At 43.0% G+C, this 288,358-nt stretch overlaps 3 protein-coding genes and 1 long non-coding RNA gene across 7 annotated transcripts; 3 read left to right on the forward strand and 1 right to left on the reverse strand.

Annotated features, from left to right (window-relative positions):
• The first annotated feature begins 18,369 nt into the window (after window positions 1–18,369).
• Window positions 18,370–18,951, forward strand: MSGN1 (mesogenin 1). The gene has a single exon (XM_047746691.1). It carries the CDS (start codon window positions 18,370–18,372, stop codon window positions 18,949–18,951), a length of 582 nt encoding a protein of 193 aa, XP_047602647.1.
• Window positions 18,952–49,791: 30,840 nt separating this feature from the next.
• KCNS3 (potassium voltage-gated channel modifier subfamily S member 3) lies at window positions 49,792–88,425 on the forward strand. 3 transcript variants are annotated; one of them, XM_047746689.1, is made up of 3 exons: window positions 49,792–49,935; window positions 74,586–74,777; window positions 86,422–88,425. In XM_047746689.1, exon 3 carries the CDS (start codon window positions 86,481–86,483, stop codon window positions 87,954–87,956), a length of 1,476 nt encoding a protein of 491 aa, XP_047602645.1. In that variant the 5' UTR covers window positions 49,792–49,935; window positions 74,586–74,777; window positions 86,422–86,480; the 3' UTR covers window positions 87,957–88,425. The 3 variants fall into 3 exon arrangements, with proteins under 3 accessions (XP_047602645.1, XP_047602644.1, XP_047602646.1); XM_047746688.1 differs by lacking the exon at window positions 49,792–49,935 and adding an exon at window positions 50,574–50,708; XM_047746690.1 differs by lacking the exon at window positions 49,792–49,935 and adding an exon at window positions 67,841–67,938.
• LOC125109753 (10 kDa heat shock protein, mitochondrial-like) lies at window positions 51,666–59,677 on the reverse strand. The gene is made up of 3 exons (XM_047746913.1): window positions 59,611–59,677; window positions 59,207–59,522; window positions 51,666–51,783 (listed from the first exon to the last, which is right to left on the reverse strand). The coding sequence occupies exons 1-3, from the start codon at window positions 59,675–59,677 to the stop codon at window positions 51,666–51,668; spliced, it is 501 nt and encodes a 166-aa protein (XP_047602869.1).
• Window positions 88,426–108,768: 20,343 nt separating the features above from the next.
• LOC125109592 (uncharacterized) lies at window positions 108,769–225,333 on the forward strand. Of its 2 annotated transcripts, XR_007130292.1 has the most exons (5): window positions 194,579–194,738; window positions 195,407–195,474; window positions 222,610–222,665; window positions 222,760–222,932; window positions 224,973–225,333. It is a non-coding gene; the product is annotated as an uncharacterized LOC125109592 (long non-coding RNA). The 2 variants fall into 2 exon arrangements; XR_007130293.1 differs by lacking the exons at window positions 194,579–194,738; window positions 195,407–195,474 and adding an exon at window positions 108,769–108,887.
• Window positions 225,334–288,358: the final 63,025 nt, after the last annotated feature.

Raw genomic sequence — 288,358 nt, forward strand, 5'->3', positions numbered from 1 at the left:
GTCAACCCTTGCGGAGATTAGGGGATTTGGGTGTGTGAGGAAAGAGGAGGATGTAAGGGACAGCAGGACACTGAATCTCCCAGAGCTTTGTCCCTTCCTGACAAGCTCTAACCACCAGGGCCAAACATCTTCAAGACATGTCAAGTCACCCACAAGTTCCCAGGGAAGCATTAGTTAAGACTCTCTCCTCTTCAGCAGTCGTTTCTGACCTTAATAACCTTTGGGCAGGGCCTACAATGGGCCAGGCCTTGTCACGATCAACTAAATGCATGGTTTACTAATCTTGAAAGCAACCAAGGGAAGTAAAGCGACACGCCTGTGGTCACACAGGACATACATTTCCTTCCAACGGTGTTGTACCTACAAAGGGCGGGTACCGGCAGCCCTTGTGTGAACCATGAAATGACTTTCAAGTTGATCTCCTTACTCCGAAACACTGAGCCCTTCCCAGAAGACACGTCAGCCAGATAAATATACTGAAATTGCAAATCATGTCCTAACAGCCCCCCAATGCACACCTGTGTACAAACTTCCCATCATGCTCTGCATAAATTCCTAAGTCCCAGGCAGAGCCTATAAGGTGCACCATGGCTGACCCCTGTCTATCTCCCTGACCTTCTTTCCAACCTCTTCCCCCTTATCGATTGCCTTGCTCTAATGATGCTGGTTTTCTTTCATTTCCTTAAGCACGTCAAACTCTGGCTCTTGAACTTGCTGTTCCCTCTGCCTGGACTTCTCACAGATCTCTGGACAGTAAGCTCCTTATCACCCTTCACCTGGTATTTTTGAAAGAATCCTAGCTAAGTAGCTACCTCCACTGCTTAGACACACACTCCCCCACACTTGCCTCTTACTCTGCATTATTTTCTTCACAAATCATGAGACTTTTTTGTTCATTTGGCTTTTACCACTGGAATAGCAACACAAGAGGAGAAACTTCATTTTGTTCTTTGTTATATTCCCAGAGCTTTCAATAGTGTCTAACATGTGCCACTGTTAACACACCCTTGTTGAATGAATGAATGGATGAAGTTAACCTCTGAACCCAAATCCACCTGAAGCCAAAGCCCATGGTTTGACTACCAATATGCTGCCATTTTTCGAATTCTTAAGATGGATTTAGTACTGCATGAGGCATGTTGCAGGGTACACATGGATAATATCTGGTCCCTCCCTTCAGGATGTTTCGAATTTAGTTGTAATATCAAACTCATATGTTCTTGGGATAACAACACCACTGAGTGCTGTGTAGAGGTAGTGGTGTCTGAGGGCATCAGAATGCAGAAGAGAGTGGTCAGTGAGGACCCAGACAGTTCTCAGAGGTTTTCCAGGGGTGAGTGATTGGTAGGAGGCTTGCCTGGTGGATGCAATTTAGAGTTAGGGGGAGGAAGACTCTCAAGTCCTTGGATAAGACTTAGCATCAGTGAGTTTATCCAGGATAGATGTGTTTTTGGTGACGTGTTTTAGCTCATCCAAGATTGGGGACATTTGTAAGAGACGTTTTGGAAAAACCCCACTCCCATTATATACAAGTACCTTTTCACAAGGAAACAAGGCCAGCAAGGAAAGAGGAGGGAAGAAAGGAACTGATGCTCCATGCTTCTGACTTGTGATGGGGTGCGGTGAGGAAGATGGACCTGGCACACAGTGAGTGTCAGATAATTATTGGCTCTCTTACCCTCGAAGTTCCTTTTTGTGGATTTCACCTGGAATTCTATGCTTTCTTCAAATATAAGCTACCAACAGTGGGGACTCATAGGAAGAAGCCACCTCTTTGTAGGGCAAAGCTGCTCTGAAGTGTCATAAACCCCCAGGCATGGGGCTGCCCTGGCCACTGGAGATACCATCCAAGAGTTTGTCAGAGAGCCACAGCTGACCCTCAGAGGAGGTTCCCCCACCTTCAATCATGGCTCCCAGTGAAGTGTAGAGCAAGGGGATCCTTGAGAACTAGGTCATCAACTAGTGAAGATAACTTACTATGATCAGAATAAACATCCATCCACCCATCCATCCATCCAACCAACAAGTAGGTACTCCATGCCAAGTATCTTGTAAATTGCAGGGGCTACAGTAAGGGTGAGACAACTTCCTTGAGAACTCGTGGTCTATCCACAAAGAAACCCATATGCAATGGTGTCTTAACTTGCTACTCATGCTTCCAGGTTTGGATTGAATGGAAACATTTATCCCATATCCCGACTTGGCCACAAAATCACACCAAGCCAAACCAAACTACTCCATGAAGGGAAAGACTATGCTTAACCCACCCCCACACACCCCACCTCTGGAGCTCTTCCCAGAAAGGTGATAATGGAAGATTTGGTCCCAACAGGGCCACAGGCAAGGGATTTGCATTTTAAAGTTTGACAGATATTTATAGGCCTTTTGATGTCCTTTTTCCCCTCTACCACCCACCCCCAACCTTGCCTGCCTCCTCCTCCACCCAGTTCTCTGCATTGTACCAGGTACAAATCTAAGAAATGATGGTCCCAGGTCCAGAGGACCCTGGTGCCCTGGTGTAGAGTGCTCATGGTCACAAACTGAGTATTGAATATCAACATGTTGAGTATCAACTATCTATCAAGTACTTTTCTTAATTTCAAACGAGCACCATCCCCCTGCAAGGTTCGTTTATGGTTTGCCTTTTGTTGTTGTTGTTAAGGGAGGAGGAACATGAGGCTGGGAGGGGTTCAGTAACCTGCCTGGAGTCACTGAGAAATGGTAGAGACAGAATCAAAACCCAGGTCTGTGTGTCCCAGTCTGAACTTTTCATTAAGCCGGGCAAATGCCAGCAGACAAGGCTGGTTCTCGCAGGCTGCTTAGCTAAGTTTCTTCTCGGAAAGGATTATCCTGCATTCCAGTGTTGCTGGTGTTATTCTGGAAATAGCCCAATAAATGTCACAATTTGATTTACTTGGAACAAACCTGCAGCTGCCTTTTCCTTTGCGGCTCTTCTCGGGCTCAGAGCTTTCCCTGTGCTTCGACTCCTCATTCGCACAGATCCCTACCGTCTGACAGCTGCAAGGCTCGGGTCAGCCCTTCAGGTTTGCTGATCCTACACCCCAGCTGGGACCCAGAGGCTCGGAGAATGACTCGCGCAGAGTAGCTGGCACCAGATTGATGAGAATCTTACATATTTGCTCTATTAAAAGTGGACAGATGGCAGCTCTTCTTGGGGTGAACAGAGCCTAATGTCTAAATGTGTCAAATCACTGAGTTGTACCTCTGCAACTAATGCAATATTGTGTGTCAACTACACTCAAAAAAAAAAAAAAGTAAAAGGCGAGGGAAACAAATCACATTAACACCTCTGTGTGCTGCCTGCTTTGTCCTATTTAATCTTTTCCTACAACCCAGTGAGGTATAATTAATTATTATCCTCGTGTTACAGATGAGTCCTGGCTTAGAGAAATAAGTGACTTAAGGTTCTTAAGTCATCCCTAGTGGAACTAGGATCTGAGCTCGGGCACTGCAGGTAACACAGACCTTTCCTTTCTGACAGCGGACAGGGTGGTGGTGGGGATGAGGAAGAGGATGTGACCGGCCTAGGAAATCCGCTCCTGTGCTAAAGAGCAAAGATGTCAACAGAACAAAGTGATGGATGCAATCCTTTCGAGGTCAAGTCTGTAATCTACAATCATCCGGCATTCGCCAACTACTTGGATAGGATTTTGACCAGTAGCCGCCCCCCCACACTGAAAAACAAGGACGACGGGCTCTCCCCACACTTTCTGAGGCTGTCTGTGACAGGTCCAAAGATTCCGCAAGTCCCCTTCCTCCTTGGAAAATCCATCCCCCACCCCCAGAGAGGGGGCCTTAGAAGTGCCAAATTGGGAGCCATAAGAAAGTTGTTGCTGGTGCTGGGTCTTCCTGTTGACGTTGAGAGATCACGTTCAAAGCTCAAGCCGCTCAAGCCGCAGCTTTCTCTCCTCCTCTCGCCAACCATCTCCGATCTGAGAAGGAACGCCTCTTCCCTTCCCCCACCGTCATTCCCCATCAAAGCCTCTGGATTGTGCTGAGCTGGGGGGCAGATTGGGAGTCTGAGGCATCCTTTCTGCTCTTTTCAGATAGAACCCAACCTCATGGCAGGGGCTTTTGCAAAGTTCCTGTCCAGAAGCAGAAATCTCCCCGCTTGAGCACCCAGGCCAGATTCCAGCATGGACCAGGCTGCTCTTAAGGAAGCTCTTTTCTGAAGGATTCCCCATGGTCCCTGGTCCATGTAGCTGTGGGTCCCAGTGTTCAGAAGAGCAGGGGCAGGAGGTGATGCTGGCCCAACAGCTTCAGATCTTACCCAGCATGCCCTCGCCCAACCCCATCTACTCTTAAGGTATAACCTGCAACCTATTTCTGCCAAAACATGTTTCTTGACCATCATCCGTACTAACCTCATTTTACCCACACATAACTCTCAGGACGAGGGACTGTGGCATTTAGTTGTGCCTCAAGGGACACCTGTGACCTTGACACCTAAGGAAACTTTTCTGTATCTTGATATTACCCATTCTGGGATAAATAATTGACCTGCTAGTGACAGGGTTCCCCAAAATCCCAACTCGGCATCATTTTGCTAGCTTGCTAGTGATGACATTTTCTCTATTTGGAAAGTACTCATCATTGTTATCCAACCATCTGGTAGCTCTTAGCCCTTTTTTGTGTTATACAAAACTTTTAACCCTTTACGAAACCTATAGATCTCCTTACCAGTACAATATACACGGACACATACATGGTCTTTGTGTGCTGTATTTGACACCCTGAAGCCTATTCCCGACCTCCATCACACTGTGGATGTCTGTCCTAGAAGGTGAGCACCCTGGGACAGAGGGACCTTGTCTAGTTCCCGGGATGTCTCCCAAATGTAGTGAGGTTTCCTATACATCGTAGACGGAGTACTTGGGAAATCTGTATTGTATGTCGAATGCATTAATCCATCTGGAAGCGACTTCGTGAGAGCAAAGCTAGCTTGGTGACCCCACGAAGGATGTCATTGCTCTTCCAGCCCAGTAAGAATGGCGTTGAGTGATGTTGCACAGCTCAGAGAGAGCCCCCATGGCTGCACTCTGGCAGAAATGAGGGAGGGTGGGATGGATGAGGCTGACAAGCATCAACAAAGGAAACACCGTGGGCCTCCATGTACAGGACCAGGCGCCAGGTGAGTAACCTGGGGATGGCCAAGTGCTACCCCAGAGGTTCCCAAAGCCAACCTTCCTAAGAGGACTCATCTGAAGAATCTGTTATAAAATCAAATGGTTGGATTCTACCCCCACAGATTTTGAATGAGGTGGTTTTGGGCTCCCACTTAGAGAAGGAGTGCTATGGGCCAGAGAGGGAACTAGGCAGCTGGAACTAGATAAGAAAAGAAGGAAAAGGATGGCATCTGGGGGCCACAGATCCATTCACCACCCCTTGTGTCAGCCTGCACAGAACCCAGTGTACGTGCAACAGAGGCCACCAAGGTGTTGGCTGGAAGTCAGAGTGGACCAGAAAGAACACTTTGGATTGGGACAGGCAGTGGGCTGACACCACAGACCCTAGGCAGAAAACCTGCACTAGCCAAGTAATAGCAATGCGGGGAGTGGCCTGTCTTCCCTGAAGAGTGAGAAGGGCAGGTCCAGACTGGACGAAAGGGAAAGGTGGGGGAAGGAATGGGAACCTTAGGGACAAGTCAGATGGGTAATAAGAATCCAAAAGAGAACACAGAAGGAGTGCTCATCCGCAAGCACAGCCCCTGCAGCATCAGAAAAGATGTTAGGATCCATAAGATGGCAACAGCTGGTATCGTGGGGGAAGGCACGGAAGGGGAGGGAAGCAAGACATTGATCCCCAATCCCACTGTCTGTTCCTTAGACACTCTTCGGGCTCCCCGGCTCTGCCAAGAACATCCTGCTGCAGGAGTTATCATAAATGCTGATAATTAAAAAGCTTGTGCAGCCCTCAGACACTCTGCCTTCCAATTTGAAGAATGTCCAGGGAAGGCTAGTAAGACCCGCACCTCCCCTCTGCTGGCTTTCTCACTCGTACTCACCGAACCCCGTCTTCCTGTAAGGAATCATGACATCACGTCCTGAGAACGCTGGGAGCCCCGAGAAGGGAGAATATCACGCACGTATGCATAAGCACACTTATTTTCACAGGATTCTATTTCCCTGCTCTCGTTGAGTCCACCTCCCAGTAACAGCTGCAGGGCTGTCTACAGCCAGCAGCAGCTGCAGTCATGAGCCCACCGTTTGAGTCTGTAGACGACACAGGCTCTGACTGGAGATGCAGCTGTTCTTTAAAGCCTTGGGGCTTGGCCTCCCCCCTACCCCGGTCTGGACAACAAAGAGAGTCATTCATTAACCCTCCATATTGGAAAATTTCATGGGGGTGGTATCCCCGATTCCTTTTACCAGTGGTCCAGTCTTTTAATTCTGCCATCTTTGGGTGGTTTTGCCATATGTGAGTAAGAAAGCCTCCCTCAACTCCAGTTTCCCCAACCCTCTAATGGAGGTGAGAACATTACCCACTTCCTGTGGTAGTGGGGAAGACATATAATAGATATGAAATCTTTTATTTACTATAAGGTCATACTCCTGTATCAGTTATGAGCAGGGGCCTTCTTCCTGAGTTTGACAAATAAGTTACAGTATAGGGCAGAACAATAACTCTCTGAACAGGGCTGTCCATACAAATGTGACTGAGGCATGGGCCTGGCACAGGGAGCTTCCAGAGGAGAGGGGACTCTTGGCTCAGGCCTAGAGGGACCGGTAGAATCGGAGAGGTTAAGGGAGGGAGAGGGACGTTTGGGTGAGGGACACAACCCATACAAAGGCCAAGAAAAGAAACTGTGGTCTAGGGACAGTGTAGAGCCATCTTGGAGTGGGGTAGAGAATGTGCTTAAGGACCGGGTTGGGGCGTAGGGGGAGAGATGGGGACATAAAGTTCAAAGAGTCAGGATGGGCCAGAACATGGATAACCTTAAATGTCCAGCAGAGAAGTTATCAGGAGATTTTAACAGCATGAAAAATTCAAGGAGCTATGAAGGCCTAGAGGTCATCCTGTTCTGCTCCCTGTGTCCTGAGGTTCATGTCTAGTTAACTACCTAGACAAAGAGACCTGTGCTGGACATGCTCTTGGCTTCCTGGTGCCAGACTTGGGAGCTCTTGAATGCCTGGAGGCCTTTTATTTGTCCACATAGAGGTTTCCAACTTCCCTGTTTACTAAAAAAAGAGATTACCTGGCCCCAGCCTAGACTGACCCATCAGAATCTCCAGGAGACGGGACCGGGACTCTTGCTTTTGAAAATAATTCTTCCTCTTTCCCTAGGTGATCTTATTGTGATGCAAGTGTGGGAATGTGCGCGTGGGAACTATATGACATGCACACGAACATGGAACTCCAACAAGGTCTCAGCAACCCTCACTGCATCCTACCTGTCAGTGTCTTATTAGCTTTGCAAGAGTGCTTCCCCTCAATCCCCTTCCTCCCTCCTTCCCGTACTCCTTCCTTCCTTCTTCTTGCCTGCCTGCCTGCCATCCTTCTTTCCTTCTTCGCCTTTTCTTCATTTTGAAATAAATATACTACCCAGATGCCTTGATTCAACTTGAGGACAACGTGGTTCCCGAGTCTTTTTCCTTCACACATGGCCCACTCAAGCCATTCTTGCCTGGTCTCTGCCTTGAAAGTTCCAATTTTTAAATTAATAGCTTCTTAAATTTAGAAAATACCAACAACTCTAAGGAATGACAGCAGCTACCAATGGTTGAGTGCTCACTCTACCCAAGGCCAGCATCATGCCATCTCTCCATCTCTGTCAAACCATGACACTAGACTGCCCCTTGAGAACAAAGTAAGGTGAATGGAGAAAAATTACCCTCAATTCCTATTACCAGAAAAAAAATCAATCGTAAACCCTTAGTCATTTTTCTATGGAAAAAAATACAGTTGGATCAAAGTATTAATTTTATGTGTCCTGCTTAAAAACTCTCTTGTTAGATTGCATTTCCTCATGTATGTGTTCTCGCAAACACGATTTTTGTCAACTATGTGGTATTCCATCACGTGGTGAGGACATAATTTATGTATCCCTCCTTGGTTGTTAGATTTCACAGTTGTTTCTCATTTTTCACTCTCGTAATATTGTGATAAATATTCTTGTTTATAAATATTTGACTGCAGCTTTGTTTAATTCTAGAGGATAAAGTTCCTGTGCCAAAGGTACTCTTAAATCTAAAATGCACTCTGGATATTTTAAAATGTTAAAACAAGTTAGCCAGAGTATTCCTCCATGAGTGGTGTCTGGGCAAGACCACTTCCTTACCCTTTTGCCAACCTTGCCAGCTTGGAAGATGAAAAACGGCCTTTACTTGTGGTTTCCATTTCCATGTCTTTGATCACCATGGAGGTGATCTTTTCTTCTGTGTTTGCTAGCCCCTTGTACTTCTTCTGTGAACTGTTTATCCTTTCCCTTGTTCATTTCCCCAATGGCAACCTGTGTTATTCTTATCTGTATGAGTTCTTCAGAACAATACCTTTTTTACCCTCTTATTTATGAGAAATATTTTCCCAACTTTGTTCTTTGCCTCCTGTCCGCTTTTTAGGTGCCAATCAAATTGCAAATAAGGAAATCTGAATTAAAAATGGCCCCAAGGAAAGACCAGTGTTCTTGAAAATAAGCAGGGTCATTATGCAGATATCCTCCTACAAACATTTTTAGTATTCATTTTAATACCAGCAGTTCCAGCCTCTTAATTTCTGGCATTGGAGAGGACTAAGGAAGTAATTTCACACGTTTTTGCTCTTCAGGCTGGTAAGAACAGAGACAAATCCTTAGAGAACAACCTCAGTGCAAATTGCTTTCAACTTTTTTTGACATGGGTATTAAAACGCCACCCCAAATACCACTGGTAATAAAGAATCCAACTTAAAAGGGGAGTAGGTGTAAATGTAACACAGGAGATTTTTTTCTTTTTTCTTTTTCTTTTTCTTTCTTTCTTTTTTTTTTTTTTTTTTTGAATCTTGCTAGCTGGTTGCTGAAGAAACAATGGAGAATGACTCGAAGCTGTTTCCCCTCCCTGGTCTGTGAGAAAAACCCAAGCTCTTTGGGGCTAAATATTGACATGAGATTTTTGAACCAAGAGGAAGTGCTTATGTTCCCCTGCGCTTATTTCTGCCCACCTCTCTCAAGGGAGAATTAGCTTCACTTCCTCTGTTTACTGCCCTTTCCCCCTCTTCGGATGATTCTTCACCCACATGTTGTAACCCCTCTCTCCAACCCTCCTGAATTCCACCTAAATGTCCATTTAGTGCCGACGGGGTGGCTGGATCTTCTTTTTCCCCAGATGAACGTATTTAGTTACATTTCCAAAAGAGAAAGAGAGGTAGAGACCCTGCAGGGACATGGCTGCTCAAGAAGGAATTCTTTCTGAGGGAAGGCCACACCGGCTTGGTTTCTACCTACATTCATTTTGCAAAGAAAATTCCCACAGCTCTTGGCTAGGGAGTGGGTTGATGAATTAGAATCTTGAGCTCAGGTTGTCCAAGTGCTGAGGGAGAAAGGAAGCCTTACAAATACTTGGGCGGGAGGATGCTGTCTTTCCTCACAATATGGCTTAGCAACGGGGTGGCGATAAACCTAATTTGGGGTCAGAGAATCCTCCTCACGAATGGCTTAAGAAATACACGAGGGGTTTGTCTTTCTTTTTTCAAGGATTGCTCTAGTTCAGCATGTCTATTTTCTGTCTCTTAGCTCTCCCATGAGATAAGCCAAATTACTTATTCCTATTTTTTTTTACCTGCTCTTTTGTCCTGGTCAAATATTCAGCCAGTGAAAATCATCTATTCGTTCATTGCATGATGCTTTACAATTTATTTTTAAAAGGATTAAGACCAAAATATTAGTTTCTGGCTTTACAATGAACCTCAAACTCCAATCAGGAGAGCCCAAAATGTTTATTTCTTCCCTGGTTGGTAGGGAACATAATGGCAGACATGAAAGTAACCCTCCAAAGTACCTCAGCCTGGCTTTGCTAAAACTCTCACAGGCCCGACAACACAGGCGCTCTCTTCCTAACTGCGTAGGAAATTGCTACTTTTATTTCTCTTTACTAGTTGGAGGACATAGGAAGATATCACGTAGCACTTAGGTGTTTTCTTTTACCACACACAGATACACAGACACACAAACAGACAAACACACACAGAGAGATGCATAGGGACAGACAGACACACACACACACACACACACACACACACACACACACCATATCCCCTTGTCCCCCAAGAATTATCTGGGTTTTTTTGCTGTTGTTGTCACGTGTCCGTTGGGTGCGGAGATTGTGTGAAGAGGTGAGTCCTGCGGGGTTTTTGAACACGGGCCCCATCCCTTGCCTACTAGGAAGGCCAGGGGCCGGCCTGGCCAGTGGGGCTCTGGGCAGCTGTGGCTGGACCAAGGGACTGAGGGAGATACAGAGTTCGGGGTGGTGTGTGGAGCCCCGAGGCAGGAATCCCAAAGGCTAAGGGAAGCTCTTAGAACCAGGGCCTCTGAGGGTCCCATGCTGAGTAGACCTAGAGGCAGGGAAGCAGGCCCCACGTGGGCCACAGAGTTGGCAGGAGCAGGTGTGGCCTTGCCGAGAGGAGTGGCTTCTGTTGACCCTGGGCCAGGTCCTTCGCATCTGAGTTTGGCCTCCTCTCTCGTAAGCTGAGGACGATGCCTAGCTCACCTGAGCGGCGAGGCTCTCCTCTGTGGCCCGGCACAGGCTCAGTGCTGTGAGCCAGCAAGAAAGGAAGGTTTCCTCACTGCTGTTATGGTCATTAATACTGCAAAATCATGAGACATTCTCTCTGAATTTTCAATTCTAGGAAAATATGCTGAAATATCAACGTTGCTTGTTGTTTGAGAAAGACAATTGCATGGCCTAAAGGTCAGGAAAAGTACCAGAAAGTGGTAGGGGGACGGACACAGATGTCTTCTATTCTAGAACTGTGAACCCAAAGTTGTAAAACGGCTGCAATCTTCAGGACATGTGACAAGGGCCCCTTTCGAAACCCTCCCTCCCCCATGTCCTCCCTCATGGTGTAAACTCAGACCTCCTGGGTCTAGGCCATGTCTCCTCCACATTTTTATCTCGTGGGTTTGTGCAACTTTTCAACTTCTCAAAGCCCCAGTTTTTTCTTATGTAAATTGGGACAAAAATAGTACTTCCTTGAAAGGATTTTTGTAAGATTTAAATGAAATGAATCCTACAAAGCTTTTAGTACTAACTGCATTTATTATTGTTTTCATCACTGGCTATAGCAAAGAAAGGGGGGTGCCTCTCTGGGGGTGCTTGATTTAGGAACAAAGACAGACAGCCTAAACCTACTATATCTTTTCAGCCCCTGCGGTGCCTAGTACACTGGGCCAGTCTCAGGGGCTCTGTATACATTGGCTATGTGATTGAATGGCACCAGTCTTCCCATATTTACTGAGCTGTAGCTCAAGCTTGAGTTCTGGCTTTAAGGGCACTACAGGGACCATGATGCTGATGCCTCCAATGTTGTCAGTTGTTTTAGCCATTGGTTAAAAGCTGGGACCCCAGGCAGACTACGTAGGTTCAAATCCTGTGCTACCAGTCATTATGTGTGGGGTCTTGGGTGAGTGACTGAACCCCTCTGTTACTCAATTTGGATCAGGGATGCTACTATCCCCTACTTTGTATGGTTGCTTTGAGGTTTGGTAGGAGTTACTCTAAATTGAGTACATTGAATAAAATCTGGAGCAGCCTTGGTTTCTAGGCTTATTCTCCACAAGCAGCTGGCCTGGGACTCCAGGACTGTGCTGACCCAATCTGCCTCTGCTTCCCCCTAATTGTGATGACCAGAAGCTCCTTGTCACCTACTATGTAAAGTCCAAGTGCTTCATCTTTCTGGACAGGGCTTTTCTCTCCAACCTCAACCTCTCCTGGACCCCTTGCAGGCATGGTTTCCTGCAAATGCATGCTGTCTTGAACCTTTGAGCAATAGCTAGAAGGAGCTCCCTAACCTCTCACCATGTTAAAACAGCTCTGGTTTTAAAGGAGCATCCTCTTTAGACCCCACAGGAGGATTACTTAGTAAGCAAGGTTGTAGAGGTCATGTCTTTCAGAAAGTCCTCCAGACTCTTTTCTGTGCCCCTCATCGGTGTGTAAATATTTCTAAGATTTGCCTCAGGTGTAGTCTGCTTCTAGTGGCTCTCCTCTTGACACTAATATCATTTTCTATCCATCCACCAGTGTTTGGACAGCCACCAAAGCACTAATGGGCTAATATTGTGGAAACACGTTACAGAGGACTCGAAGGGGACTCATGCGCCCTCTGGTTCCATTTATCACACCCATAGACATTGCTTCACCGGGAGTTTCACTTCTCTATCTCTGCCCTCAATACTCCAAACAACGTGAAGACAAAAAGTTTCTTAATTTAACTTTCTGCTCTCAGCGCCCGGCACAGAGCTTGGCACTCGATGTGTACCAAATAAAAACCGACAGGCGAATTGACGGTCGCCTTCTTAGCTCTGCACACCACACTAAGACCCAGCAAAATAATCACCCATACCTTCAAGGAACTTGCAACATAATTGGGAAAGCAAGTCAGACTAACGTGGAGAGAGAACCAGAACATCAGGCAGTATATATTAGTGTCAAAGGAATGGAGTCAAAGCTATGTACCATCCATAAGAGAAGGGAGAAATTCTGAGGGCTGAGGCAGGCAGAGAAGGCTTTTTGGGGGAGGAGAGACTTGAACCAAGCTCTGCATCTTGAGATGTTCTTAGTGATTATATTGCATGGGGGACACGGCTTCTGGGGTGCAGGATATACTGTGGAAGGAGGCTGGATATGGCATTCATGCAGACTTAGGCAGCGCCTATCCTGCCTTTCTGTCCTCTTGCTATGTCTGCTGGGTCCCTTTCTGAACACAGGTCCCCTCTTCTTTAAAGTGTGGATTATAACCTCTATTGCACAGAGTTGTATGGAAATTAAGATGAATTAATTAAAAGAGACAGGTTTAATTCTTAGTACATGGTGGGGATTCAGCAGAATAGATCTCATTTTAATTAGACTCCAGGATTAGCCACACAGGGCTCCATCTCACAACCCTGAGATCATGACCTGAGCTGAAATCCAGAGTCGGACACTTAACCAACTGAGCCACACAGGCACCACTCCGGGATCAGGTTTTGTAGTTCACTGATCTATTGAAGGATTTTCTGCAGCATCATGAGAGGTTGAAACCTACTGGAGCCCTCCCTCTGCTTTGAGCAAATGGCCCATGCCAACTGCTTCACGTGGTCAGATATCCAGGAAGTCACAGGGGTAACAGACCTTCCATTTTGATGCTTCTCAAAGGTCTGGGGATAGCGCTTTGAAAGAGTCAGTTTCCATGCTGATTTACTTGGTATTATATATCGAGGCACAATTGCTGGGTTTGGAGAGGATGATTTCATTGGTGACAGCAGTTACTTCTGTTGATCTTGAAAACATCTCAACATAGTCCGATAGGCCTTTCTACTTCCCAAAGGCAAGCTTTAGTTTTTAGCTTCTTAGTACACAGTATACAGGCTGACCCTAACTCTCCCGTGAGGAAACCAAGCAGCATAAAGGTGGAATGACTTGTTTAATGTTTCATAGTAAAGCAGGGCCAGAACTAGGACTAGGATTGGGGTGCCCTGGTTCAGAGTTCTAAACCGGGGAGTGAAGCTGAACGTTCCCTTGGGCAGTGGTTACTGAGGATAGGTTGGTGGTGGGAGCCATCCATCCTAGTGAGGACTGCTCACTTCATTATTAATAATTTGTAATTGTTTTGAGTCGGCACTCCACAGTGATAATAAAACTCAGACCAACTCCCCATCAGCTTTATCACTGTTCTCCTAAAATCTATAGTCAATGCCTCCCTTTACTGACTGTGCTGGGCACTGATAGCTCCCACCACTGGCCCTGGACAGCCACTGGTCTTTGGTAAAGAACTTGATCTAAATTGGTTTTGTTAAAAAAAGAGAAAAGAAAGAGAGAAAGAAAGAAAGAAAGGAAGAAAGAAAGAAAGAAAGGTAGGTAGGTTTCATTTGAAGGAGGGAATTTTGGTTTCTAAGCAGAGGTGACCTGAAGCTAAAAATATGGGAGAGATATATGTGTCACCATGTGTATTGTGGCTCTAACTTCTTTTAACTCAAAGAATCAAGAAGTCACTGAACGTGGTTTCATCTTTAAGGCGATGTTAGTTGCCATACTCGCCGTACGTTAGTAGCTTACAATGTACAGACCTGGTTAAAGTGTGTTCTCTATGAGGGAAGTATTAGCATTTCCATTGTGCAGACAAAGCTGAGTCTAAGAGAGATTCATTAATAGGTCCAAGGTCACAATTACTCAGTAGCCAATGTAAGATTAATCTGACCCCAGTGAACATGCTCTTGCCATGACTGCCACTTTCTCTTTGTCCAACCATATCTGGACAGTTGCTAAAGAATGAAAAATGCTAACATTGCAGAGGGAACACACCACGGAGGGTCCCCCAATACCCCCATTCATGGCGGTAGAGCCCTGCATAAAGACCCTGGCCCAAGAGGTCAGTGGGGGCCAAAGGAAGCCCAAGGTAGGCATTCTTCTAATTTGCACAGAGGTGCCTTGTGGACAGGTAGTGACCTGGGACCACAGGTGGTTATATGTTCAGGCATAGAAACAGCCTGTCGCCCTCTGTTTCCTGTTGATTCTTTGAGCAGTATTTGTCCATTTTTCCCCAAGTGGCTCTGCCTAGTTTCCTGGCCGGTTCCAGAATCTACCATCTTCTCTGCGATTTCCACTACAGGCTACTGTAGAATACAGTATCTATCCCCTGTCATTTCTGTTATCAGGGATATGATTGGGATCTCCTCAGAAGCAAAATTAGGTGAAAATGTAGACACTAGGCCACTCATGAATCAGTGTGGCAAATCCTGGGTCCTCCAAAATGGGGAGAGACGCAATGGGAAGTCTGCCTGGGGTGTGGGATTGGAGAGGCTATCTGTCTCTCCATGCTACTCTTTGGAAAATAGGACCAGGACATTTTGCAAGCTGTCTTGGGAACATGCCTCAGAGTTGGGGACTTCTTTTCAGTGTGTTACAATTGTCATCACAAAAATTTATCAGTGTTTGTTGAGTGACCCTTAAATGCATATTAAGATATTTATCATAGGGGCGCCTGGGTGGCTCAGTGGGTTAAGCGTCTGCCTTCGGCTCAGCTCATGATCTCAGGGTCCTGAGATCAAGCCCTGCATTGGGCTCTCTGCTCAGTGGGGAGCCTGCTTCACCCTCTCTCTCTCTGCCTGCCTCTCTGCTTACTTGTGATCTCTCTCTCTGTGTCAAATAAATAAATAAAATCTTTATTAAAAAGGTATTTATCTTAATAACTTAGTAATGTGGGAACTGTGTAGTCTCACTGATATGAAATGTTGTGTATCACTTAAATCTGTACTAGTTTCTAGGGAAGAAAATGGCAGTAGTTATGCAACTTTGCTTTCTATTCCCATCTCGGTCACAGTCTTTTGGTGTGACACTGAACAAGTCATTGTCATCTCTAGGATGAAGCTAAGAGGATAGACTCAGTTGTCTCTAGGTCCCTTTATGCTGGGTTGGTGGGGGATCTTTAAATCAACACCTTCCCACAGGAACACATTTCATCACATTCTAGAGCTGGAAAGGAGTTTCGATGATGCTTTGGTCCACACACCTTATTTTAGAAATGCACATCATAAAGAAGATATTATTATCCTCTTTTTACAAAGTAAAGTACTGGGGCCCTGAGAGGCTGTGCCATGTGCTATAAAGGAGTGAACTCTGGCTCATCTTTCCACTACACCACACTCTCAACTAGGTTTTTCTGGGTCCAGGTTAGCATTGCCCAATTTTCTACCTTATTTTCAATGGACATAGGAAAAGACCTAGCTATTGTGGGCCCAGTCATAGTCTTCAAATGCTGATGGTGGTATACTGGCCTGTACCTCCATTTCCCACAGACTGAACATAGGGTACTTCGTGGAGACTAGCAGGAGAAATGCACGTTTGGTTCTAGTTGATTTCTTACGAGACAGTGTCCACAGAGACACGTGGAAGCCTGGCAGCTTTCCTTGCTTGAAGAACTGGTTTTCGTGGAGTGGCACTGTTGGGGAGTAGGGTCAGAGGTGGAGGAGTCAGAGCAGAGTAGGTCTTTCTGGTACTGGTGAGCTTGACCACGGATGATATTAACAACAAGAACAAAGCCTACACTTACTAAGTGTCTATAATGCACCAAGCATTTGACAGATACCGTCTGATTTAAGAAATGGAATTTCTTAAAATAGGAGTTTAAGAAATTAGCAATTACAGAAAGAAGCTATGGAAAGGAATTAAAAAAAAAGAACTCGACTCTGAGAGCAGAAGTAGTGCTACATAGAAAACTGTAGTTTAGACTATAAGGACTAAAAACTTACTACGACAGTGGCTGTCCCAGCTACCTTGGGTCTGCGGAGAGTCTCCTTCCCTTTTGAATCACATTCAGGTCACCTGCCTCTCCTACAGCCAATGAAAATAGAGAAAATTGATTAAAAAAAAAAAAGAAGAGTGGGCTTAGGGGTCTTACTAGGAATCCGGCTCTACCACTTCCTACCAGGGAAATCTTAGCTGATCTCTTAACTTTTTTTTTTTTAAGTTTTTATTTATTTATTTGACAGACAGAGATCACAAGTAGACAGAGGCAGGCAGAGAGAGAGGAAGGGAAGCAGAGAGCCTGATGTGGGGCTTGATCCCAGGACTCTGGGATCATGACCTGAGCCGAAGGCAGAGGCTTTAACCCACTGAGCCACCCAGGTGCCCCTGATCTCTTAACTTCTTAGAGCCTTAGCATTTTCATCTGTAAAATTAGATTTAAAAAACAAGTAAAGGTTACTTTTAATATATGTAAAGTTCCTTGAATGGCGCTAGCAGATTCTAGTCTTCTCAATAAGAACTGAAGAGCAGAGAGGGGAAAGGAGGACAGGCCGGTTATTACACTTACTGTGTTTCATTAATGCTCATCCTTCAAGATGTGGCTTAGGGTCCTTTGGTAAGAGCATTCTTCTACAAATTACCTGCTTTACTTTTTCTTCCCTGAGCCCAGCTAATTAAAAAATACTGTGAATGGGCTAATTAGACCACTGACATTTCTTTTCCATAATGGCAAAGAGCCTTTACCACGTTCAAGAACACATTAATACTACTCTGGTATGTAACTCGCTCTGATCTGTTGTTCATGCTCATTTGTAGAATTAGATACATGGAGAATAAGTTACATTCATGGGACAAATGGGGAACCTGAGACCTCTTTCCAACACACAGGGTCTATCTCAGAGCAAGTAGGAAGTGAGGCAAACTGGCAGGACCATCCAACTTAACACATTCAGCGGCATTTGGAGCGACGGTGGGGAAAACAGGCTCCCCAGTTACTTTCACACTTCCTCTATACATTTCAAAAAACAAGGTGTGACACTGCAGCTGGATTTTTAAAAGACCTTCAGAAGGCAAAATGCCAGGTATTCTGCAAACTCCTTGCTTGAAATGGGTTTTCTGTTTCATGACATCTGTTTGCTGTGGGGAATCCCAATCCGCTCCGTTAAAGCAAGGGCTTTAAGCTTCTTGAAGGATATTTCCTGTTCTTTAAGGTTCTGGGTTTACTGGAGCTGTTGGCCTTTGTCATTCTGAGCAGGGGCATGTTGGAGGCCTGTCTGCGCTCTACCAAAACTCAGGAGAATTGTGTTGAAGAGGAAGGAGAGAGGGAGACTGGCAACCACTGTGTGTGTGCTGGGTGCTGTCCTCCAGAGAGCCCTATGAAGTAAGAGCTATTACCGTCTGCATTTGACTTGCTGGGGAATCCAAGCCCAGAAGGCTTACCTACCTGTCCCTCCCACCCCACCCCCACCATGCAGCTTCTCCACCAGTACACCCCATCTGCTCTGAACTGGGTAGGTCTTGCCGGGGAGGGGGGCCCTCTGGGGCACCCTGGCCACCACCTCCTCGCTGCAAATTGCCCTAGGTTTGTTTTCTTTGGCTCCCTCATTAATGAGTTCCAAGGACAATGCTAAGTCTAGTTAGGCGGCCTTAATTGGTTTAGTTACAACAAGATAATTCCTTTTTTCTTCTCTCAGAGGCCTTTTTGTTTAAAGACATTTTAGCTGGAAGATGTTAATTATCAATGAGGAGAAAGTGACACCTGAAGAGTTCATTTTCCATCTTGGTCCTCGGTGTCTCCTTTGAACCCCCTCCGCGGCCCTCTTTCCCACTTCGTCACCTCTCCCCCAACCGCCATAAAAGAGAGCTCTGCCCTGGCTGGCGGCGGAACTTTCTTTCTCACTTGCCAGGGAGCTGTTCTCTCTGCAGCTGTCCCCCAGGCATGGACAACCTGCGCGAGACCTTCCTCAGCCTTGAAGAGGGCTTGGGCCCCTCCGACAGCCCCGGCCTCCTGTCCTCCTGGGACTGGAACAACAGGGCAGGGCCCTTTGAGGTGAACCAGGCCTCCCCGACCCAGAGCCTGTCTCCGGCATCATCCCTGGGGTCCTATTCATCTTCTCCCCGACCGGCTGTGGCTGAGCTGGCCTGTGGGCACGGAGGTGCCACCAAGGGGGGCAGCGGTGGCTGCGATGGCCGTGGGACCGGTGGCCTGGTGGAGGTGGACTACAATATGTTAGCCTTCCAGCCTGCCTATCTGCAGGGCGCGGGGGGCCCCAAGGCCCAGAAGGGGGCCAAAGTCAGGATGTCTGTGCAGCGGAGACGGAAGGCCAGCGAGAGGGAGAAGCTTCGGATGAGGACCTTGGCGGACGCCCTGCACACCCTCCGGAATTACCTGCCCCCCATCTACAGCCAGCGGGGCCAGCCGCTCACCAAGATCCAGACGCTGAAGTACACCATCAAGTACATCAGGGAGCTCACAGATCTCCTCAACGGTGGGAGGGAGCCTCGGCCCCAGAGCGCCTGAGCGCTGCCCAGGACCCGACCCATCCCAGCCCCGGCGCAGGGGGGCACAGGAGAGCTTTAAAGACCTGGACTAGCTCACGGAACAACAGCATGAAGGTTTTTATTTTTGTTTTTGTTTTAATATAGAAAGCGTGGTGATGACTTTGTTGTCTGCAACATTGTAAGGGAATCCCCACCAGACTTGTTGGAGCGACCAGAACACTTAACAGCCAGACAAGCTGGTATTTTGCTTCGTGTTCCCACAGTTGCTCAGGAGAGGAGCCCCTAGCAAAGAGACCCATTACTTGGCCCTTCTCTGCCCGTCCCAGGTATTTTAAAGGGTCCGTGATTTGAAATGTATTGTGTCCAGAATGTAAAACTGTTACTGTTAATCTCTTCTCACTGTTTGGGTCTGGGAGCTTCCTTTCTGTGGCTAACTCAACCCATATTTTGTATAGCATCCAGCGTGACCCCCCCTGGATTCTTATTCAGAAAGATTTGTATGGAGTAAAGGGCTCTAGCTTTCCTGTTTTTATTTTGTCTGTTGTGTGCCTGTGTGCTTGTGTGAGCGTGCGCACGCGCGTGTGTGTATGTGTGTGGGCCCTCGCGCGCTTGTGTGTGTTTGACTAAAATCATGCCTTTTCTTTTGCAGGAGCCCAAATCACGTAGATGCAGAAGGAATTAGCATCATGGTAAATAGCAAGGCACAGGCAGGCAGGCTACACTGAGACACAGTGAAGTAAGGGCCAGCACCTCTTCTCTTAGTGCAGGGCACAGGGCGGTGGGGGCGGGGTGGAGGGGTAGTGGACGAGGGAGGCTGCCCACCCTGAGGGCTTGGGGATGAGCAGACAGGAAGGAGGAGGAAGTGGGGGAGGACCCAGCCCCACAGGGAGGGCCTGAAGCAGGGCTGGAGGAGGCCGTCCCAGTGCCAGTCCTGGTATGAGAATAACCTCATTGAATTCCTTCGCTTGCTCCCTTCTCAAATGAAGAGATTGGTTCAAAAACAGTAACAGGGGGGGCGCCTGGGTGGCTCAGTTGTTAAGTGTCTACCTTCAGCTCAGCTCATGATCCCAGGGTCCTGGGATCGAACCCTGCATCGGGCTCCCTGCTCAGTGGAAAGCCTGCTTCTCCCTCTCCCACTCCCCCTGCTTGTGTTCCTGCTCTCACTGTCTTTCTCTCTCTGTCAAATAAATAAATAAAATCTTAAAAATAAATAATAAAAGGCTATTTTAATTCTATAGATGAGTGAAAGGGTTGGGATTCGAATTCAGATCTGTCTTTAGCACCCCCCACCAGAGGTTTTTTTTTTTTTTTTTAAAGATTTTATTTATTTATTTGTCAGAGAGAGAGAGAGAGAGAGAGAGCGAGCACAGGCGGACAGAGTGGCAGGCAGAGGCAGAGGGAGAAGCAGGCTCCCCACAGAACAAGGAGCCCGATGTGGGACTCGATCCCAGGACTCTGGGATCATGACCTGAGCCGAAGGCAGCGGCTTAACCAACTGAGCCACCCAGGCGTCCCCCCCACCAGAGGTTTTTATTCTCCTCCCACATCCTCTCCTCCTCCCACAACTCTCCCCATCACCCCACATACATCTATACCCAAACACATGTTCCTGTGCAGGGTGCCCTATCTCAGGGTGGGGGAGGCACACTTTCAGCTCGGCCAATGTGAATGGCACAAGGCATTGAAAAGAGGGCTTTGAATTAAGGAGGTTCCCCAAACCTTTGAATTAAGGAGGTTTTTTGTTTTGTTTTGTTTTAGGCTGCATTTTCCTCCCAGTGGTTATTAACCATTTGTATTTTTCTTTCAATGAATAGTCTGTTAAGGTTTCCAGTCATTTCTTTTCCTATTGGTGCTTTTTCTTCTTTGTAATGACACATTAACAAAAGCAGAAGATGTGTTACAATTTAATGTATAACTTCTTCACTTTATTCCTTTGTGGATACACGCATAAGCAAATAAATGAGGCATCTATACGTTTAAAAAATGCCTTTAATTCTGCAAATTCCTTTTTTTTCTTTACTTATCAATACATAATAAAAGTCCTTCCAATGTAACTCAGAGAAATCTGTGATGTAAGTACCATTATTACCTTGACTTTACAGAGGAGGAAACATAAGCCCAGGCTTGCTCTAAGTCACCATGTGAAGAACACAGTGGATATCAGAAGTTCAATTTGCAAGGGCATAGGTGTTGTATAATTTGTTTAATGAGTCACCTTTTGAATAATATTTAGGTCATTTCATTTTTTTGTTACAGGAATATACTTTAACAAACATCGCAGACAACTAGATTTATCCCCAGGTATTTTAAGTAGCCTGGAAATTTCCTGGAAATGGGATTCCTGCCCCAGAGTGCATGCACATTTTAAATTTAAATCAAGACTATTAGATGACTTATAAAAGTTGGCAATTATTTATGGTCCCTCTAACGTTATGCAACAGAACCAGGTCTCCCACATTGCCACTGGATATGACCAATATTTAATGGATACAAAATGGTTAGTTCACTGTTGTGTTAATTTTAATTTCCCCATCTACTAGTTGAGATGGTGTTTTTTTTTTTTTAACTTTATGTAACTTTTGTTCATTTTGGTTCCTCTGCTATAACTTGTTCTTTTATGTTCTTGGTTATTTTTCTATTGCGTTACTTTGTCTTCTTGTTAATTTGGGAGAGTTGTTTGTATATTATACATATTGAAAATGTTTCCTCCTGATCTATCATTTTTGTGATAGACCTTGTTTATAGTATCATATATTTATGATTTTGATTATGGTATTTTTTTTGCTCTAGGAAGATTTTCATTTTCATATGATCAACTCTCTATCCTTTTTATAGCTTATGTGTTTTTCCCTCTTGCTTAATTTTTTCCAGTCCTGAGGCTTTCCAAACATTCAGATTTTTTCAAATACTTTCATAGTTATTTGTGTATGTATCTTTTAAAAATAAGTGTTATGCACTATTTGTTTTTAAAGTAGGCTCCATGCTGAGCATGGGTCCCAACATGGGGCTTGAACCCACCATCCTGAGATCAAGACCCTAGCCAAGATCAACGGATTGAGCCACCCAGGCACCCCTATATGTACCTTTAATATAACTGCATTTTATTTTTGTCTACAGTGCAAATAAGGAATCTAACTTTATTTCTGATTAGTGTTCTTACAACTGAAGAATATATATATTGTCATCAAGAGTGATGAGCTGTGGTGGGACACAGCTGCTAAAATGTCATTCTGTGTATACAAACCTCCATCAGCTTCTCATGTATTTTTTCCTGGTGCTTTACCAAAGAGACCAGAAAGTGTTGGAGAGCATCAAGGTTTTCTTCAACGGACTCTGCCTTGTGCTTAGATAGATATTCGTGTGAGACTGTATGTTTGTGCACGTGTACCTGTACTTGTATTGGGTGTATGTGTGTGTGGTTTCACATGTTGGGGAGGACTGGGGAAGACAGTAATATGGGGAAGGGGATGTCTAGTCTTTGATCAGGTTTTAGATCTATCACTATTTTCCTTGCCATTTTTAAAAGAGTGGGATCCAAATGCTCTTGGCTTTGGTTTTTTCAAGCTCAAGCATTAAGAATGGTTTATGAATAATTTGGGTAATTTTGGTTACCTGTAGGGACCAGAATCTGTGGACGAGCTAGAGTACTCATTTGTCCTCACTCTCTAAAAACCTGGAAAGCCACACACTCACCTACTAGTTGGGCTGGCCCTCAGGACGCCTACAGTGTCCACTGGAAAATGAGGAGGAGGTGACAGCTTGGTGGAAGGGGTGCCTCTGGCTCTAGGCCTTGTCACACAGACACGGGGGAGCTCAGCATGGAGGCAGTCCGCCTCAGGCCGGCTCTGAAGCAGCAGCTAGGTCCAGGAGAGGCAGCTGTCTGTGAACCAGCATTTGATTCCGGCAGCAATCCCCTGTGGAGAGGATAGCTGGACCAAGACCCTGATTCCCCTTCGGAGCATTCAGAAGCAGCTGGCCCAGGCAAAACTCATAAATCGGAAGAAGGTATTTCTAGGGCTTGGACAGGGAACCACAATCTGTGTGTGTGCGTGCTGTGTGTTGGTCAGATTTTCAAATTTATTATTTCAGTATTTCTCCTCACAATGCCAGGAGCTGGGCATTATTGTCCTATCTTGAGGATGAGGAAACTAAGGATTGGGCCAGCTCAACAGCACAGAGCCCCATGACTAGCTAATGGCACATGGTTGAGTAGTTAGCTGAAGAGCTCAGCTCTAAAGTCCAAAGCTCGAGCCTTTCTCGGAGTCATGCTGCCTTTCCTTCCAGCTCACCCCCGGACACTGTGGGCTGGGCAGGGGAGAGCTTTCTCGGCAAACACTTGCTCCTGGGTTTCTCAACTGTTTCTGTTTCCCCATCTCTGGTACCTCCATTTCTTTCAAAAATCAGAAACATTTCTGATGAAGCTGTCATTCCTCTTGTCTTCTACATTATTTCCCTTTGAAGTTCTGCCTCTGCCTCCAACATTTCCTCAAAAATTCCTTTTACTTCCTTGAGGGCCCCTAGGATGAACCAGTGAGGAAACCTGACTTCTGTTCATTTGTGTTCAATAAAATGTTCCACAATTCACACCGGATTGAGGTTTCTTTGTTCTTCTTGTAGTTTCTGCCACATTGGCTAATTGGGACAGAGACCAGAGCAGGGGTAGGGGAGATCCTATGCAAATTGACAAGGAGACAGAATTTCCTTTACTTTAGGATATTTAAAAAATTCAGCAGCCAAAGAAGATGTGTATTTAAGTGAGTTTGGGTGTCGTTGCCTTTGGGGTCCTGTTACCATAGCTAAGTGTGTGTCTACTCTAAGGAGTCATTTGCTTCCTATATATACTCCAGGCTACAGAAAGGGCTGGGCCTTGACCCAGGCTGGCTTGAAGGCAGCCAGAGTTTGGCACTCTCCTCTTGTCCTTCTCTGACAATTTGAGAGTTGTTTACCTCCAAAATGAAATCTGAAGCCAAAACAGAGTTTCTTAGAGTACCTGGGAGGACTTGATATTTTAGTTCCAGAAAGGCCCTTAAACTGTGAGAAGGAAGAAAGCAAAGAACTTGTGAGGAAGTTCTTGTTCTTTATCTCTTGGGTTTGGAAGCCATTCCCTTCCCTTAGCAGAATCTCCCCAACACATGTTCTTCTGCAAATGAACTCTGTTGACTTCTGTTTTCCTTCATTAAGTAAGGTGGGGAGGAGGGCAGGGCTGGGGTCAGGGAAGCTGTAGGAAAGCGCCACATGGGCGGTTCCCAGCATAGCCAACAACAGTTGTGGATTCATCACCTGAGGTATCAGGCTCAAGGTCAAAGTCTTCACTTACTTTTTCTCCTTCAGACTTGACTTTCAGACTTGACAGCTGACAATAACACAGGGCTATATTAGCCCATTTTGCAAATAAAGAAACAGAGTCAGAGAAGTCAAATCACCTTGCCCAAGGTCACGTAATCGGTGGTGAGCCCAGGATTCCACCAGATCTGCTTGACTCCTTCTTTTGGCCATTCTAGATTCTAAACTGTCTCAGCATTTGAGCCTTTCTCAGGAGCTTATGCTCTCATTTGAAAAAGCTTCCATTCGAAGTTGCACAGTCCAACAGACTTAGAATTTACGTAGATCAGGGCATAGTTTCAATTGTGATATCCTTTCTAGTCTCCTCCTACGTGATGCGGAGCATGATTATTCTCTCTTATAAAACGGGATGTGAGAAAAGTTTGGGGATTCGTCACAACTTTGGGGCATTTGTATGTCTCCATAGGGATCATAAACTAGATTTCAAAACATACCCATTCTAAGGGACTACAACTCACACACTTTTCCTTCAGTTTCTTTAGACATGAAGTAACAAAACTAAAAATGGCAATTATAATAATAACAACAACTAATACTTACTGTGCCTTGCTTGTGGTAAGGCACTTTTTTTTTTAATTTTTAAAAAGATTTTATGTATTTATTTGAGAGAGAGATAGAGACAGAACTAGTTGGGGGGCGCTGAGAGAGGGAGAAGCAGACTCCCACTGCAGGGCTCAATCCCAGGACCCCAAGATGAGGACCTGAGCTAAAGTCAGACGCTTAACTGACTGAGTCACCCAGGTGTCCCTAGGCCCTGTTCTAGGTACTTTGCATGGAATAGCTATTTTAACCTTTCTGAGGTGAGAGATAGCTACTTAAACAACCCTACAACATAAGGGCCAAAGTGATCCCATTTTACAGATTAGGAAGCTGAGGCATGGAGAGGTGAAAGCTTATTTAAATCGTGCAACTTGACAGCAACAGACCCAGGATTCAATCCAGTCGTGCTCCCACTAGGCCCTTACTAGCACTCCTGGCATGTCTTCATGTTGCTTTCCTGATTACAAAGCATTTTACTTACATTATCCGGCTTAGTTCTTATTTATAACTCATTATATATGAAGTTGATTAGGGTTGGTTACATCCATTTTACAGATGTAGAGGTTAAGGCTCATCAGGATGAAATATCACAACCGCTAATAAATGACAGACCCGGCATCAGATTTCAAATTTTTAGATTCCTAGTCTGGTTCTTTCCGGTTAAACTCTTCTGTCTCCTGAGGATATCTAGTTGTGCCCAGAAGCCTGCCCCACAGGGCATCGTCCTAAAGACAGAACGACAAAATGTGCTCTATGGGACATTCCTTCTTGGTGGGTTTTGCAAGCAACCTTTCTGAATTTTTACGTCTCATCAGTGTGCTCACAGAAAACAGTCAACGTCTGCAGGTAGGGTGGGGTGATGAAATCCTAAGCCCTTGAACTGAGTTTCATTCAGGATTCAAGAATTCGCGTCCCCAGGAACCTCCCATCACTATTCCGACTGCACGTCCAATTAGCAGACGTTTAAGTAACTTCGGTCCTGGGGTACTAACAAGCATCACCATGTTCAAAAGCAGGGAGGTCTGTGAGCGCCCCAGGATCTGGGGGGTCAGATGTGGGCTGGTTTGGCTGAAGCACAGAGTCAGTCTGGAGGTTCAGGGAGAGGAGAACCCACGGGAAGGCAAGGGCTGGAGCCAGAGGGCTGGAACATCCTTCAAGCTCTGGGAAGCCGACTTCGCCTGAGCGAAGTCCCTCTCATTCCAGGACTGCCTTGGGGGTTATTTTTCAGGTCCCAGGAGCCTGTGGGGCGCGTGGGTGGCTCAGTGGCTTAAACACGGGACTCTAGGTTTCGGCCCAGGTCATGTTCTCAGGGTCCTGGGATAGAGCCACACAAGGGACTCAGCTTGGAGTCCTCCCTCTCCTTCCCCTTCTCTCCCTCCCCTTCCCCCTCTCTCCTTCCTCCTTTTCCCCTGTCCCCTTTTACCCCTTCCCCTCCCACTGCTCTTGATCTCTCTCTGTCTCTGTCTCTCTCTTGTTCTAAAATAAATAAATAAATAAAAATTTAAAAAAGAAAAAAAGATAAAAGGACTGGATATTGAACATAACACTAGGATGAACGACAGGCTGTGTCCCACTTGGCTCTGTTACTAAATACTTAACGATTTCCTGATTTACTTCTCACACTGTAGTTCTTTTCCAACCCATGAAGGGATAATCCAGTCTTTGGTGATAATGCTTAAAATCCTCTTTCTTCTCCTGTTTTCTCTGTATCTCACAGCTCCTGCCATACCTTTATTTCAAACTTTGCAAAAATTCTCTCCCCAGTTGTACCCACATGACCCTTGTCCTTCAACCCCTCTGTCTTTCACCACCCCCACCCTTCTGTACATGCCCCTCCCTCTGTTCAACCCTCAGGATAAACTTGTGAGGGCAAAACGCAGTCCCTGTTCTCAAGATAATTAAATGGAGCTGGGGGAATAGGCTTACAAGTAAATAAGCATAAAAAAGCACCTAAATAATTAAAAAAAATTTTTTTTAAAAAGGTCCCAAATCCTTGGGAATAAGGGAAGGAGAGAGGAGTTCTAGCTGATGGGGCACCTGGCTTCATAGGTGAGCTAGCACCAAACTTGAACCTGAATGGGTAAGTGGGATATCGATAGGGCAGAGAGATATTTCAAGAAAGACAGCAAAGCCAAGGTAAAAGGCAGGAAGGCAAGAGGCACGGCACGTGGGCATGGGGACTGAGGGTGTGTGAGTACAGACTGTAAAGGGCCAAGTGCCAAGTTAAGGGGTTGAATGTAGCAAATACCTTTATTTTTTTGTTTGACTCATTCTGTAATGGTATGCAGTGGTGATGAATTAATGCACTGATCAAGGTTTTATGGGCTTGTGGGTTGTTTCTTAGCCTGCACTTGGTACCTGGGAGAGAGGCAGGATCCCTGCTCTTGGGGGAGTTTATTTTTATTTTTTAAAAGATTTTATTTATTTATTTGAAAGAGAGAAAGTGTGAGACAGAGCACAAATGGGGAGGAGGGGCAGAGGGAGAGGGAGAAGCAGACCCCTCGCTGGGCAGGGAGCCTTGCACTGGGCTCCATCCCAGGACCCTGGGACCAAAACCTGAGCTGAAGGCAGACCTTCACTGACTGAGTCACCTAGCACCCACTCCTCTTTGGGAGTTCATATCTAGTGGTGGAGGAATAAGATTTCCTGATTGAGGAGAAAGGATCGTGGCGTTAGACAGTGGGTCTGAAGGAACTTTGGGGAGAGAGGTGAACTCTATGGCAGTTAGAAGCATGGGTGGAGGGGTTGGAGGGTTACAGAATGTGAGAGCAGAGGCTGCAGGCTTGGGAAGGGAACAAGGGCAGAGCATTCTTAGAGGAACAGAAAGGTATGGGGAAGGAGGGACCAGGAGCGGTGAGAAGGGAACAGTGGGTCTAGTTTTGGGAAGTTATGGAAAAGCCAGCGCAGGAGACATCATTCTGAAATACTGATCAGTCCCCCAGCATTCTGTTGTTTCTCGAATGTTCACTTCAGTGAGTACCTGCCACTTTCTAGCACATCCATCAGACTGTGAGGTAGCTGCCATTTTCCCCATTTTACAGACAAGAAAATGAGGCTCACAGAGGTTAAGCAAGTGGCCTGGGGCCCATGACTGATGAAGGGCTTCCCCCAGGCCTCTCAGCTGCACTACCCTCCTTCACACAAAGAACCTGAAAGTGAAATTAGAGCATGATGATCCCATGGGAGGAACGACGGATTGCTCAGGACAGTTCTGAACACAGGAAATATCTGTGATTAACACTAAAACTGAAGCATTCCAAGAAAGGGGGAGAGACAGATTTCTTTGTTTATAGCTGATTTAAGGAAGTACAAATGCCTCCCCCTTTTGATCTTTCAGTTTTTGTGCTTGGGAAGGATCTATCCAAAATTCCTGGGGGGGTTAAATAAGTATATGAGACCAAATACAATCGATGCTCCCGTCACTTCCCTGGGGTCTCCGCTTCTTCCAAAAGAGGCCCTTTCAGTCCATCCTATCTTGGTGTCCCCCTGCCCACCTTTCTCCATGGCGGAGGGTGAGCAGGCTGGAGGTGCCAAAGTAGGCCCCCAGGAGGCCAGAGGGACCAGGAGGTGCCATTATGAAGGGCTCTACTTAAAAGGAGCAAAAGGTGTCAGAGAAATGCTAGGGCCTTGCTGTTTGTTTGTGTGTGTGGATTTTAAATACCGGGAGGGAATGGCCACTTCATTCCCGAGCCCAAGGCAAGGTTCACAATGCCAAGCACTGGGCAGCAGCAGAGCAATGCGACTTTGTGGAAGCAGGAGCTGGAGACAGATGCGATCTCCCCCACTTTTGGAATGCCCTGCCCATCCTCTTTGTGGACAAAGCTGCAGGTGAGTCTCCTGAGCCACCAAGCATCCAGTCCTTGCTTCCAAACCCAGCTGCTCTAGGTCACCCTGCATCTCAGGCTCACTGGGAAGGCCATGGACAGATGTTTGGGATGCCAGGGAGGCCCACTTGCTGCAAAACAAGGAATCCATTCAGAAAACTTTATATCCAGGTGATAGGCAATCCTGTACCTGCGATGGTCCTGGTATCTATAGAGAGGAAAGCCCAGAGCGAATGGGCTGCTAGAGAATTTCCCAGCAGGCACCTCGGGGGCTGTGCTCCCGGGCTCCAAGGGGACATCCCTTTCTCCCAACCAGGCTATGGACAGACTGTGTACCAAGGCAGAAGAAGAGATCTGGGGACCCAGTTTTGTGGTCTGAGAACATGAGACAGTGAGAAGCCCCGTGGGTCAGTGTAGGAACTTAGCAATGTCTCCAAAGCCACAAACTTCATGAAGTCTTTATCTGCAAAATGGGGGAACAAAGTTTAATTCATAGGCCAGGTGTGAAGAGTAAATGGAACGATGACCCTAAGTTCCATGCATAGCGACTGATGGTGTAAATGCTTGTTTCTTTCCCTCAGGTTGAGGAGATCTGGTAAAAAAATTTGTCAACGAGTTAAATCAGCAAGCTTAGTGGAGGAGAGTTAGCTGCACGCGATTGTCTTCCCCATTGGGGTGGCCGGGGGTGGGTGGCCCCATGATGTCAGAGACTGGGCTCACCATAAATGATCCATCCTGGGGGCAGAGGTCCCAGCTCAACCACAGAAAGAAGCTGACGTCCTTATTTCAGCCTTGTGATGATAGAATTATTAAGTGCTTCATTATATAACAACAACACAAAAAATTCAAATGGTTTGGACAAACTGAAAATGCAAAATAAAACTAACTTTCCTCATTATCTAGACAACTATTATACTTTTTTTATTCTAGAGATTGCCCTATGAGTTTAAATGTCTATGAAAGACAAGGAAATTGGCATTTGCCTGTTTCAAGCACTGCATCTCCTAATTGTTCTTAATGACTTTTTTTTTACATCAGTAGGATTTATTTTTATTTTTAAATATTTTATTTATAAATATTTTAAAATAAATATTTTATTTATTTATTTGAGAGAGAGAGGAAGAGCGAGAGAGAAAGCATGAGCCGGGGGAAGGGGCAGAGAGAGAGGCAGGCTCCCTGAGGAGCAGGGAGCCCAACCAAAGCTGGTAATCCCAGGACCCTGGGATCGTGACCTGAGCTGAAGGCAGATGCTTAACCGACTGAGCCACCCAGGTGCCCCACATCAGTACGATTTAGAACTTATAAATTTTGTTCTGTAATTACAGTGAGTTGTTCTGTGGTCTACTTATAGGTCAAGTCGAAAAACTGAAAACTGATGAACAGCATTTACAACGTTATTCAGTATATTTTATACCATGAATGTTTAACCATGAAACTGTGTTTGGAGCCTTATGGAAGCAGTACATCCATGACTCAGTCTGATATCAAATGTATATTACCTGCACGGCTGGGAACGGGGGACATCCAAACACAGACATGGTCACATTTATCTCTAGGGGGAAAGAAGAGGACCCCGAACTTTTCTGGGTTTATCTTCACCACAATGAGGAGGATCTTCCTGGGGACAAGGAAGATGAAGGAAGGGCCAAGCTAGGCATACCCCAAGGCCAATTCTATCTGTGAAGTTTTCCGTTTCCTAATGAAGAACTTCCTTTGACCTGTTCAGACCTGGGGATCTGTTGACTGCGACCAAGAGCCCCAACACGGAAATAGTCCCTACATAGTACAACAGGCTACCCCCCCCCCCCCCCCCCCGATATTCCCCTGCTGTCCAAACACCTGCTCGGGGTTACCCACAGGGCAGCCTGCAGCTGGGTCCAAATTAGCATCATTTAGCGCAGCTCATAGAAAATGTTTGATCTGGGTGCCTGGGGGGCTCAGTTGGTTGAGCGACTGCCTTCGGCTCAGGTCATGATCCTGGACTTCCGGGATCGAGTCCCGCCTCGGGCTCCCAGCTCCTTGGGGAGTCTGTTGCTCCCTCTGACCTTCTCCTCTCTCATGCTCTCTCTCACTCATTCTCTCTCAATAAATAAAATACGTAAAAAAAAAAAAAAAGAAAATGTTTGATCTAACAGCAAAAGCAATGCCTAGAATCTGCCAAGAACCACACGCAGTTAGGATCTTGACAATTTGTTTCAAAGTTTGTTTCTGTGATAGCTAAGCTATATTGCTGAGTGGTTATAAAATAAATCCATTTGCATTTTCTATACAAAATTTATATCTTAGAATTTTATGGGAAAAAGAGTCTGCTTCTTTTTGAAAATGGCATTCCACCTCTTGTCATTTAAAAATCTCTTTGACTAAATAGTATTTTAATGACTTTTTAATGATGAAGAGACACCATAGTCTAAACAATCTTAAAATTTGAGATCTCTAACTTCCCTTACGCTGCCATAATATTTATATAATCATATTTTCTATACTGAATCTATACATGTGTTCTTTTAAGTGGTATCCCAAGGTCAGGAAATATGAATTTTGTAACAAATTCACACTGCTTTATAATTAGCATTCTTATCATTTAGAAAGTCTTTGTTAGTTTTGTGGGGGAGATTAAAAAAACTCTACAAGTTTTCATTTTTAATTCATAAATTATTTTCGTAGGAAGAAAAAAATATTCTTAAATTTAGAAATGCTGGGCTTTGGGGGCTGTGAACACAGCCTTCAACAGGACCCTGGTGTCAGTCCCCTTCAAGGTCACCCAGCTGGAGAAGAACATTTGGGGGGGTAAACTCAAGTCTAAGTGCTCTCCATAATCTTTCACAGTTTCTATAAGACGCAGAGCTTCTTTTGAAGGGCTAGCCGCCCCCAAACAGCTGTATCTTATTGGTAATAGTCAACTATTTCCATACATGCATCCATTCCAATGTGAAATCAATGGTCATGTCATGGCCAGAGGTCCAGGTCTCAGCAAAACAAAAATCTTCAGATGGCAAATGGGGGCTGGTTAATGTTAAGAAAGGCGGAAGGTGCCAGGGATTTATGGGAAACAGGAGGTTTGAGCTCTACCTACAAAATATACAATCCTTTGACAGTTAAAACCAAGGAGAGCTGCCATGGCTCCCCATGCCCCTTTTGAATCTAGAACAGTCAAGGCTGCAGCAGGAAGGTCAGTTCACTAGTCTCTGCTGTGTGTGACCTCCAGGGTCATGTGCATGAGGCTCTCCCACACTCCAGAGTCACGACGTCTATACCATCAAGGGGGTGGCGAGCCTCTGATTACCACTTGTAGACTCTCTATGTCCAGGTGGACAAGATGAATCTTATTACTTACCAGTGGTAGTGGCTGCATGTCTGAAAACCAACGCTCCTAGATGAATTAACATACAATACAGCACAGACCCTACTGCTGGTCTACACACAAATGCCTTCCCCTCTCTGCTTTGAGAGTATTGAGAGAAGTTTACCAAACAGTCGGAGAAAGAGGGGATGGGGATGGGTGGGAAGAGAGAGACATACACAGACATACATGCACAGAGAGATGGAGATGGACAGACATGCACACAGAGAGACAGAGAGATGGACATGCACACATATGGAGATGGACACACACAGAGGGAAAGATGGAGAGAAAGAGAGATGATTAGAACCCTGAGATCCTGTGGCTCTCTCAGACCCGTAGTAAGAGCCTGTTAGGATCGCTCACCTTACAAGATACAGACCATGCTACAGTAAGAAGCCCATCTTTTTGGACTTTTATCTCTACAGACAACCTCTGCTTTCTGTTTAGCCTATTGGCATGGAACTGCCTTCAGTGGGGCTTGCGATCACCAGGAGAAACTATTAGATCTGCCTTTGTTCCCTTCCCGGCAATAAGGCAGGTTCCTGAACAGCTGTCATGCAAGGAGGCCCCACCGTTCTCTGGTTCTTTCCTAAGGCCTGCCTTCAGCTCCCTCAGAATATTCCACAAACACTCCAGAAGAGGCCCCAAAGTAGGCTTCCAGATAAAATACAGGATACCTTAGTAATTTTTAATTTTAGATAATACTTGGAATATTGCCATATTTGGGACATACTTAGAGCAAAAACTTATCCATTGTTTATCTGAAATTCAAATTTGACAAGGCATCTTTCATATGGATTTGCTAAACTCAACATCTCTACTGAAAAGGTTTTGGTTTTGTTGACCTGAAAAGGAAAAATTTAGGATAAGCTAGAATAGATATATTTTTTCAAATAATTTTTTTTTCTGCCACTTTTGGTCTGATGCACAAATTAAATGGGTAGCCAGGGAGGGTCCATGAGGTGTCTTTGGCCAGGATGAGGGGAAATCAGCCAGGATGTGAGTCACCCTGAATATGTTTGTGCACACCAGAAACTCTCCTCATCAGAATGGGAACTTTTCCATGGCAAGAACATGTTATGGACTAAAACCCTTTTGACCAGGGATTGTGCAGAGACCAGGGATGCGGGGGTGAAGAAAACACTTACTTTCTTGCTCATGGCTCACCCGCTGGTAACTTAGCCTCCCTGTGGCTGGCGTTCATCACCGGGAACTTCGTGGGTACCCCTGGGACTGGCTCTGCGCTCAGAGGGAAGAGACAGACGAGGGCCATTCCAGACTGGTACGTGGCAGCTTTATTACACAAGAGAATTTACGTCTGAGGCTTCTCCTGGGCACCACAAGATGAGATCTTAATACCCCATCCAGCAGGGTCTTAAAAGGTTATAGAGGGGCCTTAACTGGGTTTAGTCACCTCCACTGTCCAGAAGCTCTCCTCAACCCACTGCTTTCTCAAGTCTGTATCCTTGGAACTAGCAATTACTTCACAGTTGTGTGCCATCTTTTTTTATATGAAAAAATGCCCGAGAATAGCAAAATTAAATTTTCTCGGGAAGCTAAGTGAAAAAAGAGGCATATATATCCGCATGCTTTCCGTGCTAATGGGAAGTCTGCTGGAAGTAAATATGACAGAAGAGTAATGCAACAATTTCTGTGCATAGGGTTCTTTCTTCTTTTTTTGGAGAGAATTTTATTTTTTTAAAAGATTTATCTTTTTTCCACTTATTTTTATTTAAATTCAATTGGTCAACACATACTACATCATTAGTTTGTGATGCCTTTAACTTTAACACGGTGTGTGTGTGTGTGTGTGTGTGTGTGTGTGTGTGTGTGTGTGTGTAGGATTCTGAACACTCAAATTTCCAGGAGGCGGCAGTCTTGCGCCGATGCAATGGCAGAATCCTGCCACAGGGGGGCGCGCGGGCCTCTCTAATGGTTTTCAGGAGGCGCCGCAGAACCGCAGGTGAGGAAGAAAGCCTCGTGAGGTAAGGACAGTCCTAGCCGCTGGAAGGACCCTACTGAAATAAAAAGTACCCTAAGTCCTCCTTTGTACATTAGCTGGCCCCATGAGGGAAGGCGACCTGCTAAACGAGGCTAGAACTGAGAAAAACAGTCTTAGGTCTGACCTGTGTGTGGCTCAGAGTCAGGCCTCCCTCCTGCTCTTACTGGGTTGAGGGGGCCTTTTCCCTTGGCCCTTAGGCATCTCTGGGAACCCAAGTGGAAGGGCCCAGTCCCCCATCAGGGGCAAGTGCCCACCACAAGCTCGGACGCGGGAAGCTCCGGGAGATATGGGAAGGACAGTACATATAGGCGAGAGTGGCCACCTGCCTGAGCAGAGATCTCGCAGTGCTGGGCTGAGGCATCCGAACGGAGCAAGCAGGAAGAGCTCTGGAGACAGACGGCAGGCGGGGAGGAGCGTGGACTGCCCCCCTTGGGTGTGGGGAGAAGGAGGAGTTCTCCATGGGCCGACTGGGTACCGTGGGCACCCCCTGAGGTGTGCAGGGTTGCCCTCTGTGACCGCCGACTATGGGGAGGGGCTTCAGCTGCGAAAGGAAGGGGCTGGTGGTGGGGAGGGAAGAGGCAGCAATCTGGGCTGGAACCTTCTATGTTAGTGGCGTGTGGGGAAGGAGACTGTCAGGTCCTCCGAGGTGGGCACACCTCTCCACCCACGTGGGACACTTGTCGCACAAGAGCACTGCAGGCCCGTTGGCGGGAACCAAAGGAGCCACGACCACTAACAGAGAACCACAGCGGTGGCCAGTTCATCAAAAAGAAAGAAAAGACCCCAAATCACACCCCCCACCACACCCACAAAATGACTGTTCCTCCCCCCACCTTTCTTTCCTCCCTGTTGGCCTCTTGGTCCTGGAGAATGAAGGAGGTTGGGGAGGGGATGGGCTAGGAAACAAGTCATCCCTCTCCACTCCCAGGTGTGCCTGACTCCAGGTCCCTTGTCCTGGGCCGATTTCATAGACTCTGGTTATTTTCTCTAATTAAGGTGGGCGTAGCCAGTTTATGATGCCAGACTCATCTGAGAATCTCAGCTCTCCTCCTAAGCCGTCTGAGGTCAATGTCCTGCTCCACAGCCTTAGAGGGTGGAGTGAGCATGTTCTCCTTTCCTCCTCCTCCCCTTCTCCTCCTTCTGCTTCTCCTGCCTCCTCTAGTCTTCAGTCCAGCAGAGAGCTGGGGTGGGGAGGTGGGAAGGGGAAGGAAAGTCTCCTGAGTTGTAGCATCTGCCTAGTTCTGTGAGGTAAATGTCCCACCATGGCTACTTCAAGCTGCCAGTACGGTGTGGCTGGACGTGGCGTTGGGAAGAGGTTGTGAGCCAGTGCGAGGTGGCTGAAGGAAGGATAAAGGCTAGTCTACCTGAGGGGGGCGGGGGCAGATACTATCCTCTTTCTGCTGACTGCCTCTGCTGCTCTGGCTGCCATCAGTAGGCCCTGATGTCCTCTGTGGGCTAGGTTCTTAGGGGCCCCCGGGATCCCCACTGTTCAATCCTTGCACATGGAAGACCTGACTCTTCTACTCCTCTTCAGTGCCCACCACTAGTGCCCAGTCCAGGGCCTCTCGCTGGTGATCTCCCAGGGCAAACTGGGCAGCCCCAGTTTGTCCCATGCGGGACATCTGTAAGATGGTGCAAGCTGACCTGTATTCCAGAGTGTCTGCCTGATGCACGGAGAAACCATGGACCCCGACACAACACATCAGTGGAATGCATGCGGTTTCATTCCTGTGTCCCCACACTGAGCTCTGTATGAAGCTGTTCTCACTCTCATACCACTTCTGACACCAAATGTGTGGGTTTTCTCCTCCATGCAAGTCTCCAGCTCTCTGTGGAAGGTAAGTAGGTATCCTATGAGTCCATTTAATTCTGACCCTGACTACCTGTCTTCCTTCTGCCATGTGAGGGCACAGGGAGATGACAGCCATCTGTGAGCCAGGAAGCCAGCTCTCACCAGGCACCAAATCTGCCAGCACCTGGAGCTTCGACTTTCCAGCCTCCAGAGTTGTGAGAAATTAATTTCTGACCTATGCAGAGAATCTATAAGTGTACATTATTCAACATGGGTATTTTAGGGAAAGTTGGATTTCCTTGGGAAAGAGGAGAGGTCTTTAGCAATACAGCAGAATTCATAGGAAGATAGGAACAGCCATTGGACTCCCTGGTGCTCACGTAGGGAAACTGGACAGATTCTAGGGCAGTGGTATTAGATGCTGACCATTCCCTAAGGCTATGGATTTGTGTGGTGACGTTGGGGGACGGGCTAGGTAGGGGCCATGCACTGGTAGGAGATGGGTTGCTAGATTTAGCAAAACCCCCAAAAGGCAATTATATACACACACATGTATACATGTGTGTGTGTGTGTGTGTGTGTGTGTGTGTGTGTGTGTGGTAGCCATGAGCTGAAGGTTTGTGATTGCCCAAAATTCATTGCCTCCACAGTGATGGCATTTGGAGATGAGTCCTTTGGGAGGGAGTTAGGTTTTGGTCAGGTCCTGAGAATGGAACACTCATGATGGGATTAGTGTCTTTATAAGTGTTATACTTGGGGATGAGCTCTCTCTGTCTCTCCAGAGCACACACAAAGGAAAGGCCACATATGCACAGAGCAAGAAGGTGGTTTTATACAGACCAGGAAGAGAGTTCTCACTAGGAACTGAATCTGCTGGTACCCTGACCTTGGACTTGCCAGCCTCTAGAACTGTGAGAAATAAATGTCTGTTATTTAAGCCACCCATATTATATATATATATATATATATATATATATATATATATATCCCAGTTAGGTTGTTTTTTAGTATAAATATGTCTTATGCCATATTTGGAAAATCTTCTGAAAGAAACATTCTGTCAGAAAGCAATAATATGGGGCACTTGGTTGGCTCAGTCCGTTAAGCGTCTGCCTTCAGGTCAGGTCACGATCCTGGGGTTCTGGGATAGAGCCCTGTGTCAGGCTCCCAGCTCTGCGGAGACTCTGCTTCTCCCTCTCCCCCTGACCCTCCCCTGCTGTGCTCTCTTTTGCTCAAATAGATAAATAAAATCTTAAAAAACAAGAAAACAATGATTAAAGGATGTATATTATAAAAAAATCAATGATGGTATAGGTAAGTCTCAAAATTCCTATGTATTCCCATTCATATTAGAGTACACAAATTAAAACATGTGTGAATTATTGGACACTAAATAAATGGATTAAAAATGTCCCCAGGTTTGGGATACCCTAGTCCGTGTGGCAGTGGATCATTGGTTTTCTGGGTTAGATTTTAGACCTGAGTATCACTAGATGAATTCATGATTGAGGAAGAAAAGAAAAGAACAGCCTTAATTTTTTTTTAGAATGATGATGATAATTTTTTTTCTTTCACTTTGGTCTTCTTCAGAGTATTATCCCTGTTCTAGCAGCTGGGGGAGAGAATGCTTGGGAATGTGAACTGTTTGATCGTGCTTGCATATTGTGTTTTATAAAGAAGGATGTGGAGGGTCATTTAGAAATGGTTCTCTGAGAGCTAGCCTGCCCCAAGGAGACAGAGCTGGCACTCCTGACGACTGTGAATTCTCCAGAATCTAAGAAATAAACGACAGACATTTGAGCTGGGAGTGAGCTCTGATCAGGAAATGTTCCTTCGAACACTAAGCAAACCGGGTTCACCAACAGAGAGTACTAAATAAATCAGGAGTAGTGTTCAGAGGAGCGTTTGGACAGTTTGAAAAGAATAAACTAGGAATCTGGGTTTCTCACCAGTGCAGTCTGCCTGGGAGTCTGTAGGGCTACGATGGGGGTTTGGATCATCACTCTGTGCTTGTTCCAAAGAGAGATGAATGGAGGCCTGTGAGAAGCCATCTGAACCCTAATGGAATGGCCAGACAAGGATTCTACATTAAGTTTTGCTGATCTTAATGAGCCTTTCAAATTATACACTGATACCTGATACTACTTCAAAGTCTTGGAGGTGATGTTCTGTGAGGAGAAGATGAGGAAGAGCATTTGTGTATTAGTGAAATTTGCGGAGCTCATCTAAAGGCAAAGTCCAATGCCTTGTTTATGATGTGGAGCTTTCAGTAATGACATGGGTTGCTGGGTCCATAACAAGGCTAAGTTGGGTGCTGTGGGGCAGCCCTGGGCTCCAGCTCTAGTAATCATTGATGTTAGCATTATCAACAGCCTGGTGTAGATGCAGAGTCTTAGGACGCCTGTCCTACCTGTCCTACCCTCAGACCATTGGCATTGCTTCCAATGAGGGACTGGGGGCCATCTGCAATGGCAAAGGGACTGGTCTATCGAAAAAGGAGCCATCGCTGATGACCGGGCAGACATCAGTCACAGATATGCCACTTAGACCTGCTCAAGATAGGGAAGAATAATGGTTGGAAAATTCCTCACTGAGAAGATTCCAAGATGTAGAATGGGTGGAGGGGGAGGGGCAGGAAACAGGCCTTTTTGGTGGTGGATATGATGGAGCTCCTGGCTGCTAGTAACTGAAATGTGACTGATACATTTAATCAAAGAGTAATTTCCTGGGAGCTCACAGAGTTCATGAGAATCCAGAAGATCACATTTGGGGATGAGCAGAATCAAGGACATTCTGGGTGGTTAAGAAGCTGACTAACTTTGGAAATCCAATGACTATAGGAAGTAAATACTACCCTTCCATAAAGCTCGAGTGCATAGAAGACTAAAAACCTAGGAAAAGACTAGAATAGAAAAACAAACCCACCTTTTGATAAATGGAACTGACAAGAAAGCTTGTCTGCTTCAATTTGGATTCTGGGCAGACTAATTTTTTTTCTACCTTCCCAACTAGGTTTGGGGTCTGTATTTATACTATCTTATGGTCCACAGAACTCCCATGCCATGCCATTAACCTAAATGTGGTCTCCAATGATAATGCACCCAAGAAAATAAACACCTTTTGGTACAGCAAGCTTGAAACCAGGCCTTACAGACATTTTGGATGAGTGGGTTGATGTGTTCATTAGGATGAGTGTGAGGCTCCCTTACACTGTTGGAAGGAAACAGAATGGGAAGGCAAGAGTATCTGATAAGGGTCAGGGGACCTCTACCTCTGCTCTTGTCATGGCTTCACAAATATGGGTAGGGACAGAGCTAAATCCATGGGTTACTTTGCCAACCAGTGTTTGCTAATCAGTCAATCTTTGGAGGTTATATTAGATCTGTCCAACTGGCTGATTGGTAAAAATTTCCCATTGACTATGAGCTTTTCAATGACAGGGACCATGGGTGCTTAATATATAGTAAGATAATGTTTTAAAATATTAATCAGAGTGTTTCTCCCATCCACAGTTTTTATATACAATTGTCTCCCCATTTAGTTAGAGGTTAGGATTAAGATTATAGGAATGCAAAGAGGAGGAAATATCAGAGTTTGACTTTTCACTTGCAAAATAGGCTCTTGACGCTCATATCTCCATAGCTTTGAGAGAAAGGAATTAAATTATAGAAGCTCAAGAGCTAAGATTCTAGCAAAAACAGTAAATGGGAAAGGGGATACATGAAAACCAGTTTTCCTAGAGTTGATAGAGCAAGCTGAGAGGTTGTGGGAAGACCTTTGATCTGAGAGCTGGTGGAGGCCCTAAGGAGGGGATGAAGAGGAAAAGTCCGGGTAAATTTGGAAGAATCCCAGAGCCAAGGATACCAGTGTCCACATTTGAAGCCAAATAAAGAGATCTGCTCCCAGCACGGTGTCTGAGGCAGAGTAGTGTGCTGAGTAAGCTATTGGGGAATATGGGCCCAAGTGTACCTTACAGGGTGCCATACACACCACATGGTGTAGGAAATGAGGCCAGGAGTTCCACATCCTGTAGAAATGCTGCAGATTGCGAAGGTGGGTGATGGCCCCAAAGTACTAGGGTCAAGTCCATGAGGGACACATTGAACTCAAGAAGCCCAGCAAAAACGTGGAAACTAGTAATGCACGATGGGGTAGGATGAGTATCAAGCACTGGGCAGCCCAGCCCAGTGGAGGGCTGTAGTAATGCTTTACTTCACTTACCCTCATTGCTGGGGTGATGGTCACAGGCCTCTACAGATCATACCTTTGACCTCAGAGAATAAGGGAAGGCAGCATGTGGAGGGGAGGCTGATTTTACAGAATTTAATCCTATGAATCCCAGGATTTACCTGGAATTGCCAATATTGTTTTCTGCTGTCATGTAGAAATGAGTTCTCAAGAGCCATCAGAGATAGAGAAATAAAGAAAATTAAAAAAAATTGCACTTATAGATCTGTGTTCTTGAAATTCACATTCAATAATCCCAGTTCTTTGCACTGATCCTGATGTAATAGTCATGTTCTGAAAACCTTTGTTGACTAGGGTATTGAATGAATGACAACACAGCTCTTCTGATCACTGGGGAGAGCATACTAGGAAGCCATGCTGTCAGCCCTCTGGCCTACAGGGTCCTTCCTGTCATCATCTGGCAGGACTTGGAGACTCAGCCCTGGGATGGTTTACGTAGAATGAGAATGTTGTTCAACTAGATGCTCAAAACCTAGTACTCTATTGTGAGAACAGAAGGATACACTTTGAAGTTTATGTGGAATTTATATTGATGCTTCTCATTAGCCAGCTAGAAATTTATTTTGTTTATGAGGAATTCCTCTTTATATACAGAACAGGAGCATGGGTGCTATAAGCCAGAAAGCAAAGAAGAAGATAAATCACACTTATTACTCTCTCTTGTGCTTGGTGGGGCACTAAAGCCTCAATACAAACTTCTAAGTCCGTAGTATTATTACCACTGCTCTCCCCTCCCCCACTTAATGACTAAATTAGTATACTTGACACTCAGTAGACCTTCAAATGTTGGTTGAAGGAATTAATAAGTGAAAATTGAGTCACATGCTCAAGGTTAAACAGGTGGTAAGTGGTACATCCTGGATACAACTCTCAAACCTACATATTTCCATCACATGGTGACATGTGTTCTAGGACTGTAATTCATTCCTTATGCAATATCTGGAAAATCTTCTGAAAGAGACATTCTCTCAAAAAGCAATGATATGGGGCACCTGGGTGGCTCAGTCGGTCAAACATTGGTCCTCAGGTCAGGTCATGATCCTGGGGTCCTGGGATCAAGCCTAGTGTTGGGCTCCTTGCTCAGCGGGGAGTCTGCTTCTCTCTCTCTCTCTGCCCCTCCCCTCACTTGTGCTCTCTCTCTTTCAGTCTCTTTCTCAAATAAATAAATAAAATCTTTAAAAAAAACCACCTCTCTTTCTCTTTAGTCTTGCTTCTCTTGGGGACCTCAAAGTACATGGGTATAAGCGGCTTTCCTCAAAGCAGGAGTAAAAGAAAATGTGTCAACCTCAGAGAGACTTTGACGTGGAGCAGATGGAAGGTGAGGGACCACACATCCTGCAACCTCTATTGTCTCAGTAAGCAGATGGCCAGGTTACATGCTACGGATGAGAACTGGGGATTGGGTGGGGATGGAGACACTCCAGGGCTCAGAATGGAGACTTGGGTGGGGTTCTATGGGAAATGTGGACAAAATTGAAGTTGAGTAAGAAAGATTTGCTGAGCACAGAAAGAGATCCCCGAGTAGACATGTCACACATTTCTGAGGGTGGAAGTTATTATCCCCAAGGTTCCGCAGGTAGTACATGTTATTTGAGATCTGTGTCAACTCCTGTAATTCTCTGTGCATTTTTAGAGCTGGCTCTCCATATTTATCTCTCAGTTGATTATCTTCTAGAATGCTTATTTCTTGAAAGCAGAGATTGTTTCTTCATCTTTGCGTGTTCCAAAGTCCTTAACACAATGTGCAGCTCTGAGCAGCCTCTCTAAGGACCAGGATCCGAGTTGGAGGTTGAGGGCTAGGAGATGTCAACATATACAAGCAGGGTTGAGTCAGCAGATAAGCTTGCCTAGAGGAGCAGCCCTGGAGAGAGAACAGAGGCCAGGAGAGGAGCTGAATTCACTCCCTCATGGAAGTGTCCTCTACGAGGGTAAGCTCTTGTAAGGATCAAATTGGCCCCTGGCTCATCAGGATTCTTCTTCTGACTCTGGATCAGTGTGTGGGAGGGGATCCCCTTCTTCCTGCTTCTCCTTGAGTGCACCTCCATGGCTGATAATTGACTCCCAAGCTTTCTTGCCCTTGCTCTCTATGACTCAGCAACCTACAGCCAGCCTGGTGTACAAGGTTATTGAAAATGATAACTCATGATAGCTCAGTGCCCTGATGAAGGAGAAATCTGGGGCCTTCACAGTGTCAGAGAACCACAGGAAAGTGTCCTTGGGTGTGGAAACAAGGGTGTACCCATGTGTGGCTCTGTGTGTGTGTGTGTGTGAAGCACATATATAACTTCTTGAGAGCATATGTATATGCCCACGCAGGTGTGTGCATTTTCGTGTCTTTGTGTGTGAATGAGGGTACACGGGAGCCCGAGTCTTGTACAACAGACTTGCTGTCCTAGAAATCTATCTGCTGGGTCAGACGAAAGGAGAATTTTCCATACTTTGCAGCCACAGAACAACCTGAGCCCAAACATTGATTTGGGTCTCCTGAAGGGAGTTATGAAAAATTCCTACCATGCATTGCTGCACCACCACAAAACTTGGCATTTCAGAAGCAAAAATAAATAAATAAATAAATAAATAAATAAAATCCCTGAAGCATCTCCATTTTTAAAAAACTTCATGACTACTTTAAGAGCTAAATAAAATAGTACGTGTAATATTTATTAATAGTAATGAAGTAACCGTTGAGATTAGGATCACTCTCATTCATACACACACAGGCACACAAATAAATTGCTTATTTTTCTCTCAGGTAAAAGGGTTGCAGTGATTGGCAGTATATGGCACTTCTCTCATAGCTTCATGAAGTGGGGAAGGCCCCAGATTACAGCTCATTGAGATGGGTGTCTGTCAGTTCAGATGACCTCCTAGTCACCTGGTTGGCAAAGGAGTGTTCTTGCCATAAATAGGATGAGCCTTGAACACACGACAGCTGACACAGGACAGATGAGACTGACAGCAGTTTATTAGTCACACGTACTCATAGCCACGGGGAGGAGGACACCACACCCCACAGGGGGCCACTTGGGAAAGCTTGGGAGCAGACAACCAGCAGGGGCTCTCAGGAGGAGTGCTTTGCAGTGATGAGAGGATGAGGGGATTGTTGGTTCCTGCAGGAAGATGTGATTGGCTTGTTTGAATAATTCCACAGGCTGGCAGGGAGGCAAAACCCATTAGGTGAAGAAGCAGGTAAGGCGCAGCTGGTCTAGTCAATAGGTGAACTCGCCAGAAGGGGAGACTTTCCCCCTGTGTGGGAGGCATATCTGGCCAGTGTAGTAGAACTCCTGGCTAAGCCTCGGGAGTCCTGCAAAGTTCAAAGGTGTTAAGGCAGCACAAGGAATCTCATAATAATTGGGGGATACCATACAGTATAATTATCCCCATTTTACATGGGAGAAATAGAGACCTAGGAGGGCCAGGTGACAGAGCTAAATTTTATGTTGAGTTGGGCCAGGTGACAGAGGGCCAGGTGACAGAGCTAAATTTTATGGTGAGTTGGATACCAAGAGACTTTTTCTTTTCTTCCTCTATATTGCTCATTATCTTATTTGAACCCTATTCCCACCCTGTCAGGGAACATCTACACAATGAAGAGACTGAGGGTCAGAGAGAGAGGAAATGCTCCAAGTCTCACAGCTAGAGGGGAGTAGGGCCAAGGTCAAACTCAGAGGGTTGAGTCTAGGTCAAACTCAGAACAGAGCCAAGGTCAAACTCAGGGGGTTGAGTCTCGGGTGCCTCACTTGCTGGCAGAGCAGGCTCAGGGGCTGGCCCTGAGAGTGGTCACTGTCTGCAGACTCCCACATCTCTGCATGGCATTGGGTAGGATACGGCCCCCACAATACAGATGGAAACATCAGCAGGGTTTCTGCAGCTCTGAGAATTCCATATAATAGGACGAGAAACTGGACTGAATTCTTCAGATAAGTTTGTTTTTGTTGTTATTGCTATATGAAAAAATAAGGACTGGGACGATTGTGTCGAGCATGTGTCTATCCAGGGGCAATAGTCAAAGTATTTAACAACTGCTGGAAAGACTGTTCAGTCTGGTTGGGCCAGGCATTGACTCTTTAGTTGTAGGATGGTGGGAAGTTCTGGGGGATCCTGAAGAAGGGCTGAGACAACGGGAAGGATACTCAGGGAGCTTCAGGGCAGCACTATTTACCAACTGGTATAAGTATTTCAATATTTCTATCAGTCTTGTCCATACCCTCTGACCTGCAATCCTGCTGTTGGAGATATATATATATATATATATATATATATCCCTCTCAAATTCTTCCCAGGCCCATAAGGGGGCACATGCAAGGATGTCCGGTTCAGTGCTGTGGTGGTGGTGGTTCAGAATGTAGGGCATTCTGGACACCCATCATTGAGGAGGGGATGGTGTTCACAATTAAAAAAAGAAAAAAAAAGGAGCAGATCAGATGCACTCAGAGCAACAAACAGGGATGGAGGTCAAAACCACCACAGTGTGGAGTGAAACACTCCAGAAGATTAAGATAAAGAACACATTTCCATTTGCATAAATTAGAAATGCATGCACTCAAAACAACCTTCTACAAGGACATGTGGAAACAGAAGGTTATCAATAAGCACATTAGAATGGCTGCCTATGGAGGGTGGGCTGGCAATGCAAGTGTGGAATGGGGAATAAAGGAATAAACAAACGGAAACAGGAGAGAGGTTTTGTGTGTGCTGCTGCTGCCAATATGCCATACCCAAGGATGGTGAGTGATTTAATCCTCTGCAACCAAGAGGAAAAAAAAAGAAAAAGGCAAGAAACATGAAGTCAGTGCAGCTACCCAACTCTCATGGGTATTTGCAGCTGCATTTAAAGAGGAAGAGGAAGACTGGGGTGCATTGGAGAGAGTGGTCTCCCAGCAGACAGGAGGGCACTAACTTTCTATCTTGCTCTTCCAGAAAGATCTTTTGGTTGCTTCTCACTGTTGTGTCTTGATATGGGAGAATCTCCTCTTTATCACTGTAGTAAGAAGTTGTGATTTTTTTCCAAAGAAATTTTAATAGAACATTCCTTCTGTCACTGAGACTGAATAAGCCACTCCCATGGCCATCCATAAAAGAACTCAGTCATCTGATCTCCCCTAGTGACATGGGAGGCTTGGACATGTAGGCTTTATCCTGGGGCTCAGTGTATCGAGTAGGATGATCAGAGTCCTGGTTTGTCTGGATCGAGGAGGTTCCAGAGATACTGGACTTCTAGTTTTTTTTTTTTTTTTTTTTTTTTTGCAAGTAAGACAATCCTAGGAAAACCAGGAAGAGTTGGTCACCTTATGATCCAGGTAACCATTGGGGATATTTTTACTGAAGAAACAGAAGAGAAAAGATCATGGGGTTATGCCTGGCTGTCTCTACTATGGAGAAACTTTCCACTCTTCTAGTTGGAAATAAAGGCTAGAACCTATGTTCTATCACAGGTATGCAGGATTATTTATTTTTTTTTTAAGATTGTATTTATTTGACAGAGAGAGAGATCACAAGTAGTTAGAGAGGCAGGCAGAGAGAGAGAGTTCGAGGAAGCAAGTTCCCTGCTGAGCAGAGAGCCCGATGCGGGGCTCGATCCCAGGACCCTGAGATCGTGACCTGATCTGAAGGCAGAGGCTTAACCCACTGAGCCACCCAGGTGCCCCGGTATGCAGGATTATTAAAATAGGTGCAGAACTCCCCAAGAGGAGAAAAACCATGAGGTTGGCCCATCCAGTATTTGGTCCCTCTGAGTTTGTTTTCCTGTACTCTCCCTGAAGTCTGAAGACCTTAGTTCATCTATCTATCCATCCACCTACCCACCCAACTACCTATCCATCCGTCCATCCATCCATCTATCCATCCAGCCATTCTTCCATCATCTATTTTTTTTTTATTCTTAGAGTAGTCACTGAGCATCTGTAATGCACCAGGCTCTGAAGATACTGAGATGAATAATATCACATAGTGCCTGCCCTCAAGGACACCACAGTTTAATAAAGAAGACTCAGTCTACACAGGTGACCATATTGTAAGAGCATAACTGTAACTAGAGGTCTGTACGAAGTATGATGGAGCCCAGTAGAAGGAATAACTAAATATGATTTCTGAAAGCTTCAAAGAATGGGTGATAATGATATTGCAGGTGGAGCTGGCATTTGCCAGGTAGGGAAGGGGGCCTTGTAGAAACAGGGTGCAGGCAGGGCCAAGGTTCAGAAAGCACACAATAAACACAGTGGAAAGATGGGTCAAAGTGTCAGGGTGGAAGGTAAGAGGGGATGGTGTGTGTCAGTGTGGGGGAGGGTGTGTGGAATGAATGAGGCAGGGAGAAAAGTGGGAAGAGCTGGAAATATGAGTAAAGAGGTAAGCTTCAGCCAGATTTTGAGCCCTCTGGGAGTCCATCCCTTGGAGTATTTTCATGGCCTGACCTCTCAGACACAGCCCTTACTACGCTGAAGTAGATTATTATGAATACTGAGACATGGAACGTAGTATGTGCTTGCCCAAAGTCTTCTTGACTATGACACAGGTGTTCTATGGAATTCATCTTGGGAAATGCTCAAGAGTCCTCAGAGGACATCTCCAAGACCTGAGGAGAGGATTCTTTTGTGCCTGGAGACCTAAGACATATTCTGTTACACAGGCTTTTTTTTTTAATTGAATAATTTATAAATGATGTCCTTTTATCTGGGTAGCTGTAAGGCTTTTAGAACTGGCAAACACCTTGGGGATCATCTTGTCCAAACCCAAATAGAAAGTCGGAGAGGAGAGATCACTGAGCTGATCAGAGGCAGAGACATATGAGAATTCAAGTCTTTGGACTTGAAGACCACAAATATTTAAGGCACTTTCTTTATTTTTGCTTTATGTTTTTAAAATATTTTATTTGTTTGTTTGTTTGTTTGTTTGTTTATTTAAGAGCCAGAGCGTGCACACCTGTGCATCATGGGGGAGGGGCAAAGGGAGAGGGGGAGAGAGAATCTCAAGACTCTGCAATGAGCACAGAGCCCAACCAGGGGCTCAATCTCATGACCCTGAGATCATGACCTGAGCTGAAATCAAGAGTCCTAAGTTCATCCAAATGAGCCACCCAGACATCCCCAAGGTACTTTGAATATAAAAATAATATAACAGGGCATTTAAAGGAAACATACACATAATTTTGTGAAAGAACAGAGATCATTGTAGCAATAATCTGGAATAAAAGAATTCTAGCTAATCAACCAGATTCGGTCTTGACCTGCCTGGCATCCAAGCAGAGACTGACGTGATGGTTCAGATGTTTTCTCTTTATCTGATGGAAGAAATAAAATATTTCAGTTCCCATTGGGAGCACACAGAGCCGAGCAGCCCTATGATGGAGGCTATGGTAAATCACTTCACAAACATGCAGACCCTATTGAAGGTCCTAGAAATTCAGCCTTCAAGGAGCTCACTGCCTTTTTGAAGATAAACAGTGAAAATCCAGTCTGTAGGTGCTACGTAAGAAGCAAAAGGCATGAGGGAGAATGAGAGAGAGGTTCAGAACCCTGGACAGGGGAGGGGGCTTTCCAGAGGATAATGATTAAGAAGAGAATGGTGTCCTAAGGGAAAGAGAGTTGGTTGAGCAAAGAAAGGCTTCTGGTTTGGAAGGATGGTCCAAGCAGAGGGAGACCACTGTGAGTGCAGGGAGACATGAAAAAGTCTGGCACTTCAGGAACTGCAAATGTTTCAAGGGCTCCCATTGGCTGGTGTGACATTCAGACGGCTGTTTAATGAGAAGCCAGTAAGAGGAACAAATGTTAGCCACCATTACTAATACTCCCTCACTCACCATCTTCCTGTCAGAGATGAGAACACCTTCATTTTCACACGAAGACCTTTTTCCATTTAAAAAACAAATTAATACCTCCCTTTCCTCCAGCAAAGACACACAGCTGGGTTTAGGGTCAGGGACAGGTTTGGGAGGGGAGAAGAGCAGAAGAATGTGGATAAATGGGTAAGTGGGTAAGAGAATGTGGGTAAGTAGGTAAGAGAGGAAGAACTTACCAAAGGAGTATCCAGAGCAAGGAGAATATGGAAGCCTGGAAGATAGGCTTTCCTGGGCACACATTTGCTTGGCATGTCTCCACTGACTCTAGGAGTCTTCTGCAAACCATGGAGGGGTAAGTACTACTGTCAGCTGACGATCAACCCCTTATAGGTTAATGCCTGGCTTGCACAGATGCTTTTCTATGTACACAGTTAATGAAAAGGGTACAGGCCATATCATGTGGCATAAAGACATTCTGATGGGGTAGGAAGGAGGCAGTTAAATCGACCAGAGTAGGCATTGCGGCAATGAAGACTGAGTTCAAAGGAAGAGGCCCTAGGCACAGGGGGTGAGAACATGGCCGTGTGTGTGTGTGTGTGTGTGTGTGTGAATCCATTTACTTTGCCTGGCTCAACCTTGGTAAACTGTCAGGGATGAACTTTTGGGGAAACAGACATGCACTTTATGACCCATACAACGCTTTCCTGTGTATTAATTCCATTTGCTTCATATGATTGCCCTCTAAGGGAGGAACTTTTCTTACCGAAGAAGAAATGTTGAACCACTAAGTGACTCGCTCACAGGGCTTCCCCTGAGTCCAGCATGATGAAAAGCCTAGTCTGTTTCTTAAGTCTGTGTCCCTTCTATACCCTGTCCCATATGCGCACAGTGGAGGCCTGTCCATTCTGTCCTAGCTTTCACAGATGCTGCATGGAGGTCCTTTCTGACCTCCACCGTAGGTGCCTCCCTCCAGTTCGCAGGTGCCGTTCAGACCTGTGAGAAGGCCCTGGTTCCCTGGCTTTTCTGCACTGCAGATATGCTCTGCAGCGCATGGAGATTCTGAACATCTCTTATTCTCAAGTAAACAATGCTGTACTTTTCAGATAACTTAGTGATTTAAAATGATTAAATAGCTGACTGCTGGGAGAGATTCGGAAGCATTTTTCTCAGGTGTTGACAAAATATAAGCATATTTTTAGAATAATCTTAGATCTTAGGCTAAAGATGCTGATTGTATATGCAAATTACCTTCTTCAGAGGCTTGCAAACAGCAGTGTAGACAAAAGCTTTGGCTTCTCCTCAGGACAGGCTTGGGGGAGCCAAAGAACAATGGAATTAGGGACAGGGCCCCCCAAACATCTGTTCCCTAGCCACCTGCCTCCCCACCTTGCCTTCCATGAGCAGAATGAAAGTGCTGGTGTCTGAGGGAACACTGAGTTGGGCTTATGCCTCTCCTCTGCCATTCCTGCTTGCTACTACTTTTTCCTCCAGCCAAAACTCTCTGTAAGGTGCAGGTTTCACGCCCTTAGCCTACAAGATACCCTGAACATTGCTCCCCTTTCTCTGATTCCTACTGTGGGTTTTGATCAAACAAAAACAATGAGAAACTCCAGACACCCCCAGGGTACTTGGATGAGGTCAGAAAAAGTGTCTTTCACCTTTTCCATGCATCTCTTCGCCCCTGCCCCCTCCTTAATGCCGGCTCAGGGTCTGGAACTTAACTCTGTGTGGTCTCGCTAGGTGCTTGTCTGAGGCCAGTGGTCAGCAGGAGCTGGCTTGGGGGCAGTTGTCCCATTGCGTGATGTGGGGGCGGGAACGCCGGGCTCCTATAGCTTGGAGCAGCTGGCTCGGAGGAATTATTGCAAGTCTGCACAACTTAAAAATCTGCAGTTTGGGGGCGGGAGGGGGAGCGCGGGGGTGGGTCCCCGAGCGTCCCATTTCTCCTCCCGGCGGTTCACTGAGTTCTTGCTCACTGCAGAGGGGCCGACCATGCCTTCCGGACCGCAGGCCGTCCTCGCTGAGGCCCCGTTCGTTCCTCAACCTCGGGCTGATGGCATCTCCCTCTGACCTCCTCTTCCATCCTTCAGGAAGGAGAACCGGCTCGTCCCCGTTTCGCTCAGTGCATGCGACTTGCTAGGTAAGTCGAGGAACAGAGCAAGAAACAGTCTTGCTCTGCGCAGTGCCCGAGTCTTCGGGCAGCGGGGCTAGTGGTAAACAGGCTGGACCGGGTCAGCTGTTTCTTCCTTCGCACTTTGTTTTAAAACAAGTTGGGACCTCGATACTTCCTAGGAGAATCCTGGCAAATTTGCAGAGTGTCACTTGGGGCCGCGACTTTCGGGAGGCTGTTGCCGGTGCCGCGGGGTGCAGCGGAAGAGACAGTCTTGCCTCCCGCCGAATCGCGGGCTCCAGCCCGAAGGGCGCGCAGGTGGGAGGCAGCGGGCGCGCTCCTGCTCCCGCCGGGCGGGACAGGGCACGCGGCCCCGGGGGTGACTCTGCACTCGGGTCTCGGCGGGGGCACGCGCCCCGCCAGAGAGCCAGCCTGTCCTTCCGTGCGTCCGTGGGTCGCACGGCCCGAGCCCGGTAACCTGCGGCAGACCTCGGGGGAGAGCCTGGCCCTCCGCCCGCGGAGCGCCGGCGGGGGCCAGAAGCTAGGCGGCGGGCGAAGCGGGACCAATGGGGCGGTGGCCGAGCAGGCGGCCCCGCCCCGCCCCGCCCCGCCCCGCCCTATCCGCGGCTCCCAGGAGCCGCGCTCCGACCCGGCGGGACCGACGGACCGACCCAGGCGGGCCACCCGGCTCTCCTCGCCGCCGCCGCGGCGGGCGCCGGGCCGCGCGGTGAGGCCTGATTCCTGCAGCGCGGGCCGGCGGCGTCGCCAAGCGGAGCGAGCCCGAGGCACCGGGACTCCTGCAGGTACCTGCTCGTGTCCCCTCCTCCGCGCGCACTCCGGCGACTTCTCCGTGCGACCCCGCAACTTTGGCCACCTTTTGCTGCCCCTGCAGCCCCGTGGCTCGAGTCACGAGTGCACGGCCGCGCAGGTCTAGGGCCGCTGGGGACTTGGCATTCTGCCTCGCGCCTGCCTCGCGGCGCCCCCTCATCCTCTGGTTCCCGGAGCCCGCCGTCGCTGGAGTCCTCAAGATCCGCCTGTTGCGCGAGCTGCGGCCGGCGGCGCGGTGGCCGAGCCCCTCGGAAGGCCGCATCCGGGGTCGCTAGGATCCGCTGTTGGGCGTGGGGTGGGTAGTCGCGGGGTGGAGGACTCACTGGAGGCGGGAGAGTCGGGGAGCCGGGGAGAGGCGGCACTTCTCGGAGGGCATCCCTGGGGCGTTTCCTTAGCCGGGAAGCCTTTCCTTCTCTTCCTCGAGAGGAGGCGCTTTCCTGGCGAATGTAAGTGCTTCCCCGGCCGCCTGCTCCGCCTTCTTCCCCGTCATTCCTCCCCTCCCCTTTGCCCTGCAGCGGGCCGGGCGCCCCGCGACCGTCGCAGGGCAGATCGCACCCCCGGCCCGGGAGCTGGTGCCGCGCTGCGCCCACGGAACGGCGGCGCGCTCCGGCTGCGAGCGGCTTGGGGCTTGCAGGGCCGCCCGCCGGCTCCCCGCCTTTGCATCGGGGGTGGGGGGGTTCGGGAACGTCCCTTTCCCGCGCCCTCTGAGGGGGCGGCTGCCGGACCACCCGAGGTGAATGGTTTGGTGAGCGAGCCAGACCTTGCCGCGGGGGCCGCGGCCCGCCGGGCTGAGCTCCTTTCGCATTGCAGGGCTCCGGCTCCCCCCAACCCCTCCTTCCCCGCTGTCTGTCCCCGTCTCTTTTGGGAAAGGAGCACCTTTGGCGTCCTTGGTGTGTCACCCGCATCTCGGCTCGGGAGACGGAGCCGGTGGTCTAACTCCGGCAGCCCGCAGCGGCGGTGGTGGGCGGCAAAGATTCCCCTCCAGCCGCGGGAATAACTACGGGGCTCTGGTTCGATGTCTGAGCGTGAGCGGGTGAAGCGGGGTCGTGCCTGGGCATAGAGAGCGGACTTGCCAATCGTCCAGCTCTTGGATTTTTTTTTTTTTTTTTTTTTTTTTTTTTTTTTTACTTCGTCTTTCCCTCTGAAGAGCGGGGCAGGTGAGGAAAACCGGATCAGAAACCTTCCCCTCCATCTTCCATGTATTTGTTTAAGTGATTTGCATAACCATTTGCTTAGTACTGTATACATTGTCCCCTCCCCCCCTTTTAGACTACTTGCAAATACCTGCCTAGGTAAACAGGAAGCCAGCATTTTTCCTGAGCACCTGCCCCCACACAGTTCAGGCTGAAGGAGGGTGGCTTTGATAGTGTGCTTGAACTTGGTGTAACATTTCGGTTTCACTCCTCACTTGGGTTGTAGAGTCCGTGGGGCCGTTGATTGAATCAGTTTGCGTTTACGGCCGGCTTTCCCGGGCTAGGCCCCGGGCTCTGTCCTGGGGATACACAGTACAAAATGAAGTTTCTACTCCGTCCAGTCCGGCCCTTCTTTCTCCTTTTTTCCACCAGATTCCTTCCTTGTGTTCTAACATTAAATCTGTCTTTTCACTACTAGGGATTGTCAATATTGGGGTAGGGAGGAGAAGGTGAGGTGCTTACAAACTCTGAATCCAAAGCACGTTGTGAAAATTCTAAGAAGATCTGTGGAATCTGTTTTAATTCACTTTTGTGTCTGAGCCATTTTTTGCCTGGAAAATCAGCCTGAATAAGCCCATTCATCAATGCAGCAAAGCTAAGCTTTTACGGGTCAAGTGTATAAAAGCAAATGGGTGTGTGTGTGTGCAAGCAGTCTTTGCTTTGTTGAGACATATTACAATATTAAAAATCCGATGCTCGGATGCTTGGGCTTGCCAGCAAAGCACCAGCTAAGTATTTTTCCTTCTTCCTTATTATTATTGTCATTGTCATTCTTATTTTTAAGAAAGATGGGGAACAGTGGGGACTCCAGACACTTCCTCTGTCTTAAGTGAATTTCGCCCTTCATGTCAATCCTTTGTGGACTCTGTGTCCTTTTGTTCTACCCAAGCAAGATCTCAATCTACCCTGTGTCTGGCATTTGGGGTTGGAATGTGCGCAGCTTTGAGAGAGCAGACAGGCACTACAGGGTTTTCCTCCTCCTCCTCCTTTTTTTTTTTTTTTTTTTTTTTAATAGAGATCATTTATTGGCTGAATACCATATGCCAGCCACTCTGCTGGGCACTTTTCCAGACATTATCTCATTTAATGTTCAGAACCACCCCATGAGTAAATGAGGCTTTCCTTCTTCATCACAGTGTTTCTAGGGGAGCCAGCAGTAGATGGAACCCCTCTAGGTACATTCTAAGTCCCATGGGAGACCAAAAGGGTGGGGCTGGGCTTTGGGGTCCCACTGGCAGGCAAGGGCCACTAGCAGGGTAGCTGGAGGCAGTGCGGAAGGTGGGTATCATTACTGGCCTGGCTTATCAGGTTTCAGGAAGGCGGATTATCCGGAGTGCCCCTTGTGTGACATACCCACAAGGACCTGGGTTCCAGCCCTGACTTCAGTCTCTTCATGGATCCTTGACCTAAGTCACTTTTCTTCTCTGAGTCGTAGTCTGTTCAGTGACAAGAATCTGGATGTCCTATGTGTTCTTACCCTATACTAGGCACTGTGCTAAAAGCTCTGGATGTCTTGACTCATTTCATCCTGATGATGACCTTTGGAGGTGTGGGGTCTATTCCCACCCTATTTTACCTTAAAAATTTATTTAGTTATTTTTACTGAGGTATTCTTGACATACAATATTATATTAGTTCCCGGATATACAATATACGGTGATTCGACAATACCGTACATTACACAGTGCTCGCCAGGATAAGTGTAGCAATCATCAGCCTATTTTAGATGAGAAAAAAAGAGAACAACTGGATGACTTATGCAAAATCACACAATTAGGACTATATGGAGCCAGGACTCTATCCCTGGCAGTCCAGCTACACAGCTACTGTGGGATTCTGTCCTCCTTGGTTATCTGGACAGACCCAACACTAACCTATGCTTTGTAGAACTCAGGCGGGGTTTGTTGAATAGTGAGCGGTAGAGGTGGCTTGCCATTACCAAGTGGCTTTTTGGTCTCCATCTCATCCTTAGAAGGAACCTTGAAAATGGCACTGGAGAAGTGTTCTTTTTGCTTTTGCCAAAAATGTCTTCTTTCCAATGTAATTGGGAAAAAGGAAGACAGACCATAAAGATCACGGGCTAGGTAAACATGGCTGTCTCCGGAGAAAGTGCTTATTATCAATGAGGAATCCAGAAGAGTGGGAGATCAGTTTGTACTGAGTCAAATTCATCAAAAATGCCAACAAGTAACTAGCCTGCAAGAATTTGTTGTGTGGGTGTGATGTGCCCAGTACTGAGACACCAAGGGCAGGCAGACCGTAAGAACGTGTGTTCTCTGAGCCTGAGCGCACAGTGGACCTGGACACTCGAGATTAACAGGCACTAGACAGGTGAACACAAGACGCTAAATATTTGCATCCTGATAACAGTCACAAACTGTCGTATTTGTAGAGCCTACAGTTTGCAGAAACTCTCACAGGGTTACCTCATTTCAGTTTAGTAACGGACTGTGATATGCCTGGGGAGGGGTGGGGGTTTGCAAGCCCCTATTGCAGATGAGGTAAGCAAGGCAAAGTGAGCCTCTTGGACTTGGCCAGAGCCAGGGGTCTTCCGACTCCAAAGCCATCATTTGTCATCCTCACAAGTAACGTGGTAGATGTGGAAGGTCCTGGGAGGAGGCAGTGTTTGAACTTCATTCCGAAGCTGGCTTTTGGTCACTGCTCTTGGCTAGTCAGGAGGAGCAGGGGAGGAGGAGAAAATCTTTACTGCTGTTGTCTTACTTTTGCATTCAGGAGCCTGGTATGTGAGACGTGGAGAGAAACCCCAATTATGATGAATTCTGTAAAAATGTCGAGAAGGGGCAATCAAATATAGAACCTGATTTAGAAAAATTTCCATCCCTGCCTTCCTTTATCATTTTTCTTTCTCTTTTATCATTTCTTTGTGGGCAAGAGGGTCTTGCTCTCTTTGGAACCCTGCAGAGGCTTGCCCCACGGTTTGCTTGGAGTAGATACCCTTTAAAATGATCTTTAATTGACAAGTGTTGAATGATAATGGCCCAACATTTGCTTTTAGCTAGTAATGTTACAGATAAGCAGTTAATGTTGACAGCAGCTGGCTTCAGTGTGCTTGCTGAGGTCCCCCACGAATGAAAGCCTCCTGCTCATCAGCCAGAGCAGATCAACTGAGCTCATCTGAGCCTCCAGCAGATGCTTATCAATGTTGACTTAATGATTAACTTATGCAGTCATATATACCCTCTTTACAGTTACAAATACAACCCTCTTTCCATTTACAAAAATACACTATATCTTCTTTACATTTACATTACAAATACATTTACAAGGATTCATTCTGTAAGGATTGGAGTACTTACCTGGCATTACAGACTGTTAGGTGCTGGGTATTCTGCGGTAAAGGAAACAGGCACGAAGGGAGTGGGCAGCTACTGGGGAGACAGACATTAAACAAAGATGTGCAAACATTTAAGTAAGGCCAGGTGCTTCAAAGAACTTCCTGGGGGGAGAAGAACAAGGCTGGGGAGGGCACTAGGTTGGATGGGGGACCCAGGAAGACCTTTTTGAGAAAGGGACTTTCCATTCTGAGGGATGCACAGATGTTTATCCAGTGAAAAGTGGGAGAAGGAGGACCTTAGGACGTGGAAGGAGTGTGAGGGTTTGAAGGCAAGGACGTGCACAGAGACTTGGAGGAACTTCTGGAGAGCTGGGGTGGGGGGCTGGGAGGGGGCTGAGGAGGAGGGCAAGGACAGATCATGCTGTACCCTTTACACCAGCTTAGGGATCTTAGAGTTTATTTTGGGGGCTGTGGGAAGGAGCTCATGGATTTGTAGGGGGTGGGGAGTATCAGGAGCCAATTTACATTTCTGCAGGATGGCCCATGAAGACAGGGAAGAACAGATTGGAGAGGCTCAGGCATGGCAGTTGGGAGCCTTCTTAACTGGAGGATTAGAGAGTTGGGACCACATCGGACAGAGTGGAAACCAATGGGAGCTGAGGAAGTAGAGGCCACACTTGTACAGCTCGGCTCTGAAAGGGATCAGAGAGGGTGTGGGGATCTGCCCGTGTGTGTGGAACCCACACAGGCCCGAGGTCAGGGAGCTGAGTCCAGTCAACACGTCCACGTCTCTGTGCTTGGAGTCATACGGCGCTAGAGCTTCTAGAACAGAAGACATTGGAATCTTGGCTCTGGTTTTGTCTCTAACTGCTGGGGATATTTGAGTTTATCTCTTGTTCTTCTCTGTTTTTGTTTTTGTTCTTGTTTTCCTCACAGCCTGTTGATTGTATGATTTAAAAAAAAACAGGTAATCTGTCTATGAATATTTTTCTTCATAGTATCATTCACGTGTGTTAATTTGGATCATTTTTATAAATTGAACTAGGAGAGCTATGAGTGGGTATGTGGAACATTTGTGGTGAGATTCTAAGCATTTGCTCTTTGATGATTCCCAATACGCTGCTTTCGAATTGCCTTAAATGGAGAGACAGGAGTGATAAGCCTGGTGGTGTGGAGATGCGGAGCCCCGCGAAGCTATGTTGGGGTGAGGCCTGGTGGGAGCCCTGGGTGCGGCTAAGCCAACTTTCTGCGTCTCAGTGGAGTCCTTCCTTACCTGCCCTTCCTCATCCCATGAGACTTCCTCTTTATCCATAGACACGTTATAAAAAGATGTAAGAGAGGTGCCTCTGGTCTGTCATCTGGGGACCCACGTTTGGCAGAATATAACGGCCTCTGTCATTGTCTCTGTCACTATCTCTTTCTCACTCAAATAAATGAATAAAATCTTCTTTTAAAATATTTTATTTATTTATGACAGAAAGAGATAGCGAAAGAAGGAACACAAGCAGGGGAAGCAGCAGGCAGAGGGAGAAGCAGGCTCTCCGCTGAGCAGGGGATCCCAGGACGCTGGGATCATGACCTGAGCCGAAGGCCCTTAAGGATCCTCAGACCCTTAAGGACTGAGCCACCCAAGTGCCCCAAAGTGAATAAAATCTTAAAAAAAAAAAAAAAAGGAAAACAAAAGAAAGGAAAAGGAATCTCCTTGCAGGTGTGTGGAATGAGAAGGTAGATAGGACCATAGGACTCAAAGTTACTCCAAAGATCATTTAAGACATTTGCTATTTCCTGAAGACTTCTTTCAGGAATGCGGACTTCTATCTTGGCAAATAATTATTGTGGTGAGATAAAATACGCCAGTAGACTAAAATGTGACGCTTGAATATGTCCACATTTTTTTTTTTTTAACTTTCATTCTTTTATGGACTGGTCTGGCTTTCTTAAGCCCTGTCTGATACACACCAAGGTGAATCCGAGAGTATTTCCTAGCATTTACTTAAGGCAAAGAATTTCATTGGCCAGAGGGATGAGAGAACTTGGCAGCTAAAGACTGTGGTTGGTAGGTTTGATTGAGAGGAGGAGCCTGGGTTCTGGCAAAAAGTTAGGTCAGCACTCTTGTCTTTGTGGTCAGTAAATCAGACCTCCTGGGCAGGGCTTTTCCCGTGGGTTTTATAAGATCCCGGTTTTCTTTTTTTTTTTTTTAAGATTTTATTTATTTATTTGACAGAGAGAAATCACAAGTAAGCAGAGAGGCAGGCAGAGAGAGAGGAGGAAGCAGGCTCCCTGCTGAGCAGAGAGCCCGATGTGGGGCTCGAACCCAGGACCTGGGATCATGACCTGAGCCGAAGGCAGCGGCTTAACCCACTGAGCCACCCAGGCGCCCCTAAGATCCCGGTTTTCTAAGTGTGGTTCCTTCATGAGGCTGCTGACATCAGACCTCCTTCTCCCCTCCTCCTCTTGGTGATTAGACATCACCTGGCCATGATTTAGCTCTGAGACTATTTCAGGGTTGAAACTTCTCCGCCTCCAGGCTAAAAGTATAAATGAAAAGTGTCATTATATGGCAGTGTCCTTCTGTCTGTCTATCTATCTATCTAATCTTCTTTTAAAAAAAAAGGATTTACTTATTAATTTTAGAGAGAAAGAGAAAGCATGAGCAGAAGGAGGGAGAGAATTGCCTTAAATGGAGAGACAAGAGTCTCTCAGGAGAGGGAGAGAGACTATCCAGCAGACTTCGCGCTGAGTGTGGAGCCGCATGGGGCTCTATCTCAGGACCCTGAGATCATGACCTGAGCTGAAATCAAGAGTCAGACAATCAACCGACTGGGCCACCCAGGTGCCCCTCTATCTATCACTGTTGTCAAAGAGTAAAAAGGTATCGATATCTCTTATCATCTCCTTAAATCACAATTCTATAGGGTAGGCTGTCTGGATATGCAAAAATGGGAATCTCATGGACGTTCATACTATGCCTGAGAACTTCACCTTTTATGCAGTTTCCTCAGACTTCTTGACCTAATTTGAAAGCAGATGTCACTGTGGTGCATCTTGGCAGTGATACACACTGAGTTTTCTCCCAGCGCCCCCTAGACTTAAAATGCAGGCACTGGAGAGCATTTTGCCTTCTCATCTAGTGTCCTTTCAATGGCGCTTTGAAACAAAGAGGACAGGATGCAGTTCTGTAATGTGGCCCTCAACTCTAATGGGTTTGCTTTCAGCTGTTTTCAACCAGTCACTCCTGTCAGCCACATCATTTAAAAGCACAGAAGCAAGCCCTGTTTTACAACCCTTTGTTTGTAAGTCAGTGTCAGCAGCTCAGAAATAAATCCCACTGAGGCATTATTAGATATTGGGGTTAGGTTTTAGAATACGTGCAAATGCAGAGGTATGTCATAGGAGTGGGAAGCTAGAAGGAACTTTGTGGAACTCCAGGATTGTGTGGTGTTGAAGGGAGATGGAGTTGTCTCTGTTGGAAACAGGGCCTGGATCCCCATGCCACGCACACAGACATACACCCTCCAGGGTACAGAGGTGGTGCGGGCTGCTTTGCTGATTGCATAGACGTAGACCAACCACAGAGAAGTACCAATTGCATATAAAGTTTCAGTTTGACAAGAGGTAAGGAGTTTGGCAGTTAAATGGTACTGATAGTTATGTACAAAGAATGTATTCAATACCACTGAACTGTAGCCTTAAAAATGGCAAAGATGGTCAATTTTATGTCACGTGTATTTTATCACAATAACAAAATTGAAAAAAAAAAGAATTTGAGATTCCTTTTTTTGGTCTCAGATTCTTTCCATGCTTAAAAATTATTGAGAACTACTTCCCCCCCCCATGCAAAGCTCCTGTTAATGGGGGTTATATCTATCAATATTTTTTTTTGATACCATCAGTTTATTATAAAAGAGAGACATAGAAATTATTTACATGACGCAAGATTTCACAACTTCAGTTACAAAATGGCAGCTTCACTTGATAGCATTACAATAATAATGTGTTTCGGTCTATGTGCTTTCTGAGAATGTCACGGTCTCTAAACAGGAAATAATCCTTGTTATCTAGAACTACTTTGGTGCCTCCATATTTTGGCAGAAGAAATTTATCCCCAACTTTCATGCTAACTGTTTGAATCCCTCCACACTTTCCTTTAGAGCCCGAACCAACAGCTACTATTGTCACATACCATGCTTTTCCCTGAGGCTTTTCTGGAAGCATAATGTGTCCTTTTGTTACAGTTTTGGCTGCACTCCTTTCAACTAAAACTCGGTCCAAGAGGGGAGGAAACTTTCTAAACGCCTGTCCTGCCGGTGACTCCAGCCAGGGCAGTACATACTCTCATCTACCAATATGTATATATTAGAAATTAAAATAGTTACATTTAAAGGGTACCTGCCTTGTTCCGTTGGCAGAGCACATGACTCTTGATCTCCGGGTTGTAAATCGTAATCTTGACCATATTGGGTATAAAGATTGCTTAAAAAAAAAAAAAGATAAAATCTTAAAATAGTTACATTTTGAGATGTTAATTATTAATTCATTTAAAGTGACAGTGATATTCTCATTGCATGTTAACATAAATAGCCTATTTTTATGAAAAATAACTATCTTTAAAACAAAAACAATGCATTAGCAGGTAGCCTGCTTCCTCCTCTCTCTTTCTGCCTGCCTCTCTGCCTACTTATGATCTCTGTCTATCAAAAAAAAAAAAAAATGCAAGGGTGGCATTGTTTTACATTTTTAGAAATGTATTTATTGTCTGGTTTAATGGAAGGCAGTGGGATTCTTAGACTTGCCTCTTTCTTTAGTCTATGATCTCACACATCATATGCTCCCTGGAAAACTCCACCGGACACTTGTGAGAGAAGGAAAGTAAACAGGAAAATATCTTAATTGATTAGGAAAACAGTTTTGATCTTCTGGGCACTTTAAAGGGTCTTAGGAGTCCCAGGGGTCTCCTGACCACATTTTGAGAACTGTAAAATAAATCTGCAGCCATGTTAATTTTTGGTTATGATCTATGTTTTAGCTCTTTTCATCAAATGTTATCTGAACTTGAACTTCAGCATTTCAATGTATTGTTTTATCTGTGATTTCAAATGAAAGAACTATGTGGCTTCTGGGAAAAAAAAATACCATATTTTTCCCGCTGAGTTTATGTAACAAACAAGCAACAAAAAAATTCTGTTTGTATCATTCTATTGTTAACTTTTTCAGAAGATACCAGATTGGTCTAGTGTGTCACTATTTAGAATTTCTCTTGCTAAACTAACTTGAGTAGGAAACGCAAGACATGGAAAATTTTGAGCGTGAGAATCAGGTAAAGAAAGCCATGCTTTCCTCCAGGGTACACAAAGTTTGCTTTTTTCAAGCGTGCATTCCTGTTTATTATGGAGTCTGTCCCAAGGTGGTGCCCAAAGCTCTCTCCTGGGGCTTGATCTTGAACTTCACTCTTGGGAAGATTCCTCAGTCTTCAGAGAATCTCCTTGTTCTCCCTCCAGCTGTACCCCACTCCCTTCTCCCTCCTTTGGAAAACTTGGAAACTCCAAGAGGAGGGTGCACTTAGGAAATGAATTGGAAAAAGAGAGGTGAGAGATTTAATGCTAATAAGTCAAATTGAAAGCTTTTTGGCTGGCATTGTCTTGGGGGAATCTCATTATTTTATATATATTTTTTCATGTTGATGAAGTATAGAATTAGGCACAGCAGATAGTTCTGGGAAAATTGTTAAAAAAAAAAAAAAATTCCTCCCAGGGTGGCTTCTAGGAGCTGGATGTGGATGATTGTGAAGCATAAAACCTTTTTCTCCTGCCTTCCAAATAAAGGATTAGGTGCTGTATGAACGATCGTATTTATTGCATTGCATCTTTTAAAATGTTAAATGAAACTTTTTTTTTTCACCCCATGAAATAGCTACTGGGGCAGCTTGCTAGAGCAGTAGACACTAGGTTTCTTGAGTTCCTTGCCAACATACTGAAGATTTATGATTTGGCAAAATTACTCTTACTTCTAGTAGCAGTAAGTGCTTTTCTTCAATTCTTTGGAAAGGTCATAATGTGTTGGGTGCTCCCATTGGGTAGAAAGAAGCAATAGCTCGTGAGGCATCTTCATCCCAGTGTCCTGGAGCCCCTGGGGAGGCCCGTATGTGAGGGCAGCTCCCAAGTGGCCTTCTTAGCTCCATTTTGAGCGGGAAAATCCTTGTTTTTTACCCTTAAGTAGATCATTTATTTAGCCATACTTCCACCCAAATCCCCTACTTGTCGGCCATGTGTCAGACACTGATATCACTGTGTATCCGTGAGGTTGTTAAGGAACTGGGAACAGGGGTGCCTGGGTGGCTCAGTCGGCCGAGCGCCAAGTCCCGAGCTCTGGGTCTTGAGATGGAGCCCTGCATTGGGCTCAAGCTGGGTGTGGAGTCTGCTTAAGATTCTCTCTCTCCCTCTTCCTCTGACCCTCCTCCCTGCTCCCCCCTACCCAAAAAAAGAAATTGAGTGGAAGCTCAATTCCAAGGAGACATGCTTACTTTTTTGTTCCTATTTGCATTAGTTTTGTGTGTGTCTGTGCCTGTGCCTGTGTGTGTGTGTGTGTGTGTGTGTGTGCTCACGTGTGGTACATCAAAGGGAAGTGTCCTGAGAGAGGTGATCTTTGAGCTGATTTCTTGAAGACAGAAGCCAAATTAACTGGAAAAGAAGCGAACAGAAGGAACAGCTTCAAGGAGGTTTGGGAAGGAGAGTGCACTGTGGTCTGGGGATGGGGCTGAGGCAGAGGGGTTTGGAGTGGACTGGTGGAAGTTGAGGCTAGACAGGTGGGCAGGATGTTCTTGCTGCCTCCCCTGTGTGCCGAACCGTTCTGAACCCCACGCTGAAGAGCCGGATCTTGAGGGTGCCTGCCTTTCTGGGTTGATCTGCAATTAGAGAAGTTCCTCTAGTCATTCATTTTTTTCTGCTGAGCATTAAGTACATAAAGATTAAGAAAAAAATAGGTCCTGCCTTTGTGGGACTCATAGTGTGGTGGTGGAGGCTTCCAGGAAATTGTTCTACTGCAATTCAGCAGGTTAGACACTTGATGGAAGCAACGGAGGCAGGCAGTGGTTGTTGGGGGCCTGGGTTTGGGGCAGAGAGAGTCCTGGGGTCAAGACTTGGTTCTGGAGACTACTATAAAGAATATGAGTCTCTAAGGGCATTCGGAGCAGACAAATGAGTGAGAAGTCAAAGATGCTTTGGGAGAATCTCAGGTAATTTTTTACAGTTCTAGAGTTTCAGTTGGTTGTGGAAAGTGAGGCTAGTGGATGAGGAATCATGTCAGCTAACATTTAATTGAGCATTTACTTATACTAAGCACAGAGAGCTTTATTTTTATAATCTCACTTTTAAACTTCATGACTGCTCTAATGTGGCATGTGATAGTATCCATGGTTTACAAATGAAAAAAACAAAAACAAAAACAAAAAACCCAAACTCAGAGAACTTAAGTAATTGCCCAAGGGCTCACAGCTAGGGGGTGGTGAAGCTGGGACTCGGACTCCAGCACTCTGGGGCCAGAGTTTATCCTGAAAGGCAAAGGCAGCTATCAGAGGACCTGAAGACTGCACATTTTAGAAGGTAGCTTGAACTTGGGGTGGGGAATGAGTCTGAAGGTAGGGGATGGAGATGGGTCTAAGACAGGGAAGACAATTAAAGGTGTTTTGTAATAAACCATGGAAAAATACCAAGTACCTGAATTAAAGCAGGCAGGGAGGATAAGGGAAGGAAAGGAATCTGAGAAATGTTTGGGAATAGAGGATGAAAGGAAAATGTGGACACATTTATTTTAAGGTCCCAGTGGGACATTCAAGTGGACGTGTCCAGTAGGCCGTTGTAAGAGTCTGAAATGCAGAGGGGACATCAGGGCTGGAGATACACACCCAGCCTCTGAGTGCAATGAAATTCCCAGGGCGAGGAGCAGAAGGGCAGGAGAAACCCAAGGGGTGCAGTGACAGGCATTGGAGTCCTGCAGATTATGTCCCGCATACAGATTTTTGTGATTTGGCTCACAATAGCAAAACATTAAAACCAGTAATTGTCAACATCTAGAAAATTGGAAAGTTCACATAAAAATAAGATTTGTGGGTGTTCTTGACAAGTTGGGCGATCCGATCCCCTGATACATACAAATAAGGACCATCAGTCCCCTTTTGGCAGGGCTGGTGCTCTCCAGCTTGTCACAGTAGCCAGATGTCCCCTTTTTTCATTTCAGTCACCTGCATGGCCCCCAAAAGGTATTTTATTTTGTGAAACCCCCCCCCCCCCACACCAGATTTAAGGTTTGGGAAGACAAAGCAGAGTTTCACAGGAAACCAAGAGTGAGAAAGTAGTCAGAGAGGTGACATCAGTGACCCTCAGGGGCTGGGAGGTGGGCAGTGACAAATGCCTTGGGCGGGTAAGTCACGTGCAGATGAGAAGAGTGCTTTGGGTTGGTCATCTAGAGGTGCCCTTAGCAAAAATGCTTATTGGGGTGTTAGGACAAGAATTGAACAAAAGAAGGAAGGGCAAGTCTAAAAAGTGATTTTAAGAGGCTGTGCTGCAGAGAGCAGTTGGGGCTGGGAGAATTTGTTTTGTTACTTTTTACTATGGGACTGACTTGATAGGATCCGTATAAGGATGTACAAGATACAAAATAGTACTTTCTTTGTCCCCGACTCACATTTCGTAACTACAAGGAATCCAGTCTTAGGTCTGGTTGTTCTTATTAAAACAGGGTGCTCCAGGGCGCCTGGGTGGCTCAGTGGGTTAAGCCGCTGCCTTCGGCTCAGGTCATGATCTCGGGGTCCTGGGATCGAGTCCCGCATCGGGCCCTCTGCTCAGCGAGAAGCCTGCTTCCCCCTCTCTCTCTCTCTCTCTCTGCCTGCCTCTCCGTCTACTTGTGATCTCTCTCTCTGTCAAATAAATAAATAAAATCTTTAAAAAAAAAAAAAAAACAGGGTGCTCCAGGGGCCAGAATGGAGTGAGGTTTCTTGTAAGTGTGTGAAGGCAGCCCTGCCGAGTTCAGATCCCCCCAGCATCAGGTGCATTCTTGCTGGTTTGAACAACAGTGCCTGCAAATGGGCGACGGTACCTTTCAACAGCAGCAGGTCGAGTGGAGCAGGGCCCACGTGGTGACTTACTCCCCGCATTTACCCCTGGGTTGTGCGCTGCCTGTTTCCTTATATCCCTTGGCAGGTGGGATCTATGTGATGATCTCATATGCTAGCGTCACCTCTATTTCAAGCTCCAAGACTGGGCCTTTTCCTGGTTGGATGCCACGTACCAATTTTTCCATTTGCTTTTTTCTTTTTGTCTTATGACATAATTTGATTTAATAACTTTGTGTGAGAGAGAGAGAGAGAGAGAGAGAGAGAGAATTTGTCTGTCTTGTCTTTTTTTTTAACTTTATTTTTTCAGCATTCTAAGTTTCATTGTTTATGCACCACACCCAGTGCTCCAGGCAATATGTGCCCTCCATAATACTCACTAGCAGGCTCACCCAACCCTCCACTCCCCACCCCTCCAAAACCCTCAGTTTGTTTCTCAGGGTCCACAGTCTCTCATGGTTTGTCTCCCCCTCCGATTTGCCCCAACTCTCTTCTCTTCTCCATCTGCCCATGTCCTCCGTGTTATTCCTTATGCTCCACAAGTAAGGGAAACCATATGATAATTGACTCTCTCTGCTTGACTTATTTCACTCAGCATAATCTCTTCCAGTCCTGTCCATGTTGCTACAAAAGTTGGGGATTCATCCTTTCTGATGGAGGCATAATACTCCATAGTGTATATGGACCACATATTCCTTATCCATTTGTCTGTTGAAGGGCATCTTGGCTCTTTCCACAGTTTGGCGACTGTGGCCATTGCTGCTATGAGCATTGGGGTGCATGTGGCCCTTATTTTCACTACATCTGTATCTTTGGGGTAAATACCCAGTAGTGCAATTGCAGGGTCATAGGGTAGCTCTATTATCTGTCTTGTCTTTGGTGAAAACTCTTTATTAAGGAAAAAAAAAAAGCAGCAGCTGATAAATAAGCTAGCTTTCTACTGGGATAACCACAGTTTCACAGGCACATTTGCTGTTATTTTTCTTTTTTCCCAGAAATATAGTGGGCGGGGAGAGACTTTAAAATTCAACCTGGAATGGAAGCAGCCAGCAGCCAAGCTATATAATAAATGTCACCTAGCTAATTAATGCAACAACTAACTTTTAAGAACCTACTGGGTGTCAAACAAGGTTGTAGGCACTTGGGATACGGATATGGTGGAGCTGAGGTCTGAGTGGGGAAATAATAAATATGATAAAAAAATAAAGTACATGTCTTGAAGTATATATTTAGGGAGTGATAAATGCTTAGGAGAAAAAATAGAGCAGGGAGTGGGGGGGGTGGGGGGATGGGAGTTTCAGTAGGGGTATTTTAGATAGGGTAGCCAAGAAAAGCTTCATTTGGAAGATATCATTTGAGTCCAGCCCTGAAGAGAGAGGGGAAGCAAGCCATGCAATCCCTTATGGATAGGGCATTCCAGGCACAGGGATCAGCCAGTGCAAAGGCCCTGAGGCAGGAATGATGAAGGAATAACAGGGACACCAGTATGCTGGTTGGGAATGAAAGAAAGAGGGGAAGGAGATGAAAACAGACAAATAACATGGGAGGAGGGGAGTTTTGCTTTGAGGAAGATGGAAGACATTGAAGAGTGAAAAAGAATGAGTGACATGGTATGAGTTACATTTTAACAGGATCTCTAGCTAATGGATTCTTTTCTTTTCTTTTCTTTTTAAAGATATATTTATTTATTTATTTGGCAGAGAGAGAGAGACAGACAGAGAGAGAACATAAGCAGGGGGAGCAGGAGAGGGAGAGACAGGCTTCCTGCTGAGCAGGGAGCCTGATGTGGGCCTGGATCCCAGGATCCTGGGATCATGACCTGAGCTGAAGGCAGCTGCTTAACTACTAAGCCACCCAGTCACCCTAGCTAATGGACTCTTAACCCTTTTTGTGCCATGGACTCCTTTGGTAGTCTGGGGGAGCCTATGGACCACTTTTCAGAACAGGGTCCTTAAATTAAAACAAAAAAACAAGAGCCACAAAATATAAAGGAATCCAACTGTATGGAAATACAGTGTTATCAAAATATTTAAACCAACTTACGATTTAGTGATGTATGTGCTTCTATATCAACTCCTTAAGGATAATCTAGCAGTAGGTCTGTAACTATCGTGATTTCAAGGAAATAATGAACTTCTGTGATTATTTTCTGAGACCTGGAACAAGTGTGCTATGATATGAAATTACCTGGAATTTCTAAAGGGATGAAGTCACTGGTCCTGCTATTTACTGCCCTGGGCCACTGCCTGCATTTTTAATTGGAGGAATAACTGAATTTTAGTTAGAGATTAGCAAAAACTAAGATTTTTACCCCTGCATCTGAATCCAAGGACCTCCTGAATTCTCTCTACTGAGTCCTGCTTTCCTTTCCTTTTTTTTCCCCAGTTATGTTATGTTAGTCACCGAAGAGTACATCATTAGTTTTTGATGTAGTATTCCATGATTCATTGTCTGCGTATGACACCCAGCGAGCCCTGCTTTCCTGTGCTGTTCGGGGGAGGTGAAGAGAGAAGTGGGGTAAATTCTTGAGATGTTGCCTACGTTTCTGGCCTTGCCACTGTCTGCGTTTCACAGACATTGCTGGATTCATTGTCATCCTAGGTCAGCAGTGCCTGGTGGATTGCTGTACCCAAAACCAGCCTCTAATTTTTCAGACGTTCTGGAAACGGCCATAACTCTGAGAGGTTTTGTTTTGTTTTTTTAAAGATTTTTTATTTATTTATTTGGCAGAGATCACAAGCAGGCAGAGAGGCAGGCAGAGAGAGAGGGAGGGGGAAGCAGGCTCCCTGCTGAGCAGAGAACCTGATGTGGGACTCGATCCCAAGACCCTGGGATCATGACCTGAGCTGAAAGCAGAGGCTTTAACCACTGAGCCACCCAGGCACCCCACTGAGAGGTTTTTTTAAAATGTCTGCCTGATTGGTTCTTTGTGGTTAAGTAGTTCAGGAGACCTGAGTTACAGTCTTGTTTCAGTAGATTCTCGGTATGGCCACCTGCAATCCGTTCTCCTTTCCTAAATCTGTCACTCACTCACCCGGGTTATCCCTGGCTCACGGAGGTGTTGGCTAGTACAGGTAGGATTCTTTATATTCTACATGAATATCTCTAGGTCACAGGGCTCCATTAGCCAGAAAATAGTTATTTTCTGGTCTCTGTGCATACCACAAGCTTTCTCGCCCCTGTGGCTTTGTGTGGGTTCCTTCCTCTCCTCGGAGAACGACCTTCTTACTCTTACTGTCTTCTTTACTTGTCCGTGTCTGACCCAACCTTCAGGCCTCAGCTTAAATGCCACCTGTTCCTGGAGTCGTGCCTCCTTCCTGATCCCAGAGGTACCCCTTACCTCCTGTGAATTTCCACGGCACCTCGGTACCTCTCCTCAGGGTACCTGACATCTTCTGGCTCATACGGAAATTATTTATTTACCTTTGTCCCCTCCTCTAACCACTTCTAACCAGCCATAAGCTCTGAGGGCAGGAGCCACGTTATCTTCTGTTCTCTGTAGTTGCCGGGACAGTGCCCGCCACAGAGCAGATGTGCGTGAGCAGCAGAAGCATATGATTCTACAGATGCCAAAGGAGACCATCGGGGAAGATCCTACCTCACCCAAATCTGTATGTTCACTTAGTGTCTAGCCTGTTCCCCCTTCCCCTCCCCAGGTACTGACCAAGGCTGCTTTTGATCTTTTATTTTTTCCAAAAAGAAATGACTATTTACTTATTATTTTATTTTGATTTATTATTTATTTATTTTTAAAAGATTTTATTTATTTATTTGAGAGAGAGAGAGAGAGAGAGCACAAGCAGGGGAACATCAGGCAGAGGGAGAAGCAGACTCCCTGCTGAGTAGGGAGCCCAACATGGGGCTTGATCCCAGGACCCTGGGATCATGATCTGAGCCAAAGGCAGATGCTTAATGGACTGAGCCCCCCAGGCATCCCGAAATGACTATTTACATAAGTGTTTCATCATACTTGCAAAGAAAGTCACACAGCATTGAGAGGTACAGAGTAGAAAACAAAAGTCACTGAATTCTAGCATCCAGGGAGAGATGCATTTAACACTGTAGTGTATATTCTTAGAGATTATTTTTTCCCTTTGTAAAGTTAGACCTCTTTTATAAAGATCAGATCATGCCATATGTTGTACTGTAATTATTTTGTCTTTGTACTTAACATATTGTGGTGACCATTTCGTGAATCCATAGGCAGTGGAGTGTTGTGGTTGAGAGGATGGTTTTAGAGCATTATTGTTTAAATTCAAGTGAGGCTCTCACTTAGTAGCTGTTGACCCTGGAGAGCTAGTTAATTTCTCTATTTACCAGCTCCTCCATCTGTAAAATGAATCCAGTAAAAATACTACTTGTTCAAGTTTTGTGAGCGTTAGGTGGGTTCAGACATGCAAACACCCAGAGGTACTGAAACACCTGCTTGAGTATCCGGGAGCTCTTTCTGCGATTGTTTCAGTGTTTTTAATGGCCACAGAATATCCCATTACCTGGCTACCCCCTGATTTGACGATTTCCCCATTGATGGACATTTAGGTTGCCTTTGACTTTTCACTTTTATGAATAACTACTGGTGCCCTGAATATCCTTGGATACCCATCCCTGCACACTTGTCTAATTTATTCCCTCAGCAGACAGTCTCAGATGGGAGACTGCGACTTTGTAATACACATTGCTACAGTGTCCTCCAGAAGGTTTCCTTTTGCCAGTTTCCATCACTATTACCATGGCATGATAGGTTTTTTCCCCCCTCTCCTCTCTAAAACGGCTTGCTCTCTAGTGCTCTTTTAATCACTGTGTTAGTGCAAACGCTTGAGGCATCAGCCATGGGAAACACAGGGACAGATGAGACTGAGCCCGGGTCTCCAGCCCCCTGGGTGGGCTGATTTGCCTGCCTGTGTCCTCGCTGCAGTCTGAGCCCCTGATTTTGCTCAATTCTGCTTCAGGGGGTTCCTGAAATGGGGAGGGAGCCAGGGGAGCTCCTTTCTGGGGCTGGTGGAACAGTGGCCCCCCACTCAGGGTGTCCCAGAACCCTGTTACCAAGTGCGGATGACCACACTGGGGTCAGTGGCTGCGATGTTTCACTCCCTCTTATGTGGGGCCCACCCTTCCACAGGGCTTTTCCTCGCTTTCTTTTCTGAAGAGGTGACTAGGTGACTCAGCAGCAGCTCGCTGTCTCCCTCTGTTCCCCAGGGAGGGTTGTCTAGGAACACAGAACCCGAGGAGAGCAAAATGGTGTTTAGTTACCCGTGCATCAAGCCTTAGGGACTTCTGGAGATGGTATTGCATTTACTCATTCTGGATGGCCAAGTGAAATATAATTTATATTAACTTTTGAAATATAATTTAGAGGCTTTGCTTTGGAAGGCACTTACTGGTTTCCTCCCTGAAGACCAGAACTTCTATAAATTCATTTTTAATCCCTGAATGTATTAGGTCCTGAGAAGTGTTCATTTTCTTCTGGGGACAGAGCAAAGATTTTTAAAAAGTCATTGCTAATTCAAGGGTTTCTCATGTTAACGTACGTCTTAAAATTTGATAATTTGGAAAAACGAAGTCATTCAGAGATATTCTTAGTAGTCTGCTGTCTGAATCAACTGGGAGGTGATGTAGTCTTCTGATTGCTTTGGATTATAAGATTTAAATATAAGGACAATTTTTCGGGCATCCTAAATCCAATTATAATGGTCTGATTGTGAGATTTTAATTTTATTTAAGCAAAACCTCAGACTACAACTCTCATTAGTTAATCAAGATAGAATTAAGGTTGAATTTCACCTTTTGTTAGTATTCTTATTATTGCATTACTCTTAGATTTTATTGAAAATTAGTCTATGATTGATAAATAGGGGCAAGACTAAACTGGCCTGTCGTCTTTGCATTTTTCCTGGGACATCAATGGGTTTCCACAAGACTGGAGCTTGGTCAGGGGTGGGTATGGTCAGCAAGAGGACCCCCACCTACAGAGAGCTGTAGTAAGACATCTTTCAAGCTGTATTAGTGTGCTGTCCTGTGCATAATCCTGGCACCAAAAATGTTAGCAAATATCAGATAGATTCTCAGAGAAAATCACTAACCTTTACTCTAGACTCCAATTGCGTGAAGCATGCTTCAGGTCTGAACAAAAGGTTAATTTGCCTCTTATCTTTTCTTACTTGCAAAATTTTGCTTGTCTGATACCAGAAATGCCATGACTGAATTCTAGAAGAACAAATATCCAGGGGAGCATCCCTGGCCCATGTCACAGACGTGTGACACAGATGAGTGCCACCTGCCATTCTGAGCTTTCTGAACTTCCAGCTTCCAAACGGGCATCGAAGATCTTTTTACTCTACTCCAGAGCAGTGGTTCCCAACTGGGGACTGTTTTGCTCTCTGGGGCACATTTGGCAATTTTTGTTGTCACGACCTGAGGGGAGAGGGAGGAGATATGCTCCTAGTTTCTTGTAGGTCAAGACCAGGGAAGCCACTAACCATCCTGTAGGACATTGGACCGCCCCCTGCAGGAGGATTGTCTGGCCTCAGAATAGTAGTGCCGAGGCTGGGGAAGCTCTTCTGGAGAGATTGTCAAGGGCAGGGTATCTCCGGGGAAGCTGGCTGCCTGTCAGGATGATGCTTAAAAGTGTCATTCACCTGGTGACCTTATCCCAGGTCAGGCTCAGGCTCTCTGGAAGCCTGCCAACTTCAGAAACTCACTTCCAGGCGTCCCACAGTTGATCAGACTCTAGCAGATTGACTCTTATAGAAACTTACAGAAAATGGAGTCACTAAACCTCTTCCTGCCTTATTACGTTCCACTAAGAGGTATATCTAGTGGACGGAGTGGACATGTTCGTGTGCTGTCTGTCAGTGAGGTAGGTGCCTGGAAGCTGAAGTCGCCATCAGGTGCCTTGGAGAGTCAGAATCAGAACAAGGAGAGGTTTTTGTGCATCTAATGATACCTGGAACTCTAGGTGTAGACACTTAAAAATCCACTTGGGATGTCCCCATCAGGGCTGGACAATTCTGCCTCTTCAGGATGAGACCTTTGGAAAGTGCTGGGAGGGGTCTTGGGCAACCAACTTAGATCTTTTACACTTTCCTCCTCTGCTTCCCTTGCTGACCAACTGCCTTTCATTATCCATATTGATTCTTTTAATTAATTTACTCTTTAGTCTCGTTGCCTTGGGGGAGAGGAATTGGTTCAATAAAAATGTGTCAAGCACAATTGTGTAACAGGGATAATGACTATGAAGACTGATATTATAACACTGTCCCTAACTGGAGGCTTCTCAGTCTAGTGGGTAGACGGAGGTGACAACATTTCAGAACAATGTGAGAAGGGCAGTAACAGGTACACTCAGGATTCTGGGCAAGTACATCAGACCCAGATCTATGCAGCAGTGTCCCTCAGAGTGTCTGTTTTGATCTCTCAGACACTGATTTTATAGTTTAATTTTTGGAGAGCCACCTTAGTCCTTTGAATCTGAGTCCTGGGAGACGGGCATTAGGAGTTATTATTACCCCTGGGTACTGTCTGCTTGTCCATTTGATTTTCCTCGTTCTGTTCCAAGATTGGATGTCAACTCTCTGGATGATGAAAGAGTCCAATAGGCCACTTAATCTTCACCGTTCCCTCTCAATAACGGAGCCAGTCATTTTGTGCATTTTTGAATGCTGTCATCAACCCACCAGGAAATACAGCCAAGCTGGAGGGTCCACCAGAAGGATGCTGTAGACGGCCTCCCTTTTTATAGTGAAGAGATTTTCCTACAGAGGCTAGCAATACTTGAGCGAACGTGTTGTGTTTTGCCATGATCCTACTGAATCACTCAGCAAAGTCAGAAGCCTGCTTAGGTACTAAATCACAGACGATCCCATCTTCTTCTGAACCATTACACACTGATGGTGTGGTGGGAACGTAGAGAATGGAACCATGTGGTGGGATGGTTAAGTAGGAAGGGGAGACTGTGTTGGATTTTTCTTTCTCCGGTCTGCTGGTTTGGGACACATCCTGCTCATTCCTCTCAGTCCTTCACTTTCCCTGACAACTAAATTTTTTTTATCAGTTACTCATATAGTTACATCAAATTTGATTTTCTGTGCTGAGGGGGCATTAGGCAGTCCTACCTCAGTTCGAATCCTGGCTCTGGCATCGACTGAGTTCAGGACATTGGACAAATCACTTCCCTGAGCCTCGATGTCCCACCTATAAAATGGGGATCACAACAGTTAACACTTTCAGTAGCTGAGGGTAGAGGTAATGTATGTGAAACTCCTGGAAGGTTCCTGGCATGTTGTAGGGACTCAGAGAATGCTAGTTATAATTTTACATGGAAAAGTCACGCTTAGAATGGGAATGCCCTAGAAGGGGTGTGAATTGACATAAATTCACACTGAGAGCTACTGAGTGGTATTATATCTTTTCCAAAAATCTAGTTTTTTGGATGGGAGTCATAGTGATGGAAAATGAGGCAGAACCCTGGCATTCTGAATTTGTGGGGAGACAGAGAGAAAAGGCAGGCTAGGAGGTTTTAATTCATCAGACATTGATGGAGGGCCTACTAAGTACCAGTTTTTGTAAAAAAAAAGAAAGACACACTTGGCCCCACTCACAGTCTGTCCCCGGGCCAGTCCTTCTGTGATGAGCCAGTGCCCAGCAGTGGTTGGGGTTTCTTAGAAGTGCCAAATAGCTTAAGTACTTTGCTCATTTTTTTCTTCATTAATTAATATAGTCATATCAAAGCTGTTTGCAGTTAATTATCCCCCAGCAAGATTAATCATACCTTCCTTTAATATGTGCTACATTTGGAAAGGTATCTGGCAGGCAGAAGAAGATTGTATGTGTGTGCTGTACCCTTGAGAAAAGGCACAGCAGCATTCCATCATTTCAGTGGGACTCAGATATTTGAGACTGACCCAATGTTGTGTTGCTGGGAGGCTGTGCAGAAGGAAGAGTAGGAGGAGGACTTTAACTCCTGAGTTGATTTTATTTATCCCTGCTGAGATTGCCGTACCTCTTCAGCTAAAGAGTCCCAGCTCAGAAATTCACTTTGGGTAAAGCTGCACATTTCTTTTTTTTCCTGGATCTTTTCTTGTTATCTTTATTAGAGGTGGAAATGCACTGAAGGATTTCTCTGGCTATTATTGGGACCAGGGTGTTCCTGCTCTGCCCCCTCTCCCTTGCCTCCTTGATGTTGGTAGGATACCGTGCTTTGTTTATTACATTTGGTCCTGTGCCTGGGAGCTCCTAGGGTAGGGAGGAAGGGGCAAGCACTGTATCTTGTGTGTGATCCCAAAGCCTATGATAATTCCAGGCAGATCTTAAGCTATAATGAATGTTTGTTTAATGACTGACGTAGCCAAAGGCACTTTTTTCATTTTCTTTCTGAAGCTCGGAATCAATCTTTCCTTCCTCCTCCCCACCCAGCCCGGGCCCCCTTTAAGACCTAGCATTGATTGGAAAACGTGAAAATCAATGGATGGATGCTTAGATACTAATATAAATCTATGGGAAGGCATCAACATGAAGAAAGGCTTACCTTTTTGGGAACTGGAACTTTTTTTGCTTTCTTTAATTTATTCAGAGAGAGAAATGTAAATTTGTCCTTTTGTTTTGGTACAAGCTTAAACTCCCTAGACACACTACACACACATCCATAGACACACGTTTAACCAGTGGACTCTGATCTAGCATGCATAATCACTTCTGATCTGTGAAATATAATAATTGACAAAGAAAGCAAAATCGAATCTGGCCAGGCTTTGAAACCTATTGATTTCAAATTAGAGCAGCAGTGTTAATTCTATTAGGGCAGTTACACTGAGAACCTGGTCTCTGAAATGGATTAAAATGTATTCATTTAGAAGCTTATAAGTATATCCTTGATAAATTAGCCAGGAAAATAATGCTCCTAGAAGAAACTGTGTGGGAAGTGAATAACCACAGTCCTAATTCTAGTGCCTCATTTTAGCTTTGGATGTTTTGTTGGCTTTGGGGTCAGTGGAGATGTCCCAAGTGTCCACTATAGTCAAAACCTGAGGGTCCTTAAGCCTGAGAATGACTGCAAGTCAGGTCCTGGGGCAACGATGTCTCCCTATCCCTGTGTCTAGTGAGAGGGATGCTTCCATGGAGGCGGGTGGAGGGGAAGAACACTCCGTCCCTGAGAGGAGATGGGTCTGATTGGTAAAGTGCCCAGATCACTGAGTCTGAGTTAGAATGTCTTGGGTGTGTTTCTTCCTTGGAGCTAAAACTTGACCTCTGGCTTCTTCTGCAGGTGAGAATGATTTCCCAGTGATTGCTTTTGGCCCCTTCAACCAGAAAACAGGATTCTTCTCTTCTTGTGGCCACTAAATGCCTCTGTGTACCACACACACCCGTGAGGGAAGAAGGGCGGAGCTTCTTGGATGATGATGGACGTTCTGCTGGACAGGATGAGGGCAGAGAGTGTACCATCGACACCACAAGGGTAAGAGCCGCCACTGATCTTTCCTCTGGCCCCATCACTAACCAGAGAGGGGAGAGTGAGCCGCACAGTACAGTGACAGAGAGGAAGGTCACATACCAGGGAGACTCTTCTGACTAACATTCGCTGGCAGATGGGGCAGACGAGTAAAGGAGGGAGGTGAGAAAGCCAGCCTGGAAGGATTAGGTTGGGTTCTTTTAGGGGAGGCACCAAGCCCGATTTGGAAGACTCAGTAGCTCTCATTGCCCACTCCGCCTTCGGAGATTTATGGCTCAAACTTGAGGAAGTAACAGCTGCCTTTATTGTGTTAAGATTCCATTTGAGTCCATTTAAGTCAGTCTGGCTTAAAATGGGCTGTGGATTGGTAAGTCTGGCTCAGGTCATAGAAGGGGGGTTCCTGGAAGTACATGGTTTGGAGACACATGTTGCTTGAGCCAAGTAATGTTGAACACATGTTGGATCAATTCCAATTAAACTTGAGATGTCCCATAGAAAAATCAGGGTTTCTGGGTCTCCTGGCCCACTGTAAGATACATGCGTGCTGACTCTCTGTTCCCACAAAGGACTCTGGGGCTGAACGAGCTTTGCCTCTGGAGAGTTCACCACAGTCCCAACCAAATTTGTTTAACTTACTTGTTTGGCTGCTGGAGGCATTTCATTTCCCCTTGTCTGGTCTAGATCTTTCTGCTAGCTCTTTGACAAAAACAGTGATAGCCTTTTAATTCTTCCGGATCAAAGCGAGTATCTTTCACTGGATTATGGACAGAAATTAGCATACGACTCTGAGACTGCGGAAGTGGCCATACCTGTTTCCTTCCATGGAACAGCTTAGGGTGTAGGGACACTACCTGTGGGGGGCAGGGGAGGAGAACTGTGAAAGGATTATAATATCTTGTGGGGGGTGCTAACACAACTGTGCACTGGGGGCTGTTGGGAGAAGGTGAGAGGGCTGAGGAACCAGGTGGGGGGACCTGTTAATTTGGCCCCAGTGCGTTCAGATTCTCCAGAAGTCTCCTGGACCCCAGTATGAGCATGTGTTTGTGGGTTCCCCCACAAAGGTGACTCCTGAGAGGGTATTACCTGCAGAGTTAAGGCTCCCCTCTTATGGTGGAAAATCTTTCATCCGTGATTCTTTGGGGGACAAAGAATTTCTGGCCCCGCATTTCTGGCCTCAGTAAATCCCCCAGCCTTCTGAGCAGTCTCTGCTTCGAGAGGAGCTGTTGGAATGACAGGATGCCTGGGCTTTGCAGAGAGGAGTAGCCACATAAAGAGAGGCCCAGAGGGAATGAGTGCAGTCCTGATCAGACTGTCCCAGGTGGAGAGAGCTCCCTCTCTTCCAGAAGGCTCTTTGAAGTTTCATGTACTCTCCAGGCTGGCGCTGGGCATGACCTTCTAGATGGCTTATAAGCAGCCGTTCATTTCCTGGAATTGCACTATTTTAGCTGCTCCGATGACACTGGTTTAGGAAGGTCTGCACTAAGGAATGCCAACATCTCGGTTTCTCAACCACACGGGCTGGGCTCTGCAGTGTCACTGACATTTCCCCGTGCTCTCCGCTCTTCTCTGCCCAGCACTGATTACCAATCTTCTGTTCCTTACGTGTTACACTGGTACATGGGGAGCTCGCTGGAAGAGAAGGTCAGGGAAGGGGCCCGGTGGGAACACCTCCATCCACAGGTGTGGACTGACTTTAGGTTTTGAATTCTGTTTACCTCTGCTTGTTTTTATTTGGAATATTCTCACAAGCCATGGGCAGAAATAGAATTTAGCATGAACCTACCATTTTTAAAAACATGAGTGATTGTTCTTTTAAATTTATTAGGATGAAATGCAGCTCTCAGAATAGCCCAAAAAGGTGACAATGCCCTATTTTTTTTTTTTAATTTGATGGAAAGATTAATGTAGATTTTGGACAAGTAGGAGGGCAGAAGGAATCAAGGCCTTTGTCTACATTTGTGGAATCGATTGAAAAAAGTGATTCTGCCCCATCAAAATACCGACTTGTATTTGTTATGCTCTTGTTACATTTCTGAACAAGCAAGGGCACCAGCAAAGCCACCCATGCACATGTGTCTATGCATATTTGTCTGGCTTGAGAAGACACAGTTCTGAGAGTATTTCTTAAGTGAGTTTGAGAACGGAAAACAAAAAGAGAGGGAAGTGGACTAAGAAGAGGTGAGTAAGAGGTTAATGGCTTCAAAAAAGCCTTTTAAAGGGTGCCACTCAGAGAGAGGAAGATCAATGCCATTTTTCTTTTAAGCTTCCAGTGAATATCTTGGATTTTTGACATCTTTTTCTTTCTTTTAAAAAAGAAAACACCAAGGGATCCAAGGTGGCCAAATACAGTCTATAGTGGTCCCACGATGCGTAATTTGGGGTGATAGTGGGCAAGGGGAGTGGCACAGGGAGCTGACGTTCTTGAGAAAAAGAATGAAAATAGCATTGGAGTTTTCAGCTTTGTGGCCAGATGCCTTTTGTACTCCCAGATGTGTCTGATTTGAGACCCCATGTGTCCTCGTCATAATTATACCAAATCCTCTATTAAAAGTATAGTGCTCTTTAATGAGGATGATGAAAAACTAGGTAAATTCAAAGATCCGCCAGTCCCTACTCCTTCCCACTTAAAAAAAAAAAATTAAATACTCATATTTGATGCATAGTGGAAAGAGTATACTGCATAAAATCTGGATAATGTTGGGCAGACTCTGTGCCTTGGGTGTCCCTATTTGCAAGGTGGGGTATAAGATCTCACTTAGGACAGTTAGGTAATTAAAGGAAATTATTCGTTCATTCACTGATGCCTCCTCATCGCCCCCTAGTGCCCAGGTACTGCATGGACTGCTGGGAATTCAAGGATGAGTGAGAGTGTCTATTCAAGTACTTACTATACCATGCATGGCCCGAAAAGGTGCTTCGTAAATTTTTCTCGAAACGTTTTTGATGGAGCATTTTAACATGGACAAAAATAGGGAGAATAATACATTAAGCTCCTGTACGCATCATCCAACTGCAACAGTGATCAATTCAGTGATCAATGCCCCCTCCAGCGTTCCTGCAGTTTTGAAATCCATTCTACAGAAGTAACCCTAACACCTGAGAGGGGTAGCTGAGCAGGCACTGGGATGGTCACTGACCCGACAGGATGTCTCTGAACAGTGATGTAACGTAGTAGTTGTCTGCTCTTGGTCCCTGTGGTGAAGAGCCCCGTTCAGTCCCTCTTCTTATGACTCTTAAATGACTGCCCCTCAGAGCTTAGCAGGATCTCTGGAGGCGTGGCGGCCACCGTCCCGGGCCAGTCGGACGCCCATGTAGTGCTCACCTCACCGCACTCTCATCGACATTGTTCTAGGTCGTAGTATAACGAGACAGTACCACAAGTGAACACGTAATGCCAGTGCATACGAACATTCTCGTAGGAGTGGTTAGCGAAGCTGACGCCTCATTTCTGCATTTTGTCATTAGCTATTATCCTCTAACGTTTCAGTGTATCCTTACAGAAATAAAGCAGCATATAAATAAAAAAAAATGGCCATATCTTGTATGAGCGAGAGACACCTCCCCTTCCTTCCCCCAACCCCCCACCTCCTGGCTCTCTGACCAACCTCCCTCCCCAGGGATTATTTTGAAATGAACCCCAAATGTGGCATAATTTTGTATTTTAGTATACATTTTCAAAAGGTAATGGTTCTTTTAAAGAGTATACTTCCAATACCATCAACGCATTGAAATCTTAACAATAATTCTTTTGTATTATCAAGTATCTTGTTGATACTCAAACTCTCCCTGTTTTTCATATGTATTTTTTTAAGCATTTGGCTGGTTAAAATCAGGATTCATACAAAGCCCACACATTGGATCTCTCTGATACATCGCTTATCTTGTCTGTGCTGTCTGTCCCGCGCAGTTTCCCACAGTCTGGATTTTGCTGTGTCACTGCACATGTTCCTCTGAAGTCTCTGTCTGATTTCAAATGGCAGATCTAGACTCTCAAAAACATTCAGGCCTGATTGTTGGTTGTTGTTGAAATACTGCAGAATTGCGCATATACTTCCATCAAGAGGCATGCTCTGTCTTGGTTCTTTGTTCCTTCTGGCTCAGGTATTGTTATTCTGACGTAGCTGTTAGTTAAATACCCCATCAGCTTTTTATCTGGGTTTTGGCAGCCTAGATTCATTATTGCATGATGACTTGCATTCCTTCTTCATTAGCTGGGATCCTTTCTTACATAACAGTTTTATTGAGATACATTTCACTTATGATAAAATTTACCTTTCTAAAATGCAGAATTCAGTAGTTCTTACTATTTTTTAAGGTTGTACAGCCAACTAATTGCAGAACATTCTTATGACCCCTGAAAGAAACACATACCTACTGTCGGTTACACCCTATTCTTTCTTCCTCCCAGCCCTGAACAACCACTTTCTAATGGGGTTTGCCTATTCTGGATGTTCCATATAAATGGAATCATATAATATGTGGTCTTTTTTGGTCTGGCTTCTTTCATTAGAATAATGTTTTCTAAGTTCACCCATGTTATAGTACCTGGTACTTCATTCCTTTCTATGGCCAGATAAGATTCTTTCGAATGGACACACCATTTTGTTTATCCATCCCTCTATTAATGGACATGGATGTTTGGGCTGTTTTCCCTCTTTGACTCTTATGAATAATGCTGCTTTGAACATTAATGTGCATGTTTTGTTTGAAAATACGTTTTCAGTTCTCTTGGAAATATACTTAGAAGTGGAATGGTTGGGTCATATGCTAACTCTATGTTTAACTTGTTCAGAAATGGACCAAATTATTTTCCAACATGGTTGCACCATTTTAACTTACCCTGGTAATGCATGACTGTTCCAATTTTTGCATATCCTCACAAACACTTGCGCTATAATACAATGCTTGTATTATTATTCCTTTTTGATTTTAGCCATCCTACTAGTGTAGTGTTATCTCATGTTTTTGATTGTCATTTTCTCTGATGATAAATGATGTTCCCTCTCTTTATGGGCTTTTTGGCCATTTTTTTTATCTTCAGGGAAATGTCTGTTGAAACCCGTTGCCCATTTTTAAGTCGGTTATTTGTCTTTTTATGGTTGAGTTGTAAGAGTTCTTTATTCTGGATACTAGATCATTCTCAGATGAATGATTTGCAAATGTTTCCCCCCATCATGTGGGTCACCTTTTCATTTTCTTGATACTTGTCCTTTGACCTGATAATGTCCTTTGAAGCACAACATTTTTAATTTTCATGAAGTCAGTTTACCTATTCTTCCTTTTATTGATTATGATTTTGGTGTGTATCTAAGAAGTCATTTTAATCCAAGGTCACCAAAATTTATGCCTATGTTTTCTTATGCATGATTTCTAGTTTGGGCACCTATATTTAGGTCTCTGATTCACAGATAAATTAACTTTTTATATGATATGAGGCGGACATCCAGTTTTATTCTTTGGCCTGTCGCTATCCGAGTCCCAATACCGTTTATTGAAAAGATTGTTCTTTCCCTATTGAATTGTCTTGGTGTCCTTGTTGAAAATCAGTTGATCATAGATATGGACTTATTTCTGGATTCTTAATTCTTTCCCTTGATCTACCTGAGTTGATTTTCTTTTTTCCCCCCCTTACATTCCAGAATAATGAACTGATACTCTAATACCCTCCAAAGGTGACCAATGTACTAGTTTCTTTCTTTCTTAAAAAATATTATTATGAACTCAGGGATTTTAACATATCAATATAGGTCAGTCTATCGGGAGATTTTTTTTTTTTTTTCTTTTTGATGCACAAATTTACCATCTTTGGCCAGTGAGAGTCTTCTTAACTTGGCCCAGAGTCCTTTTGACTCTACCCCTGTCCTTGTTGATAGCTTCCTTGCTTTCTAATAAAACAAGATAGTACAGGCTTATCTTGGGTATTTCTTTTTTTTTAATTTAAATTTAATTAACCAGGGCGCATGGGTGGCTCAGTGGATTAAGCCGCTGCCTTCGGCTCAGGTCATGATCTCAGGGTCCTGGGATCGAGTCCCGCATCGGGCTCTCTGCTCAGCAGGGTGCCTGCTTCCCTCTCTCTCTCTCTCTGCCTGCCTCTCCATCTACTTGTGATCTCTCTCTGTCAAATAAATAAATAAAATCTTTAAATTTAATTAACCAACATATAGTACATCATTACTTTCAGAAGTAGAGTTCAGAAATTCATCAGTTGCATATACTGAATGCTCATTACATCATGTGCCCCTCACCCAGTTACCCCAGTCACCTCTCCACCTCCCCTCCAGCAAGCCTCAGGTTGTTCCTAAAGTTAAGAGTCTCTTGTGGTTTGTCTTCCTCTCTGATTTATTCCCATTCAGTTTTCCCTCCCTTCCCCTATGATCCTTTGCATTATTTCTTATATTTCACAAGTGAGTGAAACTATATAATTGTCTTTCTCTGACTGACTGACTTTTCTCAGTATAATACCCTCCAGTTCCATGTGTAAATGGTAAGATTTCATCCTTTTTGATAGCTGGTTAATATTCCATTGTACACACACACACACACACACACACACACACATATCTATACCACATCTTCTTTATCCATTCATCTGTTGATGGACATCTGGGCTCTTTCCATAGTTTGACTATTATGGACATTGCTGCTATAAACATTGGGGTGAAGATACCCCTTCAGATCACTACATTTGTATCTTTGGGGTAAATACCTACTGGTGAAATTGCTGGGTCATAAGGTAGCTCTATTTTTAACGTCTTGAGGAACCTCCCTACTGTTTTCCAGAGTGGCTGCACCAGCTCACATTTATCTTGGGCATTTCTTACCCCAGACCCAGGATTAGATATTTCTCCAAGGAGCCCTTGTTCTTTTAGTGAGAAATTGTATTTTGAAACCTCAATCTGCACAAACTTGAGATATTCATTGCTCTTGACTTGGTATCTTCAGTTGGGTTCCCAGGGAAATAGACTGAGACAGAGATTGATGTGTAGGAAGTTTGTTGGGAGGTACCCTTGGGACCAAGACAAGCAGGAAGTGAAGGAAGTAGGATCGGGCAAGGAGAAGAGTTGAACTGTGATGAGGATGGAACAGAAATCTTTGTTGATCCTATGGAAACTCTGGAGCCTACCTTGAGAAAAAGGTGCTGGGTCTTTATAGTCCCCTCATACATATGTCACTGGATCTGAACTGGCCTGGGGAAGGAGTGTGACCTTGGGCAAGACTTTAAATGAAGGTGATTCCCAAAGAGGGACTTAACTTAGAGCCCTTAGCTATTAACACTTCCAGCAGGTGTGAGAATGAGTGGCTCAGTTCTAAAGGGGAGATATAAGTGATGCTTCATAGCATCCACTGGAGTTGGTCATTTTGTTGTAGGTTTTTCCAGTGGAAATAAAATCGTCCTTTAGAAAAAGTTAAATTATCAGTTCATAATGCTATTTCCAATTCAAATTTAGGATCGTGGGGTTCTTATTTAATTTCTTTGATTTTTATATTTGTATTTTATTTTGCACTCAAAATCTTGGGGGCTTTTCATGACATTAACATAATCATTTATTTGCTTTACCCTATGTGTTTGTGCATAAGTTTCAGAGTAATGATACCGATATGAATACTAAAAATATTTTTAAGATGTTTAGAGTTTATTTGTCAGAGGGTATATACCACTATGGACGTACAAATTATTAAAATTAAATTAAACTTCAAAAATCTGGAAAGAATTTATATCTTTGAGGTTAATGACCAATTTGATACACAGTAAGGTTAAATTTTTAGGGATTGTCTTTTTCTTTTTTATTTAATTTTGATTCATAATTTTGTAAAACATTTACACAATTCCCAAGTCCGGCTTCCAACATTGTCACCTATACCCTGTTCCCTCTCTCCCCAAAAAGGGAAGCACTTTGTTCATTTTCAGTTTGTCTTTCTGCTGTTTTTCTCTGTGTAAGTGTGTCTAAGTGTGTGTGTACATATGTGTATGTATATACATATGAATGTATGTGTACATATACACACACATTTTCCCTCTACTTAAGTAACATATCCTAGAAATCACTCCATTGCATATATAGATAGAGACAGACCACAGTTTCTTTGGCCAATCTTTTATTGATGGCTATTTGGATTGTTTCCAGCTTATGCAAGTGTTTTCAGTTTTTGTCTTTCTTTGGGAGAGATTTCTAGATGAGAGATTGCTGGGGGCAGAGGATAAATGCCTATATAGTTTTGTTACATCTGGTCAAATTGCCCTCCAAAAGCCTTCTCCTTCATTTTGCATTCCTCCCCCACCCCCCGCTTCCCCACAGACTCATTAATAGAATGTGCAATCCAATTTTTGGATTACAGATCACATGAACACGCCTAAAGAAAGTGCTTTAATGTATTTAACGTTTTTAATGTATTTATAAATACACATATAAATGTGTATATGTTTACATAGATAAATAAATGTATATGTTTACATATATAAATGAATTACAAATGTATAATTCATATAAATCATAAATATACATAGACATGTATAAATATACCTTTGATCTTGTAAATTTTTCTGGATAGGAGTAAATGAACAGGAATCTTGGAGAAAAGGTTGCTCAGTGTCTGCCTGTCTTTATGTTACTTTGGATGTGTGAGGCACCATGCTGTAGAAAGCTCTGGAATCGGGAGAATTTGCACCTACACTCTAACCATTAATATGTGCACAAAGCCCACTCATCTCCTCTGATCCTGCCTCCTTATTGGCAAATGCTAGGGTGGTCGTGAGGGACAAATGACAGAGGGAATGTTTGTAATTGGAAAGGGACTCTTTGCATGCCAGGGAACCTAGCTACCGGACGTGAAGGTGGGAGATCCTTCTTCCTGGCCCCCAGCTGGCTGCTGTAGGCCGGACCCAGGCAAGGAAACCAAACCTACTTCTCTGGCCACCATGCCTTGGAAAATCTCAGCTTGCACTCTGAGCTCAAGCATTTGGTATAATCCAGACGCTTTGCTTTTTCTCTCTGCTGAAGTCCCCACAACAAGAAGCCCTTATTTTACGATGTGTATTGCTTTTATGATGAGACTGTGTGGCATGAATGGGCTTCATGATGGGCTCTCTTTCACCAGCACAGAGTGATTAAAAAGCAGGGAGGACAGAATGGGAAGACTGACATTAAGGGTGATAACAGTGTTCTTTAGAAAAGTGACTGCAGATTGATCGGGAAACGGATTACACACTCACTGATTATGACACTGGCTTCTGTAGGTGTGTCATGAAGGCAGACACTGGTGTTCTATCACTGTAGCTTTCCAGAATAACCAAGAAGGTGAAAAATAAGCCACCAGAAGAAAATGTCCATTAAAGTCTTAACGCCAGCTTAGCTAAAACTAGCTCCTTGGAACGTTTTACTATTATATGTGCCATGAGCACAAGCCGGCTTTCAGAGATCTGAAGTTCCATAAATATTTGGACCAAGCCATGAGATCTGCTTTAGGCCCATCAAAGAAGATATCTAGCTAAAAATAGAAAGCAGAGGCAGAAAAAAGAAAACAAGTATTTTGAAGAGGTCAGCAAGTCTTGTTAACTGGTATGTCAAGTTATGCGATGGTCTCTGGTTTCATGGGAACACACTCATGGGAACACGTTCCATTAGTGTCTCGAGAGCAAGTGCCCATGCCTGGTTTATGACTGGAGGCTCCATCCTGGGGCAGATGGCAGGGGGCTGAACATTGAGGCTGTGTCCTCTGGGGCCTTCCTCAGAGGAGGCATCTCTTGTCTCACTGAAAGCCTTGGCTTTTCCTAAGCATAAGGGGCAGAAAATCCCTTCCTGACTTTTTTGCCTCCTCTAATGGTATCCTCATATCAGCCACTTGTGCAGAGTAGAAAACACATCCTCTTTTCACTTTTCCACTTCCCTGTCCTTTTTTTCCCAAGTACTGTTGATTCAACATTATGAACTTTTCTTGATTTCTGTCACTTCCTCGTTACACACACCACCACTGTTATGAGCTGGGGGCCTCTCCCTTCTCTTGCACCTCTGACTCCTTGAAACTCCCCCGCCCCAGCCAACTCCCACCCTGCTGTCAGTGGGGTCATTCTAGGTCACAATCACAAAGACAACTGTGTCCAGTCACTGATTAAGACCATTTAGTGATCTTGCCTACAGATAAAGTCCAGACTCTAGACAGCTCTACAAGATTCTTACCAATCTGGCTTCTTCCCCACCCTCCCCACCCCCCTCCTCCCGCCCCTGCCACAAACCGCCCGGTGCCCACTGTTGGGAATGCCATTTCCCCTTGTTTGGTCAGCTCTGCTTGAACCTTTAACTTCTGAGCCAGATCTAACCAATGACAAGGGTGATTGCTCTTTTTAGTAATGCCAAAGATGCTTGACTCATTTCTCTTATAGCACTTTCCACATTGGATTTTTGGATTATAATAAGGGAGGAAGTGGAGGAGAAGATATATGTAGTAGAAGTATCATGGGTCTGGGGCTAATCCAACCCAGGTTTAAATCCTGGCTCTACCATTTACCTATCCTGTAAGCTTTGATTCAACCTCTTTGAGTACCCATTTTTCTGTACACCTTCTGTAAAGTGTTGGAAGGATAAAATGACAACATGTCTACAAAGCATCTAATAGTATCCTGTGGGAACTTAGTATCTGACAAACTCCTACCTTTCTTTCATCTGTACCATTTGCTCTGAGGGAGCACCATTGTATTAGGTGATGGTCAAAATCCATTACTTTCTCTCTGAGAAAGATCTGGTGAATCCCAGTTAGTGTCACAACCAGAAACAGGAAGCATGTGCTGGACCAGTGTAGACTTGGTATCAGTGGAGCAACTGGGAGTGTGTGGGGGACAGTCTATGAGGAGAGGGAGCAGATGGAAGAGAAGCACGTTGGTGTCAGGAAACTGATAGTGCAATTAACTTATAGAGGTTTTCCCAAGTTACTTTCTTCTCTGTGGATGTACCTGAAACCAGCATCCCGTTAAGTGTAACTATATCTTTAAGATGTAGGGTACTTAAGGACAGGGAGATAATTATATCCTCCTGATCGTCCCCACCCAAACATAGGGATAGGACATTCTCTTAAAAGAGTGAAACATGGGAGCACAAGGGGAAAGCTACATCTTTTGTAAGAGCTGAGCAGAGCCCCTGGTCAAATGTGGGTTGGGGGTGAGGGTCATAGCAGAAGAGGGAGCTATTTGGGAGGGTGCATGACTGAACCCTGGGCTCAGGGAGAGGTGAGCTCCGAGCCAGGCAGTGACCAGCCCATCACATCTGAACCGAGCATTCCCAAAGTCAGGAGGCTTGTGGTTGGGACTGGAGATGCCTGTATAGTGTAAGTGACCTATGCATTGTTCCTCTGGAGAGGGAGGGGTGAGAGGTAACTTTTGTGTGCTTAGAAAATAAATAAGAATTAAGGTTCATGAAAAGGATATGGCAGTCTTTCCCCCCCCCCTAAAAAAATGGATCTGTCAACTCCAGCTTTTGCAAAAACAACCTGTTTTGTGTTGATTTTCTTCCAGTTCAAATGCGTAAATACTGTATATTCCTTTTTATTCCATTTCCAGTTTTGTTCTTCATGTAGCCCATCATCCTGGAAAGGGCAGATTAAAAATAAGCTTGGCAAGGCACCACGGGACAGTGCTAATGCCGTCTTGTGCTCCTTCCAGGTGCAGCGTGAACTTCCTCATCTCCCTTCCCATCCAGCTCCCTGCCTCCTGGGTCCACCATGGTGTTTGGTGAATTTTTCCATCGCCCTGGACCAGACGAGGAACTTGTCAACTTGAACGTGGGGGGCTTTAAGCAGTCTGTCGACCAAAGCACCCTCCTGCGGTTTCCTCACACTAGACTTGGAAAGTTGCTCACCTGCCACTCGGAAGAGGCCATTCTGGAGCTGTGTGATGACTACAGCGTGGCCAATAAGGAGTACTATTTCGATCGGAACCCCTCCTTGTTCAGATACGTTTTGAATTTTTATTACACGGGGAAGCTGCACGTCATGGAGGAGCTGTGTGTGTTCTCCTTCTGCCAGGAGATCGAGTACTGGGGCATCAACGAGCTTTTCATCGATTCCTGCTGCAGTCATCGCTACCAGGAGCGCAAGGAGGAAAACCACGAGAAGGACTGGGACCAGAAGAGCAATGACGTGAGTACTGACACCTCCTTTGAAGAGTCGTCTCTGTTTGAGAAGGAGCTGGAGAAGTTTGACAAGCTGCGATTTGGTCAGCTCCGGAAGAAGATCTGGATTCGAATGGAAAACCCAGCCTACTGCCTGTCCGCCAAGCTCATTGCCATCTCCTCCTTGAGCGTGGTGCTGGCCTCCATTGTGGCCATGTGTGTCCACAGCATGTCGGAGTTCCAGAACGAGGACGGGGAAGTGGACGACCCTGTGCTGGAAGGTGTGGAGATCGCGTGCATCGCTTGGTTCACCGGTGAGCTCGCCATCCGGCTGGTGGCCGCTCCCTGTCAAAAGAAGTTCTGGAAGAACCCTCTGAACATAATTGACTTCGTCTCCATTATCCCTTTCTATGCCACGTTGGCTGTGGACACCAAGGAGGAGGAGAGCGAGGACATCGAGAACATGGGCAAGGTTGTCCAGATCCTCAGGCTAATGAGGATTTTCCGAATTCTCAAGCTTGCCCGGCACTCGGTGGGACTTCGATCTCTCGGTGCCACACTGAGACACAGCTACCATGAAGTTGGGCTGCTGCTTCTCTTTCTCTCTGTGGGCATTTCCATCTTTTCTGTGCTTATCTACTCTGTGGAGAAGGATGAGCACACGTCCAGCCTCACCAGCATTCCCATCTGCTGGTGGTGGGCCACCATCAGCATGACGACCGTGGGCTATGGAGACACCCACCCAGTCACCTTGGCAGGGAAGCTTATTGCCAGCACGTGCATCCTCTGTGGCATCTTGGTGGTGGCCCTTCCTATCACCATCATCTTCAACAAGTTTTCCAAGTACTACCAGAAGCAGAAGGACATTGACGTGGACCAGTGCAGCGAGGACCCCCCAGAGAAGTGTCATGAGCTCCCTTACTTTAACATTAGGGATATTTACGCGCAGCGGATGCACGCCTTCATTACCAGTCTATCTTCCGTGGGAATTGTGGTGAGCGATCCCGATTCCACAGATGCTTCGAGCATTGAAGACAACGAGGATATTTATAACGTCGCATCCTTGGAGAACTGCACAGCAAAATGAGCAGGGACATTTGTGCCTGTGTCTTGCGTCCCTTCCTGATGTTAGGTTAACACAGCTTTATAAACCTCAATGGGTTCGTTAAAATCATTTAATTCTCAGGGTATACCTTTCAGCCATAGTGGGACATTCATTGCTCCAAAATAATAGAATCTTCTTTATTTTTCTCAGTGAAGTGAATTAAATGCCTTGTTAGGAAATTTATTTTTTACAAGAGAGTTGTCATATGCTTTTGGAAAAAAGGTAAACGGTGTGGGGTGGGATTTGTCACTACGGCTTATGTATCATTCTGTGTTTGTCATCTACTCACATTGAGCTAACTGTAAATTACTGACAAGTAGAATCAAAGGCCCAGCTGACTGAAGACTACATGCATGTAAGAGCCACAAAATGAGACAATGCATGTGAATCCATGTTTGTGTTCTAGACACGGAAATTAGGAGCCTAATAAACTTGCCTAATTCAGTACGGAGAATGTCTTGGCTGTTATGTTTTTACGTCAAGTAAGTACATGTCAGTATGTTCAAATTTTGGAAGGGAAATGCTCTTTTTTGGGAGTATCAAGTGTCCTTGCCGTTTGTTTCTGAATTTGGGGTAAGCATCAAAAACAGGCTAGCTCTTTTGTTCAGGAGACCCAGTGGTTATAGGCAGGGAGAAGGTTCATGTCCTGTGTAAACTGATGAAATGTGTGCACTTTCAGGACATACTCAAGTTAGCATATATGCACGAAGCATATGCCCTTATAGGTACCCTTCTAGTCTCTCATTTGTATTTTATAATTTCTCCTTCTTTTTTTTTTAAGATTTTATTTATTTATTTGACACACAGAGAGAGATCACAAGTAGGCAGAGAGAGAGGGGGAAGCAGGCTTCCTGCTGATTAGGGAGCCTGATGAGGGGATCAATCCCAGAACCCTGAGACCATGACCTGAGCCGAAGGCAGAGGCTCAACCCACTGAGCCACCCAGGCACGCCTATAATTTCTCCTTCTGAGATAAAACCTCATCACCTGAAAATTATGCAGAGCAGAGGAAACCCCACATTCACAGGCAGGGACACACTCCGTGAGTGGAAGAAAGGAGAAATGGTACACAAACACACAGATGTGATTCATTATGGCCAGAGGAGTGAAACTTTAATCACCGGAAAAGGCGACACCAGCCCCTATAAAACAAGCTGCCATTTTAAAATTGCCTTCGAGACAGTAATGCCTGCCTCTTCCATGAAAGCCCCTCCCCTCCCCTTCCATGAAAGCCTTCCTTCAATGAAGGAAGACATATATATACTCGTTTCCAGAGCGGTGACAGAGCAATTCCAGCCCAGGTGGAGAAAATTTAGCTAAAATCTTAATTTTGGAGATGTATGGTGACTCTAACTCCCGCTGTCAGACTGAGTTCTTTCCTCAAGATCTTTTTGAATGGAAAAGCCACATGGATATAGTATACAAAGTCCTGTGTTTGCAGATGCATTTCATTGAAAGAAGGATGTTGCCTGTGGGTTATCTGATGAAAAGAACTCTGACTCATCTCTCAACATTTCCGTGCCTTCTGAGACGGATATAACTGACCAGGATTTTATAGTCACTTTTAAATTTGGAGGTTTATTCACGGATGTGTGTCAGCCCCTGCCCATTTGTTTATTTTGTTTTTTAAATTTAATTAATTAATTAATTAATTTTTAAACATTTATTTCTTTTCAGCGTAACAGCATTCATTGTTTATGCACCACACTCAGTGCTCCATGCAATACGTAGCCCCTGCCCATTTGAAAAAGCTTTCTTTTCCCCAAAATGCCTTTTTGATGGTGGCGTAAATATACTTTTGAAGCATAGCGATGGAAATCTTTTATCAAACATTTCCCAATTAGTAGCGAAGTAGCCGAAGGCCGCTTCCATAGTAGTAGTAATAGTTACAGTAAGAGTAATAGTACTGGCCGTGACACTGATAATGAGAATGATAAGAAGAGCAACAGCAGTGATAATAATCAGCTGCTGTGTAGTGCACGACCTTTGTAGTCTCACCGGTGGCTTGCCAACATCTCTATGAACAAGGGTTTATTCCTGACTGCGCTTTAAGACAAGGGAACTGAGATTTGCAAGGAAAGTGGCGTGAATGACGGACTTAGGCTGAGAACCCCGGGATCCAGATTCCGGAACCCGTGCTTGGAACACGGCATCATACCGCCTCGTGCTCCGCTGGGTTGGGGAGCAGATTTAAGGACGCATCAGGGCAGAGTTCATCAGGAGAGGCAAAGAACAACAAACTCTGTTGGACTTTGATTTTTCTAGGAGGTGTGTGGAACTGGGAAAATGCTGACCATGTAGGTACCTGTCCTAGTCTGGTCCACAAAGCAGGCACGTTTGTTTACAAAGCCGAATTTTCTAGAATGCCCTTGAAGCCAGAGCAGACTGTGAGGGTGCTTCCTTGAGCTTGAGTGGCAGGCGCGGTGGGCAGTCCACAGTCGTAGTGGAGTTCAGGAGTCTCTCAGCTGGTGGGTACTGAAGAGCTAGAGTCCTACATCCTTTCACCTGAGCTTTTATGGTGGCAGCAGAGCAGCAATTGTGTTTTTGCCTCTAACCACACAGGTCCCCTGTTGTTCATCCCACATGGTGACATGGAGGGCTTCTTGTCGCCTGAGGGTTGAGTCCGCAGCTAAAGGCCCCCAGCACAGGGGGGCTGGCGGAGGAGCGGACAATGAGGGGCCAAGCAGGAAGCCAGCCAACTCGACCTACTTACCCTGCCTGTTGCTGTGTGATCAGTTCTGGGCATTGGGGTTCATGTGAGTGGGATCAGGCCACTTTGGGAGAATTTTGGCTTTTAATTCTTTCAAATTCCTTGTCCCTACCCTGTGACCTCTTTGTCCACGTCCTCAGATTTGTGGTAGCGTCTTCAGCAGCATTTGATGGTGGTCTGGAAAGCCAGTGACTCACCCCAGGACCTATCTCACCAGGCTTGATTTCTTCCCTCTCAAGTATTCCTCCTCTGGAGATTGTCTCAGCTTGCTCATGTTTCTACTTGCTGTTTGCCCAGTGCTTACTGGGATGTGTGCTCAGGGAATGCACTGGCAATGAAAGACTGATACATGGTCTTTGCTCTTAGGGAGACTTTAGGCTAACAGGAGATAAATTAGTCAGCTGATATGTATGTATATGTGTGTGTGTGTGTGTGTGTGTGAGAGAGAGAGAGAGAGAAGGAGGGCTTCCTGGAGGAGGTGACATCTGAGCTATATGGGAACTTTAGTCTGAGATCCTGGTGAGTTTGGTTTAGTTTTAGAGAGAAAACCTTCACTGCCACTGGATGCGTCCCAGCTGCAGACACTGCTAATCTCTGCCTTTGGGGCTTCTCTTCCCCCCTCTGCCAACCATCATCTTCTTTAGTTAAAGGATCTTCCATCTTTAGACATGATTATCCCATTTTTTTCCCTCTGTGGAGGTTTAACTATGCCCATATTAGTCACAGTTGCTTTTTATATGCTTGAAATCATCCCCATGTGTTGATTTCATATTTAGCTTAGAATTTGGGGGGCAATTGTTATTGTCCCCATCTAGAGAGTCATGGTGGGCCATTGTCTTGGGGTTTCTGTAATCTGAGATCCCTGTACTATTTTATGGAGTTGGTTAATATTATTGGAAAATATTTTTTTCTAACCTTCAGAAAAGGGATGATTTCTACCATATGAAATTGTCATTATTCCATCATCTTTTTTTTTTTTTTGGTCTGGAATCACAACAGCTTCAATATGATTCAGCATAATATTAAGGGTTTGCCTTATGTTAACAAAAAGGTGTTTCTCAGGTCTCAGGCAAACTTGTGACTGACTGATCCTATCTGTATGTCTACTTCAAGGAAGAAAATGGGCATCAGGGAGCCTGGATACTGGGTATTAGCACCAGAGCTGACTAGCAGGCCAGGCAGCCTTTCTCTGAGCTCCTTTTCTTAGGCTGGATTTAAGAATAATCATTAGAATCCTTTTTATCTTGGACATTTATGTAATTCACTTTCTTTCTACAAATTGGTTAGTTCTTCACCAACTTTGTTTGCATTATAAATTCGCATAGCAAAAAAAATAGACTTTAACCTGCCAATGAATTTTTCTTATTCTCTCTCAGTAGAGTGCTAACCAATGAGGTTTTATTGCTGTCGTGGACACAGGGAATTAGCTTGCCTTAAAATTTAGGTTATTAAAAACATTTGCAGAGTCATTTCTTTCCCTTTGTCTGGTGATGAGGAGCAGAGGGCCCTAGAATTTCTGGAGAGTGGTGGAAGTAAAAGTTTTCTTGACCATCAGTAGATCCATAAAATAGATTTTCTTGAAAGTCACGCAGTGGCTTAACCTCTGGTCATTTTTGGCATCTGCTAGTTTGTCCTTCTTGGGAGGAATGCCGAGGCATTTAGGACACAGGGCAGAGGAGGGGTGAGCTGAGAAACAGAAGGCACACAGGATACTAAGCACTGCTTAAAGCCATGAATGTGACAGCTCAGCGGGACCTGGGAGGTCATGAGGAAGAGGAGTGACCCAACCCAGCCAAGGTCATGTAGCTAGAGGCATCCATAGAGACGAAGTCCCTACTGGAGCACACTACAGTGCATTCCACCATCCCGCTCTGCCTTCTCCCCTACCTACATCTTATTATGAAAAATTTCAAGCATGTATAAAAGTTACAAGAATAGCATCATGGAAATGCATGTGCCCACCATCTGGCTTCAACATTATCAACTCACTAGAAACCCATTTCCTCTGCCTCAACTCACTTCCTCCCCTCTCATTTGTTTTGAAGCAACTACCAGTCATCACATCATCTAATCCATAAGCATGGCAGTAAGTATATTTAAAAAAAAAATCCTTTTCTAAATACAAAGGCAATGCCGATAAACTAAAAAGTAACAATCTCTCTCTCTCTTTTTAAAGTAAGCCAGAGGCGCAACATGGGGCTCAAACTCACAACCCTAAGATCAAGAGTCACGTGCTCTACTGACTGAGCCAGCCAGGTGCCCCCAGATTAATAATTTCTTAATAGTATCAAATGCCAGTCCTTGAAGGTATTGCATAACCGCTATTCTCCAGTTACTTGGCATTTCTGCACACTTGGTTCAGGTGAAAGAATTCTACAAATTATGTGTTGAAGCATCACAAGGAAGCAGGAGCTCAAGAAGTAAGTGAAAGGATTTCTGCCGAGACCCTTGAATAATCTGAGGCAGATTGGTATTTCCTCAGTTTTAAAAGATTTTATTTATTTCCTTGAGAGTGAGGGAGAGAGAAAGAGATAGAGTGTGCGAACAGGGGGAGAGGCAGAGGGAGAGGGAGAGAGAGAATCTCAAGCAGCCCCCAGACTGAGGGGAGAGCCTGAGGTGGGGCTTGATCTCAGGACCCTGAGATCACCACCTGAGCTGAAACCAAGAGTCCGACTCTAAAACTGAGTCACCCACGTGTCCACTCCCTCAGTTTTTAAAGATCTCTGGAGGCTGAGAGAGCACACCTTACAGCTTCCGTTTAACCCAAGTGTTGCCAACAGTGCTTAAAATTGATTTGTCCCCGTGTTACACTCTCCGAAGGTGGAGCTAGTGGTTAACTGCCCCTTGAACAAAGGATGTCTGTGTTCTTCAAGCTGAACAGTTTCCATTCTCAACTCTCTTTTCCTGCTCTAAAGAATTCCAAGTTTGAAATCTTTATTCACTTTTCTTTCCCCCCAGGAAAGTAAGAAAAAATATTTATTAGGTGTTACCAAATTTAATTAACATCCAAATGAGGTAGGAGTTTTAGTAGAAGGTTTAAACAACTTTCTTGAGTATTAGTTTCCTATGGCTGCTGTGATATTGTCACAGACTTGGTGACTTAAAACAATAGAAGTTTATTTCCGCGCAGTTCTGGAGGCAGAAGCTCGAACTGAGTTTTGAGGGCTAAAATAAGATGCTGTCAGGGTTCTTTCCTTCCGGAACCTCTGGGGTTAGTGCCCATCCCAGGCTTCTTCCAACTGTTCACGGCTGCCTATGTTATTCCTGTCTGCCCCATAGTCACATCACCTTCTCTTCTGTGCTGCACTTCTCTCTGCCTCCTTTTAAGGACACTTGTGATCACATTTAGGATCCAGGATAATGTCCCCAGGTCAAGACCCCCAATTATATCAACTCCATAAAGTCCCTTTTGCCATATAAATTAACATTCGCAGGTTCCAGAGTTTAGGACCTGCGTATCTTTTGGGGTCCATATTCATCTGTCTCCACTAGGGTCACACGGCTAATAAGAAGCCTTAATTTTAATGGGGTGCTAATATGAATGCATCTCGTTGGTTGGGACAAAGGGAGAATCAGGTTTTGGTGTCAGACAAACTTGAGTCCTAATCCTAGCTTTATCTGTGGTCACAGACAACTCTTTAATCTCTCTTGCCCTCGGTCTTCTCATCTGTATTTGGGGTTGATATGGACTTTCTCACAAGGACAGTATAAGGACTAAATTGGCTCTCTCTAGGGGAGCCTGGGTGGCTCAGTTGGTTAAGAGTCTGACTCCTGGGGGCGCCTGGGTGGCTCAGTGGGTTAAGCCTCTGCCTTAGGCTCAGGTCATGGTCTCAGGGTCCTGGGATCGAGCCCCACGTCGGGCTCTCTGCTCAGCGGAGAGCCTGCTTCCCTTCCTCTCTCTCTCTGCCTGCCTCTCTGCCTACTTGTGATCTCTGTCTGTCAAATAACTAAATAAAATCTTAAAAAAAAAATTATTTAAAAAAAAAAAAAAGAGTCTGACTCCTGATCTTAGCTCAGGTCATAATCTCAGGGTCCTGAATTTAAGCCCCTCTTTGGGCTCCAAGGTGGGCATGGAGCCTACTTTAAATATATAATTATAAAATAAATATAAATATATATGGCTGTCTCTATAAAGTGTCTGATATATTATCTGCCCTACAGCAGGCACTCCCTAAATGCTCTTCCATATATCATTATAATGCAAGAATCCTTTTGACCTATCTCAGGAGGCAACCATATAGGACGAGGTATTTCTCTGCCTGACTACAGTATATTCATGAAATTAGGCAGAATTTGGTGACTGTCAAGACATTTACAGCTGTCAGGAGAAAGTAATTTATGAAGTAGTGTTGTGTGACAAGACATGAAGCTAATTTAAAATTAAGAACTATAAACCTAAAATAGAAGATTCACATTTAATGTTGGAGCAATGTTAGACAATCCATTTAAGCGTATTGTCAGGGTTTCCAGAAGAGAGACAATGTGGCTGAGATGTAACGAGTTTGAAGATGGGAAAGGGCCCAGGACCTGGAGTCAGAATACCTTCGTTTGCAATCCAGATCTGTTCATGGCTCTCTGCATGGGCTTGGGGAAGCCATCTGACTTTTCTAAGCCTCGGGGGGCTCCACGTATGGAAAGGGGACAACAAGATCACGGTTATGAGGATGTGAAAATGCTTCACATCTGTTTTATAAACACTGCATAGTAAGGAGCTATCATGAGGCCCTCTTTCCTTGAGAGGAAAGACAAAGAGAGGAAGCAACATCCCTTGTATTCTACGATGAATTTTACTGCATCATTTAAAAAAAAAAAAAGAAATCAATGAACAGAACATTTGGTTCCTGAAGCGTCGTGTCACTTTATTTGAACACAGCTTTCTTTCTAAATGAATCCTGCCAAGCACCAACGTGAATATACATTTCGTGGAAAAGTTCCATGGGGCTACGAGGCCAGATGTACGAAGCACACACAGAGCCTCCTCTTCCAGTAGCAATTATCGGATGAAAATGTGCCTCATGGGCAGCAGGCAAACCGGATTTGTCCCCAGCGGAGTGAGGAGCACGTGCTCTGGTATTTATAAACTGGAAAAGATGTCTGTCAGCAGGAACAGCACATGCATTCATCCCTGTGTACTGGCGAGAAATAGCCGCGTCGGTTCTGAATGGCTGATGAGGGATTCAGAAATTCCGTCAGCACATCTGTTGCTGAGAGAGGGATTCTCTCCCTAGATGGTGACGACTCCAGCACGTGCGTTTCTAATCACGTGCTGAGCAGAGGGTAAGGCTCTGGGCCGGACGCTTGGCTCGTCCTTCCCTGGGCCAACCCCAGCAGATTCCAGAATCAAGGACCGAGTCGGGATATCCAGTCCCTGGTGTCACAGAGAAGATGAGCGGTGGGAGGTCAGCTCTCATGGTCTCACTCTCATGTCTCCGGTGGCCTGGCAAGAGAACGCTGGCAGAGCCATCTCAGATGCATCTCACCCCAGCTGCGGGCCGTTCTACGTAGGTCAGCCCTTTTGAATCCTTTCTAGGCTTTGGGGGGTTGGGGGGAGGTTGGCTTTGTTAGAGATGGAGGCAAGAATGATTCATGTTTTCTATACCCTCTACTTCTTGGCTAGACCGACCGCCTCACCACCCCACGGAAGTGAGCTGCCCCGCCGGTCCTCTGTGGCATTGGCAGACAGGGACCCAGACCTTCTTCACTGGTCCCTCCCAGCTTCCAATGGACCTGGGTATGATCTGGTTCCTGATTCTCAGCCTTCACTTTTGTTCACCATCTGCCCTGGAGACTTGGCAAACGATTTCTCTGTGGTTCGTTCCAGTTTGCCCTCATACTCTCAGTCTGTGGGTCTTCTCATTTCAGACGATTTTGAATGTCTATCCCAGCCAGCCTGTTAGGACAAGTCCAAATTCCAACCAGCTGGTTCAGCCCAAACTGCTGGAAGCCCCGAAGGGGGACATCTGGACATTTCAGGCTGTTGGAGACCATGACTTCAGGGGACCCATATAGGCCTGATCAGACTTAAGTTCAGATTTCAGAGCAAGAGTTATCAACCAGCACTGGGAGGCCCCGTCAAACCTAAGACATTGCATGATGTACAGCAGGACTTTAAAGGGACCTCTTGTGATCCCTGGTTCCTCCAGTGGAATTGTCCTCTCTTCTGATCAGCTGGCCCTGTGGCTTTCAATGCTTGTCTATAAGGGACTTCGTGGGCTTGTATAGTTATCTGTGGCAGCTTCCCAGCATGATTGGCAAAGATCCTCGAGTGCTTATTCTTGATGTTCATCATCAAGGACCCCAATTATTTATTATGATTTTGCTAGGTGTCCAATTTCATTTGTTCAACAAAAAGGTTATTAAGGCCTCCTCTCTGAGATGTATGTATATGTGTGATACATGGATGAAAAGGACACAGCTCGCTTGTTCATGAGAAGTTCACAGGTGGTACAATGGGCATCTGGGGCAGTGGTGCCCAAGACAGAGCAGCAGGATTTGGTTTTAGGGTGCAGAGCTTGGTTCAGGGGCTGGCTTCACCATTTCAGGCTCTGTGATCATGGTCACGTTACTCAACCTCTCTGAAACTTCTGTTTTATCAACTGTTCAAAGGGGGCTAATATAGCCAAAAAGTGTTGAGATAATGCACATTAAGGACACACAGGAGGTGCTCAATAAAGATTGCTTTCCTCCTCTTTCCATTCCCTAATATGGCACACGTGGCTGAGGTTCTATTACATAAGATGAACTGAAGCCTTGATAACGACTCAGTGAATCTGAACGGTGTGGACAGTAGGACAGTAAACCAGATGATGTTGACTTCTAGTCTCCCTGCTCTCCACCTCACCCTTTGCCTGATAATAAACTCGTAATGGTTCATCAGCATCGCATTAAATGCTAGCGCTCCTCTGAGATCACAAGCAGCCTCTTCCATCTCTGACTGATTCCTGGTACAGACCCTTCATCTTTCCCTGATGATCGTATGTACCATGACCAGGAGACACCTGAGCCTTGGGGGCTTCCATAAGCAGCCACAGACTTGATGACATTCGTGAATTCAATATTGCCTGTCAAATAACAAGGGATTCTAAAAACAACACAAGCCCAAAATAACTCCCTCATGAATGCAGTGTTTGAGTGCTGACAGTCATCACTATGGTCCATTAAAGCTTTGGCAAGGATTTCTATCCCTCACTGAGAGTCAGAGTTCTACAATAGAACTGTTCCAGTGTGTCCTTTCTTTTTTTTCTTTTCAAAGATTTTATTTATTTGTTTGAGAGAGAGAGAGAGAGAGAGCATGAGCAGCAGCAAGGGGCAAAGGGAGAGGGAGAAGGAGAGAATCTCAAGCAGACTCTGTGCTGAGTGCAGAGCCTGAGGCAAGGCTCCATCTCACAACCCGGAGATCATGACCTAAGCTGAAATCAAGAGTCAGATACTTAACTGGCTAAACCACCCCAGCGCCTCTGTCCTTCATTTATGATGGTTAAATATTTCAGTTTATCTCAGGAAATGGTTTGAAATCAGTGGGTCTAATAAAGCTGGAGTTTTTGGGGCGCCTGGATGGCTCAGTGGGTTAAAGCCTCTGCCTTCAGCTCAGGTCATGATCCCAGGGTCCTGGGATCGAGCCCCACATCGGGCTCTCTGCTCCGCGGGGAGCCTGCTTCCTCCTCTCTCTCTCTGCCTGCCTCTCTGCCTACTTGTGATCTCTGTCTGTCAAATAAATAAATAAAATCTTTAAAAAAAAAAGCTGGAGTTTTTAAAGTAATTTGGATGCATTGAAATATGCTGCTGTATTTGGAATGGCAGCTGTACAATAATATCACGCGTGTGCTTCGCATTGGTGCTTTATATGAAATCACCCATTCAGTCTTTGCAACAACCACCTGGAGTAGGGCACGGCCATCATCTTCATTTTACCATCAAGAAAACTGAAAAACAGGGATTATCATACTTGGCCAAACTCACACAGCTAGTAGTCCGGGAGTTAGGATCTGAATCCAGGCATCTGGTTGGACCTCAGAAGTCATGTCTTCAATGGCTGTAATACCCTGCTTGCACAGTAATAAGTTAGTTTGCCATAATTCACCGATGCTGGCAGAGGACACAGGACTCCTGGGCCAGAGACAAGGGGCCGTTCTTCAGTCACGGCAATGGCGATAGAGTATCAGCATTTACACCTGCTCCCTAAGCCTGTCTCCATAGGGTGAAGCAAGGGGGGCCTGAAGGTGACCCTCAGCGAAGGGAACACTAATCTTTTAAAATAGGATGTAAGCATATCTGCCCTTCACCCTAGAGGGCGACATTGCTTTGATTATATTGATAGTAAGCAATTTGCCCTTTATTCTGGATCCAAGGGCACTATCTGGAGACACTCTACCTTCCAAGGCTGTTTGCTTTACAAACATCCTTGAGAAAGTACATCAGAATGAAGGCAGCTCATGGGTCTCTGCCGTTTCGTCTCATCCTGTGAGCACGAACTGTCTCCCAATAGATCTCTGTACTCCCACAAATCTAAAATCTTAATGTGTGGTTATCATTAACAATCTTGAAATCATATTAGATATGGGGTTTACATAGTTTGGATTGCAAATATGAAGGGTTTCTTGGAAGGAAAAGTCACCGTGAGCTAGGGTGGGTATTGAAGTGTTTTCGGATTGGGGGGAGATTTCACTAAGTCAGAAGATGGTGGAGAGTGAAGTAAAGGTGAACATTTTATGTTGTGTCACAGCTGAGGCTAGGTGCTTCTTCTAGCTTCTTCTAGCACTGCACTGGGTTCTGATCATGGCTCAGTTGTTTATGAGTCATGTGTGCTAAGAAAAGTCTCTGCTCATTACTTATCAACTTTTCCTTTCCTTTTCTATAGGGAATGGATACTCATTACCTGCAGATGTAGAGATCAGAATTTTGGTCAATATCATAGTGAAAAATGGAAAGGCTTTTGCTTATCTACATACTTAATAGAGAGTGGAGAAATTGAGTTGGATTTTCTTTGTATTGATGAAAATTGGTGATATGACCACAATTTATCCAGGTTCTTTGAATAATCTTTATTTTGAATATCTTTATTTTGATTCTCCTATTTTTATCACAAGACACAAGCATATCATCTCCCTTCTCCTAGCTCACTCTGACTTTTCTCTCTCTGATGGTTCACTATTGCTCTCAGTTCATCCCTCATACCCATCATCCAAGGCAAAGTTTGGAATCTCTAACTCTGCTCACATGACCTCTTAGAGCTGGCCAGTCTGCCACTTCTGCTTCACCTTCTCTTTCCTACCTCTTATACTCTACTAACTCTACTGACCACCATACTAAAAGTGATGTTTACACACACACACACACACACACACAGTCCTGAATTTCCATGTCTTGGCTTATACTCCTCCCTCTCTTTGAAAAGCTTTCTTTCCCACCTTCTCACTATCTCACTCCTGTTCACACTTTATGAATCAACTCAAAATTATCTCCTCCTCCCTTACAAATAAAACAACTAAACTCAATGCTCTAAATAGATTTCTTCCTTCCTCCCCTCCAGCATCTATCATCCATCTCTGTCTTGCTATATTACTCCCATTATATTATAAAATGTGTAGGTAGGTGTGTCTTTATTAGACTGTGGATTTTTAAAAAGTGGATAATAGGTCCTCATTGGATATTTGTTCAATGAGTGAATGAATACAACTGATTCTATGAACAAAGGAATCTTTGGATATCTAGGTCAAGACCCTCATGGTGAGTACACAACAGATCACAGCCTCATAGTCTCTCCTACATGTGGGCTTGAATAAGAAGACAGAGGGCAGGGCTGGCTCTGCCTGGACACCCTGTGTCCTCCAATTCCTTCTTACCTTCTCACACAGCACAATTCCCATCCCTACCATTTACCCCATTCTCATAGGGGATTAGTCAAAGCTAAAAATCAGGATTAGAGGGAATTAGAAAGAACTAATCCCATTTAGCCTAACCTTTTCTCCTTTTAAGAGCGTTTTGGTTTTCAGAGAGGCTTCTGAAAGATCCAGGAGATGATAGGGCTCCTTCACTGAAAGAATCCTGAGTGGTGGGACTCCAGGCGGAGGCCAGAGAACTTAGTGATCTTCACACCACAGTTCCTTCCCCTCTGGTCTGTCCACAGGAATGAAAGTGGATTCTGCTGGATGATACTCCCAACTGGCTTTCAGGGTCACAATGAAGACAAAGGATCGATAAATGCAAACCTAGAGTCAGTTTTGAGAAAATAAGCATTACCGAAGAAAGCTATAAATAAGTTTATTTTGCCAGGGTGGGCTCAGTTTTCATGAGTCTGAAGCCAAGGAGGACATGAGGTGTGACTGCCACCCTCTTTGGAGGCATGAAGGGTGTGTGAGGGCTCTATGGAGATTCATCATTTCTGTCTCTGAATTCTCAAGAGATGTGCAATTCAGTGAATTGGTGGTTCTGAGATGGGAAATGGCTTTGAGATGGACGCCAGAGCGTCATTTTCCCCATGCGTGGGTTCCAGGAAGGAGACTTTGAACATGGGGACCTCCCTGGAGAAGTCAGAAAAACTGGTTACAATTGCAGTCACATTCCAGTGCTTTCCATTATTTGATATGTTACAGGGTGTCCCTGTGTACTCATGTATACATTTTGCATGTTGGAGGAAAAAGCCAAAACTTGGCAGTGGGCAGGTATGGGTGGGTGTGGGTATCTGGTAATCTTGGATTCAGATCACTTACTAGCTGAGTGACCCATGCAACTACTTCCATCTTCCATTTCCCCATCGGTCACATGGGGATGATGAAGTCCACCCAATTTAGTTATTGGGAGGGTTACACGAAATGAAGAGCACTTGATACAACACATAGTAAAAAGCAGGTGCTCTGTAGATGGTGTCTATTATTAGTATAGAAACAGGATGTATTTATGTATTTGTTGTTTACTAATTTAATGATGTTCCACCTTATCCCCAGCCTGCCCCTCCAAACTGGGGTAGACAACAGAGAACGTGCTCCAACCCCAGCTACTGACTTTGATCAGAACTTTATGAAAAAGAGACGAAAGGAACAAGAAGATAAGACTGAATTGGATGAAGAAAAGTTGGGAACTGTAAAATCAGTTGGAAAACATGCAGTTACAGACTTAAAAAAATATTATTTAATCATTTGTACTCTGACTTGTTAGCAGAGAGTTTTAAAGTAGTTTACAAAGATACGTCAGGGCAAAATGAAAATAGCTGCGTTATATGCATTCATACCCTGACTGTGTCCCCAAAGGACTTTAGCTTATAAGTTTAAGCAAATGCCAGGAAATTAATAATAATGAGAAAGAACAAAAACGACTGAGCAGAAGAAAAATTGAATAGAGTAGAGATGCTAAGGTGTGGTTTCTGTGCTTAGCAAGTGGGCCCTGAAATCTGTCCTGAGCATTTATCTCACATGCATGAACACTGGAGAGGGCAAGCTCTAGAACTTGAGCGTGGTTTTCTGTAGTCATCTGGTTTTCCCCTCCTTTGCTTGCAATCTGCTCTTCTCCAGCTTCTGCCCCCAACTCTCAATTTGGATTCCGCTGTGGTCCTGCTCCTGCCTTCTGGCACCAAACTCTGTTCTCCCTGCTCTCTCGGGACTTTGCCTCAGGGCCCCTCTAGCACTCTGTTCCTGGCTGTCCCATCTTGGTTTCATGGAATCCAAATCCCCATATGGACAGGAGCTGCCTGGGAGAATGGGACACGCTCTACCAACCGTCACCCCACACCCACACTAACAACTTAGTCTGGTTTTGTCGCTTGCTTACATGTCTGGTTCACCTGCTCAGGTGTGGAGTCTGGTTTGGGGACCTTTGCCTCTCCTGACTGCTTATGAGGGCTTGGGTTACCTTATGAACAGTCTGTGGTTTCCGTATGTCACTGACTGGCTTGTCAATTTGCTGATGGGACGCTGTGCAGGCATACTCAGGGCGATTGTCCAGGATTCTCGGGTATCTGCTCAATGAATATTTAAACACAAGAAGGCTTGCTTCTTGGCTACAAAACAACATCAGCAGCAGCAACATAAGCAACAGTAGCAATAATATCTTCAATTTTTGAGTAGTTTTGTGCCAGGCACTGTGTTAGAAATGCTATATCCATTCTTACAAAATGTCATGAGTAAAGGATAATTGTTAGCCCCATACTACAAAGAACAAACTCAGGCCCAGAGAGGTTAGATGATTTCCCCCAAATCAAATGAGTATTAAATTTAAACAGGATTAAAAAACTGCTTTCCTGGCACAAAGGCTGGTTTTGCCCACACCTCTGTACCTTCCAGTTCACTCTGTGGCATCCATGGCAGCTAAGGGACAGCTGTCTGGAGAAACTGGGGAGGGGTCTCATTGGGGGTCCATGATAACAAGCGCCTCAACCTCTCAACACTCTCTATCTCCAAATATCTTCTGAGGTAAGCGTCCATTCAAAATGAAAGCATGTTTTGCAATACTAGTCCCAGTCAGCAGCCACTTATTTATAGCTGTACCCATTCTGCCTTTTTTCCAGGCTAGCCAGGTCAGCCTTTCTCAAAGCCAGCCTCTTCACCCGTCCGTTTGTTTATATGTTTGTCCTGCATCCATCACGCTATTTACTGACCATCCAGACCCTACATTGGGTCTTGGGGAATGGCCTTTCCTCGGCCTTTGACGCCAGTCCTTCTGCCTGCTTTAGGATGTCCATCCATCTGTCACCCCCTGGCCTGTCATTAATGCCCCCTTTTCTCAATGTTCATGCCTATAAAAACACCCCAATTTTTTCCCATTCTTTTCCATCCCCTTCTTTTTATCATCTTAGCCTTCGCTTCTGAGCCAAGCTTCTGAAGAATTATCATGACTCCAACCTTCCCTGTCTCTCTGTACATTGACTCCCAGCCCCTGTGGTGTGGCTCCCCTTCCCACTCCACATCAGCCTCGTGGAACTGCCCTCACTGAAGTCAGTCTACTGCACACTTGAGTCCACACCACACTGGTCTCAGCCACACTGGGCAGCTTTTTCTTTCCTTCCTCTCTCCCTTCTCTCCTTCCTCCCTCCCTCTTTTCCTTCCTTCCTTCCTTCCATATTTCCCATGTTTTGTGCTACTTACTGAAAAAATGAAAGTAAACAAAAAACAAAATAGCAAAACAAAGTCCCAGCCTCTGGTCTCATGAGCTTATTTATACTCTAGTGGGAAAGACTGAACTTAATCAAAGTACTGTAAAAATGAGTAGAACATGCATTTGTGATAAATGTTGGTATGAGAACATAAAATGAAATATTTCCCACAGGAAGTGAGGTTTAAATTTATATTGAAAGACAAATATGTCCATGTACTCAATGGTAGAAGGCAGCCGCAGAGAGAACAGCATGTGCAAAGGCCCTGGTGAGAGGAAGCCAGTCCACTGAAGGAACCGTGGTAAGTATGGAGTGGCGGCCACACAGAACAGGGGAGCCTGAGTGAGGCTCAGGGGTGGGCAGGGCTGAGTGTGCAGGGTCTGGTGGGTCAGCTGAGCAGCTCTGGTCTCCATCCCACAAGTACATGGGAAGTTGTTTCTTTCATTTTTGTCCTACAGCGTGCAGAATGAGAAGGGAGGATAAAGTGCCATATGGAGATGGTGGTTGGGAGGCTCGGGGCTGATGGCAGCTTGTTAGTATGCCTGATAACCATCAAGAACAGAGGGGGCTACGGGTCACTTTACAAAGAGTCAATCAATTTGTGTTGAGATAATTAAATTTACCTCTCTGAGGGGAGGAACCTGGCTGTTCAGTCAAGTGAGCCCCATTTCTTCCTCAGATCAAGAAAATTTATGCAGTGAGTTAACTTGCTTCCTCCTGAGGAAGCTGCTTTGCTGCCACATAAAGCGATTTCCTGAGATTCCTCCCTGGGCACTGGCCCCATCAGTCAGACTGCACAAGCCAGGAGGTTGCCCTGTTAGCAGTGCAACAGTCCTCAGATCAGTCAAAGTCCTCAGATCTTTACCCACGGGGATCAGCTAGGGCTCCCAGAGATGGAGGAAGTTCCAGGAACGACAGTGTCTGGGAGAGTGATGGCAGCCTTCTCTCTCCTTGGGCTTGGGGAGCTCTGCCTGAGGCAGCTTCCTGTTTGCCCTGAGCCTCTGATAGCAGCGCCCAGTGGGGGTGTCACATTGCAATCTGGGTTAAATGAGACCACTTCAACTGCCAACTGGACTAGGGTTTTAAAATCAATTATTTTTTTTAACCATTAAACTTTAGAACTGAACTATGGAATGGGATTGGGATATGTGCGTGAAATGCATTTGCGTCCTTGTGGCATCCCTTCCTCTGAGTTTTGTGGACATGGTGGGTTGGGGGGAGTCCAGTAAATATTTGTTGAATGAAGGTGCCACCTAGTCACCAAAATTCTAGAAAGCCTTATCTTGTAAGAACGTCAGAGCAGCAAGTAGATAACAAAAGATATAGGGCATGCTGGGAAAAATCCTAACCATATGGGAAGATTTGGTGGGACCAGTGGAGTCCCTGGCCAGGGATAGGAGTGTCACACGGAAGGGTAGAGACTGAGGGACATCTGGTGGTGAGGGTACTGTATGGAGAGTGAAATATCCACTAGCTGTTCTGGATGATCCAGTCTAGGGAAAGGGTATATTCAAAGAAGATTTTAAAGATGTGCGGTGCGTTACCTTGGAGTAACTCCTCTAAGTCCCTGCAAAGCCTTCACTGAAGTTCAAGATGACTCTTAAAGGTCTTTGCAGTTAGATGGGTGTCTTATTAGATGGGTCAACAGGAAGAGGCATGTCTCAAGGAAACTGCCATTTTGGTTTACAAATAAACAAAGGACAGTGTCTGTCTGGACTGTGTTACTGTACTGTGTTTCTGGTAGCATCTTGGGATTGGCCCTAAGCCTTTCCAGTATTTCAGGCTATTGGGGGAACAATCTGTACAGGGACTTTATACAGAAAAATACATGGGCACATCCTGGGCTCCCCAAAATTCAGAGGCTATCAGAATCGGAAGACATTCTGGAGACCATTTAGCATTTTACAAATGGGGAAAATGAGGCTCAAAAAGGGATAGTACCTAATAACACAGAACTTCTCAAGGAAAAGCAAGAACTCAAATTTGATATTATTGGGACAAGAACTTGTTTCTGTTTTACTTCTTTTTCCCAGTTATGTTGACTTCCTTAGTTTCGGTAGCCTTGTTAATTTGAATTAGAACTCCCCGTGTCTATTAAGACTCCTTGGACTGCAAATAGCAGAAACAATTTCTAGCTAACTTAAGCCAAAGGCAGGGATTCATTAGAAAACACTGGGGAGACTCATAGATCTGAAGGAGGAGCAGAACACCAAGCCGTGGGCGGATAGGACTGGGGCAGCGGTACTGACCTTCCTAGAGCACTTGCTGGCTCACTCCAGCAGCTGGGTTTTTGGACTCAGATTAATCATGCATTTCTTTAAAACATTTTTTTCTCCGCTTTTACAATCTCAGTTGAAAACATTTTTTTATAATGATTTTTTTTAAAGTTTTTTTTTTTTTAATTTATTTGACTCAGAGAGAGAGCACAAGCAGAGGGAACAGTTGGCAGAGAGAGAAGAAAAAGAGGCTTCCCACAGAGTGGGGATCGCTGATCTCCGATGTGGGGCTCAATTCCAGGACCCTGAGACCATGACCTGAGCTTAAGGCAGACATTTAACCAACTGAGCCACCCAGGCGCTCCTCAGCTGAAAGCATTTTGAAGAACCAAAATTGCTATAGTGGTTCTTGTCTCTTCGAAAGGATCAGAACTTTGATGACACAGATAACTTTGGCCACTTTGTGGATTAAATTTAGTGAGTACTTTTATGGACTAAATGTTGGTGTTCTTTCAAGATTTATAGGTTGAAACCCTAATCCCCAAGAATGTGATTTTTTTTGGAGGTGGAGCCTTTGGGAAGTTTAGATGAGGTTGTGAGGGTGGGGACCCCATGACATGATTGGTGCCCTTCTAAGAAGATAGCAGAGAGTTTTCACTCTCTCTCTGGCATGTGGACACAGCAAGAGGGGTGGCTCCCTGCAGACTGGAAAGAGTTCTCACCGGCAACAGCATCTGCCAGCACTTTGATCTTGGACTTCCAGAACTGTGAGAAAAAAATGTCTGTTGTCCAAGCTGCCCAGTCCATAGTGTTTTGTTATAGCCACCCAATAGGACTAATACAAGTACCCGCTTGTGTGCAAATGACCGCACGGCCAGTCTCAGCTGATATGAAGGAGCTAGTTTGCTAGATACCACGAATGAGAGACATGTTAGGGGATTTTTTTGTAAATAGAAGATTGACAAGAAAATGTAGTTGAAACTAAGATTTTGGCATTTTGCTTCTGAAACTCAAAGTATAGAAAGTTGTCTATAAATAGTACATACCTTAATATTTCATTTTCAAAACTTAGTTTATGTTAACTTTTAATATAACTTTTTTTTTTTTTAACTTTGTAAGTGTGCACAAATTCCCTGTGCTAACAAATTTCATTCCAGCAATGGAACTGCAAATGATTGTGTGACCCTAGGGCAAATTGCTTCGAAATTTTTAGTTTTGTCTGTAAAATGAGGGTATGGAGACTGAGCAGAGCATAATGAAATTTTCCCTTGTATTATCATATAATAATATATAAATTATTTTGTATTGCCAATGATTTCTCTAGTGACGGTTTCCCTTACTAGATTTTAAGCTTCTTGAAGACACTATTTTACCATAAGAGCATCACTGGTCAAACTTCAGTTGCTACCCAAGCTCTAAGATGGGGATCGGAGCAAATCAGTATCTTGAAGGAGGCTGGGCTGGGCTCCCTTGGTGGACTCAGGCTCATTGCTGGAAGACAACAGACATGATTTTGTTATGTTTGGGAAACATAGCTGTTTTGGTGTTCCTAGTTTGGATGCCTCTTCATTTGTATCTCACATCACTCCATAAAGTGTTTGAGATGCGGCAGATGTCAATTGCCTTTGCTAAGCTCTTACTCATAGGGACTGCACATACAAGCTTGGATGGGGAGAGAAGGATGTTGGGGCTTCCTGGTTCTCAGTTCTGCCACCTTGAGCAGTCAGACCAGAGCTGATGCTGTCTCCATGAGCTGGATCACAGTGACAAGCAGATATGCCTCTGTGACCTCATCAATTACACATAGACTAGCAAAACCAAATTTGCCTTCATCACCAGCGAAGAATTCTGACACACAGGCAGAGGAGTCTCTTTTAGTTGGAATGGTGTAGAGTAGAGGACTGAGCAAGGCCAAAATACTCAGTCCTTCCCTTCCTCTCTGCTTATATTTATTTCATTCATTAATTAGTTAATTAATTAAAAAAACATTGAGCACTCCTACATATCAGCCCAGTTCTTTGGTGAGTGCACTGGGCAACATAGGAATCAGGAGCAATTAGAGGAATCCAATTCCACCTGGGTGAGATGGGAACAAGGGAAATATCCCAGAGGAGGATCCCTAATGCTGACTGAATGGATGTGTCACTATTAATTAGATGAGGGTGGCTGGTCATTAGAGAAGATGGGAGAATGGTCCAGGCCAAGAAAATTTTGGTCAAAGGCAATGGTGGACCTATTGAGCTGTGACCTGGGCTGGTGAGCTTGGAATTTATCCCGTGTCCAGTGGGGAGTCTCTGAAGGAACTTTATGCAGGGATAACCTCATGAGAATTGTATTCTAGAAAGCTCTCTTTGGCAGCTCTGTGGAGAACAGGTGGAGTGCTAGTGAGAATGGTAAGATGGAGAAAGGAGGTGAGGACATAAAATGGAATATGCAAGAATCTTATTCAACTGTTCTCAATGGGCTCAAAAGTTTAGGGACATACAACATGCGAGCAGTTTCCAGAGGTCAAGTGGGATCTTGTTATAAAAGTTCTCATCTTTTAGATGGACTTACAGCCCAGATTTGCAGTGGCCTTAGCATGGGGCCCTGTGTCCACCTGGCTTCTGTTACCCTCAGAGAGGGCCTGGAGTCAGATGTGGCTTAGTGTCCAGAAAGGTTTCCTTTTCTATTTTTGTTCCAGTCTCTTTCTTTGGGAATTGGCCACGTGCAGGCCATGTGATTGGTCCCTCTCTGGTCATGTAACCGGATAGATGTCAAACCCCAGTGACACCAGGAGAATGAAATGTTACAGCCCTGGGGCCCCTGTCTGAGTACCCGAGGGACAGAGGCTCCCTAGGATCTGCCTCACAGACATGTGCTGCCTCTCTCTGTCTCTCTCTCAGGAGGACAATGGTTCACAGGTAGGAGCTGTCTTCATTTCTGCTGTGGCTCTGGTCAGCAGGTCAGCAGGTCAGCCTGCATGACCCAGAGCGCGGTGCTGCCAAGCTTGCTGTTTCTGGGCTTGAGAGGAATGGAGGCTTCTTCTCAGTGGTTGGGCAAGGGTGTGGGGAGGCAGCGCAGGGCTGAGGCCCTCCCTCTGCCTCCTTGGGGACTGCACCTCTGCTGCCCTTCCCCCTGAACTTTCCTATCAGCCTCATCATCTGTCTGTCCACCTCTACTTTCTCCCTCATCCAATAGGAATTTTCATATTCATTTGGTCTTCCCAACCATGTCATTTTTAAAAAGTAAATTAAAAAAAATTAAATTGTGTTAAAAGTACACATACTATAAAATGTATCACCTTAACCATTTCTTTTTTTTATTATTATTTTTAATTTCTTTTCAGTGTAACAGTATTCATTGTTTTTGTACCCCACACCCAGTGCTCCATGCCATATGTGCCCTCCCTAATACCCACCACCTGGTTCCCCCAACCTCCCACCCCCTGCCCCTTCAAAACCCTCAGGTTGTTTTTCAGAGTCCATAGTCTCTCATGGTTCACCTCCCCTTCCAATTTCCCTCAACTCCCTTCTCCTCTCTAACTCCCCTTGTCCTCCATGCTATTTGTTATGCTCCACAAATAAGTGAAACCTTATGATAATTGACTCTCTCTGCTTGACTTATTTCACTCAGCATAATCTCCTCCAGTCCCATCCATGTTGCTACAAAAGTTGGGTATTCATCCTTTCTGATGGAGGCATAATACTCCATAGTGTATATGGACCATATCTACCTTATCCATTCATCCGTTGAAGGGCATCTTGGTTCTTTCCACAGTTTGGCGACCATGGCCATTGCTGCTATAAACATTGGGGTACAGATGGCTCTTCTTTTCACTACATCTGTATCTTTGGGGTAAATACCCAGTAATGCAATGGCAGGGTCATAGGGAAGCTCTATTTTTAATTTCTTGAGGAATCTCCACACTGTTCTCCAAAGTGGCTGCACCAACTTGCAATCCCACCAACAGTGTAAGAGGGTTCCCCCTTCTCCACATCCTCTCCAACACACGTTGTTTCCTGTCTTGCTAATTTTTAACCATTTCTAAGTGTACAGTTCAGTTGTGTTAAGTCTTTTCACGTTGTGCAACAAATCTCCAGAACTCTTCTTAGCTTGCGAAACTGAAAGTTTTCAGTTTCTCCAGCCCTTGGCAACCACCATTCTACCTTCTGTCTCTATGACTTTGATACTCTAGGCACCTCACACAAGTGTAGTCATGCAGTACTTTGTTTTTTTTTGTGACTGACTGGCTTATTTCACTTAGCATCATGTCCTCGAGGTTCATGGGCATTGTTGCATGTAAGAGGATGTCTTTCCCCTTTAAGGTTGAATACAATTCCTTTGTCTGGATAGACCACATTTTGTTTCTCCATTCATCTGTTGACGGACACTTGGGGCGGGTGGCTTCTGCCTTTTGGCTACTGTGAATAATGCTGCTGTGACCATCAGTGTACAAGCCAACCACATCACTTTTTGAACAAAGTGCCATCTCCTGAGTCCACCCTGCCATTCCCCATTCAAAGAACAAGAACACGGCAGATTTTTCTGCTCTCTGCCCAACCGCTCTCTATCCTGGGCTGCCGAAAGGAATTTCTGTTCTCCAAGGACATTCTATATTCTTTTGCCTGGGCGATTTAGCCTTGTCCTTCTCTCTACTCATTTTTTTTTTTTTTTTTGAGGGGAATCTTTGTGAATTTTCTTGGTGGAAATTTTGTCTCTTGATTTCCTTTGCACTGTTTTCTTCTGAGAAGATAGAGCGGAAGCATGAGTTGTAATGAGAGGGAAATACTCCTTAAAGGTCTTTCCCAAGGTGAGTGGAACAAGAGATGAAGACACCACAAAGTGACTTCCTGGTGGGGGAGTAAAGGTAGAGGAAGGAGGTGTGATCCTTCTGGGTCCTTCAGCTCCTCTGGATTGTAAGAACATGACCAAGTGTTGGGGAGAGCAGGCCTGGGAAGGAGCATAGGCCAGGCACCCAGGGTAATGTGTGTCATGCATGTGAAGGAAGAAGGGCTTAGAGAAAGAGAGCAGGGTGGTGTGAGACCTGCCTGTGTGAAGTGGAAGATAGAAACATTGTCTGCACTCATGCCCTATTTTATTTTATTTTATTTTATTTTAATTTTTTCATGCCCTATTTTAAACACCAACATTTTCTTTAATACTGAGGTACAGTTTATATTTCTTTTGAATGTGACTCCATGCCGAGGCTGGGCCTCATGGGGTTCCCCAGGATTTATTGAAGTAAAATGTTAATTCTAGAATCATTTGTTGTTGGTCTATGGTCAACACTTCCTTAGTTTGAGTTTTTCTGGATTTCCCCTGTTTTCAGTCTTAAATTTAGAGTGAAGGCAGTTTCTCTAGGACTCAGGAAAAATGAAATGGAATCTTTGGAAAAAACACAAGTAAGAGGGAAGCAATTTTGTCCTTTATGTAGGAATTCAAGCTTTAAAAGGGAAAACAGTTTCCTTGAGTAATGATTTCCTGAGATAACTTGAAATATGATTTCACCCAAGTTTTCCTCTATTACATTTTATAAGCACACTAATAATTCTTCTGACTATAAAGTATAATATTTCCCATGTGATGTTTTTATACATTTCCTTACTCTTGGCCTAGTAGTAGAGATCATATTGTTCTAAATGTCCTAAGAGACAAACTGTTCTCATTGTCAGGGATGTCATAGAGGACTTGGGAGGACTGTGGCGCAGACTAGGGCTGGCCCTGAGAGTCCCCACGTCTTGCTGATCACTTGCCTGGGGTTTTGTACCACCCGTTTCCTCTTTGTGCAATGCTCCCATCCAAAGAGCCACAGGCATCTTCCTGCTCTCTCAAGAGGGGTTTCTGCAGATCAAACTTCATCTGGATTCCATCATAAATTCCAATTTCTATTTCCTTGAAGATGGAAGGCATTCCTGGGGTGCCTGGGTGGCTCAGTCAGTTAAGCATCCGACTCCAGATCTCAGCTCAGGTCTTAATCTCAGGGTCATGAGTTCAGGCCTTGCATTGGCCCCATGCTGGCCATGGAGCTTACTTAAAAAACAAAATTGTATCAGTGGTAAAGTGCATAATAAACACATGATATGTATATGTATATGTATGTGTGTGTGTATATATATAAAAATATATACCCACCTATATATACCTATAGGTATATATACATAATAAGGACCTAAACAATATAAATACATATACAAATACATAGACATACCTAAACACATGATATGTATATGTGTACTTGTATGTGTGTGTGTGTGTGTGTGTGTGTATAAAGATGGAAGGCATTCCCTTCTCTGCCTTCCTGGCCCCCATGTCTTGCTATTATAGTAAGACATTTGTTTAATTTCAGGGCTGATTTGTCACTGGAAATGATGTTTCCACTAAAGCAAGTAGTTTCAAGCTTGCAGCATTTAATAATTATCAAACTCTTCCCTTCAGAAAAATCTCCCTAGGGCATGACTTCCAGATGAGGAGAAGGCAGGTTTTCTGAAGCTGGTTGTTTGTAGGAGTGAGGGCGTCTTAGGGAGCCTTGTGGAGAGGGCTGTGAAGCTCTCTCACTTGGGGTTTTAGATCTGACTTTAGTCCCCCTTTTCCGTATGACGGTTCTAGTTAGTGTCCTTCATGGACCCTGAAACCACTTTGTTTTCCGTTATGCCTCATCATTTATGGAGGTTTTCCCCACATGGGCTTCATCTTACGTCAGGTAGACAAATACAGTGGCAAATTTCATTATCTCACTATCCTCCCTGACCTCCTATGAGAATTAACTGCTTTATTTAGACAATCGTAGTTGTCAGTCACCCATTACATCCCTGATCCCAGCCCTTCCTCCTGTTATTCTTGCATTGGCGGCAGCAAGAATCTCTCTCTCTCTCCCCTCTGGTGTTGGAGGTTTGACTGATTAACCAACTTTCAGCGAGGGACGTAGTCACTGGAGCTTTTGTTATACTCCATGCATATTTCCTTCTCCCTGGCTTCTTTGGTGGCAAAGCCCATCTCTCCTCTGGGAAAACCATTCATGTGCCTCTGCTGGGGTTAATGCTTCCACCTGGCAGTGACAGGGGGGCAAGACCCAAGCCCTTCAAGAGTTCTCCACAAGCCTCTTGCAGAAGCAATTGGAAGAGAGGCAGTGCACCTTCCCTTTGTAGGATAGTTCATTGTAAGGATAATGGGGGTGAAAACTGCTGCTTGCTGGCTTTGCCCCCACGTGGGAAGAGCTTGTCTGAGAATGAAGCCCAAACGTAGGAAAGCAAAGCTGCAAGATGGAGAACACAAGATGCTCTTCACAATACCATCGGACCCCTTGACATTGGCATATGGAAGCCAGCTGGATCCCTTACATTTTTGACTATGTGGGACAATATCGTCCACCATTTGTGTGTGCCAGCTTGAGTTGGGTTTCTGTCATTTGCAACCAGCACATCCTAAGGGATACAACTCCCAGGTGTTTTATCCATGGAAATTTCTCTCTATTCAGTTTCATTGCACACAATGGAGGGACAGCCACCTTTCATGTGATTTTCAGACATTGAAAGGTCTCCTACTAAGGTTGCCAGATATATAGGATTCCCAGTTAAATTTGAGTTTCAGATAACTAATACTTTTTTTTTTTTTTAGTAGAAGTATGTCTCATTCAATATTGAATTTCAGATTAACGAGAAATAATTTTTAGTGTAGGTCCCATGCAATATGTGGGATCTACTTATATGAAAAAAATTCATTGTTCATCTGAAATTCATATTTTTTTTGAAGATTTTATTTATTTATTTGTCAGAGAAAGACAGAGAACACAAGCACAGGGAAAGGCAAGCAGAGAGGAAAAGGCAAGCAGAGAGGTAAACAGGCTCCCTGATGAGCAAGAAGCCTGATGTGGGACTCGATCCCAGGACCCTGGGATCATGACCTAAGCTGAAGGCAGATGCTTAACCGACTGAGCCACCCAGGTGCCCCTGAAATTCACATTTGAATGTCCTTTGTTTTATCTTGTCACCCCGTTTTTATCAAATCTCCATATTTTAGGAATGTGATTGAAATAATATTATGAGGTTTCTAAATTTAAGAGAGGATCCTACATGAGTGTCTTTATACCAAGAAAGTGAAATTCAAATTTATTTATTTATAATTTGTATTTTTATTTGTTGAGCCTGGCAATCCTATCCCCAGACCACCTCAATTATCTTCCTGATCTGATGATACAGCACCTAAATTCTAGTATCAGAGAGTCACCTTATTTTCCTGCTCCATGGTCAAGGTAAAAAAATAAGGTCTGGGTTCAAGTCACATCACTGGACACCCATCCTTCTCAGGCATTTGAAGGCATGAGGGCATTACAGTAAATTAAGGTCTACTTCATGACTTGTGTAGGAGGTGAAAGTTACTCAGGAGAACTAACATTTACCAGGTTCTCTCACTTGTCAACCATGAAGGAGAAGCTTTGTATCCATTGATTCATTTAACTTTTGTGACAGCCATAAAATTGATAGAGTTCATCTATTCCCATTTTTAAAAATAAGGATGAATACCCAACTCTTTGCACCAACATGGCTGGCACTGGAGGAGATTATGCTGAGTGAAATAAGTCAAACAAAGAAAGTCAATTGTCATATGGTCTCACTTATTTGTGGAGCATAAGGAATAGCATGGAGGACATTAGGAGAAGGGAAAAACGAAGGGGGAGAAATCTTAGTGGGAGACGAACCACGATAAACTATGGACTCTGGGACACAAACTGAGGGTTTTAGAAGGGAGTGGGGGTGGGGAGATGAATGAGCATGGTGATGAGTATGGAGGAGGGCATGGATTGCATGGAGCACTGGGTGTTATATGCAAACAATGAATCATGGAACGCTACATCAAAAACTAATGATGTACTATATGGTGACTAACATAACACAATAAAAAATAAAATAAAATAAGGAAAGTGAGACACAGGTGAAGTAATTTGTCCAAAACCACATAGCTTGGAAGAAGTACCAGGTTCTACTGACCCCAAAGCCCTTGATCTTCTCATAGGTTCAGTTTCTTGGGGAGAGGGTGACTCCTGATATCTGTTAGCTGAGTGGGACATCCCCAGGGCACTGAAAGAGAGAGCCAACAGAGGGACAGTGACTGCTTGTGGCCACAGCTTTTGAACCAGAGAATCCGTGACCTTTAATCTCTGCCCACACTCAGCTGGGATGGGTGAACCCTTTGACTACATGTTTCTCCCATGCCTTTCCTTGGGATAGCAATAAAAACAAAGCAGATGATCCTCAAACATACGAAAAATATTCAAATTACTCATAATTAGAGAAATCAAAATTAAAATATCATGGGATACTGTTTTTCACTTACCAGATTTTAAAAAGTTGAACCCAGCCTGCTGGCAGATCTCTGGGCAAACAGGTACCATTATACATGGCTGGAGGGGATGCAAAGTGGTTCAGCACATCTGGAGAGGCTCTTGGTCACACTCCGCAGAACTCTACATGCACTTACTTTTTGGTCCGGCCATGTCACTTCGGGAATCTACCTTCAAGACATCGCGACAATGTGAAAATACATATGCACTGTTTGCAATTGCGAAGTATGTCTGTAGTTTAGCTAATAGCATTGTATTATGCAAATTTCCTGGTTTTTTAATTTTATAATTTTATTGCAGTTATGCAAGATGTTAACAGGAGGGCAAGCGGGGCGGGGGTGGAGAGTACTATCCTGTACTATTTCTGTAAGTTGAAAATGATATCAAAAGACAAAATTTTAATGACAAGGAAGCAGAGTTATCATCTCTGTATGTGGGGCACGGGGTCAGGCCTGGACCAGCAGTGAAGGGCCATAGATGCCCACGGGCCTCCTCTTCAGGCCCAGTGCCTTCTGGAGAAGGGGCCAGGGCTGACCTTGTCTCATCTGTGACAGAAGAGGGGAAGGGGTGCCCACAGTCCTCAGCCACATGCAGAGACTGCGAGGAGCAGTGAGCCCCTCCCTGGGAGAAAGAGAAGGCAGCCTACCTGCCCAGATTGTTACTAACATTTAGATTAAGTCTGAGAAGGATGTCCTTGGAAACAGTTTCGTTATTTTAAAGTTGCATCTCATATGTGAGAGGCTGACTGTCCTTTCTCAGTCACTGATTATTTGTATCGTACGTCCAAACACCTTGAACTCTTAAGACCGTATACAACTTGGTGTGGCATTTTGGGTCCTGCAGAGAGAAGACTGTGAAATACTTATGATAGGAGTCAGTCCTCTTTTCCTGAACAATTTGCTAAAAAATTCAGTCCTCTTATTTGTTTGAAAGACTGTAAAGCTGGCAAATGAATTCAAGTGTCCTTAAAATGACTTGGGCATCTCCTAACATTTTTATCATTTCTAATTTATGCCTTAGAGTAAAAGAGACATGAGCTGTTTTCCATTTGCTCTTCTGAATTATTTTGCTTGGCTTTGGGCTTCAGTGATACCTCCTCAAAATATCAAACCCTGATTCTGTGGAGATGGGGTGAATTGATGGGGACTAGAGGATGCTCATTCTGCGGCCGGCTTCTGGAGTCAACGCAGAGGCAGGGTGGGCCCAACGCAGTCATGGTGAGGGTGCCTATCCATGGGGCCTCCTACCTTGACCACTGGCAGGAGCTAAATACCATGTTAAAGCTGATTTAATCCCCAGGTGCCCCATTAAGATAAAAAGCTTACGTATTTTTCCAAAGATCACCAGGTTAATAAAATGTTGGAGCTGGGACTTGACCCCAAATCCAGAGCTCTTTTTCCTCTGCACACTACCCAGAAGAGGGAAATCTAGTCGGCCATCTCTGCCCCTTTGCTGAGACCATGCCTATGGGGAAAAATACTGGGTGCCCTTCTGTCAGTGCAGACCCCTCATTTCCGTTCTAAAAATCAGAGCACCTTTCTATTGTTCCCATCCCAGCCCTAGAATGTTTTCCTGGGCACAGAAGTCATATAGAAACCTAACTTGGCATTTTCGACAAGGTTGGCTGGTCCTGGAGGCTTCAGAACAAACCTCAACACCTTCTTTAGGATTCATAGTCCTGGTGTACCACGGTGGGAATGTCAAGGACTTCCTTCTTTTCTTTTCAAGGGAACATTCCATGTATTTTTTTTTTTAAAGATTTTATTTATTTATTTGACAGAGAGAGATCACAAGCAGGCAGAGAGGCAGGTAGAGAGAGAGGAGGAAGCAGGCTCCCTGCTGAGCAGAGAGCCCGATGCGGGGCTCGATCCCAGGACCCTGAGATCATGACCTGAGCCAAAGGCAGCGGCTTAACCCACTGAGCCACCCAGGCGCCCCTCCATGTGTGTTTTGAAGTCACCCCTAGAGTGTGACTCTGTCTTAGCTTTGGGTTTCCTTGGGTAAATGACTCACTTCTCACATCTCAGTCTTTTCTATAAAGTGGGGATGGCATTTCTTTTCACAGAAGTATGGTCCGAATTGAGTGACCTGCCAGGAAAAGCACCAAGTACATAGTAGGCATTGAGTGAACGAATGTTATTATTTGGACAAACACTATTAATTCTCCATACAGCATTTCCCCACATGTCCCCTTCACAGTGCTCAGGCTCTTTCCAACGACGAAGGATAAAGTTGGAGAGCATGTTGCCTCTCAGAATTACTTTTATTTCTAGAGGACAGAAACGCTGCCAAAGAGGAAAATGGAATTTATCCCAGGCTTTTGTGCAGGTTTTATTTGTATGCAAAAACGAGCAAGTCGTCTTTGTTCTGAAGATGAATTTCATTCTAATCGTTTGCCAGTGAATCTTTTAAAATTTTGTAATTGCCATTCTTAGCATGCTCCAAACTGAGAGATAACAAAAGGATTAGGTGGCCAGTTCAGATTGGGTTTGGAGATGGATGTGCATTTGAAATGCTTCAGCTGTGCCCTGAGTCATCCCAGTCCACTGAGACGTGAACAGAGCTGGATGGTGGAGTCAGCAATGCCTGCCCCATCTCGCCCCGCCCATCACCAGTCCTGGGGATGCTGGATGGTGCAAGGCAGATCCGAGGGACTCTGAGTGGGAGTGCCCCACCCCCTCCCTAGCTCTACATGCAAATGTGTGGAGCACTTTACAACTTGGGAATTTTTTTTTTTTTTTTTTTTTAGCATTTATTGTCCTATATGATTCTCTCAAAAATCCTAGGGAAGAGATAAGGCCGAGATTATGATCCTATCTTATACAGGCAGTTCAGAGAGGTTGTGGCCAATATAAATGACAGAGCCTGGACTTGAACTTACATCATGAGACTCTAAAACTCACAATCTTTCCACTATATTTGTCTGCCTGCATGTTATAATGGTCCAAGGTTGAATTAATGACAATCTTATTATTTTTTTTTTCTTTTTAAAAAACAGTCATGTAATCCTGTGTGAATTACCAAAACATGGAGTTTTGTGCTCTGGGGATCTGGTGCACTGTTTCCTGCTTCAGCTTTCAGATCTCTTGGATCTCTTTCCCTCTCACCACCTTGCTCCCCCAGCCTGCGGGCCCCTGTGGGCAAGATGCTCTCGCTTCTTCACATCTCAGAGCACCACCAGTATGAAGTGATAATGTAATGGGTCTTACTAAACATTTGGGGTGACAAGGTCACAGTAAGAAATATTAAAGCTAAATGTTAAATATCACTGCTTCCATCACCCAACAAAGAAGTAAAAAGATTAACCCTTCACAGAGCTGCCCTTATGAAGCAACCCAATCTTTGCCTTGCTTTTCTGTCTCGTTTCCTTTTTCACAGAGAGAGCCCTTCTCTGACCCTTTTTAGGGTGTATCTTTCCCGTCTTTATGGAAATCACCATCTTTTGCTCACGGAAGTTGGCTTCGTTCAAGTATCTTTCCTACGGATCCCTTCAGTCTTACTCAGTTCCGGCTGCTACAACAAAACACCATGGATGGGGGGCTTAGATGACAAACATTTATTTCTCATCATTCGGAGCCTGGGAAGCACAAGATCAAGGTGTCAGCAGATCTGGTGTCTGGTGAGGGCCCTCTTCTTGGTTTGCTGAGAGCCTCCTTCTTGTGGGTTCTCACACTGCAAAGAGAGCAAGTGCTACTGTCACTTTTAGAGGGAAACTAATCACATCCTAAGGAGCTTCACCCTTATCGAAACCTAATTAGCTTTTAATACAATTTTAGGGGGGTTAGGATTTCAACAAATAAATTTTGGGGGAACACGGACATACAGCCCATAACATCTCTTACATAGGCCATTCATGGGACAAAGGGATCTCTAACAGCTTATCTCCTACATTTGGTGTGGAGGGAGGAAAGATCTTGGCAAACCAGGTCTGCTTTGAAGGCTCTGCTAGTGTGAGGTGAAGATACCAGCTTCCAGCCACCCGAGGACAGCTTGTGGACACACATCCGTGTTCAGATGCACACTTACATGTCTCCCAAGGACACCCACAAGTGTTTGCAGGAAACTGACATGAATCCTAGGTTTAGGATGAGAGCTGTTTTCCTAAGGTGACATCATTTCTGATCCTTCCCCTGGCCCAGGGGCAGGCAGACATCTACCTTTTTCTCCTGCCCTCAGATTTGTGCATGGAAAGGTTTCTGTGCATACGAAGTAGGGGTTCACTACACTACCTTCCTGAAGAGCAGAGCTGTGTACCTCTTACTCCATCTCTGGCAGCAGAAACAAAGGGACACACACTTTAGAGTTTGACCTTGGGTTAGTGAGGCTTCTGTCTGAAGTCCCTCTTGGCCAGCTTTAGTGGAGTAGCACTAGCCTCTTACTCTCCAGGCCATGTGAGATCTATGGAGGCAGGTGCCATTTCTTACCCAACCTTGTATTTTCATAGTTGGGTGCACACCTGACCTGCAAAGGTTAGTTTACAGACTGACTGAATGGACAAAAAAATATGAGTGTTCCTGCAACTAAGGGAAACTTAGAGGAATAGTGGATATGGTACATCTATATTTAAGCAAGAATAAAAATAATAGACTTACTCTGTATCATTTTGGACTCAGGGTCTATCAGGTGAAGACCATGTATTGATTTTCATATTTACTAAGGCATATATTAGAATAGTGCTTTATATAAATAAATTCATTGCAGTTTCTATTCTTCAGGATACCTAGAATACTTTACCTATAGAAACATTTTTGAATGAATGGGTTTTAGGTCAACATAAGTGTCTTCATGTCAACATACGTGTCTTCATTTTTCCTTCTTTTTTTTATGTTGGTTTTTAAAGTCAGTGATCTAGAAAATTCAATTACTGCATCAAAACTTTCTCTGATGTTGACAGACTAATCAATTACTGCTGGAAATATTCCTTTGTAGAACACAGCTTTGTAATTATTTTCTTGCTTGAATGCAGAACTTGGCAATTGCTTTTACATGTAACTTCTGGGTAGAATTTTTATGGCTTTTACGTAGTGTTTTTTGATAAAGGAATGAGAAATTTGGTGGGCGAATTCTTCACCATTTAGTGTGAAGTATGGGAGATTAACTCAGGGAGATGTCTTGGGAAATTGAATTAAAAGGTTGGAAAATAAGAGAGAAAAATGAGATGTTGAGGGAACTGGTTTGGGATCTCCACCATCTATAGTATAGACATTCTAAAAAAAAAAAGAAAGGAAAAAAAAAACAATGAAGAGAAATAGAGGAGAATAAATTATGAAAGAAAAACTTGACAAAAATTGATTGGAAATGAAAGACAAAATGTATTTCCATATTGAAAAGGCCACATAATGCCCAGTGTGATGTTCAGAAAAACCCATATTGAGGCAAATCATTGTCTCAGAAACAGCCTAAAGTTTCCAGAAAAAAGAAAAAAAAAACAACGATTCACATATAAAGGAGCAAGAATCAAAATTGTTACTTCTTCAAAAGTAATGGGAACCCAGAAGATGATATGGTAATGACTCCAAAATTTTGAGAAGACAGTATTTCCATATTTCTATATCCAGCCAAAATATCACTATGTGTGAGAGCAAGATAACAATAATTTTAAACACACAAGGTCTTATATGTTTAATGCCTATGTACCCTGTGTTGGGGAGCTACTGACAGACACACCTCATAGAAATGAAAGAGTCAATGAGGGAGACAAAAAGACACATCTGGTCCAGAAAATAGGATTCTAGTAGCAGAGAGGAAGGGCATTTTGAGAACGTCCATGTGAGGAGATCCCAGGATGCTCATTAGGCAGCAGGAAAGCAGCCAGCCCTGAATGGAGCAGAGGTAAGCCTTCTGGAGGAAAATCTCCAAAGGGTGTCTGTGTGCGTGAAAGAAAACTGACAGACCACTTGATAACATTGGGAGGATTATCACCTCACAGTTGGAGTACTTGGCATATAAAAACCTAACACATATTTTAAAAAAACCTAAGCAATTTTTTTTCCAGGAAAAATGCAAATTTTTGCAAGAAAAGAAATGGGCTCCTAGTGCACCTACGTCTCAGCTGTAATATTCCCATGGTCATAATAATGTAAGAATTGAATATTAATTTACCAGAAAGTGTGATCAAATGTATTAGGAGGATGGGGAGAGGGAGGGATATGTGTAGTTGCATATGGTGCTGGTTTGAAGAATGTTCCATTCTCCATGGTGATAAGTCAATGGACAGAGTCTAAAACCAACAAATAATCAAGAAGTAGCTGTATAAGCACGTTTTTCAGCAAAGTATGGTATCAAACACATGAGACAGGTAAGAATGGACAGTGGCTCCCTCAGGGTAGGAGGACGGGGACTGTGAACACTCTGGCCCTTTCTCCTTCTTTCTTTCTCTCTACACATTCTCAGCAATCCTACACTGACCAGACAAATAGAGAACTTTATCTCGCAGTGTTGGAATGAAAGGAATGAAGTGAAGTCCATAACGTTGCCTTAGAAAGCTGAATGATCTTTTTACCAAATTATTCAAATTCTTACCAGGCTCTAACAACACCCATTCTTTTAGAGAGTCCAGCCCTATTCCTAAAGCAGAGAGGAAGTTTGAAAAGAAGTTCTGTCCATAAACTAGTGCTTGGCTCAGCCTGATGCACCATGGATACTTATAGAGGTGTGACAGGTCACATCCAACATGGGCTTGGTCATTTTGGCCTGGCCACCCTACAAGGAGTTTAACAAATTTTTTTTTTCTCTAAAGATGATCTTGGATCGACATACCCTGTGAAATCAGTTAGGAGAACTGGGCGGTGGTAGGGGACATTTTACGTTGCTCTGGAAATTGACAGAGGAGGGGCTCAGAGAAAGCACAATGTTGACATTTTGTTATATTTGGAATTGTTTTTCTAACTCCTTTGCCTCTGTTAATCCATTACTGAGTGATGCTTAGGAAATGAAGCTGTCTTAGAATCAAAGTATTTACTCTCTTTCTTCAACTCTCCCTGCCCCCTATCTTCCCCTTTCTTCATCCCAGCATCATTTCCTTCCAGTGAGCTACTCGAGTCCTTGCCCTTCCAAGCCCAGCTTCCATGGGTGTGGATATCATCAGCTGAGTGCCCGCATGGGTGAGGCTATTGGCTGCAGTGACATTTTCACCCCTGGGGATGTGGTTGCATTGAGATACAGTAACTTTGGTTCCAAATAGTCTCTAAAGACATCTGGCCCATTAAGGCAAATAATATTATTTGTGAGTGATTATTGCTAAGAAGGCTCAGGCATGTATTGTGTGACCCATTAATTGAAAAATTACTTCCTGTTTTCAGTGTTCTGCTGCTCACCATAGACAAATGATGATGCATTTGACAAACTTTTCGTGAGTTTTGTGTTCCAGCTTAGCTCTGAATATGTAAAACAGTCTGTTCTCTATTTATTCGGTGCGTCCTGAAGTGAATTTTTGAATGCAACATGTTTTGTTCCCTATTAAAACTACCCAAGCTTTTGCAAGTGTCGAATAAAAGAACAGACAGTAGTAGGTCTGGGCTAATCCGGGGGCCACTAGAGCCAATAAGATTATTTATTTGTAAATCCTCTGAGGACTAGGCAGTGTAAGCTTTGCTCACTTTTCTGTTTCTCCTAAGGATTCTGTAGAATTTGAGCAAAGCTGCAAAATCTTTTCTTCCTATGCTTGATAGCAAAGATTATAATTGTGGGGCGCTTGGTGCCATTAAGGCAGAGAGGCCCAAAGGGTGTTTAAAAGGATGACAGTGTAAGTTAAATGTCCTAAGACCAATCAGGTATCCTCTGCCTTCGCGCAGAGTATCCGCCAAAAGCCCGCTGCTGTGGCTGAAGCCATGTGGTTGGTACTTAACGAATGCTTCTCTTGTGAGTGAATCAAGGCTTGAAGAATGGCTCGCAGGGAAACCACATGAAGTTCTTTGAGTCCCCAGAGCTCGCAGCCTGCTTTCAGAAGACCTAGGTTTCTATCTTAACTCTGTCACTTTTCTCATCCAGCGAACTTATCAGAACCTCCATTTCTTTATCTGCAAATAGAGATGATTCTAGTTACCCCTTGTGAGTAGGAATTAAAATCATGCATGCCAACAATGTGTGTAAAGATATGTTTTTACTTAGCTTTACTAGTGGAAGTGATCAATGAAAATAGATGTGTGTTCTCTGTTACCAGGACAATTTACGTTTAGAATCCAGCACAAGAAATAAAGAATTATTTGCTATTTGAGCATTCAGGCCAACAGAAGTAAGGTGACTATAGTTTGTGTATGTAATAGGAGCACAAGATTTGATTCAAATGGAAATATGTCTCTACATATTTTAGGTTACATTGATACCGTCCGTTCTGAGTTCCTGCAGCATTTGCTTTTTTCTGCTGTTCACTTAGCACTTGGATGCGGTAAGGATGCGTGCTTGAATAACAATTATTAACTTGAGCGAGTTCAAACTTTCCTTCTGCCAAAGAGAATCTGTAGTTGGCAGCCGTGGGTATCATCCGCCTCCCAGTCTGTTTTCAAAAAGGTGGTTTTTGCTTTACACAATTTGACATAGATATATTTGTTTTCCTCTGCTTTAAAACACCATTTTAAATGGTCTTGCCATTTAATTAGTGGAGACACTGAATCTAGAATGCTTGAGAAATAAACAAATCAAACAAGAAAGAAAAAGGGTACTCTTTGTACTAAAAATCCATGGGAGAGAATGGAGAGGGAAGGCAGGAAGAAGAGGAACATAAAAAGAGGATGGAGAGGAAGATTTTTCTAGGGACTCTTAGCAAGTGAGAAGCTCTGGAGGCAAAAGCCAGGGAAAAGTTGAGGAGAAAGGAAAAACTTCATTGGTTTGACACAAGCCAAGAGTGGACTTCAGGCTGTTTTTTGAAGGTTGACCTCCATGTGGCCTGACTTAGAGACTGGCCCCTGTGGTTCATGGAATTAATTGGGTTATAGGTAGAAGGGACCACGTGATAGTTCATGGCAAGTTTTTCTCTGTCCAGCCAAATAGCTGCATCTTTTTTGTCACTTTCAATAGGCTCCTGCCTCATTCATTCCCCTCTCCTGACCATGAGAGTAATTTCTATGAATCATGATGGTGATTATGTCAACCTTCTGTTTGAAACCCATCTCGAAGGACATGGACCGCTCACACCCTGTTATTCAGGTGTGACACATATGCACGCACACGCAACCATGGGCCGATTGCCCATTTGACTGCTCAGCATGGCCCTTCCGCTCTCCCTGGGAAAGAGTCTTCAATAACCCAGTAAACAATACCAATTTTCTGTCAAAGAGTTAAGACGATTTCCCAGCAGAAGATGGAGAGCAGAGCTGTTCTCTTGTCTGCCCCAGTAATGTCTGCCCACACCCAGAGCGGATGCCGACCAAAGTGGCAAAGGCAGAAGCCACATCCCACATGAAGTCTAACCAATACACGAAGGCACCAGTGACATGGCAGAGGGCAGGGGTGCGGTGGGAGTGCCTGCCCTGATAGGGAGCAGTGTTCCATCACCGCCAGTGTGGTCCATTTCCAGCACGTGATAACACTGCCTGCGCCAGGGGCAGACTGCTCCCCGCTCCCTTCCTCCTTGCTCCACCACGGGATGGCACCTCTCTCTCCCTCGCTTTAGCTAGAGTTTGGTGAGCTATTGTATCCCGTGTTTGATCAGACCGATACAGAGACCCTGATGACCTCCCAGGACTGTGGAAGTCACAGCTTGAGGTGTGACTGGAGTCCTCGAGGCCTGGCACGATGGGTCCACTCCCAGTAAGACCAGGGGAGCGAGTCCATATCTTAGACTCTGGAGACAGGCTGCTGGCCCCAGAATGACGAGACAACTGTGACAGTAAAAAGAGCACTGGGGTTGTTCAGGCAGCTGTAGATGGGACCTTAACTTTGGCTGGCATACCTGTAGTCACCTTCTGAACTGTGAGTTGCTTTTCTAAGTCCCTATAGCCATTAAGTGCTATTCCTTTCAAGGGGCTCTGTTAAATTAAGTCCTGAATTTATTATACTTTCAAGGTGCTTTATAAACTATTGTTGCTGTTGTATTCAGGTGCAGCTGCCTTAGTTACTCTAAACCCCGAAGCATTTTGATTTTAAGTAAAAGCTCAAAAAAAAAAAAAAAAGTAAAACCTCAGCTTGCTTCAAACAGACAAGTATTTGAGATTGTGACTCGTTTCGGACAAATCCTTAAAGAATAAAAAGTGATTCACACGGTACAGAGAAAAGGGAAGCGGTCAAGTACTAAGGGAGGGGCTTGGAGGCAAGGCCAGGGCTTTAGAAACAGATGCTTCCCAGACCCTAGAATGGGCACAGCTCACCAGTACCTGCAAGATGAAGTCCCTGCTCCTAAACGTGGCAGATACAGACGGTGACACACTCTTTCATGCCTCTATGCCTTTGTATGTCCTATTTCCCCTCCCTGGGAAGCCCAGTTCTTTTTTTTTGTTTTGTTTTGTTTTGTTTTGTTTTGTTTCCCTTTCTGCAACTTCTTATAGTCTTCTTCAGGAATTAGTAAAAAATATCGTCTCTCCCATGGACATTTCTCTGGTTCCATTCCTGGTCGTATCCCAAACAGAAGCAATTGTTTTCTCATCTGTGAAGTTGTTCTAGAGTCAGGATGCCAAGTATGACTCTTGTCTACCCCACTTAATGCTGTGTGATCTCCAAGAAGTTATTTAATCTCTCTGTGCTTCATTCCTCAATCGTAAATGGGGATCCTATCAATAATTCCATCATTATAAAATTCTTAAAAAATTTTTTTTAAAGATTTTTTCTATTTGTTTGTCGAGAGAGAGCACATGAGAGAGAGCGAGTGGCAGCCAGAGGGAGAAGCAGGATCCCTGCTGGGCAAGGAGCCCAATGCGGGACTAGATTCCAGGACCCTGGGATCATACCTGAGCCAAAGGCAGACACTTAGCTGACTGAGCCACCCAGGCATCCCTCACTTATAAAATTCTAATGAGGATGAGGTTCTTAAAGTTTCCTGGAATCGCATACCAACTTACTAAGTGCTAATTATTTATTATTTTTATTATCATTTATTACTGCTACTACCATTACCGCTATCTTATATACCTCCCTAGTGTTTTTGTTCACACAAATTTTATTTATGTGATTATTCTTATTTGTGTTGGTTTCCCTCAATCTCATTTATTTTTAATCTTCAGGGCTTACCATAATATCTGGCATGAAGCGATATCCAGTAAATATTTCTGATTTTCAATTATTGGCGTCTATGTTCTTTTTTCCTTATCAGATGATAGGCTCTTGAAGTATGTTTTCTGCTTTATAGGCGTACCCTGAATGTAATCATCACTCAAAAGTCTACCGCAGAAACTGGTGAATTAATGAAGAGTGCATAGAAATGACTTCATTTAAATATTGGCTTCCAGGGAGCTGGGCAGACCGCTGGTGTAATGGAAGATTGTCCCAGCTTGTCCTGTGGGATCAATTGGAAACCTGAAAGCAAATACTTTGGTCCGATTCTTTGTTTCACAAACTTCTGCTAAAACTAAATGGCAGTCAGGATGTCATGTGAAAGATGAGGGTCTGACTTCTGGACCTGAAGTTGGGGTGTGGAAGCTATCAGAGATAGATCAGGGGCTTCTATGGGGGCAGTCAGGTGACCTAGCTAACTCACATGTTCTTTGTGAATCTAAGAGGTACGATTCTGTGCCCCCCAGCCTTACAAGTCTGTATTTCCACAAAATAAGCCCTTATAAGTAAAGTTTCTCTTCTTCTACAGACCACCTAGTGGATATTATTTGATGAGAGTTTTCCTTATGCTACATTCATCAGGTTACAAATAGCTTAAAGTCATCATTGTCCTCAATGAGGGATCACACAGAACACAACACTTTGATCCAACTTCTAACTGAGGGAATATATTTCCATGGAAGTGGTTAAAATGGGTTGGTCCGTACCCCAAGATCATGATGCGCTTTTGACCTATTTCACATCTTCTTCCAGGGAATAACATTCTGAACTTTGAATTGATTATTTAATAGCTTACTAGCTCTTACTATTAAATACTATTCCTTTAAAGGGACACTTCTTAAGCTCTTTGAGTCCTGAATTTTTGTCTTGTTTAAAGAGTGCCATTTAAGGTTTAGATCAAGAGATTCTGGGGGAATGGTTCAAGTAGAAAATGGGAACTTACTTGAGCTCAGATGCAACCTTTAAAGACTTTGCCAGGGACCTGGAACACAGAAAAAAATGTGAGGTCATTATAAATGCAATGTGAGACTCTACTTTTTTTTTTTTTTCCTGTAAGCTGCTGGAAATGAAAAGTATAAATGGAAAGATAAATGAGGGAGGGATTTCGAAAGTTCTTCAGTTATTGCCTGAAATGGCAAGGAGAGTAGTGCAGATGCTTCTTGAAGCTGCCTTGGACAGACTCAAACGCCCAAGAAACCTAAACATGGCTGCCAGAAGCCCCTTGCTATGCTCGGCTTTAGCACCTGCCTCTGGGTGTTGGGTGCCCATAGAGAAGTTTCTTTTTCCTCCTGACCTTTCAGGTGATTATGCTTTTTAGACCAGTCAGGTGAGACCACATGCCTAGATTCTGGCTAATGGATTTGAGCTTCAGTAATGTTAGCCACTTCCAGGCCAGGCTCCTAAAGTACCTTATACAGTCTTTTTCATCATCTCAATCTGAAAGACCAAGAGCCAAAAAAGGAATCCAAGGCTAGGAGCAAGCCTTGTCCCCATGCAAGCAAGCCTGGGTTCCTGAATGACCACGTGGAGGGGAGCCACCGGGGATAATGTTCTGCCTAAAAATATCTGCAGGAGGCTTTGTGCAATCAGCAATGAACTGAAATGTTGTTAAGCTACAGAGATCTTAGAGTTTATTTGTTATGGCAACAGCTGTGTCACGTTTTCTGACTAACAGAAATGAGTAAAATACAGATCTTGTCTTCAAGGAGTTAACTTCTTGGTCAGGAGAAGCATATAAATAAATGATTATAAAGCAATATGATCAGTAGAACAAATGAGGTGTGTAAGACATAACAGAAGTAGAGCAGGAAGTGAGGTGGGCAGATGATGGTGATAGAAAGACTTTCTGGAGGAAACCCACCATGATGTATTTCTTGCTCTCGTGGGTGTGTTTGGGGAGGGGGACTGGGGATGGGGAGAAGAGGAGAATGAGAGGCAGGTCAGTGTTGCTGGAGCAGAAAAGATGAGGTTGAGCTTGGTGACACGTGGGGCTGCAGACGAAGCAGATGTCAGACCTTGCAGAGTCTAACCGATCGCACTGGGGACCTGGGCTTTTGAGATCAGTCTGTTCCACGTGGTGATCTGTGGTGATGTAAGAAGCTTGGGTCAGGATGTACATCAACACTCCACTTCTTGGACTGTTCATGGAGAATTTCTTGCTATTTAAAAAAAAAAAGCTGAATTAAATAACAAGTGTAGTGATAGAGTTGATTCCCATTCAGGCGGGAGTTTCTTACTTTGTCATGTCCAGGAAACTGTTCATTAATTTGAGGGCACACTTTGAGTCTCTTTACTTTAGACAAGTCATGCCACTTCTGTGGATGATGGGTGTGTATATCCGGGGTGTACATCCAGGACAGGAACCACTTAAAGGGCATGAGGAAACAATTCCAGAGGAAGATGATAAAGACATTAACTAGAGCAGTAGTCATACCACTAAAGAGGAGGGGATGGATTTCAGAGATATTTAGTGCAGGAATGCGGCACCGTGTGGACAGTGAAGGAGAGAGAAAATTAAAAACTAGGTTTGTCTGACAAGACCAGTGTTCTATTTACCATGCTACACTGTACAATGATCTTAAGGTGAGATAAGGCACCAGGCAGAATGTGAATTGAATTTTGGTAGTAGATCATTTATAAGAGCCATCCTTGCTCAATATCCTTTAATGAAAGGCAGAATGTTCCTTTTGAGGAGCATAAACAAAATTCAAGTCAAGGGCTTTGAACTAATCTGATATTAGGTATATAAAAAAAGACCAGATTGATCAGCAAGCGACAGGGAAATAGGGAGCTTTTATATAGACTGAAAAAAAAAATCAATACTAGCATAATAGTTTACAGAGGCAATGCATTTTTTAGTTAAAAATGTCTGAAGATGAGCATACTAGTCGATAGGTATAGAAACTCTTGAGGACATAATTCTCATTCAGTGCAGATAAGCAGTTATCCAAAGCCAATTATCTGATATAATAAGAAAAGAACTCATGTTTTTGCAAAGTGTCTTCCTTTGAGTATGTTTTAGGAATGATTATTTTCAAAGTTAGCCAGCTTATTAGGGGAATTTTCTATATCTAACCAGAGAGAAAAAGGGGAAGAAGATTTTGAATATATACTATGTTTAAAGAACCAGTGGTGTTATTGGGCTTTTTAGAACTGGGTCAAGAGGCGTAGCCAAAGTTTTCAGAAGCTCTCTAATTTAGGTATTCAGACTTTTCTGTATACGCTTTCTGGCCCAGAGGCTCTGTGCTTAGTAATCTTGCAATTTCTTCTTATGCCCCCCAAATAGCCCTTTCAGAGATAGTCTACATTATAAACTGCTTTAGATATTATAAAATCCAAATATTCTAATTTATAGTTAAAGAAAGAAGACAGATAGGGGAGGAGTCTTGCCCAAGGTCACAGTTCTGGTAGGCTGTGACTATACCCTAGGTATCTTAGCCTCCAGTGGGTCTGAAATGTTAAGTTCAGTGCAAAACTGGGGTCTATCTTAGCCACTGTCATATCCCTATAGAGGCTGGAGCCCTGCATGGCACAGAGAGTCTGTTGGCTGTACCTTTCCAGTAATGGACCACGTGCTTAAGTTTTAGGATTCCTACAACATGGAAAAGCTTAGTATGACATTGGCGAGATTCTGGTTCCCCCAAGTGTTCTAGTTTTACCAGGTTCTCTGTCTTACAGCCTACTCATCACTGTCACCAGCTCACATGAGTCCAAGGATTTGGGAGTAGTCCAGCCCCGGGGTGGCAGGAGGCTGGGGAGCCCAAAGGCTCTGCACACAGGCAACCTGGCTTTAGTTCTGCTGTGACCTGGCTCTGATTCTTGCTCTACCTTCACTCAGCGATTGAAGCTGTTTTGTGATAACCCGAAGCCCAAGTCTCTGTCTTGGTTTTTTGCTCGTTATCTTAGTCAAACTAAACGAGGCTCGAGTGCAGTAACAAATAAGCCCCCAAGTCTCAGTGGCTCGATACATGAAGGTTCATCCCTTACTCAGGAGTCTGTCAGCCCTCTAGGATAATTTCCTTTCAAGCAGTGAGTTAAAGATCTCAGTTTCTTGCACCCTGCAGTTGTACCATGTGGAAAGCATGACTTCTGGTTCAGCTGGCAAAGGAAGAGTGGACCGGAGGGTTGGACACCATCTCTTAAATGCATTAGCTTGGAAAAGATGCATGTCACTTCTGCTCAAAGCCTATTGGCCAGAACTAGTTACATAGCTTTCTCTAATTTGCAAGGGGGTTGGAAGTTTAGGAGAACGTACAGATTTTGGTAAGTAATAAAGAACTCTGTGAAAATGGGACCAGGCAAATAAGTGAGAGATCACGGAGATTTTAATCCTTTCTTCTCCCTTTCTTAAAAAACAAAACAAAATAAAAAACCCTTATAACAAGTTGACTTTGCACAGCAGAATGTTCTTTGTGGCTTAAAAAGACATAAACCAGCAGTGTTGGTGGGTCTAGGAAATATAATCGGTGAGGCTTTGTGGCTTAGCAAGATATAAACCAGCAAGACTGGTGGGTCTAGGAAATATAATTGGTGAGGCTAGCTTCTTGACAACTTCGCTAGTGCCAGTGACTGCTTTGAGATTAGGTCACATGAGTTGTCTCGTGGAGTAATAAAAGGTAGCATGGACATGGCTGGGCTGATCCCAAGTTGGCTGACTATTCAGTTCAGACAGAGCTAAAGAAAAACAGTTACCCAGTGGCCTTTCAACTCTGCTCCTTTCTTGTTATTTCTTCAGCCATTTATAGTCTCGTGTCTGGATAGAGCTGGGCCAAAGTTTGGTAGGATTCGAGGAAGATAAATCATTTGCAGACTAGCAAGGGCCTCGCAGCTTTACCAGGAAAGGGAAATTGGAACCTTGGATTGGAGTAGACCAGTGTCTCCTTTTACTGGTCAAACATGCTTTTCTTTTAACCCCCATGGAAACCAAAGCACAATTCTAGAATCATAAATTCCGTTCCTTCATCGGGTAAATGCCCTGCTATGCATTTGGTGGGAAGGACCCAAGGGTTCCAGGTAGGCAGAGCAAATGTCAGTTGGACATGATGTGGCTGACGTGGGACATTGTGCTGGATGAGTGGGGCGTGATGCCTGTCTTTGTGTTTTCTACCAGCATCTGTTCTTAAATAGGATTGGCTTAGAGACTTCTGTTACACACGAGAGAAAACAGTGGGGATAAAACCAGCTGTAAGTCCTTCCCACTTTTTCTACCACTAGTTTCCCCTCCTGAGGCTAATCAGTTATTACATCCTCACAGTTGTGACTGAATACCTCACCAATCTGTTTTATACTCCCTACCTGATTGTCTTTGCCTTAGCTTAAAGCTCGACCATGTTCCACCTAGAATATTTTAATAGCACCCTAACTGGTCTTACTACCTTGACTCTCAATTTAACTAGTTTGTTTTTTATTCTTCTAAATGGATATTTCAAAATCCAAATATAATCATGTCACAGGTGTGTGTAAAAATTTTTCAATGGTTTGATCATCTGTGGAATAAATTCCAACCTACCTGTTGTATTTCATATGGCTTATCATGATGTGGCTGCTGGTTTTCCCCTTTGGTCTCTCATCTCTACACTCCACCATATGTGGAATAATCTGTAGTTACCAGATTGTCTTATGCCCATTAGTGCCTCTTGTCTTTTCCTGAATGTTCCACCCAGAAGGCCATTCCCTTACATCTTCACCTTGCATATACTTTGATCTTTCAGGACTCTGCCCAGATACGGCCTCCCTTAGGGAAATTTTCTAGATCTCTTCAGTTGAGTTAGAAACCCTGTACTGGGGCTCTAGTGGCATTTGTTACTTTGAACCATCATATTTGACATGCTCAGAGTCTTTGTGTAAGCACCAAACCTCTTGAAGGCAGGAACCATATCTCTCACTTTGTCTCTGTCATGTTTGGCTCTGTTTTTGGACCCTCTGTTCTATTTTATCAATCTAGATATTTGTTGTTTTGCCGACATCCCACTGTCTTAACTATAGCTTTATTATAAGTCTTGAAATCAGATGATGTAAATGCCACATTTATTCTTTTCAAGGTAGATGTGCCATGACTGGAGTTATTTCAAAATAGAGCGAGGGCAGGCACTGCAGAGAAAGTGCCTTACTTGCCTTGGTTTGAACTGGTCCAAAACCTTTGGACTGCACCAAACAGCCTCTGTTTTACACAGTTGTTGAGGTGGGCAGGGCAGTGGGCATCCCAATTGATCATAAGATTGTTGGCTGTGGATTTTCCGAAGACAAGATAGGTAATAAATTCCTATCAGGAATTGTTTCCTTTGTTGACACCAATAGAATTGTTGATCAATGTGTAGCTGAAAGTGGCTCAGCGTGTTAGTATCAACTGACAGTAGTTTTTCTCTTTTATGGAAGTCATATGACTACCGCCCTTCCTCTTTCTCATAAAAATCCCCTTGCTTTCAGCTCCCAGGTGAGTCACTTTTGGGTTTCTAGCTGAAGCTGAGCTCCCTGAATTGCAATTCTTTGATCTTAAATAAACACTTGTTTGCCCCTCACTGTGGTTCCTTATTTTCAGGGTGGCATGTCACCTTTCTATCTCCCTATAAATTCAGAATCAGCTTGGCACTTTCAACATCCTTGGGATTTTGATTGAGACTGTATTTAATCTATGGATCCACTTGGGAAGAATAAAATCTTAACAATATTGAGTCTTGTGACCCAGGAATATGGTGGATCTCTCCGTTTATTTAGGTCATCTTTCATTCTCTCAGAAATGTTTCATAGCTTACAGTGTACACTCCTTCACATCTTTCATCTCTTTAAAAAAACCCTAACAAGCAAAAACTCAAATCTAGGAGACAAGTGAATTGGGAGAGGATTCTTTGCTCTTTAGATAGATTCCATAAAATGTTCTTAAATATGAGCAAATCCCACATTGGAAAGAATACATTGCAGAGTAGGTGCTCAGATACCCTGTCGACAGCCCTGCGCCTTCTGTGATTTAGAGAATTTCCAGGAGTAACAACTTCCCCCAAATCCAAAGACTATTGAAAGTCAAGGGTTTATCCTTGCATCCTGTTTACCTCACTCCTCCATGGCCTTTGTTTTGGTTCTTTGCAGGCAAAAATTTGCATTCTCTGAATGTGGTCATCTGTCTCAGACAGAATCAACACCTGGGAGAGCGAGACTTGGTTTGGTCTCAGTGACTAGGGCCTGGGACCACCTGAGCCCATGAGTTCCTGTTAGCCCAATGATTCCAACAAATGGCTCTCCCTCCCACCCAGAGCCAGACTATGTGCATGGGGATGATGGCTAGCTCCACCAGTCAGGCATAATTTATGGGTGATTACAGAAAGCAGAAAGTTTCAGGCTAGACTGAAAATGTAGAGACGGATGTAACCTTAGGGTTATGGCAACCCCGATCAGGCTGTGAGAAGGTCATGGTCATGGTCCTGTTCATTTTGCACCTGCTTAGAAGTGAACTGTCTTAGAGTTCAATTCAGCTATGCCCAACCTCCATCCCAGCTGGAAAGCCTCAAATGACTCCTTCTTACCACTAAATAGTCCACATTTCTTTTTATGACATTTAAATCCCTTTACAATCACCTTCCAAAGACCTAGCACATCTTCTCTCCCATGTTTTCCTGCATTTCTTCTGCCCTCTGGTCATACTGGGGTGCGTGCAATTCCCCACAAATGGCAGAATTGTTTCCTTCCTCTCACCACTTGCAATTCTCTCTGTAAGGTATAACCTCATGCTCCTACTTTATGCATTCTCTGGTTTTCTGAGAGCTTTCTGCAATTTCATCTTCTGATGGTTGGATTGAAATTTCATTTCTGCTATCCACCCAATCCATCCAGCTCAGGCTGTTGGAATAGCATTCTTAGCTTATAGCTCTGCTCATGAGCCTGTTAAAACACTTCAGTACCATTCTAAGCCCAAAAGATGAGGCAGAATGTATTCACTTGGCATCAGGACTCTTTGAAATCCACTTTCTCAGGCCCTAACCTACCTGATTGACTGAGTTTCTTACTCTAGTACACAACTCTGGGATGGTTTCCCTGGAGCCCTTCTCTAGCACTTAGGCATTGGTTGTTCCTACCTGCATGTCATATTTGTGGCAGATTTTGTGTGTGTGTGTGTGTGTGACTATGTCTATACCCCTACTAGACCATGGGCTTCCTTTGGCCAGCACCTACTTTGTTCATCTTATGCAGCTTCTTCAGGACCAAGCACATTACTTCCCATAGTTGATGTCTAATTAATGATTGCTGGTGGTTCATAACAAAGAAGTGGAGCAGGGTTGCCCAGGGTACGTATTGATCAGGGAGTTGCACATATCTCTTGTTTAGAAGCTTACAACCTGAACTTGGCTGGGCGTAAGAATACATGAGTGCTTTTCCAGTTCTATTTAACAGATATATGTGGATCACCTCAAGGTTAGATATTAAAATGTACCATTAAATACTGATCCCAGAGGAAAAAAATGCAAATTCACGTTCTGCTAATGCCTGCCGGTGAGATATTAAGCGTGCGCCAGCTTTCTCTGATTTAATGAACTGTGAAAGAGAGCCTCATGATCTTCCATCTGCTTCCCTGGGCTTGTGGTCACAACCATGACACAGCCGGACTTCATCAGCAGTTGTAACAAAGACCAGCAAGTGCCCTGTCAACACAGAGAAGGCCACTGAAGGTCAGGGACAGAATAAAAGGAAAGAGTAGTATCACTTTCACCCCACTGAAGAAATTTTCAGCTGATGGACATTCCTGAAACAGATGGTCTGTTCACAGAGCTTTTGTTGCATTTACAAGCAGCTGAATTACGCTGCGTGCCCTGCAGAAGCCAGGGGGCGCATGCTTGAATCAGACACAAGGAGCCACAGGACCACCATTTTAAAAGGTCCCTCAAATTTATGGACAATTTGACACTTTCCCTTTCACTAACCTGGCCTCTATCCTTATAAAGTTATATCATAAAATTAAAAAAAAAAAGAAATAAAAAGGAATAATGGCTGTATCCTACCCTCAAAGAGAATTGTTGTGATTGTGCTCAAGTTTTCATCCCTGGACCTATGCCTAGGCACTTTTTAGGAATTCAGAACACAAGATAACACAAGATACATTCTTCATTTTCACTTCTTTGCAACACAAGCTTTTCCACATGTTAATGCATAGTTCCTTTACAGTTTTTACTCCATTTTAAAAAATTAGAGTGTAATTAACACACAGAAAAATTCTATTTTTTTTTTTTTTTTTTTTTTAGTGCATAGCTCTTGTGAGTTTGATGGGTGTATTCAGTCACATGATGACCACAATAAGAAACAGAAAGAATTTCATCATTCCCCCCACAATTCTCCTGGACCGCTTTGTAGACAATCATCCAAGCCTCAGATCCTGGCCAACTACTGATCTCTTTTCTGTTGCTATAGTTTGGTTTTGCAAGCATTTTGCATAAATAGAATCTATAGTAAGAGCACTTTGGTGGCTCAGTCAGTTAAGAGTCTGACTTCTTGGTTTTAGCTGAGGTCATGATCTCAGGGTCATGATCTCAGGGTCATGAGATGGAGCCCCATGGTAAGCTCAAAGCTCAGCATGGAGTCTGCTTAAAGGACTCTCTCTCTCTCCCTCTACCCCTCCCCCTGCTCTCTCTCTCTCTCTCAAATAAATAAGTCTTTAAAAAATAGAATCTATAGTATAAACTTTTGGGTCTGGGTTCTTATACTCAGCATAATGCCTTTGAAAATTATGCATGTTATTCTGTGTATAATTTGTTTGTTTATTTTTATTGCTGAGTGGTATTACATTGTATGGATTGACCATACTTTATTGATTCCCTAGATGAGGTACATTTGGGGTTGCTTGAACTGAATTAGATTTTGGTAATAAAATGAAAAAAAAAAAGCACAGTAAACATTCACATAGAGGGTTTTGTATGGACATAAGTTTTCATTTCACTTGAGTAAATACCTTGAAGTGGATTGCTGTGTCATATGGTTAATGAATATTTAACTCTATTAAAAAAAATCCACCAACCTAGTGCCCAGATTTTGATTTATAATACTAATCTCTAATAAAAGGAACTCGGGCTCTTTGGATGAATGGATGATTGTAAGACCAGAGAAGGAAATATATAATATATAATAATATATATGAGCTTGGTACATTGGTGGGAATATGTCCAAGGGGCATAAGGGCCAACTGAAAGACCTTCCAGTGGCCAAAGATGGGACAGTATGAGCAACAAAACAAATAAAACAGTGTTGGACTATAACGTAAAATATAAAAGAAATATCCAGGTGTCTATGCTAATATGAATAAATGATTAAAAAAATTAGTAAGTGGGGAGGAAAAGACAAATCTCCCATGCAGAAGAGTTTCAAATAAATTATATACTTACTCCACTGTAAAAAAGGGAAGCCTAACTCTGCACTCCTGAAGGATGGGTTGTATATAGTGGTTACCTCCAAAGTGGTACAGTGTGGAATTGGGAGACGGTAGCAAAAGTCATTTTGAAGCTGAGAAACACGACCTCAGCCAGGTAATCGAGGTCAAATCAACAGCAGACAATAATGTGATTGATTATAGGTTTGATATGATGTGATGAAAAGGCACTTTCCCCTGTGATTATCCCCACAAAAACCCATAACCTCAGTCTAATTATGAGAATAATATCAGACAGGACCCTTGGGTGGCTCAGTCGTTAAGTGTCTGCCTCCTCCAGCTCAGGCAGGGTCCTGGGATTGAGCTTCACATTGGTCTTTCTGCTCAGCCTGGAGTCTGCTTCTCCCTCTGCCCCACCCGCTACTCACGCTCTCTCTCAAAAATAAATTAATTAATTTTAAAGAAAAGGAAAACATCAGACAAATACCAACAGAAAAGCATCCTACAAAATATCTGACCTATAATCAGAATAGCCAAGGTCAAAAGCCAAGGCAGTTCTGAGATACTATCATAGCCAAGAGGGGCCTTAGGAGACATGATAACTATACATAATGTGATATACAAGATAGGACCCTAAAAAATAATTTAAAAAAGAGACATTCAATTAAAAATAAAGAAATATGAATAAACTGTGGACTTCAGTTGATAGCAATATATCAGTATTTGATTCATTAATTATAACCAATGTACCATACTAAGGTAAAATATTAATAATAGCAGAACCTAGCTGCAGGAGTAGAAGGGAACTCTATACCATCTGCTCGATTTCTCTATAAATATAAAAACCATTCTAAAAATTAAAATCTATTCATTAAAGAAAACTGCAAAATTCCTTTCAAAAGTGGCAGTATCATTTTATATCTCCATCATTAGTGTGTGAATGTTTTAGTCGCTCTACTTCTTTTATTTTAAATTAACATATAATATATTATTTGTTCCAGGGGCACAGATCTGTGATTCACCAGTCTTACATAATTCATAGTGCTCACCATAGCTCCCCAATGTCCATAACCCAGCCACCCTATCCAACCCTCCCCACCCCAGCAAACCTCAGTTTGTTTCCTTGAAATTATGAGATTCTTATGGTTTGTCTCCCTCTCTGGTTTCATCTGGTTTCATTTTTCCCTCCCTTCCCTATGATCCTCGGCTTTGTTTCTCAAATTCCTCATATTAGTGAGATCGTATGATAACTGTCTTTCTTTGATTGACTTATTTCGCTTAGCATATTACCCTCTAGTTCCACCCATGTCGTTGCAAATAGCAAGATATCATTTTTGATGGCTGCATAATATTCCATTACATGTATACATATATATGCCACATCTTCTTTATCCATTCATCTGTTGATGAACATCTAGGCTCTTTCTATAGTCTGGCTATTGTGAACACTGCTGCTATAAACATTGGAGTGCACGTGCTCCTTCAAATCGCTACATTTGTATCTTTGGGGTAAATACCTAATAGAGAAATTGCTAGGTCATAGGGTAGTTCTATTTTCAACTTTTTGAGGAACCTCCATACTGTCTTCCAGAGCGGCTTGCACCAGCTTGCATTCCCACCAACAGTGTAGGAGGGTTCGCCTTTCTCCACATCCTCGCCAACATCTGTCGTTTCCTGACTTGTTAATTTTAGCCGTTCTGACTGGTGGGTGCTAGATACAAGCCGTTTAACAGAAGTGTAACTTACAGCTTTTTTCTCAGTCTGTGACTTGTTTTTTTCATTCTCTTCAAAGTGTCTTTTGAAGAACAGAAATTCTTAATTATTATGAAGTCCAATGAATCAGTTTTTCTTTGAAAAAATTTTTAAAATTTAATTTCAATTTAATTATGATAGAATATATTATTAGTTTCACAGGTAGAATTTAGTGATTCATTAGCTGCATACAACACCCAGTGCTCACTCCTACAAGTGCCCTTGTTAATGCCATCACCCAGTTACCCCATGCCCCCACCCACCCTCCTCTCTAGCATCCCTCAGTTTGTCTTCTAGAATTAAGTCTCTTATGGTTTGTCTCTCTCTATGTTTTTGATTTATTTTATCACTCAGCATTAGGGAAATACAAATTAAAGCCACAATGAGATATCACCCGCCCATACACACAATGGAATATTATTCAGCCATCAAAAATAATGAAATCTTGCCACTTGCAATGACATGGCTGGAACTAGAGGGTATTACATTAAGTGAAATAAGTGAGTCAAAGAAAAATAAATACCACATTATTTCACTCATATGTGGCATTTAAGAAATAAAACAGATGAATATAAGGGAAGGGAGGGAAAAATAAATTTTTCTTTTATGGATTGTGTTCTTGATGATATATTGTTGGAGGAGGCCATCAAGAAGACATGATTGCTAGTTGATCTGTGAGCTGGACCCAGGAAATCAGAGGCTCCTTACTCCCTCCCTTATCTTTGAAATATATGTGCTGCCCACCATTCCCAGACTAGGAGTAGTTTCAAGGACATGGCTTGAGACAGTAAGGTGCTGTTGAGACCGTCTGGGCTGAATACATTATTGAACCCACTTAAGGCCTCTAAGTAAACTTTGAAGATTCTGGCTGGTGGGGGCAGGAATCTACTCATCTTGTGGTCACCCAAGACAAATCTTGTATGTTAGGCTAATTTGTGAACTAATGTGTATCTAATAACTCTTAACTTAATCCAGGGTCACTAAGATTTTTTAAAAAGGTTTCATATATTTGTTTGTCAGAGAGGGAGAGAACACAAGCAGGGGGAGCAGTAGGCAGAGGGAGAAACAGGCTCCCCCCTGAGCACAGAGCCCCATGCAGAGCTCGATCCCAGGACCCTGGGGTCATGACTTGAGCTGAAGGCAGACACTTAACCAACTGAGCCACCCAGGTATCCCTCCCCTAGAATTCTTATAATTTCAGGTTTTACATTTAGAGTTATGATTCATTATAAGTTAATTTTTTGTATAGACTGGGAGATAGGAATAGTGAAGTGTTTTGGTGTTTTTTTGTTTGTTTGTTTGTTTGTCTTTTGGCACATGGATAACCAATTGTTCCAAGTGGCATTTGATGAAAAGACATTTCTTTGTCCATTGAATAGTCTTTATGCTTTTGTTGAAAATCAGATGATCATATATGTTGGCTTCATGATGGACCATCTATTTTGTTTCATTTATCTTTAAGTTTATCTTTTTTTCAATACCTCACCGCCTTAATTTCTGTAGCTTTATAGTAAGTCTGGAAATCAGGTACTATGAGAACCGCAATTTTGTTGTCTTTTAAAAAAAAAAGTGTCTTGATTCTTTGGTTCCCCTCCCCGTATATAGAAACTTTAGAATCAGCACATTGATTTCTACAAAAATCCTGTTGAGATTTTGATTGAAATTGCATTGAATCTATAGATTCTTTTCTCCTGCTTGCTTTGGATTTGTTTTGCTTTTTTTTCTAGTTTCTTAAAATAAAACCTTAGATCACAGGTTTGAGACCTTTCATCCTTCTCTAACACACTCTTTTTATGCCATAAATGTCCTTCAAAGTCCAGCATTTAGTATGTTACACACGTTTTGATGTGTTGTTTCTCCATTTTTACTCTCAAACTATTCACTGAGTGCCTCCAGCCGAGTATCAGAATCACCTGTGGAGCTTTGAAAAATGCAAGTGTCCATTCATTCCCAAGGCTGTGTGAATCAGAAAATCTGGGGGTGGGCCCAGGCATTATTTAGTTTTAATAGCTCCTTAAGTGTTGTTAATTTCACTAAGATTGAGAATCCCTGCTCTGACCTTACTGTAAGCAATTCCCGGATTCTTGTGTGCAAATGTTCAGCTGAACGCTTGCTGAAAAATTCATATTCTTGCACCCACTATTAGAGATTTTGGTTCAGCCCATACATGTGATGGTCAGTGGAAACTAAATTTTCTAAAAATGTAGCCGTGTGATGCCGAGGCGTGTGGTCCTCCCACTACACTTAGAGAAAACCTGCATTACAGAATCCATAAAATAAGAAAGAAGCCCCTGCAGTGGTAGCAGCTGTATGCATTTCAACAGGCAAAAAATAACCTGAGTGCTGTTGGCACCCTTGGAGAGGGTGCCATCCCCCAACTGCCATGCTGACCCAGAACAAATCTATGGGGGCAAAGAAGGTTTCCTTGCTGCTGGGAATAACTGGGATGGCTTCACTGTTGTGACTGTTGTCCTTAACATCATTTTTCAAGGCCAAATAAAAATATCTTCATAGATCTCAGGTCTTTGCTCACACAGTTTGCTCTTCTCTTTTCTACTGGCTGACTCTTACTCATCCCTGCCACTCCACCCAACAAGACTTCTTTGATCTTGTTTCCACGCTAGAAGTTTCCAGACTTTGGCAGTCTACATTAGGTATCTTTCCTGAGGGACCTCATGACTTCCCTTCTTGTTAATATCAATGGTTAATCACCTACTTACTCATCCAAATCCCTCACTAAACCCTTCAGAACAAGTCAAGTCTGTCTTCTCCATCTTCAGGCCACAGCCTAGGGTTTGGCCATAATACCCGTTCAGGAAATGTGTTCCGGGCTGATCTCAACTGAGTACCTTCAAAGAGCAGGTGTCCCACCATTTTGCCTTCCTATTGGATTCAGTGTGGGAGGCAGTCAGGCTAGTGACTGTCCACGGGTCCTCTGTCAACAACCCCACCATCTAGAACCTAACCAATATGTGGGAAGGGGGGCATGGAGTGGGTGCAGAAACTCCAGGAGTCTCCAGCCCAGGGTCTGGCCAATAATACCTGCTCAGAAATATTGTTTGATCAAATGAAATAAGAAAACAAAGAAGGAGAAAGCTCAAAGATATCCAGAATTAGGATGCAGAGGCCCCACCAAGTCTTAAATCATGGAAGAAAAACTTGCTCAACTTACGCTTTGTTAGATTCTAATTACTCTGGAATATCCAAACCCACTTCCAGGCTTTCAAAGTAGAAGAGACTTATAATTAGAGAAGGACTTAGTTTGGTTTCCCCACGAACTAAATGTGAAGATTTTTCTGAACATTCCAGTTAATGGGTTAATGTAATGAGTATTGGTAGGTCAAATAATGGAGTTGTATGAACAAGTGTTTCCACTGCTGCCAACAAAGAAGTTTAATCTCCCTGACAGAAACCGAGTTTTTAGGCCCTTTAGAAACATTCACTTACAAGTAAACGAGCTGATAAACGCAGTATTTCTCAATGCACAGTCTCAGTCCCAGGGCATGTGTTTGTCACAGGATGTCGGATTTTGCTGTAGGCATTGTAAATAATAAAATTGCTTTCCTTTAAAAAATAATAAAAACACTTGCGCATTCCCCAGGGTTATTCAAAGTAGAGATAATTTTTTTTTTTTGTATAGAAATGAGTGCATGAATTATTTTTTAATTTGAAGGATGAAATAATGTCCTTTCCGGTGTAACATAAGTTAAAGAGCAGATAATAGGATTGTTGCTAGGAGCGCCTGGGAGGAGGGATCAGTTAAACTCCAAAGTGTAGGGCAAGAGGGAGAGTTGAGGACGGTTGAGCTAGTCTGCCGCAGAGTACCAGGTAGGATTGGTTGATGAGAACTTCATTCACTCAGTCAGAAAGTATTTATCAAGTACTGACTGCATGTCAAGCACTGTTTTAGGAGCTGAATGATGGTTCAAGAAGATTTCACAAAACAAATTATGGGATAGAAATCTGTAGAGGTAGAAACAGATAGAATGTTCTGAACAAAGAAATCGATGAATGCCTGGGGTAATTTCTCCCCCTCTCTGGGAGCTAGTTTCTAAATGGGGGAGGGAAGATGAGATTAGACCACATGATCTCCAAGGTCCCATCGATCTCTGTCATAGAAGTATTAGCAGGCTGTTGAAAATGAAAATAGGCATCAGGGATTTTGATGTGGGAGTTCAGTGTGTTAAAGCTTAATTTCGGTCTAGACTTTTGATTCTGCTTAGACTGCCCTGGATGAGGGAGAGAGAGCATTCTTTTTTTTTTTTTTTTAAAGATTTTTATTTATTTATTTGACAGAGAGAGATCACAAGTAGGCAGAGAGGCAGGCAGAGAGAGAGGAAGGGAAGCAGGCTCCCTGCTGAGCAGAGAGCCCGATGCGGGGCTCGATGCGGGGCTCGATGCGGGGCTCGATCCCAGGACCCTGGGATCATGACCTGAGCCAAAGGCAGAGGCTTAACCCACTGAGCCACCCAGGCGCCCCAAGAGAGAGAGCATTCTTGATTCATTTTGAAGCCGGTGTGGGAAACTCGGTGGCAGGTGGCAGATTGGTGGAAAGGTTTGAGAAAATAACAGGTAAGGACTGGGTCTATTTCTCTATGTCTCTGTACCACTGGAAGGATAGGCTTTGGTCAGAATGAGCACAAAGACTGAAGCCAGGCTTACTGTCGACTGCATGGTGGTGTAGCAGGAAGAGGTAACTTTGTGATAGTCTTGGTTTGTTGTTTTTATGTCTCACTCTGTTCTTAGTTCCATGAGCTCTCCCTCTGCCCTTTTCTATCTGTGTGACGTTGGGTAGTCTCTAACAGTTTCAGATCTAGACTGATGCATAGATTATATGAGTTTAAACATACAAGACACTTAAGTAGTGCTTGATACTGAGTAAGTTCTAGAATGTCAGGGTTTTGTTTTCTTGCTTGCCTGAAAGCACAGTAATCTGAGATCTTCTATTGCAGGGCCAAACTGTGAACATATATTCCTTTAGAGTTACTCTCTCATAAAGATAATGATGACCATGACCACCTCCTTGAAAGGAAGTACATATTCTCTTCACAAGGATTTCCAAATGCAGGCTTGTATTTTCTTCCTGCACCCAATTACTCATTTTGTTCCTGCCTCACCCACTGCTGTTGGAGGGTCCTTTCTAAAGCACAATTCTGATTGTATCCTTCACGTGTTCAGAATTCAGTGGTGGTTCCTCATTGCTTACAGGATAAAATCCCAAGCCCGGAGCTTGCCTTTCTAGCTCACTGTGCTGCAGCCTCATCTCACACCATATCCCCCACACAGTACTCTCCATCCCAGGGCTTCTCAAACCCCAGCGTGCTTCAGAATCCCCTGGAGGACTGGTTAAAAACACATGTTTCTGGGCTTCACACCCAGCATATCTGATTCAGTGAGTCAGAGATGGGGCCTTGAAATTCCGCATTTCCAAATAGTTCCCAGGTGACACTGACTCTGCTTGTTGGGGGACCACACTTTAAGAACCACTGGTCTCACCACACAAAGCACTGGCTCTTTGGAGGGATAGCTGGTACGTGCCTTCACATCTCGGCATTTCTCATACTCTTGCCTTAAGCCTGCTGCTGTTAGTAGAGTTCACTCATTTTCCCAGCTACTTTTACTTTCTTAGGAAGGTTGTCTCTATCACTCAGAATTAGACAGGGAGGCACTCTCTTAGGTACTTTCACAGTTTGCTGCCTATACTTCTTTTTTCATATTTATTCCATTCTACACAGTACTAGAGCTAATTCTGTGTTTGCCTTCTCTTTCATTCAATCATCATTCCCTTGAGGGAAGGGGCCATAATTCATTAATCTTTGAATTCTCGAAAGGCTTAAATTTCATTGTGACATCTAGGAGGTCACCCCAGTAATTATACACCCCCTCTTCTCCTTTCTCTGCTTATTGTAGTCCCCAGGAGGGACAGCAATCTCAAGGGTGGCAGCCACCCCGACTTCTGACGCTCAAGGATTTGCACCAGCTAGGTATCCGAAGTGATGGATTGCATCAGCGATGCTATAGAGAATTTCACCAAGGTTAGCAGAGAACCTGCTGTAAATTGTTGGTCTGGTAGGTCTCAGAGCTGCCTGTATCATGAAGCTGCTAAACTACATTCTGGTAAGTCGAGCTGTCATGGGGAACACTATCTAAAGTCAACTCCAATCTAATGAGGTGTTTGAATTTTTTTAAAAGGAAAAGTGCCAGAAGCGATTTCTTCTCTTTGGATAGCCTTTTCTTGCACTGAATGTGCAGGAAAGAAGAGGGGAATTAGTAATGAAACCAGAGTGAGTGAGTGCACAGGCTGGAGAAAGTTTTGTTCAAAGTGAATTTCAAGAAATATAAAATAATCAGTATCCTTATATACCCTGTCAGTTTCCAAAGAGTGCAAGGGGAACTCAGTTCTCCCGTATGACTCCCTTGCTCACTGTTAGTCTCTCCAGCTCCTGCTCCTCTTCCCCTGCCTTCCTCGTTAGCACCAGGACCTTTTCCCGTCACTGTTGGTTTTCTATGCTTCACACTATCCTTGGGAAATTCCATCTGAACCTGTGACTTTCCCTGTTCCCCTTATCAAATGACTGCATCCAGTCTAGATTTTTCTCCTGATCCTCAGACCCCTGGAGCCAACACTTTCCCCTAGGCTCCCTTTGGCTGTTCCACAGGGGGCTCAGCTTCAATATGCATCTAAATTAATTCATCAATTTCCTGGTACCCTGATCATCTGGCATCGATTACAAAGCACATGGGATTGCTTAACCATTTTAGAAAACTGTTCAATCATTTCTACGAAGACTGAACAAATGCATAATGTGTGACCCCAGAATTCCCCTCCTAAGTAGATGGCTAACAGAAAAGCTGACATACATTCACCAAAAGATAGGTACAAGAATGTTGAAACAGCACTCTTTGCAGTATCCCCAAACTGGAAACTATCCAAGTGGCCCAGGGACTGGATACATAAATATGGTTCATGTATATGATGAAATGCCATAGAGCAATAATAATGAACAAGCTATGTCGATGAATCATGCAAACATAATGTTGAACAGAAGAAGCCAGAGACAAAAAGGACACACCCTGAAGGCTTGCCTTTACATAAAGCTCAGAAGCAGGCAGAATGAGTTTATGCTGTGAAAAGTCAGAGAAGTGACTGCTCTAGGGAGAATAGATGGGCAGGAAGCAGGGGGCAGTGGAGAGGAACTTTGGGTGCTGGTGATGTACTTGTCCTTGATCTGGGTGCTGAGCTGGTGTTCAGTTTATGAAAATTCCTTGAGCTATACATTAAGAACTGTGTACTTTTTTTTTTTTCCCAATGTGTATTATACTTTAATACAAGTTACCAAAAAAGAAAGGAAGGAAGGAAGGAAGGAAGGAAGGAAGGAAGGAAGGAAGAAAGAAAGAAAGAAAGAAAGAAAGAAAGAAAGAAAGAAAGAAAGAAAGAAAGAAAGAAAGAAAGAAAAGAATAAAGAATAAAAGCCATTGCTCTCAATCTCTTTGCAGCTGAGTTTAGGAGACAGATATGGTTTCTGTCATTTCCCTGTTCTATGACATTATGGCTTATTTCTCCCTTGGTGGCCAAAAAATGGAACAAATGACCCCAGTTGAGTGAGGAGGCATATTATAAGAAGGCAGACTGTGTGCAAGACCTAGTCAAAGCTATGTTTCTAAACATCCAGTTGGCTTTCCTTGCCTCCACACTTGCCCCTTCTCAACCCCCAAGGGAGGTCTCCAGGGACACTGGCTTCAGCCCAGAACTCAGCCTTAAGGAGAATTTGCAGGTTGAAGCTCTATTGCTTGAGTAGCCTGCGGACCTAGGCTCCTTATTTTACAGACTATGTGTGAAATGAAGTCATAGTTTCTATATAAATGGAGTTTTAAAGGCTGTCATTAGCCAGAAGCCTGGATCGTATCACAAATGGAATATAGTCCATTATTGAGTTGCAACATTGGTGTTTTAGTTAATGATAAACCCTGGAATAGCAGTAGATGAACTAAGTAGAAATTTACTGATAGCACATAACATCACAGTGGTAGTAGCAGGGAGATGAGGGAGGGTGAGAAGCTTCTGCTCTGTGTGGTCATCCAGGTAGATGGAGGTTATGGCTTCTTCAACATGTGGCTTCTGAAGTCACCTTGGGCACTGACCTCCAACTGGCAGATTGGGGGAAATGAGAGTAGAGGATTGTGCAGGCTTGAGGGGCAGGTCTGGCAGTGGGACCTATCACTTCTTATCCCTTTTCACTGACCAGATCTGGTCATATGACCTGATTGTATGACCATGCCTAACGTCAAGGGAGGCTAAGGAGGGGTGCTCCAGCTGTGAGCATGGAGGGAAGGAAAACTAAATCCACACTTGGATTTAGCTGCAGGCAGGGAAAAATTAAATAGAGGTGAGAGGTCGGTGTGAAAGCAAATGTGATCCTCTGTTGGCAGGACTGTGCTACAGGTGAGGCATCAGGAAGCCTAGTGGGCTGAAGGGAGGGATCTAACATCATACTGAGCCTTCATCAGAACTCAGTTAATTTTTGGGAGGTAGGGGTGAGAAGAAAGGATGCCATAGTCAGAAATTGGAACACTGGACAAGAGGCACCCATATCCATTCCCTGATGAACAGAAGAGGAAGACCAGCTTTCCTAATCCACGTCTTCCCATGCTAACCTGTTCCTTTTCTTATATTATCTGGTATTTGTAGTCATGTGAGCATGACACTGGGAGTAGTTCTCCCATCTCTACATTTATCCAAGTATTTAGTAAGTCCTATCAAGTTCCTGCCCTAAATTTTATTCACTCATTTGCATCATTCCATTTCCATCATATGGTCCCATTCCTGGGTTTCTTTAGCTCTCAAGCGGGTTTTTGAAATAGAGCTCAAACATATCTTCCCAGTTAAAAGCTCTTCACTCTGATCTACCCTCCCCACAATGTCAAAATAACTATGGCACCATTATTCAGGCATTTCAGGGACTCCCTATGACCTAGCAACTTAAATATAAACTCCTTCATTTAACATACACAAGATTTCTTAGTCTAAGTGACCTATCAAATCTTATCTCTGGCAATTTAAATCTATAAACTCTATTCCAGACCATTCTAATTCCTTGTCATTCTTTCTACACTCCACATGTCCATTTCACAGGCTGGTGAGCTCCTCCTCATTAGTAGCACCTGATTCAAATGACACCTCTTCCGAAGTGAGACATCTAGGAGTCCACTAGGAAGAGTTCATTCCTGTAAGATTTGTCTCTATTGTAACACATAGTACATTGTATTTTCTTGCTCTCCATCTCCATTGCTAGACTACCCTGGGGGACAGTGCCATGTAGTGGAGAAAACACGGCTTTAGGAGCCAGATTAGATCAGGACTTGAATCCCCACATCTCCGTATTTCTACTTGTGTTGCTGTAAGTTAGCCAAGCTCTCTGAACTGCAAGCTTCTTTTCTATTAGATGAGGACAGTAATATTTACCATGTGAGGTTGTTGTAAGGATTATGAATACAGACAATATCTAATATTAGATATACTCTTTAAAAAGTTTGTGTAAGATTAATATTGTTTCTTCATTAAATGTTTGATAGAATTCAGCAATGAGTTTCAGCAACTTTGTGGGAAAGTTTTAAATAAAAATTCAATTTTGTTCATTAGAAGTGTAGTTACTTACAATTATTGTTTATCCTTGTCATTGATAAAATGTGTTTTCGTGGAATTTTTCCCTTTCAAATTGTTCAATTTACTGGTTTAAGATTATTCATTTTTTTAACTTTTTATTTTTTAAAACTTTGAAATAAATTTATATTTGTAGGAGAGTTGCAATGACAACCTTCAAGAGAGTTTCAATACAACCTTCACCCAGCTTCCCTGGACATTAACATTAAACAACCATAGTAAATTAGTCAAAATTAAGAAATTAAGAAATTAATAGTGATACAATACAAGTGGTTAAAGACAATTGAGATGTCACCAGTTTTTATACTAATATCCTTTTTTTGTTCCAAGATCTAATGTAGGACACTGTATAATTTTAGTTGTTTTGTTTTTTATTCTCTTCCATCCTGTGACACTTTTTCAGTCTTTCCTTGTTCATGACCCTGACAGTTTGATTTGTATAGGTAGCAAATATTTTATTTAATTTTTTATACGAAGTTTTGTAGTTTTGAGTCATAATTTTCTTCTGAAATCCATGTTTGAATTAATCTTAGTATATGATATGAGATATAGATCAAAGGTAATTTTTTTTCTATATAGGTAAAGCCAGAGTTTCCAACAGCATTTGTTGAAAAGTCAATTGTTCACTCAATTGTCTTTACAAAAATCAGTTTTCTATATAAGTGTGGGTTAATTTCTGGACTCTCCATTCTGTTCTATTGATCTATAAGTCTAACCTTAAGCCAGTATCATACTTGATCATTGTCTGCATCATTGTTAGGATCTCTTTTGGAGGTCTGCCTTGTGAATTCCAGCTCCAGACTCCAGACTCCGTCTTTCTTCTTGTCTTTTTCAAGCCTTCTGAGGGAAGCTTTATTCTGTGAAGCCTTGGAATGCCTTGCATTTCTCTCAGAGATCACCCACCTGTACAGCAGCCTGGAAATTTTCTCCAGAGTTTAAGTGGGACAATTGTAGAGCTCAATTTGTTTGTTTCAAGGATCAATCTCCTGCACTGCTTGCTATCCGTTGTCTGAAAACTCTTGTTTCATATACTTTGTCCAGTTTTTTTTTTTTAATTGCTCCAAATGGGAAGGGATATCCTGGTCATTACACTATTTTGGCCAGAAGCACAAGTCTATATTGATTTTTAAGGTATATGTCTTCTTGATTTATTTTCCTGGTTGCTTTAGCTACTGCAATATAGATCTTTAAGTTATCAAGTTAAACTTCAAATAAATTACACTGTTTAATATACATTAAAGAGCATTACAACTGTATATTTCTATTCACCTTTCTGTTTTTTGTACTTTTAATATGTTTTTTCTCTGTATATACTAGGCCATAGTGTCTTGTTATTCCTTATATTTTAAACTGTAAATAACTTATAAAACATTTCAAAATAGTTTCAAGATGCTAACAAAAAAATACTTTTATATGCCATTTTGTGCTCTTTATTTTTTCTTATAGGTCTGAAGTTTCATCTGGTTTAATTTTTCCATCAACCTGAGGAAACTTCTTACCGTTTGTTGAAGATCAATTATTTTTAACTTTATGTGAATAAAAATATCTATAATTTTGTCTTCATTTTTGAGGGATATTTTCATTGGATATAGAATTTTAGATGGACAACTTTTTTCCTTCTCAGTACTATGATTGTTCCTTTTTTTTTCTTTTTTTAGTTTCTGCTGTTTTTAAGGAGAAGACAGCTCTATTTATATCACTGTTCTTTTTTGCTTGAGGTCCATGTGAGATTTCCTTTTTACCTTCAGCTTCACATATTTTCATACTTATGTCTTATGTAGTTTTCTTTGTATTTATTCTAGTTGGGATTGGCTTTATGAATCTGTTTAATCAATTTTGAAAAGTTCTTGGCCATTTTATTTTCTTTTTTCTGCTTCTGAGACTCTGTTACATGTGTGTTAGAGATTTTTATATTTCCTATAGATTTCAGATGGTCAGTTTTTTATTTTTATTTTTTTTCAATCTTGTTTTAAAGGCTAATTTTCGTTACTTGATGTTGGTCTACAGGTTCATTGGTCCTTTCCTCTGTTGTGTCCATTTTGATTCTAAGGCCTTTTACTGAATCTTCATTTCTGATATTGTATTTCTCATTTCTACGGATTCCATTGGTTTTAAAAAAATAGTTTCTATCTCTCTCATCACTCAGCTCTTGAAGCATGTGAGATATCTTTTCCACTAGATCCTTAGCATTTTTATCCTTCTTTCAAAACCCAGTCTGATATTTCATCATCTGGACTATCTCTGGTTCTGCTTTTATTGACTGGTTCCTTGACTGTCCATGGGCCACATTTTCTTACTTCTGATGTATTTATAATTTTTGGTCATATGGCAGACATTTTGTATAAAAAACAGATAGAAGCAAACAGTGTCCCCAGAAAGGAACACATCCTTCTTTCTATCAGTCTTACAGAGTGAAGGCCTATATCAATTTGACCCATCATTGAGCTGAGCCTGGTCTCTGGAGTGGCTAGTTTGATTCAATATGCTCACTGCAGGCTTTAGCTGTTTTGAAGGTGGCTTGAGACTTTCTTTTCAGCAGGATTTATGCTCTGGAACTGCCACAGTAGTGGAGATTTTTTTTATGGATTACAACTGAGTTAACAGCTTTCCAAACTGTATGAAAACACTCTGCTTTATAGTTTGGCTCTAAGATTGATGGCTTGCTAAGGGACTTTCTTTTAGTTGTGTTTTTGTGGCTTAAAGAAATATTTTTCCCTGCTGGCCTACCCAAGCCTTCTGAGGGCAGCTTCACTTCACTCTGAAGCCTTCAAATGCCTTGCATTTCTCTCAGATGTCTTGCATTTCCTCAAGCAGTTTGGGGCCTGAAAATCAGTAGTGCCTTTCTTTTAACTCACTTGTCCTATTTTTGCTTCTAAATGGGGCGACTTTACGTGGAGAAGGCACTGTGCACCTCACAGGTGATCTCTCAGTACTCCTGGCCTGTCCTTAAGTGTTTGGCATATTACCTCTGAGAACTCTGTGAAGATCCATTGGAAAGATTCGGCAGGTGAATTCATTTCACTCTGTGCCTGCCGGTTCTCAGAATGTTAATCTGTCATGCCAGCCTATAGATAGCTTTAAAATTTTGTTAAAATTTTACCTGGGCTCTACTTATCTTTGACTATGTTTTGCTTTGTTTTGTTTTCTCTACTACTCTGCCGGCATGCAAACAGCTATCTTGGGACAGTAGAATCATATAGTCCTGGTTGCTCCAGAAATCTCACTAATAACACAACTCATTAGTGTGGAACTTCTATAGAGATCCAATCACATTTACTGCTACATCCTCAAATCTTGAAACAGTATGTGCAGAGACCAAATATTCAATAAACATTTGTTCAATAACTGTATGACCCTTAAGCTTTTCCTGAAGATAAACTGAAAGGGGAAATAATTCTCATTTACTAAATGTCTGCTTTGTGTTAGGAAATTTATACACATGATTTTGCTTAACCCTTAGAATAATATGTTGATACATATTCCTGATGTTTTGAAGAATAGGAAGCTAAGGTATTAAATCTCTCGAGGGAGCTTGGCTCCGCTGGAACCCAGGCTGACTCTTGGTTCTTTACTTTTTCCATACTACGACATTGTGTCTCAGGAAATGGTTTGCCTACTTGAGAAAACTGAAGACAACAGTGTTTCTAGTAATGCTTGACTCTTTTTTTTTTTTTAAAGATTTTATTTATTTATTTGACAGACAGAGACCACAAGTAGGCAGAGAGGCAGGCAGAGAGAGAGAAAGAGAGAGAGAGAGAGAGAGAGAGGAAGCAGACTCCCTGCTGAGCAGAGAGCTGGATGTGGGGCTTGATCCCAGGACCCTGGGACCATGACCCGAGCTGAAGGCAGAGGATTTAACCCACTGAGCCACCCAGGTGCCCCAATGCTTCACTCTTGATAACTGAGAAATCTCTTCTCAGTTATAACCAAAGTTCAAATGTGTGCATCAGGAAAGAAAAAAGACATATATGCTAATTTAGATTCTCTTTGTATGTTTGACATCCAAGATGGAAATTGACTTTATTTTTTTCCAAAGCCAAATTCTTCTTATGTAAGAAAATTAATGTACTTTAATAAATAAAAATGCCACTAGGATTCTAATACCCATGAATTTTTTTTCATTCTTCCTTCTCTCCCCTTTTCTTTCCTTTCTTTCTCTTTCCTCCTTTCTTTCTCCTTCCTTCCTTCCTTCCTTCCTTCCTTCCTTCCTTCCTTCTTTCCTTCCTTCCTTCAAGAAGAAGCATGCAAGTAGTAGAGGGAGAGGGAGTGAGAGAATCTTCAGCAGGTTCCACACCCAGCATGAAGCCTGATGTGGGGCTTGGTTTCATGACCCTGAGATCAGAACCTGAGCTGAAATCAAGAATTGGATGTTTAACCCACTGAGGCCCCTAGCTTTAATATCATGTATTTATTAAAAACTCTTGATTGTTTCCAAAATTTCCAAGATCAGTGCACTCCCGTGTGAATTTTCTCCACCTATAATAGAAGCTTCTGGTCTTAATAAACCAACCAAGAATCATCCTTTGTACCAGGAGTGAATTTAAACCACTAGTTTCTATTTACTACATTTTAACAACTCTTACATAGGTGTATCATTCTATGTTTGCATTAAAGTAATATTAAAAGATGATCAATTTGGCTATTTGCAGAAAACTGAATTTATTTATTTTTATTTTTATCTTTTTTTAGAGAAAGAGAGCATGAGTGGGAGGGAAGGGAAGAGGGGGAGGGAGAGAGAATCCTAAGTAGGCTCCACATGTTCACTGTGGAGCCCAGTGCACGGCTTGATCCCATGACTCTGAGATCCCGACTTGAGCTGAAATCAAGAGTCCAATGCCTAACTGACTGAGCCACCCAGGTACCCTGAAAACTGAATTTATTAAAAGAATTGAATTCTTAATATAATTTGAGATGACTACATCATCCCTAATTTTCTATAAATAAATATATTTCACAATTTGCAAAACCTGTGTAAAACATTTCTTTCTTTCTTTTTTTTTAATTTATTTGATAGATCACAAGTAGGCAGAGAGGCAGGCAGAGAGAGACAGGAGGAGGCAGGCTCCCTGCTGAGCAGAGAGCCCGATGCAGGACTCGATCCCAGGACCCTGAGATCATGACCTGAGCCGAAGGCAGAGGCTTTAACACCTGAACCACCCAGGCGCCCACTGAGCCACCCAGGCACCCTAAAACATTTCTTTAAAACCCACATACTGGAGTTTTAAAATCAAATCTCCTCATTGCTGATTTTTTTCCCCTACTATTTAAATTTGATTTAACTCCATCAGAGTAGTACTATTCTGAGGATAAGTTTACTCACATTTCCAAAGACATTAGGTATCATGAGATTAGGAAGTGCTGAAAGATTCTGGATCTACATGGGAGAAAAGGGAGATAAGGAGTCAACATTTAGATGCAGGCTAATATTTTTTCGAAGGCATAACTGTTTTGGAGCCCACACAAAGGAATTTCATTACCAAAATATCAAAAGGTTCTTATTACATGACAGAGATACTGGGGAGAATCAATATATGTAAAACAATGTAGGAAATATCCTATAGAGCTCATTACTGGGAAATATTTTATTTCCACCAATTTGTTAATCTGCTTTTTCCATCCCCCTAATGAAAGCTGTATAATTTATCCTGCTTATCTTCAGTTTGACTCCCAGGAAGCTCAGGTTCAAGTTATATAGAGAGCTTGTCAGCGTGCCAAGTACTGTCTCTCTCTCTCTCTCCCTCTCTCTCTCTCTCACACACACACATACACACATACACACCACACATGTTGAAATATGTATGTATAAATTGTATGTACATATACATACATATATTGAAATATATGCATGTACACAAACATGTATAAAGAGAATATACCACATTTAGTCAGTAACAATCTCTATTTACTACAGTCCTAATTTCCTCATCCATATTAATATTACTGGGCATCTTTGTTGCAAAACATCTTCAATCTTTAATTTTTTTTTTAAGTTTTATTGAGAGAGAGAGAGAGAAAGAGCAGGGGGAGGGGCAGAGGGAGAGAGAGAAACATTCTTAAGCAGGCTCCATGCCCTGCATGGAACCAGTCGCAGGGCTTGATCTCACAACCCTGAGATCATGACCTGAGCTGAAATTAAGAGTCAGATGCTTAACCCACTGAGCCATTCAGGCACCCATGACATCTTCAATATTTACAGACAAGAAGTGGGATGTAAACAAATATAAAATGCTATATGAAATATATATATATACACACACACACACACATAGCATTATATATATATATAATTTAGTAATGTTTGAAAAATGTTAAAAAGATAGAAGAAAACTGATTCTATTTCTAGCATTAGGGGATGGAGGAGATGGCAGAGAGGAAGGGTGAATGATTCAGAAGAGATCATAGTTGATGGAGGCAGGCTCAGGGAGAAAAAAAAAAGTATAGTCCTACTAACAGCTGTGTGAATTACAGCAATCCAATTAATTTTCCCAGTGTCATGTTTATACTTCTGTAAGATAGGGTTAATCAAACCTATCTCATAGAGTGTGGTCAGAATCAAATGCAATAATGTCTGTAAAATACCCCTCACATGTAATTTGCTTGTAATGTATGTCCAAGAAGGAACACAGCAGGAAGGTCAGCAATAACTCTGGTTGGTTGCCCCATTTCTACCTTGCTGTTTGCAGTTTCAGCCAGGCATCTGGGCTGGGTGTCAGGGCCAGAGGGGTTAGACGATGGCCTTAATGGGAAGCAGCAAGTTCCTGTTCTTCACAAGAGGAGAGTCTGATGTGGGCTCTCAGAAGCTCTGCTTTTTCCATTTTCACCCTCTCTGTCTCCTTAGAGGGGATGCTGCCACTTTGTCATGGTCTCAAGTGAAATTCTTGCTCAGCCAGAGTTCGTGCCCCAGAATCTCTGCCTGTGCTCCCTGTTCTCAGAGTAGTTCTCCTCGCAGCATCCAATGCACCAATGAATTGCTGGTCATCTGTCTTCATGTCCAAGTCCCACTTGTCAAGCTCATTGATCCATTCTTGAGGAGTTTGGGAATGGGGGATCTTGGGTGAGCAAAGCAGCCTAAAATAACAAAAAATATGAATTACTGTCTGTTTTTTAAAGCAATTCTTTTCTTTTAAATATGCAAACTTCCTAGAACAAGAAGAATAACATTGTCCTTAAGGACCTTGCTTTGGTGAATAGCCAAATAAGATTCATAATTAGCACACTAATTATGGTTAGAGACAATTAAGTGGTATGCCTACTTCCCTTCCCTCATCTTATTTACATTATTAATTCAATCAACCGACACCTTCTTCAAAGAATACAAGGTGAATATCAACTTCCAACTTAAATTACATTCAGTGGTCACAAAATAAGCTTCCAGTTGTTCCCTTCATTATAACAGAATCACGTTCTTGTGCTTTAGAGATCACAAGGCATTTTATTCTATAATGATTTCGTTTGGTCTTCCCAACAACCCTAGGAATTGAACTGGACACTTTTCTTATCTAATTTTGCAGCTAAGGAAATGGAGGTTCCAAACCTTATGTTACTTGTCTAAGACCACACAGCCAGAGATCAATCAGATCATCTGTTCTTATCTGATCCTTCAGAGATTTCCTCTTTCTATTGATATGTTCAAGAACCCACGCAAAATTAATACAGTGCCTGCAAGATGGATCATTTCATTCATTCATCTGTTCATTTATTCATTTATTCTATCCCCAGAGATTGCTACTCTGCCCAGAACATGATAAATATCTCTGTACAGTGCTCACTGCATGAATGGAAAGGAGAATGGATGGAAGAATTTACTATCTGTAAGGAAGTAAAACTAGCCTAGCTCATTCCATGTTGTCGCTGACCCCTCCCCGGTGCCACACTTGCATTCTTTCCAGTAGGGCAAGTAAAAAGGGACACAACCTCCCTTTATTAGTCTGTCCTTCTTCAGGAACAGGGGAGGGAGCTGGATGACAGCACGGAAATGACAGCTTGTAAGTGTTCAGATGGCCGTTCTTCCCTCTCTCTCCCCCCACAAATCCCCACCAACTGCTTTGCTTCTCATGACTTCTGTTCCTGTATTAACCTTCTAGGCCATCTTCTCTGCCTTTCCCTCTCTGTGTATGGGTGTCTCTTGGGTTTCTTTCTTTCCCCTTCCTTCTCTTCCTCTTCTTTCTCTTTCCCTGTGCCTACCCTCCCCCACTTTTTTTTTTTGTCCAGTAAGAACTGATTTGTAGGCCAAGTGGTCTGACTCAACAAAATATTTCTACAAAATAATGACCCAGGATTGGCTCACTTGAGGATTAAGACATGCCACGTGTACTTCAGCTAAAGTCCATTTTCCATGTGAACCAGCCATGTAACTATTAAAATAACTAGGGTCTGAGTTTTCCTGGTGATTAGCTTAATTCTCTAAGCATTATTGAGAATTATTTACTTATTGCATTATTCTTCTGTGTTCAGAATCTATCTGAGGAGTATCAGATAACAATACATCCACTTTCTCTTTTTGCTGAAATCAAATGAGATTTCTAAGAAATACCTTAATTAAAGTTTTTAGGAGTCTGCTTTGGACTCAGAACAATTCTGTAACAGTGTCCCTGTCCCGCTGAGTGTGAGGCTCAGTGTGTTCTCTAGCCTCTTAACTGGCTACTAAGCTTCTAATTTTTCAACTCTTCTGAGGCCCAGCCCCAAGAGTGAATTTTCTTAAAAAAAAAATCAGATTTTATGAAAATGTCCATTGGTTTCTTGTCAACAAAGAAGTACCATTCACACTCTTTTTTTTTTTCTCTCTACATGGTCCTTCTTAAATTAGTCCAGGTGTTCTCTTTATACTTGCCTGCACCACCTCCTTCCCTTTTTTACATGGATGTTATACATTTTTTCTGGAATGTTTCCTTCTCTCTGCATACCCTTCTTGTACTTTACCTGGTGATGGTGATGGAGATAAGGGGATATATCTGAGGGACATTTCCCAGATCCCAAATCCATCTCCTCATGAAGCCTTGGTATATTTTGTCATTCAGAGCATCGATCTCTTTCTCCTTGTGTGTTCCTGCATTACAGCCTCACAAATTCTGTTTTGAATTGCAGTAATTTTTTTTTTTTTTAGGTGTTTATCTCCCTCCTTGCCTATAAGTTTCAATCTTATTCACCACCCTTTCAGGGTGCTTCTCTGCGTACTTGGCACTTACTCACGGAGTTCAGGAGTAGGCGGCCACTAGGTTGTTGAATTGAATTCTCCTTCTGTGCTTTGAGTTGGAATGTTCTATGGGTAATAACATCCCTTCATTTCTTAGGAGCCAGTTCTGGATATCATAGCCTATGAATTCAGCAAGAAATGAGAGCTTAAAATTCATTTTCTCATAAGTTAAAAGTTCTGACTGAGGCTTTATTTTGGAAACACATCACAGAAATGCTGAGAATCAAAAGCATTTCTTTTGCATCTATAGAAGATAGTGACTCAGCTCTTCCACTACCTTCTGTTCTGGTGGCTCTAGGCTCTCAGAACACGCATTTCTGTCTCAGATGGAGTCCTGAGGGTGGCTTTGGGAATTTCTGTCTTTTGCCTGGAAAATGAGTCATTTTGGACTGACTGTTTTCGCATGACGGGAAACATTCTCCACCTCCTCCACTATAGAACATCTAGATTGGGTTTGATTTTTCTACAATCATAAATCGTGTTTCTAGATTTTGTTGATAAAGTCTTATTTCATGGTGTGTATCCAAGACTGATGACTAACATGGCAAGGGGCTACAGCAAGGATTTGGAGTCAAGAGATTTTGGTTGTTGGTGTATGACCTTGGGTAGGTCATTCACTCTTTTGAAGGTTCAATTTCACTTGTAGAACTAGGATAGTGAGGTAGTCTTCTTACAAAGTTGCTGAATGGATCATACAAGGGGGTGTTTGTGAGTGGGCTTTTTAGCCTGTCTGGTAGGCGATGGAGGAGTTCTTCCACTAGGAATAGAAGGTAGGGAAAGTTTGAAAAAGGCCTTCCCAGCTCTGCTATTTGAGGAGTTATAGTTTGTATCTCATATTTTCCCTTTGTCTTGATCAAGACTCATTTTTATGTATGTCATGCAGATACACATATATGTGTCATTTTATCTGGAACTCAACCATTTTTTGTGCCATGAATCTTGTAGGTACTAGTGAAGGAGATGAATCTTTCTAGAGAATACTGTTTTTAAGTGCATAAATTAAAAACAATAGGCTGAAAAAGAAAAAAAATACATATTGAGATACAGTCCTATCTATAGATTTTTTAAATTTTATTTTATTTTTTTCAGTGTTTCAAGATTCATTGTTTAGGCACCAAACACAGTGCTCCATGCAGTACGTGTCCTCCTTAATACCTAGCACCAGGCTCATGTAACCCTCCACCCCCGCTCCCTTCCAAAACCTTCAGGTTCTTACTCAGAGTCCTCAGTCTCTCATGGTTCATCTCTCCCTCTGATTTTCCCCAATTTACTTTTCCTTTCCTTCTCCTAATGTCCTCCCTGTTATTCCTTATGCTTCACAAGTAAGTGAAGCCATTTGATAATTGACTCTCTCTGCTTGATTTATTTCACTCAGCATAATCTCTATAGATTTCTTGGGAATGCCTGCACTACAGCTTAAAAATTCTTAGAGTGTTTTAAAAATTTAAAATCCAAAATGGAACTGAAGAGTCACAGATCTCTGTGTTCTCACTTCATAGGTGGGAAAAAATTAGAACCCAAACCCAGTTTCCCAAGACTGGTCCAGAACCACACAGGAGTTTTGTCCACTGGATATTTATAAAATACTTCTGTTTACTTTGTGTCCAGCTACAAACAACCTTTGGAATTATTTGTGTCTTGGTTCTTTTTTCTAGCTCATAACACTGTAGACTTGCTGGGTTGAATGGTGTTTGGAGTGGTTTACTGACTGAACATTTCAATCCAAAATGGAGATCACAAATGGAGACTTCCTAAATATTCAGTATACCCCACCAAAGTGCATTTGCTCCATCAAGGTTATACAGGTATTAATTATTCATAGGCAGAGCACTGACGAATGAATTCTAATTGCCAATAAGTGCAATTGCTGTCGATTGCATAATTTATGATTCCATTTGTTAAACTAAGACAATGGGAGTTGATGAAAGGCATTAAGTGGCCCCAAATTAAAGGTAATTTGGGTTCAAAAGCTTGTATCTATGAGTGTAACTTGAAGTTGTTGACTTTTCTGAGACCCTCTCTTCACACTGGCAATAAATACACGAGGTAAGCTGTGTTCTTTCAGACTCTGTGTCTGGCTGGAGATGTATCACCTGGGCTTTCTGGAGACCTGTGGTCCAGCCCATGATGAGATACTCTCTTGCCTATGTGGGGCTCAGAAGCTGTCATCTTTCTCTGTGGCTCAGAGCCTGTCCTCTGGAACTTGGCTGCATGAGAGCCTGGCTGGGCAGATTTCTCTGCATTGCACTCTGATGCTTTGCAGAGGAGTGCTTGGATAAGATGGTAAATAGGCACTGGGGAGGTTCAGTCTGAAATGATGTCCTTGAAAATGAGGAAGATGCTTTTCTTTCCCTGGGACAGACACTGCCACAGGTCAGCATCTCACAGAGATTAAGTACGGTCTGAAATTGCTCACTGTTCTTCCTACAATGCAACATGAGATGAAGACTATACTGAAGATGGAATCTTTTGCATAATAAATTTCAAGATAAGTCTATTAAAGAGAAAAATGGATCTTGGGGAGATAATATATGGTGTGTGCAATGAAATAGGTGAGATTGAAAATATGCATTGTGATAGTCATTCCAGGGGTCTGGCTTCCTTTTCTTTGAAGAAATAGAGCTGTTACTAAGAAATATTTAGCCTTCAAATCTTATGGAATTATTCCTGAAGGGAGAAATTTTATCTAAGAACAAGGGAAGGGTTTGGAAACAATGAGTTTTGACATAATTGTGTTTGTATTATGTTCTGTGATTAATTAATGAGCAAGGTGATGACTTCATTAACTTTTGGTTACATGTCATGTACTGAGGTGGGACAAACCACTGACCCAGATTGTAGATTTTTGTCTTGCCAGGCATCACAGGGCTAGCAGCTACTCAACGGGTAACACACCTTATGGTGACACCCAGACCACACCCAGGTAGCATGAGTCCACCAGAAAGTTGGGGAGACCCAAGAAGGGCAGCACAGCTAGAACTTTCTGACTCCAGGTAACACAAAGTGGAGAGCAGCCACTGCAAGGGAAGGCTGTGGGCAAAAGGAGAGCCCAAGGCCCACCCTTATGGTCTTCTGTACATCTGCAGGGAATGATTACATATCCCCTATTGTTTAGTGGTTGTTGCTGTAGGAGAATGAAGGAGTGTGGGAAGCCCTTCTGCACTGCCCTGGGTTAACCATGCTGAGCTGTGCTTTCTAAGGGGACTGTGAGGATAAGCTGAGCCCCACAGCCATGACTGGTCTCTAGAAAGTCCTGTTCAGTTTTGCAAATTGTTATTTCGTGCTAATCACTGGGGATACCATTGTGAGCTACGTAGGGTCCCAGGGCCTGGGAAACGCCGCATCCTGTGATTGACTGTCTTCATCTGCTGAGTCCCCAGTGTTCCAGGCACTTCCCAGTGTTATCTCACTAAATGTTCACAACTGCCCTCAGGATGGGTAAGTCTGCTCCTGAGACAGAGGGTTGGAAAAGCTCTCTCACAGCTGGTAAGGGGGTGGCCTGGCCTTACGCTCTGTCTTAGAACTTTGAAACCAATGCTTTGAAAAGTGCAGGTGGGACAGGATGGAGGCTGTGGCACCTCAGCGGTCCAGGAATGGGGCCTTTACTGCAGGCAGGAGGCGCTGTCTGCCAGTGGAGAAATTAAGTGTGCTGGAGACGGTGACAGGTGGAGCAGTATCTCCGCTCCACCACCCACTGGCTAGGTAAACTCCACTGAGTTACCCACCCTCAGCTTCCTCCTCTGTAAAAGGGACTGTGACATATGCATGTTTAGTTCAGCTGTTGTGAAGATCAGGTAAGATAAAGTGCTGAGATGGTGGGTGGCCAAAATTGGCACTCAGAAGATCGTCCCATGTCTGGTCTTTAAGGAGTCCTTCCATTGCCCCTTTCAGTAACATGTGGCATCTGGAAAGCAGAGAAAAAAGGATGCTAGAGAAGGCAGCCCTTCTCTGGACTAGGAGCCAGGACATGGTCATGTGACCTAGGTTAGGTCCCCTAACATCTCTTGTGGCTTTGTCTGGGTGGCTGAGCCTTGGGTATGATGGAAACAGAGCATGCATCTTGTGAAGGTTACTGCCCATGCTCTAGCACTGGGCTGGTTTATCTCAAATGCCCACACCATCTCTGCTTTGTTTCCTCACCAGCACCTACTTTTCCGTTCTCCTACTTCATCTCCAAGGAGCATGAGGCTCATTGTCCCATTCATCTTTAATGGAAGTTACCACTAAGAGACTCTCTGAAGTTCACTGACATTAAAGCCCAAGTTGTCCAATAGGCAGGCTTGAGAGCCTTAATGAGAGGTGTCCACTGCTGGTGACAGGAATCAGAGCACAATAGGAGAAGGGATTAAACATTTGGTGGGGGGGAAGAGAAAGGGCCCTGGAACTATTCTCTTCACTATTATGAAGGTGGTCCTTAGCATTAAACTTCTGGAACTAATGAGGACAGAAAGAAGTTTGCTCTGCCCTACTAAATGTTGATTTGCTCATTTGAGCCAGAAGTATCAGTAGATGAATATTCTGCTTGATTGAGAATGCGGAGAGTTAAAGATGGCAGAGCTTTGGGTACAGAGAGCACAAGATAGTGGGGGAACTGGGGAGTTAGGCCAAATCATGGAGGATTATATATGGCATGCTTGGACTTGACTTTGGAGTTAATCATTATTTATATGGTGCTTTTAAACATGGAAATTATATAATTAAATTTTTGTTCTGGAACTATATCTCTGGATGTCTGTGTAGAAAATGGATTAGAGGGAGTGAGCTTGCAGCACAGAAGACAATTAGGAGACAGCAGACATAGTCCAGGAGAGAGATGATGATGTGTAGCCTTGGAATTGCCAGGGGTCTCAGAATGGAGAGGAAGGCACAGATGGAGAGGTATTTTTGGTGTCAAAATGATGGTATGTGTTGACCTGGCATACCATAGCCTGGTCTCTTAACAGTTTGGGTAAAATCTATGGGAAGATAAACTACAGATAAACAGAGTCCAGGGTAGAAATCCCAGAAAAGATAGAACATGGTCCATAAGAAGCTAACAGTGGAGTGGGCAGTCCTGGTGTCCTGGGGCAGAGTGGTAGCCCTCTGCCAGCACAGATAGAAAGTTAGCACTTCCTGCTTTAGTGCCATGAGCCCGGAGCTTGCCCAAGGCCATTTGGCAACTGAATTATACTCCCTACTATCCTTGGAGCAGAATGGGAGCCCCTTTGAAGAAATCTAGATTCTCAAAGGACTGGGGAGATACCTCTTCTGCTTTCCTGGTTTGGACTTCTGCAAGAGCCCTCTTCACCCTCCCTGGGTTGGGTTTTTGACACTGGACTCACTGACCTATCTTGGAAACAATCCAGCTTCTTGCCTGCAGACTTGGGATGGCATAGTGGCGGGGGTGGGGGGGTGGGGGGGTGAGGGGCGTTGTTTGCATTTGAGGAGGTCATCCTTCCAGAGAGTGAACTGTGTTCTCTGTGTGTGTGTGTGTGTGTGTGTGTGTGTGTGCGTGCACGTGTGCACACGCACACACGTGCACCTGGGTGTACCTGGAATATTACCAGCACCCTAGACCCCTTGACTGGTGATCATCTAGCCATCACATACAGAGCTTGTTTCTTTATTCTAAACAATTTCAAAATGCTTTGCACAGTCTCTTAAGTGAAAAAAAGTAGCTGATCTCATCTGGAGACAGAGAGGGCTAAATTAAGTCGTATTGTGTTAGGTCATCCCTGGGGCTAATGAATTTACTGTCTCCGTGGTGGCCTACAGAGTCAGCTGTGCCTAACACAGAAATACCTGGTTAATTTATTCAAATGCTCTCGGGCTAGTGATTTACAGTTTACATGGGTTTTAACATTATTCAGTCTTCTCAGAAGCCTTGCAAGACAAGTGAGGTTATGACTGTTTCATGAAGGAGAAAACTAAGGCTCAGGATTAAGTAGTGTGCCTCAGGGCATCCACTAGTCCTTCCTGCCCCCAAACTGCTGGCCCCTCTCAAGACTAGCAAATCTCTCTGGAAATGCCTGGGTGGCTCAGTTGATTAAGCATCTACCTTCGGCTCAGGTCATGATCCCAGGGTCCTGGGATTGAGTCCCATGTAGGTCTCTCTGCTCAGCGGGGAGCCTGCTTCTTCCTCCTCCCCTTCCTCTGCCTACTGAACCCCCTTCTTGTGCTCTCTCTCAAATAAATAAATAAAATCTATTTTAAAAAAAGACTAGCAAATCTTCCTCTGACCTTATGACAACATACTGAGTACTCAGTGCTGCTTACTTGCCCTCCTATGGAATGTTCCTCCCCCTTGGTTTTCACAACACCACACCATCCCCAGGCACAGTGGGGCGAGATGATCTCCAATGTTCCATTAAGTTCCCACCTTCTCTGGCTTAGGCATCTTGGCCTCTCTCAGTGCCTTCTCTTCGTCCTCCTCCAGCCATTCTGGAAACTGGACCAGCAGTCCTCAGAAGTCCTTCTGTGCCCACACCATTGCTGTTGGGATTGACTTTTCAGAGGACTCGTTAATAGGGTTTTGGTGCCTGAGTGCTCAATACAAAACATAATCCTAGCTATGGTGAGAGGCAGAAATGTTTGTGTTTGTTCTCTGCGTGCCCTAGATTGCTGAGATAGCAATGATTCTCGTATACTGTGCTTTCCCAGAGTTATTATTCTCAAACATCTGGGGGGAAAATACTGGAGAAGGCTTTAATTACACAAGATGATGGGTCTCACTTCACAAAAGACGCCACGGTGAATAGGACTGTTGTGGTGAGCGATGGACTCCTTATACCCTCCAGAAGAATAAGAAGGGACTGGTGTGCCTGGAAATGCTGCAAGATAGGCCTCGGCGGTGATTCATCTGGGTCCATTGATTCTGGAGCCTGAAGATAGAGACCTATGAAGATCACATCTGATGTTGTTGGAACTTTAACTTCTATTATAGACACTGCTTGGCCATAGGAGGCAAGGACAGGAACCCACTTGATTCCCTGCCTCAAAGCTCATAATCTAGTGGCAGAGATTGACTTGTGGGCACAAAGGACGCTGAGTAAGAGCCCGCATCAGGCATGCCCCACTGTTTGAACAACTCAGCTTTGGTCAGAACCCTCTCCCCCACACGTAGCTGCAATATATCCCCAATGTCCCACATACATGTGGAGACTCTCTTGGAGGCCATTCCATCTGAACATGGCATCGACCCTACCCTTAATGGATTTTCAGTCAACTGTCATGGGGACATCTTCCCTTTCATAAACAAGGATGTGAAAACTTAGAATTGTCAATTCTCTGTGACCCACCTAGTTAGTGACAGGTCTTTTCACTCAGAAGGTATTTCTGTTAAGAAAAAAAAAATCAGGGACGCCTGGGTGGCTCAGTTGGTTAAGCAGCTGCCTTCGGCTCAGGTCATGATTCCAGCATCCTGGGATCGAGTCCCGCATTGGGCTCCTTGCTCAGCAGGAGCCTGCTTCTCCCTCTGCCTCTGCCTGCCATTCTGTCTGCCTGTGCTTGCTCTCTCTCCCTCTCTCTCTGACAAATAAATAAAATCTTTAAAAAAAAAAAAAAGAAAAAATCATATCTTCTGCCCACTTTTTGATATGATTGTCTGTTTTGTGTGTGTTGAGTTTGAGGAGTTCTTTATAGATCCTGGATATCAACCTTTTGTCTGTACTGTCATTTGCAAATATCTTCTCCCATTCCGTGGGTTTCCTTTTTGTTTTTTTTTGACTGTTTCCTTTGCTGTGCAGAAGCTTTTGATCTTGATGAAGTCCCAAAAGTTCATCTTCACTTTTGTTTCCTTTGCCTTTGGAGACATATCTTGAAAGAAGTTGCTGTGGCTGATATCGAAGATGTTACTGTCTATGTTCTCCTCTAGGATTCTGATGGATTCCTGTCTCACGTTGAGATCTTTTATCCATCTTGAGTTTATCTTTGTGTACGGTGTAAGAGAATGGTCGAGTTTCATTCTTCTGCATATAGCTGTCCAGTTTTCCCAGCACCATTTATTGAAGACACTGTCTTTTTTCCACTGTATATTTTTTCCTGTTTTGTTGAAGATTAATTGACCATAGAGTTGAGGGTCCATATCTGGGCTCTCTACTCTGTTCCACTGGTCTATGTGTCTGTTTTTATGCCAGTACCATGCTGTCTTGGTGATCATGGCTTTGTAGTAAAGCTTGAAATCAGGTAACGTGATGCCCCCAATTTTATTTTTGTTTTTCAACATTTCCTTAGTGATTCGGGGTCTCTTCTGATTCCATACAAATTTTAGGATTATTTGCTCCAGCTCTTTGAAAAATACCGGTGGAATTTTGATTGGAATGGCATTAAAAGTACAGATTGCTCTAGGCAGTATAGATATGAACAGACACTTCTCCAATGAAGACATACAAATGGCTATCAGACACATGAAAAAATGTTCATCATCACTAGCCATCAGGGAGATTCAAGTTAAAACCACATTGAGATACCACCTTACATCAGTTAGAATAGCCAAAATTAGCAAGACAGGAAACAACATGTGTTGGAGAGGATGTGGAGAAAGGGGAACCCTCTTACACTGTTGGTGGGAATGCAAGTTGGTGCAGCCACTTTGGAGAACAGTGTGGAGATTCCTCAAGAAATTAAAAATAGAGCTTCCCTATGACCCTGCCATTGCACTACTGGGTATTTACCCCAAAGTTACAGATATAGTGAAAAGAAGGGCCATCTGTACCCCAATGTTTATAGCAGCAATGGCCACGGTCGCCAAACTGTGGAAAGAACCAAGATGCCCTTCAACGGATGAATGGATAAGGAAGATGTGGTCCATATACACTATGGAGTATTATGCCTCCATCAGAAAGGATGAATACCCAACTTTTGTAGCAACATGGATGGGACTGGAAGAGATTATGCTGACTGAAATAAGTCAAGCAGAGAAAGTAAATTATCATATGGTTTCACTTATTTGTGGAGCATAACAAATAGCATGGAGGACAAGGGGAGTTAGAGAGGAGAAGGGATTTGAGGGAAATTGGAAGGGGAGGTGAACCATGAGAGACTCGGGACTCTGAAAAGCAATCTGAGGGTTTTGAAGGGGTGGGGGGTGGGAGGTTGGGGGATCCAGGTGGTGGGTATTGGAGAGGGCATGGATTGCATGGAGCACTGGGTGTGGTGCAAAAATAATGAATACTGTTACGCTGAAAAAATAAAAAATTAAAAAAAAATAAAACTGATAAACACACACACACACACAGAAAAAAATCACACTTTAATTTTACTCTGAGAAGGCTGCACAAGCCATAGCCTTGCTCCCTAGTATGAAACTATAAATTCAGAGGCAGAAGGGAGGCCTGGCAGGGACACCTAGAGAATCATTCTGCTCTGTTGAAACTAGGAAGCCACAAGTGCTGGATGTCACAGGTTTCTCTTGCCACTGCCGGTGACTTCTTGGGTGTCCTGGGCATCCTGATGGCCCCATGCAGCTCAGATGAGTCTGCATACATTGTGTGAGAGTGAGGCACAGAAGATGTATTCTCCCTTGAGAGCGAAGGGGGCAGCCTCGCTCCAGGATGGGGCTAGCGTCCCCCTGGGTCTACCACTTCTTGAGTCTGAAAAGGCCACAGGACTGCAGGGCCGCTGGGGTAAAAAGACCAGAACTTCAGAGTCAGCTACGTCTCTTTTCAATTCCCACTTCTGCCATGTTTAAGTTGTCTGGGTTTGGCAGGTTACTTATATTATCTTTGCCCTCAATCTCCTCAGGGGGAAGTGGGGCTATTAGAAAGACTTTAAGATCACACCTAGAAACCCAAGTCATGCAAGGATTATGACTACAGCCAGAATTATTTCAGAGATGGACGGATCACCTTCCTCCCACCCTCCATTCTCACACGCCGAAATTAAGGCCCATGGAATTATGTTCCTTTTCTGAGGTCACAGGTAAGACTCAGAAAGACTGGGGCTTAAGAAAATAGTTTTGTTTGTTTGTTTCTTTTAAGTTTTGCCAGTATGAATTGGGTTAATTCTGGCCCAGTTGTGGAGTGGAAAAAGCCATCATGACTGAGAAATGATTTTTCTCTTGCAAGTGTAACCACTTGCCTGGGACATACATAGCTTTGCCCCCCAGATACTCAGCTCTGTGTCTTCAGGTGTCGTGACCAGACGCCTCTCATTGCCTCCATGCAGACACTTTAATGGGCATCTTTGGAAACATTAACTGGGGGATGTTTATGGCCCCTTTATCTGGAGATGGCTTTCACCCAGTGGTGATTGACCCACAACTCAGAAGATAGAAGATAGCTCCTTCTATCTTCTCTCCTACCCATTTGCCCCCTTCTGGTCTCATTCTCTCTGAACCTCGCTGACCTCCTCACTCTTACTCTTCCACATTGTGCCCACCTTGTGCTTCGCTCAGGAGGAAATTCTAATTTTGGAGGTGGGGCAGGGTGATGGCGGCTGAGAGCCCATCCCTTATCGTAATGTTTCTGCCAGACTTTGCCTTGCTCCAAGTCTTCTTAGGCTTTTGGAAAACAACATCTAGAGTCCTTGGTGTTCTTTGGTGGCCCTGTCATATCCCTCCCTAGATATACTGAGCTCTGAGTGGTGGGGTGGCTTCATTAGGATCTCCAGCACCACAGAAGCAAAGTAATCGATATTGATAATAATTTAGAAGGTGCTCACCACGTGCCTGTACTGTGGCTGTTTACTATCTATGATTTACATTAACCATCATGGCAACCAGTGCCATTAGTATTTCTAACCTCATCTGATAAGAGAAGAAGCTACACTAGATAGCACATAGCTAGGAGGTGTTTCGGATGAGACCCAGACTATGAATACAAAAGTCTGGGCTTTTTTTTTTTTTTTTTTTGCTGCAATAATATAGCTTTTAATTGAATATGGGGGGGGCAGAGAGAGAGAGAGGGATTTAGGACATAGAGGTGACATAAGCCTAACCCAAGCTCCTCCAGGTTTCTTCTTCTTTATTGACTGAATCAAAGTAGTCTAAGCATGTGTAGAAAGTCTGAATGCTTAGGAGCCTGATACTGGGCCCATTCATTGAATGTGCAAAACTTAACCTAGCAACATTTTTGTAACGTATGAGCAGTCTGCATAGATGTGGGTCCTCTCGTTCCAGGGAATTAAAAATCAGATATTTGAATCTGGGAAGTTCCTAGATCAAAATATTTTAGCATCCTTCATGGGGAGATTAAAAGAGATGCCCTCAAGTGGTGACTAAGAAGGACTCTGGCTGCCATGCCTGGCAGTGCAAATGTGGCCGAACAGTGTAGGCAGCCTTTAGAAGTTCGAAAAGACAAGCACACAAAGTTCCCTGCCAAAACCTTGGTTTTAGCCAAATGGGACCTGTGTCAGATCTCTAAACTACACCAGAATGATAGGGTAAACTTGTATTGTTTAAGTTACCAACTTGGTAATTTGTTACAGCGGTATTGAAAATTAATGCAGTGTGAGAGAAGAAACTGCCTGATTCTTCTTTCTATTTTCTGTAGACTGATGAGTACATGTGTGAGCTCAGTAAATGTTTTCTGAATGGAAAGAAGGAAGGAAGGAAGGAAGAAAGAAAGGAAGGAAGGAAAGAATTTGAGTTTGACTAAGAGTATTTCTTGTAAGGCTCATTGACATTCATTTGTTCCAAAATACTCTTTGAAGCTCCAAGCACCCAGTACTTTGCCAAATATTAGTGCAGAGACATGGTGGGGGGGGGGGTACAAGTATAGAACATTCCCTTAAGGAACTTCCAATCTAGCATATATATGAATCAGAGAATAGTCAGATAATAATTTGTGCATGCCACAGCCCTCAGAGGAGGAAGAGGAGGGGGAGGGGCCTCTGTTCCTCACTGGCTGTTGGTTGGAGGTGGCTCTCAGTTCCTTCCCATGTGGCTTCTCTAGAGGCTATCTTGACAACGTGGCAGCTGGATTCCCTCAGAGAGAGCAAGACAGAGAACAACGGGGAGAGAAAGAGTACTCAAGACAGAAATCAGTCTCTTTGTATCCTAATCTTAGAAGTGGCCTCCCTTTACCTTTGCTACATTAATTCCTTAGGAATGAGCCACTGGATCGAGCCCATACTCCAGGGAGGGTATACCAGATGTGAATACCAGGAGGCAGTAGAGGTTGACCACCACAGCCTGGCAGCCTTACTGACCCCTTTTTTTCTCCAGACAGTGGAATAGAGAACTTCTCTGAAGGCCACAGGCACAGGAAGTAGACGGAACTCATCCCTATTTCTCTGGGAGCCACCCTTTCCACTACAGCCTACGTGTTCTTCATCACAGCCTCCATGGGACATTTAGGAGGTACTAACCAGTGATTTTGCCCTGGCCGGAAAAATCTAGGTTAGGTAAATCTCATAACATCTCTGTCTAAGGACCTTCTAGGAAGCCGCACTCAAGGACAGGGGTTGGACAGATAGGGAGCTACACATTTTCTTGAGCTGTTACTATTACATGGGAAAGAATATTGTCTAAAGAATAGGAGAACTTATGTCTGCTTTCACATGATAGGGATGAGTTTAAGCAGGTTACTTAAACTCTCAGAGTTAACAAACTCATCTATAAAAGGGGCATCGTCTGGAGTGTTGTCACTTCTTGTGCCTTGTAGCCTCTCATGAGCTTTTGGACACACATCTTGAGAATTTCCTTAATTCCTAATCCCCTGAGAAACTCCTTATCCCAACCTTCCTTGCGGCTCCGGCACAGGCATGGGAAACAGGCTCTGCCAAGGAAATAGCCAGCTAGACATATGGAATTCAAAATATACTCATGAAGAAAAGGGCTTCAGGAAAATCGAGTTTCCCAGAGATTGGTGTCAGTGGCTTTTGCTCACGGAGGCCACACTGCTCCTGTCCCAGCCCAACATCAGTGGAATGGGGGCCTCATGTCACTATGTGGTAGGTGCCTTTGCCCAGGGAGGCTGCGCTGGGGTCACTGTTGGAGCCTTCTTGCAGTGGTGGCTTGGGCGTGGTTCCCAGCTTCCCAGCTCTAGCTTGACCTTCTGGCCTTCCTGGAGATTCAGTGAGCTACCTAATGTCCTAAATTAAATTCCACTTCTGTTTAAACCACCTAGAATATACTGTTGTAGCCTCTGAGAGCATTGACTGATCCACTACCTCTTGGGGTGTCCCGGGGATAAAATGAGATAACATATGTGAAGCACTTCACAAAGGTCTTTTTATATAGTGGGAACTAAGCAAATGGTATCTCTTAATGCTTATTTGATTACTATCCCTTTCTTTCAATGTCACTGGGGTATTCATAAGTGAAAGTCAAATCTTAACCGCAGGCTTATACTGTAGACCCGGGATCTCAAAACTGGGTGGCTTTGGCCCCAAGGGGTGTCGGACAGTGTCTGGAGACCTTTTTGGTTGTCACAATGGAGGGTGGAATGCTACTGGGATTTAGTGAGTAGAGGCCAGGCTAGCCATCCTACACAGGACAGTCCCTACACAATGAATTATCTAATCCACTACCCAGTTAGCAGAGGTCAAGGGCAAGAAAGCCTTCTGTGGACTCAGGAGCAGAGTGAAACCTGGCCATCACTCTCCATTCTGTCAGAAATAACCTACTAAGTTTGGTCCGCACTGGTTCCAGCGTGGAAAATCTCTAGATGCAGGAGCACCAGAGTGAGGATTTAATCACACAATTCCATGTTCTGGAAAGCACAACCAAGGCAACAAGAGGAGGACATGGAATGGTACAAGTTTTCATAAATGTATTCTTGGTGTCCTGGATTAAAGAATCAGAAAAAAATAAATTCAGAAATATCTCAATTTCTGCTTGATTGGCCAATAAAGTGGGGACTTTTCTTCCCCCTTGTTTGATTTTGCTGATGATATTTTAATGGCTGGGCTTTCTTGTGTCAGAGAATCTAAGTATCTCCCTCACAGACTATAAATCTCTGTTATGCCCACATATAGCGATATAGAGTCTCTCTGTAGTTAGGCACTTTTATTAGTGCACAGAAAATTGAAACATAAAACATCAAATAGGTTGTTTCTTTAAACCGCAGATATGAGTTGAATTCATTGCCATTTTGTTCTTCAACTTTATAATGACTATAGCTTATTCCAAATGGAAAATGTGTCCTGGAGAAGAAGACTGCTATAATATAGTACCAGGGATGGGCTTGTGACCCTCACCAGGTTTCTTCCTCAGCTTCCCCTTCTAAGAGGATGAACCAGATGACTTTCAAGATCCTTCCTGATTTCTGGGATTCTTAGGGGTTTCCAAGCTCCCAGGGCCCTCCTTAGAGGGAAGCAGTCTTATGAGTCTTTTGGAGCATTTGCATGATCCAAGTTCAACGCCATGACCTTTTGTCTAGGCATAAGCCAAGGTCACCTCCATCTGGCAGGCTGCCTCTCTGAAGGTCATGTGGGGCACATTGGTTGTTTTTTTAGTTCATTGCTGAAGAAGAGCTTCTAGGAAATTGCTGTGTAATCCTGCATCCAGGTTTTATCTTTCTCGTTGGATTCTCAGACCCACATCAAGGTTTCTGCCTTTTAGGCTAGGAGTCTTATACCCTGGTCTGGTTTTAAAGTCCTCTAATGGGTCACAATCTCCTTGAGAGGAGAAATGGTATCTGATTCACCTTTGTGTGCTCCCATGCACAGAAGCTTGTATATGTATATATACATAGAAACATAATTTTTTTCAGAGCAGGATTTATATTTTATTTATTTATACAATTTTCTTTCAATAAACATTTTTATTGAAGCATAAAATGTAAAAAATTGTATAAATCATAGACGTATATTTAAGTAAATATTCACAAAATCCTCTATCCTTAAGCAACCACTAATATACTTTATGTACCAGTACATTAGACTATTATGGACATTTCATATAAATGGAATCATCCAGTATGTGATCTTTCATGACTAATTTCTTTCATTTAGCATAAACTTTTCAAGGATCATCCATATTGTAGCATCTATCATTACTTCATTCCTTTTGCTTTTGATTCCTTTAGTTTATTGCTAAATAATAATTCATTGTGTAGACATAACACAGCTCATTTATCCATTTGTCAGGTGATGGATATTTTGACTCCTAGGCATAGCACCACTATGCACATTCATGTAGAACTTTTGAACAGTCTGTTGTTAATTCTCTTAGGTATATGTCTTGGAGGGCAACTGCTGGATTTTATAATAACTCTCAAGTTTAGTTTTTTGAGGAATGGCCAAATTGTATTTCACAGCAGCTGCACAATTTTACATTCCCAACAGCAATGTATGAGGGTTCCAATTTCTCCACATCTTCACCATGCTTGTTATTATTCTTCTGATTCCAGCCATCTGTCAGGGATGGAATGATGTCTCCCCCTGCCAAATTCCTATATTGAAATCCTAATCTCCAGTACCTGGGAATGTGACTGTATTTGGAGAGAGGATCTTTGAAAAGGTCATTAAGTAAAAATGAGGTCATAAGGGTGGGTGCTAATCCAGTATGACTGGTTTTCTTATAAGAATAGGAAATTTGGACACAGAAAGGTAGAGAGGGAAGACCATGTGAAGACAGAAAGACGAAGGCCATCTACAAGCCCATGAGAGAGGTCTTAGAAGAAACCAAGCATGCTGACTCCTTGATCTTGGACTTGTAGTCTCTAGAATTTTGAGACTGTGTATAAGCCACCCAGTCAGGGATACTTTGTTATGGTTCCTAGCAAATGGATACACCATCATACAGGATGTGAAGTTGTATCTCATTTTTAAAAAATTGATGTGAAATTAACATACAATGTCATACTAGTGTCAGGTGTACAACCTACTGATTCAACAATTCCATACATCACTCAAGGCTCACCATGATATGTGTAGTCACTGTCTGTTACTATATGTTATTACAATATTATTAACTGTGTACACTGTGCTGTATTAGTCATCCCTGTGACAGATTTATTTTATGATGGGAGGTTTGTCTCTCTTAATCCCTTTTATCTCTTTCACCCACCTCCCCACCCACTTTCCCTGTGGTAACTACCAGTTTATTCTCTGTATTTGAGTCTGTTTTATTGTTTTGTTTTGTTTTTGTTTCTTCATTTGTTTTGTTTTTAAGATCCCATGGCTAAGTGAAATTATAATGTTTGCCTTTCTTTGTCTGACTTATTTCACTTAGCGTAATACCCTTTAGGTCCATACACTTATGGTGCCTTAATGTGCCTTAATGACTAATGACACCTGTCCTTGAGCTTTCTGGCCAGAATTTTGTGGATCTTCTTTGAAGACATGTCTGTTTGGAACTTTTGCCTATTTTAAAATTGGGTTATCTGTATTTTTATTATTGTGTTACAATAGTTTATATATATTAGATATAAGATTCTTTATCAGATATGTGATTTGCAATGTCCCCCCATTCTGTGGACTGTATTTTCACTTTTTTGATGGTATAGTGTGCAAAGGTTTTACATTTTGATGTAGTCAGATTTATCAATTTTTGTCTTTTCATTTGTAGTTTTAGTTTTGTATCAAAGAAACCAATGGCCAATTTACTTTTTTTTTTTTAAGGTTTTATTTGATAGAGAAAGAGAGCAAGCATGAGCACAGGTAAGGGTAGAGGAAGAAGCAGAGTCCCTAGATGTGGGCCTTGATCCTAGCACTCTGGGATCATGACCTGAGCCGAAGGCAGATGCTTAACTGACTGAGCCTCTCAGGTGTCCTGACCAATAGACAATTTCACAAAGATTTACTCTTATGTTGTCTTCCAAGAATCGTATAGTTTTAACTCTTACATTTAGGTCTTGAGTCCACTTCAAGTTGAATTTTGTGTATAGTATGTATGGATATCCAGTTGTTTTGGAACGATTTGTGAAACATAGGTTTATTTTTGGAAGTTAAATCATTTTTGTATTCTTATGGTATGAATATCTTTATGTGTGTTTGTGTGTTACTAGATATAAATTGCTAATATTTTGTTTAGAATTTTCCATTTTATGCTTTGAACTGAGATGACCTGGTTTTCCTTTATTATAATTTCGTTGTTAGTTTTTGATATCAAGGTTATGTTGGCTGCATGAAATGATTTGGGAAGTGCTTCCTCTTGTGCTAACCTCTGAAAGAATTTGCACAAGATTATTTTTATTTATTTACTCCTTAAGTGTTCAGAAAAATTCAATGAAACCATCTTGTCCTGAAATTTTCCCTTAAGATCTTTTTAGAGGAATGTTCATTCTATCTATCTATCTATCTATCTATCTATCATCTATCTATCTATCCTTCTATCTATCTATCCGTCATCTATCTACCTCTATTTATCATCTATCTTTCTATCTATCTAGCATCTGTCTACCTATTTTATTATTTTTAAAATTTTCTATTTAAATTCCAGTTAGCTAATATACAGTAATATTAGTTTCAGGTGAACAATATAGTGATTCACCCTTCCATACAACACTTGGTACTCATCACAAGTGCACTCCATAATCCCATCACCTATTTCACCCATCCCCCCACCCACCTCCCCTCTGGTCACCATTAGTTTGTTCTCTACATTGAAGAGTCTATTTCTTAGACTTCCTCTCTTCTTTTTCTTTTTCCGTTTGATTGTTTTGTTTCTTAAATTCCACATATGAGTGAAATTACATGATATTTGTCTTTCTTGGACTTATTTCACTCAGCATTATACTCTCTAGCTCCATCCATGTCATTATAAATGGTAAGATTTCATTCTTTTTTATGGCTCAATAATATTTCATTATATATGCATATGTATATGTATATGCCACATGTATAACACACACACACACACACACATATACACCACATCTTTATCCACTCATGAGTTAATGGACACTTATCTGTTACATTTTTAATAGATATAGGACCATTGAAATTTCTTATTTCAACTTGTATCCATGTAGCAAGTTGTATTTTTCTAGGAATTTGTTCATTTCTTCTACATTTTCAAAATGTTTTTGCATAAAATTATTTTGAATATCCTTTTATTATCTTTAGAATTTCTGCACAAATTTCTGTAATGCTGTGCCTTTTTTCATTTCATTGGTAATTTGTGTCTTCTGTCTTTTCTGTTATTGATCAGTTTTACCAAGAGCTTATCTGTTTTATTAGTTTTTTAAAAGAATCACATTTTGGCATTGCTTATTTATTTATTTTTTAAAGTTTTATTTATGTAAGTAATCTTTACACCCAAAATGGGGCTCAAACTTATGACCTTGAGAGCAAGAGTCACCTACTCTTCTGACTGAGCCAGCCAGGAGCCCTTGTTTATTTTTTCTATTCTTTCTTTGTTTTACATTTTGTTATTTTTTTTTCCATTTTTATTATTTTTATCCTCTATTATATTTGGATTTAATTTTCTGTATTTTTTCTAACTTCTAGAGAGGAATGCTTTCATCATTGATTTTTAGTATTGTGTCCTTTTCAATATATATAACTGAGGCTACAAATTGCAACATCCCGCAAATGTTTATATCTTGTGGTTCTCATGATCATCTAATTCAAATTAATTTTGTAAGGTTTTTTTGTGATTTATTCGTTGGTCCATGAATTTAGAAGTGTATCACTTAATTTCCAAGAACTTAGGGATTTTTCTCCTTGTACTTTATTATTGATTTCTACTTCAACTTTCTAATTGTGGTGAAAAAACAGACACTAAAGGATTTTAATCTTTGAAATTGTTGGTACTTGCTATATGACTTAGCATAAAGACAGTTTTAGTAGACATTCCATTGGCATTTGTAAGAAATGTGCATACTGTGGATACTGGGGACACAGTTCTGTCAATTAGTTCATATATGTTGATTGTGTCATTTAAATATTTTGGCTGATTTTTCTTCCTGATAATCTGCTCTTAACACTCAGTCTTTATTCCTTTAATTTATTTAAAAAATGATTATTTGTGGTTTAAACTTCACAAATATTGCTATTTTGTTTAAAATATTATTTGTTTTATTTTTTTGAATGTTATTGTATTGTGTGTTGTTGTTGCTTCTGTTTTGTGTAGTTGTATCTAATCTTAATTGCTGCAGGAGTTGTAATAAGAAGAGTATTGAGAAATGTGATACATCTATTCATAAGCACAATTATAAACAACTTCTGCTGGGGTGCCTGGGTGGTACAGTCAGTTAAACATCTGACTCTTGGTTTTAGCTTAGGTCATGATCTCAGGGTCCTGGAGACCAGCCTAGGGTTGGGCCCTGCCTCAAACTCTGAGTGGAGCCCACTGTCCAGTGGGGCCCAGCATCATGTTGGACTCTGCACTCAGTGGGGAGTCTGCTTCTCTCCCTCTGCCCCTCTACATGTATACTCCCTCCTCCCCAAATAAATAAATAAATCTTAAAAATTTTTATTTTTTTAAACAAACAACTTCTGGTGATCCCCTGGAGCTACCAACTTTGGAATGTCTGATTCTGATAAGCAGCAGTGATACTAAAATAAATTCTTCCCAGGTTCTGCCTTGTTCTTCCCACCACCATGCAACAACCATAGAACCTGAAATATACATTATTATCACCATTCCTTTGGAAACTTCCATCTTCAAAGCATTTTCTTCTTGGTCACGTTTTGGGAGAACAATGATTTCATTTCTACAGAGAAGGCTTAAATTTAACTGGAAGGTAGAAGAGAAAACAAGATTTGTTATATTATTGATCATTTCCCCAAAATCACAAATTGGAACTCTTTATTTAACAAAGGATCATTTTCCTGATTTGTGACTGGTTTACCTAAAAAGTCTTCGAAGATGCAGATTTAAACCACTTCGTTATCATTTTAACAAATTACCATGTGGATAGAAAATAGTTACATGGAGATAGATACACAATACCGGGTGGTCATGTTTTGGATACTGAAGATAATGGCGTCCCAGGAAATTGAGACCGTCTGGCTGCTGTAAGCTTGTAAACTACCCCATAGAACACATGATGTCAGAATAAAGGTATTCCTCAGGTTGTGCCATGGCATTTTGCTATGTATCAGTGTGTGATATGGACAATAAAGACCTTTAGTACACTCACAGTGACAAAGATAATAAACTGAAGGAGTTATCTGAGCTGTATTTGTGCCTGGCAGTAATGGAAAACATTATTGCTGTCAAGTTACCTGGGAGAAAAGCTGCTTCTGCAGAGTTGGATCTTTTATTCTTCTCCAGTGGTAACACACTGTAGTGGCAAGAGGACTGAGTTAGTGATCAGAGATGGGGTCCCAGTTCGCAGTCTCCTGCTCACCTGCTCTGTGATCTTCTGCCAATCTCTTCCCCTGCAGGTGTTAGTTCCTCATCTCTAAAAGCCAGGAGCCGCCCTAAATGCAAGCTCAGGCCAAGCTAGCTGAGAATCTACACATTAAAGAGACAGCAAAGATGTGAGAGGGAGTCCCTAGGACTAAAATGTCTGAGAACTTTTCATTCCAATGAATGTTATGTTTCATGCCAGTGTTATCAGTGTAGTTGAAAACAGATGACATTTTTAACATGGTTTGTCAATTTTCAGTCAAATTGCTGGTTTCCAAAAAATGATTAATATTAATTCTTGTGTCAAAGTGAAAGATCCTGGGCTGCTGTCAAGTGGGTACCTGTGGGGGCCCCTACTATCAGTCCAGTGACCTTGGCCCATTGTACCTGTTCACAAGGCCCACACTAATAAGCAAAGCTGATGAATCAGAATGGCAGTATCAGATCAGGGAAGACTGTGTAGATCAAAGAAACATATTCATACCTTGCCTCACTCCCTGAAAAACAGAGAGGTGAGCTCAGATTTACAAATACCTCCTACAGATAGGGAAGAATACTGTATCCATGAGAGGGTTTCTGCTCTCCCTCTAGATAGAACTTTTCCATAAGCTTAGTTGAATTTCCACATTGGATCTACAGGTAAGAAGGAGGAGAGAATTGTGTATGTGCATGGGAGTGGAGCAGAGGATGTTGGGGACAGAGCATTAAGCTGGTCAGCTGGGCTTGGACACTGACAGTTGGAGATAGCCGTATCCCACAAAGACAACATTGACAGTTGGCTTGCCAATGTCAGGGGGACACATTCCAGGAAACTGACCAGTGGACTGCATGTAGCTGGACCTAATCCCTATTAGTTTTGAGCAAAAATTTTTCCCCCTCTACTCCATGCTCCCTTACTTTCCTCTTCCTTCCTCTTGACCTTCTTCTTCCTCAGGAGAGACTAATGTGGAGGTGGCTGAGCTGAGTGGGGACAACAGGCAGGGGTCTGGGGGCCTCTCATCCTGTCAGGTTACATATTTTCTTGGTCCCACATGGGGATAGTCTGGCAATCTTGTGGACATAAGGTTTGCCAAATAAATAGGTCTTTAGTGAATTTAAAAAGACACCTTTTCTGGGCTTAAGAGGGCCCATTTGTGATTTGAGCTTCTTCTTCTTCTTTTTTTTTTTTTAAGATTTTATTTATTTATTTGACAGACAGAGATCACAAGTAGGCAGAGAGGCAGGCAGAGAGAAAGGGAGGAAGCAGGATCCCTGCTGAGCAGAGAGCCTGATGTGGGGCTTGATCCCAAGACCCTGGGATCACGACCTGAGCCGAAGGCAGAGGGTTTAACCCACTGAGCCACCCAGGTGCCCCTGATTTGAGCTTCTTGCCTCTCATGCGGACACCCTTGCTGGGGGTTCTGTCTGAGACACTGCAGTGATCCTGAGGCCCTGGTTTTTGTTCCAGTTTGAGAAATTCCTATGGCACTGTCTGCTCCCCCTTTGTCATCAAGGAGTGCTTCCTCTCTGCCAGGCTTGGGCATAGGCAGTCACGCTCTGATGTGTACACCCACCAAAAAAGGGCTAAGAATTTGGCTAATACAGTGCATTGTGCTTTTGTTTTTGTTTTGTTTTTGCTAAGGACAGGAGTGATGATTGACATTTTTTTTCTTCTGCCGAGAGAGTTTTATAAATTTCCATTAAAAAAAAAAAACTTTCAAGGATTTTATTTATTTGAGAGAGAACGAGTGGCAGGGAGGGTCAGGGGCAGAGGAAGAAGCAGACTCCCAGCTGAGCAGGGAGCCCGACGTGGGACTTGATCCCAGGACTCCGGGATCCTGACCTGAGCTGAAGGCAGATGCTTAGCCAGGTGAGCCATTCAGGCGCCCCAAAATTCCATTTGTAGGATGGTATTGGTGGGGAGAAGGAAAGCATTTGTCAGCCTGTGTAGGGAAAATTTCTACAGATGGTTATTAGGATTATGTCCCCTTGGAAGAGCATTAAAAGTTATAGCTGCTTATGTTTAGGGTTATATTCCAAATGTGTTTTGGTTTAAAATTTATAATACATTAGAGATAATTTCATGGTGCTTCCTAAGACTTGTTCAGAGGAATGCTTTCCTCTGTGGGATCACTAGAAGCAAACGGTCTCCTGAGTTAAGAGAAAGTGGTTGTGCCAGTACAATCAGACCCTCCTCTTCTGGCTGAGGCTTCAAAGAAGCTGATCTAACGAGAGACACTGATTGATGTAGGAACAAGGGGTGGGAGCAGGAACATGGTGAGAAGCCAAGGCAGGGCTCCGCTTGTTCATGGAAAAATAGGGGACATAAGTGGCCCTCTCGTGGCTTCTCTTGGGGAATCAGCAGCCTAAAAATATAGGGGAATATAGAATATAGGGGAAATATAGAAACCATCTAATCACAGTTCAGGGAGTCATTATTGTCACCGGAATCTTTGACACAGGAGGAGAGAAATGCTCGGAGCATAAATGTATCCTCCAACCCAGAGTCCAGAATGGGTGAATAAAAGAATGGGAAATTGAAAAACTTCCATCGTTTCTCCCTTTGTACATGGTATCCAATTATTTTTTGACCTTTGAAAAATTTTTTTGAAGTGCCCATGGTTGAGATTACTCAATGGTACTAAGCCACAGAGGGAGGCTGGAAGATTCGGACAAGCTGGTCTTCAAATCCTCAAGCAGTAATAAAGCCATTTTGCTATACAAATTTGGATGTACACCAAAGCCACTCTGTTTTTTCGCTCTCTGATGACTAGAACTGGGTAAGCTCCCTATATGAAAAAACAAAACAAAACAAAACAAAAAAACAAAGAACATCTCAATATGATGCCCATGATTAATAGTGAGAGTGGTGATGATGTGGCTTGAGGAAAAAAAATAAACTGAACTTGTGAAACTTTTGATTTATGAAGTACTGAGATCCCTTATTTAAAACCTTTAGCAACTTGACAGATATCCTGCTGTATATGGGCTATGTCATAGATCTCTGTCTAATGAGCGTTAAAGGGAATCACTAATCTAAGCCCGGGAATGCCGACAAAGGCTGATTCTTATCACTCTGAGAAATGTGCAGGGACTTTGGGGTCAAATTTCATATTGAGATAAAATAAAATTGTCATCATTCTGTTTTGATACAGTAGCTGTATTCTGACTCTCCATAAGAAGGCTGTCATTTATGACATTGGCCAGTATGTCTTGAGTTTGTGTAGCCCATGGTGGCACCACACATAGTAGGTGGTCAGTATGTTCTCATTTGCAGTTTTGAAACTGATGGCATGTGGGGCAGTTCCTGGTATAATCTACACTCTGAAAATTTTCCTGCCAAGTGTCGACTGTTTAGTTTTGTTCACTAAAGACTGCTAAAAAGTTACGGTGATGAGGTGGACATAATCTAATATTATATTTGTATAGCATGTTGCTTTATAGTTTAAACACATATTATTTTATTTGATCTAATTCTGAAAACAATCCTATGAAATCCCAGGAATTAGGGAGATGAAAGGGTTAACCCAGCATCAAAATAACCTTTTTATCTTGTGCTCTTCCTGCCTCACTGCTATTAGGAGACCTCGGCAGTATTTCAAGAGGAGACATTCCTTGGCCGAGTGGCCCGAAGTAAATCACTTTGCCTCAATGGTCTTGGTTTCCTAAGCTAGGGGATCAGGTAATCAATACCTGTTTCAACAACCTTAGACCCACAGAAGTAGCCAAAGAAAGGCTAAGGAGGGAAGGCAGTAGTGTCCCTTTTTCCTTGCTAGAAAGCTACAAAGTATAGAGATGTCCTGTGATTGGTTTTCTTTTTCTCCTTCTTCTCCTTCTTCTTTTAAAGATTTTATTTATTTATTTGACAGAGAGAGATCACAAGTAGGTAGAGAGGCAGGTAGAGAGAGAGGAGGAAGCAGGCTCCCCGCCAAGCAGAGAGCCCGATGTGGGGCTTGATCCCAGGACCCTGAGATCATGACCTGAGCCCAAGGCAGAGACTTAACCCACTGAGCCACCCAGGCGCCCCCTGGTTTTCTTCTATCTGCTGCCATCTTTCTGTAAAGTTACCTGTAATTCTCTGGTGCTTTCAACACTCCCTGATCACGACCGTGTAGAGGGGTGGAATAGACCTTGGACTCTTGGTTTGGGATTTTTGCTATCTATGTTGAATTTGTCTTCATCTTTTTTTTTTTTTTTTGGGCTTAATTCTGCATTTTGGATCTACCTCTGAACTCATTCCTTTGCTACCTGGTCCCATTCTTCTTTCAGAGCCCTGGCCTTTACTCAATCCCAAGGATCTACCTGGAAATTTGATTCTAGATGCCAGCAGTATGACCTGCTATTTTCTCCCTATCCTGATTCCGATAGACACCTGGTTCATGTAGCCAATTATTGGGAGTACAGCCCCTGGTGTTTATAAACTTCGGACTTTTCTGCTTAGTCGATAAGTACAAAAAGCTATTTCTTTCTCTAAAATGGCTCTTCCCATTTGAAGAAAACCCAGGAATGTCTAGCATAAATGTTATCTGTTAGAAGCCATAATGTCCTATCTGAAGAGTTCAGTCTATCCACTATCTCCAGCTGTTCCAACATGCTGTCAGAACACATGCAACAAATGTCTTCCCTTCCCAGACTCAGGGGCAGGGGAGTCTGTACAGCGGAGCCACAGATGGCAAGGGAGGTCCAGTGATGTGATTGTGGGGAAATTGATTTGTAAACATTCCAGTGAGAAAGGCTTCCCTTCCGAATGGCTATTTTGGAACCTGTTTCTGTGAAACAAGAATGTGTTCCATTAAATATCATCCTGATTCACAGAGTGATCTCTACTCTACCAGCTAAACTACTTACAAGCAAACGAGGCAACTAAGTGGTTTCTAGAAAGGAGGCAGGTTTGTGCCCAGACATTGCTATTTGTCCATGTGTAGAAAGAAACCTAGAAGAATGTCTGTTGGTGATTTTACAATTAAATTCTGATTTTTCTTGGTGAAAAAGAAAAAAAGAAGCGCCTCTCCCGTTGATATACTCTGAAGAAATGTTAACAATGTACCCACACAGCAATGCAGACTGAAGAAGCATGGAAACCTGCCCTTCTGAGAGCTCTCTATATTTGTTAGGGCCTGAGAACCTGCCAGCTGTCCAGAGGGGTGGGCCCACAGAATTAGATACTCTTCTGGCCACTTATCCTGTCTGAGCAGGAACATTCTGGGAACAAAGCGACGTGGGTACTAGTGCTGGGCTTCTAAAAGTGGGTGAGTCCCCAATTCTTCTGGAAACTTGATATCCTCATCTGTAAAATGATGGGTGAGGAAAATTAGAACTAAAGATATTTATGGCTTCCTCCTGCTCCAAAGTTTGACAATTTTTCTGTGCTTCCTTCCTTCCTTTACAGGGAAGTATAACTTCCTGCATTCAGAGGTCAACGCTCTATCTCTTACCCCTCTCTGCCAAGGGAGTTGGGCAGTTTCTCTCCACTGAGGCACCTGCTAGGTAAACACATGGTTGGCCAGATCCACCTGGCATTGGCTAATCTCAGATATAAAAATGATGTAGCTTCTTTGGGCCCTAAAAAAGGAGCTGTTAAGAGCAAACATATAGCTTTAATAAATTGCTTTGTTTGGTACCTTAAAAAAAAAAAAAGCCAACCATCCATTTTGCGAAGGACTCACTCAGGATGCTACAGATACTATTCTAACTAGATTTACTGAATATTTAATTGAATTATTTCACTAATTACGGATGTCTGACATTTCACCTCTAAGTGAACTGCAGAAGACTGAGTGGAGTCCAAATTTGTTCTTTCTCATCTCTAAGGCATTATTATCTGTCCTTCAGCCAAGAGAGGCTGACCACACTTACCTCACCCTCCCTCTTGCCTGTTTGGATGACTTCCTCATTGTCCCCAATGATCTGTTGGAATGAGCCAGCTCTGAGGGGTCTCTGCTCCTGTCGAGCACATGGTAGGGACTTGCAGACTCCTGCTGGCAGATAAAGTTGCCAGCAAGATCTCTAGGGCTTCTGGTTCTCATAAGCTCCCACATCTACCTCTCCTTCCACCTACTTCTCCTCCTCTCTGCACACTGGGTGCACCAGTGCATCCCCCAGGGCTTCTGCAGGTCTTCCTCCCAAAACCCTTCCTTTTCTTTCTCCCTCCGTCCCTTTCCTGCTTCCTTCTTCTCTCCATCCCTTTCTCACTACTGCCTTTTCTCCTATCCCACCCCTTCCTATGTGCTCACAGCCACATCCAGATGGCAAGACTGTAGACATTCTCTCCGGACTAGACATCGTCATTGCTGGTTTCTGCACAATGACAGTTTCTCTCACCCTTTGGAAAAGAAAAAGCCTATCTCAGAAAGACTAGCTCAGCAGTGGTACTGTTCTCATTGGCACAACTCTGATGACAAGATCAAAGCCATTCAAGTTACTCCTTTATTCAAGAGCCAGGACAAGAAACAGAGGGCACACTTGAAGGAGTAATTGAAGGGCAGTTAGTAACTACCCTATTTGCAGAGGAGTGAGCAGTGCCGAGGATGCGAATAAAGGATGCTGACACTGAGGAACTAGCCGCAGTGGGAAGCCATTACCACCTTCGCTCTCAGGGACCAAGTGAAGACAAGAACTGCAGCCACAGGTGGGGCCACCTGACAGGAGCTGCAGCTGTAGGGAGGCAGTGGGGAAATAACTATCCCCAACTCCCTCTGCTTCCGCCCTCCAACAGCCTGTTGGCAGCTCTCCCCTTCATGGCTGAACCCATCAGGAAGCCAGAAGGCAAGGGGGTCCAGACATGTATCTTGGAATTGGCCTCTTGGAGGTGGAAGGGGATGAAAAATAGGCCTGGGGATGCAAACAGAGACCATCTGGTATAGGCCGTTCTGTTTTTAAAAATTTTGCTTCTCATTTAATTTACGTAGATATTTGATACTTTGCTGTATCCAGTATTTCTGAAAACCAACCAGTAGGAAGTCTGAAGAGAACCCAATTGTTTTTTTTTTTTAAAATAGATTTTATTTATTTATTTGTGAGAGACAGAGAGAGAGAGGTAGAGCACAGAGGGAGAGGGAGAGGGACAAGCAGACTCCCCACTGAGAAGAAAGTCCGATGTGGGACTCAATCCCACCCTGAGATCATGACCCGAGCTGAAGGCAGACACTTAACTGACTGAGCCACCCAGGCGCCCTCTATTTTTTTTTTCTTTTAAATCTGCAATGTCTTCTGCAAAATCATTTATGCAATAGTCTCATATTTAAAGAGCACTTTTCTGGAAAAACTTAGTAAAAGAAGTATATATCTATTATCAAGGTTTTAAACAAATTTCTACCCTGTGATCCAGCAACTGCACTACTAGAAATTTACCCAAAGGATACAAAAATGCAGATTTGAAGGGGTACATGCACCCTGATGTTTATAGCAGCATTATCCACAATAGCCAAGCTATGGAGAGAGTCAAAATGTCTGTGAACTAGTGAACGGATTAAAAAAGACGTGATGTATACACACACATGCACAAACACATATACACTCAGTGGAATATTATTCAGCCATCAAAAAGAATGAAATCTTGCCATTTGCAATGACATGTATGGAGCTAGAGTGTATTATCCTAAGTGAAATAAGTCAGTCAGAGAAAGACAGACACCATATGATCTCACTCATATGTGTAATTTAAAAAAGAAAACAGGTAAGCAAATAGGAAGGACAAAAGGAAAAAAAAAGGAGAGAAGGGAACAAGCCATAAATGACTCTTTTTTTAAAAAATATGATTTTATTTATTTATTTGACAGGCAGAGATCACAAGCAGGCAGAGAGGCAGGCGGGGCGGGGGCGGAGTGGGGAGGCAGGCAGGGGCGGGGGTGGAGTGGGGAAGCAGGCTCCCCGCTGAGCAGAGAGCCCGATGCAGGGCTCTATCCAAGGACCCTGAGATCATGACCTGAGCCGAAGGCAGAGGCTTTAACCCACTGAGCCACCCAGGTGCACCATAAATGACTCTTAATGACAGAAAACAAACTATGAGTGTTGATGGCGGGAGGACGATGGGGGATGAGCTAGAAAGGTGGTAGGGATCAAGGAGGGCACTTGCTGTGATGAGCCCTGCGTGTTCTAAGCAACTGACAAATCACTGAATTCTACTCCAGAAACCAATTTGCACTGTATGGTAACTAACAAAATTTAAATAAAAAAAAAAGTAAAAAATAAATTTCCACCTGTGCACTGAGACTACTCTCTATTAACAAGGATTTATTATGCCTACTAGACTGGTTGATTGGAATTAGATTTTATAAAATGTCTTGAGCTTCTAGAAGAAACTTCTTTTTAAATTCAGAGTCCTATGTGTGCAATGAAATAATAACATGCAGTATCTAGAATTTCAGAACATATGCTCATTGTTACAATTATACATCTCAGACATTTCTATCCCGGGATTCTCTCTGGCCAGAAAGGTACAAAATCATTCCACTGAGTAAGTTATCAGGAGTCACTACCCATCATCAAGGTAAAATACAGCCTTACCTGTAGGGTATTTCTCCCAAACTTTTCCACTCCTGCTCTCTCCCTTGCTCTCCACACCTCCTACCTCCCTCCTCTCTTCCTCGCCTTTCTAAATAGAAAGACAAACTTTTGATAACAAGAGCATTAGTTACAAATTCAAGCATCCCAGATATATGCATCTTAATATTTTTGGACTAGTTTAAATAAATAAATTTTGTTGTAACTGGAGTAAATTATTTTTCAATTGGCATAAATTTTAATTTTCATATTGGTGATTTTTATGGCTTTATATCATTAGATTTCTTCAATTTGTTTATAACGTTGTTGTGGTTTTTCTTGTCATGTTGTGTTTTTTTTTCCACTTCACTTCCCTCACCCTTCCTTTTTCTCCATGACCTTCTTTATTTGCCTGGCAGTTTTGTGTTGCCTTGTGATTTGGTCCCCAGGCCTCTCACTTCTAGTGTAAAATCACTTCTAGATAAAGTGGCATTTTGAGGATCTTATCTCCTATAAATATTGGGGACACTGCAGATGTTTCCAAGCCCTCCAAGTCAAAAGAAGGTTCTAAACCAGAGGAAGTAGGAGGACAAGGTAACAGTCTCATAGGCAGGATATAGTCATGCATATCTAAGTTGCTTTTAGCAGTGGGCTGAGGTACTAATTCCACTGTATCCTTGTCAGCATTTAAAAACTGTGTGTAATTTCAAGATAAATATGTACAAAGGCATTTCTTTGAAAGTTCTTTTAATTCAAGAATAAATCTGGTGTGAAAAGTTGAAGGAAATCTTAAAGTACTTAAATGGTTTAACAGGACCTGGAGAAAACTGATATTCTACAACCATTTCTTTTTCTCTCCCAAAGAAAGTACAAATATCAGACACTAAAATGTGTTGCATTTCTTTTAGAGAATCTGGAGGGTTCTTAAACACTATGGGCTTACCAAAGTCTACATATAGAAGTTCTTGACTTCGCCTTCTAAACTGTGGGAGTCTGAGGTAGGAGGTCTCTGACCCCTGGAACTTAAGTCTTCTTTGTTTCTATGATATGTGTTCTGAACTTATTTGGAGCTCTGAGTCAGGAAAGTAGTTTCATATTATGATACCAAGAATATATGGCAATATATACAACTTCTGAGTCTCTTATAGGGAAGTAATATATATTTTTATTCCCCAGTTATAAAACATCCCAGCTGTTTGGTCATTGAATGTGATTGGGTTTTCAAAAGCCATTATGTCTCAACAGTAGAATATATCCTGGTTGTTACTTCTGAATAATGACTGAGCTGGTGGTTTTGAGAAGCTATAAACCACATTTGCTTTACCTGCCCAAGAACTGAGAACTTGCCAAACTAAAATATATAGGTGTGTGTGTGTGTGTGTGTGTGTGTGTGTGTGTGTGTGTGTGTGTGTTTTATAGTGTGGTATTTGGCTGAAAGATAGGGCTAGTAGAGAAAAAGAAATTTTAAAGACTTTCAAGATCTACTGGCAAAGACATGTGACTCAGAATTCTGCATTTCATTGCCCTAGTGGGATAAATCATTTTTAAGAGAATTCTTTGTGTTTTTGATCAATCAGTTTCATTTCTACTCCCTGTCCATTGCCATTCTCTTCACCATCTCACACTTATCTCTTTGATTCAGTTTCCCTCTTTAGGTATAACTAGAAAAGTGATGTTCCTATTGCTTTGGTTACAACCATGGCTAATGGAATGCTTTCAGTAAATTCTGTTTCCCTGCATCTTCTTTTATGTTGTATCCCAAGGTCTGTTTGCATCTGCTTCTTCTTGTTTGACAAGCCAGAGTGCCTTCTCCCAGTATCTTGTCACATGGTATCTGTTAGGCTCCAGAACCAATGTGTTTTTCTTTTAAAAATATTACAGATGTACTTGGGGGAATGTAAAGAAGGGCCTGAGGGTTTCAGAAAGAGCGATGACATAAACAAACACTGTCAAATGAAACTGCACAGGACCATTTGCATCTGAATTTGAACTCCCAAACTTTACTGGTTTTCTTTTGCTCATCTTGGGTCCCAGACTGTTCCATGGATTCTCTGTCTTCTTGAATTTTTCCTGTGGCATGAGGTCACCTGTAGTGTGACATCCTGATATCCTTCCCTGGATTCTAATGGGCACACTTGACTTCCCACCCAGCCTTCTCAGTGCCTTTGTCTTTGTCTCATTGAGTCTGGACTTCATAATACAGGACAGCTCAGCCCTGTCTAGCCTACACGGGGCAATTCCCCTTGGTTCTCAGTTCTCTGTTTACCTTTGATTTTGCCATTTAGAGGAGGTATGGGGAAGTTGTGTGCTGGATCTCTTTTCTATTTTTTGGGAAGCATCTCTTTCAGAATAAATCTGTGTTCTGATTTCATAACCAAACTGACACTTCCATGCATACTCTGTTTCACATCCATATCATTCATTGACTCACAATTTCTATATTTTATTGATCTGCTGGCATAAAATAATTTTAGATAATTATTTATGTTATATTGGTCTTTATAATCACAGATAGCTTCTTAGCCAGCAAATATTCATTATAATCATGTGTGTGTTTTTTTTAAATCAATTATAGTTTTTATTTTCAAGTATCATTAATTCACTTTTACTTCTGACTTTGTAAAGTGCTTGTCTTCTGACTTTGTCTATGGACTAAGGTGTTGCATCTAAGACAGAAAAAAATCTTTTTTCTCCAGAATCCCAGTACCTCTATGTCACTGTTTCTGGCAAACCATCTCTGGAAGGTAGATCGAGGAAAGTTCCCCATCTTATCTGACTGTTGCCCATTAAGAGCTGGGCATTATAAATAAAATTTAAGATGGCCACCTATTTGGAACTGGGGAGAATGCTAGATGTTATGTCTTAGAGATGTGCCAAAGCATATACTAGGACCACAAGCCTACTCCAAGTGATGGTGTAAGGAAGAAGAAGAGTCAAGGTAAAGACTTAGAAAACTTTGTCTTTCAAAGTATTGCTTGGGAACATCCTTACTCATTTCACTTGGATAGGCCACCTGCGGCACACCCTGATAGCACCAGATACCCATCAACCATTGCTGTCACCTCACAGTGAATAATAGGTATCATTAATAGGATTGATTATGTGATATCTAGCTTATTCTCCAGAAAGAAAACTCTAGAAGGGAAGATACTAGTTCTTTTCCTCATCATTGTATCCCTCGAACCAAGCATAGTAATTTAGAACATATTAGGAACATGGTGCATATTTACTGAATGATTGAATAATTGAAGGGAAGAAGGAAAAAAGAATATTTCCGTCTTGGAGTACATGCATCTAATTCTCCATTCCTCTGTCTAATGAGGAGGGATTTATGCGAAATGTTCTTGGTCTCTTACTCTGGGGCTTAATCCTCCTTAATGAAGTCAAGTGAATTTCTTTGTTAAGAGGAGACAGTGATTGGCAAATAGAATCAACTAAGCAAATAGAATCCACTCTTCTTGAGCAGTGTGATGGCTGTGATCCTCATTACACATGTTTGCTCTGTAGACTCCATATTTCCTTCCAGTGCACAAATCCAAGCTCTAACTTGGGCACAGGGAGTATTAGGAAGTTCTTAGTTATGGTATTCTAAGTCATACTATCCAAAATACTTTTATCAGGAGTTAAGATGACATTTTGATCCTCATCTACCTGGCTCCTTTTTCTCTCTCTTTTAATTGATTTTGAACACAGGCAAGAAACAGAAGTCTCATTTCTTTGGCTACCTAAAACCCCTGTAGTTCTTATGCATAGAGAGAATCCAGGAAAAATCAACACAGATACATTGTGGGTTGAAAAGTTTTAGCTCCAAGGGGGGAAATGAAATTCAAGACTGGAAACAGAATAAAGCTTTGAAAACAAAGGATTTTCCTTGGACTCGGAGACTCAGTTAGCCTCCTAAAATAGTGTATAACATGTTCTGTGTACAGGATCGAGAGGTTTCATCAGATTCTCAAAAAAGTTGCTGAACCTCTATTTTAAGGGGTCTTAGGTAGACCTTATCTCCTGACAACCAGAAATTTGGCCTCATCTTCTCACCCTCCCTGCTGCCTGAAGCACCTTGCTGGTCCCCTCACCATACATTCAGAGCTCAGTTTGAGCCCCAGCCCAACTCCCCCGCAACCCCCCAAGCCTTCCCTGCCCTTCCCTCCCAGCCGGCAGGGATCCCTCCCACCTCTGGCTCTGGTCCCCTCGCTATCTGCCTCTCCTGTTCTCTCAACTGAAGCATGAGCTCCTGAGAGCAGGGTCAGGCTGTTCAACAGTTGTACTGTGTCACCCAAACTGCCTGGCATACAGTAGTCATTTCTGAATTCCACTCTCTTGCCTGCCCTAATGTGATCCCTGGGAGGGATTCTTTAAATGTATCTTTCAGAAGAAGGAAACTCTCAGAGAAACTGTCTTCCCTCCAGGCAAAAGCCAGGAACCAGCAGAGCTAGGATTCAAACTAGGGTCTCTGGGTCCTAGTTCAGGGCTGCTCCCTCACCCCAGTGCAGCTGCCCATGGCAGAAATTGCCCCTAACTTCCTACCCTAGAGCTCTTCTCTCCAGTAGATATGTTTTTGTTGGGAAACACTCCTGCATGACCTTGATTTTGAGCTCTCTGGATCACAGAGTTAAGGGAGGACTATGTGAAAAAAGAGCACTAGACTTTCTTGCATAGGACACTGAAAAGAATTTGCAGTTGAGTTGCCCACCCCCACCCCAAAGAAAAGGATGACTATATTTTGCAAAAGGTAGGGAAGAATTACATATAAACATGACCAGTGAAACATTCTCTAAGGAGGGCTGGACAGAGGAGTTTGAACAGGAAGGTTTCATTTTTCCGTCTGTGTGTGATCTCCTATCCTTGGTTCAGCTGGTTAAGAAAAGTCACTACACACAACAGTCTCAGGGGTCAAGGTAAGGTAGTGATCTGTATTTTGTGTCGGTGGAACAGAGGGAAGGGACTCACTTGAGAAGAGCAGGGGATGATATACCAGAAGGCAGTGGGGGGGAAGGTGCACAGGAACAAGGAAATTAGAATAGGAGGGGCATGAGAAGGTTACCCCCAGAAATTTGCAAGTGTCTTGGGGAGAACTTTGAACCACCCCCAGGTGAAGGCCAGAGATTACATCTATTTTCATTTAGATCTTCCAAGTCAAGGTGACCTTGACAGACATTCAGATGCCAACAGATTGACAATAGCACTCTGTACATTTTCAGAAGGAGGCTCCGTAGGTGGATGACCAAGCGAGCACGATGTTCTATGGAAAAAGAAAAAGAAAAAGGAGTCTTTCCATTTCCCAAAGTCCTTCCACATTTTGGAGGAGAGAGGGTGTTTGCTGAAAGCTTTCCCGATGATGACAGTTGCATCAGCTGCTGAAGAGCAAACTTGATGGCATTTAAAATGCATGGGTTTGTCCCCAGAGCAGACATATGGGTGTTCTGATGCCTCTTAGCAAACTCTGGGCATCAGTCTCCCTCAAAGAACCATTCCCAGGTCTGAGATAGGTGACGATGCGCATGTTGTAATCTCGAGAACAAAAGCCTTTCACGTTCTAAGGTGCTTGTTCATCTGCCCAACAGGAACGGAAAGGGGGTGGGAAGTGAGGAAGTGAGGGTTTCTGGCTGCTGATGACCCGCGGAGGCTGAGGAGGGACTGTAGGGGACTGTTCAACTTTCTCAGCAACCCAGACTCCCTGAACTTAGCTCCTGCAGCTGCTGACAAGGACCCAGGGAAGCGAAGAAGTGCAGCTCGCTTAGCTGCATCTAGTAACTCTGAGGCGTGCTGCAGTAGCGATCGGATCCCTAGCATGAGTCAAGGACGGAAACATGGCTCTCCCCGCAGGGGCTAATGGCACCAGACCAGCGAGTTATATTCCCTTCAAAAGGACTGATGCTGCAGCTTCCTCCTCTGCTGTCTTTACTCCTTGGACTGGCGGCTCCCACTGCTCCTTCGAGGCCAGACACCATGTCTAAGGGCTTTTCACACGCCATCTCCCTGAATCCTCCTCAACACCCGCCGGCAAGGGCACTCTCATCCCTCCAACTGTCCGCAGGAGAAAACTGAGACTCAGAAATTTAGATGACTCATGTCCCATCTGAGTAGATAGCTCAGGAAAAGAAAAGGAAATTAGCATAGGATTTGGGAGGAAGTATTGAATAATGACTACGAACAAGGGCTTTCTGCTCAGACAAATCTGAGTTGGAAGCCTGGCTGGGCAACTTCCGGGCAGTGTGAACTTGGGCAAGTCCCTCAGCTGCTCGGAGGCTCAGTTTCTCCACCTGCAACGGGAAGATAATCCCGCTACCTATTCCAGGCCGCCTGCGTGGCAGGACATCCAGAAATGTTATCCAACCCCCTTATTGCTCTTATTAAATGACGGTGATTTTTCTCTCTGCTCATGAATCAGGTAAACTCGTCCTCTGAGTCCCTACAGGGTACGATGGTCTTTAAGGTAATTTTAAAGAGTCTCTTAAGATTTCCGCAGGACGTTGCTCTGGAAGATGTTCTGTTTCCAGTTTGGGAGATGGTGGTTAATGACTAATGGCCTGACCTCAGTCCTGCTAGTTCCGTTTCAGTCTCTGCGTTTACCGTCCATGGCGTGACTCTGTAGCACAACTGCGACTTTCTGGAGTTTGCAAAAGGAACACGAGCGACCGCTGTGTCAGTGATCTGTGGCTGTGTAACCAAACACCTCAAACTTCAAACAAAAATTATTGCTTAGGATTTTGTGGACCCTCTGCTGGTGTCTCCTGGGCTCGCTCCTGTGGCTGAAGAATGGAACGGAGCGGCTGGAGAGTTCAAGGTGACCTGACTCAGATATCTGGGGGTTGGTGCTGCTTATCAGCCTGAGCAGCTCGATCTTCCCCTGCTCCGCCATTCATCCTTGGGAGAACTAATCCTCTTCTTCACAGCACGACCGCCTCGAGGAAGAGCTCCAAGAGAACAAGCGCCGGTGTGTCAGCGTCTATTGAGTTTCTGCTTGAGTCATGATTGTTCGCAGCCGATTGGCCAAAGTGAGTCACGTGGCCAAGTTCCGAGTCACGTGGGAGGTGACGTAGACTTTATCCCCGGATGGGTGATGTGGCGAAGAATTCTGGGTATTTTGAATCCATCACGATTACAAGTATAAAATGTAAAGTAAGTAAGTAAATAAATAAATAAAGTGAAGGCATCTGGGAGATATAATAAGAACAAAAAAGACTCCAACCCAACGTGTAAATATTTGTGGTCTTTCTTGCCTCTGAGAGAGTTCAAGCCCTGCCCTATCCCATTTCCTTTCCACCAGCCCCTGGGCCAGCAAACTTGGTAGGAACCTTGTCGGTCTCCTTCCTTTGCAACCCCTGGCAGGTTGCGAAAGCTCCATCTTACATCTTACATCCTCTCCTTTAGGAACTGCTGTACTCCTTTATTTCTTAAACTTTGTTCAGGGGACTTGACTTGTATAGCCTCCCCACCCCCTACCCCAAGGCCCCTCCAGCCCAATAACCGGGCTCTGCTTCCAGGACTGAGGGCTGTGATGTAACTGACTGATCTATTACTACTACCATAATTTTTGTTAATTGAAATTGCAATGTAATTATTACTTTTTGTTAATCCAATTAACATTTTGGTGACTACCTTTTTTTTTTTTTAAGATTTTATTTATTTACTTGACGGAAAGAGAGATCAGAGAGAAGGCAGAGAGGCAGGCAGAGAGGCAGGGAGAAGGCAGAGAGGCAGGCAGAGAGAGAGAGGAGGAAGCAGGCTCCCTGTTGAGCAGAGAGCCCCATGCCGGGCTCGATCCCAGGACTCCGGGATCATAACCTGAGCCGAAGGCAGAGGTTTTAACCCACTGAGCTACCCAGGTGCCCCTGGAGACTACTTTTTAACCTTATTTTAATTAATAGAGAAATATAAGCGTTTCTTATAGAAATGTCTTATTATTGTACTTACTGTTGCCTCACATGCCTTTTTAATTAAAATTATAGACTAAACATCTTTCCAAATCTCTTTCTGTATAGGTGTTTACATAAGCATTAATATAACCAACACATATTATATAAACAAGTATTTTGAATTTTTAAGATCTGACTAATATTACGTTTGTGTAGCAGTGCTAAATGTATTTAACCAATCTCCTGACGATGAACATTTACGTTGTTATAATTTCTTTTACTAGAATAAACCATGTTGCAATGAATATCCTTTACGTATAACTTAACAAATTTATTATGATTACTTCCTTAGTACATACTCCTGACAATGGGATCACTGGGCCAAAAGATAAAATACAATTTATACAACTGACTTTGCCAGCTTGCCCATTAAGTAATTTTACAGGTTCATATTCTCAAGAATTATGTGTAAGAACAAGAACACCCCCCGTCCTCCCAGCTTTCTTGTGATTATGTTTAAAAGCCCAAATTTTGTTTTGTTTTGTTTTTCCAAGACAACACACAGCAAGCTAAAAGTTTAATATTTTAGCCCAGGGAAAGAGAAAAACCCTAAACAACTTAATTTTCCAACAGCCTGAGAGCAGCTGGGCTGAGAACATCCCAGCCCAGGGCTCCCTGGAGACTGAGAGGAGAGAGAAGTCAGAAGAACAACTAAAGGAAAAGTCCAGTCCCCTGTGCTTAGCAGAACAACAGGCTGTTCCCTGCTGATCAGACCTCACACAGAAGCCCCCAGGACCAGGTCAGGGCACATCCAAGGGCCAGACTCTGCCGACACCAACCTCCAGCAGAAGGACCCTACTTCAGAGACTGGGATATTTTTCAAACCAAATTCAAATTCCTCAGTGTCATGGGATGAATATAAGGTACCAAAATAGCTCTGTCTCCTGTGGGAAACTATCATTTCCATTCAGACCTGATCACTGCTTCAAGCTTTGGGATTGCCACAGCTTGTCAAGGAAAAAGTCCTTATTTATCCTTTAACAAGCTGAACAGAAGTATTCCAGAAACCCACCATGGATATAACTTTTCCTGCCACGCAAAACCCCAAACTCCATCTCCTTTTCTCTTTGTTTTCCCCCAAAACCTCCCTCTCCTTACACTTAGAACTTCCTTCTACTTACACGTAGGACTCTGTGACAGAAAACAGTTAAGTACTTTGACATTTGGGGCTCCATCCAAATAGTACTAGAAAAGGGAATTTTATCTCTTTGTTATGCTGTAAGCATCCTGATTAATGTCTGAAGTAAGTCTGGGGATTTTTTTGTGAAGGTCTTCATAGGGCTTTGCTTGGGATCTTAACTCCAGGGGAGTCCATGTGCTGGGGCTAGGGCTGGATACTGTAGAATTTTAACTATTTTGCTTCCATTTTGCTTATAAAATATTGTATGTGTATATTTTCTCTTCTAGGCCAGGGGCAACTGCTGAGAAAGCAATGTGTCAGCTCAAGTCTTACCCTCTGGCAACCTTTTGGTAAGGTGAGGACCTTCTAGAAGTCTGAGTATCAGAGTAAATCTTCGTTATAGTAACATCTTATTTCTTCATACTTGAATGCAAAAATTTGATGGCTTTTCATTTATATTATTTATTCATGTCAGAGCAAGAGGTGCCCTTAGAAATCAATCTTCTAATTCAGAATCCTCATTTGGAAAAACTGCAGCCCAGAGAGAGGACATGAGGTGCCCAAGCTCATATATATCTTGTCATTACCAGCCAAGCTCTGGACCGAAGTGTAGCCTTATGATGTGTGGTCAGAGGTATTTCCTTTGCCTCCTTCTTAGAGCTTTTCAGTGGACACATTTTCACCTATTTCTAAGTGGTCTTTAGGTACCTGGAGCAATGCTGGGCACTTTACAGTTTATCACACCAATCATCCTCATAATTCTATCAGTACCATCATCCTTATTTTACAAGGAAGGTTTTGGAGATGTTTTATAAGTTGCCTGATATGATGTATTCATTTTTTATGGCTTCCATAAAAAATTACCACAAATTTAGTGTTGTAACACTTATTGTTTGATAGCTCATAAGTTTGAAGTGGATCTCATTAGGATAAAACAGGATGCCGAGAGCATTGTTTTCCTTCCTGAAGGTTCTGCGTGAAAATCTGTTTTCTTGCTTTCTCTGGTTGCTAGAGGCTTCTTGGCTCATGGGCAACTTCCTCAATCTTCACAGCCAGCAACAATGGGCCTGATCTTTACATTGTATCTCTCTGATCCTGCGTCTTCCATCTTGTCTTTGTCTGACTACAGCCAGGAAGGGTTCTCCGCTTTTAAGGACTTCTGTGATTATTAGCTCAGGCTCACTCAGATAATCTACAATCTTTCCATTCTCAGGGTTTGTAATCTAGTTGCAAATCCCTTTTTTTCCACATAGGGTCACATATTCATAGGTTAGAGCATGGGCGTGCTGGGGGAGGTCATTATTCTGCCTACCCTCGTCTACCCTCTGGTCCTCAAAGACAACTGACCCAACTGCAAAATACATTCTTCCTATGTCAAGGTCTCCAAAGTCTCAGCCCATTATGTGAAAGAAGTTAGCATGTGGCAGGGTAGGTCTCTGGTTCCAAAGCCCACCTGATGGTTGGCCAATGGCCCATGCTGCCATTTTACTAAAACATGGAGATGTTCTTCTTTTACTGATTTGCATGAGCTCCCAAATCACAGAGGGTTAAACTGTCAGTTCTGTGAAGACAGGAGACTGTCTAGTCTGTTCTTAATTCCATCCCAGCACCTACAGCACAGCAAGCACTAGAATTTTGCAGAGCACATGTGTGTTGAAGAAAGCAAATATTTTAGTGAACCAATGGCATAAACATTGTATGAAGACATATAGTTGTTACTTATTTTCCTTGTTGCAAAAAACCTTGTATTCTTCTCAGTGTTTTTCAGGGCCATTTGAAAATAGATTACAAACCTTACCAGAGCCAAGGTTTCTCTTCCAGGTAAACTTATCAACCTGCCTATGCTCCATCTGGGTTTTAATTACTAGTAAGCGTCTTTTCTGGCATCATGGTTCCTACTAAAATTAGATCGCAGCCCATGGATTCTGTTTTAGATTTAAATATAGCCACTGAAATTAGAGATTGCCAAATATTTGTTATTCTCAGTATACTTGGGTATATTCTGGGTGTAAGCATCCTGATTGTTTTTGTAGATAGAATGCTGTCCTGTAGTTTTTCCTAACATCCCCCTCTGTGATGATTTCTCTAATGGAACACAGGAGAAAACAGTATCATTTTCCCAAAAAAAAAGTATTAAAAATAATTTAGCTTAGGGGTACCTGGATGGCTCAGTCAGTTACACATCCAACTCTTGATTTCGGCTCAGGTCATGACTTTGGGGTCATGAAATCGAGCCCTGCATCAGGCTCTAAACAGTTCAAACCTGCTTAGGATTCCCTACCTCCCTTTGTCCCCTCCCCCCACCTCATGCTCCCACTCTCTGTAAAACAAAATAAATAAATTAAAAAAATTAGTTTAGATTAGTACTAGCTAGGATTGAGAGTGGGAATAAGGATTGACTGTAAATGAGCACAAAGGATTTTATGGTAGTGATAGAAATGTTCTAAAACTGGGTTTTGATGATGTTTGCACTACTGAGTAATTTCTTTAAAGATTATTAATTTGCACACTTAAAATAAGTGAATTTTTTGGTATATAAATTATACCTCAATAAAGTTGTTAACAAAGCAATTTGCCTATCATCTGCTCAAAAGCATTGTCCATGTTTTGTGTTAAATATGATTATTTTTTACCAAAACAGTCTGTAAATACAGTTTTCATGATAATAAAACCTAAGCTTCTTCAACTGTATCTTGGCCCTATTAGTAAGAAGAGCTGAGCATGGTCACACTTAGCTGCTCCAGAAGTAAACATGTCATGCTTGTTTGCCTTTTACTTCCCAAACAATTTAAGAGCAAATAAAGATTCATTCTTAATCTTTACAAGATTTTGATATTTGGTTTATCTTAAATTTATCAGAGTAATTGTTTTGGTATGATTCAGAACCATGGATTTTTTTTTTTTTTAATATCCTAGGATTCATTTCAAAGGAGTAATTCAACCCCCAGTCTATCAGTGTGCTTCTATAGAGACAATTCAGTTTTTTTTTTTTTTAAAGATTTTATTTATTTATTTGACAGAGAGAAATCACAAGTAGGCAGAGAGGCAGGCAGAGAGAGAGGAGGAAGCAGGCTCCCTGCTGAGCAGAAAGCCCGACGTGGGGCTCGAACCCAGGACCTGGGATCATGAGCTGAGCCGAAGGCAGCGGCTTAACCCACTGAGCCACCCAGGCGCCCCGACAATTCAGTTTTTATGACAACTAAAGCCCAACATGCTTCTATATACACAGGAGTCAGTTAGACAAAAACAGAAAAACTAATACTTATCAGCTTTTCAGCATTTGTGGACCTGAATGTCAGCCACTTAAATGCATTTATGGGCCAATATATACGGTATCTAATATAGAAACATGTATGCTATTGCAAAAAAAAAATCTTTAAGGGATTACTAGGTTTAGGGACACCTGGGGGGCTTAGTCAATCAGGAGCAACTGACTCTTAATTTCAGCTCAGGTCATGATCTCAGTGTCTTGAGCTGGAGCCCTCCCTCAGGCTCTGTATTGAGCATGGAGGGTGCTTAAGATTCTCTCCCTCCCTCTCTCTTTGCATCTACCCTCCTCCCCCATCCTGCTCACTCACGTGCTCTCTCTTCTTTCTGAAATTGTGCAACTAACTCAGGAGCTTGATGGACGATTCTGTGTTCCTTAGACAGAGAGAACATATGGTACAATGTTAGAGTCACTAGGCTTGGTTCCTAGGGGGACCTTCTGCTTCATTTCTGGCTCTCTGCTTTCTAGTCCAGTGCTACTTTCCCATGAGGATCGCTGACATACCTGGTAGAGGTAGTAAAAGTGCAGATTCCAAACCTATGGAAGCAGAATCTCCAAGGTAGGATTCCAGGACTCAGCATCTTCAACAAGAGCGACAGGTCATCATTATAATGCACGGTAATATCTAAAATATTTGATCTGAGAATCTTGCTAATATTTGAAGATTCAGTATGGACTCCTCAGATTTATTAACATTCCAAGAAAAAGTGTTTATCAAGCTTTAATGTGCACATGGATCACCTAGGGATCTTGTTAAGATGCCGACTCTGATTTCAGAAGTCCGGAGAGGAGCCTGCATTTCTGCATTCTAACAAGACCCAGGGATGCTCATGTTGCCGGTCCATGGGCCAGACTTGGATGAACGGAGCTTCAAAGCATATTCAGGCCATGCTAGAGGATCAGAATGCCTCCCAGAGGACAGAGCACAGCAGCTGCCCCAGAGACCATTCTGCATGAATACCCTTCCACTTTGGAGTGGGAGCAAATGTGCTTCTGGGTATCTGGGCTTGGTGTAGGGACCTGATGCCTTTCTCGGGCTGCATAGAATAGAGCCAAGGAAGGGATGAAGGTCTCTGCGGAGAGGGCATGAGAGGCATAACCTGGGAGCAGAGCCATTTGGGAGGCCTACCTGATCACAAAATGTAAGGGCCAGAGAAACAAAGCATGTAAACATTGGAAATAGACTCTGTAGATGAAGAACAAAGTCAACATGTCTGGACAGGAAGGCAGGAGGCAGACACAGGGATCCCTGAATGCTGAGAAGTATCTGCAAGGGACATTTACAGAATGTCTGCAACTTCTACAGGTGGGGAGGAAGCCATTATGAACTCAGCACCCTCTGTTCAATCCTGGATGCATTATGTTTATACTTTTATGGAGCCATAAGTTATTTTTTAAATGATCTATTCTAATTATTTGAAGGAGTAGTTCCCAAACCAAAATACGCCCCAGAATCAGCCAGGGAACCTGTTAGAACTAGGGCCTGGACCCCACGGTCTGAGAGTCTGACTCCAGTGTGTCTGGAGAATCTGTATTTTAACAAGCACACAAGGTGTTCATGCTGCAAGTGCTCCAAGGCTCACACTTTGAGAAAAAGGTGACAAAATCACCCTTGTGACCATTTGGCCTTTCTCTGGTTGAAATTCAGAGCATTATTTGTCCTCCAGGAAAACTGAAATGTAGTATTATGTATCTGGAATAATACAGAGTAGCAATGAAATGAAATAAATAGTATTGATTATATCATTACTCTGCAGTGTGATGTTGCTCAGTTTTCCTCTCATACCTTGCTTTTTCTGCAAGAAGTCCTGTCCTCCCCCCATGCAATAATAACTACTGGTTTTGTGTGTGTGTGTGTGTGTGTGTGTGTGTGTGTGTGAGAGAGAGAAAGGGGGGAGGGGAGAGAGTTTATAATTTTATAGCCAGCAAATTCTTTTTTTATTATTTTATTTTATTATGTCATTGTATTTCATTTCATTTTACTTTTTTGAGAGCAAGACAGAGAGAGCCAGAGAGAGAGCACAAGTAGAGGAGCAGAGGGGCAGAAGGAGAGGGGGAGAGAGAGAGAAGCTTAAGCAGGCTCCATGGCCAGCATCGAGCCCAATGTGGGGCTCGACCTCACGACCCTGAGGTCATTACCTGAGCTGAAATTAAGAGTCAGATGCTCAACTGCCTGATCCACCCAGGTACCCCAGCAAGTTCTTTTTTTTTTATACCTATTGTCTCATTCACTCTTGAGAACAATCTAGTAGGATAGCTATTGTTATTTGGCCCCTTTTTACAGATAAAGAATCAGAGTCGGAGAGACTAAGGAATTTCTATAAAATCACATTATAGAGAGTCTCTGACCCCAGATCCTACACTCTGACCATGATACTGGATGCCTGTTGATATTGGCTGGAAGGGTCAAGGAGCCACAGCATTTTCCTTCTCTCATAGCATGTGTTAATGTGAGTTTTGTGTCCTCACACCTGGTTTTTCTGTGCAAAAGACATTATTTAGAAGCAATTCTGGTTTCAGACAGTAATACTTAATTTTTTGTAGTTACAAATCCAAAAATCTAGTTCACTTTTTAGCCTTTTAAGTTTACTTACAAATATTATTATATGTTTTATATATTTAGCACATTTAATAATCAGTTTGAGTTTTAACAACCTAATCAAATGCCCTTTGCATTTCAAATTATATTTATGTGTTTAATAATCTGGTTTCATTTAGAAATACATCAGCTATATGAAATAGAAATAAAACCATCCCAAGTACTTAAATAGCTTAAAAATATAATAAATTAAACTTATGTTTATGGTGAATTTGAACTTTCTTAAATATTCTAACATTGTGAATATAAACTTGGAAATTGTTCACTTTTAGAGAAAATAGGCCGATTAAAAAAGTCATTCTTAAATATATAAATGTTAAAAATGTCCTTTTCTTGTATATTTACATATTAGTTCTAAGTTGTCTTGGTTTAAAGATGCTTACATGCTAATTAAACAATTACATCATCCTAAGCTACTTTGGGACATACTTCTCCTGGCAATAAGTTTGTATAACAAAAGATTTTGGCCCTAAAACTGATCAGATTTTTTGTTAACAACAATGTCCCAGCCTGGGCTCTATTTATATCTGTAACAAGTCCTCTGTAATTTAAAGGAGCTTGTCACAGAGATTTCATTTCTTAAAAAGTATAATTGACTTAATTCTTCCAGCCATTCAAGTAAATCTTCATCTTCATGCAGGTAAGATTTTTGCATTTTTAGCTCTTAAGACCTTTAAGCATCTTCTATTCTAATTAAAAAGATTTTCAAGTTTGATCCATTTTAATTATTTTTATTTTTTCTTCTTGATTTTCAGGGTCAAAACTTTCTGGACATTAAAATTATTTTTGATTGAATTTTAAGTTATCTTTCTTAACTTTGTCTGACTAGCAATTCCAGATTTCAAGATCATTGCCTAGGGTGTTGGATACTGACCAGTTAAGTGACAGGAACCAGCCAGGTGGACATATGAATATCCACCTTTATTACTGGAGAAGCTGAACCGAAGAACCCAGCCTGAGTCGGCAACCATCCTTCCTCCCAAATGCCTTCCCCACCCACTTCCCATCCAAGACCACATGGGACCACATGGGTCTGCCCTAACTATGACATAAGTTAGGTTTTCATATTCTCAAGAGCAGGAAAGAGAGAAAGACCACAAATGAATGGGTATTGCTTTTAAATATTAACTATACCCAGGCCAGAGACATGGCATTCTCCAAAGATGTACATGCTCCTTCAGAAAGGCCAAGAATTTTACTCTAGATAAGAATTCCATTGATAGGGGCGCCTGGGTGGCTCAGTGGGTTAAGCCTCTGCCTTCGACTTGGGTCATGATGTCAGGGTCCTGGGATCTAGCCCCACATGGGGCTCTCTGCTCAACAGGGACCCTGCTTCCCCCTCTCTCTCTGCCTACCTCTCTGCCTACTTGTGATCTCTCTTTCTGTCAAATAAATAAATAAAATCTTTGAGAAAAAAAAAGAAAGAATTCCATTGATAGAAACACAGTGACAGGGCATTGAGGGTCCCTCTAAAATTCTGAGCCCTACATAGGAAAAATATTTTTCAAACTGCTTTGAAAACAAAATGGTTCTATTTAATTGCAGATTACATTAATTACTGTGTCCAAGGGGCTATAAATGCTGGAACTGTCCAAATTATTCAGGATGAGGGACATCTGGGTGGCTGTCGGTTAAGCATCCAGCTCTTGATTTCTGCTCAGGTCGTGATCTCAGGATCTTGAGAATGAGCCCTGTTTTGGGCTCTGTGCTGAGCATGGAGCCTGCTTAACATTCTCTCTCTCCCTCTTCTTCTGCCCTGACCCACCCACCCCCAAAAGAAAAAAATAATTACTCACGGTGAAATCTTCACTCACAAGGAATATTTACTGTTCCCTATGCCTTGAGCAACAATTTTAATATATTGTGATGGACAAAATAGGGTAAGAAAGAGAGATAATGTTGAATGGATGGGGAAGCCTGTATCGACCAAGGAAGAATTCACTGAAAGTTTAAGCAAGCAGACATTTCTTTGGGCAATTAGAATTGCAATCCAGGAAATACAGATTCAGGTAGAAACCTGACTTGTTCCAAGGAAGACAATGATAGGGCAAAGTTAGAAGGGCCAAACGTCATGAGTGTCATTCTCACTTAGGTCCTCTAAGTAAAACAGAGATTGAAACTAGGTTAGCTGGGATTGGTTGGGAAAATATGCAAATCATGGATTTAAAATTTGTCAAATCCAGTGGCTCCTTTCTTTGAAGCAAAGAATGCAAAGAATTTAGGTATCTTGGTGAGGAAGGAGTTAAGTCTAGGCTGAGGGCTTGTAGTTGGCAAAGAAGTTCATAGTTCCTCTGACAAGGACTTGTATGAATTCCTCCTCCTTGGCAGCCTCCTGACCCTCTTGCAGAAAAGACTCTAGCTAGACTTGTTTGCTTCATTTTGAAATCTCCTTTTACAACTATTTAATGCAATAATAACAAATAGGAGGTATTTGGATTATCCACAACTTTTCTGCTCCAAAAGTGTGGCTAACTGAGAGTCAACTGTGGAAATTTTTATTCAGTTAGGCTTTTTAATCTCCAGGATTGCCATAAATCAGTGGGAAGCCAGGCTCATGCTCCTCCTCTGACTCACCATTAACTGTATAGGGTTGATGGGCCTTTAGGGAATTGAGTGAGTGCGGTTTTCTTTAAGATTCCACATCTCAAGTCCTTTGTAAATGGTCTGCATTTTAACTCTGTGACAAGTCTATAGCTGGCCCCTGGCTTGTCCTTATCTCCTTGAAGGGAAAGATGGGAAGCTGTCCTCCAACTCTATCTTGTCACACACCTGACTGTACCCCTAACAAGGGGCTGGAGATAGGATAGGATAAGAATAGCACTATCTCCCTATAATCTCTGGTCCAAGCCACCAGCCTCTTTTTCCCGGACAATTACAATAGCCTCTTGGTGCGTCTCCCTTTTCTCACTCTAGTGTCTTATAGTCAATTTCCCACTCAGAACCCAGAATAATTATTTTAGAATGTAAGTCGGAATATGTCATTTACCTCCCCAATCCCTCCAAATCTTTCCCCAGATTTCAAAATCCTTATTCAATTTACTTCATAAACCCAATGTGATCTGGTTCCTAGGCAGCTCTCCACTGTCATCACCCACTCTTCTCTTTACTTAGTTTACCCAGCCACGCCCACCTCATTGACTGTTTCTAGAGCATGATGAACTTTCTTTGTACTGGCTGTTCTCTCTTGCCCCAGAGCTCAATTCATCACGGCACCTCAGTCCCTTCATCAAAAAGACCCACTCTTATCGGATGCATTGTTCCCCTGCCACAAATTCATGTGTTGAAGTCCTAACTCCCAGGACCTCTGAATGTGACTATACTTGAGAAGGGGTCTTCCAAGAGGTGATTAAGTTAAAATGAAGCTGTTAGACTGGGTCTTAATTTGACTGGACCAATTCCCTTATAAAAAGAGGAAATTGTGGATGAAGAGACACCAGGGGTGTGCACACACAGAGAAAAGACCATGGGAGGACACAGTGAGAAAGTAGCCATCTACAAGCCAAGGAAAGAAATCAGGGAAGAAATAATCTCTGAAGCCCCTTGACCTTGGGCCTCCAGTCTCCAGAACTGTGAGAAACAAATTTCTGTTGTTTAAGCCTCTCAGTGTGTGGTGATTTGTTACCCAGCCTGAGCAGACTAATACATCCACCCTGACCATTCAGTCAATAAGAGCATGCCTCCATTCCCTTGACCTAAATTTAGTTTCCTTCATAGTCCTTCTTCTGTGACATTGGAGTACATATTTATGTTCCTTTTTATTTTTGTTCTGTCCCCCTACTTCAATGTAAACTTCACAAAGACAGGGACTTTAGCATTCTCATTGCCCAGCACAGTGGCTGGCCCAGAACAGATACTCAATAGATAGTTATTAATAAATAAATGGGTGGGATGGGTTGCTAAGATTTCTTATCCCCCTGGTCTTTCGCCACCTATCTCTATTCCATCTCTGTGATGTCTTCCTTGACTCCTAGAGAACTTCCTGATTTTCTGGACACCTCCTGTCCTCGGGTCTTCCACTGAGAATGTTGATGTTGGACCCGTCCTTCTGTTACCTGATGGCTCATTGCCTCTTGACTGCTTGGTGATGTTGCTGGGTCTTGTGTTTACTCTTTTCCTCCAGCAAAGGCAGGTTTGCCTGGAAAGGAGTTTTGCACTTGGTCTTAAGTGTTATGCATCTCTATACTTACTGCTAAAGTGTATATATCCAGCCATTCTCCTGGCACTTGGATTGCACAGTCTGCCAATCCTTATCCAGCTGAGAGAGACTGAGACGAGGTTTCTCAGACAAATGCAGCTAATACTTGTCCAGCCCAGCAGACACTCGGCACAAAAGAAAGCGCTAATCAATAACTTTGACTCGCTCTGCTGCAAACTTTCAATTTTGATGCTCTAAAGACTGTGTTCATTCTAATGGCTAAGTGGTGATGCTACACTCAGAATTGGGTCCATCTGCACGGCTTGCCAGATTAAGAAGATATGGATGACTGGGTTATTTTCTGTAATGGAAGCATGGGCGGGGGCCAAGAATTTGTGCAAAGTCTCCAAACCAGCATTCAAAGCCTCTCCAAATTGCTTCTATGCCTCATCTCTCGTTGTTCAATGTGAAGCTCTGTTCTACTCCCAATAGAATATTTACAGCTTCCTGGGCAGGCCTTTGACATTCCCATCTCTGGCAGATGCCTTTTCATCTCGGTTCCTTTCTCCCTGGTTATGAGATAAGCAGTTGAGTAAGAACAGATATTACCTTTGCTTTCACGACAGACTGAACTCTCCCATCCCTCATTTTTATCTGTAAGATGCTACCCATCCTTCAAGGTCATCCTCCGTTAATAAGTAAATGAGTAGTCAGGATGTGCCAGGTTTTTAATATTAATATTTAATATCAATAGTATGTGCCTTAGTTTTTTATATTGGAAACCTATTTGATTCTTACAATGATGTTATGATACAGGTACATATATTATCTACAGATTATGGATGAGGGAATAGAAACAGAGATCTCATTTCCACTTCTGCAAGAGACCTCTCCTGATCTTACCTATATACTCTAAATGCTTCTTCATTGAACTTCAGAAGCACACATTTCTTTGTTACTAGCTTATTTGTTCCTGTAGGGTAATTCTATGTATACTTTTCTGATTCATGCTGGCTTATGAACCACTTAAAAACATATACTATCTCTTAATAATCCTTTTATTCATCATAATACTTCTTGCTAGACACAAGTGCTTAAGAATTGATTCTGGAATTGGTTTGGTTTGACTGTGGGGACCTGGAAGCCCTCAGTTTGCTGTTCAGTGTGCCCACAGGACCCAGACCTTGATGCACAGGTGGGGCTCCAATCTAATTCCAGCTAAGTTCTTTGGCTATGTTTTTTTGGGGGGGGGTGTGCCTTGGCCCAGCACCAGGGCTCTTTCTGAAGAACAGATACAAACAGCTGCTCAGGTGTCATTGTCCCTCTTTGGTGATGGAGGATGCTTTGGATGGTTTCAGGAATGCAGCAGAAATTGAACCCATTTGGGAAGACTGGGCTCTTCCCATCTGCTGGGTTCTGGGCTAGAGGTATTAAATACATCTGTCCTTCTGTCTAAGTCAGCAGGGAATAACCAGAGCTCTATCCTTTAACAGATTTAGCCCTCCTCTCTAGGAAGCTTCTTCTTTTGGCTCTTGCCCTGCTCTCTTCCATGGCCCATAACTGTGCCATTCACAGGCCATGAAGCACAGATAGCCCTGTGTGACATTTTACTTTCTGTGGGTTTGCACATTTCATCTCTTGGATATGATGGAAAACTCCTAGAGACCGGAGGTGGAGCTTATACTTCCTTTGAGTCCCATGGCTAGGTATGGAGCTTGGACACACATGTAGCTTTGTGATAGACCCACCAATTGACCACCATGTGCTTGTGGGCATCATGCAGATCAGACAGGTACCATGGGATCAGATGATTGAACAGATCATGAAATAAGCCAGGTGTACCACAAGCATAGCTATGATAAATGAAGAGAATTGCAGGGAAATTTTTGGAGAGTCTGATATCCTACCTTAGAGTTCACGATGGAATTCTTGCATCAGTTATAGAGTGAGCCTGTAGAAATGGTAGTTCACCTGCTTGTGTTGCCCAATGAATGAATTGCAGAGTCAAGGTTTGAATTCAGATTTTTTTTTAATTTTTATTTATTTATTTGACAGAGATCACAAGAGGGCAGAGAGTCAGGCAGAGAGAGAGGAAGAGAAGCAGGCTCCCTGCTGAGCAGAGAGCCTAATGCGGGGCTTGATCCCAGGACCTTGAGATCATGACCTGAGCCGAAGGCAGAGGCTTTAACCCACTGAGCCACCCAGGCGCCCCTGAACTCAGATTTTTTTTAATACGAACTCTGCTCTTCACGCTTGTGACACTTACACTTCATTCTTGAAGGACTGTGGAATTGAAACCAGCCCTAAGATCACTGATAGGGGTACACGGTTGAGCTCTATCTTCTCTATATAATGGTTCTTTCCCCAGAAAACATCTGAACCAGCTTCCCATTTTCTTTAGTCCTTGGCTTTTTCAATGCACAAAGCCATTTAAAATTAATTAAATTGATTCTTATCTTCAAGCTGGTCCTGGATAATGCATTTGTAGTTGCCAAAGGAGCTTCCCCAAAGGCATGTTAATGATATATTAGTTTTTCATTGTCATTTTTTTTTTTGTTCCATATCCCAGGCCTTCCATTTCCAAGAACAATAATCGTGGCTGTTATTATCATCACATAGAAGGAAACAAAATGTTCCAACCTCCCAGAGAGATGGAATCCCCATTAGGCTCTGGTGACAATGGTACGGGCTTTTCCCTTTGTCTGACAGCATCTCTGAGACAATGGCAGGACCTTAGTTTCTGAACATGCTGAATTCACAGTCAGAATTATGCCTGTTGAGACATTACCTTCCATGGTGATCGATGGGAACCTCAGTTACTGCAAGTAGGCAAAATGAAAAGGAAATGACAAATCCCGAAAAGCTCATGAACACAATGTTATTTTGTGCCAAAGTTCCTTCATATCATGGTGCAAAACAATAAAAGCTATTGTGTGCCTTAATTTGAAACACCTCTTGATTATAAACATCCTCGGGGGTATGATGGAATTGTTTTGGTGTTCCTTGTGTCACCTGGTGTAATTCTTCCATCTGCAAAATGAGACCGGAGCCTTTAGGATTCAGGAATAAAAGATGTGATATAAAAGTGAATTAAAGTGTCAAAACACTGTGACTTGAGGACCATTCTCTCCAAATTCCAAATACCAGCAAGTCTAACTTTGAAAGCCTTCCTCTGAGACATGCTGGAAGCACACACAGCACCTGGAGATGACAGTACATCAACATAGTGGAGAAGTTAAGCTGGGTTGACATTGTCCATCAAGACAGCAGAGATACAAAGAACACAACCTCATTGTCCAGGCCAGTCAGCAGCTATTTCTTCTTCACCATGGAATTGAACCTATTAAATGAAGCTGCTCCAGAATCCCAGTCCCATGGGTTTCCTAGTTTGGCTAATCACTGTGGGAACCTATTGAACCCAGCAGTGAGGCAGAGAGAAGCAGAGGTGGCTCAATGGATTCCTGCCTGAACCCAGGGGAAGCCCTTCTGCAAGGGCTGGGGCAGAGTCTGGGGGGAGAAAGCCAGCCCACCCTCCTGCCAACACTTCTCCTCAGTCAGCGGCTCATGCGCTGGAGACGAGTCCCTGCCTATTGGGGTCTGGCCATGGGGCGGGTGTCCAGTGCAGTTTGGGTGTGGGCAATGTGGTATTATTAATTCTGCCTCGGCCATGACCCATCTGTGAGACTTCCCCAATCCTAACATGAATTTTCTGGGATGTTGGACTAGGAAATCCCCAAGACCCTTTCCTTCACTAAAATGTGATGATAGTCTGACAAAATGCTCTTTTGTGAAGGCGTGAACTGCTCTTCAGTTTCATTATAGAGTCCCCCATTGTGAATGCCACTCATGGTCCATCTGGACATAAAATACATCAGAGGAAATCCACAAGGTTTCCATCCCTCTTTCTCCCTCCTGAGCTCCCTCCCCCCTTTCTTGTTCTCTGTTTTATAGAAAACACTTTGATGCTCTGTTCGCTAATATGAACTATAAAGTGTAGCTTTCTCAAACCCTATTTTTCTTTCTTCTCACTCTCAACATGTTTCCTTTTATTTCAAAAGGGAAATTGGAGCAGCTGTAGAGGGAAATCCTACAACTTCTTTCCTCCAATCTGAAAACACATCTGCGTTTGTCCCATCCTTCCTCCTGCGTCCCTGTTGTCATAGAAGTGTCCCTCTTCCTCCTCCGCTGTTCTACAGCCCTTGCTGGCAACATGCCCTTCCATCATTCTCTTTTCTCTCAGGTATATTCTGGGCCTTTCCTTTTTGAATTGACCGTCCCATCAAAATTTCAATATGCTAAAGCTTTTCCCATCTTAACACAAAACAATAGTCCTTAAAAACAACCAACCAGGGGCACCTGGTTGGCTCAGTTGGTTAAGCATCTGCCTTTGGCTCAGGCCATGATCCCAGGGTCCTGAGATCGAGACCCACATTGGGCTCCCTGCTCATCAAGAAGTCTGCTTCTCCCTCTCCCAATGCCGTTCTTCCCGCTTTGAGTTTTCTCTCTCTCTCTCAAATAAATAAAATCTTTAAAAAAAAGAAACAAAACAACCAACCATATCCATGAGCTCACTTTGCCAGCCCATTATCACACAATCCCTTTCTATCCACAGACACCTTCTCTAAAGAATTACCTTCCCTCATTGCTCTGCCCGCCCCTGCCATGTTCTCCCTCGCTTCTCCTGTAAACCTCATCCTATGCCAGTCTCCTTCCACTGGTGCCATTAACCCAAACCTTCTTTTGCTAAATGACTACAGACAAGTACATCATTAAGAAGACAGCTGCTGTAGGCAGTGACTTGCACTAAATCCACACACTGACTGGGATTCTTAGGTATCTATCTCTACTTTCCTGTCTAGCAGGTGGTCCTACTCCTACTTCAGGCCTCACTCCCAAAGCTCTAGGTTCTCTCACCTACTTGGAGACTTCTTTCAATGATTCTCCTTTCTCTTGGATTATTCTCATTCCATACTGTAAAGCATTAAAAATGAGCCCTCTTTAACCTTCAAAACTTTAGCCTGTTTAATTGTGTTCACCAGCCTTACTGCTCTAAAGATTTCTATATGCTCCCTCTTTCCATATTTTCCTTCCTAGTTGTGATACTGTGATTTATAAGAAGAAATAAGTATTTGGTCTTGGACCCAGTTCCTGGCACAGAGCTCCTCAAACCCTTGGATTTTTCTTAGTGATGAGAGCTATAAGGGTGTCTTTGTCATGTTAATGAGGTGATTTTTGGAAAGCGCCTAAGGATGGGGGCCAGCTTCCAGTGGAGCAAAGGAGGGAAGTCATATGTGACTTCCTGTCCTCTAAGAACGTCACTGTTCACCTCTGGCTTCTTGCTGCCGGAGTCCCTTCACCTCTTTAGTGAAGATGGCTCCTCGCCAGCCCTTTCTTTCTCATGTGGCCCATATTTAGTCCACAGGACACATTTATATCCCCTCAAAAAGCAGACCATTCCCAAAACAGCTGTGCTCTCCTGGATCCAACACCCAACCTAGACAGAACTCTGATGGTTTTATCTTCTAAATACATCTCAGCTCCACTTTTCTTTCTTTCCCCCAGCCACACTCTAAGACACCACAATCTCATCTGGGATAGTGTCTTTCCAAGTCAACTCACATCTACCTTTCCCTCTGCCACCCTCCTCCTGAGCCCCTCTCCCCAGACCCAATCTGCTCTCCATCCGGTAGCCCTAGTTCCAGGGTATCAGAGAAAGTGAACTGGGCAGCTTGAGTGGCTGGATTGGTGAAAAGAAGCAGAGACACGTTGTGTGGGTGGGGCCTTTGAGGCAAACACTGGCCATACCCCCTTCCCAGAAGTCACATGCTTCTCTCTCTCTCTTAGTGCCTGTTTGGCAAAGGTGTTTTAATTAGTGTAAAGGGGAAGGCAGGACCTCAGTAACCCCAGGCAGTGATCCTGTTCCAGAATGAGAGGTGAGCCAACATACATACCCAGAAAATGCTAGAGGTATTGGGGAACTGTTGAGTGTTGGGGCTGAAAGGCACCCAGCAGCTTGCCTGGTTCAAACAAAGGAAAAGTGGATCACATGATTCTGGTTAGCATAAAAACCATGGTCTCTTCTACTCTTTTGGTAAGTTTTTTATGTGTGGCTCTGCCCTTGTGTGGGTGTATGTGTCCTGGTTTTCAGAAGCCGTGCCTGAACCAAATGGCAGAGTGGAAGCCTTCACGTCTAGGTGTGTGTTCGACTCACCTACACAACTTCCTAAGACAGGTCCTGAGTCCACCACCAGAAGCTCTGATTTCGAGACTCCAGAGTGGGTTGAAGAATCTGATTTTTAAAAAAAAATTATTGTTATTTTATATTGTAAAATACACATAACTTAAAATTTTCCAACTTAACTATTGTTAAGTGTGCAGTTCAGTGGCATTAAGCATACTCACACCATTGTGCAAACATCACTACCATCCAACTCCAGAACCTTTGAATAACTGAAAATTAGTTCCCATTATACAGTAACTCCCCCTTCTCCCCTTCCCCGGACTCTGGTGGCCACCATCTTACTTTCTGTCTCTAGGTATTTGGCTACTCTAGGTAGCTGGCTATTCTAGGTACCTCACATAAGTGGATCCTAAGTATTTGTTCTTTGTGATTGGATTATTTCACTCCACAGAGTCCCAAAGCCTCGTCCATGCTGTACCATGTGTCAGCATTTTCCTCCCTTTTAATGCTGAATAATATTCCATTGCATGTCTATACTGCAATTTGCTTATCCATTCGCCTGATGATGGGTTCTTGGGTTACTTCTGCTCTTTTGGTTATTGTGAACAACACTGCTATGAACATGGTGGTATAAATCTGTTTGTGACTCTTCTTTCTATTATTTTTGGAATCTGCATTGTTTACCAGCTTCCCAGGTGCTTCTGGTACAGATGGTCCTCTGCCCACACTTTGAGAATATAGATGTGGTGGAAAGCATGAGAAAGCTGTGGATGCACATTCTGGCCCACACACCTACAGCTGTGTGTCCCCATGCAGTGACTATCCAGGCATTCCTCAAAAGGTCCTCTTGGAGCTAGGACATTTAATGTTATGTCTCAAAGTGAAAATGCCAGAAGCTAAATTATAATCCAGAGGCTAAGCTCTTGAAGGTAATATTTATCAGAGTTGTAAAAAGCACATTGTTCACAGAATCAGGGTTGTCCCCCCCACTAGACAAGGGAAAATCTATTCTTTCATCCACCAAAGATGCTCTTAGCCTGTGCCAGACATAGGTAGGCAATGTCATGTATGTCTTTCATTCATCCTCACCATAACTCTGTAGGTAGCACATTTATTATTAATTCTCCTGTTTTCCAGTGGGGAAGTTGAAGCTTAGAGAATGTGTATCACTGATATAATGTCCGTGACTAGGATTTTGATAGATTCCTGCCCCACGTTGAGGTCTTTCATCCATTTTGAGTTTATCTTTGTGTATGGTGTAAGAGAATGGTCGAGTTTCGTTCTTCTCTTTCATTCTTCTCTTCATTCTCCACATGTAGCTGTCTAATTTTCCCAGCACCATTTATTGAAGAGACTGTCTTTTTACCACTGGATATTTTTTCCTGCTTTGTTGAAGATTATTTGACCATAGTGTTGAGGATCCATATCTGGGTTCTCTATTCTGTTCCACTGGTCTATGTGTCTGTTTTTATGCCAGTACCATGCTGTCTTGGTGATCACAGCTTTGTAGTAAAGCTTGAAATCAGGCAACGTGATGCCCCCAGTTTTGTTTTTCTTTTTCAGCATTTCCTTAGCAATCCAGGGTCTCTTCTGGTTCCATACAAATTTTAGGATTGTTTGTTCCAGCTCTTTGCAAAATGCCAGTGGAATTTTGATCGGAATGGCATTGAAAGTATAGATTGCTCTAGGCAGTACAGACATTTTAACAATGTTTATTCTTCTGATCCATGAGCAAGGAATGCTCTCCCATCTTTTTGTGACTTCAATTTCTTTCCTGAGCGTTCTGTAGTTCCTCGAGTGCAGATCCTTTAAGTCTTTGGTTAGGTTTATTCTCAGGTATCTTATGGCTCTTGGTGCTATAGTAAATGGAATCATTTCTCTAATTTTCCTTTCTATATTTTCATTGTAAGTGTATAAGAAAGCAACTGATTTCTGCATGTTGATTTTGTATCCTGCCACATTACTGAATTGCTGTATGAGTTCTAGTAGTTTGGGGGTGGAGTCTTTTGGGTTTCCCATATAAAGTATCATGTCATCTGCAAAGAGAGAGAGTTTGACTTCTTCATTGCCAATTTGAATACCTTTTATTTCTTTTTGTTGTCTGATTGCTGTTGCTAGGACTTCTAGTACTATGTTGAACAAGAGTGGCAGAAGTGGGTATCCTTGTCATGTTCCTGATCTCAAAGGGAAGGCTGTCAGCTTTTCCCCATTGAGGCTGATATTCGTTGTGGGTTTTTCATAGAAAGATTTTATGAAGTTGAGGAATGTACCTTCTGTCCCTATATCTTGAATAGTTTTAATCAGAAACGGATGTGGTATCTTGTCAAATGCTTTTTCTGCATCAATAGAGAGGACCGTGGGGTTCTTCTCTCTTCTCTTATTGATTTGTTCTATCATATTGATTGATTTGCGAATGTTGAACCACCCTTGCATCCCAGGGAAAAATCCCACCTGGTCATGGTGGGAAATCTTTTTAATGTACTGTTGGAACCATATTAGCTAGGCTCTTATTGAGAATCTTGGCATCAATATTCATCACGAATATTGGTCTGAAATTTTCCTTGTTGGTGGGGTCTTTGCCTAGGGATCAAGGTAATGCTGGCTGCACAGCAAAGTAAACAGTCAACAAAACAAAGACACAACCCATGGAATGGGAGAACATATTCACAAATGACACTACAGAAAAAGGGCTGATATCCAAGATCTATAAAGAACTCCGCAAACTCAACATGCACAAAACAGGTAATCATGTCAAAAAATGGGCAGAAGACATGAACAGACAACTTCTCCAAAGAAGACATACAAATGGCTAACAGACACATGAAAAAATGTTCATCACATTAGCCCTCAGGGAGATTCAAGTCAAAACCACATTGAGATACCACCTTACACCAGTTAGAATGGCCAAAATTAACAAGACAGGAAACAACATGTGTTAGAGAGGATGTGGAGAAAGGGGAACCCTCTTACACTGTTGGTGGGAATGCAATTTGGTGCAGCCACTTTGGAAAACAGTGTGGACGTTCCTTAAGAAATTAAAAATAGAGCTTCCCTATGACCCTGCAATTGCACTGCTTGGTATTTACCCCAAAGATACAGATGTAATAAAAAGAAGAGCCATCTGTATGCCAATATTCATAGCAGCAATGGCCATAGTAGCCAAACTGTGGGAAGAGCCAAGATGTACTTCAACAGACAAATGGATAAAGATGATATGGTCCATATATACAATGGAATATTACACCTCAATCAGAAAGAATGAATACCCAACTCTTGCATCAACATGGATCAGACTGAAGGAGATTATGCTGAGTGATAAGTAAGGCAGAGAGAGTAAATTATCATATGGTTTCACTTTCTTGTGGAGCATAAGGAATAACATGGAGGACATTGGGAGATGGAGAGGAGAAGGGAGTTGGGGAAAACTGGAGGGGGAGACAAACCATTAGAGACTGTGGACTCTTGAGAAACAAACTGAGGGTTCTGGAGTGGGGGATTGAGGGGTTGGGTGAGCCTGGTGGTGGGTATTACAGAGAGCACATATTGCATGGAGCACTGGGTGTGATGTATAAACAATGAATTTTGGAGCACTGAAAAAAAATAAATAAAAAAAAAAGAAATTAAATGATGCTTTTAAAAAATGAAGAATATACCAGAATTCAGCCTATTCACCAGATTTAGAGATTTAGCTGTTGTAGAAGCTCACTGCTGTAAATCAAATACCACTCAGAACTCTAAAGTTGAGGACCTTTCTTCCTGAGGCTTCGCCTCCCCTATAGGTTGCTCTGACTCTTGTGACCCTTTCAGGTGGTTTCTAGAAGACTAAGATACCAAGGTAGACATGGCAGTTCATCCTGGCTCCTTCCAGCTTATCTGAGGTAAGCTAGAACTCTCAGAAGACTGCACTGAACCCAGTGATAGTCCTTAGGGAGACCCACACAAATGGCAAGTTACAAAAAACAATAGGAATCCCATAATATGGGATTTTTAACCTGACCGTGGCTGGCTGGCTGATGAAGCCCCCTACACTTGCTTATCCTCTCTCCTCTCCCCAACCGCTTAGTCCAGTTTCCAGCTCTTGATCAGAAGTTGGCTTTACTCGTAGACCCCAAGAAGCCAGGAGACACAGACATCTACGATGTCTAAGTGTCTTCACCATTAGGGCCGAAAGAATGTTCTAGCCTTTCTGGACTTTCCCTCAGCTCTTGTCAGACATTGCAACTGTCTCAGTGAGCAACTCCTCTTTTCATGTGAGACCCCAACCCCATCCATCTAGCATGTTGCCCGGTTGCTGATACGGATGAAAAACATCTCAACCCTGTAATGAGCACAGACTCTCAACTTCTAGCATCACTGCCCCGGGAATTGTGGCCACAAGTGACAACACACCAGCACATTTTTGTCAGCTCAGACTAAAAACAGATCGGGCTTCCTTTACCTGCACGTATGTTTTGTCACCTCGAGAACACTAGGTGGCTAACGCAGTAAAAGAATTCTAGTGTGTGACCTATTTAGTTTAAATTGGCCTTTGCATGAGTTTTGGTTACAATGATTCTTTTATTTTTAGCAGAAATGAGAGAGGAATGTCTCCTTGCAGATGAAGGTCACATTTTCTTGCCTTCATCAGCAAGTAGGGCAGAGGTAAGAACAATTAGTTGTTTCCTCAGGCAGGAGACTTTCGGCGTCTGAGAATCAGATTTTCAACACACAGCCAGTTCTCAGTTGGTCCCTGTGCCTGGCCTGAGCCAGTGCGGAGGCCTTGATCTTGATGAATTCCCTTCCCATGAGGGTGCTTGTAGTTAATGCTGAACAGGAGAGTGGGGGCTGGAAAATGAACCAAGTGCAGAGTCAGTCTGGATTTTATTTCTGGATTTCTCTCCAGGTAACCGTGGGAAAAATATTCACCTCTTTGAGCCCCAGTTCTGCCATCTGTTTTTGTCTTTAATGATAGAAAAAAAAAAAAAAACAGTCTACTAAATCTCACTGCTTTGTACAAATACTTCCTACAAAATATTTTAAACTAGTTCACACTAAAGTGTTGATGACTCATCAATGCATAGTTCTTCCTGTTTTTAAAGGAATCTGAAGTATCCTGATCTTTCAGTTTCTGGAATTGTGTGCCAGCCAGGCTTAGCTCTTTATAGACTTAATCTTATTGAAGACTCAGAATAACCCCTAAAGCAGTGGTTGTCAATCTTTGTGTGCATCAGAATCATCTGGAGAACTTGTAAATACAGTGTTGGGCTCCACCTCCAAAGGTTCTGATTCAGTAGGTGTGGGGTGGGGCTCAAGGGTTTGCATTTAGAACAGGGTCCCAGATGATACTGATGGTGTGGTTGAGGACCACACTTTGAGAACCATTGCTGTGAAGTATGTGTGCTATTATCTCCATCTTGCAGATGAGGTCATTAGAATAGAGAAGAATTAAGAGCTTTGTTGGAAGTTCCTAACTGGCAGACAAAGATTTGCAGCCAGGTTTGGCAGGACCCCAGTGAACTTGACCAGAGAACTCTGTGGTCACCAAAGAGAGGACTGAAAAAGAAAAGTAGGGCCAAGAGATGAAACAAATTTTGACCTTTCATAATTTTGCTGGATTCTACCGAATCCCTAATCTTCCAGGATTCACTCCCCCATGCCCCATGATCATCACGAAGCCCTTGGCTTCATTTGAGTCTTTCCAACAAAGAAAAGACATTAGGGTTTGCAGGATAAGCATTGCTCCAAAAACAAATTTTCCAGTGCCCTGAACTGAGAACTCCTGACCTTGGGCAATGATTTAAATTCTTGCCCAGCCATTTATGACCTGTGTGACCCAGGACAAGTTACTCAGCTGCATTGTTCTTCAGTTGCTCCATCCTTAACATGAGCACCTGTGCCATAGGTTGTTATGGGGATTAAATGAGACTAAAGACATAAAGAGAAAAAGTCAGCACACAATAAATCACACCATGATTATGGGCACAGTCACCGTCATGGGTCAGCCCAATTCCCTGTGAGGAAACAGTCTGCAGGATTGATTTGGAGAGATAGCTGAACTCAGACTCACCCCATGGGGGAGAAGGGATGAGTAAGAATTGCTAGAGGGAGACAAGTGGTCTGAGTGACTGGTGTAGGGAAGGTGGGGCAACCAAAAATCTAGCTAAATGTTGTGTCTGAACTGAGAGGAGTTTGATGTTGGAGAACTAGACATTTGGACATGGATTGTAAACTGAGGCCAGAACATTTGTTGGACTGAATTAGGCTTCTGTTGTCCTTGGAGGGTAAAAGAACAGAGGGAAATGCTACCACTGGCTTTGAAGAACCCAGTGTGGAAATACTTGAGAACATAGCAGGGGTAGGGGTTAAATACAGTAGCTCTGCTCCCCACTTGCCAATGGGAGAGCGGGTGCAGCTCTAGGTTTTTCATTTTTGCAATCTCTTGCATGTGTAATGTATCATGGGGAACCGATTGGTCCAGGGGAGGGGTCATGCTTTGGGACAGATAAGAGGTTAGATCCCTGCTCTGTCATTTACTAGCAGTGTTACTTTGAATGAGTCCCTTAGCCTCTTTGAGCTTCATCTTCTTTGCTGGTTAAGTAGGTAGAGTGGAGTCCACACCAGAAGGTTGGTGTAAGGATAAAATGAAGTTGTATGTGCCAAGAATCTGGTACAATCCCTGGCATATGGTAGGCCTCCATAAACGGTCTTTTTTGCTCCCCCTTCACATGATTCTCACACAGCCCTGTGAAGAAGGTTAAGGCAAATGACATTATCTCCATTTTTGAGAGAAAGGAATGAAGGCCTAGAAATGTTAATGATTTGCATAAAGTCCCATAGCTAAAAGATGGTATTTCTCGAATTCTAGCTCTGTGGTGGGCCCTATGCCAGGATAATAAAATGGGTTTCACTTCATAGGCCAAAGCCAATTTGTTGGTCCTTTTGCCTAAAGTGAAGGATGGCAAGGCTACTTGAGATTTGAAGAAAGAATCAGGATGGCTTAGCCATGTGTGTCAGGGGCCTGCTAAAGGGGGTGGTGACCCTTGGGCAGTGCATTTGTCATGCTGCTCCTGAGTGAATACTTTCCCAGTAATTTTGGGGATCAGCAGAACAACTCCCTAAAGACCTTCATAGTCATATCACTGTTACCTTACATAGCAAAAAGGATTTTACAGATAAAATTGAGGTTTCCAGGCCTTAAAACAGGGAGATTATTCTGGATTCCCTAGATAGGCCTGATCTAACCACACGAGCTCTTAAAAGCAGATAGTTTTCTCTGGCCGGAGTCAGAGAGATGTGGCATAAGGAGGAGTTGGAGAAATTAGAAGCAAAGGAGGGATCTGACCTGCCCTTGCTGGCTTTGAAGATGGAAGGTGCCAGCAACATTTTTCTGTAAGAGCCAGAAAGCAATTATTTTTGGCTTTGCAGGACACATAGTATCTGTCACGACTACTTTGCCGTTGTAGAGGAAAGTAGCAGTAGACAATATGCAAAGAATGGGTATGTCTGTGTTCCAATAACACTTGATTTACAAAAGCAGATGGTAGGCCGGATTCGGCCACAGGCTACCATTTGCTGAGCTTGGTCCTTGCCAACAATGTTGGTCAGGGAATTTGTAGGATACTCCTGGATTGGAATTTGTCTGATGTTCTTCCCACAACCATATGGAAGTTACGGGTTTGGTGGGAAGAAGATCACAGAGGTCAAGTGCCACTTACCTCTGTTCATTTCCAGGGTACATACATACGGCCAACATGACTTGCTGATCATGACCACCTCACTGAAGTACCATTGCCAGATTTTTTTCCTATAAACTTACTCTTTTTGCTTCCTTTTCCATACCGTACACTTTGGAGGAAATCATTATGTGCAGCCCACACATAAGAAATGGGGAGTTATGAAAAATCTCTGGAGTGGAGTATCTACATGATGGTTTTTTATTCTTCTATGTAGGAGGTTTGTCTCTTCTTCCCATTTATTAATTCATTTAGTCATTTATTTATATCACTATGGACTCATGGATATTTACTTTAAACTCAAGATTAGAATCCAATGCCATGTAATTTATTTTTTGTCCAAATTGTTCCAACTTTTGGACCAACTTTTCAATTTTGTCAGTCTGCTGGGTTTGGAACGGTGTCTCATTGTAGTTTTAATAGACTTTTACATGATTAATTAAGAGTTTGAGGATCTTTTCATAATTTTATGGGTTTTGTGTCTGTGTTTCCTCTGTCATGAAATTCTTACTATGTCCTTTTTTTTTAGCTTTTTTTTTTTTAATTTTCAGCATAACAGTATTCCTTGTTTTTGCACCACACCCAGTGCTCCATGCAATCCATGCCCTCTCCAATACCCACCACCTGGTTCCCCCAACCTCCCACCCCCTGCTGCTTCAAACCCCTCAGATTGTTTTTCAGTCCATAGTCTCTCATGGTTCACCTCCCCTTCCAATTTTCCCCCAACTCCCTTCTCCTCTCCATCTCCCCTTGTCCTCCATGCTATTTGTTATGCTCCACAAATAAGTGAAACCATATGATAATTGACTCTTTCTGCTTGACTTATTTCACTCAGCATAATCTCTTCCAGTCCCATCCATGGTTGGTACAAAAGTTGGGTATTCATCCTTTCTGATGGAGGCATCATACTCCATAGTGTTTATGGACCACATCTTCCTTATCCATTCGTCCGTTGAAGGGCATCTTGGTTCTTTCCACAGTTTGGCGACCGTGGCCATTGCTGCTATAAACATTGGGGTACAGATGGCCCTTCTTTTCATTACATCTGTATCTTTGGGGTAAATACCCAGTAGTGCAATTGCAGGGTCATAGGGAAGCACTATGTCCTTTGTTCAACTTTTTTTTCATTTTAAAAATTAATTTGTGGGAGTTCTATAACTTAGATAATAACCTTTGCAAGTTATATCTTATATTTGAGGCTTATCTTTTTACTCCTTTTATAGAATCTTTTTCTGAATAACATTTATATTTTTAAGCTTAAAAATAATCAGTCTTTTTCTTTGTATTTTGTGCATTCTTGTTTTAAGAATCCTTTCCTACCACAAGATCATAATAGGATTCTCAGACATTGTCTTCTGAATCTTTTATGGCTTTACCTTTACAATTAAGTGTTTAGTTAACTTGGAATAGATTCTGAGTATAGTATGAGGTAGGGATCCAGCTTCAATTATTGTCCCATATGGATAACTAAATACTCCAGGATCTGCTAAGGAACGATGACATTTGTCTACTCATCTGCAGTTTTAACTTTGTCATAAATTTGTGACCATTTTTTCCTATGTCTGTGCCAGTACCAGTTTTCCCATGATTTCTACAGCCTTTTTCTTCTCTACCTCTTCCTCCCCCCTTTTTTCACCTCTTTTCTTCTTCCTACCACATCTTGATATCTGGTAGGGCAAATAATTCACTAGATCCCTTTTTAGGACTATCTAAGTATTGCCCTTTGCTCTTCCATATTCATCATAGAATCACTTTTTCACTTCTCACACACAACTACGTATGGCTTTTAATTGCAATTGCATTGAATCTTTGCAGATACATGGGGAGAATTGTTGAGTTTACAATATTGAGGGTTTTTTTTTTTTTTTTCGCCCAAGGACCATTGTGTATCTTTTAATTTTCTTTATTGTTCTTCAGCAGTCTTTCAATAAAATTTTATATTATCCATAAGGATACTGCATATCTTTGTGAGATTTATTTCTAAATATTCTCAGGGTTTTCATTGTTATTGTTGTTATTATGAAGATATGCTTCTTGGGGCACTTGGGTGGCTCAGTCAGTTAAAATGACTGCTTTTGGCTCAGGTCATGATCTCAGGGCCCTGGGATCAAGCCTCACCTTAGGCTCTCTGCTCAGTGCAGAGTCTGCTTCTCCTTCTCCCTCTGCTTGTCTCTCCCCCTGCTTGTGCTCTCTCTCTCTGTCAAATAAATAAAATCTTAAAAAAAAGATATTCTTCTTAAAAATTAACATTTTCCAATTTTTATTGTTGGTATATAGATAGAGAATTAATTTTCAATATGAATTTTGTATCTAGCAAACTTGCTAACAGCTCCAAATAATTCTTCTTTTTTTTTTTTTTAAGAGAGGGAGAGAAGGTGGGGGAGGGGCAGAGGGAGTGAGAGAATCTTAAGCAGGTTCAATACCCAGTGTGGAGATCATGACCTGAGCTGAAATCAAGAGCCCATCATTTAACCAAATGAACCACCCAGGTGCTCCTGCATCTCCAAATAATTCTAATAATAAATCTGTGGATCACTGTGCGTTTTCAACATAAAGAATCATGTTACCTACAAATAATATATTTTATCTTTTTTCTGCCCAGTTTTTATACCTCTTTATCTTTGTTTCTTATCTGTTTTTAAGGCACCGATTAGGACCTCTATGTTGAATAGAAGGGTGAACAGAGTTTTTTTCCTCATCTTACTGTTTTTACCTCCAGAGAGTTTTACTTCTATCAGAGGTCTGAGGGGAAAGAGTTCTTTCCCTTGAAACTCTTGATGATAAAATGTCTCCCTCTTACCATCTCAGAAAATGTGCTGACAGTGGGTTTGTGAGGTAACCAGCAGACCACACCAGGCAGTGTATGCTGTTGCTTCTGAAGTCACTGCAGATCTATTTCATCAAACTGAAATATAGGTTTAAGTTGAAGATTTGGAAAATGACTTTTAAAAAAAGATTTTATTTATTTATTTTAGAGAGAATGCAAGCATGTGTACACACAAGGTGGGGAGGGGCAGTGGGAGGGAGAGAGACTTTCAAGCCGACTCCATGCTGAACGTGGAGCCCAATGCAGGGCTTGATCTCATGACTCTGAGATCATGACCTGAGATGAAACCAAGACTCAGACACTTCACCGACTCAGCTGCCCTGGCCCCCATGGAGAATGATTTTCTTTAAAGACTATAAAAATATAGAAATTAGTCAATCTACCATATATATTCAGAGAGTAAAAACCCCACTTGTGAGATGCGGAGGTGCCTGATCTAACCTAGAAATATTGTCTCTCTCTCCCTTGCAGGACATAATTCAGGCAGGGATCAAACTCAACACTTCTGCTCGTTTTTAAAAAAAAGTAATTGTCAGGAAGACTGAACTAATAGAATATCAGTGTTGAAGATCTCACATTGTCCCTAATTTTCTGGCAGCCCTATGTTCTCCATAGAACTCACAGGTACTAGAGGTGAACACTAAAGAAGGATGGGTGCAGAGTTGCTCCTCACAGCTCGACACCTTGATCCCTCCTGTGGCGAGGCCTGGCCCATCCGCATGCTGCCTCTGCCATCTGACTATTGTTTGCTTGTTCTGAATCACACAGCAGTGCTTCTCAACTTGACCTTGGATGCCATCAACTTAACTCCTAAGTCAGTTATAGTAAGTTCTCATTGTTTTGGCATTTTTACTGTATTTACAAAAAAATCATTCCATAATGGAGCAGACATTTTTTTAAAGTGGTCGTTTCTTGCAGAGTGTCCTGATGTTCAACCCACTGTTCTGGAGGAAGATGTGAGGGGGAAAGATTGTTCCCACACCTTTTTACTATTCTTTCTGACTGCAGCACTGACTGAAGAATTTCCTCTTGGACTTGAAGGCTCAGCAGCAACAGCATGCTCAGACATGTTCTCTGCCTACCCCTTTCAGGTCAGACTCAGCTGTTCCTTTCCTTATGCTCCTCTATGCCTCATAACGGTATTTGCTATTATTTCATTCTGCTTTGTTTTATAGATGGTTGTCTGCATGTCTGTCTTCACTCCACATTAGACTGAGAACCCCCAAGGGTGATGCTCGTGTGTTGCTTCTGCCTGTCAAAGAGCCGGCATGATGGCCCCTGCCCCTCACCCCCCGCCCGCTGGAACACCATGATTCTGTCTCTTTTGTATCTCTCTGTGCACAACGCATAGAAGGCTCTGAGAACGTCTTTGCCTTATAAATGTGCAGGTTCTCTCTATGCATTCACTCATCCCACAATCCATTTTGGGTACTGACTCTGTGTCAGGACTGCGGTAGGAGTGGGGGAGTGAGTGACCAAACCCCATTATGTTTCTGTCTTCATGGAGATTATGCTCTCAGAGATAGGAGGGAATGAATTATAAAGTCTGTATTTGAAGAAACACAACAAGGCTCCATGAGTTGCTAAGGTACCTCTCCAGCTTTATCATCTCGAGACAGCTTCTCCTTGGCTTAGCAAGATAAGTCATCCAAGAACAGTCAGTGTGGCTTCAAAAGCATCAGACAGAGAGACTGCCCAGAAAGTGCTTCTGGAATAGGCAACCAGCCACAGGACCATTCACTTCGTCTTGTGGACCCAGGCATGACATCAGAAATCCTGCCCAGTAGTCTTGTCATGTTGACAACGCTGCTTGGAGAGGGCCTTATCATTTGTCTCAGCCCTGCCGTGGGAACTTAGAGATTGTGCTGCAGAAGAGGATCATTTAGAAACCAAGATGCGGGAAGGGATGGTAACAATTGCTTCCTCCTGAAAACCAGTGTCTCTATTTTGCATTCAATCTTGTCACTGCCAAGTTTAGAGTCCGAGATGCCTAGAATGCGGCTTTTACTTCACAGTGTTTCAAAATGATGGCCTAAATTTGTCCAAGCAATAGCTTCTGTAATTTAGAGCAGTGGTTTTCAGCTTCACTTTTTCTTAAGGAGCAGAACACTTTATTGGATAAAAATCTTAAAGGAAAAAAAAAAAAGGAGAAGCTAACGTGTTAAATCAGATTACTTTATTCATTCAAAAGATATTACATGAGCCCTACCGGATGCCAGACACTGTACTATGCACTTTTTTATTTCCAATAGTAGTGGACAAAATACACATAGGTCTGCTTTTCAAAGGGTTTACATCCAAATGTGAGGAGCAGGAAACAATGATAGCAACAGAAGCTATGTGTCATGGAGGACATCATTTGGGAAATAGAGTTAGGGAGTGCCAAGTTTGATGCCATATGTAGAGTGGTTAGGCAAGACCTCTTCGATAAATCAGCATTGAAGAAATCTGGAGCCTGTGAGGGAGGGAGAATTTGGGATCTCGGGGAGGAGCGTTTCAAGTAAGGAAGCAAGTGCAAGGTCCTGAGGTAGATACGTGTGTGTAGAACTCAAGGGCTAGCAGGAGGCTAATGGGGCCTTCATGCAGAAGGAACAAGGGGAAAATGAGTCTAGAGAAATAGTGAATGTGTGAAGGATGGGAAGATTATGATTAAAAGCTTTTTTATTTCCTCCCCGCCCCCTCCCATCTTGAGTGAGATGTAATCTTGCAAAAGAATTTTGAGCAGGGAAAAAAAAAAAAGAAAGAAATCTGAGTAGACAAGTGGCATAATTTGGCTTACATTTTAAACTGTGTCTGAAGCAGCAGCACTACCATGTCTTTGTAGTGGTTGGAGAGGAGGCAGAGTATATGGGGTGAGTGCAGGTGCCGAGAAGTAGTATCTCCATCAGAAGAACCAGGCCACTTCTGTGTCATCCCCCCATCCACAACCTAATCACACCCCACGCAAGGGAAATTTGGAGACAGCACCTCTCCCTTCCACCTCCTTCCAGATTCTTCCTTCCAAGACCCTGATCAGGCTCCAGGTCCCTTAGAAAGCCTTTCAAGAATTTGTTTCCTTTTGTTCAGCATGCAGTTGCATGGTACCACATGACTGATTTACTGATTGTCTCCTGGATTTTTGATGGCCACAGACACAGAGCAAGCTCCCGGAGGCCAGGGATGACCATCTAGAACCACCCAGTATACCATCAGCACATGATTTGTTGGCCTCATCTCTTTCCCCCACTGGCTGGCTGATGCCCAGATTCTGCACCGAGAGCCTCATGCACAGTGTGGTTTATCTTCTGTTGGGGCAGGAGGTAGTGGTTGAAACCACGCTGTTGGAGGAGCCTGCCTGCTTGCCACTCTTTGCTCCACTGCTTCTAGCCCATGGTCCCCTGGTTGAGCATCTGCTAACACTGTGTAGCATTTTCTCACCTCTAAACTGGAAGGCAGTACTCACCTTACAGGGTGGTCGCGGGGATTAAATTGGACAACACATGTAACATGTTGGAAGAGTGTCTGAAATAAAGTAAACACTCAACATACATCTGTACTGTGATTCTCTGCTCCCTTTTTCTTTGATTCCTAATCCACTGCCCTCAGCAGGTCATGGCTTGTAAGGTTGCCCATCTGCTGGGGTCAAGTTCTTTGGTGCTCTTCTGTATACCCTTAACATCAATTCAGGCTGCTCCTGGCTCAGTCATGCCCCTGGCCTCATTGTTGGGATTTGTGTATTTCCTTGGATGTCCTGGTCAATAGCTATGATGATGATAACAGCCCTTTACAGTTTATAAAGTGCTTTCGTAGCTTTTTTCCCTTGATCCTCTGTCAGCACTAGGGCTGCCATGTACGGTTGTGGAAGTTGTGTATCGTGCTACTCCTGTGGGCCTTGTTCACATCTTAGACTATGTGAATGGCGCCCCCTAGAGCTTGGCCCTGCCCTGCTTTCCATTTCATCGTGGTGGCGAACCTGTTTGCAGCTGTCCTGTAAGGTCAGTGATACTATTCTCATTTTACAAATAAGGAAATTGGGGGCTTAGAGAGATTATTTTTTAAAGTCTAAACTATAAGGGGAGAGGTTTCCCAACAAGTCTGTGACTGCTTCTCATAGGCTGCAAATTTTGTCAGTTGCCAGGAAATTACCCAGGAGAGAAGCAAACGATCAATTTCAAACTGTTTGCCTTTATTGCATCTTCTCCAACCCCACACCAAGAAATGGAAAATCCAATAACTAATAAAGAGCACGGTAAAGTCCTTTCCCTTCGTTGAAAGGATTTAATCATTAGAGTGAACTCCACAAATATTTGTGCAGTGGATGAGGGAGTGAGACAGCGAATGTGGTGCTTCCTTGTGCCAAAGCTCCTTGGAGCTTCCTACAGGGTCTCTAGGGGGCAGGCCCGTTCTGACTTGGGTGGATCTGTCTGTTGAGAGGAATGCCCCAAAGTGCTCAGTGATCCCAGCACAAGGGCTAAGTCAGGCTCCACGAAATGAATGCATCCACTGATGGTAACCACAGTGCATGCAGCTGCCTGTGGCCCCAGGCTCTATCTCTTTTTGCCAGGACTCACTGGGACTTCAACTGAGACTTGAACAATTTACCAGTTACCCATTTTCCAAAGGAAGGGCTGTCAGTGTGCATGGAAGCTTTTTCAGTACCCGCAGCTTTAAATGATCCTCCCTTCCCATGCAGTTTGCCTGGGAGTGGGATCCACCAGGGTCTTGGCAGTAGGAACTGTCTGTCATCTTTTTCTGGCATCTGGCCTGCAGAATCATTTTTCCTCCCCACCGCCCATCCAACCACTAGAGTGTCTGCCCTTGAACACTGCTGAGGCTGAGAGCATGCCTCCTTCTCTGACCTTTGGTGATGTTAATTACTTAGGGGTGGGGTGGGGAATGCAAATTTCTTAACAGGCCTCAAAGCTCTCAATCCATCATAATCTGGCCTCACCCATAAACTGGCCCCTCCCCCCAGTCCCACAGACCTTGGTAGCACCAAACTGGGGTGGTGGCTTTCAGCCTGCCCGCCTCCCCCCTTGCTCCCGCTGTCTGCTCCATACACAAGTCGCCCAGGCTTCTCTGCCTTTTCTCTGCTCCTGCAGTGGCCCTTCCACTCGTAGTTGGTTTGGTCAGCACCTTTTTATGCAGATTTCACTCCAGTTTAGAAAACATCTCCTTAAATATTTCATTCTGCTGTGTATTCTTGACAGTCAACTTCGATTACTTCCATTACGTACTACTGAGGATTGGGTCCTGCGTTTGGGATCTTCCTTCTCCAGTAGACTGCACGCTTCCAGAGGGCAAGAGCTATTATTGATACATCTCTGATTCCCCGTGGGGCTCAGGCCAGGCCTGCTACAGGACTTGGCCAAATTCAACTGAATTTCTAAACCATCTCCACGTAGTACTTCCCCCGAAGAGTGGTGAGATCGACCGCCTGCTTTACAAGCTCACTGTTGCCAGGAGACACTGAGGCGGTCACTTTCATGTTGCTCTTTGGAAATGAACCCCAAGGCAGGTGGATGCTGGAGAAGTGCTCTGGCAATTAAACTGGCAGGTGACCAAAATCCAGCAAAGGGTGGGAGGAGGTCTCATCAGATCTTGCCAATGTCTCTGTCTGGCTTTGTTCCCAGGAGAACGCCTGAGCAGAGATGATACTGGGAAGCCCATAAATTCAGAATGCGATCCCTGATGCAGGACAAAACAGGGAAAGAATCCATATATCCTCCTAGCTCCTGGGATGGAGAAATGCTGCAGGTTGAGTAGGATTCCTGTGACCCAGAGGGTACTGACAGGGACAAGGGATTCTGCCTGCTCAGGCAGGTACCAGGTGGGCCAAACACTCCCCCTTCACTTCGGTGATCATTTTAACTTCAGAGATTTTTCCATTCAAAAAGACTGGACAAGGACTGATTCTGACTGCCTCCCGCCCTTGAGGTTTCCTGCTCCGGGCCGTCTCTCCTCCCTTCAAAGCTCAGGAGTCCTCATTCTCCCTCGATTCCAGGCAAACGCTCTCAGGCCTCTTCATTACAAACAGGGATTAAATGGGGCACCGGGGTGGCTCAGTCATTTAAGCGTCTGCCTTCGGCTTGGGTCATGGTCCCAGGGTCCTGGGTTAGAGTCAGATTACAGTTAGGTTATGGTTAGAATTACCTTGCCCTTCCTACTCTTATGTGCATGCTCTCTCTCTCAAATAAAATCTTAAAAACAAACAAACAAACAAACAGGGATTAAACAAAATAGCCCTCCCATAGGTGTTTGCATTCTGACTAAAGTCTTAAGCTACACAGTTAGCATGTAAATGGTTGAATTCTAGGCATTAGCCATCAGAAAAAGGAAAACAAGGACAGGGCAGCCTGGCTTCTCTGGTGTCCTTGAAATCACACCAGGGAATGTCCTCTTCTTTTATCCCCATGCATGCAGGTGTGTATCACAGTTTGCACCACATTGGGAAACTTCAGTAAATGTTGGTTGAACTTGACTTTATAGTTGTATGAAAATTAACCTGATCAGTAAGCCTTTATGAAGCATTGACTGTTACTGTAGTATTATAAAGTACAAAGAAGCCATAGGAAAGCATGCTCTGTGGCCTGCCAGCAAGACCAACTGACAAGTCAAGACAGACAGAGAGGAAGCAGTAATGACATAACGGTAATAGTAATAATAGTGATGATAACCATGGTATGGTAGCAGTAGTCGTGGTCAGAGTGACTTCCATGTTTTGAACAGCGACCATGTGCCAGGAATTTGACATACTTTTCACATTTATTTCTCACCTTTATTTCTCACAATGCCGTGAGATTATTATGATGTCCATTTTACAACAGAAGGAAATGAAACTCTGAGAATTTCAATATCTTGTTCAAAGACACACAGATAGTAAATGATGGAGTTGAGATTTTATGTGATGAAGCTGGTATTCTTTCTATGACAACATGATTCTGCATGAAGCAGACCAAGTCTAAGATGGGGAGAGACAGATTCTGTGCACACGTGTTTAAGGGATTTGGAGGAAAAGATCTTGCTACAGAGTAGGGTTGGCCCAAGTGGTCTTTGAGGAAAGTTGGCTGTATACGAGGGATTTTTCTTCTCAATATATACATGTACATATTTGTAGTTCAGTTTATCTTTAGATTTATCCTTCCAATGATGAATGTCAGGAAACTGTGTTCAGAAGTCACTTGAAATAATACATGAAGAGCTCTTTTGGAAGAACTTAGAGACGGAAACAAACACAGAATTAACACATTGTTTGGTCTCGGTTACTGTTGACTAGATGGAAGGACAGAGAAATAGATCAAAATCAGATGAGACATCTAGACCACCTACATTATTATGTCTATGGGTTGAACTTGCTGCTGGCATCAGTTTTAAACATTTGTAAAGGTTTTAAATTCAAATCGCTCAAGATCTTGCTCATGGTGATTAGTTTTTCCAGTTACACTGTCCCTGTTTAGGTCACAGCCCAGCTTGTGGTCTCTGGAAGTGAGAAATACCTTCTGATTGCAATCAGTCCTGCATTTTGCTTCATTCCTGAGATCCTGGGCAGCCTGCATATCCCCAGAGTTGGAGAGAATGTGGTTGACTATGAAGTTCACTGGTTTATTCTTTGAACAGATGGGTAAGGAGTCCCTACTTGGTTCTTGGCCCTGTTCTAAGCTCTGTAGATTAAGGGAAAATGAAGGCTCTGAGGGAGCTCCTGTTCCAATGGGCTGAGCTGGGTAATAAACACAGAGCCATATGAATATGCTTGTTGATTTAAAATAAAGGTGAGCACCGTGAAAACAGTCAAAATAGTCAAAATATGAGGCAATGTCAGAGAATAATTTAAATTGGAACATCGATGAAGGCCTCTTTAGGGAGCTGACATCTATCTGTACAATAAGAAGAAGACACAGAAAGAAATCAAAGGGGACAGTGAAGTCCTGGTAGAAAGTATGGTTAAGTGCAAAGGCTCTGGGGTAGAAAAGAGCTGGTGGTTTGGAGAAAGTGAAAAGCCGCCGCATAGATCTAAGAAGTAGTCAGGGGCTAGATCCGGTTGAACCTTGCCAGACAGGGGAAGGAGGGTCTGTGTGTTATTCTTTTTTTTTTTTTTTTTAAATTTTAAGATTTTATTTACTTATTTGTCAGAGAGACATAGAGAGCACCCACACAAATTGGGGGGAGGAGGGTAGAGAAAATGAGAAGCATATGCCCAACGGAGCCTGGAGCACCATGGTCTCAGGCCCTGGGTTCATGACCTGAGCTGAAGGCAGACACCTAACCAACTGAGCCACCAGGTGCCCAATGGATTGCTAATTCTGAATGCAGTGGGAAACCACTAGAAGTTCTGAGCAGAGGAATGACATGATTATTATTATTATTACTTTTTTTCATTTTATTTTATTTTATTTCTTTCCGGTGTCCAGAATTCATTGTTTATGCACCAAACCCAGGGCTCCATGCAATACATGCCCTCCATAATACCCACCACCAGGCTTACCCAAACCCGCATCCCCCTGCCCTCCCAAACCCTCAGTTTGTTTCTCAGAGTCCACAGTCTCTCATGGTTTGTCTCCCCCTCCAATATGGTTTGCCTCCCTTTCTATTTTTATCTTATTTTATTTTTTCTTCCCTTCCCCTGTGCTTTTAACTCTAGGAAACAGAGGGCTGCTAGAGGGGAGGTGGGCAGGGGGATGCGACCACTGGGTGATGGGCATGAGGGAGGGCACTTGATGGAATGAGCACTGGGTGTTACATGTAACTGAGGAATCACTAAATTCTACCCCTCAAACTACTAATACACTAAATTCTACTTAAATAAAAAATTAAAAAAAAAAGATCACTCTTGCCAGCTAAATGTCAACTCCCGTCTGATTCTGATTTCAGTATCACTTACTGAACAGGCATGGTGTGCCGGTCACATACTAGGCATACAAACGCATCTGTATGCATATACATACATACATGTATGCAATTTCTATCTCTGTATATTTGTATATATGATATCTACGTATGTATATATGTGTACGTGTGTGTGTGTGTGTGTGTGTGTGTGTGTGTGTGTGTGTGTAATTACCTCTCTAATCTCTAGGCTCCAACCCACTCCTGGAGGTACAGATCATCGCTCTCATTTTGAAATGGAGAACCTGGGACCCACACTGTGACTCATGCCAAGTCACAGGGCTGTACAGTACAGTTTAGAGCTGGAGTTTTTTTTTTTTTTTTTTTTTTTTGATGGCTGAGTAGTATTCCATTGTATTTATTTATTTATTTATTTTTTCCAGCATAACAGTATTCATTATTTTTGCACCACACCCAGTGCTCCATGCAATCCGTGCCCTCTACAATACCCACCACCTGGTGCCCCCAACCTCCCACCCCCCACCCCTTCAAAATTCTCAGATCGTTTTTCAGAGTCCATAGTCTCTCATGGTTCACCTCCCCTTCCAATTTCCCTCAACTCCCTTCTCCTCTCCATCTCCCCTTGTCCTCCATGCTATTTGTTATGCTCCACAAATAAGTGAAACCATATGATAATTGACTCTCTGCTTGACTTATTTCACTCAGCATAATCTCTTCCAGTCCCGTCCATGTTGCTACAAAACTTGGGGATTCATCCTTTCTTTCTTTCTTTCTTTCTTTCTTTTTTTTTTTTTTTTTTTTACAGCTTTATAAACATATATTTTTATCCCCAGGGGTACAGGTCTGCGAATCGCCAGGTTTACACACTTCACAACACTCACCATAGCACATACCCTCCCCGATATCCATAACCCCACCCCCTCTCCCAACCCCCTCCCCCCATCAACCCTCAGTTTGTTTTGTGAGATTAAGAGTCACTTATGGTTTGTCAGAGCTGGAGTTTGAACCAGGACGGGATCAAAGTTCTCTACTCTTTCCCCTCTGCCACGTTATCGCACCCATTAGATAATGGAATTTTAGAAGTTTTGATTCATAAAATCATCCCAAGAGTAAAACACCCAGGACACTTCTGCACTAGCTCTCATGTATGCCGGTGGCTTTCTGGCAGGAGCGGGCCTGGCTTGGGCAGTGCTGCTCCCACAGTCCTTCGGCGGGTCCTGCCTCCTCTGTGGATTCTGCGGATGGAAGCACTCACTGGGGAAGCTGCTCCCAGACCCTCGGGGCTTTTGCGGGCATAGCTGGTCTCTTGCACGGTGGGCCTCCCACCACGGCATCCCTGTTGCCCGAGATGCTGCAAGACTACCTGGCACCCAAGCTTGAATGCCCCCGAGGTTGGAAAAGTCAACATTCCGTGGGTGAACTTCCCGCGGAGTCAGGAATTCAGTTGTCTCACTTCTTCCTCCTGGAGACAGTAGTCAGGGCTGTAGTAGTTTCTGGAAGTTGAGCAATCGGCTCGAGGGGGCTGTGACCTGCTTTGTAAAGCAGCCTTTATGTTTGCTCCCCTTCCTTCTTGGCCCCATACCTTTTCTCACTCTTTGCCACCCTACCGGCTTGAGCTCCCCAGTAAACTGCGGGTGCAGGAACTCTAGCCTCCCAAAACCCTGCTCTACAACTGGCCCTTTCCTTTCATTGTTTTCCTCCTGTTCTGTTCTCCCCGGAAGGCCAGTTGTTGAAGACAGGGTTTGTGGCTCGCCAGGTCCAACCAAAGCCTTCCCCCAATGTTTTCTCTGAAACTTAAACTCCAGTCTCAGAACAGGCACTTGGGGTTTCATAGAACTATTCACTGGGTAAATTGGAAAGCCCTGGAGGAAGAAAGACATAATGTCCCCAAGGGTTCATCTATTGCCTTCCATATGCTGGTTACTGCCCTTGGTGAGTCCGGGGGCTCCCGGCTGAATGAGAAAGCTCTTGCCTTCATAGAACTTTCCGTCTCAGAAGTATCAGGCTCTGTGCTGGGCAGTTGTCCTGGAGCTTCACAACCGTGCTCTGTAATTTGCTAAGTGTATGCATATCCATCACTTTCCTGGATCCTGGAAACTGACTTTGGTTGGAGGAGGGTGTCCATTCTGTGGGTAAGAAAACTGAGGCTTAGTGAGTTTAAATGGCTTTCCAGAGACAGTGCAGTGGGTTAGGTATTGACTTGGGTCTCCTGGCCTTGATCCCACAACTCTTCCTAACCTGCACAGCTGACCCTGACTATACACAATTGCTAGGATATCCACATCCAACCCCCACTTCAGACTCTGTCCTCCGGTCACTCATGGGTCACTGTGCAGTCCTGACCTTGCTTGGGGGCACATGGGGAGTTTAGAAGGGGTGCAGCTTCTGTAAGGAGTGGACAGCTTTTAGTGGAAAGTGTTTCATGGTGTACTCCCTTATCATGGTCACATGGTCCAGGTAAAAAGAAAATAGACCTTATAGACCTTGTGCCAAAATGTCTGAAATATACACCCAAACATTCCAAAACCTGAAAAAAATGTCTTTGCAAACTTGGAATTGGGCATTAGGCATCCAGTCCCCAAACTAAAGGAACTGTTAACTCTTGGTTTCCTCTGATGAAGGGTACAGGAATTAGAGACCTTTAGTGAACATTCCAGAAGGCTATGTGGGTTCATCTCATTCTAGACAGGAGCAGAAGCTTCCGAGATGTTCCCAAAGCCATGCAAACAACTTCCCTCTTCACTCAATGACTTTGCCTCATCTCGAAAAATTATTCCCAGGATTAAAAAAATATATATATTTAAGCAAGATTTTCACAAGCTAACCAAGTAATATTTTTGCAAATGAGTAAAACAGAAATTTAACTTCAGATAGGAAAGCCACAGAGTTAACCAGAAGGAGAACTCTGCGGTACTAGAATATTAGTATTATGTAAAAAAAAAGTAAGATGTTGAATTAACTTCGGCAAAGTTTACTCAGGGAGAAAACTCATTTATTTATCAAAAGCAAGTTAATTCGCCATCCCAGAGAACTGTTGTTCCTTTCCATTTATGAAATCAGGGCTCCCTTATTAAGCCAGAGTACTCTTCCAGGACAATAATGAAGAATAATGCAGCTTTTCATTGCCTCTGGGGTATGTCTGTGCACAGATGGCCTTGAAAATAAAGCTGGATTTCGGAGTGAATTCAGTCTGCTTTCTTTTTTATTCCCCCCCAACCCGACTCCCGTGAATGGAAGTAACATCCTGTTAGCTCCTCAGTGGCCCCTCAAGATAAATGGGACGGAAAAACCTTTGAGTGCCCATTTTTTACACTTATACTGACAGCCTATAAATACATGTTTGTGCAACCCCCACCCCCACCTAGTAATGTGTTGTGACAATCTCCAGAAATAAGTTCTTGACTGCATGGATTTTAACTTCCCTGCTGTTGAATCTTCATGAGATATGGCCCTTGGCTCAGCGAATCCTAAAAGATCTATCCAGCCTGAATGTCAGAAACTTTGCTTCTTCTGGGGCTTCTTCTTCTAGAACAATGCCAAACCCACAGAATTCACTGTCCTCCAACTTCCCTCTCCTTCTTCAGATAGGGTGGGTCACGGTGGCTTTGAAGAATGTTATTGGAGGGGCGCCTGGGTGGCTCAGTGGGGTGAACTTCGGCCTTCGGCTCAGGTCATGATCCCAGGGTCCTGAGATCGAGACCCGCATCGGGCTCTCTGCTCAGCCAGGGAGCCTACTTCCTCCTCTCTCTCTGCCTGCCTCTCTGCCTACTTGTGATCTTTGTCTGTCAAATAAATAAATAAAATCTTAAAAAAAAAAAAGAATGTTATTGGAAAGCCTCCACGTTTTCAGCTACCTTTTTTTAACCTCTGGGGTCTTCCATCCTGGAAGGATCCAGAATGTTAATGGCAAAGGTGGTGCTAAATTCCCTCAACCATGTTCCGGGGAAAACTGGTGAAAAGTTTTATGCATGTTATGTCCAAGTTCAGAAATCTGTAGCGTCTTTCGTTCAAAATATGAAAATCTAGGTTTTCTAATTTGGCAGCAAAATCTCCTTCTACTTGGAATCATCTATTCATCAAATATTCATCGAGGTTTACTAACTAAGCACTGTGCTATGGGTCAGGAGCATCTCTGGCCTCACAGGCCTGAAGTCTCTGGCAGACAATCACAGAACAAAGTATTTACTTGTGACAGTGCTAAGTGTCAAGATAAGAAGAGCAGGAGGCCAAGGGAGCTTCTAACTGAGGACCCAGATTCATGTGGGGAGCCTGGAGAACCAGAAAACCACTGGGGCTGGAGACAAAGAGTGAGGGGGTCTGAGTCCCCAGGAGGTTGGAGACACAGGCAGTATTGGGTTATGCTGGGCCTTGAAGAAAATTCTATGAGAAGAATGTGGGTTGTTATCATAAGAGAACTTAGAAGGCACTGTGGGATTTTAAACAGGGGGATAATATGACTAATTTTGACTCTAAGACTATCACTCTGACTTGCCATTTAGAAGTGGTTTGGACATGGACTCTGGAAGCCCAAGAAACCAGGGGAGAATCTGTTGCAGCATCCCTGAGTGGAACGGGGAGGGGGCATTTTGGAAAAAGGTGAGAATGTTGGAGAAAGTGAGAAGTGAATTAGGCTGTACAGTGGTCGCATTAACTCTGCTTATATCTTCCAGTCGAATCCTCTGCTCTCTCCTCTCCTTCATTTGTTTATTTAAAATGCTATCATTTGTCTTCATGGGCCTTTATTAAGAAAGATGGCTTCCTCTTTGTCACAGGCATAATATTTGGTTTCATTGTTTAAAGCCGCTGGCCCTTAATCTCTCTCTGGGTGAGGAAGGAAAATCTCCTTTCTTGTTTTGTTTCGTTTTCGTTTTGTTTTGGCATCTCCAAGTCCCATCAGAAACTGATCTCTTTGGTGAAGAGGATGCTGGCCTCGTGGCATGGACTGAATTGTGTCCCTACAAATTCATATATGGAATCCAATCCCTAAGCCCCAATGTGATTTTGTTTGGAGATGGAGCTTATAAGGAGATAATTAAGGTTGAGTGAGGTCATAAAATTGGAATCTTAATCTAATGGGACTGGTGTCCTCATAAGAGGAGGAAGAGACATCAGAATGCACTCTCTCTCTCTTTCTCTGTCTCTACAAGCCTGCACAGAGAACAGACATGTGAGGACAAAATAAGAAGGCAACCTACAAGTCAGGAAGAGAAGCTTCACTAAACATTGAATTTTCTGGTACCTTAATCTTGAACTTCCATCCTGCAGAACCGTGATAAAATAAATCTCTACTGGGGCACCTGGAGGATGCAGTCAGTTAAGCATCTGACTCTTGATTTCGGCTCAGGTCTTGATCTCAGGATCGTAAGATCAAGTCCTACCATCAGGCTCCATGCCCAGCGAGGAGTCTGCTTGTCTGCTTCCCTCCCACTCTGGCCCTTCCCCACTCAAATAAATGAGTAAAGAAATAAAATCTTCAAAAAAGTAATTCTCTATTGTTTAAGACACCCAGTCTTTGGTCTTTTCTTAGGACAGCCCAAGCTGACTTATACACGTAGGGAAAGAAGAGTATGTCTCTTAGCCAAGGGAATCATATTTGATTCTTTCACTGCTTTTTAGCTGCTCAAACCAGCTCTTTGGAAGCTGACCCAAACTATTTTAAGAAAAAAAAATCTATATAAGAAAATGCCAGTAATTTGGATCCCACTCATTCAGAATTCGGGCCAATTCACATGGGGCTAGGTTAATATGGCACTTGAGAAGGAGGTTGGCAGTTTTGGGGAACGCTATGCAAATTAATACAGTACACAGGATTAGATGGGTCAAGGAGACAACTGGCAAACTCCCCTAGTTTGGCTTTTTTACTGATTATGTGCCCATTAATGTAAATTTAACATGGTAAGGTCTCAATTTTCTCAAGTACATAAAATTTTGACTGGTAGTATTGACCTCACTGAGATCTGCAAGGATTGAATGAGATGATGTATGAACAAAATTTCCACTACTTCTGTTGTGTCATAAGCACCCAAAAGATGATAGTTGCTATTATTTGGAAATATTCATACTTGCTGAAGCAATCAAAAGGGCAAATGTGGGGCACCTGGGTGGCTCAGGGGGTTAAGCCTCTGCCTTCAGCTCGGGTCATGATCTCAGGGTCCTGGGATCAATCCCCACATCGGGCTCTCTGCTCAGCGGGGAACATTCTTCCCCTCTCGCTGCCTGCCTCTCTGCCTATTTGTGATCTCTGTCTTTCAAATAAATAAATAAGATCTTTTTAAAAAAAAGGCAAATGTAACTTATTTTCTATTCTTAAGGTTGCCATATAAAAGACCCAAGATACTGAGACCAAACATACAAGGACTCAATCTAACTTACTCGTAGAGAGACTTGGGAAGTCATGACAAGCTAGGAAAGATTCTAGAATTCAGATTTCAGGCCTGCCAGCCTTGCCCCAGTCCACGTGCATCAGTGATGCTCACCAACGTGACTTTTAGTCTCCCAACATAAGGATTTGTTTTGTGCTTTAAACCATTGCTTTTCTTTTCCATGGACTAGGGCACCTACCCCTAATAGCTGGGGAGGAAATGATGCAGACTTTGGAACCAAGAGTGCTGGACTGCAATCTGATTCTGCTGTTAACTGGTCTACCACAGATAGGCTACAGGTTCTGAATGATGAATAAATGGCTGAATGGATGAAGGAAAGGACTGTCATAAAGATTAAATGGGATAAAAAAGTTAAAACATCTTCAAAAATTGCCTGACACATGCTAAATGCACAGAAATGTTCCTTTTTTCCCTCTCTTTTAGTTCAATCAGCCTTCCATGGGCACCAAAAATGTGCAGACAGCATGCAAGGTGATAAATTTCCATGATAACAGTGGGACACCAGGACAATGGACTGACATGATTTCCCCCCCAGACAGTGAAGGAAGAGGAAGTAAATGGTATTAATCTGTTCAATAATTGTCCTTTACCTTTATCTTTTGAATCAGATACATGGATTACTATTATTTTTGATAAAACTCAAACAACTTTTGTGTATCTCTGTGTTCAGGATTACATTTCACTCTTGACACAATATGGTTTCCTAGTTCTATGACAATAAAACTGAAGGCTTCTCTTCAGCATTGTCTAGATCTTTAAAATACCATTTACAGATATTCTCTTTTCCTTTCAAAATATGTGACTTGTTCTATTACACGTGGTATTGTCAGTCCTGCAGAATCTGTGAGTGTTTCAGAAGGAAATGTTTTCACTAATTTCACATTTATTTCTATTGATTTTTTTTGAAAAGAGTGGCATTGCCAGAACAACTCAAAATTCGATTTTGTACGACCTGGAGGGGCATTGTACATGACATGGTAATTGAATGCAAATTACTTTATCAAACATTTATTGAGCACCTGCTACATGCCAGGCCCTATATTAAGGGCAGCGGAATATCCAAAGATAAGCAAGAAATTGCCCTCTTACTTGACAACAAAGGTCCATTAACACATAATGACGAACTCACAAATGTCTACTCTTCAAGATAGCATAAGAGAGAGCAAATTCTCATGATGTAGTGGGAGCATGATGCAGAGGTTAGGAAATGTACTTTCTGTGCACCTTCACAAAGCAGAACTAGGAAAATGTCACCCAGGTGAGTATTTCTAGGAAAAAATAATTTAACCACAGTGATAGCTTTTTTAATGGGTAGATAGAATGAATGATGAATTTATCTTATCAACTACCCCTCCTCCAAAGTTTTATCTACCGGGTAGGTGTTCTGGGTTGCCCGTGACAGAAAATCTCAAAGTAGCTTAAGCAAAGGACAGAATTTGTGACTAATGTAGGTGAAAAGCCCAGTGGTGGATCTGGATCAAGCTATGCTCTCAGAGGTGCATTTTCTCCATGTCTGGCTCTGGCTCCTGTCATGTACCCATTCTCAGGGAGGCTCTCCCTCTATGAGCAGAAATTCGCGGCAGGACTTCTAGGCCTGTCATCTCCCTAACTCTAGCTTCAAGAGTAGGGGCAGGGATGGTTCAGTGTGTCTTCTGCAGAACCTGCAGCAAAGTTTCAGTGATGTCTTGTGGTTGATTCAGTGTTTGAACCATCTCTAAACCAATCACTATGGCCAGGGGAATGCAGGATGGTGATTGGCTCTGGTCATTGAGGAGCTACAGCTAGAGCTGAAAGTAAGATCAACTCCAACCATACTGCATGGGTGAGGAGTTGGCCAGATTCTGGTGCACTTTACCAAAAGAAGGGCAAAGGAATTCGGATGACAAAAAGTATATTTTATCTAACTAGACAGACCAGTTAATGAAGAATGCATTAGAAGTGGTGATTGGAACAAAAAAGGATAATTTTTCCAAATTGTTTTTAAATTAAAATGTGACTGGTGTACTGTGCTGGGGTTCCCCATCTTTGGTTTTCAAAAATAAAGCACCTTCTCCATATCCCAATGTGGTAGACATACACTGAAGCCTCCTGTGGCCCAGAACTGTTTATATGTTTGGGTATAATGACATCGTCTCTACTCTCAACATCTTGCTGTCCTCTGAAATAGACAGGACACACAGAGTCAGAAATGTCCAGGGATCCTGCTTTTCTCTTTTAAAAAAGTGTTTCTGGGCAATCTGTCATATAGTGAATAATTGGGAAAGAGACTCCATAAATCAATAAAGCTGATACCAGATTGCATTAATTGCCCATGATAGCTGAGCTCTTCAACATATCAAGACAATGTCTACCTCAAATGCAGCTACCAAAGTGATACTCTTAAAATAGGGATGTAATCAGGGATTTGCTCATGTGGTCAATTCCAAATTCCTAAGCATGGTTCTCAGTGGTGGCCTCATTCTCCACCACTTCTGGTTCAAACACTTGGAATTTCAGATCCAACACACTCCTCGGGCCTCATGTAAGCTTTCTAAGTCATTGCACATGGTGACTCCTCTTTTGTATTTTCCACGTACCTCAAGCAGCAGGTTTGATGTCACCTCCTCTCTGAAGTGTTCTTTGATCTTTCAGAGGATTGTATAAATCTCCTGTCTTTGCCAAGCACTCATTACATGACATTGTAGTGGGCTTTTTTTGCCCATCTCCCACACCTTGGGACTGTGAGCATCTTGGGAGGAAGTTTGGAATCTGCTGATTCCCGAGAGGTGGCATCTGGTATCTCACAGAGCCCTCCAGGAATAAGGCTTTTATTTCCTGTAACATCCCAGACTCATTGCTGGACAACATTCATGTTAGAAATTTCTCTATACAAGACCTGAGAACTGTTTCCTCTGTGTGACTTTTACTCATTGATTCCAAGGGCCCTCTGGAGTCACGAGAGGAAGTCAACTCTGTCTGGGCTCCTGACCACTCTTCCCTCATTGCTGGGATAGCTGTCACAGGTACTACGAGCCTCTTCTTTGGATTAAACAGACTAAATTCCTTCAACCATCTCTCTCTGGTCTCAGAGGCTGACCCCTCACTATTCAGATCGTCCTGCTTGAGATATACCCTAGTGTGTCTCTGTCAAGTTCCCTCAAAAATGGGAATGGGGTGGGTATCAGGAGCAGACAGATCCAGGAAACTATGACTTCCCTCGAGTAGGGCATTGCTCTTCTTCTCTTGCTGACTCAACACTTTTAGTTTTCTTTCTTTCTTTCTTTCTTTCTTTCTTTCTTTCTTTCTTTCTTTCTTTCTTTCTTTCTTTCTTTCTTTTTTCAGATTTAGAATCCTGCTGGCTCAGGCTGTGCTTGTGGTCAGCCAATATTTGAAATATTTCACAATTTAAAATAAAAGTAACTTTAAAGACCCTCTGTCAATCTAAGTCACCCCTTCCTGCACTTAGGCAATTCATTGTTTAATCCTCAATAGCAGTGTCTACATTTATCCATATTGTTCTCAATCCTGAAGTCCCACAAGCCTCCCATGCAGCCCTTTATAGAGTAGCGACGACCAGTAATGGTTATGAGCTGAGCTATTCAACCAGGATCACCCTGGTGCACCCATTTAACCTTTCACTCCCTGGCCTTTCCTACTTGGCTAGCTGATGACTGGCTTGGAAGCTCACGCTATCATAACCATCAACTTCCAAAGTGATCACTGCCCTAGGGACCCCCTTGGTTCCCTCCCTGTAGGAGGCACATTATGTGGTTGGTGCTCAGTATATGCTAAGTGAAGACTGGGTTTAATATGATGACTCTATCAGGAAAAAAAGCAAGTGGTGAATAACACATAGTAGAAAAATGAGTTTCCACCAATTAAATGCCAAAACATCAGAGAATGAGACTATTTCTAGTTCAAGAGAACTTGAGGAAAGAAGCTTTAGAGGGAAGATGTGCTGCTTAGTTAAGGAAGGATATTGAGGATTCTTGTCTCCTTCTAAACTCTCACTTGTATCGTTTTAACTATTAGAAGGCTACCCCAGCCAAAGCTAGAATTTGTAAAGAGTGTTTCTTTACAATTTCTTAACAATTTGTAAAGATGTTTCTACCTCCTTCTGTCCTTTCTTTTTCCACAAGGATTTGCTGAGTGCTCACAAGCACCCCCAAACTGTACTTCACTCTGAGACAATCAAGATGAGTTAAATAGAATCTCGGAATCATTTTAATGTATAGTAAACACAGCTGCAAGAGCACATAGCAGGTACCAAATTGAGAGCATCCGTTGGGTCAAGGATGGTGGGAGAGGCACAGTTGGAGGCAGGAATCATGTGAGGAGAGTCTCAACTGGTAGCCACGAACATGATTAAGGGATATGGGCGACCATCTAAGTGTGCTCCAACTGCTGGCTCCACATTACTTCTGGGATATGCTGTCACTAAGCACGCTATTTCTCAAAAGCATCTCACTCCCGGGCATAATTAGTTCCCGGGAACTAACACGGCTCTTGAATATCATGTGTCTCAAAGAATTATCTCATATCTTGTCAGCAACAAAAAAGTAATAATTCTGTGCTTTAAAGAATGAATTGAAGGTGATACAGTGACAGAAAGATTTAAAAAACTCCACCCAAATGGATAAAACCTGCACACAAAAAAGAGTATATTTAGGCAGCAAAATCATTCAGGAGCAATTTGTCAAATATTAAATGATGCCAGGAAAAGAACACACTTGCTGTATTCTTTGAAGTTTGAAGATTTAGCTTCATAGGCTTTATGGAGCTTAAACTATTTGAATAAAAATGAAATATCTCCAGGCTAGAAATGATAGAGCTCCAGTCTGCTTCTATTTCCTTGGGACTGCAAGACAGATGGAAAAGGAGGAGATTCAGAAGGCAGAGTTTTTTGGTTTATATTTCCTGCTGGGTCAGATGTGGAGAGGAAAACCAAGGGAAGAGAACGTGAAGCACTTTTGCTTGAGGAAAAATAAGTAAAACTTGAAATGTGTGACAAGACATTTTCTTCTGGGCATTAGCAGTTTTATTCTTGGTAATGTCTCTCTTTCTCTCTCTCCTTTTTTTTTTTTCTTAATCTTTTCCCTTAAATTGAGCAAGTCACTTCCTCAAGGATAGGGTTTAAGTTATACAGCTTTTTAAAAGAAAACTTAGCTTGTCTGATACAGCTTAAAGGGGTAGTTCTGCTAGGACTCAATGATAATGCTGGAGGATTTTGGCAATACCAGGTTACCTTCTGCAAAGACTGGGCATGAGTCTCAGTGTCATTATTTTTGACAACTTGTGGGCCTCAAAGACTCAAGGTTATTTGTCAAATAGTCTCATATATCTTAGTGCAATACCTAATCAGAAAATTCTAGTAATTTGGAAATGGTTTTTAAAAATGTATCATCTTTAAGATAATACTACTAATAAAATTTTCTTTAGGTCTTTCTCTGAATATGTTTTAGTTTATGACTTCACACAATAAAAAACAATTTTTTAATTTTTTTAAAGATTTCACTTATTTGAGAAAGAGAGAACATGAGCAGGGGAAGAAGCAGAGGCAGAGGGAGAAGCAGACTCCCCACTGAGCAGGAACCTGATATGGAGGTTGATCCCCAAATCCTGAGATCATGACCCGAGCCAAAGGCTGACACTTAACCAACTGAGCGACCTAAGAGCCCCCCAAAAAACTTTAATAACAAATCTAAGTGTTCTCGGAAGAAGCCTAACTACTTTTAGTGGGAAAATAAACAAAATGAGCTGGGCTTCAAATTAAAAGGTCAAAAGGAACAGATTTGTTAAAAATATTTATCCATATTTACTGGGTCATTGTTTCCATTTGGATAAATACATTGAGAATTGCTTAAAATAGTTTCAGGAATGTCACTAGTTCTTGATGTCTTACCAACATTTGATCTACCAGAGTCGTTTCCCCGACTCACTTCCAAGAGGCTTGCAGCGGCTTGCAGGCCTGGCCACACTCTAAGAAGCCTGCCACCCCAGCGCGGGCCTGGGCTCTGTCCTCACCACTGTTGGAAATCAGACCCACAGCCAAGTGGAATTAGGAGCAGGATCGCCTTGAGAAGAAGTTTCCAGAAACCCAGTTTCTAATCCCAGTTCTGCACTCAGCACCCTTGAATACTCTGTCTACAAGACTGTGTGGGTTGCTGCTCCTGTCTTTAATCGCTAATCTTGTTTTTGGTTTTTTAAAATTTTATCTTAGCATTTTTTTGCCATTTAAAAAAAATTCAAGTATAATTAACATCCAGTGTCATGTTAGTTTCAGGTGTATAATATAGCGATTCAACAATTCTATACATTACTCATGGCTTATCACAATATATGTACTCTTCATTCCCTTGGTCTCTCTCACCCACCCCGCACCCACTTACCTTCTGGTGACCATCAGTTTGTTCTCTGTATTTAAGTCTGTTTATTTGTTTTTCTCTTTTACTTTTGTTCATTTGTTTGGTTTCTTAAATTGCGCATGTGAGTGAAATCATATGGTATTTGTCTTTCCCCTACTGACTTATTTCACTTAGCATGATACCATCTAGCTCCATCCATGCTGCTGCCAATGGCAAGAGTTTAATCTTTTTCATGGCTGAGTCATATTCCCTTGTGTCTATACACCACATCTTGAGCTTCTTCCATCATTCAGCTCTTGTAAACAATGCTGCAATAAATGTAGGGATACAGATATCTTTTTGAATTAGTGATTTTATATTCTTTAGGTATATACCTAGCAGTGACATCACTGGATTATATGGTAACTCCATTTTTAGTTTTTTTTGAGCAAATTTCAGTCTTTCACATTGAAAACATACTACTGGGTGTTTGATATTTGCAGGTCTAAGTGACCTTCCTTGGTACCTGCACTAGATTGAGATATAGAATCCTAGGTTCGAAATCATTTTCCCTGAGAACTGTGAAGGCTTTACCTTCCTGTGTTCTGGCCATCAGTATATCTTCTAAGATAGGACATTTAGTGAGTGTCATTCTCACTGGTGATTTATTTTTTCCAGAAGCATTTATGAGCTTATGCTTAACATGAGTGTTTCAAAATTTAACAAAGGTGTTTTAGGTGTAGACCTTTTAAAAAATACAACCTGCTTCACCTTTGTGGTACTCTTTTAATCTGAAGACATGTGTCTCTTGTCCCCACCCCCCCTTTATAATAGTGATAATTTTCTCTTTTTCTGTGTTCCTTCTTTTTCACTTTTACTGGTCAAATGTGGGTGGTTTGTATTGAGTCAGTTTGGTGTGGCCAGAACTTCTGAATCCCTTTCCCTGTAGGGTCTAGGTTAGATTTGCTGAAGTGGGAGTTTCTGTGAGACCTGGCGGGCCAGTGTGAAGCCACAGACTTTGTTCTCTGAAAGCTGCCATGCTTTGATGTGGTGACATGTTGCAGAAGGTCAGGGGTTCCATTTTGCACCTGTTGAGTGTTGACCCGGTAGACAAAGAGCAGCCCCAAGCCCTCCACCAGACACGTGGTAGCAGACCCACGGAGATGGAAGCTGTGCAGATGGAAGTTGGCCACAGAACCGTCCAGGAGCGTTCCATTCTCAATCCCATCGGGCAGCCGAGCCTGGCTGACTTCTCAGGCTGACTTATAGGTGACTGCTCTCACCTCCCAGACCCTAATTTCCCCAGCTCCTCACACAACTGGGTGAGCTTTATTTTTTTTTTTAAAGATTTTATTTATTTATTTGACAGAGAGAGAGTAGAGGGAGAGAGAGAGAGAGCATGAACAGCGGTGAGGGGCATAGGGAGAGGGGGGAGAAGCAGACTCCCTGCTGAGCAGGAAGTCTGATTCGGGGTTCCATCCCAGGACCTGGAGATCATGATCTGAGCTAAAGGCAAATGTTTAACCCACTATGCCACTGAGGTGCCCCGAGATTTAATATCTACAACAAATTTCTTATCATGCCTGGTACCTCTGCTTCCCTGATTAAACCCTGTCTGATTATAACCTCCTAAACTGAGATTTAGATCTCTTAATTTTTTCTTGTTTTTAAATTTTTTTTCTTTTTGCTCTATTTCCTGGGAGATTACCTTGACTTTACATTTAATATCCAAGAGTTCCTTCTCGCTCTCTGTTTAAATTTCATATCATCTTGTAATATCTTGCTGAATTTCTCCAAAAATACTATCTAAAGCAGTTTTTTAATATCTTAAATTATCTTTATTTTTATGGAATTAGTTATTTCCCCCCATTTATCTCAGTCTTATTTTTTTCATGTTGGTAAGTTTCTTCTAACGACTAGAGATTTTAAGTGGTGACAACTATAAATGGAGAATGGACATTTTTTTTAGGCAGCTGGTTTTCACCATTTTATTGGCAGATTTGTGGTCTCTTCAGATCTCTTTGTTCTTACAAGATTATCCATGTTCTTTTACTCTAGGGATACATAGAAGGTGGAGAGACAAATGCTTATGCTCAAGTGCCTCCTTGGACTGGAATTGTCCCTCAGTCCTTTATCCATGCCTCTGATCCTGTTTTCTTTCCATCTTCCCATCAGTCCTATAGTTGAATGTGTCCCACATACTGCTTCCAGTATACATGCTTCCAGTCTTCTTCCCTCCCCAAGTTACACTAAAGTTTCTTAAAAGAGAAATTCTCCTACAGTGTTGTTGCAATTCTCAAGAGCATTCTATGGTTTCCAGTTGCCTTTAAAGTTAACACCAATCTTCTTACCCTGATTATGGTAATTTTCACCTAAACCTTTCCTCGTGCCTTGATTTCCCTCCATTTGTAATAGTCTCCTTCAAATCTCTACCTATCCAAACCTGACCCTCTCTGAGCATCTGTTCAATATCACTTTCCCATAATTTTCTGACAAATCTCTCCACTTTAATTCATGATCACACTTTATTTAGAGCATCTATTTTACTGCAGAAAATCATCCTGTCTGATATTACAACTATACAGCATTTTTCCTGCCATATTAGAATGAAATTTCCTCTTAGATGGGACCTTATTTTAATGTCTATTTTCTTCCCAGAGCCCCAAACATGGAACACAGCAAGTATTCACTGAAAATGCATTTACTTAATAAATTAGTGCATGGATAGATCTCTGCATTTTTAAGCATCTTTGCATTTCATTTTCCTGAAAAATGACCATAATAGTTGCTTCGTGTTAGTGGTGCCTGCTTTTTCAAAGGAAAGGAAGCTATCAGGCCATGAATAGATTTGTGTAAGGATTTCCTCTTATTTTGCAGAATTATGTGTTTGGATTCTAGAAAGCTGTCCTGTTTATCATCCTGTGTTTGTGTAAGGTCTTGCTTCCATACATATACAAGTTGGACTGGAATAATTGGATTAATTTACAGTTGCCTGACAAGGAGTTTCATTCTGGGTATATCCTGAATCCTTCACAATTTGCCATAAATGTGTGAACTTTCATTCTAATTCCAAAGGAGAAAGCTGTTGGTTCTGTGGGAAAGGGTCTGAAGTCTTGGGCACCCTATGACTTGTTTGTACTTTAAAGTATATTTGCCAAAAAGTGTAGTCATATAAAAAGTGAGCAATACTCACTCTATTCTTTTTTTTTTTTCTTAAAGATTTTATTAATTTATCTGAGAGAAAGAGAGAGTGAGAGAGAGCATGAGAGGGGAGAAGGTCAGAGGGAGAAGCAGATTCCCCATGGAGCTGGGAGCCCAATGCAAGACTCAATCCCGGGACTCCAAGATCTTGACTTGAGCTGAAGGCAGTCGTTTAACCAACTGAGCCACCCAGGCACCCTAGTACTCACTCTATTCTTTTTTTTTTTCTTCTTTAAGATTTTATTTATTTATTTGACAGACAGAGATCACAAGTAGGCAGAGAGGCCAGCAGAAAGAGGAAGGGAAGCAGGATCCCTGCCGAGCAGAGAGCCCGATGTGGGGCTTGATCCCAGGACCCTGGGATCATGACCTGAGCCAAAGGTAGAGGCTTTAATCCACTGAGCCACCCAGGCACCTCTCTATTCTTAACTTTAGTGTCAAAAGAGGATTCTTGCAATCAAGACAATAAAATTAAATAAACCTTCTTCTTGGCAAATTTGCAAATATGTCATTCTTCTGAATTACTATAATAATAAACCATTACTGACATTTTGGTTTAAATTTTTTGTTATGAATTGTCACATATTGATTCATTCACTCCCCTTTCATTTATTCATTCGTTTATGCAACAGCATTCATAAACCGTGCCTGACGTGTGTGTTAGTGCAAGGACTAAGACATGGACCTCGACCTTAAGAAGCACACAGCCTCACAGGGAGGACAGACCATTACAGGAACACAGTAAGTGCCATGTTAGGAGGAAACCCAAGGGAGGAGGAAGAAGATTCAGCTCAGCCCATGAGACATGAGACTCAGTGACAAGTTCCTGCAGTAGTAATGCTTGCTATGGTTTATTATGAAAATTGGAATTTCAATCGAAACTCTAGCGGTTGTCCTCAGAAGATAGCCACGTTCTTGCCTACTGTGAGTGTTCGTGAATAATTTTGTGATCCAGATTCCTGCGTGGAGAAAGGTTTAGCTTGTGTGTTTTGACAGGATGATGTCTTGGACACCCACTGTGTAGCCTCATCTCTTCTAGGGAATTCTGCAGACGAGTACTTCTCAAAATGGCTGTGTATTAACATCATCTTGGGGAGGGGGTGTTAAAATGGCCAGGCTCCACCCCTGGAAAGGCTGACTAATTAATTGCTCTGAGGCAGGGGTGGCATCGTTTAGAAGCTATCCACATAATTCTGATAGGCAGTGATAGCACCAAACCACACTCACGGACAGAATTTTGGACAGAATTTTAGAATCGCTCTGCTGAAAAGACTCTTAGTGACCACCCCGCCCAACTTGTGTTTCATAAATAGGAAACTGAGATTGGGTTGTGGCTTGTTTTTCTCGGAATGCACTTGTTATGGGTTGAATTGTGCCCTCCCTAAATACCTATGTTGAGTCCTAACACTCCCCCCAAACCTCGGAATGTAAACTTCCTTGAAAATAGGGCCATTGCAGCACAATTAGTGGAGATGAGATGACAGTGGAGTAGGGTGGGCCCCTAATCCAATATGACTGCGGTCCTTTTAAAAAGGGGAAAATGGAACACAGATAAGAATGCTGTGTGCAGACTGGAGTGATGCTGGCATGACCACCAGAAGCTGGGAGAGGGGCCTGGGTCAGACCGTCCCCCAGTGCTTCAGAGGTGACTCTGCCCCACTGTCATCTTGATATTGAACTTCTAGTCCCAGAACTATGACAGAACACATTCCTATTATTTAAGCCACTCAGTTTGTAGTATTTGTTGCATCAACTGTAGCTAATGAATACTGTATTCTAAAAGTGATTTTTAAAAAAAGATTTATTTACACGGATTGCATGGAGCACTGGGTGTGGCGCAAAAATAATGAATACTGTTATGCTGAAAAAAAAAAAGATTTATTTATTTATTTATTTATTTATCTGACAGAGAGGGTGAGAGAGCACTAGCAGGGGAGACAATGGGGAGAGAGAGGGAGAAGCAGACTCCCCACCCGAGCAGGGAGCCAGATGCAGGGCTCGATCCGAGGACTATGGGATCATGACCTGAGCCGAAGGCAGATGCCTAACTATCTGAGCCACCCAGGTGCCTCTAAAATTGAATTTTTGAATTAGCCCTAGTCTGGTAAACTCAGCTATTCTCCTTCCTAGTGTGGTGAGGACATTGCCCTCTCCCACTTCTCCTGAGCCAGCAGAGGCAGGTTGCTGGTTTCTGCTTCTCTGAGTGAGGAGGGGGCAAGTGTCTGTGGCCTGGGCAGCTGGAGTGACTCGACCATCTCCGAGGTCTTCTCGTGCCACAGTCTGCCTCATCACAGGTGCAGGCAGGGACAGAGGACAGCACTCTGATCCGACAGGGTGTTTCACAATGCATTCTACTATCATTTGCAAAGCAGCTCTCAGAAATGGTCTCACTTGTCTTGAGAGTGAAATTTGTGTAGAATCCATGTGTCTTTACACCAGTGTGCATGTGTGCATGTATGTCTGTGGGCACAGGAAGACCCAGCAGCCATCTCTTTTGAGTTTTGTCTCTGAGATGAGGGCTGCTCTGGTGTGAGGGGGAGGTCTGATATGCCAGGGCTAAGGCTATGCCCAACCTGCTGAGGTCTCTTCTCTCCATTTCTCAACCACCTGGTTCTTTCTTCTCAATATTCCAACCTTCAATGTTCCTTCTTTTCATTTTCCTGTGGCCCCAAATACTTCTAGAGCTTCTGGGCTTGGGGGGAAGATACTGCCTAATCATGTTCCTCCTTGATCTTCTAGGTGGGTGGGATGTGTACAGCAAAGGCTCTCTTGGTGGTCCTGAAGTGGCTTTGTTTTGTTCTCTTTTGTTTTTCCTTTCCCTTTCTCTCTCTGTCTCTGCATGTTTGTACCATAATAGACTCATAACAATGGAGCTCTTATTAGGGGAAATGGAGATCATCCTGACCAAAGTCAGAGCTGGAAACTCAGGCCCTGGAAGAAGGAGACAGTGTGGTTTTCTAACCACCATATTTACTGGGCTGTAGGAACTTGAACTAGTCTTATGAGGCTTGTGTCCTCATTTGTAACACAAGGCCCATGTTACTTTGGTGACAGGATTGAAGACTGTGGGAAATACATGTAAAGCTCTCATTCTGTTTCCGGCATCCACAAAACACTCAGCATGTGGCTGAGTATCTTGTTTTGTGAGGACAGATGAGGATGCCATTCGGGAAGCTGGAAAGCCAGGAGCAGATACAGTTTATACAACTTAACAATAAAAATCATTTGTTTCTCACAATAGTCTCTGTTGAAGTATGTGCTTATGAGCTTCTGAAATTATGAAGAGCCTGAGTTGTGTGAGGAGAAAAGGGAAAAAAAGAATAACAAATTCAAAACTCAGCAAGTCTCTAGCCAGCTAATCTATCCATTCATGTTGGTTGGTTTTTGTTTAGCATTTGTTTATCTCCCAAAGATGGAAGTGGGGTACTTTATTGCTCTCCCTCAAATATTTCTGGAAGTAGCAGGTTTGAGGCAGGAGGAGAGGAAAGGAAAAGAGAACAGGTAAAAGTGACCTTGACGTCTTCCTTTGTTCTGGGCAACAAAGATGCCATGGCAGGGCCATGATGGGACCAACTGGGTTATGGCAGAGGCCAGACTGGCAAAGGGGCCCCAAGTGATGCTCGGAAGGAGGCACAAAGAAGGGGAAATCTCAATCTGTGCAGGAGTTACTGTGGGAGAAAGTTCGATTTTGTGGGATACTAGCAAAATCCTTGAGCAACTCCTTTTTTATACAGATGGAATCAGAGACCAGAGTGGAAACTGAGGGATGGGTTGTTTACTGCTCCACAAGCTCCATGATGGGCCCTGATCATATACCATTGCACCTAATTCTCTCAGCAAGATTTCCTTATCTCCCGTTTTACAAGGCAGAAAACCAGGCGTGAGATCACAGAAGGGAAGTGGCAGACTTGTCAGGGGGAACTGAGGGTCTTCACAGCACCTCCCTTCTTGCCTAAGCCCTGCCCAGATGTGCAGGCATATTTCTCTGAAGCCATGAGGGTTAATTTTCCTCTCTGGGTTGGTGGAATTAAAAGTAACAATATCTATCACTTGCCACCTAATAGGAGGGAGATTTCTCATTTTCATAAAAAAGACACTCGATACTGAATGTGGTAAGTTGACTAATGGTCCCCTAGCCATCCAAGTCCGACCCTTGCAATTATGAATGTTGCTCTTACAGCAAAAGGAACTTGGTGGCTGTGACTAAGTTAAGGACGTTGAAGTGAGGTGGTTGTCTTGGGTCGTCTGGATCTGCCTAACATGTTACCACAGTGAAGGACCATATGTACTCCAATGTTCATAGCAGCAATGGCCACAATCACCAAACTGTGGAAAGAGCCAAGTTGCCCTTCAACAGACGAATGGATAAAGAAGATATGGTCCATATATACAATGGAATATTATGCAGCCATCAGAAAGGACGAATACCCAACTTTTGCATTAACATGGACAGGACTGGAGGAGATTATGCTGAGTGAAATAAGTCAACCATAAGTGTCCTTATAAAAGGGAAGCCAAGAGAAATTTGTTCACAGGAACAAAAGGTCATGTGAGGACTGACACAGGAGGCTACGCACTGGCTTTGTAGATGGAAGTAGAAGCTGCAGGCCAACTACTATAAGGAAGGTGGTTCTAGACACTGGAAAGAACAGAGACATAGTATCTTTGGGAGTTTCCAGAGGGAGCATGGCCCTGTAGGTATCTAGATTTTGGCCCGATGAAGCTGATTTCATTTCTGATTGCCACAACGGTAAAAGTATAAACATGGAGTTGTTTCCAACTGCCAAGTTTGTGGTAATCTCTTTCAGCAACCATTGGAAATGAAGCCACCAGAGGAACCCTCTTCACAGTGGCAAAGATGGAGTCTTGGAATATGGTGGCCTTGTGTGGTTATGGTCTCACGGGGCATGCCCACTTCCTGTCATAGAAAGGGTCATTAATTTCAGTATGTGGCACCTGGGCCACTTACAGAGTATCTACAGAAGGGTGGGCTGTCACTCAGGGCTCTCTGGCTACGTTCTTCATGTTAATCTGGGCGTGGGTGCAGATGTCTTCTGATTGCTAGTCAGCTGTGTGAGGGTGGCATCATCCTCTGATGTCTGGGTTTGTGTGGCAGATCCTGCCATTTGCAAAACTGGTTGACATCCCAAGCACACGGAGAGGAGAGGAGTTAAGATTAAAAGCCTGACCCAATGGGAGAGGAGCGTCGGGGATAATTTCTCCCTGTCCCTTGATTGGCATGGTGGAAACAGCTCATTATATCCTGGCCTATTAGGATGAAACTAATAGGGTAAAGGAAAGGAATGAGATGCATTCTGAGTGACCGTGTGTGTGCACAAGTGTTCGAGGTGAGCAAAATGTACCCCAGAAGTCTGTGTGATGGCAGAGATAGGATATGAACCCCAAGTTCCCTGATTACAATGTTTTTGCCTCCTCTGTTGTTCCACATGGCCTCATACACAAGGAGATGTGCACTGAGTTAGAGCTGGAGCCTGTTTCCCATATCTGACCTTAGGATTCTTTCTACCTGTCCCTACAGCTTTTTTTTTCTTTTATAATAACAAGAAACAATAAAACCATAATGACCTGCTTATCTGGACCTAATGTATTATTTTGTTCAATCTAACAGAGATGTCCATTTATCGTTTCCACCAGGACAAGAATTAACTGTATTAAAGGGGGGAAAATGGAAAATTTGTTCAGAGGATGTTGAGTTTTTAAGAATCCCAAGGGAGAAAATGATAATCTAATTCTGAGTGCTTCTTGATGCCTGATACCCATCTTCTCATTAATACTTACAAAGTTTTGAAGTTAGGTTTTATTATCTTCAGTTTGCCAGGGAGGAAAACTGAGGTTTGGAGAGATTAGGTAATTGTCCAAAGCCGCTCAGTTAGGCGAGTGGTTCTCAGGCTTGAGTGTGTGCCCGAGTCCCCCGGAGGGCTCGCTCAAACATGGACTGATGACTCTCATCCGCTTGGTTTCTCATTCTGTGTGTCTGGGCTGGGGTCGAAGAACCTGCATGTCCATCTACATATCCCTGAAATGCGGTGCTCCTCATCTGGGGACTGCGCTTTCTGAACTTCTGAGCTTGAGTGTTTTCAAGAGGATATGGACCCAGTGCCTGGGTGGTGCAGTTGGTTAGGCATCTGCCTTTGGCTCAGGTCATGATCCTGGAGTCACAGTGGGTTTGAGCCCTGCGTTGGGCTTCCTGCTTGGTGGAGAGCTTGATTCTCCCTCTGCCCCTCAGCCAGCTCCTGCTCTCTCGCTCTTTCTCAAAGAAATAAAATAAAACCTTGAGGGTACCTGGGTGGCTCAGTCATTAAGCCTCTGCCTTCGGCTCAGGTGATGATCCCAGGGTCCCTTGGGATTGAGGTTGGGCTCCCTGCTTGGTGGAAAGCCCCCTTCTCCCTCTCCCACTCCCCCTTCTTGTGTTCCTGTTCTCGCTTTCTCTCTCTGTCAAATAAATAAAATCTTTAAAAAAGAAAAAAGATATGGACCAGAGCAGTTTGAATCCAAATCGTGCTGTCTCAAGTTTCCCTTGCTGGAGCTGACTTCAGGCTTTCTATTGAGCAGAGAACAAGGGGTCCTTGTCCCTCCCTGATGGGCTTGCCCCTAAGCTGCCCTACCTGCTGGGGAGTGACCCCGCCTGCTGCGACTTCCCACCCGCTCCCTGTGGGTGAAAGAAAAAACGTCGGTGGGTGGCTGAGAGCAGGGGGCACAGGGCCCACTGAGCTCCAGCAGAAAAGTAGAGCAACTGCCAACGGTTGGAGCTCCTCTTCTCCTTAACTCCTCTCTTATTTATTAGAAATGAAACAGGTGTGTTTTTTTTAAACTTAAAATCTGTATTTTTATACATTTGTACTGTTATTATGCTTAACATAATAATATTAAATTATAAAATAACACGAAATTGTAGGAGATGGCAACATTATTTCTGCGGACCGTAGGTTATAAATGGTTTAAAAGTTGCGCTTTCTTCTAGATGAATTCCAAACGTGGTTAAATTTAAGGTTACTGTATTCTGAAGGATCCGGCATTTGTATGTCATTTCAGCTCTTTTTCTTTAATTCACTTTAACTTTATTATCGACATGATGCATTGTCAAAAGTTGGGGAAAAGGCTGTGAATGAAAACAATCGCTCATAATTTCAAGAACAAGACAACTGCTACTGACATAGAAAAATCTGATTTCCTTCACTCATTTTCTCTTGTGACTTTTTCTTTGAAAATGTATTTAACCCACATCTCACAAATAGTAGAATTTCAACATGTAATTATGTAAGAATTATTATTCAGATATTTTATATTCTTGATTTTATACCAAGTTTTGGAACTCTGGCGTGTATTTGCCCCTACAGCCCATGTTGATTTTTGCAAAAGCCCGACTTTAAGCACTTAGGATCACAGGAGACGCAGGTGACTGTACTGGTCAGCAGGGCGGAGGGACTCTGCGGACATGTGATGGGAGATGTAAGAGGGTGAGGGAGGCTGAGGGTTTGTGATCAGAGACAAAGGTAGTTCAGAATCCGAGGTCAAACACCTGGCCACTGACAGGTGAGACGGGGTTCTCTAAAGTGACCCGGTCGGACCTGCAAGAAGGCACTTAGGTCTCAGTAGGTCAAGACAGGATGCCAAAGTGTTGGGCAGTTCATCTGCTTGAATGGAGCTCCCTCGGAACACAGCAGCGGCTGGGAAGAAAGGGAAGGAAGTTTGGGGCTTGGCACTCAGTGGGGCGCTCAGCCTGCCACCTGGGGAGGAGGCTCTGGTGACACGGAGGCAGGTGTGGGAGCCCTTGGACAGAGTATGCATGGAGGAAGGATTTCTGCCCGGCGTCAGCCGATTGCCTGCAGCCCCCAGACCAAATCCAGCCCACTGGCTGCTTTATAAAATCTATTGGAAAGCAGCCGCTCCCGTTTCTTGATGTCTTTTCTTTCATAACTTTTGCTACAATGGCAGAGATGAGTGGTTGGGACTGAGGCTGCATGTCTTAAAAAGCTTAAAATATTTACAATCTGGCCCTTTACAGAAAATTTACAGATGTTTGATTTATGTCTTGGTCTAAATGAACCTCAGGGGAGGATGGGTTTCTCTACAGTAAAGTGGAAAGGAAATTCTCTGAGAATATGGAAACCATGGCCTGGCCCTTGGGGTTTTGCCCAGAGTCTGAATCTGTTTCAGCTCAACCCCAAGGAGGCTGTTACGTCCTTAAAACTGCAATCCCTTGGGGCATCTGGATGCTCAGTGGGTTAAAGCCTCTGCCTCCCGCTGGGGTCATGATCCCAGCGTCCTGGGATTGAGCCCCACATCAGGCTTTCTGCTCAGCGGGGAGCCTGCTTCCTCCTCTCTTTCTGCCTGCCTCTCTGCCTACTTGTGATCTCTGTCTGTCAAATAAATAAATAAAAATCTTTAAAACAAAAAAAAATTAAAAAACAAACAAACAAACAAACAAACTGCGATCCCTGAGCGATCTTATGACCAGTATTAACTTCCAAGTTCGTGTCTTCTCCACTGTGCATTCTTTAGTCCCCTGTAGCCGCTGACACCTGCTGGCATCACTAATGTGCTTTATGAATGGAATCCTGATTTTTTTTCTTTTTTTTTTTCTATTTTTTTACAAACTGATACTATGACTCCCCAAACCTGTGGCAGATTGAATTTGTGTGTGTTTCTTGCTTCCATCTAGAAACAAGAAAATTTTCACTCATCTTCTCTTACTGATTTACCACAATTAGAATCTATCATGAAAAAAGACAATTTTTTTTTCTCCCTGATAATAACATCTGATGAATTTCAGGAAAGATCTCATTTGTCAGCAGATACATAATCCTACTACTTCTCCTTAATGTAATTCTTCTCTGAGTAGGAAATGGGGCAGCATATTGGAAAGGGCAGTGGACTGGGAAGCATTAGACCCAGGATTTATTTTTAACTTTACTTCTATTTTGGTGCCTCTAGATTTCAGTCTTATCATCTATAATAATAATGGTGATAAAGTGCTGCCATTTATTGAGTAATAATTATAACTGTCTTTTCCCTGAGAGACAGTAGAGTGTAGAGACTCTGAGCATTGACTCTGGAGACTGTCTACCTAGGTTTGAATCCTGGCACCCCATTCACTAGCTTGTGACCAAGGGAGAGTCACTGAAACTCTCTGGGCCTCAGTCTCCTTACTTAAAAAAAGAGTATCACTACTTTATTATTGAGTTAATATTTATGATACATTTGGGACAATGCCTGGTACATAAAGAGGTGCTATTTTAAAGTGTGTTAAAAAATAAATAAAATACAAGCTCCTTTACGTCTGTGATAATTACTAGAGTAGTAATTATACTGTACTATATAATTACTAATGACACATTAGGCTCATCCTTTCTGTGTACTCTCATTTAATGCTAATGTCAAGGCTATAAGGAAATTACTGCTATCCCAAATTTTTTGGGCTTGAAGAAACAAGATTCAGAGCTTAACTAAGTTGTTCAGCATCACACAGCTAGTAAATAAAGGAGCCAGAATTACTCCAAGTCTTCTTATGTGAAGTCTTTGCCGGATCTAAGGTCCTAGATTTGGTTGGTTATTGCCAGATGTAAATGATCCAAGATGGGGATTTAATGTGAGCCCATCTCTTGGCTCTGCCCCTGACTTGCATGACACTTTGGAAAAATGACCCTGCCTTCCACTCTTTAAGCATCTCATGTAGGATAGTGATGACGTGAACCCACCATGCGAAGAGTAGGTGAATATCTGTCAGTTTTAGCCTGTTCTGTGTTTGTTTTCCCAGTTCAGAGAAAGCAGCTTCACTTTTCTTTGGGAAATCGCTCCCTCCCTGACTCTAATTCTCATGCTTTGGGTGCCTGGACACCTGGCTCTGGTTTGGGGCATGTGACCTTCCCATGACTGATTGGAGTACGATATCCCTCCAGTCAGAGTGATCACTGCAGAATGAGCACATGCAAATATTTTTGCAAGACCCCTGCCTATATAAACAATTTGATTAAAAGTATACTAAGCATGGGCTCTTGTTAGATATAGTGATTTATTGATGAAAATTTAGAATAATGGTAGAAAAAGGGTGTGCTCATATTTGTTATTATCCAATCAGTGATTATCCGTGAAGATTATTCAGTCCAAGCACCATCCAGTTCTAGTCTCCAGAACCAACTCTGCACGTTCTTCTTCATGGAGAATACCATTCCAGGCTAACTCTGTGCCTTCTCCTGATGAGGAAAAGAGAGCAATGCCATTGTTCCTCACAGTATCATTGCTCTTCATAATCTGTTTGTATTGAAACAACAGAGAACGACTTATCTCTGTAGTTTCTTTTCCGCCCCCCCAACTATTTACTAACATCATTTATTTAAGGGTGGTTCCAACATTACTCATGACACTGTGTCACCCATCCATTATGCTGTTTCCAAACACCGACTCTCAGTGACTCTCAAAGCTCATTATTGTGCTTTGTTGATGATGACCATCAGTGCAAGTCTTCCCCAGAGCATGAAAAAAAAGGTAATCAATAATCTGATTTTTGGTCATGTAAAATTTGCCATTTAGAATCTTTTAACATAAATGTAGGATGACACATCTTCCAATCATGTCTTCTCATAAAGAATTCATGAATTCTTTAGTCCATAATCACTGCAGTCCTAGAATGATATCTCTCTCAATGCAAAACATACTTTTGCCTTCCACACAAGGTCATCAGTAATGATAGGTGAGGGGACTGTGGGCCAAGTGGGAAGAGCAGTTCCATTCACTCAAAGAATGACTTTTCTTCAGCCTACTTTGTTAGGGAAACCAACCACGACTAATCTGGGAGAGTACAATGTTACCACGTTGATCAGGGGTAAGAAAGGATATTGATTAAAGTACCAGTTGACACAGTAGAACAGTAGTCTAGAAAGTCCTTGGAGGAAATAGGTACTTCCATGGCTTGCCACATGGTCTGGAGACTGTGGAGGGGGTGGGATATCCCCTGAGCACCAGAGTTAGGGGGTCACGGAATGTAGTGGTTGGGAAAGAGGGTAAGTGCTGTTTGCTGACATCCTGCTTCTCTTGGGTGTAGTAGACTACAGAAGCCATAGTAGAAACACAGATGCCCAAGAGGCAGTGCCCAGGCTAGACATTTGACTAAAGCCAAGGAGTAGAACATTGGTAGCCAGAGCCCTGAACTTATCATCTGTCTGATATGAATGAGAGTCACCCCACAACTATGTCAGTACCCTTCTGGCAGCCAATCCTCATGAAAGAAACATAGCACCAACCGACAGAGCAGTCTGCTTATCAGGCTGCCCTGTTGGAACAAGGGCTGGGTGGACACAGTGTTCAGCTGGACTGCATAGGCATGAGTCCTGGAGCTCCTGGGGGCATGTGGTTGACCTGATACCTGAAAGAGAGCAGAGATAATCAAACTCTTAACATAAAGGGTCAGATATTAAGTATTTTGGGCTTTCAGGGCCATACTTCTGTTGTGGCTATTCAGCTCTGGTGGTATACTGTGAAAGCAGCAGGAGACAATAGGAAATGAAGGATTTACAGCAGTCAGTGGGCTGGATTTGGTCCTTGGCAGGCAGTTTACTGGCCCCTGAACACAAGGTTGGAGAGTACCTTTCAGGGAACAAATAGGGGTGGGCACTGCTAGGTGCCGATACAAACAAGAGACAAAGGGAAAGTGGAGAAAGGAAAACAACAATAACAACAACAACTAGTATTTTTTTTAATAAGATGGAGAATATAGAAAAGGTCATTCTAGATAAAAATACAATGGCATATACAAGGGGGCAGATGAAAGAGCAGGGTAAACATGGCCAAGCTAAGGTAAGTAGCTCGGTGCAGTGGGAACCCGAGAACATTACATTGAGTTAGCACCGAAGGCTACTGGGCTTGCTATGTGCTGTGGTTTTCTTGGGAGGGTTAAATGAGCAAATAGATGTGAACATGTTTTCACAAACTGTAAAAATGTTATCATACTGCTTACTAATTTAATGGCCTGATAGGCTATGGTAATGAACTTTTATTTTTTCCCCCCCTTTACGTCTTTGGAGAGCCACATAAGGTGTTTCTTGCCTGCTGTCACATGGTGAGATTTGCGTTTTAGGAAGGTCACCTGATGCCCTGTGGAGGATGGTTCAGAGGGACTGGACTGAAGTGGGAGGGCTGATAAAGGGACTGTAATTTGAGTGAGAGATGATATGATAGTTAATTTCATGTGTCACCTTGGCTGGGCCAGAGTATCCAGATATGTGTTCAAACTTCATCCTGGATGTTTCTCTGAGGGCATTTTTGGATGAGATTGACAATGAAATTGGTAGACTTTGACTAATTAGATTGCCCTCTATCATGTGAGTGGGCCTTTTTGAAATAACAAATGACTGACCTTCCCTGAGCCAGAAGGCATTTTGCCAGCAGATGGATTTTGACCGTGAACCAGGACGTCGGTGCTTCTCTGGTTCTCCAGGCTGCTGGTCCACCCACAGATTTTGAACTTCCCTGCATCCATGATAACAAGAGCCAATTCCTTAAAATAAATCTCTTTCTGTACACATCTACTGGTTCTGTTTTTCTGGAAAATTGTGACTAACACAGATGGTAGAACCTGAACCGGGGCAGTGGCCATGGGGATGGAGAGAAGGATAAGAACTGAAGTGCTAGTTAGGAGATTAAATTGGAGTTATTTAATGATATTTTGGGTGTGGGCAGAAAGGGAGTAAGAGAAGTTTCAGCGGTGACTGAGGGTTTTCTTAGGCAGACTGCTGCGTGGATTTGGATGTTCTATATCAAGAGAAGAAACCCAGAACTGTCAGTGTGCGGTGGTGACCAGCAATGGCGCACATGGGTGGAATCGAGGAAAGTGGGTGGGAGCCTAGTGTTGGCTGGGCGCATCCCGACTAGGGCAACACAAGCCCCTGACGGTGGGTGGGTGACAGGAATCTGTGAAAAGGGCCAGATATTCTGATTTCCATTTCCTTGGCTCATTTGCAGGCCATCAGGGTAAAGCCCTGTGACCTGGCCAGTCAGGAGCCTTAGAGCTGTTCAGGGCTCCACAAATGCAGTAGGACCTCTTTAATTTCCATGGGTATCCTAGGAAGGGTATTTTCCTTGATGAATAAAATTATTTAAAACATACACTTTTACCAGCTGTTGTCTGTTGCAATAGGATTAGAACCTAGAAGACATTACTAACATTACCGACCAGCTTTCTCCCCTTCAGATGGATTTTTCTCCCTCGCTTACAGCAGTGGTTGAGAGCCAGGCTCTGGAGCCTGGGTTCACCCTCTCCTCTTCCAGGTATGAGCATGGTGACATTGGGTAAATGGCTTCCATTTTCTGGGGTCCTGCTCCTCAGTCGTACTATCACTATCCTCATGGACTGACTTGAGGTCTAAATGGGTTAATGCCTGTGACCCACTTGAAACAATGCCTGGCATATAACAAGCACAGTGTAAATATCATGGCAGAGAACTGAATGCACCAGGAGAGATGGGTTTCAACTGGTGGGCTTTCAGACTTTCCATGATTTGTGTTCTCCTTCTCATTTCTTCTTCCTAGCTGGGTAGTCACTGCTGGACCAACACTTGATCCCCAGAATACTGCCAAGAAAGGGGATTTCAGAGGCCTACATTTCTGATGGTGGGTGAGCCCTGAATCTTGAATTCCTGACCTTTCTTTGGGTTAGCATTGTGATTTCTGCTGGAGAGGAAGACTGTCATTCAAAGACTCTTGGCCCTTTTGGTTGGTTATTTTAAGCAAGTGGTAAATTTCTCTTTAATTACTAAGACACAGAAAGGGTATGGTGAGTCAGCTCCCAGCTAGAACCGTGCCCACAGTCTAAGTGCAGGCTGTTCTGATGCACTTGTCCTTGGTGGGCATCACTGGCATGAATGGGGAGATGGAAGTTCAGATTTTCGAAATAGTAGATGGTTTCTAGGAGGTAAAAAGCCTACAATCCTGGTTTAGTGTTTTTCAGGGATTTTCCTTTGAAATGAAAACCAGGTTCTGGTTACCAAAGCAAGGTGGATATGCTCTTAGACATTACTAATAGCAGGTGCCAGGTGATGGGTGGAGGACTGTGTGTGCACAAACCATAAGCATTTGAAACATACCCCGTGACCTACACAACAGAGAAAACTGACCTATCACTCATGGTACCCAAATCTGATTTGGGTCCCATACAAAAAACAAAGGAAAAATACCTCCGAGAGGCGAGATTGTCTCTGACATGTGTGTATGTGTGTGGTAGGGTGGCAGGGGGTGGGGAGGTGTCCACTGGTAGGGAACTAGAAATAAGGAATCAATCAAAAAGTGGCCATCAAAGTCCCCCATGTATCCAGAAATGTTCTGAGTGGCGTGGGGAATTCATATTAAGAACATGTGGGGTGGGAGGTGCCTGGGTGGCTTAGTCAGTTAAGTGTCTACCCTCAGCTCAGGTCATGATCCCAGAGTCCTGGGATCAAACCCCTTGCCAGGCTCCCTGCGAGCCTGTTTCTGCCCCTCCCCCTGCTTATGCTCGTTCCCTCGTGCTCTCTCTCACTTTCCCCCTCTTAAATAAATAAATAAAACTTAAAAAAAAATCTTAAAAAAATAAATTAAAAAAATGGTTGGGGCATCTGGGTGGCTCAGTTGGTTAAGCATCTGATTCTTGGTTTCGGCTCAGGTCATGATCTCAGCGTCCTGGGATCCAGCCCTGAGTTGGGCTCCACACTCAAGCAGTCTGCTTGGCATTCTCTCTCTCTCTCTCCCCATCCCTTCCCCCACCCACCTGCTCTCTTTCAAAAATAAATAAATCTTAAAAAAAAAAGAAAAGAAAAGAACGTGGTTATGACGCTTTGAACATCAGGTGAGACAGGAAGGCCCAGACATGACTCCTGTAACATACTGAGAATAAGAAAGGAAGCAATAAATGAGTCTCAGGAAAAAAGATACATAAGAATTCAGGGAAAGGACAGAAGGAGAAGGAAGAGACAGCTTCCAGAAGAAGTAAAGTAGAAGGTGAATCTCAGAGTCTGCCTTATGCAATGTTTTGAGCATTTACTTATCAACCAAATCAACTGGGCAGGAAAAAGAAAATGTTTGCATTTTTCTAAATGGTTTTCCTCTGTCCAACTGCAGGCCCCATGATGCCACCCATTGGCTGGAACTGGGACTATAAACATTCTCCAAGTGGAGCTGAATATAAAAGAGATTTAGACAGCAATGGAAAGATGTGAGGCTCTCTACTGCCTGAGCTAGAGTTTGTGCCAATTCTATATTAGTATTTACATTTAGAATAAAGGAAAAAGTCTCTGCTTGCCAACATTGCATAAGCACATTTAAAGTACCTAACATATTTTACTGAACAGATACAGATGCGTAGAAAGCAGCTGCAATGCATTTTTCTCCCCTGGATTAAGGACAGAATGCTAATTGTCAGTTCAGTTTCTGGAAAATATGGTAGTTTATTATCTTAGCAAATTCTCCAGCTAAATTCATTTCCTTTCATGTCTTCCATCTCTCAACAACAACCTGACCTGCTTATATTAGAAGGGTTGAACTGAAAAGCCATTGATTGCAGATTGATTGGTCTTAGAATGAATCTTGCAATATCTCGGGATATTCTTTGGTTTTAGATATTAGTGTTTCAGCTACTTGAAAACCATAAAATATTCTGGGCTGTACAATAAAATTCAAAATATGCTTTTGCGTGTGTGCATGTGTGTTAAGTATTAAGCTCAAAATTGTGGTCTCATTTTATTATTACTTTTATCAGAGGTTTCTACATTCCTAGTGCAGATCTTAAATAATACCGCTGCAGCATTTATAAATATATTGAAAATTGCTTTGGAAGGACATTTATAATTCTCATTCAACAAAGACTGAAGTACCATTAATCTCTTCTTGCCCAAATCCTTAATTTGTCCTTCTTTCTTTCACTCAATATTCAGCCAAATCAGGGGCTGGCAGCTACAGAGAAGCTAAAGCATAGATTTTGAATATTTGGGAACCTGGAACATTTAGATTTTCAATCTCCTGATGGACAAAGTGATTGAAATTTGACCTTGTAATGGCAAATGGACATAATAAACACTTGAGGGGCACCTGGGTGACTCAGTGGGTTAAGCCACTGCCTTCGGCTCGGGTCATGATCTCAGGATCCTGGGATCGAGCCCCATATTGGGCTCTCTGCTCAGCGGGGAGCCTGCATCCCCCTCTCTCTCTGCCTGTCTCTCTGCCTACTTGTGATCTCTCTCTCTCTCCCCCCATCAAATAAATAAATAAATAAATCTTTAAAAAAAAAAACACTTGAAATCTACAAGTGAGGTTATCTTATAAATTATTCTGTTTGAGAATAAGCTGAAAAAATATAGATGTATTCTAAGCTTAAATATGATGCTGGTATTTAAGAAAAGCAAATATACCATAGAAGTAAAAAACACTAGAAGAAATTGAGCAAGGTTTGGAAAGGTGAATGAACATGTATTAAGGTTCTCATTGGATCTGTATTCTACTCCTTTCCTTCTCCCTGTAGGCTGACTATAAGTGTATCAATATTACAGACTTCATTTTTTTCCCTTATTTTGACATTTTTCTTGGAAGACAGACCTGAAAGTTTTGTTGTTGTTGTTGTTTTGTTTTTGTCTTACAATTAAACACTCAACCTCAGTGTAAAGAAATTTTCTCTTGGTCATACCTAAATCATTCAATATTATGCATGGTATTTCTGTATTTTCCTAATCCGAAATATTTTTTAATTGTGTGAGTGTATTTTAGAAAAAAAAACAAAAAACGAACAAACACCTTTTTGGCAGGTGGGAGGTGGACAGACCTCCAACTCTAGCAACAGGCAGATCTGGGAGCAGATCCGGTGTTTTTCAGGGAGGGGACGCCTAAGACCGTCAGGAGACTCCAACCCTCTAGACATCAGTTTCAGGAATCAAGAAAAGCAGTTTCCTCCCCTTGTGGAGTTTCTTTGAGATTGGATATTTTATTTGTAAAATGCTTAGCAGAGAGTGATAGTGGTACTTTTAAGAAGAAAACTTACCATCCGTGTCAACTCAGTTCATTTAAATTTATGTTCAATAAATGTTGCTGACAGTCTGCTGAGAACTTTGTCCATATCTCAGAGAAGTTATGGTTTTCTTCTTCTCATTGTACTTATTGGGTCTTTGCTTTATCATCAGCTTGGACGGTGAGCCTCCAACCACCGAAGCCCGTGACTTCACCACCTTAGTATCCTTCACAGCCTGGTTTCCTGGTTTTCCGATGGGTCATCTGCCAACAACACTGGTCCCAAAATATGCTCCTCGGGAAAAATGTTCCATGACTTAATAAGTTTAAGAGACGTTGCCTATATGCTCTATCCCTCTCCAAGAGCTGTCCAATTCCTATTAAATCATTGACTGTGCTGAAACGCCTGGTAATAAAGAAGCCCTAATTCACTTTAACTCAGTGTTTCTCAAACTTTTAGACCATGGAGAATCACCTTTGCTTTTAATCACATCTTCTAAGATTTAGAGTTACACTTCTCTTAAGGTGGCTTGTGCAGTGTTGGAAGAACAGGCCGACATAGCACTGTGTCTTATGTATTAATATCATGTTTCTCACATTACGTTTTACATAAAATCTTATTATTCCTCACAGCTGTCCGATTCTGTCCATATTAAATAGGTCTGATTTTTCTCATTAGTTCGGGAACCCCTTGGCTTCTGGAAAGAGAACTGAATTCCATATGGCAAATGTGCCAACATAAATTAAAACTTTAATTAAAACAATAGCAATAAGTGTAAAGACAATGTTCTTTTCTTCTGTTCTTTTAAAATGAATTGTGTTGGATGAGGTTAACTTTGAAAAGTGAGATTCTTTTGGTGATACATAAGATGATCAAAGTTAAACAAAATATCCAATTCTCAGCCCATAAATGTTAGAGGAGCAGCCGTTCTGATGGTTCTTTCTCTTAGGGGAGCAGTAACAGGTAAAGGTATTCCCATAAAGGAATGTTCCAGAAAGCAGAAACTTAGCATGCTAAACATTAGAACTTTTTAAAATCTCAACTGTGGTAAAAATATTTTCTAATTTTCTTATCATTACCTCAAAGAGAAGATAATTTGACCCATCCTTGACTCAGGAACAATGCTATACCAGTATCCTCACCAAAATACAAGTGTGTTCATTTTCAAGAATATGCAATGAGATGCATAGAGCTTTTCCTTCCTCCACTAAATGGTCCTCCCCTGCAGCCCTCTCTCTCTTTCTTTCTTCCTTATTTTTTTTTTTAAGATTTTATTTATTTATTTGACACAGAGAGAGAAATCACAAGTAGGCAGAGAGGCAGGGAGAGAGGAGGAAGCAGGCTCCCTGCCAAGCAGAGAGTCCGATGTGGGGCTCGATCCCAGGACCCTTGAGATCATGACCTGAGCCGAAGGCAGAGGCTTAACCCAGGTGCCCCCAGCTCTGTCTTTCTTATCTGTGATTAGCATTCTCTCTCGGCTGCCAAGGTGAGTCTCTCAGAAGCTCTCCCCACCTGTACATTTTTTGTCTAGTCAACTGGATCCAGTCCCCAACTGACTTCTAATCTGAAGATAATGGAGACATCAGATAAACAGTTAAGCCAGGATAATTTTTGGCTATCATCTGTTAATGAATAAGTTTATGTGAGATTCTGAAAAATGGTCTCATCTCCATTACTATCAATTTTTCTTAACACATAAGTTGGAACTAAAACATTATTCCCTGGGAGGTTTGGGGTCCTATAAAAACTTTCATAGTTTTGTGACAGCTATTTTCCCACTGGTAATTCAAGTACCTATGACTTGATCCAGTCAATAAATAGTTAATTGGCATTAATTTCTGGCTGGCATTAATTTCTGTCAGGCCTTGGGATAAATATTTAGTGCTGTGGCTGGTTTCTGAGAAGATCTACCTAACTGATAGCACCTCTTTCTTCTTCAAAAAATTCTTAAGCCCCTGAAAGTACAAGTCAGAACTCAAAATAATCAGTTTTGTTGTTGGTAAGCCTAGGCAGGAAAGCACAGTTAAGACCCGCAACCCTTATCTGGTTCCTGCCTCCGCCTCCCCCCCCCCCCCCCCCCCCCCCCGCCCCGAATTCACTCTCTTGGCATAAATGGAGCATCTGCCCAGGAACTGCATGCTGGTCCCACCTCGCTCCCCAGGGGGCTACTCCTCAGTTGATGTGATTTTAGGCTAAAATATTAACAGTTACCAACTCCTGGCAGCTGCAGCAGACCCAACTTGGTGTTAGACCTTAGTATACACCATGTCTGATTCTCACAGCTCTGTGAAGAGTTTTTATAGAGAAAGAAATCAAGGCTAGGAAAGAAGTGATTTGCCAAGCTCTGTCAATTAGTCAAAGGTAGAGTGGGAATTTAAGTGTGATTTTGTGTGATTCCAACACTTAGACTCCTCTTAGCTCTCAGAACAATCTAAGTTCCAAGCTCAGGTTTCTTCATTGTAGTCTCACCCCTCCTACCCCACCCCCACCCCCCAGCTCCCACCCCCCCCACCCTCCCACCCCCCTCCCCACACGCTGCAATGCAAGCTGTGCTTATCCTCACTGCGATGCCTTTAGCAGGACTTGTCCTATGCATACTTAGTCCTTCAGGATCACAAAGCTCACAACTTTTGTTGGCTATTTTTGTTGATAGTTTTATAAAGACTCACATAGCTTAGCAGTCATTTGATGAGTCAGAGAACGCTGTCCTTCACAGCAGGATGGTCGATACAAGAAAAATTTATTTGACAGAGGAAAAAATAACATCACTGCAACCACTAAGCAAATAGAATACATTACAGATTGCTCATGGAGAGCAAGTCGTTTAAGAACTTTCACTGAAAGGCTTTAGGAGGTAGAGGTAAAGAAGAGGGGTGGCAAGAAGCATTTACTTTCCAGGAGGGAGGTATCTTTGGTAATTATTAAGTTATTCCTCAACTCCCATGTGGGATTACCATTGCCATCTCTTGATGGTCTCTTTTTCTCATTTTTGGGCCCTAGGTCACCAGCACCTGAGCTCCAAATGCCTCTTTATGCCCAACTCTGGGTTAGCACTCCCTCTAGTGGCAGCTCAGTGAATCTCCCATAATTACCCTTGGTTATGAAACTATGGCCAAATCTAGAAGAGCTTTCACTTACCTATTTTTGAGATAGTCTTTATTTAAATAACCTTAATGACCTGAAAAATAGCTATAAAGTCAATCTACCATGATTTATTTACCAGTTATTTCAATTATTTTTTTAAAATTTTTAAAACCACTTTTCCACTGGACATATTAATGCACATGTTAAGTTAAATTCTCAGTAGCTGGAATTTTGAGGACAGAGGATCCCATCTCTTATGGTCGAGAAGGTGCCACCCCCAACCGCAAATTCATATGTTGAAGTGCCAACCCTCAGTACTTCAGCATATAACAGTATTGGAGACAGGATCTTCAAAGAGATAATTCAGTTTAAATGAGGCCATTAGAGTCGGTTCTAATCCCGCACGAGTAGTGTCCTCATGAGAAAAGAAAGAGGTAACAGGGATGGGCAAGCACAGAGGGATTACCACATGAAGTGGTTAGCTGTAAACTGAGGAGGGAAGCCTCAGCAGGAGTCAACCTGTCTATACCCGGATCTTCAACTTCCAGCTTCTAGAACTGTGAGAAAACCAGTGTCTGTCCTTTAAGCTATAAGGACTGTTTTTTGCCATTTTGCAATGGCAGCTCTAGAAAACTAATTCGCTATCCCCCATTAGACTCAACTCATGAATTGTCACCTGTGTCTCCATATTAAGTCGAATTCTTTCGAAAGGGGCTTTTGAAGGATTATAACATAGTTTCACTAACATTGGGTTTCGTATTTATGTTTTTAGGTGTTTCTAAGTGTCAAATTTGCATTTCTTAGGGCACCTGGGTGTCTCAGTCTGTTGAACAACTGGCTCTTGGTTTCAGCTCAGGTCATGATCTCAGGGTCATGGGATTGAGCCCCATGTTGGACTCTGTGCTCAGCATAAAGTCTGCTTGTCCCTCTCCCTCTGCTCCTCCCCCCACTCTCTCTCTCTCAAAACAAACAAATAAATAAATAAAATCTTAATTAAACAAGTAAACCAATAAATAAACAAATAAATTTATTTGCATTTCTCTGGTAATTAGAAGTTGAACATTGCCTGTGTGTGCCTATCATTTGTTCTTTGTCAGGAATGAATGATATAGTCATATATTTTTCTGGTTAATCTATAAGGATCTAGACATCTGGGTATAAGCTAGATGAGTCAGTCTAGACAGAGGGATTTCTCTTTATAGAATTTGGTACTAACATTTCACTGGTCATATTTACCTGCTGCTCATCTAGCAAGACCTTGATTAGTCCTAGACCTGTCTGTCATTCATCTATATTTTATTATTTAATTTATCACACTATATTCTACTGTCTGCTGTGTGTCTGTCTCTTGTGCAGGATTACGAGAGAAAATGGGAAGTGTCTGAGGATATAGAGTAGACACTCAAAAATGTTGTGGGAAGGGAAAATTTCCTAGAGAAGATCTCTGACATGGGGCTGAGACCCCCTTTCACCTTCCAGCAGAGATTTTTGTCACTAGAAGCAGATTAGATTACCTGACACTGCACTGCAGTTAGAGAAAAGAACTTTCAAGAAATCTACAGATTTCTAGAGAAGATAGGGGATGCCCTTTCCATCAATGTTTGGAACAGAGTGTAAGAATGTTGTACACAGTGGAATCACATCACACAGTCTTTGTTTTAGTCTTGAGTGAGAAAACAAATGGGGTTAGAACATTCAGCTCCTGAAAAGGGGTGACCTCAGTTGTTGGGGCAGGGGATAGCTGAAGTCCATGGCAGTCAGTCCTTTGTCGTCTGGCAACATTCTTGGGTCAGCTGCTATCACACCAGTTCTGGGACCCTGAGACTGTTTTGAGGGGTGCAGACAGCTACCTTTGGGTGGGGGGCTACCACATTGTAATTAATACCTGGATTCCTCTGAAGTTAAAAGGGAACAAAGGATGAGTCAGACCCCATAACCCATCTCACTCTCTGCATGTGCTAAGATTAGATGGTTTTTGTCTTTACTTTTTAATAGCAGTGTTAGAGTTACAACAAAATTGGGGAAAGGTATAGAGATTTCCTTTGCACCTCCTGGCCCTACACAGGCATTAGCCTTTTCCCTTCTCAACACCACTCCCTGGAATGGTACCTTCCATTTCTTTCATAGACACAGGCCTATTCAGAGCATCTAGTTTATTTGGGAATTTTGGCAGAATCTGTCTTTCAAAGACTTGGTCCATTTCATCTAGCTTACCAAATTTGGGGGCATAGAGTTCTTCAAAGATTAGATTGTTATAGAGATCAGAATAATCAAAGTGTGGTCTTACCTGGAGAGGAGGGGGGAGAGGTGGCCCAGTTCGGTTTGGCAGCTTCCATTTGGGAAGTACCTGGGAAATGGTAGGTAAGTGAGTGGATTTCGGGAAGAAGTCTCAATGCAGATACATTTCAAGTCAGCTGTTTGGGTCTTTGCTTGATTGTACCAAAGTTATAAAGTCTTTTTTTTTTTAAGATTTTATTTATTTATTTGACAGACAGAGATCACAAGTAGGCAGAGAAGCAGGCAGAGAGAGCGGGGGAAGCAGGCTCCCTGCTGAGCAGAGAGCCTGATGCAGGGCTCGATCCCAGGACTCTGGGATCATGACCTGAGCCAAAGGCAGAGGCTTAGCCCACTGAGCCACCCAGGTACCCCCAAAGTTATAAAGTCCTAAAACACATTGACCAATATTTTTCTTTCCGTTTTCTTCTCTTGCTTCAACATTAAGAAAGCTGTCCATGTAAAGATATGACAAATTCTGTGCCTGGTGGCTTTTCTACCATTATTTTATATGTGATTATTTAATTCAGCTGGGGTTAACCTTAGCGTGCGGCAACAGCCATCATTTTCCTCAAGCAGGAAACCAAAATATTCTCTCCTGTTACCATCACGCATATTGTGAAAGAGATCACAAATTTTATGTCATGTTAGCAAAGTTCTGTGAAGCACTATGTTTTCTTTGTGTTGCTGTTAGAAACTTCAAGCTCCCCCTGGAAGCTTTTTAATGTCCATCTGCTGTGGACTGAATTGGGGTTCCCCGCCAAATTCATCTATTGCAGCTTTACCCACCAGGGTGATGGTATTTGAAGATGGGGCCTTTGGGAGGTAATTAGGATTAAGTGAGGTCATGGGAGTGAGGCCTCCTGATGGAGTTAGTGCCCTTTTAATAAGAGACACCAGAGAACTTACTGCCTCTCTCTCTACTGTGAGAAGATACAGAGAAAAGGCATCCTCAGGCAAGGAAGAGGAACCTGACCAGATCCCATCCATGCTGGAGCCCTAATCGTGGACTTCCAGCCGAAGCTCTCAGTTCAGGGCATTTTGTTATGGCAGCCCAAACGAATACAATGTGTGTTACATAACTGGATCCAACCAGTTCATGTGGTTTGTGAGGACCTGACCTCATCTTTGGCTCAAGAAGTGGTTAGGAGCTCAGAACTAGCAAATGTCTTTCTGCTGCTATGGCAAAAAGTGCCTTTTTCCTTCCAGGTCACTAGACTGGTAGGAAGTAGGATGAGGATTGGCCCTGGGAAAGCTTTGCCGTTTCTTGGGAGATCCTGCCTGAGATTGAGGCTAGTTTAATGAAAGCTGACCTGAGGACAGATTTCTGAGTCGTCTTCTGAGCATCCAGATTCAGTAATGTGTGCATCTTCTATTGGATTTTGTCCATTTCAATAGATTTCAAGAGCCAATAGATTTTTCTATCGAATGGAATCTGTTGCCATTGGGTTTCTGACACCAAACCTAAAAAAAACATCCTCATTAATACAATTCTGGCAGATTTTATAAACTTTAATTAATTTCAGCTAATTTGATTTCTGTTTAGTTGACGCAGATCTCAGAGGTGAAGCACAAATGGTTTTGGTTTTGCAATCATTCTTAATGATCAGCAGGGTGTCACTGCTCTGAGGCTTAGGTCAGTTGGATGTCTGCTAGGCATTTCAGAATTAACATTGCCAAGTCAGGATTCCTGCTTCCCATCCAAAAGGGATTCCTTCCTCTCTCAGTAAATGGCATTTGTATCCACCTCAATCCTCAAGTACCACCTGCCAGTGGTACTTATTTTCCTTTATCTTTATACTTCTCATGTGATCTACTAGCAAATTCTTGGCAACTTTTCTCCCAAGCATATCCCACATCCTTCCTGCAAGTCATCCTCTTGCTTGAACTCCTAGAAAAGGCTTCCAAGTGGGCTTTTTGTTGCCCCAATGTGTTCTGCACAGAACACTCCCAGTGGTCTCTTAACACACACATCAGAGCAGAGCTCACTTCCTACCCAGAACTCTCCAATGGCTCCCCATTGTTTTGAAGATGAAACCCAGATTCTTTACCACACCTCCAGTGTTTCACATATGTGACACCTAATTATGTCTCCGATTCCATCTTATGCAACTTCCTCCCCTGTCGCTTTGTGCTTATCAGTGTGCTACCAGGTTCTTGAGGGCTTCTTCAAAAGTTGTTGTGACACATCAAAACCAAACATCTAAAAGAATGCATAATGGCTCAGCATGGTCTTTTTTTCACCTGATATCAACTCTGCTGGAGATTTTCAGAGAACAATGATGATGATGTATTTAACCCCTCAGAAATCCCCTCCACCCCCCTGAGATCCTCTACTCTATTTCCCTGACGAGTTAACAAGAGCTGTAGCTAGAGATGAGTGTGTTACTATTGTCATTGTTGACAAAGGTGCTGCTGAAGCTGATGCAGGGTTTTAACTCATCAGAAATGATAATGATCAGTAACTCCCAGTGCCAAGACTGGGATGGATGTCGCTTGTGTCTGGTTCATTGATTTTCCTTCTGTTACTTTCCACCAGTAATTAGGCTGGGGCCAGAACACCTCCACCCCTATAAACTCCTATCAGAATAAAAGATGTCCGAACATTCAACAAGGACTTTCTTGCAAGAGCCACATGGACCAAAGACATGATGACAATGTCCTAAACGCATAGACACTGTCTGGACCTCTGTGGGAAGAAAGTGGCCTGCTTTCTGCACTTGGGGACAAATGTCAAAGGAATTCTGTACCAGTGAACACTTACAAAGAAGAGTTTAATAAAGGAATGTATAGAAGTCAGAGAAGCATCAGCATTTTTATTATTACAATGAAAGATGAATTTTGCAATAGGCGTCTTAGGAATGTACCTGCATGAGACCAATGGGTGCAAATCAGCACTGTGTCCTTGCACAGTTACCCATGTGTGGAGACTTACTGCTTGGAGGTTAAAGGCTTATTTCTGAAGAGCAACAACAAAGGCAGGCAGGGGAGAGGCGGTATTCCAAGAGATACTCACATCGTGGTGCTCCTTGCCTTTCCTGCAAAGAGCTTCCAACTTCATGCTCCTGAAGGAGATCATGTTTCTTTTTATTTAAAAACAACAATTATACATACGTATATGTGCTGTTCAGCGTTCTACAATTCACAGGACAGGCCCTCACAACAAAGAATTCTATGGCTCAGATATCAAGGTTTCCAATTCCCATTTTAGAGAAATTCTTGGGTGGATCCCAATAAAACTGATACTATTCACAGTTTTTTTTTAAACATAAAACTTGAATTTTATGTGGTTAATCCTTTAGTAATGGGTACTAGGAAGCAATTTTAAGATTTCATAATTTGAGTAATGGTTTCCACAGGATATAAAGAATTATCTCAAGCAAATGTCAATAATGACACTGTGAGAAATCCTAGTCTAAATATATAAAAGCTGCCAGCCAAGATATTAAGTTTTCAAATAAAATGTGTTCTATCCCCACCTTAAATACTCTGGAACACTGAAAAGAAATAAAAAATAAATAAAAATTTTAAAAATGTATATAATATATATAAACCCCCACAGACCAAGAGCATATTAGTGAGCAAAATGTCTACAGCTGGTCACTTAGAAAAACAAGCTATTTACCATTGAGGTTGATAAAACTTTGCCATAAATTCTCAGAGTACAATTGTTTCTTTTTTCTTCATCATTAAAAACCCCAAAACAAATGAAACTATTTTGACATTGTGTATGTCAACTTTATAGTGGCTACAAATCTTAATCTCCTGAGTCAATGACGTGGGGGAACATGGGGTTTGTAATAGGTATATTGGCAGGCCATTAACTCTAACTGGGCTTCCTGGGAGTTCTGCCATTAGAAGGAAAAGAGAGCCCTTCCAGTCCTTCCTTAATGCAGACCAAGGCAGAAAGGCAGAGGCAAGCCAGTCCCGGTGTGCTCACAGAGGTTGTCACCCACAATGGCAGCAGGCTGCCTGCCTGGCAGTGGGGGCAGGGGGCGGGGGCATGGAACACGGACAGATGGAGGGATAGAGGCTGGCCGTGCCCTTTGCTGGTCATGGTGGGAAAATGACGAGGGAGCAAGGCAAGAGGCTGTCACCAGATTATAAATCAACGGTCTCCAGGGACTTGGAGTGACCCTGTCGGTTCCTTCTTTCTCCACAGGGCAGTGAGGCTGGATGGGCTGCTCTAACTGGAAAAGATCTCACAAAATACCCAGGGGGCTCCTGCTAAGCCAGCACTAGGTAAAGATAGTAAGGTCGTCAGTCTCCCTTCACTTCATCTTTACTGACCTCTATTTTAATTCCAACCAGATTTTATTTTTTTTTAAAGATTTTATTTATTTATTTGACAGACAAAGATCACAAGCAGACAGAGAGGCAGGCAGAGAGAGAGTAGGAAGCAGGCTCCCTGCTGAGCAGAGAGCCCGATGCGGGGCTCGATCCCAGGACCCTGAGATCATGACCCGAGCCGAAGGCAGCGGCTTAACCCACTGAGCCACCCAGGCGCCCCTCCAACCAGATTTTAAATTATATCATTCCACTGTATTTTATTTTTAAAAATATTTTATTTATTTATTTATTTGAGAGAGAGTGGAGGGAAGGGCAGGAGAGAATCTTCAAGCAGACTCCCTGATGAGAACGGAGCCCCACATGGGACTCGATCTCACGACTCATGAGATTATGAGCTAAGTCAAAACCAAGTGTCAGAAGCTTAACTGACAGAGCCACCCAGGTGCCCCTCCCCTGTATTTTAAAGACCCCATGGAACAATGAAAACCACATGTTTTTGACTTAAATTCTGACTCCAGTAACTGATTAACTCTTTATTAAGAGTTAATGAAGTCACCCACTTAAACTCTCTGAATTTCAGCTTCTAAAATAAAATTGTCATTTCATAAGATTTATTAAATATGCATTAAAACTTGAGTGCTTGCCGTGTGCCAGACACCATTTCCTGGGTATTGGGAGCCACTGTCCTCATACGGTTTACAGACTAGTGAGAGAGATAGACACTAGCCCAAAAATCATATTAATGAATATATATTGAAGAATGGGAGGGACCACTTGTACAGCTGTGCAGGTTTTGCACTGCACAATTCCAGGGGGGAGCAGTTTATATTATAGTCCGTATGAATGGTGTTCTTAGAAGTTGTGCAGTATGTAACCTGGGTGAAAGCACATGGCATGGCACTCAGTCTGAGATAAGAGCTCTGAGGGAAGGAACCTGGCTCCGTTAGAGAGTATAAAAATGATAATTAATTTTGATTGGTAAGTTGGAAAACGCTTCTTTAAGGAACTACTACTTAAGATGTAAAATCACGTAGTAGCTTTGTGCCTAACTTGGGCGGAGCATGTTATAGCCTCTATAATATACTTTCATTTTGTGAGCACTCTTAGGGCTGATGGCATCTCTCCTGGGCCTTACTCCCCTGATTTGGGGCATCATTCGGTAGATTCCTGAGCAAGGTAGTCTCCAGATGTAAGAAGGGCCTGGACCAGAGGCAGGTTATCAGAGAAGGAGTTCAAGTACAGAGTAAGTCCCACGTTTGGTTCAGGATGGAATTTTGGCTCCTCCTGACCCACTCTCTAAATTCTTCAGTCCAGCAAGGACTACATCAGTAGGTCCCCTTGCCCTTTGGCTTCCAGATGCTTTTGGCCAGAAGTGACCTCCCCTGCATGAGGTTAAAAGGAGGAGAATGAGGTCAGACTATGCGTTTAGGCTCCAGTCTTACCGCGTTGCCTCGGGCTGGCTGTGTTCCTTGACCAGTGGTCACTGTTCTTTTCCAGATGTCCAACAATGATGACTGTCACCTTCTGAGGTTTGTCATTGCACCTTCTTTCCAGCTAAGGGCTGGAAATAGTGCGGCGTCTATGAGCCCTGGGTTACTGCACTTTCTTTTGCCCGTAACTTTGGAAATAGTCCCTTCACAATAAAATCTCCTGAAATTATTTCATTTTGAGAATGCCATCTGCTTTCTGTCGAGAGTCTGACTGATATCAATGACCTTCTACTTCCTCTCTTCCTTCAACACATATTTCAGGTTCTAACTTGAGCAATTACCTTCTTCCTGAGGCACTTCCAGCCCCCCGCCCCTCTCAATGCCACACACAGAATTATCGGATCCCTTCTCTGACATCCCACCACTCCTCAGCTCTCTTCCATTGTGGTTTGTACTGGATTCCCTGGTAGTTATTTCTTATACCTCTGGTTTATCCCTCCCTTTCCATACCAGACTGTGAACTCTTCAAGGCTGGTGTATATTTTCCTCACTTCTGGTCTCTGGTGTTTTGCTCGCTGCTTGTTCTTTTGTGAGTGGGTGAAGGTCAGCTATGGGTTGCTGGCCAGGGTCACTGTAATTTTATAGGATGAACCATCTTCTTCTTAGAATTGCTGCCCAGAATTGTTTAATCCACACAGGGCACTGTGTGTTGGTTTTTCTAACTCTGTGAAGAATCTTGGTGTGATAATATCCACATAAACAGGGAACCAGGGGAGGTGACCTTGCTTAGCAGGACTTGAAGGAAAACTCTGTCTTGATTTACACTATGATGAGTGAACCCAATCAAGTCATGTCCTATCCATCATTGTGTGTGTGTGTGTGTGTGTGTGTGTGTGTTTTAATTTAAAATTTTTTAAAAAGAGATTTCATTTATTTATTTGGCAGAGAAAGACACAGTGAGAGAGGGAACACAAGCAGAGGGGTAGGGGTGGGAGAGGGAGAAGCAGGCTTTCCTCTGAGCAGGGAACCCAATACAGGGCTGGATCCCCGGACCCTGGGATCACGACCTGAGCTGAAGGCAGATGCTTAAAGACTGAGCCACCCATGTGCCCCCCAATCACTGTGTGTTAAGAATCTACTATTGCTAGCAGCCGCATTCACCCTGCTAGGATGGCATGACTTTCATATCAGAGTTTTGGGAAAGCTTACAAAGAGCCTTGGAGACAAAAAGTAAGCAGACACAAAACAAGTTCCTCTTCTATTGAGCTCACATGTTGGGCAATCACACTAGCTCACGAAGTCACAGAATCCCCCCCTCCTTCCTCCTTTACTTCCTTTCCTTATCCTTCCTGGCAGCAGAGGTCTGCAGCCCCAAATGGCAAAGTCTTATAGTAAATAAAAACCCTCTCTCTCCTCAGAATTTTCTCATGTAGGAAGCCAAGGATGACACAGAGTGAGTTTCTAAATGGTGATTTAACTTGGTTATTATCGAGAATCCAGAGCTTGTCTGACTCCCCATAGCATTGCAGGCATCTGGGTGGTGTGGGCTGTTGTCCATGGCCCCTTTTTGGTCACTGTCTCCTTCTATCTTCTGTCATCTGTCCCTGTACTATGAGGGTGAGGGGGTGGAGTGGAGATGGATCGGTGTGCACAGCTGGAGTCCTCTTGGTGACAGCACGTGCCCCAAGGATCTCCGCTGCTACTCAGGTCATCATATCCATGGACGCTGATGAACAGATCTGATGACCAGACTGGGAACTTCCAGAGCAGAAATATTCCGGGTCTCCACGGATGCTTCCCTACACAGAGAATGTCTTCATCTCTTCCCTCTGGGTGCTTTTTGGAAATTTCCCTCATCTTTCTTCTTTGGACTTTTTGATTAAACATGCTGTCAGCAGAGCAATTTGGTGTCCAAAGGAAGATGCTCTTTGTGAGGGATTTTTCTTTTTTGAGTCATTGGAATGGGAAATTCTTTTATGCTTGAAAACCTTTCATTTTTTTCTCCCATGAATATAAAGGGGAAGCTGACAGGATGTGTTAACTTGTCTGTTTCTGTGTCATTTCATTTGCTTGCTTGCAATGACCACATCAAGCTTCAGATTCCACTGGCCTGGTGGGGCGGGTTGTGCACAAGGAAAATGCTGCACTGGGCACTAGGTGTGGACCAGCAGGAGCCCAGGGGAGAAGTGCCTCACCCTACCTGCCCAAGCATGCTGGTTCTGCGTGCAGCAACTCTAGAGACTGAAAAGTGACAAGGCAGAAAGCACTTTCAGGAGGACTGTAGGAACGGTGGGCACACCAGTCTCCCACATCCCTTTCATTAGCACTTGTCTCCATAGCAACCCCATTTCAAGCTCATTTAAATATATGAATGTCATTAATGGGTTTGAAAATCATTTTGTAGAAAGCTACTATGTGCCTGGCACCATGTTAAACACTGTGGGTAGAATTCATGATTATGGTCCTCAGGAAGTTCAAGCCTAATTAGGAGACATAAACGCACACCCAGCAAGCACGTGGTGCCAGGGGAGCAAAGAGGAGGTTCTCCCAATCTGAGTTTGGCAGATGCTCCAGTGTGAATCCTCTCCACTGACCACAGAGCCGCCAGGAGACAAGGTAGATGAAGGCAGTCAGGTCGATTACCTTATTCTCTTCCTCAAGATTGCAATGTATTAGCTTGGTAAAAATTCATTCACCTTTTAGTCCAGTGGAAGTGTCTTTAGAGCTGACAAAAATAGGGGCACCCGAGTGGCTCAGTGGGTTAAAGGGTACTGGGATCAAGCCCCGCATCTGGCTCTCTGCTCGGCAGGGAGCCTGCTTCCCTTCCTCTCTCTCTGCCTGCCTCTCTGCCTACTTGTGATCTCTCTCTGTCAAATAAATAAAATCTTTAACAAAAAAACAAAAACAAAAACATAGGGGCGCCTGGGTGGCACAGTCGGTTAAGCACCCCTCTCCTGGTTTCAGCTCAGGTCATTATCCCAGGGTCAAGAGATTAAGTCCCCACGTTGGGCTCTATGCTCAGCATGGAGTCTGTTTAAGACTCTCTCTTTCTCTTCCTGCCCCTTCTGCTTGTCCTCTCTCTCTAAAATAAATAAATAAATAAATCTGGAAAAAAAAATAAAGACCTTCAGAACTTCTTGTGAATCTGTAGTCTGAGTGAAAACCAATATCTAAAATGGTGGCTATCTGTGTCTGGGCTTCCAGGAGTTGCTGGGTTGTCTGTGCTTCTGGAGTGCTGGGGCTGTGTTTTTTGTATTCACAGAACCCATTGGGGTGCTTGGCACAGCACAGAAACTCAGTCACTTAATTACATAATGATTAAATGAGTTAGGAGTTGAGTGATCTGAGTTCTGCTGGGTAGTTTTTGATCTATCACCTTTCCCTTACCTTGGTTTCCTTATCTGTGAAATGAGGGTTCATGTTTAGGGATCTCCAAGAACACCTTCTGCTTTGGTATTTTCTCAGTCCATAAGATAACGTAAAACAAAACAAAAATCCACCTTCTCAGAAAGGAAGGGGGTCTAGGGTGGCTGGCCATGGCCAGGAGGGGAAGAGCAGCTCTCTGAAGGGTGTGTGATACCAGCTTATGTCCTAAACTGAAATCAAATATGTTCCAAGGCCAACAAATTTCACGATGGAGAGTTTGAGGTTGATTGAACAGTTCAGAGATTAAATATTCAAGGTTAAAGATACATTTCCATTAAGGAGATCTATATCCCTTTTACGCTCAAGAGGACTATTTTTTTAGTGCTTCTTGTTTAGTGTTCTTTGGAAATTAATCGTTACGGTTGATTGAAAGGGGTCAAGGATGGAAATGCTATGTGGCATCCCTATTCCACTCAAGTATTGGACAGAGGAATTGCTTCATGGCAAAAATGACTGATGGGAAAAAGGCAGGACAACATCCATTCATTTCCTACCCATGCCCCGGGGTCTGTATGAAGGGCCACTCCTGAAGGGAACGGTTGTTTTACACTCCAGTGTTCACCCTTTAAATAGCTCACTGAAAACACAGCCCAGAATTTTCATTTGAATCTCTGCTGACATTTGAAGAACTCTAGGATACAAAAGCCATTTCTTAGAGGTTGTTTCCAGTTTTCTAGGGCATGTAGAGACATGAATTGGAAGTTTTGCCGAAAATTAGGCGATGAGCATAGTGAGAAAAAGACAGGCAGGATGCTGGACAAAGTAAAAAACAAAAAAACAAAAAAACACTCTTTAGGAAGCATGCAGAAGTTGTCCCGTTTGATAACTGATACAGGAGATGTCGTCATAAAAATGTATTATTCAGGGACAGAAAACATCATGCCTGGAGAAAAAGAATTGGTAGAAAAGGCAGGGAAGGTCTCTGGAAAGAACTGGGATTCCAGGTCGGATTTGAATCCTGGAGGACAGGAAGGGCATGGTGCTTATCGATTTGGAGAAGAATAAAGAACATGGTCTAAAAAAGCTGGGCAAATGAACTGTTTCCACCACTCTCCATAGCAAATGCCAGTGCACTTGACTGTATCCCGTGCCTCCCAGCTCACCTCCAGTATTGATCCCCAAAGCTGGGTCAGGCTGAAGTGGAAAGCCAACTAGTTTCAGCTTCTAAGGGTGTGGGGATCAAGGATCCTGACAGGCCATTGCAATACCAGTATACTCAGGAAAGTTCTATCTCTAAATATTCCTTGTTTTCAAGGTTTCTAAATATGTGAACATTTTGAAATTCTTCAGATAAGGATGAATGAAGCTCTGAGCTCTGCAATGAGTGAACTTTGCAATGGTTTAATCCATTTCAATTTCAAGTGAAATAATTCCTCAGGACGAGAGGAAGGTTTTAGTTCTCAGATCAGGTGGTCATTAGCTAGGCTATTGTCCATCTGCTAAGTTCAAACTTACTGAGTTCTTTTGGGAAATGAAAATAAAAAGCAGAATTTTAAAAGAGAGACCTGAATGAGTTTCATGTCCTGCCAGCCATAAAAGATGCCATTTAAACTTATGAATAATAAATAGAAGGGTTTTCACTTTCACTCAATTTTCTTGGCTGCTACCAAACTTCCATACAAAACAAATTAACTCACATGCAGGTGACCTCTTCGGGCACATTGAGAAATGCAACAGGAAATCTAGATGACATCAGGAATCATTTTGAGTGTGAAATGAGACTTATAATTCCTTACTTATTGGGTTTTTTATGCTTACAAAAGTCTCCAAGTGTAGAGAAATGCCAGAAAGCTTCCTATAGGAGAACATGTACTGATTCAAATGAACGAAATCGACACAGTGGCGAGAGAGTCCTCTTACCTGATTCTTCACACTGCAATTTTACACAGGGTTCTAAGGGTAGAAAGGTGGGTTAGAAAAACACTGGAGACTGGTTCTGGTGATGTTCTTAATAGCTGTGAGGTCTTATCGAGTCTTCTTTCCTTATTGGCAATATTCTAAAACCTACTTAGGGAATTATTTTGAACAGACACTTCTCCAAATAAGACATACAAATAGCTATCAGACACATGAAAAAATGTTCATCATCAGTAGCCATCAGGGAGGTTTAAATCAAAATCACATTGAGATAACACCTTACACCAGTTAGAATGGCCAAAATCAACAAGACAGGAAACAACATGTGTTGGAGAGGATGTGGGGAAAGGGGAACCCTCTTACACTGTGGGTGGGAATGCAAGTTGGTGCAGCCCTTTTGGAAAATAGTGTGGAGATTTCTCATATAATTAAAAATAGAGCTATATTATGGCCCTGCCATTGCACTACCGGGTATTTACCCCAAAGATACAGATGCAGTGAAAAGAAAGGCCATCTGGACCCCAATGTTCATGGCAGCAATGACACAGTTGCCAAACTGTGGAAAGAACCAAAATGTCCTTCAACAGGTGAATGGGTAGAGAAGATATGGTCCATATATACAATGGAGTATTATGCCTCCGTCAGAAAGCATGAATACCCAACTTTTCTATCAACATGAATGGGACTGGAGGAGATTATGTTGAGTGAAATAAGTCGAGCAGAGAAAGTCCATTATCATATTGTTTCACTTACTTATGGAGCATAAGGAATAACACGGAGGACATGGGGAGATGGAGAGGAGAAGTGAGTTGGGGGAAATTGGAGGGGGAGAGGAACCATGAGAGACTGTGGGCTCTGAGAAACAAACTGAGGGTTTTGGAGGGGAGGAGGGTGGGAGGTTGGGTGAGTCCAGTGGTGGGTATTATAGAGGGCACGTATTGCATGGATCACTGGGTGTAGCGCATAAACAATGAATTCTGGAACACTGAAAAGAAATTAAAAAATAAATAAAAATTAAAAAAAGAAATTAAGTGAATATAAAGGTACTTTGTTAAACTATCAAATACAAGTATTCTGAAGTTTAAATTCAACTCTTTACATATTAGATTGTCTACATTAAAATGTGAGGGTACAACTGTATTTTCTGAAATTGAGAGTCTGGGTCTATCAGGATACTTCTTTGATGAAAAGTTGTCAGGAAAGAGAACACATTTCATAGGGAAATATAGGCTCTTCATTTTCTTTTACCTTACTTTTTTTTTTTTTTTTTGCTTCTTCGTTTTAAAATCTCAACAAATGAATGAGACAGGAGCCATTATTTTTCCCTTTGCTTTGAATGTAAGGGAGAGTAGCATATTGAGAACTGTGAACTGAAGAACCCTGGCCAGGGCCAAGAGCAGTGGTCATTCTTAAATACCACCTATCAGGAATAAGGAGACAGGTCCTCACCATAAAATACCTCCTGGGTCAGATCTTTGTGATTGTCAGAATTCATGGAGCATGACCAGCCCTGGCATTAACCAAATTTGTACTTCTGTATTTTTCCTTTCTTTCTTTCTTTTTTTTTTTTAAGATTTTATTTATTTATATGACAGAGAGAGAGAGAGAGAGTGGGCGCCCAAGCGAGGAGGAGGGCCAGAGGCAGAGGGACAAGATGACTCCCTGGTGGGCAGGGAGCCCGATGTAAGGCTCAATACCAGGACCTTGGGATCATGACCTGAGCCAAAGGCAGACGCTTAACTGATTGAGCCACCCAGGCACCCCTGTACTTCCGTTTCCAGACCATAAAACCAGATCCATAAACATGTGTCTTTATGTTTGAATTTTGAGCAGCATTTAAAAACATGTTTTAAATTTGATTATGCAAAACTGTGCTCCTTTTATTTGGGAGAGAGACAAGTCTGAAGACTAAGAGTGCTGTTGATCTTGATTTTTTCTCTGGTGCTATTCTTTCTGGGAGCACAACTCATTTTACCGGCAATGTCTCATTATTCTTCACAAAAAAAAAAAAAAAATGGTGTCTCCTGTAATTGACGTTCTCCCAAATGCTCTTAGAAGAAATGAGATTGGAGCCATTTGTGAGAAATTGAAGGATTCCAACATCAGAATGGAAAGAACTTAGGTCTTTCAGTTGGCAGGGAAAATAATCACCAGGGTCTCTGGAGGAACAAAATCGATTGTTCCCCTTCCTCTGAGACATATGTATTTGCTGAACCAAGGTATGCCCTGGGTACGCTTCAAAGACTCTACTGAAATGTAGCCTGGACACATTTCAAAAGTAAACTAAAATTGTTGGTTTCTGACTTATGCATATCATTAGAGTCAGAGAATAATGAGGAAGGAAGCTTCTTATTTGCTAAATGAAATTTTGTTAAGTCCATGTAGTAAAAGATGTCAACTAAATTTATATGGGAGAGAGAGAGAAAATGGGAATTAGGATCATTTAGGCATAAGCAATATTTTGTGTTTATTGTTCCCATCTTTCTCAAAGGATTTTTAGAAAATTATGTAATCTTCAAGATTGAGGGCAAGAATTATTGAATCATACCTGGGAATGACCCGTGACCTAGTCCAACCTTCCTCACAAGATCACCCCTTGAAAGGAGGACATTCTAGTTCAATGTGAACATAGATGATGACTGCATATCCAGTTCCCTGGTTGGTAGCTTCTGGGTTAGAGACTTCTTATGTTAAGCCAAAATTTGTATCAGTATAACTTCTAACCACTGGTCCTAACTTCTACTTCACCAATATATATTTTTTATAGCCTCTCAAGAAATTGAAGCTAGCTCTTTTATCCTTTCTCAGTAAGTCTTCTTTGGAGGAATCCAAAAAGAAATGATATCTAGTACCTTGGGCAGGTTTGGTGTGTGTTTGTGGAAGTCTGAAAGTCTGTTTCATTCCTTGGATGAAATCTAGACTTTACTGTCTGTTCTGATGAGATTAGGCTGTTGGAACTAGACAAATGTGCTTTGTCAGTCAACAGAGGTAGGGAGATATCACTGCCATGGAGTAAAGGAAAAAAAATATTCCTTTCTCCTGGCTCTTCACTTTCTCAGGGCAATGTATATACTATATGTATATAGTATATATATATATATATATATATATATATATATATATATATACACACACACACACACTATATGTATATTATATATATAATATATAATATATATAAAAATATTAAAATATATAAAAAAGACACCAGGGAGACACCAGAGAACTAATATTATATATATATAGTATATGCTATATATATGTACTGATGTCTTTTTTTTAAAGATTTTATTTATTTATTTGACAGAGAGAGAGAGAGAGATCACAAGTAGGCAGAGAGAGAAGGGGAAGCAGGATCCCTGCTGAGCAGAGATCCCCATGTGGGCTCAATCCCAGGACCCTGAGATCATGACCTGAGCCAAAGGCAGAGGCTTAACCCACTGAGCCACCCAGGCACCCCTCCCTGGTGTCTACTATTGGAATGGCCATGAAGGTTACAACCCCAGAAGTCAACTCAAGCTTTCCTTGATCCCTGAAGTTCAGTCAAAATTGAGCTTTACCTTCCTTTCTTAGTTGATAGCAATTGAAAATGTTATTGGAGAAGCCACTGATGTCATTGATCAATGGGGAATGACTGATACTCAAAGAGCCAGGGCCTGTTTTCCTGTTAGCTCTCTAGTTTCTGAGAAACAAACAAACAAACAAACAAAAAAACTGTTCTTAATGAAAACACTGGTTGGAGTTGCTGGAATCAGAAATGTAAGGTTGGTGTGTCATTCAACAGCAGACCACTGGCCTTCAACAACCACCGGCCTCCGAGTGCCCCTGCCTCACCTCACCTTTGTGGAGTAGATGTCTGCTCTGTGACAGTTTTGCAGAGACCCTAATGGTTTACCCATTGTGTCTATTGTTTCAGATGCACAGTATTCTTACCACCATATTTCTGGTGCATAAATCCCCTCCAATTTAAGTGATGAGAGGCTGGGATAATTTTTTCACATTCAGATATTTTTATCGAAAGAAAAATGTTAACTCATGATCTGGAAGGGACAATAAAGTCAAATTCTAAACTCAGAACATAATTCCTTCACATTGAAGTAGAAGATGGGAAAAAAAGCTAGTACCGAAAAAAAAAAGTCAACTTTATTGTGCTGTAACTTAACAGTTGATCTTTGAACAATGTGCACAGTCAAAAATCCCACATGTCACTTTTGGCTCCTCCAAAACTTAGGCACATGTTATGTGTGTTATATACTGTATTCTTACAATAAAGTAAGCTAGAGAAAAGAAGAAAATGTTATTAAGAAAACTATAAGGAAGAGAAAATATATTTATAGTACTATACTGTATTCATAAAAAAAATCTACTTATAAGCGGACCCATGCTATTCAAACCTGTGTTGTTCAAGGGTCAGCTGTATATACCAGTATATACAAGGTGCCCATGTTATGTGTACATTCCTATGAGTTTTAAAAATGTATAGACCCATGTAATTACCACCCTAATGAAGAACTACAACATTTCTGTCATGTTAGAAAGTTCTAGACAATTTTGATGCCCCCAATCCTTGGCCCAAGGCAAACACCAATTGGCTTTCTGTCAATTTTACATTAGATTTGTTTTGTTAGAGTTTCATATAAATGTGATCACAAAGTATGCATTCTTCTCTGTCTGGCCTCTTTCACTCGGCATGCTTTTGAGAGAGCTGTCCATGCTGTTTGTTGTACTTTGGTCACCCTTTTCCTTGTTGAGTATTTTTCACTGTGCGGATGTCTGACACTTGGTTCATGTATCATCTGTTGATGGGCATTTATGTAAAAGGCCTTGGATAGATGATAATAGGTTTTCATCTGTCTTGGGTAAACATCTGGGAATAGAATTACTGAATGTTATGGTAAATGTTATGTTTAATTTTTTTAATTTATTTTTTATTTTTTTATAAACATATAATGTATTTTTAGCCCCAGGGTACAGGTCTGTGAATCACCAGGTTTACACACTTCACAGCACTCACCATAGCACATACCCTCCCCAATGTCCATAACCCCACCACCTTCTCCCTAACCCCCTTCCCCCAGCAACCTTCAGTTTGTTTTGTTATATTTAATTTTATAAGAAACTGCCAAATTATTTTTCAACGTGGTTGTAGCATTTTACATGATCACCAGCAGTATATAGAAGCTCCAATTTTTCCATATCTTTCCAGCACCTGTATAGTTAGTGTTTTTAACTTCAGCTTTCAAATAGGGGGTTAGAGGCATTTCATTGTGGTTTATATTTCCTTGATGATTAATGTTAATCATATTTTGGGCATACATTGGTCATTGGCATACTTCTTGTGAAGTATCAATGTGAACATTTTGTCTTTTTTTTTTTTTTTAATTGGGTATTTATCTTTAAGTTGTCATTGCTTTTAGAAATTTTGGACATGAGTTCTATAGATGTTGTAGATGTGATTATATAAGTGAGTTTTATATGTGTGATAGGCATTTAGGCATATATGGATAAGATGGTTTTCAACCAGTTAATGGACTATCTTTCCATTTTTAAAAAGGAATTCTTTGAAGAACGGAAATTTTAAACTTGCTTTTTATATTTTATCTAAGATCTCTTTGCCTATCTCAAAGTCCCAAATATTAGAATATAAAATAAATATTCATGTTTAATTTCTAGCAGTCTCCCTCTGAGTAATTCTATGTCACTTCACTCAACATGTAGAAACTTGAAAACAGCATGCTTTAATTTCTTCCCTCCCATCCCTTGCTTTTGTTTTCATGCATTTTACTTCTACATATGTGATAACAATTTATAATACATTTTTTATTATTTTAAAATTAACTTTCTTCTAAGAAATTAAACATTTTCACTTACATTTACATACATATTTACCATTTCTAGCAGTTTTCATTCTTTTTAATAGACCTGAGTTTTCTATATGGTATCATTTTTTGTCTAACTGAAGAATTTCTGTTAATATTGTTTTGAAGTGCAGACTTTCTGGAGACAAATGATCTCACATTTAGTTTGTCTGAAAGCCTTTATTTTGCCTGCATTTTTTTAATGGCATTTTCATCCTGAATAGACTCCTAGTTCTTCTACTAAGGTGTGACCCTTGTATGTCTGTTCTGAATGCCCCAGATGGTCAGGGGACTTTCCTCTCCAGCTGGTTGAAGAGTCACTGTCTTCTCACTTTGTGTATCATTGCAAATTGTTTAGCTTATGTCTACCTAGTCATGCTTTCCTTGGCTGTGTGCAGCCCAGGCTTATGCAAGCACAGCTCGGTGTTCAGCAAAGACTCAAGGACACAGCAAGCAGACTTCTGGAGGTTTTTTCCATAGCACCCTCTCTAGAACTTTTTCTTGCATTTTCCAGCTGCCTCATCTTCCCTGGACTCTAATCTAATCTCTTTCTAAATTTAGAATGATCTCCTTGCTCAGCTTGGTTTCCCCTTTCTGCACTATGGCCCAAAATAAGCTTCTGGACAGAAATCTGGGGTGATTGTAGGATTTCCTTTGCTATTTTCACTTTGTGGCTCATAGATGGGTCTGTATTCAAAATAGTATTAGGGCTCTATTAGGGTCTGAAATGAAATTATTGCCACATGCAACTAGAAAACTGGACAAAATCTGTAAAACATTTATCAATCTTGGAAAATTGGTAGCAGAAGACTGTGATCTCAGAGAGAAGGAGAATGATCTTCTAGCTGATGTGATGTGGGCTAGGAGCAAATGGTCCAAAAAGAAATTCTTGAAATGTCTTTCATGCAACAAAGGTGATTTTATTAAAGCCTGGGGACAGGACCCATGGGCAGGAAGAGCTGCACTGGGGTTGAGGAGGGACTGATCGTCTCCTCAAGTTGGGAGGGGGTTAGGGATAGTGTGAGTTTCTAAGGAATTTGGAAGCAATGTTTTCAAGACCTTGAGGGTTTAGCTGCTATTAAGGTCATTTACTACTGTCTAGTAAAACCTTAGTCATGAGACCCTTCAGATGTTTATCAGTGGGCCATATGTTTGGAGGATGATTGCTAACATTTATCTTGGTGGAGGGTAGAGCATAAAGGAAGTTGCAAAGGATTTTGATATGTTAAAGAAGACTTAGAGGATCCTGGAGGTTACGCTAATGTTGAGAAAAGGTTGCCTTTTGCTTCTAGCAAAACATTAATATTGAAGGAGCTAAGCATCTTGAAGGGGTCACTCTGCCTGTCTCAAGTACTTGTCAGTGGGCTGCAAGCTGTAAGACAATTTGATTTTTTCTACATTTCTTTTGCCTTTGTTCTCCACACTATTGCCACTAGCCCACAATATTTTTCCAGAACTCTTTCTATCTTATAATTTTTTGTATACACTCATCAAACCTATAAGGAGTAGGAAAAACAAGGTTTCTTCCTTTGACTCACTATCTTTCTCAGGTGTTTATAGGCTCATTTTTCTTCTGGCCAATATTTTATATTGGACATATTTAATAGATTGATGGTTGCAATTCGGGTTTTGAAACCTGAAGCTTGAAGATTCATACCATATTTAAAGTAGAGTGTGGAATAAGTAGAATTGGGAAAAGTCATCAATGTCAAAATGAGGGATTCTTTGGGCTGGTTATTGGATTCCACATTCTTTGCCAAGTGCCTTTTGTGAATCCATCCATTCTTTGTCTTCTGTCTTTGAATATGTCATAACACATAAGTAAGCATTACTATCATTTTTTAATCCTGAAGGACAGCAGTTCAAAACATATTATTCCACTGAAAATCTGAAATAAAATAATTGTTTATTGGAAAGTTAGCAAGTAAATACAGTTTTCTGAGGGTCCCCCTCCCTCTTTGCTCTGGGCTCTTGGCATTTCACTTTTCTTGACTCTCCATGACTGATAAATAATAGGAATGGGAAAAACAATACATCATGAGCTCCTGGAGAAGTAAAGAAAATTAGGTCTCTGTGAACATACCAGAATTTCTTGGTCACTGGATCTTCTTCACCGTGGGTTTAGGAAGGAATCTAGATCTGGATCTGGTGTGATCATTTGAGTTTTTTCATGTCCCTGTGTTGGTTGAGTGGCTAACATAATCAATAAACCCATCAATTCTCAACTCTGGATTTCTGGACATTGTCTTAATCCAAAGGAAACATGTTCACCTGGGATGGGTAACTTTATAGCAAGGCAGAAGAGCCTGTGGTCTTGATAACTTGATAACTCCTTGTTTCCCTAAATGTGCAAGCCTATTTCAAATTCCTTATGTACGGGCCTATCCCTTCTCCAAACCAAACTTTCCACACAATGTTTTCTCTTCCTGGGATGGCCTTCCCTACTCTGTCCACCAGGGCAACTCCAGACACTATTTAAATTTCAACTCAAATGCTTCTCTATAAAATCTTATCTTCCTTTATCAAGCAAATATATTTTCCACCTTTGCTATGCTTCCTATATATTCAGTACAACAGTTATCTTAAT

The sequence above is a fragment of the Lutra lutra genome, chromosome 9, assembly GCF_902655055.1.
Source record: "Lutra lutra chromosome 9, mLutLut1.2, whole genome shotgun sequence".
Taxonomy (NCBI): Eukaryota; Metazoa; Chordata; class Mammalia; order Carnivora; family Mustelidae; genus Lutra; species Lutra lutra.

Coding starts and splice junctions, on each gene's coding strand:
- MSGN1 (XM_047746691.1), top strand. CDS start 18,370: ATGGACAACCTGCGCGAGACCTTCCTCAGCCTTGAAGAGGGCTTGGGC.
- KCNS3 (XM_047746689.1), top strand. CDS start 86,481: ATGGTGTTTGGTGAATTTTTCCATCGCCCTGGACCAGACGAGGAACTT.
- LOC125109753 (XM_047746913.1), bottom strand. CDS start 59,677: ATGGTCAAGATTACGATTTACAACCCGGAGATCAAGAGTCATGTGCTC. Junction 59,523..59,610: donor CTGCCAACGGAACAAGGCAG/GTACCCTTTAAA, acceptor AGTCACCGGCAG/GACAGGCGTTTAGAAAGTTT. Junction 51,784..59,206: donor GACCGAAACACATTATTATT/GTAATGCTATCA, acceptor CTCTATGCCCAG/GCACGACCCCGCTTCACCCG.